The sequence below is a fragment of the Macaca fascicularis genome, chromosome 3 (genome assembly GCF_037993035.2).
Source record: "Macaca fascicularis isolate 582-1 chromosome 3, T2T-MFA8v1.1".
NCBI lineage: Eukaryota > Metazoa > Chordata > Mammalia > Primates > Cercopithecidae > Macaca > Macaca fascicularis.
This window is the reverse complement of record NC_088377.1, coordinates 181,509,855-181,758,594: the sequence shown is the minus strand read 5'-3', so window position 1 is coordinate 181,758,594 and position 248,740 is coordinate 181,509,855. Positions and strand designations below refer to the sequence as shown.

Here is a 248,740-nt window from a genome sequence, read left to right as displayed (position 1 = left end):
GGTTCTGGATATTAGCCCTTTGTCAGATGAGTGGATTGCAAAAATTTTCTCCCATTCTGTAGGTTGCCTGTTCACTCTGATAGTAGTTTCTTTTGCTGTGCAGAAGCTCTTTAGTTTAGTTTATCAATTTCGGCTTTTGTTGCCATTGCTTTTGGTGTTTTAGTCAGGAAGTCCTTGCCCATGCCTATGTCCTGAATGGTATTGCCTAGGTTTTCTTCTAGGGTTTTTATGGTTTTAGGTCTAACATTTAAGTCTCTAATCCATCTTGAATTAATTTTTGTATAAGGTATAAAGAAGCGATCCAGTTTCAGCTTTCTATATATGGCTAGCGAATTTTCCCCAGCACCATTTATTAAATAGGGAATCCTTTCCCCGTTTCTTGTGTTTGTCAGGTTTGTCAAAGATCAGATGGTTGTAGATGTGTGGTATTATTTCTGAGGGCTCTGTTCTGTTCCATTGGTCTATATCTCTGTTTTGGTACCAGTATCATGGTGTTTTGGTTACTGTAGCCCTTGTAGTATAGTTTGAAGTCAGGTAGCATGATGCCTCCAGCTTTGTTCTTTTGTCTTAGGAATGTCTTGGCAATGTGGGCTCTTTTTTGGTTCCATGTGAACTTTAAAGTAGTTTTTTTCCAATTCTGTGAAGAAAGTCATTGGTAGCTTGATGGGGATGGCATTGAATCTATAAATTACTTTGGGCAGTACGGCCATTTTCACAATATTGATTCTTCCTATCCAAAAGCATGGAATGTTCTTCCATTTGTTTGTGTCTTCTTTTATTTCATTGAGCAGTGGTTTGTAGTTCTCCTTGAAGAGGTCCTTCACATTCCTTGTAAGTTGGATTCCTAGGTATTTTATTCTCTTTGAAGCAATTGTGAATGGGAGTTCACTCATGATTTGGCTCTGTGCTTGTCTGTTATTGGTGTGTAAGAATGCTTGTGATTTTTGCACATTGATTTTTTATCCTGAGACTTTGCTGAAGTTGCTTATCAGCTTAAGGAGATTTTGGGCTGAGACCACGGGGTTTTCTAAATATACAATCATGTCATCTGCAAACACGGACAATTTGACTTCCGCTTTTCCTAGTTGAATACCCTTTGTTTCTTTCTCTTGCCTGATTGCCCTGGCCAGAACTTCCAACACTATGTTGAATAGGAGTGGTGAGAGAGGGCATCCCTGTCTTGTGCCAGTTCAAAGGGAACACTTCCAGTTTTTGCACATTTGGTGTGATATTGGCTGTGGGTCTGTCATAAATAGCTCTTATTATTTTGAGATACGTTCCATCAATACCGAATTTATTGAGAGTTTTTAGCATGAAGGGCTGTTGAATTTTGTGAAAGGCCTTTTCTGCATCTATTGAGATAATCATGTGGTTTTTGTCTTTGGTTCTGTTTATATGATGGATTACATTTATTGATTTGCATATGTCAAACCAGCCTTGCATCCCAGGGATGAAGCCCACTTGATCATGGTGGATAATTTTTTGATGTACCGCTGGATTTGGTTTGCCAGTATTTTATTGAGGATTTTTGCATCCATGTTCATCAGGGATATTGGTCTAAAATTCTCTTTTTTTGTTGTGTCTCTGTCAGGCTTTGGTGTCAGGATGATGTTGGCCTCATAATATGAGTTAGGGAGGATTCCCTCTTTTTTTTATTGATTGGAATAGTTTCACAAGGAATGGTAGCAGCTCTTCTTTGTACCTCTGGTAGAATTTGGCTGTGAATCCGTCTGGTCCTGGACTTTTTTTGGTTGGTCGGCTATTAATTATTGCCTCAATTTCAGAGCCTGCTATTGGTCCATTCAGGGATTCAACTTCTTCCGGTTTAGTCTTGGGAGAGTGTATGTGTCCAGGAATTTATCCATTTCTTCTAGGTTTTCTAGTTTATTTGCGTAGAGGTGTTTATAGTATTCTCTGATGGTGGTTTGTATTTCTGTGGGGTTGGTGGCAATATCCCCTTTATCATTTTTTATTGCGTCTATTTGATTCTTCTCTCTTTTTTTCTTTATTAGTCTTGCCAGTGGTCTATCAATTTTGTTGATCTTTTCAAAAAACCAGCTCCTGGATTCATTGATTTTTTGAAGGGTTTTTTTGTGTCCCTATCTCCTTCAGTTCTGCTCTGATCTTAGTTATTTCTTGCCTTCTGCTAGCTTTTGAATGTGTTTGCTCTTGCTTCTCTAGTTCTTTTAATTGTGATGTTAGGGTGTCAATTTTAGATCTTTCCTGCTTTCTCTTGTGGGCATTAAGTGCCATAAATTTCCCTCTACACACTGCTTTAAATGTGTCCCAGAGATTCTGGTATGTTATTATCTTTGTTCTCTTTAGTTTCAAAGAACATTTCTGCCTTCATTTTGTTATGTATCCCGTAGTCATTCAGGAGCAGGTTGTTCAGTTTCCATGTAGTTGAGCGGTTCTATGAGTTTCTTAGTTCTGAGTTCTAGTTTGATTGCACTTGCTGTCTGAAAGACAGTTTGTTATAATTTCTGTTCTTTTACATTTGCTGGGGAATGCTTTACTTCCAACTATATGGTCAATTTTAGAATAAGTGTGATGTGGTGCTGAGAAGAATGTATATTCTATTGATTTGGGGTAGAGAGTTCTATAGATGTCTATTAGGTCTGCTTGGTGCAGAATTTGTTCAAGTCCTGGATATCCTTGTTAACTTTCTGTCTTGTTGATCTAATGTTGAAGTGGGGGTGTTAAAGTCTCCCATTATTATTATTATTTTATTTTTTATTTTTTTTATTTTTTTTGAGACGGAGTCTAGCTCTGTCGCCCAGGCTGGAGTGCAGTGGCCAGATCTCAGCTCACTGCAAGCTCCGCCTCCTGGGTTTACGCCATTCTCCTGGCTCAGCCTCCCGAGTAGCTGGGACTACAGGCGCCTGCCACCTCGCCCGGCTAGTTTTTTGTATTTTTTAGTAGAGACAGGGTTTCACCGTGTTAACCAGGATGGTCTCGATCTGCTGACCTTGTGATCCGCCCGTCTCGGCCTCCCAAAGTGCTAGGATTACAGGCTTGAGCCACCGCGCCCGGCCAAAGTCTCCCATTATTATTGTGTGGGAGTCTAAGTCTCTTTGTAAGTCTCTAAGGACTTGCTTTATGAATCTGGGTGCTCCTGTATTGGGTGCATATATATTTAGGATACTTAGCTCTTCTTGTTGAATTTATCCCTTTACCATTATGTAATGGCCTTGTCTCTTTTGATCTTTGTTGGTTTAAAGTCTGTTTTATCAGAGAGTAGGATTGCAACCCCTGCCTTTTTTTTTTTTTTTTTCCATTTGCTTGGTAGATCTGCCTCCATCCCTTTATTTTGAGCCTATGTGTGTCTCTGCATGTGAGATGGGTCTCCTGAATACAGCACACTGATGGGTCTTGACTCTATCCAATTTGCCAGTCTATGTCTTTTAATTGGAGGATTTAGGACATTTACATTTAAGGTTAATATTGTTATGTGTGAATTTGATCCTGTCATTATGATGTCAGCTGGTTATTTTGCTCATTAGTTGATGCAGTTCCTTCCTAGCATCAATGGTCTTTACATTTTGGCATGTTTTTGCAGTGGCTGGTACTGGTTGTTCCTTTCCATGTTTAGTGCTTCCTGCAGGAACTCTTGTAGGGCAGGCCTGGTAGTGACAAAATCTCTCAGCATTTGCTTGTCTGTAAAGGATTTTATTTCTCCTTCACTTATGAAACTTAGTTTGGTTGGATATGAAATTCTGGGTTGAAAAATCTTTTCTTTAAGAATGTTGAATATTGGCTCCCACTCTCTTCTGGCTTATAGAGTTTCTGCCAAGAGATCCGCTATTAGTCTGATGGGCTTCCCTTTGCGGTTAATCTGACCTTTCTCTCTGGCTGCCCTTAACTTTTTTCCTTCATTTCAACTTTGGAGAATCTGACAATTATGGGTCTTGGAGTTGATCTTCTCGAGGAGTATCTTTGTGGCATTCTCTGTATTTCCTGAGTTTGAATGTTGGCCTGCCTTGCTAGGTTGGGGAAGTTCTCCTTGATAATATCCTGAAGAGTGTTTTCCAACTTTGTTCCATTCTCCCCATCACTATCAGGTACACCAATCAGATGTAGATTTGGTCTTTTCACATAGTCCCATAGTTTTGGAAGGCTTTGTTAGTTTCTTTTTACTCTTTTTTCTCTAAACTTCTCTTCTCACTTTATTTCTTTCATTTGATCTTCAATTGCTGATACCCTTTCTTCCAGTTGATCACATTGGTTACTGATACTTGTGCATTTGTCACGTAGTTCTCGTGCCATGGTTTTCAGCTCTATGAGGTCATTTAAGGACTTCTCTACATTAGTTATTCTAGTTAGCCATTCATCTAATCTTTTTTCAAGGCTTTTAGCTTCTTTGCGATGGGTTTGAACATCCTCCTTTAGCTTGGAGAAGTTTGATCGTCTGAAGCCTTCTTCTCTCAACTTGTCAGAGTCATTCTCCATCCAGCTTTCTTCTGTTGCTGGCGAGGAGCTGCATTCCTTTGGAGGGGGAGAGGTGCTCTGATTTTTAGAATTTTCAGCTTTTCTGCTGTTTTTTCCCCATCTTTGTGGTTTTACCTACCTTTGGTCTTTGATGATAGTGACGTACAGATGGTGTTTTGGTGTGGATGTCCTTTCTGTTTGTTAGTTTTCCTTCTGAGAGTCAGGTTCCTCAGCTGCAGGTCTGTTGGAGTTTGCTGGAGGTCCACTCCAGAGCCTGTTTGCCTTGGTATCAGCAGTGGAGGCTGCAGAAGAGTGAATATTGCAGAACAGCAAATGTTGCTGCCTGATCGTTCCTCTGGAAGCTTTGTCTCAGAGGGGTACCCGGCCGTGTGAGGTGTCAGTCTGCCCCTACTGAGGGGTGCCTCCCAGTTAGGCTACTTGGTGGTCAGGGACCCACTTAAGGAGGCAGTCTGTCCATTCTCAGATCTCAAACTCCATGCTGGGAAAACCACTACTCTCTTCAAAGCTGTCAGTCAGGGACATTTAAATCTGCAGAGGTTTCTGTTACCTTTCGTTTAGCTATGCCCTGTCCCCAGAGGTGGAATCTATAGAGGCAGGCAGGCCTCCTTGAGCTGCGGTAGGCTCCACCCTGTTCGAGTTTCTCAGCCGCTTTGTTTACCTTCTCAAGCCTCAGCAATGGTGGGCGTCCCTCCCCCAGCCTTGCTTCCACCTTGCAGTTAGATCTCAGGCTGCTGTGCTAGAAATGAGGGAGGCCCCGTGGGCACAGGACCCTCTGAGCCAGGCACAGGATATAATCTCCTGGTGTGCTGTTTGCTAAGACCCTTGGAAAAGTGCAGTATTAGGGTGGGAGTGACCCGATTTTTCAGGTGCTGTGTGTCATGGTTTCCCTTGGCTAGGAAAAGGAATTCCCTTACCTCTTGTGCTTCCCAGGTGAGGCGATGCCTCGCCCTGCTTCAGCTCTTGCTCAGTGGGCTGCACCCACTGTCCGACATGCCCCAGTGAGATGAACCCGGTACCTTAGTTGGAAATGCAGAAATCACCCGTCTTCTGTGTCGCTCACACTGGGAGCTGTAGCCTGGAGCTGTTCCTATTTGGCCATCTTGGAACTGCCTCACACTAGCTCTTACTTTCAATCTATTTGTCTTTGAATCCAAAATGTATCTTTTGAATGCAGCATATAGTTAGATCATGTTTTCTATTTTTGTTGTTTGTTTTGGTCCATTATGCCCATCTCTATTTTTTAATTGGAAGGCTTAATCCATTTACATTTAATGTAATTACTAATAAGGTAGGATTTGTCTGCCATTTTTCTATTTTTTCTATGTCTTTTGTCTTTTTTTGTTTTTCAACTCCTCTAGTACTGCCTTCTTTTGTATTATATAGATATTTGCCAGTGTGCCATTTAAATTATCTTATCATTTCTTTTTTTCTTTTCTTTTTTATTGAGATGGAGTCTAACTCTGTTGCCCAGGCAGGAGTGCAGTGACACGATCTTGGCTCACTGTAACCTCCACCTCCTGGGTTCAAGCAATTCTCCTGCCTCAGCCTCCTGAGTAGTTGGGATTACAGGTGCCTGCCACCACACCTGGCTAATTGTTTTGTATTTTTAGTAGAGATGGGGTTTCACCATGTTGGCCAGGCTGTTCTCGAACTCCTGACCTCAGGTGATCCATCTGCCTCGGCCTCCCAAAATGCAGGGATTACAGGCGTGAGCCACCGTGCCTGGCCTCATTTATTTTATTGGTTATTGGTTGCACTAGGAATTACCAACAACATCTTAATTTATAAAAATCCAGTTTTGATTAATACCAATTTCCACAGTATATAAAAACTGCTTCTCTGTGGCTTCACTTTCCTTCCCCATTTCCTTCTGCCATTATTGTCACAAATTACATCTTCAAAACATTGTCCATCAACTTATATTTGTAATTACTGCATTATGTATTTGTCTTAAATCAGATGAGGGCGGTTACAAACAAAAAATACATTTATACTGTCTTTTTCATTTACCTATGTAGTTACCTTTACTGGTGCTTTTCTTTCTTCATGAGAATTCCAGTTACTGTTTAGTGTCTTTTACTTTCAGCCCCAAAGACTCTCTTTAGTGTTTCTCCTTGCTAGCAACTAACAGCCTCAGCTTTTGTTTGTCTGGCACATTATTTGAAATGTCCAATTTTCAACTAAAAATTATGTAACTTGCAAAGAAACTAGAGAGTAAGACCCATACAAAGGAAATAAGAGCAATCAATAAAAACTGTTCCTAAGAAAACCCAGATGTTGAACTAATTTCTCCTTCATTTCTTTTCTTTTCTTTCTTTTTTTTTTTGAGATGAAGTCTCACTCTTGTCCTCCTGAGTAGCTGGGATTACAGGCACCTGCCACCAGGCCCAGCTAATTTTTGTATTTTTGGTAGACACGGGTTTCACCATGTTGGCCAGGCTGATCTCAAACTCCTGACCTCGTGATCCACCCACCTCAGCCTCCCAAAGTGCTGGGACTACAGGTGTGAGCCACCACGCCTGGCCTTCTCCTTCATTTCTGAAAGACAGTTTTGCTGGATATAAAATTCTTGGTTGATTCTTTTCACATTTTGAATACATCATCACACTACCTTCCACATGCATGTATGGTTTTTGATGAGAAGTTAACTGTTAATTTTACTGATGATTCCTTGCACATGATGAGTTGCTACTTTCTTGCTGCTTTCAAGATTCTCTTTGTCTTTCAAAAGTTTGATTATGATGTATCTAGGTGTAGATCTATTTCAGTTTTTCCTACTTGGAATTCATTAAGTAAGCTTCTTGGATGTGTAGATTAATGTTTTTCATCAAATTTGAGAAATTTTAGCCAAAAATTTTTCAAATATTCTTTCTTTCCTTTCTCTGTCTTCTCCTTCTAAAACTTCCATTATGTGTTGTTGGTATATCTGATGGTGTCCCACAGTTCTCTGAGGCTCTTTTCATTCTTCTTTTTCCTTTCTGTTCCACAGACCAGATAATCTCAATTGATCTATCTTCAAGTTTGCTGATTTTTTTTGTTTTGCATGCTCAAATCTGCTGCTGAACCCTTCTAGTGAATTTTTCATTTCAGTTATTGTACTTTTTGGCTCCAGAACATTTATTGGTTCCTTATTATAATTTCTCTGTCTTTATTAATATTCTGTTTGGCGAGGCATCATTCTCACCCTTTCTTTTACGTTTTTAGAGATGGTTTCCTTTAGCTCTTTGAACATATCAAAAATAGCTGATTTACACTCTTTGTCTACAAAGTTCAACTTTTTCTTAGGAACAGTTTTTATTGATTGCTCTTATTTCCTTTGCATGGGTCTTACTTTCTAGTTTCTTTGCAAGTTATGTAATTTTTAGTTGAAAATTGGACATTTCAAACAATGTGCCAACTCTCTAGTCAGATACTCCTCTTTCCTCAGGGTTTGATTGTGCTTATTTTAGTATTAGGTTGGTGCAAAAGTAATTGCGGTTTGCACCAACCTAATAGTTGCTGTTTAGTAACTTTTTTGAACTAATTTTGTAAAGTGTGTATCTTCATTGTTTGTGACTATTGAAGTCTCTACTTGGTCAACTAATGATTAGATGGAGATTTCCTTAAACACCTGGAACCAATATGTCTCCTAGTCTTTGCCAAGGGGCTCTGTATGCACTTTGGGGCATGTCTCCAATTTTCATTAGGCAGTTTTCAACTCTGCATAGCTTTTATTTCCTGCTAGCACAGAGCCTCAGTGTCAGCTAGTAGTGAGAGGTAAGGATCTTCCCAGGTGTTAACAGAGCATGTGCACAGACCTACGCACGCACATGGCCTTCTAAATTCCTAAAAATATACTGGAGCTTTTCAAAGCCCTTATGGACATCTCATCCTTCAACGTTTCCTTTTACATTTCTTGGTTAGTCTATTGTTTGCCTCTACTGTTGCCTATTGCCTCAGCCAGTCACGATGTTAAAATATTTGACAAATAACTCCCTCTTCAGGTGGAAAAACCTTTAGGACTGAGCTAGTTCCAATGAGGTTGAATAAAGACAAGCCTTTCTGGGTTTTTTTCCAGGGACCCACTAGATAGGTCAAATAATGACTCTTCTTTGGGAATGAGACTTTGAAGTAGCTCCATCCCTGTCTCCTCCCTCTGGTACAGGTACTAGGAATGTGGGCTGTAAGTTTTCAAGGCTGCCATGGAACTAGAGATGGTGGAGCGGTGGCGGGGGTGGGCGACAGGACTAGGGTAAATTAAAATACTATAAAGATTGCTGTTCTTACTGAGAGTTTGCTGTTTTTCTTGACTAAATGCTAGATGGGTTGCTACAAGCCTTTGACTAATATCCAGGGCTCTAAGAAAGTTGATTCTGACAATTTTTATCAGTTCTTTCATTGCTTCCTTTATGGAAAGGCAAACTTTCTGGGGTCCTTAATCCACCATTTTCACTGACATCACCCTTCCTTTTTAAAAAGTTATTTTATTGCAAAACAATATGGAAACTACAACTAAATTAACTTTTTTTTGAGATGGAGTCTTGCTGTGTTGCCCAGGCTGGAGTGCAATGGTGCACTCTTGGCTCACTGCGACCTCCACCTCCCTGGTTCAAACAACTCTCCTGCCTCAGCCTCCCGGGTAGCTGGGATTACAGGCACATGCCATCACATCTGGCTAATTTTTATATTTTTAGTAGAGATGGGGTTCACCATGTTGGCCAGGCTGGTCTTGAACTCCTGACCTCAAGTGATCCACCCACCTCGGCCTCCCAAAGTGCTGGTATTACAGGTGTGAGCCACCGCACTCGGCCTAACATTTTAAATTAAAAATTAACATTTTAGGCTGGGTGTGGTGGCTTACTGTAATCCCAGTGCTTTAGGAATCTGAGGTGGGAGGACTGCTTGGGGCCAGGAGTTCAAGACCAGCCTGGGCAACATATGAGACAGTGTCTCTAAACAAATGTAAAAATTATCTGGGCATGGTGGCACGTGCCTCTAGGCCCAGCTACTTGGGAGGCTAAGGTGGGAGGTTCGCTTGAGCCCAGAAGTTCCAGGTTGTAGTGAGCTATGATTATATCGTTATACTACAGCCTGGGTGACAGACCAAGACCCTGTCTCTAAAACAATAACAACAAAAACAAAATTAACATTTTATACAATGAAAACATTAAAATCACAATTAAAATCAAAGAGAAAACCCCTCATTCCATTTCTAATTAAATTCATTTTCATTCGTCCATGTTACTATCTAGTCTTTATCCATACACTTTTTTTAATTTACATTTTTGTAGTAATACTACAGGTAAGATTTTCTTTCTTTTTTTTTTTTTAAAGATGGAGTCTCGCTCTGTTGCCCAGGCTGGAGTGCAGTGGCATGATCTCGGCTCACTACAACCTCCACCTCCCGGATTCAAGCGATTCTTCTGCCTCAGCCTCCCGAATAGCTGGGATTACAGGCGCCCGCCACCACACCTGGCTAATTTTTACATTTTTAGTAGAGACAGGGTTTCACCACGTTGGCCAGGCTGGTCTCAAACTACTGACCTCAAGTGATCCGCCCGCCTTGACCTCCCAAAGTGCTGGGATTACAGGCGTGAGCCACTGCGCCTGTCCTATAGTTAAGGTTTTTATATTCATTTTTAGTGAATGTTATACCATAAGTACTCTTCCCCCATAATCCTTCTGCCTCTCATCTTCCCTTTTCCATTTTCCTAGTACCTCCTACTGCCTCCTCTCAACCACCCTTGCGTGTTTCTTCATCTTTCCCCGTGCTTATTAAAAAATGTCCTGTCACACACACACACAGGCTTCTCTTTGTTATTAGACATTTAAAAAATTAATTCTTGATCATTCAACTTGATTATTTAGACATTACTGTACAGACATCTTTTCTCGTTTAACACCACATCATGGCTGTCTGTCCCTCTAGATCCACACAGGGAGATTTAACACATGCTTAAAGTCTTCATAATAGTCTTTAAAGATTAGCCACACTGTTCCCACTTAACCCTACCTCCCAGGTAGGGTTCCCCCAGTAACACTTTCACACATAACTTATTTACTGTTCCTTTTACTTCTGGAAGATTCCGAGAGGAAAGATCGCTGGGTCAAAGGTCACGTGCGTTTTCAATTTTAATAGCTATTCCTGGATTACTTTCCCAAAGGGTTCTAACAACTCGCATTGCTCTCAACACGTGTGAGAGGGTCCTTTGCTCTGACAGGTCTTCTGAAATACTTGCTCAATCGTTACTTAGCAGGGGATTGTAACGGATTTTTTTCTTTTTCTCTTTTGAGACGGAGTCTAGCTCTGTCGCCCAGGCTGGAGTGCAGTGGCGCGATCTCGGCTCACGGATTTGTTTTTTTAAAGAACATACCCTTTTATATTTAAATGAAGGAACTCATTGATGCACCGAGGCGAAAGGAACATTTAATTAAGCCTGTCTTCCTCTGCGGAGTGATCGCTTTTGTCACTTGTTCGAGGGGTGGGGGCTCCCGTCAGTTGTCCCTGTTTCTGTGAGACGTCTACCGAAGCCCTGGCTTGGCTTTAACCTGGCTTGGCTTTAACCGCTGAGCGGCTTCAACCGGCGGCGTCCAGCTGGCTCCGCCAGCGCTGCCGCCGCCCTCGAGGCTCTCTAACTGAAGGCGCTCGGAGCATCGCGAAATTAGGGGCTCCTGGTCCCTCAAACATCCAAAGAAGCCATTTTCAGGGCCTAGGGACTGGCCCCCCGCGAGCCGCCACAGCCCCCGCCCGCGAGCCGGGCCGAACGCCCGAACTCACGAGCTCCCGAGCTCCCGTCGGGCGGCGGCCTCACAGCTGGGGGCCCTGAGGCGGAAGGCGCAGCCGCTCAGCTGCGGGCCGGGGGCGTGGCGAGGGCGCACAGGTTCTGTTTTTCGCCGGCCCGGGGCCGCTTTCGGTTTCGTTTCCCGCCGGCGCCTCCACTCTGCGAGAGCCGCCCGCCAGCCAGCGTCCGCCGCCGTCCGCGTCGAGCCATACGCGGTCCGACGGGCGCAGGCACAGCGGCCATGGCCCAGGCCGGCGTCGTCGGTGAGGTGACCCAGGTGCTGTGCGCGGCCGGGGGCGCCCTGGAGCTGCCCGAGCTGCGGCGCCGCTTGCGGATGGGCTTGAGTGCCGACGCGCTGGAGCGGCTGCTGCGGCAGCGTGGCCGCTTCGTGGTGGCGGTGCGGGCGGGCGGCGCCGCCGCGGCCCAGGAGCGCGTGGTGCTGGCCGCGTCGCCGCTGCGCCTGTGCCGCGCGCACCAGGGCTCGAAGCCGGGCTGCGTGGGGCTCTGCGCGCAGCTGCACCTCTGCAAGTTCATGGTCTATGGCGCCTGCAAGTTTCTGAGAGCCGGGTAAGGCGCCGCACCGGGAGCGACGGCGGGCAGAGGCCCCGCGCACCCACAAGCACTTCCAGCCCGCTTGGGAGTCCTACTTGAAGTTTGAGCATACAATTCGGTGGCTCTGCCCTGGCCTCGCCCCGTCATACACTAAAGGGAGCGTTTATTGAGCACCTGCTGAGTATCTGGCACAGTGCGAGGGACTCGGGGTCGAGTGGGGTCCTCTAGACGCCTGGGGAGAGAGATTGATTTACATAGAGCGCGGTAGTGCTGGGTGGGAACACCCGGGTGTGGCCGTGTGGGGTAGGGAGGTAGGGAGGCGGTGGCCTAGGGGAGCTCCACGACGCCGCGGGTCCCCCCTTGCCAGCTTTGAGAGCAGACAATGAAGGTTTTCTCTGCCCAGCAGCTGGAAGAGATCTTTAAACCCCGTTCAACCCTATTTATCTGTTTACAAACTGGAAAATGCAAGCTCCCTGCCATCGCCCACAGGTCCTGGGGCACTGGTCCCTGCCCACTCGGTACCCTTCTGTGCCTGGAACACCCCCCCCCCCCCCACCCAGCCTGGGTATTTCTGGGAGCCTGAGCATTTCTGGGAGCCTTTGCTCTGCCTGGAGTGCCCTTCCTGCTCTTGGTTGGCCCTGTTTGTTAATCCTTCAGGCCTGAATCTAAAGATCACATCCCATTTGAGGGCTTTTCCTCCCCTTACTCTTGGTCACAGGGAACTGTTTATTTTCCTCATGGCACCCACTTGCCAATAGAATGGAAACTCCCTGAGGGCAGAGGCCTTAGCTGTCTCCCCAGCACTTAGCGTCCATGTTCTGTGCATAGCACGTGGTCAGTGGGATGTGTGGAAGGGATTGCTGAGGTTTATGTCTAAGAATTTGGGCCTCACCCTGAAGGTGATGGGGCGGGTAAAATGGCAGGAGAGAGCAACCATCAGGTTTGCATTTTAGGAAGTCTTAGGTAGTGGTGTGGGTGCCAGTTTAAGGGAGGATGTTGTGGGGAACCACTGGGAAGCTAGTCATGTAGGATAATTCCTTCCTCCCCTGCTCCCTCCTTTCTTGCTTGCTCCCTGGTGTGTGTGTGTCTGTCTGTCTTAATAGAGTAGATATTTCTTGCTCATGTCAGGCCCAGCAGTGAGCATGGGGTGGGGGGCCTTAATCCATACAGTCATTCAGGGATCCAGGCTGACTGACCTCTGCTCTGTGCCCCTCAGCACATGGCTCTTGAGGCCAGCCTAGGTATCCAGTTCCAGGGGGCTGATGGAAAGGGGGTTGCATGGGAGGTTTTTGTGGGCCAGGTCTAGAAGTGGTGGATTTCCTTTCACCCACATCCCATTGACTGGAAGCTGTCTGGTGACCCTGTCTAGATGCAGGGTGGCTGGGAAAGGTAGTCTCTAGGAAGCAGCTGTCTGGAAGTATCCAGATTAGAACTTTCCAAGGGCTATGTGTGAGAAATTTGGGAGAGGTGAGTTGGTGATGGTGTGGTGAGAGGATATCAGGTGACAACTCTTCAGTCTCTGTTCCTACTGTGGCATGGGTGTTGTTCACTGAGAGCAAGAGAGGGTTTTAGTTTGGAAACATGCCCAGGAGGCAGCTATTCAGGTCAGAAGCTTCGTAGGAAGGTCAGGGCCCCAGTGTGCTGGGCTGGTTTGGGAGATACTGGGTGGTGTATGTTGTGGCTGCAGCCCCAGGAGTGGATTAGATCTGAGGTAGAGTCTGAAGCCCGAAAAGAGGCTGAGGGTGGAACTCTGGGGAAATCAGCCTTCAGGGATGAGGCAGTCCAGGGGAGGGCAGGGAACAGCCCACTAGGAAGAAGGCACACAGCAAATAGTGGCTGGATGGAGCCACTCTTGGGGGTAACTGCTGGATCTGTTTAATGTTCATATTTGGTAAAATAAAGATGGCAGCCCTGTTCTTAAGCTAGTTACCAAAATGTGGCTTCAGGTCTGACTTGTCTCAGAAATCTGGAGTGTGATATTTATTGGCTCAGATGACCTTGAGTTTTCTTCTTTCTTCAGTTTTTTCTTTTCCTTGTGGTTTACACAGGGGAGTTTCTTGAACCTTCCATTTCTGACTCACTTTAGGGAGAGTAGGTGTGGTTGGCTGCACTTCTGTGCTTCCCCTGTGACTCTGCTTGTCTTCCTGAACCGCAGGGTCAGTTCTTTTAGAAATAGGTCAGCAGTCCTGCTGCAGAGCTGGTACGGAGTCCTGGGTCCCTGGCTCTTGGTCCTCTGCTCAGGGGGCAGTGAGCCTGGTGATCTAGGGCACAGTCCCAAGATCCAGCCCATCTTGTTTCAGTCTGGGCACTGCTCCTTGCTAGCTGGTGGCTTTGGGCAAGTGACTTTACCTCCAGGTCTCAGTTCCCTCATCTGCAAAGTGGAGTTAATGATATTACTCCCCTCACAGGCTGGTTGAGGACTGAATGAGTTAACTCATAAAACATTTTGGCAATCCCCGATACTTGGCAGTTGCTCAATAAATTTTAGTAGTCGTTGTCATTGTCATCATCAGTCATCATTACACTTATTAGATATATTTGGCTCTGGCAGCACCAAATTGTTTGCCTCTTTTCTGGAATGTTCTTCCTTTCTCCTCTTGCTGTCTCCTCCTCAGCCTTTAAGTATTCCACTCAGACTTTATGCCATCCAGCGTACTCCCCTGATTTCTTCCCCAGTTCTCTCCCAGCCCAGACTGGCTCAGGTGCCCTTCCGCTCTGCGCTGACGGATCCTGACCACAGCTGACATTGCACTTGCCACTCCATATCAGAGTCCCCTCTATGTCTGTCACCTCCACTAGATGAGGGAAAGAGAGCAGGCAAGGATGACTTCTGGGTTTTTGGTCTGTGCAGTGGGAGAGGAAAGTTGCCCTTTACTGAGCTGGGGGATTCTGTAAAAGATGCAGGTTTGGGGTGGATCGGGGTTTGGCATTCTCCTGAGATGTGACATAGGAGGCATGGCAGTGCCAGAGTCAAACAAATGCTTTTGGCCTGACTCTTCTGGGTCCTGGTGACTCAGACAGTCATTTAAAGGTTTATCTTTGGGTTCTCAGGGCATGGTGCCAGTGTCTGGCTCACCCTGGTGCTTATCAGATGCTTGTGGATGGAAAGAATGGAGGAAGAGAGCAAAAAAAAAGAACTGGGTTCAGGGCTGTGTGTGTGTTTATATGCCTGCATGCATGCACGTATGTAACCTGTAATGATAAGATGCTGTGCTTGTTGAGTCAGCCTGTGGTTAACTGCTTACTGACTGACTGCTGTGCAGCAACTCCTCTTTGTCATTCTCATCAAATGCTTGCTCAGAGGTGCTGTCCTGGGCCTCAGACCTTACAAGGCCCCATCTCCTCCTTGGTAAATTGTTGTTGTCGTATAGACATGCTGGTTTTTCTTTTCTCTTTTTTCTTTTCTTTCTTTTTCTTTTTTTTTTTTTTTTGAGACAGAGTCTCGCTCTTGTTGCCCAGGCTGGAGTGCAATGCTGTGATCTTGGCTCACCACAGCCTCCACCTCCTGGGTTCAAGCGATTCTCCTGCCTTAGCCTCCTGAGTAGCTGGGATTACAGGCATGCACCACCTCGCCCAGCTAATTTTGTATTTTTAGTAGAGACAGGATTTCTCCATATTGGTTAGGCTGGTCGTCTTGAACTCCCGACCTTAAGTGATCCACCCACCTCAGCCTCCCAGAGCACTGGGATTACAGGCGTGAGCCATCGCGTCCAGCCTACATGCTGGTCTGGTGCTTGTAAACACTATCAGGAAGTGTTTCTGAAAAATTGTCATGAAGACTGATTTTAGCAGCTTTCAGTTTGCCAGCACTGCCATAACAAAGTCCTAGGAGGCTTAAACAACAGAAATCGATTTTCTCACAGTTCTTGAGGCTAGAAGTCTGAGATAAGGTGGCAGGGTTGATTTCTTCTGAGGCCCCTCTCCTTGGCTTGTAGATGGCCACCTTCTCACCATGTCCTCACATGGTCTTCCCTCTGTGTGTGTCTGTGCCCCAGTCTCTTCTTATAAGGACAGTAGTTATGTGGGATTGGGGCTCACCCTATTGACCTCTTTTTAACTTAATTACCTCTTTAAAGACCTGCTTTCCAAATAGAGCCATATCCTGATGTCCTGGGAGTTAGGACGCCAACATAGGAATTTTGAGGAGACTCAATTCAACATATAACACCAGCTCTCCTTCTTTGCAGGAAGAACTGTAGGAATAGTCACAGCTTGACAACCGAACATAACCTGAGTGTGCTGAGAACTCATGGCGTTGACCACCTGAGCTATAATGAGCTATGCCAACTGTTGTTTCAGAACGACCCCTGGCTTTTGCCAGAAGTGAGTGCCAGGGGAAGTCTGGGTTTCACAGCTCCCTGGGGATGTTCCTGTATCTTGGGAAATGTAATGATTTTGAGTGGAATGGGTGGGCCCTTGGGGGTCTCTAGTCTGGTTCCCACATGCAGAAATTTGGGATGTGAAGCAGAAGGAGCAGTTGATTGAAGTTCAAGGGTCAGCTTTGCCAACAACCCAGTTCCACAAACATATGTGCCAGATGCCATGGATAGCTGTGTGACTAGGGCTGATTCTTTAACTTCTCTGAGCCTCTCAGTGTGCTCCATTGAGAAATGAAAGGGTGGTATTTGGCCTTCTCTAAGATGCTTTAAGCCCTCAGAGCCTCTTTGACTTTGAATTGTAGAATAGAGAACTCAGAGAAAACTGGGGCCTGGGGAAGGGAGAATTGATGAGTCAGTGGGGGAAGAGTATAGGTAGATTGTAGCAGTCCTTAGGATGTAGCCATTTGATTTGCATCGTCTCATGTGAAAGGAGCAGCTATAGTCACTTTGAAGTTCTTGGATTTTCCCAGTGGAGGGGCTGCTTCTGTGCAGTCTCCTTTCCACTTGGTTCCCATTTTAGCCAAGGGCATTTGTTAGCAGCCATCATCTAGAGTGAGGGATGTTGTAGCTGTGTTCTGTGTGGAGGATGGAATCACAGCTTGGGAAGCCCCTGTCTCACCAGTGGACTGGCCACTGGGAAGGTGGTGTTGTGTGAGACCTTCCTGAACTGGTGGTTTTTTTCCTGTCTGTCAACAGATTTGCCAACATTACAACAAAGGAGATGGACCCCATGGCTCTTGTGCCTTTCAAAAACAGTGCATCAAGCTCCATATCTGCCAGTATTTTTTACAGGGGGAATGCAAGTTTGGCAAGAGCTGTAAGAGATCCCATGATTTCTCTAATTCTGAGAATCTGGAAAAATTGGAGAAGTTGGGTATGAGCTCAGACCTGGTGAGCAGGCTGCCTTCCATTTATAGAAATGCACATGATATCAAGAATAAGAGCTCTGCCCCCAGCAGAGTGCCTCCTCCTTTTGTCCCACAGGGGACTTCTGGTAAGGCTGGTGGGAAGGTAAGGCTGGTGGGGAGTGGTAAGGCTGGTGGGGAGCATGGGAGGTCCTGGACTGGGGGCTCCCGGATTCCAGCTAGCCACACAGAGCGTGTGACTTTGGGCAAGTCTGGTGCTGCTTTTAGTAAAACGGAGTTGATGATGCTTTCCTAACAAGGCCGGGGGTGCAGGGGTGAAATCATAGACATGATCAAGCAAGCCATCCTAGACAAATGTGAATTGGTATTGATGGTGAGTGAATTCTGAATGGGCCTAGTCTGCACTGAAATGGGAGACTTGGCTCCTCCCCCTGTGCAGTCACCCCTCTCTTCACGCCCACGAGAGCATGTCCTTCAGGAAGGAACCCAAAGTTAGAAATGCTGTGCTGACAGCTCTGGGGAGCATGCCTTGTGTTGTATTCTGATTTTACAAAATGAGTGAAAGAAGCATACCTTAATTATGGCATTGGCTGTATTCCTGCCATGAATAAGTAGCGTTTTTGAGTCATTGTAAATTTGTCTGCTTTGTTCTCTGCTCATCTCCAGCACCTAGACAGTGCCTGGCCCTACTCTGATGTTTGTTGAATGAATGAGTGTGCTAGGATGCTTATTTTTTAAAAAACAGTGTCAGGTTTAGTGACAGGCAAATTTCGAGCAGAAATTTTTATTTAGTAAGCATTTCTTGAGTACCTGTTGTTGGGCAGATGAATAATGTGATCTGTCAGGGAGATTATGATACACTGGCATCCGGTGGATTTCACAGTATCAGCTGTTGGCTGGCCATTCTGTTATCCACTCTTTGATTCAGCACCTTTGTGTGCTTGCCACATGCTGGGCACTGTCTTGGGCGATGGTTATTCCTTGGCGAAGCTGAGACATGCCTCCCCTCAGAGCAGAATCCAACCCGCTCAGTTAGCTGTAGTGGTGGCTACAGTTTTAACAGAACGCTTCCTAGAATGTCAGTTGCATGCCAGGACTACCTGCAAACAAATGCACCACTCTAATTGTACTTGACTTTTATATTTAAAAGTTATCCATTGTATTTGTTTTTTCTTTACATTGTCGTCAGTTATGTTTTCTTAATTTCTTTCAGTTGTAGGAAGCCTAGAAGTAGACAGGTTTTGTATTAAATAGATCTTTAAGAGTATCTTAAAGCCTTGAATACAGTTGGATTACAGCCTTGTCAGAAAGGGAGGAGAGATCCACTGCCCAGTGATACCAGCTTCAAGGGCAGTCACCATCATGGGGAGAGAGGGAGATGACCTCCGGGGTCCCATAGACCTGGATTTCGAGTGAAGTATCTCAGGGGCTTATAAAAAGAAAAGGGAAGATGAATAACAAAATGACAGGTGACACTAAATAGGGATTGCAAATTAATTTTATGTGTTCATTTGGGGGTAGCTGGGTGAGAGTAAATGTCACAGGTAAAGACTCATTGGCATGATGCTAGTAAAGATAAACTAGAAAGGATTTATGTGCCCTTTTTATATTAAGATCCTGATAATTAACCTAAAATTTATTAAAGGGGCTTCTTTTTGAAATGTGGACTTTGTATTTATTACTCTTTTTTTGGTATTAGTACCCAGTTCTGATAGTTCATTAATGAATATTTGCTATATAGCCTCAAATCTAGTTTATAAAAAGTAGCCCTGTTTGCCCTCAGGGGTCATCACCCTTAGGCATAGAAGGAATTTTAAGATGCCTCAACATGTAAGATGGTGGTTCTCCCCTTATTACAAAAGTGTCCCAAGTCCCACCCCTGGAGGTTCTGATTGAGTCTGGGGCGAAGTCAGTCTAGGGCAGAGTCAGGCACTTGTGTTTTTAAATGGGTCTTGTAGTGAATTGGGTGGACAGCGAGAGTTGAGAAAGGAGTCCCTTCATGGAGTCCTGGATCTGGCAAGCAGCTGTGTGGCCTCAGGCTGCCAGCCTGTCACTAAAAAGTAGAGGACCCACATGTGTCGGAGCACTTTCACCCCAAACATGATAGGGCTCTGTGAGCTTGCCTTGCCCACTTTTGTGCAGAGAGCTGAATGAATCCTCTTTAACTCTCCTTTGTACCCCTTGTCAGAAGCTGACATATCTTTGTGGTGTTTCTTTGCAGAAAGAAAAGACAGTTCAGGTTCTGTGTCCCCAAACACTCTTAGCCAGGAGGAGGGTGATCAGATCTGTCTGTACCATATCCGGAAAAGTTGTAGCTTTCAAGGTAAGTTGGAGGAGGCTCCTTCATCCCCCTTGTGGGAGGGGTAACTGCTTGTTATTCCCAGAGCTGTGCTCTGAAGATACCCCCTACCAAACCTCTACCCCATCCAGAGAGGATCAGGGCTTGGCACTTTGGCCAAACCAATTCTGAAGGTATTTTGTTGGGGAGTTGAAGATGGTAGCAATTCTTTGAGCTTTTAGAAATTAAATGTGGATCATTTTTGGGAACATAACTGGTTCATGCACCAAATGAGTGTCAAGTATTGAGACTTGGTCAGCTTAACATGAAGTCACAGACCTGCACAGGACAGGGAACTGCTCAGCCTGGTGGGAACAAAGATAAGGGTAATGACAGGCTGAGAGCTCCCTTCGAAACTGGAAAGGACTTCACTGCGAAGGAACACTTGTGTTAGCTCTTGGAGGATGAGTAGTTGTTTAAATTGGGGGTTTCTTCTGTATTGATCCAGTGAGCAATCCAGTGATCCCTCTTTTATCAGAAGCAGCAATTCTGGTGTGCATGTGTGTGTCTGTATTTTCACTAAACCTTTCTTTTCTTCTTAAATGCTGTCCTGGGCTTTGACTGAAGAAAGGTTTGTTCTCAAATTTGGTGACTCCCCTTGACAACTACCAAAACTTCTTGGTTCATTTTCAGTTTTTAAAAACTACCCAAGCAATTCATGAATAGTTTCACTCTGTAAAACAGTTCAGTAATACAGAGTGAAGCATGAAGTTCTCCATCATCTTTGCCCAAAGGTAAACACTTCCTGTGTGGTTGTGATATTTGTTTTACCTATTTTTAAGCAGATAGGAGCATGTGATAATGTTGTTATTCAACCTGCATCTTAACATTGTATCTTGGAGATTTTTTTCCATGCCAGTATGTGAAAGTCCACCTCATTTTAAAAACAAGTTTGTAGTATTTGATTATAATGATGTGCCATTGTGCATTCAAGTACATATATGTGAGTATTTCCATAGATAGATTCTGGGGAATGGAATGATAGGTCAAAGAATATGAGCTATATATATACATATATATGTGTATTCTGAAAGCAATATTATTGAGCTATAGTTTACACAAGATAAAGTGTACCCATTTTAAATGTATAGTTCTGAGTTTTGGTAAGTATATATGCTCACGTAACCATGTCTACCATCAAGTTCTAGAACCCCCTCCAAAAACATTGTTTTGTGCCCCTTTATAATTAATCCTCACCCCCTAGTTTGTCACCCCCAGGAAATCCCTGATCAACTTTTTGTCACTATAGATTAGATTTGCCTTTTCTAGAATTTCACATAAATGGAATCATACAGTGTATTATCTTGTGCCTCGCTTCTCTCATTAGTATGTTTTTGAGATTCAGTCATGCTGGCATATCGATCATTTGTTTCTTTTTGTTGCGCAGTAGTATTCCATTGCATGATTGAATGCAATTTGTTTATCCGTTCATATGTTGATGAACATTTGGGTTGTTGCCAGTTTTTGGCTTTTACAAATACAACTTCTATAAATATTTACGTGTAAGTTTTCACGTGGATATATGTTTCCATTTCTCTTGGGTAAAGACCTAGACATAGTTACTGGGTTATGTCATGTGATTGACTTTGTAAGAAACTGCCAAACTGTCTTCCAAAATAGATAATGATATTTTATGTTCCCACCAGCAACGTATGAGAGTTTCAGTTACTGTATATTCTTGCTAACACTTGGCATTGTCTTCTAAATTTTAGCCATTCTAATCAGTGAGTGATGATGTTTCATGGTTTTAATTTGCATTTCCCTGATGATTAATGATGTTTAACTTTTATTTACATGTACTTTTGGGGCATTTGTACATTTTCTGTGAAGTATCTACTCAAATTGCCTATTTTTTATATAACAGCTTTACACACACACACACACACACACACGGGGTCTTCAGAAAGTTCATGGAAAATGCATATTATGAAAAAATTAAGGATGGAGTTCAAAACTTTTGCACCAAAATAAATTCATACTAACTTGTAATAACATATCTGAACAGGATCTAGTTTGAGGCACTAAGAAGGATAAGACATCAGTTTGGAAAGAGCCCCTATCAAAGCAACATCAATTTTGCTGCAGTTGAAGTAAGAACAAATATCAAATTTATGGTGACTCTTGGGTGGCAGAATGACAAAATCATTGATGCTTTGCAAAAAAGTTTATGAAGACAATGTCCCAAAGAAATCAGTTTATAAATGAGTAAGTCAGTTTAAGAAGGGATGAGAGAATGTTAAAGATGGAGCTATCCCCATCAATTTGTGAGGGAAAAATTAATGTTGTTTGTTCCTTAATTGAAGACCAGTGATTAACAGCACAAATAGTAGCTGACACCAGACATCTTGATTAGTTCAGTTTATGCAATATGCCAGAAAAATTAAAAATTAAATTTGAGCAAACTTTCCACTCTATGGGTGCGAAAACCATTCTGCCTGGGTCAGCTACAGACAAGAGCAGAACTTTTTTGAATGGAAATTTTAAACAAGTGGGATCAAGATCCTGAAGCATTTCTTTGAAGAGTTGTAACAGGAGATTGGAACATGGCTTTACCAGTAGGATCCTGAAGACAAAGCAATGGCTCCTAAAAGGGGAAAGTGGCCCAGTCACAGCAGAAGTGGTCAGGAGCAGAAGTCACAGCAACAGTTTTCTGGGTGGCTCAAGACATTTTGCTTGTTGGCTTTCTAGAGGGCCAGAGAGCAATACCATCTGCTTATTATGAGAGTGTTTTGAGAAAGCCAAAGCTTTAGCAGAAAAATGCCCGGAAAGCTTCACCAGAGGGTCCTTCTCCACCACCACAAAGCTCCTGCTCATTCCTCATCAGTCAAGGGCAATTTTGCAAGAGTTTCAATGGGAAATCTGTAGGCATCCACCTTATAGTCCTGATTTGGCTCTTTCGGACTTCTTTTTGTTTTCTAATCTTAAAAAATCTTTAGGCCGGACATGGTGGCTCATGCTTGTAATCTCAGCACTTCAAGAGGCCGAGGCAGGTGGATCACTTGAGGTCAGGAGTTCGAGACCAGCCTGGCGAACATGGTGAAACCCCATCTCTACTAAAAATACAAAAATTAGCCGGGCGTGGTGGCACATACCTGTAATCCCAGCTACTTGGGAGGATGAGGCAGGAGAGTCACTTGAACCTGGGAGGTGGAGGTTGTGGTGAGCCAAGACCATGCCACTGCACTCTAGCCTGGGCAACAAGAGCGAAACTCTGTCTTAAAAAAAAAAAAAAAAAAAAATCTTTAAAGGGCACCCATTTTTGTCTTCAGTTAATAATGTAAAAAAAAAGACTGGATTGACATGGTTAAATTCCTGGGACCCTCAGTTCTTTATGGGTGGACGAAATGGCTGGTATCATCTTTTACAAAAGTGTCCTGAACTTGATGGAACTTATCTTGAGAAATAAAGTTTATATTTTTTATCTTTTAATTCCAGTTTCCATGAACTTTTTGAAGTCCAGTTATATATGTAATATTAACACAGAATTGGGCAGCTATCATCATAGGCAATATGAAAACGTTTTCAACACCCCCAGAGTAACCCCGTTTTCATTAGCAGTCAGCCACCATTTTTCCCTCCCTCCAGCTCCTGATGACTACAGATGAAGGTTCCATCTCTATAGATTTGCTTGAGTATTTCATATAAATGGAATCATACAGTATTGGTCTTTTGTGACTCTTATACCCATTTTTATTGGGTTGTTTGATCTCTTATTATTGAGTTGTGTTTTGTATGTGATTTATACTGAAGATATATCCTCCCAGTCTTTCATGTTTATTTCCTTTATAGTATATTTTGAAGAACAGGTATTTTAATAGTGATGTCCAGATAATATATTTTTTTCTTTTATGGTTTGTGTTTTTTGTGTCCTAAAAATATTTGCCTATTCTAAGCCTACAAAATGTTTTTCTTACGGTTTTTTCCTAGAAGTTTCAGAGGCTAGGCTTTTAGGTTGAAGTCTAGCTGTGAATGCTTGTTCTTTTAACTCTGATCATTCTCTCCTTAGGTATCGCTGCTTCTGTGTGAGTTGCTGCCTCTCTTCGAATTATTTTCCTTCATGTGTGGAGTGATTCTTGGTTGTCTGTCGCGTTGGTGCTTGAGAATCCCATATGCCTGTTGGTTGATTTCCATGGGGCTGATTTGCATTCCAGGCCCTCATTCTAGTGATGGTGGGGAAGAGGCAGAAGGCTCTGCTTGGTGAAATGGGAAGCTGGCATGCAGCCTAGGACTGGGATGGGGGCTTTGGTGGCCATCTCATTTGCTTTTCTCTCGCTGTAACCCTTATGTTCACACTTAGTTTAACTAGGAAGCACACAGCAAGCTTCCTTCATGCAAGCAAGTTAGGGCAAGGGAGTGCCTGTGCCGGGGCTCCCATTGTTCTCATTGGGATTGGCCTGGGTATCTTTCTTGCTCCTGGCTTCATCAGACTCTGAATCTGTGATGACCCCAGATATTTTCTGCTTCTGTGGTGTGGTCTGCATATTTTGTCTGCATTTTTCTCTCTCCTTTTTATATCTATTTGATTCTCATTGCTCCATAGTTTTAGCAATTCTTGAATAATTCTGGTCTTTTGATGGTATTTTTTATTGTTTTCCAGTGCTTTTGGATTTATTCTTCTCTCTGGCCTGTTATTTCAAGGACTATAGGGAGGAATTGCTGGGGTGGATATGGTATTTTGTCTGCCAAATTGATTTGATTTCTATGACTCACCTCCTAGAAAGCCCCTGGAATGCCAAAGTGAGGTAGGGAACTTTAGAAGTAGGGAAAAGAAGTTGAGAAAGGGTACAGGAAGACCAGGACAAGGGAAGGGACCTTATGTCTCTACCGCTGTGCTGGGACTAGGCTCTCACCAGCTGCTGTGGCTGCAGTGCCTTACGTGGTGCCTCCTGTCCTGGGCACCTTCCAGCTGTGAACAGTGTGGTCTGTAGCTCAACTTTGATTCAGAACGGAAGCCTCAGGCCTGCTCTTTGACTGTAGTGCCTTCCCCTGGCCCCCATGTCCTTCCTGAGGAAGCATCAGCCTGGAGGGCCCTATGGAGCGCACCTTCCCCAGGATGTGCCTGCTTGCAGGGAGAGCCTGTCTCAGGCTGTCCATAGTACACTTGTGTCTGGGTAGTTAAAGCATTTGAATACTGGGATGCCCTGGGGAGACCTTCTGCTCTCATTGCTGATCATTTCCTCTAGTGCCTTTCAGGGAGGGAACAGGAACTTGTTGGTCATGACCTTGGACCATATCTATTTTTATCTTCCGTGGCCCAGCCCCTTAATTATCTGTTGTATACACACCTGGTTGAGAGAGTCCAAGAGGTTCTCTGACCTAGTGAGATGTCCATGTTCAAACTGGACAAGTTAGTCCCTGGTGTGGCTGTGTCCAGCCTTGTTGAACTCAGAGGAGTTTCCTTGCTTGGGTGTCCCCACCCTGTTCCCTCAGTCCTCTCAGCCTGGCACTCTCTTCTGCCCTGTCTGCTCGGCCCAGTACCTGGTCTGTGACAAGCCCAGGCACCCTCCCACCCTCCTCCGTGGTACTTCCCCCACTGTGGTGCTTTTGCAGAGCCTGGGAAAGAAGTGGCATTGAGATGTGCCTGAAAGAATGCACATGATTTTAGAAAATTTTAATTTTTTTCAAGTATCAAATTAGCTAGTTTCATTATTATTTTGAAATACGAATTAAAAATGTACAAAGGACACTCAGTAAGAAATAAGTCCCCCTCACACCAGTTTTCTCCAGAACTCAAGTTCCCTCCAAGAAACAGCTGTAATTATCCATTCCTTGAATATCCTCCCATCGAGACTTTATACATGTACAAGGGTATGTGTCTGTTCAGTTTCCTTCTTACACATGCACGCTATCATGGCTTTCTACCTTTTTCACTTAATTAGATGTGTAATTTTTGGAATGTATTATATCTTCTTGTGGTTCAAAGTTCAAAACATGCCAAAATGACAGAAGTCTTTGCTCATAACTTTGTCTCCAGCTACCAAGTTCCCTCTGCAAGAAATAATTTGTGCATATGTGTGTGTTTAGTCAGAATATCCCTAATCTTATTTTTTTTCTATTTTTCACCCAAATAGAGGCATTCTGTACCTTGTTCTCTTTCTGCCTTAGAGCAGATATCTTGGAGGTAGCCAGCTGCATGTCACAGTGCAAAGAGCATCTCATTCTTTTTCTCTCCTTTCTCCCTGTCCTCTCCTGACACTCCTCTGTGTGGATGTAGCCGAACCTCACATAGGCTGTTGACAGGTAGGGAGAGGGTGTGGGTGGCATTCCAGGTGGTGGCAGGCACCAGCAAAGGCAGGGCAGGCAGCGTGTGCTTGGAGTGATGAGAGAAGTGAGTATCTGGCTGCCCAAGAGGAACATGGGGTTGGTGAGGGGAGTAGCTCACTGGAACCCATAGGTCTGGGCCATTGTGTGGATGTTGGTGGGAGTGTGTCAAGGAAGGAGTGAGCATGTTGTTAGCCAGAAGAAGCAAGGAGCCTGTAACCATGCCGCTGACCTCCCTTCAGTTGCACGTATTGGGTTGGGTTGGATTTCTGGTAGAGATGAATCTGGCTCCATCTTTGCTGTGAAATCTGCCCATCCACCTGCCACGTGGAGAGTGATATTGAGGAGTCAGACTGCCCCCTGCAGTGATGAGACCTTTGACCTTCTCATGATCAGCTTCTTACTCTCATTAAATAAAATTCATAGGCCGGGCGCGGTGGCTCAAGCCTGTAATCCCAGCACTTTGGGAGCCTGAGACGGGCGGATCACGAGGTCAGGAGATCGAGACCATCCTGGCTAACATGGTGAAACCCCGTCTCTACTAAAAAATACAAAAAAACTAGCCGGGCGAGGTGACAGGCGCCTGTAGTCCCAGCTACTCGGGAGGCTGAGGCAGGAGAATGGCATAAACCCGGGAGGCGGAGCTTGCAGTGAGCTGAGATCTGGCCACTGCACTCCAGCCCGGGCAACAGAGCGGGACTCCATCTCAAAAAAATAAATAAATAAAAATAAAATTCATAGATGATATAAACCATCAACATACATATTTCTAAAAAATTGCTAGGTGTGGTGGCTCACGCTTGTAATCCCAACACTTAGGGAGGCCAAAATGGGTGGATCACTTGAGGCCAGAAGTTCGAGACTAGCCTGGCCAACATGGTGAAACCTTGTCTCTACAAAAAATACAAAAATTAGCTGTGTGGTGGTACATACCTGTAATCCCAGTTACTCAGGAGGCTGAGATGGGAGGATCACCTGAGCCTGGGAGGTTGAGGCTGCAGTGAGCCGTGATTGTGCTACTGCACCTGAGCCTGGGTGACAGAGTGAGACCCTGTCTCCAAAAAAAGAATAAAAATATAGTAAGGTCCTGTTAAAAAGTGAGACATAAAGTAGGAAGATGTATGTCTTAGTTCATTTTCTGTTGCTTATAACAGAATACCTGAAACTGGATAATTTATAAAGAAAAGGAATTTATGTCTTACCTTTATGGAGGCTGAGAAATCCAGGGTCAAGGGCCTGTATCTGAGGAGTGCCTTCTTGCTGGTGGGGACTGCAGAGTCCTGAGGTGCTGCAGGGCATCACATGGCAAGGGGGCTGACCATGCTAGCTCAGGTCTCGCTTCCTCTTATAAAGCCAGCAGTTCCACTCTCATGATAACCCATACACCCATTAATCCATTCATCTATGACCCAGTCACCTCTTAAAGGCCTTACTGCTCAATACTATCACATTGGCGATTAAGTTGTAACGTGAGTTTTAGAAGGGACATTTAAATCATAGTAATGTATATAATAAAATACAAAAAGTGTTTCCATATCTAAATGCTCAGGCACGCCTGCACTGAAAAAACAGACTCCACCACACATTTTCAGAATGTTCCCAGGTCAGCGGGCAGCACCACACCTGTTGACAACCACAAGGCTAGGGCATGCTGTGTATCGCCAAGCTATCTTACTCCTTTATGTTTTTATTTCAGATAAGTGCCATAGAGTTCATTTCCATTTGCCGTATCGATGGCAATTCTTGGATAGAGGCAAATGGAAGGATTTGGACAAAATGGAACTTATCGAAGAGGCATATTGCAATCCCAAAATAGAAAGGTAGGAAATATGTCTCTTATCTCTGTTTTGTGCCTGGGCTTCTGTGTGCGGTGAAGGAAGTTTAGCTTAAACAGCAGTGTTTAGTTTTGATAACCCTTGCGCGCATGTGTGGCTGTCAAACACACTCTCTCCCTCTCTCTGAGCAGCCTAGTCTGGAGGTAGAAGCTGGGCTGGAATTGGACGTCAGCGTTCGTACTGGCAGTTTAGTGGCTTTGTTCTCCCACCTCCCTCTCCTTTCAGACAGGAGCAATGGGGAAAGGAGAAGATGCTACCAAGATCAAGTATTAAGTTCTCAATTATTTGGTGCTGGGATTGATCGTGTACATCTATACTCATTATTACAGAAAAGCGAGAGGTGATTATTTCTGTTTGTGAAATTTTAGCCTTTGGCCTATACAGCCATACCGCTGAACTGCTGTTTATGGTTTAATCTTTAACTTTTTTTTTCCCAAGCATGTCCTAGTATTTTCCCTCAGTCAATTCAGAGTAAACAGGGAATTCCTGGATAGGCTTCTTTGCAAATACTTAACATATTTTGCATTGAACTTGCTGAAATATGTTGCCAAGAAGAGAATTTGAGCCTACTTTTTGAGTGTATAAAATAAATTTCCACTTAGAGTGCAATTATGTGCAAATTGCTATTGGTAAAGTATGTGAAACCAATTACTCCTGTTAGGAGGATTAAACGGCTCACATACCACCGCAGTCTTTCTTTTTGAGGCAAAACTTACACACAGCGAAGAGCCCAGATTTTAAGCATACAGTTCATTGAGTTTTGACAAATGCATACGCTTGTGTAGCCAGCATTCTGATTGAGATACGGATTGTTTTCCTCACCCCATCTCCTTCTAGTCAGTGCCCACTCCCATCATTCACCACTGTTCTGACCTCTGTCACCATAGATCTCTGTCTTGCCTGTTCTTGAACCTCATATAAATAGAACCGCACGGTATGTACTGTTGTGTCTGGCCTCTTTCACTCAAATTCTCTACCCTCCAAATGAGCAGACTGCAAGGTCAGACACTTCCTGGCAGAGGAAGCACAAATGGCCAATTACATGTGGATCTGGATTTATTTCTGCCACTCATTATAATTGTCACTGTGACCTGCTTTTTGTATATTTCTTTTCTCTTTCTGATCTTCTCTTAGATTTGTTTTCCTCATTTGGTTTTCTACCTTTACTAGTTTGGACGTTATAGACTGAATTTTTATTTTTTCAGTGGCTGCCCTGGAAATCTAAACAGACTCTTTATCTTAACAGACTTTTAGCTGAGCTTAAGCCAAGCAGTGCCTTTTCTCATTCTGTCAAACAATGAAAGAACTTTGGAATGAAATTCTGACTAGTTTCATTCAAACTTATTTACTAATTATGTAAATTTGGCCAGATTACTTAATCTCATTTTACCTCAGTTTTACTACATGTTAAGTAGACAAAATAATAGTTTCTACATCATAAGGTTATTTTGAGAATTAAATGAGTTAATATACATAAAACACTCAGAACAGTGTCAGGCACATAAGTTGTGGGTCGAGCACAGCAGCTCACACCTGTTATCCCAGTGCTTTGGGAGGCTGAAGTGGGAGGATTGCTAGAGGCTAGGAATATACGACTAGCTTGGGCAACATAAAGAGACCCTGTCTCTTCAAAATTTTTTTTAAAAAATTGACTGAGCCTGGTGGCGCATGCCTGTAGTCCCAGCTACTCAGGAAGCTGCAGAGGGAGCACCATTTGAGCCCAGGAGTTTGAGGCTGCAGTGAGCTATGATTGTGTCATGACACTCCAGTCTGGGTGACAGAGCTAGATCTTGTCTCTATTTAAAAAAAAAAAATGCACTGTATGTGTTGCTGCTGTAATATTTTTAATCCCAGAGGTTAGAAATTCGTATTGTTTTAGGCAGTCAGTATTTGTTTAAGTTTACACAATTATCATTTTGTTTCTTACTCACTATTCCTTTGCTCACACTTTTCCTTGTTTATCATTTTCCTTCTTTAAGTTTTTCTGTTGGAGGTTGCTTTAGTGAGAGTCTAGAGGTAATTGTGTATTTTGTTAGTCTGAAAGAGTTTTTATTCCCTTCTCGTTCTTGAAAGATAGTTTTACTGGGTATTTTCCCTCAACTCTTCAAAGACAATTTCATTGTTGTCTGGATTCCATTTCTTCTACTTAGAAGTTAGCTATCAGCCTAAATTGTGGTGGTATTAGTTCACTTCTTAGGGCTGCTGTAACAAATTATCATGAACTTGATGGCTTCAAACAACAGAAATTTATTTTCTCACAGTACTGGAGGCTGGAAGTCCAAACTGAAGGTGTTAGCAGGGCCTTGCTCTGTCTGAAGGCTTTACAGGAGGATCCTTTCTTGCCTCCTCCAGGATTCTGATGCTTCGAAATCCTTGGCATGCCTTGGCTTGTAGACGCATCACTCCAATCTTGGCCTCCATTGTCACAGGCATTTTTCCCACGTGTCTGTGTTCAAATTTCCCTCGTCTTAAAAGGACATCAGTTTTGGATTAAGGCCTACCCGAATCCAATATGACCTCATCTTAACTTGATTATATCTACCAAGACCCTATTTCCAAATAAGATCACATTCACAGATACCAGGGGTTAGACCTTCACCATACCTTCTTGGGGACACAATTCAATCCAGTATAGTAGGTAGTCTATTTTTTCTTTCTGGCTGCTTTTAATATCTTGTCATTCTTTGTTGCTGTGCAGTTTCACTAAGATCTGTATGTGGATTTAAAAAAATTTATGCTACTCATATTTTGCTGTGCTTTCTGATTTCTTCAGCCATGATCTCCTTAAGTATTCCTTCTCTGGAATTCTCATTAGATATATGGTGAGGTCTTCTCACTTCATCTTTTATGTCTTCTAACTTCTCTTTTATTCTCTTTCTAAATTCTGCCACATTTCTTCCCCTCAGGCTGTCAGTTCATTAGTTCAGCCTCTTCTGAGATGCAGTGTGTCCCATCGAAGTATGATTTTAAAATTTCAATTAAAATTTCTAAGCCTGGGAGCAGTGGCTAATGCCTGTAATCCCAACACTTTGGGAGGCTGAGGAGGGTGGATGGCTTGAGGCCAGGAGTTTGAGACCAGCCTGGCCAACATGGTGAAACTCTGTCTGCATTAAAAAAATACAAAAATTAGCTGAGTGTGGTGGTGCATGCCTGTAATCCCAGCTACTCCTTGGGAAGGTGAGGCAGGAGAATCGCTTGAATCTGGGAGGTGGAGATCATGGTGAGCTGAGATCATGCCACTGCACTCCAGCCTGGGTGACAGGGTGAGACTCTGTCTCAAAAATAAATAAATAAAAAATAATAATAAAAAAGGAAAAGAAAAACGTTTTGGAGGGAGTGGAGGAGAAAGAAAAAAATAATGAATAGTAAAAGTTCTGGTTTTTTCCCTTAAATTTACCCAGTCAATTTTTATAGTCTCTTGATTCTTAACTCATACTTTTGATGCTCAATTCCTTTTTAAAAAACACATCATGTATATCTGCATCTGAGAATACTAATGTTTTTAGTTCAAGGTGGTCTGATTTTGTTTTTGCTAACTTTTGCTCATAGTGTCTTTGTTTCCATGTTTTGTGATTGATTTTGAGCTCATGTTTGATGGAAATTTATTTGGAAATTCTTTTTTTTTTTGAGATGGAGTCTCGCTCTGTTGCCCACGCTGGAGCGCAGTGGTGTGGTCTTAGCTCACTGCAGGCTCCGCCTCCTGGGTTCATGCCATTTTCCTGCCTCAGCCTCCCGAGTAGCTGGGACTAGAGGCACGTGCCACCACTTCCGGCTAATTTTTTATATTTTTAGTAGAGACAGAGTTTCATCGTGTTAGCCAGGATGATCTCGATCTCCTGACCTCGTGATCCACCCACCTCGGCCTCCCAAAGTGCTGGGATTACAGGCATGAGCCACCGTGCCCAGCCTGGAAATTCTTTTGAGGCCTGAGTTGAAGGTGAATTCCTCCACAGGGGATTTGCGTTTGCTTCTCTGAGAACTGCTACTCTGGATCTTCTTTGCAGCTAATTCTCACAAAATGTGAATCATCCTAAAACTTCTGTGAGGCTTGAGTGGTTTATGAGTTCTCAGAGGAGTTTTTTCCTCCTTTATCTATAACCAACATTAATACAGGTAGGTTTCCTTGCCAGATGTCTTTGCAAGGCAAGTCCCCTCTCCAGTCCCCCTTTAGTAAGGTGGGTCATCTTTTAGGTTCCTGGTTTTAATGCAGAAGTATCTCTTTTGAGATTCAGCCTTCTGCCTTACTCAGATCCTACATTTTTTTCCTGTTTCCCCTTTGCGGCCAAAGCCCAGGCTCTCTGTCATTACTCATCGACACTGCCCTGGGATAGCTGCTGGCTCTTGCCCTCCCCTCCGCTCTCCAGTTTCGTACCTTCCTTTGGTCTTTAGGCAGTACTACGTTTAGAAAGGGAGCGCATCTTGGTGTCTCAGGTGCAGGCTGTGCAGCCCACGTGAAAGCCCAGCTCACCCGCTGACTAGCTATTTGTCCTTGAATGGGTTTCTTCACCTTCCTGAGCTTCTGTTTTCCCATCTGTGAAGTGGAGATAATAGTCTCACTCAACCTCATAGGGTTGTGAAAATGTCATCGCCTAATACATGTAAAGTGCTTAATGCAGGGTCTGGCTCACACAGTAAACAGTATGTGTTAGCTATTGTTAATTTTGGCTTCTAAGCACTTCCCTTTCTTGCCAGCTCAGCAGTGCATTTTAAAAAATAATGTTTTCACCAACGTCTTCTGCATTTTGTACTGAGAGGAATTTTCATTGTAACTAGTCTCCCACATTATCTTGATTTTGATATTTTTATACCTCAAAACTGATCTGAAAAAGCAGTTTCCCCTACCTCTGGAAACTTTTTTAAAAATACGCATGTCACATTTACTATTCGCATCTCCCAGCTGTATGTTCTCAAGCTGAGGGACCTGTGTCTGCTTGGCTGGTGGGATTTTCAGTGTGCTGCTGTTTTCTTTTGTAGGATCCTGTGCTCTGAGTCAGCCAATACCTTTCACTCTGATTGTCTGAACTTTAACGCCATGACTTATGGTGCTACCCAGGCTCGCCGCCTCTCCACAGCCTCCGCTGTCACCAAACCTCCACACTTCATCCTCACCACTGACTGGATTTGGTACTGGAGTGATGAGTTTGGTTCTTGGCAGGAATATGGAAGACAGGTAAGTGTGATGGAAAGAGAGTGTTTTGTCCTGAGGATCCATAAGAGAGGAGCCAAGTAAAAGCCCCCATATTGTTGCCAGGGGCATTCTTAAGAGAGCTGAGGATCCCCAGGTCCCAGTGTGACTCACTTGCTTTGGGAGAGTTATGGCAAAACTAGATAAGTTGGAATTTATTTGTATGAGCTTTCCTCTTTGAAGAGCTTCCATCTGTTGGCTCATGAGAACTGAATGACAAATTTGTAGTGAGATCAAGTTTCTTCATTGGTTTTATTAAATGGGATAGAAAGATGCTTCTCTTGTTGAACAGGTAACTTAACCCCAGAGCTGGTGCCTATGTGTGCAAGTGTGTTTGTGTAGCTGTGGTATAGAAGTAAAGGCTTTTCAAACCGGTTGTCTGCCATTTCTGCAACTTTACAGAAGGTAGGCAAATATAAGAAAATTGATTTACACCATGTGTAGATTTGGAATCCAAGCCAAATAACAAAAACTAGCTGCTGTCAATTATTCGCAGGTGTCTGTAGATGAGTCAGATTAAAGGGAGTCCCCTGGTCACTTATAGAAGTACAAATTTAGGCCAGGCGTGGTGGCTCATGCCTATAATCCCAGCACTTTGGGAGGCCAAGATGGGCAGATCACTTGTGGTGATCTGGCCAACATGGCAAAACCCTGTCTCTACTAAAAATACAAAAATTGGCCAGGTGTAGTGACATACGCCTGTGGTCCCAGCTACTTGGGAAACTGAGATATGAATGAGAATTACTTGAACCTGGGAGGCAGAGGTTGCAGTGAGCAGAGATCGCACCACTGTACTCCAGCCCGGGCGAAAGCGAGATTCCGTCTCAAAAGAAGTACAAGTTTAGGGAAGGCACCATTGATAAAGAACACCCCCTCCAAAATGAAAATTGATAGGTATTTTGCACTCTTCTGAGTTTTAAGAGGCTATATTAAAGCTTTAATTTCTTATTCTTAACTGCACTCAGAATGCCCTTTTCCAGAATGGTCATCTTCTAATGTAAGCTCCATGAGGGCAGGGACTGTTGTCTTTCTTTTGCCCCATTGTATCCTGTGTGTGGAATGATGCATAGCCGGTCCTCAGGAAATAGACATTGGCTGATGGAAGGAGGAGGGTGTTGCTGACAGTGTCTCGTTGGTCAGCTGGAGATGGTCACTCTCAGCCATGGCCTTGCTGCCTTGCATTCCTTCCCTTCCCCTCTGCTCACCTCCTCCCCTCTTGCCGGCACCAGGCTCTCCTTGCTTGCTGCTCTGCCCTGCCTGCCTTTCCCACCTGTCTCCCTCCCATCATGGGCGGCCTGGGACTCTCTCTGACCTGCCTTGTGGGCCTCATCCAGATCAGCTCTCTGGGTTTGGTCAGGAGTGTGAGGGGAAGAGGCGGTGGCATGAAGAGGACGGGGAGAGGATGACTGTCCTGTCATGCTCCAGGAATCCCGGCTCCTTGAGATGGAGGGACAGATGGCAGGTGCAACACACTTAGCAGATGTGACCATCACTTTCATTTTGTTTGGTGATCTGTCCGGCTTCTTGGGGGAGACCCCTGGTTGCTGAATGAGATGACACATGGGCAACCCATGCAAAAGTAGGGTTCCCTGGTGGTGTCTCATCACAGCTTTGGGGGTTGGGGCCGTTCTCCTCCTGTCAGCCAACACGGAGCATGCCCCTTTCTCTCCTGTGCTCCTCCTCCTTTGTGGCAGTGCAGAAACTCATGGCGAGCAGTTTGAGAATCTCTGGGGACGAACCGTGTGGATGTTACTGATATGCCACGTGCTAGTGGGGGCGTAGAAACACGTGTAGGCTTGGTGGCTTCAGGCTGGACAGCCTAGGATGATCTGGTTTTTCTCATCCTCCCTTTCCTACACGTTTCTGATGTAACCCCACATTTAGGTTTCTTTTTTAGTTTTCTGCTAATTACCACTTCAAAACAGTTTTCTCTTGATTCCCAGAAAAGCTAAGTTTTTTCTGTCTGAGCTCAAGAAGTACTCCAACATTTCATGTCAAAATCAGACACCTGCTGGTCCTGCCACAGGACATGTGGGAATCTGTCATTCCTTCCACATCTCACTGGTGCCTCCAGGTGCTAAACCCAGACCTTTCGCAGCTTAACACATAATATGGCTGCCATCGTTGGTTTCTTCTTCCAAACCTCCCACTGAGGGCAAAATAACTTTACTTTTTGCTTTATGCTCATCCACCTGCATCTTCCCTCCCGCTGTGACCACTCATCTGCAGGGATTTTGACTGGAGGCCTGGGGTGGGGGCAGGACGCCTGCATCTGACTGCTACTTCTCCTCTCTGTTTCCCTGATTCAGAGCTTCATTTTCTCAGGCCCAAAGGGAGGGATTGTTTTCTTTTCCTTTCCCCTTGTTGTCAGAAAGGGATTTTTATATCACGTCCTCTTCCTCCCTGACTCTAGTTTAGTGGCTTAGTTTTGAAGGAGGACAGAGTTCAGAGAAACTTAGGCACCACTATGAGACTGTAAACTAGGAGGCTGCTTTGCAAACCATTATACCTTGTAACACCCGCCCCTTGTGGTTCTCGTGGGCCAACTCATTGTCATCCCTCGGGCTTGGGCCTTGACTCAGGTGTCTTTTTCTTCCAAGAAACCTTTGCTGGGTCTCACCCTTCCTTGGTCATTCTTAGTTACCCCTCTCAGCATCTAGAGCACCTGTGAGACCTGTGTGGGACCTTGTGCTTGAGGCTTTGAAACATCTGCGTACTCTTTGTTCCCCTCCTCCATTGCTGGACTCAGTTGCCCAGAGGCATGGGTGAATCTTGTCTCACTCATTATTCTGTTAATAACACCTGAAGCTTGTGACCTAGGAGGACTAGGATGGTAGCAGTAGGGGGAGCAGGAAAATTGACAGGGACAGAGGGAGTTAGTTGGTTATAGGTTCAATAACTTTAATTTTAGTTGTCAATGTAATGTCAAATTTAATAAGAACAGTGAGGATAATAGTAACATTTGTTGAGTATGTTTTGTTCTGGGCACTGTGCTAAGTGCTCTGCATGCCTTATTTAAATGGTTTCTCCAGCCCTGTGAGGATGATATGGTCCTGTTGTGTAAAGGGATGAATGTGGCCTAAGTACTATTATTCATGTTATAAGCTTGAGATAACGGAGGCTCAGGGAGGTTAAAATAACTGGCCAAAGTTATAGAGCCAGCAGGTTTGGGAGCCAGAATTCAAACTCAGTCCATCCCAAGCTATGAGATTTCCTGTAGGTAATTGTGGAAGAATAGGGATTGAAATGGATAATTAAAAAAATAGATGAAAGCTCCTAGGGACCGGAAAAACAAAACCTCTAGGAAGAGGACCGAGCTCTGATTAAAGGATGGTTGGAACATGAATAGACGGCTAAGAGCAGCCTGGCTTGTGCTCTCCAGTCAAGCAGCACTTGAGAAGTCACTGTTGCTGTTCTGCTGGCATTTGAGTGGCTGTCGCGTCCTCTGTCCTAGGTGACTTGAGTGCCCTCCTCTCCATTGTGCCCATCCCTGTCATCCTGCTCAGCAGGACCCATATTTACTGCCTTTTTTTTGCTAGGGCAGCTTCAGGAGAGAGTCATGTTGCCTCTGTTCTGTGCCTCTCTCTCCTGCCATACCATGCGCCCTGGCCTCCCTCTTCCCCACCACAGGACTGTCCGCCGTGAGCATCTCTGAAATGTGGCTTGGGTGCCACCAGCGTCTTTCCTCATCACGCAGTTTCTTGCCTTCATAAAGTGTCTGGCTTTCCATCGCAGGGCACAGCGCACCCTGTGACCACTGTGAGCAGTAGCGACGTGGAGAAGGCCTACCTGGCCTACTGCACACCGGGGTCTGACGGCCAGGCAGCCACCTTGAAGTTCCAGGCCGGAAAGCACAACTACGAGTTAGATTTCAAAGGTATCCTGTGCCCCTGCCCTCGCCCAGCAGAGCCTACCTGTGTTGGCTCTGTCCCTACACCTTAACCCTGGAGGAGCCATGTGCACATACTGGGGGCCCGGGTAGGTACAGGAAAGAAAAGCAAGGTATGCCTGTGTAGAAGGGGAGACAGACCTGGAGACAGATGACACTGGCCCTGTGCAGTGGAGGAAGAGCTGCATCGAGAGTGTGAGGAGAATGGACCCCAGGAGGGGCAGGAGCCCCAAGTGTGGAGGACAAGCAGGGTCAGCATGCATGCAGGGTGGTTGTCCTGCTGTGCCCAAGGACTAGCTTGAGTCCCTGACAGGTGTCCGAGGAGCTCCGTTGTGCAGTGTCTGCCTTTTCACTCCCTGCTGCAGCAGTGCTGCTGTCATCTTTTTTTTGAGACAGAGTCTCGCTCTGTCACCCAGGCTGGAGTGCAATGGCGTGATCTCGGCTTACTGCAACCTCTGCCTCCTGGGTTCAAGTGATTCTTGTGCTTCAGCCTCCCGAGTACTTACAGGCATGAGCCACCACACCTGGCTAATTTTTTGTATTTTTAGTAGAGACAGGGTTTCATCATGTTGGCCAGGCTAGTCTTGAATTCCTGTCCTGAAGTGATCTACACCCCTCAGCTTCCCAATGTGCTGGGATTTCAGGCGTGAGCCACCGCGCCTAGCCTGTTGCCATCTTTTCTGTAGGCAACTTTGGAGTTGATGGATTTAATGGATGATAGGACACACAGTAATTAAAAGTCCCTGGGAAGCAGATTTTCATGCACTCATGGTGTCCTGAGGCTGGGGCTGAAATGTTTCTTCCTGGTTGCCTTACAGACAGAAATAGGCCACCCTTTGGCCAGTTCCTCCAAGCAGCTGATTTGTGAGAATTTTTTTTCAGTTTTAATTTTGCTGTAGTTTCTCTTAAGCCATTTCCACATGAGTGTATTGGTCCCGCTTTATTCAGTTCTGTTTTGCCTGTATTTCACATTTTAAACTCCGAGTCCTTCTGAATGTTCAGCATTTTATAAGGGAGTAAGTGGGCCTTCCTTTAAACACGGGTTATGGTTTTCTTTATTTTTGTAGACCTTTATTCTATGTGGAGTATAGCAAAGTGTCTGGTGAATTATCCTGAAACCACTTTGGCTGTCTGTTTCTGGCCTTGGTTTTGCTTCTGTTTTTGTGGCACTTGTGGTTTTGCTTAGGGTAAATCACTGCCCCCTTAACATGCCCTTACAGAGAAGTTCTCCTCTAGAGTGCGAACTGCCTCTGCTCTGCTGGATAGTGCCAGCCACATGTGGTCTGGTTTGCTTTCCATAGCCTGACACACACCAGTGCATGAAAGGGGACAGTGAGAACATAGAAGTTAATCAAATCAGGACTGCCCTAGAGGTCGGGACTGTGTGGAAAGCACACATCTAACTGCTGCTGACAGCAGTCTGGAATATTTCTTTTAAATATCTGGAAAATATCAAAACAGATATATCAGAAATGTCAGATACCACCTTTATCATTCCCAACCTAGGCCACACCCTGGGGACATAACAGAACCTCATGATAGGGATGGGAAAGAGCACACACGTGCAGTTGATAGTTCCTGCAGACTGACTGAAGCCCTTTGAGTGGGGACAATTCATCTTCTTCCTCCTCTTCTTTCTCCTCCCCCTTCTCCCCCTTCTCCCTCTCCTCCCCCTCCTCTCCCTTCTTCCCCTCCCCCTCCTCCTTTCCCCTCTTCTCCTTCCCGCTCTTCTTCTAACAGTATCCACAAAAGAAGCTTGAGATGAATTGGCTTCTTCCCCTACAACTTCACTACTGAGTATAAAGCAAGTCTCAAAGCAGACTGCCACACACATTAGGAAGCAAGTGCACTTAAAACACACACAAAATAGCCCAAGTGAGTTGTTCTGAAGGTTTAGGGATGATTCAGTTCTGCCCTTTTAGGGACTCTTGTCATAAATGATTCACTCAAGGCAAATGGCAGTATTCCAGAGGCAGAATTCTAGCATCCTGTTAGGTGGTGTCAGACGGGGCAGAATCCCCCAAAGACAGGCTGTAGCCTAGGGTATCCTCTGGAAGGGCAAGTTAGGGAAAAGGCCTCACTTTACTGTGTCCGTAGAAGGGTAGGGAATGTGTCTGACACATTTAGCCCGTCCACATATCTTGGCTCACTTTTAATTTCACCAGTGAAAGCCATTTAAGATTCATCGCAGAGGGCCAGTAGGCCAGTAACACCCATTTAAATATGCCAGTGAGAATGGTCTTGATGGGCGGCTGAGTGGTGGGTACCAGAAGGGGTCATGGTTGCTGCATCTGGATCATGGGCTCTGAATGAGAATGTGGGTGGCCCTCCAGGAATGGTGACCATCTCGGCTGCAACCTAAGAGGCACACACTTGGATAACCATACAGTTTATGCTCAAGTGCAGTAAGGCTAATTTTGGACATCTATAATTTTTAATATTAAAATGTTTTGTTAGTGAAAATAAAATTAGCTGGGCATGGTGTCACACACCTGTAGTTCCAGCTACTTGGGAGGCTGAGGTGGGAGGATTACTTGAGCCGGTGAGTTCAAGGTCTACTTGGGCAACAAAGCACAAGACCCCATCTCTTAAAAAAATAAAATAAATAAATAAAAAAGAAAGGAAGTAAGACTTGAGAGGGTTTTCTTGGCAGGCAGAGACATGACAAACCCTTCTAGGTATTTATTTTTCCACTTGAGGGGCCAGTTCCCCCAACCCCAAATCCTCAGTATGAATATGGGATTCTTGAGGGTGGGGAAGCAAGAAATGTGTTTATTAAAGATATTATTGGTTTAGAAAGGTTGATGAATACTGTCATAGTTTAACTAAAACAAAGTCATAAAACTTACGTTAACTCTCCAGTCCCACTAACTCAAGATGTGGTAGTTTGGTCTCAGGCTTGGCTGAGGCCTTTTTTTAATATCCAAGCTGGGAAAAATTGCCAAGCAAAATAATGGTTTAAACAAGATTGGAAGGAACAATTTAAAAGCACTCATGTATAATTGATATGTCAATTACTAATCATTCCTCTATTCATTAAACCCAGTCTCCTAAGGATACCTATTTTCTTTATGAATATTTGAAATGTGTAAAATTGCCTTATTTTTAACAGACTGATTCTGGGCTTTACACATTTGGGTAAGCTTTCAAATCTGTCTAATTTGTGTTTATAAAACATTGCCATCCTGTGTGTATGTATATGTATATATATATTTTTTCACTGGTTATGTTTTTTTTCAGCATTCATTCAGAAAAACCTGGTCTATGGCACAACTAAAAAGGTTTGCCGCAGACCCAAATATGTGTCTCCCCAGGATGTGACGACCTTGCAAACCTGGTAGGTTGCAGTGGAGGGGGCTTGGTACTTAGGATGTAATCAGCTGGGGTGTGCTCTGCAGCGGCGACAGAAAACCTGCCTCAGACAGCACGCGGGCACTCATTGGCTTGTACAGCGAGGTGCTCTCGCACTCTTATCGTTTGTCTTCTACTAGTTGGACCAGAGTGAGAATTACCCTGTGGGTTGAAGCTTTGTGATGCATAATTAGAAGGCTGCCTGTTGTGATCCGCGATGATTCCCTGGAAAAGACGGACTCTGAAGGCGAGTCTAGACTTGAAGCCAACCCATCCGTTGGTCTTTTCCATGGAATCATTGAGTCATAGACTTGAATTTTTTTAATGTTGAAATAATGAAATAATGATGGAATTACACCAATAAAAACCTATGTATTTCAGTATTTGAATATCACAGAATACCAAAACTCTAAAGACAGATATTGCAGTCACTAATGGGCGAGCTTCATCAGGGTGAGTTTCTTTCAGTCCCAAGATGGCTGCCAGGAGCCACCAGGTTAGCCTGTGGCCTTTGAGCCCCTAGAAGGGAGGAGAGAAACCTGTTATACCAGATGAGGGGAAATTCTTGTGCTTTGCACTGATCAGACCCCATCTCAACCACTGGTGTTATTTTAGGCTTGGGGAGGTGGGATGGGAATGGAACTGAGAGGGAGGGGTCAGTGTTCTCCAAACCACACAGCCACATATTGGAGGAAGGTGGCTTGCATGGTGGAGAGGGACCACAGTGCCCATACAGTTTGGGCTTGCCACAGCCAGTGCTGGGATTTTAGGCAGTGTTGCTGGTAGCTGGCTGCACCTGCTGTTGGCCTGAGAGGTCTGGCTCGTGTCTATTTCATGGAGAACTGACAATGTCTCTTTTGGTTCTTTTGTAAAGCATGCAAAGGTAATTTTTAAAAGAGTTTGGTACAAGATAGAGGAGAAAGGTATTATCAGTCCACGAAACTGCCTTGTGAGTCAGACCTAACAAAGTAATTTCCTGGGAAAGTGCCTTACTTTTTCCTTTTTAAATTAAAATTTAGTTTTGTGTTGGGTGCAGTGACTCACACCTGTAATCCCAACACTTCGAGAGGCTGAGGCGGATAGATTGCTTGAGCCCATGAGTTTGAGACCAGCCTGTGCTCCTGTAGTCCCAGCTACTCAGGAGGCTGAGATGGGAGGGATGTCTGAGCCCGGGGAGGTCGAGGCTGTAGTGTGCCGAGATCCCACCACTGCACTCCAGCCTGGGTGACAGAGTGAGACCCTGTCTCAAAAATAACTATTATTATTGTTTTTGACTGTGTAAAAAACCTTTACGTGATTAAAAGTCAAACCTATATAAAATGGTATTCTCTGTAGTCTGTAACGTTCTCCCTGTTATCTCTGCCCTGTTCCCACTGTGGGTAACATTAGTTTCTGGTTTTTCTTTTTCATGTTTCTCTTTGCAAAAATAAGCATTTGCATACACACATATGGAAGTATTTTCTTCTCTTCTTGCATGAAAGGGAACATGCTATCTATACTGTTTTATACCCTTTTTTTTCACTTAAAAATAGATCCTAATAATCACTTTGTTTCAGTTCATTAACTTCCTCAATCTGTTTCTTCTTTCCTGTTCTCCTTAATATGTATGTACCATAGTTTACTTAATATGTCCCCTTTTCATGGATGTTTGTGTTGTTTTCAGTCTTTTGCTATTACAAAATATAATGCCGTGATGAACCATTTGATGTATGTGCTGTTTCAAATTTTGGAGGTATGGCCTGGTGCAGTGGTGCACACCTATAATCCCAGCACTTTGGGAGGCCAAGATGGAAGGATCGCTTGAGCCCAGGAGTCTGAGACCAACCTGGGCAACATAGTGAGACCCTGTCTCTATTTTTTTTTTTTTAATTAAAAAAACCTACAAATTTTGGAGGTATCCTGTTAGATCAGAGTCCTAGAAAGTAAGCCAAGTTCCTTTCCATGGGCTTGAATCATTATGCACACCCACTAGGATGCATGAGATGCCTCAGAGTGAGTTGTCAGGCTCTTGAGCTTCTGCAGTTCTCAGGGGTAAAAGATGGGTCAGTGGACTTGAGTTTGCTTTCTCTTAGGAGTGAGGTTGAATATTATTTCTAACATGTAAGTGCCATTTTTGCTTCTTTTTCTGTGGACTGTTGGTCTTTTACTCATTTTTCTATCAACTTTCTGATATTTTTCTTAAATATCAAGAGCCTTTTATCTATTAGGGAGATTTGCCTTCGTTTTGTTATGTAAATGGCAAATATTTTCTCTTAGTTTGTTGTTTGCCTTTTGACTTTGCCTATGAAGTATTTTACCATAAAGATATATTTCTTATCATTCTAGTTAAATGTATCAGTCTCTTACTGATTCTGGACTTAGAGTTTTGGTTGATTATGACCCTCCTATTTCTGGAAGTCATTTTTTATTCTTTTCCTATACAAAGCCCACCTTAGACAAGGTTTGGAAAAGTCTCTCTGCTTTCTGAGAGTACATCTCTCTTGTTGTCATTCTAATTTAGTTTTCAGGGGTCCACAAGAAGATGCCAAATGTCCAAACTAAAAGTGATTCAGACTAAGATCTGAGTGATTTGGGGTCTCCTGTAAGCGGAGTGTCACACACTGTTCACACAGATGAAGAGTTCAGTTCTTCTCTCTGACCCATGTGCCAGCAGCTGGTTGTCATTAACTGCAGCAGCAAGTCTGCTTGGGCCTGCATGGCCAACTGGGAAGCTGAGGGTAGATCACTTTCAGAAACAACTTTTCTATTTACACAATTAATGGAGTCATAAAACGTAATGCCCATATTCAGAAGTTATAATACAGGAATGTCATGTAAAATTTATTTATTTATTTATTTACTTACGAGACAGGATCTCACTCTGTCACCCAGGATGGAATGCAGTGGTGTGATCACGGCTCACTGTACCTTCCACCTCCTGGGCTCAAGCAGTCCTCCCACCTCAGCCTCCCAAGTAGCTGGGACCACAGGCATGCCCTACCATGCCCAGCTAATTTTTTTTATTTTTTGTAGAGACAGGGTCTCACCATGTTGCCCATCCTCCATGAAAATGTTTCATTCATGTCATTGGGTCTTATTTTTTCTTTTCTTACCTTTTTTTGTGTATATATGTATTTTAAAGGCTATGGTAGAAACTACATGTTCTTCACTTACATACAAGTAAATCATTGTCTTTATCCTCCTGTCTTTTCTTCCATTTGCCTTCCTCTCAACTGTTTTTAAACCTCAAGAGGCACTGTTATTTTGTACTCTGAAAGTTTCATTAAATGTAATCACATTTTTACCACTTTGTCCTTTCAGATTACCTTAGATCAGGGATGTACAATCTTTTGGCTTCCCCGGGCCACATTAGAAGAAAAAGAATTGGGCCACACATAAAATACACTAACACTAACGATAGTTGAGCTAAAAAAAAAAAATCACAAAAAAAATCACATGATGTTTTAAGAAAGTTTACAGATTTGTGTTGGGCCGCATTCAAGGCTGTCCTGGGTCACATGCAGCCTGCGGGCTGCAGATGGACAAGCCTGCCTTTGATGAAGATTTGTTGAAAACTCTGTTTTTGGTTTGTCTGAATATGTATGTATATATTTATTTATTTTGAGATGGAGTTATACTCTGTCGCCCAGGCCAGAGTGCACTGGCATGATCTTGGCTCACTGCAACCTCCGCCTCTTGAGTTCAAGTGATTCTCCTGTCTCAGCCTCCTGAGTAGCTTGGACTACTGGCGTGCGCCACCATGCCTGGCTAATTTTTATATTTTTAGTGGAGATGGGGTTTCATTATGTTGGTCAGGCTGGTCTTGAACTCCTGATCTCAAGTGATCTGCCCACCTTGGCCTCCCAAAGTGCTGGGATTACAGGTGTGGGCCACCGCGCCCAGCCAGTATGTATTTATTTTGCTCTCATTCTTGAAGGAAATTTTCACTGGGTATAGAATTTCGGGTTGTAGGGATTTTCTCTCGGATCATTGGTGATGACCACTCTGCTGTATTCTGGCTTCCATTGTTGCTTTTGAGAAATTGCCTGTTGGTCTAACAGGTGCTTCTTTGGCAGTAATCACTCTTTTTTCCTTTGGCTACCTTTAAGAACTTCTGTTTGTCTTGGAGTTATGCATCCTCACTAAAGTGTGTCTAGGTATGTGCTTTTTATTTATCATGGCTGAGATTCTTCGCGCTTCTTAAGCTGCGGATTGGTGCGTCTCGTCAGTTCTCTTTGAAAATCGCCTCCACTGTCTTCTCTCTCCTCTCCTAGAGCTTCACTGAGGTTCTGATTATATTCCAGTTCTCACTGTTCTCCATGTCTCAACTTCCTTCCTGCATTTTCCATTTCCTTGTTGCTGTGGGTCACATTCTGGACAATTGCATTTCACATATCTTTCAGCTTACTGATTCTCCCTCCAGCTGGTCTAATCTGCTGTTAAGCCTGTCCACTGCACTTTTATTATTAAGGATTGTACTTATAATTTCTGTAAGTTCTATTTGGTTCTTTTTTAGATCTTCCAGGTCTTTTTATAGTTTTCTGTTCTTTACATATGTTTTTAAAGTTTGTCTTTTTTTTTTCTTTAAACCTAGGAGGAATAATTGTTTTTAATCTGTCTGATAATTTCAGCATCATAAGTCTTTGTGGGTCTGTTTTTGGCTGATTCTTGCTGCTGGTAGGACCTTGCTTAGTTATTTTTGAACTGTGCCATTTTCCAAGGAAAGTTATTTGTGGGAGTGCTTTGAGGCTCAGGATGAAGGTATATGTTTCATGCCAGCAGAAACAGAAGGTAGATCTATTTAGAAAGAACAGTGTATTCTGAAATTTAATAGGAATGATTTGTAATTATAGTTTCACAGTCCTTGTGTCTGAACCCTTGAGCCATATGTCTTTTGAACCGCTTTTATTTATTTATTTATTTTTAGAAAGATAATGTGATGCTTGTATCACGTGACACTTTATATTTTAGCACATTAGTATTTCTGCAGTAAAGAATATGCATAGTCAGTTTAAGAAGGATAGATACAGACCACAATGGCCTCTTACTAACTTCAGTCAAATTTCTATTGCCACATGAGTTTTGATGTCACTTAGGTTTTTTAAAAAATGTTTTATTTCATTTTTTCTCCTGGTTTTCCTGAGCTGTATAAAAACAGTTTTTAAATGTCAATTATACCTCATTGAGGCCTTAAAAAAATGTCTTTAGAGCTCTTAGAATTTCAGAATTGTGGATAAAGGTTTATGGCCCTGTGTGTACTGTTTTAACCACATACTCCATCCCTTTTGTCCCTTTTGTGTGGTAGTTGGGACACAGGCGAGAAATAGATCTCTCAGGACTGTTTGGCTACATAGGCAAAGATAAAAGTGCTCTCATGTTGTGAGTATTATGTTAACATTCTTCCTTGCCTTCTACCTGCTCTTAAAATATGATACGCTGAGACTGAAGACTGGTGATATTGGCTAGCAGAGACCACCTATGGTAGATTTGCTTTGTGTAAGAATAAAATGTCTACGTGTTTTTGTTTACATTTTTGTAGCAATACCAAGTTTCCAGGCCCGAAGAGCATCCCAGACTATTGGGACTCCTCTGCCCTGCCAGACCCAGGCTTTCAGGTAGGGGACACGTGTGCCTGGGGTTGAACAGGAACGTGTTCTGTAGAGGTGGGTATGTGTGAACAGACTGTGCTATTCCTCAACACTGAAGAAGCTGTAAGGCTGGGGCTAATTGGGGCAGGAGGGCAGTGACAGATGTGGGCTTTTTGTTTTTGTTTTTTTTTTTTTGCAGAGGGTTTTGTTTTTTCACTGCCCAGGAGATGGTTGTGGCTCTGAGGGGAGGGGTTGCCTTATGGAGGGAGGAGGATGAGCTGTGAAATTTGCTAGAAAGGGCAGAAATAAGGAGCTTTTGGGCTGGGCTTAACCAATAAATACCAATTTTACTAAGCGAGAGAAGGAAGAGAAGCCTGGGGAGGACCTGAGTCTGATGGACATTTGGAGGGGGTTACTGTCAGGAGGGAAGACATTCACGACTAGCAGACAGGAGAATGGACAGTGAGTTCGGCAGCTTGTTGAGGGGCTCTGACCAGTGGGAGCTGTGCTGAGTGCAGGAGAGTACGCAGACTCACATCTGATGGTGCCTGTCTGCGTGAGGCACCTGGGCTGACGTCTGCCGGCTGGCTGGCCGCGGAGCACTGTGCAACTCAGCTTTACACCATGATGGTCTCTGTCCTGGGAGGACTTACTGAGCTTGTACAAGGCACATACAGATGCCAACAGTGCAGGCAAGAAGTGCTGAGAACCTGAAGGGGTTCAACACTTTTGTCTAGACAACAACTCTGTGGTCCTTGGACCATGTAATCCAACCTGTGTCTTTGGCCTGTGTGGGACAAAAAATAGAAGAGCAGGGACATCCAGGGGATACCCAGGATGGTGGCTTAAGCATTACATGTCTGTCCTTTAGATTGGTTTCACAGTGATAAGGAGCAAAGTGACTACAATTGCAAACATAGTAAATCCTCAACGTCATCAGTAGGTTCTTGGAAACTGACTCAAAGTGAAACAACATATTGTCTGATGAAACCAATTTCCCATATGCTAACTGACATAAGAGTTAAGTTCCTATGGCATGCAGTTTGTTGTTTTACTTAAAATTGCAGTTTCCAAGAACCTATCAACGAAGTTTCGTGAGGACTGATTGTCTCCTGTGCCTGGAGAGACCATGTCATCAGGGAGGTGGGAGTGTGGTTGCTGCTGTCTGGGCATTTGTGCTTCTGCAGTTCTAATGTTTACAAGAAGCCTTGGGAAGGGACTGATTTATATTCTGCACGTTGACGATAATGCATTAAAAACATTTACCTCTTGCAGAAGATCACCCTTAGTTCTTCCTCGGAAGAGTATCAGAAGGTCTGGAACCTCTTTAACCGCACGCTGCCTTTCTACTTTGTTCAGAAGATTGAGCGAGTACAGAACCTGGCCCTCTGGGAAGTCTACCAGTGGTGCGTTGGGGCTCGCTGTTGGTGGGCTGGTGGCTTTGTCCCTTCACACTGCTGGCTGATTGCCACATGTGGCCCGGGTTTCCAGGAAAAGCAGAGTGACAGGGCTGCCGTGTGCTGGGAGCTGTGTGTCTGCTGTCCGTCATCCGCTCCCCCAGGGCAGTGTGGTAGCACATCCCACTGTAGAGGTGAGGGCACCGAGGCTCCCCAGAGCGTACCACCTGATCCTGTTCATGAGCACTGGCAAAGCCAGCACTCTCACTTCTCCATTCTGCCTTCCCGGAGACCAGTGGGATGGGTCAGTACAGCCCACCACACCCTTAGCCCCAGGAACACAAGGCTGTGGCTGGAGAGCAGGGGTCTTAGGTTCATGCATGAGGACTGGTTTGTCCTTGGACGCCCACTCACTTGTCTATGTGGGGAGGAATCCTACAACAGGTCACCATGGCAGGCTGGGTCTTGCTGACCTGTCCCCACATGGGGTTGGGGCAGTGTCATCTGTACTCTGTGCACAATGATGAAGTCTGGGAACAGAGAGGAGAAGGATGGGCACCCACTGACCGGGGCCTCAAAACTCTCCTACAGCATCTCAGGGCTCAGCTCCATCCAGGAGCAAGGTGGGGATGGGGTTGGGGAAAATGGTACCCGTTTTCCAAGGGCTGCTCTGCTTTTGGAGTCCAGGGAGCCGCTGCAGTCTGGAGCTGTGGAGGGAGGGTTTTCACCCCGCTCCCACGATCCCCCTTCTTTCCCACACCCTGGCTTGTGGCTGGAGCCTCACAGGCCTAGTCTTGGTAGCCTGTGACCTGCATCTCCTGGTCTCAGGACACTTTTGGAATTTTGGAAAAATGTGTTGTTTTGTATCAGGCCGGCTGTATTTGGTGGCCGGCACACTCTTCCCGCTGCACACGTTCTTCTGTGATCCTAGGCAAAAAGGACAGATGCAGAAGCAGAATGGAGGGAAGGCCGTGGACGAGCGGCAGCTGTTCCATGGCACCAGCGCCATTTTCGTGGATGCCATTTGCCAGCAGAACTTTGACTGGCGGGTCTGTGGTGTTCATGGCACTTCCTATGGCAAGGGTAAGTCATGATTGGTCTCCACCAGCAGAACCCGTGTTGCTTCGCCCCTGCATAGGAACAGACTGCGAGAGGGCATGAGGGGACCAGCCTGAGCCAATAAGCAGGTTCAAACTCTGTGTGTGGTCGTACCTGGGCATGGCTACCAGCCACCTCCTTGCTCTTGCTTCTCTGGGCATGACCAGGAGCTTGACCCCAGACGTGGGCAGGGTGGCCTGCCTAGGCTGGTGTGTTGCTTCCTTGTGGAGCAGAGGCCCTGGAAGATGGTGACAGAGATGGAAGAGGAGAGGGGATACCTTCCCAGCCCTGATCAAGTCCCTGACTGTGCCTTTACTATTGATTTCCTTAGAATAGAAACCAGAAACCCTCAGAGATACTCACGTAAACATGTATTCTAGCTATCCTGTGAGTTATCTGAGTGTTTTCTTGTCTTCTTAGTTATTTTTAAACTTGCCAAAGAAAGTTTTAAAATGTTATTTCTTTGGAAATAATTCCAAATTCAAGAAAATTGGAATAATAATAGTAAAGAAAAACTCTTTGGGTACATTTTACCTGGATTCATTGGTTTTAACATGTTGCCACTTCTCTCTTTCTCTCTCCCTCTCTCTCTTTCTGAACCATTTTCAGGTAGGTGGCGTATATTGTCTCCTTTCACCCTTTAACACATCCCAAGAACAGGACATTATCTTCTGTAACCACATTATGCTTACCAAGTCGAGAACATTTTCTGCCCAGCAGTCCATGTTCCAGGTCCATCAGTCAGTTCCCATCTGAGGTAGCAATGGCGTGGGGTCAAGATGGACAGCAGCCAGTGGTAGACTTGTGAATTCAAATGTATAGGTGACAGCTTCCAACTCAGGTTTCCATTTGACAAGGCTCATAATTCTATTCATTGGGCTGCCGGAGTCTTCAGACTGCTTCCACATATGGGATCTCATTCGTTTTCCATGACAACCCTGTGAGGTTGGGCTGAACAGCCCCATTTTATGCCTGAGGAATCTGAGGTTTTAGGGATTAAGTAGTGACATGTCCAGAGGCCTTTAGGTTTTGTGGGGCAGATCTGGAACTTGAAAGGAGTTTGTGCTCTCAGTTTAGTAACTCCTCAGATGCTGCCACTCAGAAGGGTGTTGGTGTCACTGATGCGTGTGACTTCATGAGGGAGAGTGGAGACATGGCACAGAGGGAGGGAGGGAGGGAGATGCAGGGTGGAAGAGTAGAGGCCCCTGGTTTTGCACATCACCAGGACGCTGTCCGGAGTGGGCTGACCCTTCCTGGCTGCGGGCCCCTCCACCAGGCACCCAGCTGAACCCTTGTGTGTCATTTCAGGGAGCTACTTTGCCCGAGATGCTGCGTATTCCCACCACTACAGCAAATCCGACACACAGACCCACACAATGTTCCTGGCCCGGGTGCTGGTGGGCGAGTTCGTCAGGGGCAATGCCTCCTTTGTCCGCCCCCCAGCCAAGGAGGGCCGGAGCAACGCCTTCTATGATAGCTGCGTGAACAGCGTGTCTGACCCATCCATCTTTGTGATCTTTGAGAAACACCAGGTCTACCCGGAGTATCTCATCCAGTACACCACCTCCTCCAAGCCCTCGGTCACGCCCTCCATCCTGCTGGCCTTGGGCTCCCTGTTCAGCAGCCGACAGTGAGTGCACCAGAGTGTTCCAGGCCTTTCGCCTGCTCTGCCTTGAAATGGCAATTTGGGCCTTTCCTTTTCTTTTTAAACAGAAAACTTTTAATGAACTATTCATTTAATGTTGACCTCTCAATGAAGTTATATTATTAATCTATTGCTAATAATGATTTTTACTTTTAAGTCACTTTTGGGCTCACTAGTGGACTAACCAGAAGTGATTGTAGTTGAGTCCAGTTTTTGCTTTTTAATAATGTGTTGAAGTTTTAGTTTTTACTCTTTGTTGACTTTGCTGCTTATTGGCACCAGGGACAGAGTTTCTAGATACAATTTTATGGATTGGTTTTAATTTTTATGAGTTTGTCTCTGCAGTGATTCGGTTTTTCAGAGTCTCATGGCATCATAGTTTTACCAGAATGACACAGTAGCCACTGGTGGAGGACAGCCCAGGGGTGGCATAGTCACTTCCGCCTGTTGCTCTGACACCAACCCAGGCAGCTCTGCTGTGGCTTCTCCTGGGCTCTGGCATTAGTTGGTCTGTGTCACATTGTCAGAACAGGTGGCTGCTATGTGGTGCCATCGAGTCCCTGCTGGTTCCCCTTGTCCTGGTAGGGTCACCCATTGCCGAAGGAAGTACATCCACTTGGCAGGTGACCTGGAGGAGTAGCTTCCCCGAGGACCCCCAGACTTGGCCTGTGAGTGCCCAAACCCACATTTCCTAAGCACACTGGACACCCTCTGAATGCGGGTTTTAATAAACATCCCCGTGAGATCGAATACCTGTGCCACACATGTCACAAAAGAGTATGGAAATAAAAGAAAATTTATCCAAAGTGGATGAAGACTGAAGCTCATTTGTCTGCGTCTATTGATTGAGCACCTGCTGGGTGCCAGGCGTTTTTCTGAGAGTCAGGATTGCCTTTGTTCATTTGGGCTGCTGTAACAAAACACCATCGACTGAGCGGCTCATAAACAGCAGACGTTTATTTCCCAGGTTTGGAGTCTGGAAAGTCCAACCTCCTGTTTCCTCATAGATTCAGTCTTCTCACTGTAACCCCACACGGTGTAAGGGCCTCTTTTATAAGGCACTGAATCTCATTCATGAGGGCTCCGCCCTGGTGGTCTCATCACCTCTACTTTAAATACCATCACCTCAGGGGTGAGGATTTCAACATTGGAATTTTGGGGGTCATAACATTCAGACCGTATCGGGGCTGTGACAGAGCTGATGTCACGGCTTGGTGAGCTATGTGTGGGTTTATTATGAAGACAATGAAGCTGAAGGTTCAGGGCCCCTCACTTGCTGGAGCCCCTCCCCAGGCCCTAGGAGGGGCCCTAGCAATGTGCTCACGTGGTCATAGGTTTTGGTAAAATTTGCAAACATTACGTATTTTTTTTCTTTCCTCCAATTCGTAGGTAAGTTTCAGGCCCCATAAGACCCAGGTTCACCATTGAGCAATGTGCTGTGCATGTGGAGAGTGTGTTGTGTGTGTCCCCGACATGTGGCAGTTTACAGGAGCCTCCCTTCTGGGCATTGGCTGGTTCTGGTCCTGTTGGCAGAGGGGCTGGCAGCCCTCCCTGCTCGGTCCTCACTACCTGCTTTTTGCCCAGCCTCCACCTTCCCGAGGACATGTGTCTGCTGGCAGCTTGCTGCTTGGGCTTCAGTTGGCTTGTCTGTATTTCTCAGGTCCAAGGTGAGTATGAACCATTTTTCCATCTTTGGAGTGATCTGAAACCTTAACACAGGCAAGTACGGTCAAGCTGGAGGAGATCCAAGGTAAGTGACCAGAGAAACAGCAAGAACGCAGCTTCACCCAGCAGCTGGGTCAGCCACGTGGTTATCCGTGGTATGATTTTCAGAACCCCGCCAAATTTCCCTCGCAGCCTGACTGATCCTGCCATTTCACTCACTGCTTTTTCATTAAGTCATTGGTCCTGCTATGGTGTAGTTGGGCAGGGGGCAAAGAGGTGTCAGAGAAAACCATTAAATCACGTCTGTTGCTCACATGTAAGTGAACTGATCCTATGCTTCTGAATCATCTGGGAGCTGGGGAGATTCGGGGAGCAGAACTGGTTCATTGAGGGTGTAGATGGGGAGAGCGGCCAGAGGGATCTGGTGGGAGGTGCTCAAATGCTCTGGAAAAGTCCACTGAGCTGTGAAGACTGCGGCAGCCATGACTGGGTGACCTGGGAGAAAGCAGGTTAGGAAGAGCAACTCCTTGGACCAGCAATGCTAGGGAGGGTGGGAGCCATGTGGCCAGATTGCCTGATGACGGGGAGGGAGCTGTTCCTGCCGGTGCAGAAAGGGCGGACGTTGTGATGGGAAGGGGTCGAAATGATTGTGACTCTCAAGATGTTTGGTGCCAAGAGGTGGCAGGGTCTGGAACATGGGTGTATGTGTGTGGGATTGGCCAGAATCTTTGTGAGGACCCAGTTGGGAATCTAGCAAGAGGGTTTTTTGGAGGACCAGGCGGCACAGTTCCCTGCCCTGTGATAGCTGGTATTGGATGTGAACAGTGGGATTTAAGCAGAGGTGAGGTTGGTGGGTTCACACAGTAGAAGGACTGGAGTCCAGTGACCCCAGCACATGAGGAGGCCTCTACCACTGTGTCTGAAGGTGATGACCACCTGAACGGGGAAGGTGAGGGAAGCTGGATGGAGCTGACGGCCCGGGGAGTGGGGCCAGAGGTCCCAAGGGAGGGCTCAGGTTGTGGGGCTGTGTTCCAGGCAGGGAGCTGAGTGCGCCACTGGGCCTGTCTGCAGGCCGAGGTTCTATGGTGGTGGTGGCCATGGGGAGGTCAGGGATTGTGGGACAGGCAGGGAGTCCGATGGTTTTCTTCAGTGAGTCTGAGTCCCAGGCTGGGCATTGCAGAGGGGCCAGGTAATGGAGAAGGGCAGGTGGTGGCAACAAGGGTGTGGGGAGGGAGGGCCACAGGACAGCCCTGCACCTTGAGGCAGCAGTCGCTCACAGGCCTGGCCCAGTGCTGGGCAGCTGGGGTGTCCTCTTCCTGCCCAGAGGGCCAGAGAATGAGAGAAAGGGCCCCCCCATGGGGTACTTTGAGGGACGCAGTGGGTGCTCTGGGCTGAAGGGGATGGGGGACCATCAAACATTGGAGGCGGCAGTCCCAGCAGTGAATATGTGGAAACCCGTTCTGCCAACACTCACAAAATGGCCTGAAGTTTCTAAAGGTGGGTCATCAGCATCTGGGTGCCACATAAGGGGCTTCCAGATTTCTGCAAGATCGTTCTCTATACAACATCCAGCCCCTTAAAGCTGCTCAGGTGTCAACTAGAGGAGGAAGAGGTCTTTGATTGGGGCCAGCCTCCTTATTTTACAGAAGAGGCCCCTGAGGCACGGAGGTGATGCTGCTCTTCACCAGCAGCCACGAGTGCACAGCTGCTGGTGGCTGACCTTGAGACTGACCTTGCAAGTGCTTGGTTGAATGTGAACTGCTTAGCAGCACAATAATTACTTTTACAAAAAATCACCTCTGTGTTTTGATTCTTTGATCAAAATTAATATAGTGTTTTTTTGTTTCTTTTTGAGATGGAGTCTTGCTCTGTCACCCAGGCTGGCATGCAGTGGCGCAATCTCGGCTCACTGCAACCTCCACCTCCCTGGTTCAAGCAATTCCCCTGCCTCAGCCTACCAAGTAGCTGGGATTACAGGCACGCGCCACCACGCCTGGCTAATTTTTTTGTATTTTTAATAGATACAGGGTTTCACCATGTTGGCCAGACTGGTCTCGAATGCCTGACCTCAGGCAATCCACCCGCCTTGGCCTCCCAAAGTGCTGGGATTACAGGCGTGAGCCACTGCGCCCGGCCAATACAGTGTTCTTTAAAAGAAAAAGTATGTCATTTTTCAGACTCTCTCCTTTTTCTGTCGATTAAAACTTGACTAGAAAGTTGGTACTACCCTACCTAGAAAAATCAAAGCATTATAAAGCTTTGGAACCACTGTTGAGGTTGAACTACTGATAAATGTCATTCTCTACAACTCCACAATGCACGAGAAGCCGAAAGAGCCATGAGCTGGTGCCATCAGGACAGGCTTACCTGGGTGTCCTCGTGTGCCCTGCACCATGGATTCCTTTCAGCACAAGCCTGGGACTTCCTTTGAAACCCCACATTCTCAGTTGTTTTGTCAAAACTACATTTTCGCTTATTTATCAGCAGTCCTTCATTTAGGGAGTTAGAGCACTGGTTCAAACCCCATTGGCAATGTCAAAACTAAGTGCAACAAACGTTTATTAAGCATTTAGGAAATGTTGTGTAAAGAACCTCTTATCCTTGCATGCCAGGCACTCTTTCAATCCCTTCAGTGACATTTTCCCAAAATTCTGAATATCCACACTCAGGGTTTTCTTTGAATTTGGGGGTGCCCTCCCTCCACCCGGCGGCCTTCTGTGTCAGCGGGATACAATCTTGATATAGACACCGTTTTTTGGACCTAGGGCAGATTTGGATTCTAGCTGCAGCGGTACCTAAAGTAGAGAAAATTAAAATATTTGTCAAAGAGGTAGTAGCGTCTCACTGTACAAATGAAGACTTGGAGGTTCAAGAAGGCCAAGTCCCTTGTCCAAGGTCATAGAAGAGGAAAGCAGAGAGCAAAGGCCCAAACCTATCTTCCAGTGACTGCAGCCATCCCTGCCGATCCTCCCCATCTCACTCCCCAGCCCTGGCCAGTAACAGCAATGCCCTCTGGCTGAGGGGCTCTGGGGAGAGCAGCTTCGTGCTGTTCCTGCTCATATGTGCTGTGGTCTGGCCTCACTGACATCCAGAAAGCTTTCCTATGTCCAAAAGGCAGAGCCAGTGGTGGACTTGGGGCTTTGAAGAAAAGCCAAAGAATTACTCAAGGAGTTGGGTTTCCTCTGGAGCTATGAGTAAAATGATGACCCAGTGGCTAATGTGACAGCAATGAGTCACCAGGGTCTTACTGCTTGGGGCTGTACGTGTCTCCTGTAGGAACCACAGCCCTCAAAGGCATCTGAAAAAGCTGCAGGCCCTAGCACTTGTCAGCAGACAAGGAAGAATGGGGAGCCCTCGACTCATGGCTGGTTCTTAAGCTGGGGAGTGCCAGGCATAAGCAGTGTTTTGGGAGACTGGGCTGGCTGTTATATAGAGATCATGGGGAAGTGAGGCAAGCCCCACACATGTGGAAGCCCTGACGCAGTGGGGCTGCTCCTCCGTCTGCCCCTTGACCTCACTTGGTTTGGCTCTGCGCTGTCAATCTGCCCCTCCCTCTCTCCAGCCTAGAGTGTGTGAATGCGCTCAATTTCAGTACCTCAGACTCTTGTGTCCCCCCACCCAAGCTCATTATTCTTCCAGGACCAGCAGCTGGTCCCATGTTCTCTGTCAGAGACACTGCCTGTTTCAATCTAGAATTGTCGCTGTCACTGTGTCCTTATGCCTTCCTGTGCCTGTGTGTCCAGGTCTGCAGCTGAACGGAGGGTTCCGGATGGCAGGACCAGCATGAGGATAGGTGCAGGGGACAGCAGTGGTTGGAATGGACAGGGAATAGCTAACGCTGTGCAGAGATGCAGTCGGATGTCAGGAAGGAGGGAGAGCTTGGGAGTCAGCAGGATCTGGGTGAGGACCCCCGTTTCTTGCATCTCTGGCTGCTTATCCATTTGCTCATTCATGTTGAATGAATGAGTCAGTCCCTGTCATGCACCTGACATTAAGCTAGATGCTGCAGAGTCCAACAGTGAATATGACAGGCTGGGTCCCTGCCATCACGAAGCCGGCAGTCCAACTGTGTGGCCTTAGGCAAGTTATTTAACCTCTCTGAGCGTTAGTTCCTCATCTAAAGAATGGGAATAGTCACTCCTACTCTGCGAGATTGCTGTGTGAAAGGGGATGATATAAGCTCCCTGACGTGTTGAGGAATTGGTCTGCTGGATCTGGAGTGTGTGATGTGCGGGGGAAATAATGCTGGAAAAGTGGGTAGGGCCCCATTTCAGGGGAGCCCAGCTCTCTGGGTGAGGACAGGGTCTGTGCACCAGTCTGGGACCTCAGGAATGAAGGCGTATGTTGTTGGGAAGAGTCTGTGTCACCACTTGTGAGAGGGACCAGGCTGTGGCCATGGGGACATGTGAGTGTCTGCACAAGAGGGGAAGGCAAAGCTGGGGGTACCCTTCAAGGAGGTGAAACCCCTCAGCTTCCCCTCCAAGCAGACCGCACCTTGCTCTGTCAGGAGGAGCCAGAGGAAGTGTCTCCAGCCTCTGTAGGACAAGCCATGCACCCCCCACCCCACAAAGGCAGGCACATGTCACAACTGCAAATGCCATTGTCTCTGTGCCCTTTGTGGAAGTGAGAAGAGCTACAGCGAGGTGAGGTCCAGCCCTGATGTGCAGAGAACAATACTAATAATGATTAACATGTCCTCGGCTTATCTGAGTGCTATGTGAACTCACTGAATCCTCACAGGACGTTAAGAGGTAGAGGGTGTTGTTATCATCTCCACTTTATGGATCAAGAAACTGAGGCCAAGAGAGGTTAAGAAGCTCGCCCAGGCTCACGGAGGCAGAGCCTGATGCTGCCCCCAGGCTGGCCCGCTCTCATGCAGAGAACTGGGGTGGCCCCCCCACCCCCGCCCCTGCCCCTGCCTGCCTCTGAGCAGTGGGGCCTCACCTGGGTCTCAGGGCAGGCTTGGAACTGGAACTTGTGCAGCACATGGAGCAGTGTCAGCTTGACCTCCAGCAGCCCTAGCCGCACCCCAAGGCAGCTTCGTGGGCCGGCCCCGAAGGGCAGGTACGTGAAGGGCCGGTGCTGCTGCTGAGCCTCAGCGGTGAACCTGCAGGTCCGTGTGGTCAGGGCTGGCTCAGAACACCCTCTTCCTCCCCTCTGCAGCCCTGTACTCCAGCTGAGCCACCCCTGCATCTGAGACAAGGATGTCCCCAAGGCTCTGGGAGCTTATGGCTGCTCATTCCTGAGCCTCAGTCACTCTCTGCTCCTGGCCTCCTGTCTTCCTGCACAGCCCCAGAGGCAGAGCTGAATCCGCAGAATCACCTGGAATGTCCACAGCGCCCTCCCCGCCTCTCCTTAGGAATTCGATGTGTGGCTAATAAGCCCACAGACTCACCGCCACCCACAATCAGAGTCTAAACATGGCATCCCTGAACCCCAGGGCTTGGCGATCCTAGTCCTCACCTGGGCCCAGGGCACCACCTCCCCTCCCACAGGATGACCCAGCCACCACCAGCTTATTTCCTTGGCAGGGTACCAGGCACCTCAGCACCTCCCGGGCCCACCCTGGGGGGCGTGTCCTACTGACTTGCCCTGCAGGTCTCTTGAACCACACTGGCAGCACCTCTCCTGCCCATGCTGCACTGGACACTTGAACCATTGGGAGCTGCAGTACCTGGAGAGCTGGAGGCCCTTCCTCAGAACTGCTGAATCTCCTACCAAGTAGTGCATTTGCCTGCCGCGTGCAGCCCATGACAGTGAAGCTAGGTGGCACTCTTCTGGAACAGCGAGCTCACCTTTTACTACCCTGGACTTTATTGTGAGGCTGTAAGCCCTGTGGCTGCAGCGTGTTCAGGAGCTGATGTCTGTGGAATATTATTTGTGTAGATCCCATTGCTCACGCTTTCCCAGTGACTGGGTTGTAAACTTGGGCTGAATTCAGTTGGAGCCACGAAAGGTGAAAACACAACTGGTGCCGGGCCAGCCTTTCCCTTGCCAGACCACGCACACAGAGGGGGTATTGACTGGTTCTGATGAGGACCAGGGTGTGGCTGCCTGCTCAGATGTTTCCAATCACAGAGTCCAGAAATGAGAGGAGACAATGAACCAAAGCCAGGTGGTGGAAGGAGGGGACCCAGGTCAACCAGCAGATCCCATGAATTTAGATTCATGGAGACATTAGCTGAAGCTGTTGTTTTGGCATAGACGCCCGTTTTTAAAACAGGAAATGATGTTCTGTTACTTTCCAGTGCAGACCTGAAATACAATCCTGTATCCCATGTCCTGGCTTGAATGAATGGAAGACAATCATTTGAAATTGCCTTGTTTCTTGCATGCAGGGCTGCTGAAATGCTAAATGTCTGGATTCAGTTTGGACCTTGAAAAAATGGTATAATTACTTCCTTTGGAAATTATGCCTTGTAAACATCTATCTGAATTGCCGTAAGTTTTGACTATTTGGGGACACTTTTGCTAAGTCTGTGCCTCCTGGCTGCTGCCTCCACTGGTAAATTTATACCCCACACACATGCCTTCAGAGCTTTTTAAAAGGCGCAGCACTCACCTTTCAGGGTCGAAGGTCTCTGGGCTTGGCCAGTGCTCAGGGTCATGGTGCAGGGCACCCACGGCCATCTCTAGCACAGCACCTGCGGGGATGCGCTGCCCCAGCACCTCGCAGTCCTGAGCTGCCTCGCGTGTGAACCTGAGGGAAACACCAGGTCGGGGAGTGGGTGCAGAGTAGAGATGAGCAGAGCTTGGGGCGGCCTGGGCAAGCAGAGTCTGAGTGTGAAGGGGATCAGAGGCAGGCAGCACGGTGTGTGGAATGAGGCTGGGGGACACAGGATCCCCTGCTCAGCCCCCTTCCCAGGGTGACCAAGCCCCCACCCCATTAACACTCACTGCCCAGGAGCCTGCAGCCCCGAGGCTAGGCTCGCTTGGTCCTTGTTGAAAATGTACTCATCCATCTTTTCATGCATCCATTTGTCAAGCACTGAAGGGCCCCTCTTGTGCCCCATGTTGGGGTGCAAAGTGCTTTGGAAGGATTGCTTCCATAGTGGGGGCTTGGAGGGTCATTCCTGGGCCACAGCCTATCCTATCTTCCCATTCACAGCCAAGCCTCTTACCTCGCTCACCTTCTCACTTCCTCTCCTCCCATTTCACTGACTAACACTGCTGCCTGGCATCTGTCCCCTCCTTCCCATGGATGGTACCCATGCCAAGATCCCCAAAGAACATTTATGGGTACGTCTGATGAATACTCCTCAGTCTTCATCTGACTTGGTCTGTCTATGTAATTGACTGTCTTCCTCTTGTACATTTCCTTGTTTTGTTTTTCTAATTTTCATTTGGAAATAATTCTGAACTTACATAAAAGTTGAAGAATAGTACATAAGATACCCACTTATCCCTTACCCAGATTCACCTGCTGTTCATGCTGTGTCCATCTTCTTCTTCTTCTTTTTTTTTTTTTGAGAGACAGAGTCTCACTCTGTCACCCAGGCTGGAGTGCAGTGGCACGATCTCTGCTCACTGCAACCTCCGCCTTCCAGGTTCAAGCGATTCTCCTGCCTCAGCCTCCCGAGTAGCTGGGACTACAGGTGTGTGTCACCAGGCCTGGATAATTTTTGTATTTTTAGTAGAGATGGGGGGCAGTTTCACCATGTTGGTCAGGCTGGTCTTAAACTCCTGAGCTCAAGTGATCCACCCGCCTCGGCCTCCCAAAGTGCTGGGATTATAGGCATGAGCCACCGTGCCCTGCCTGTGTCCATCGTCCATCATCTTTACCATTATGTGTGTGTGTGTGTGTGTGTGTTTCTCTCAGACATTATTTGTGTGGGTTTCCTCCTCCATCGCTGGCGCTCCTTCTCCCTCTCATTGGCAGGCTCTTCTGCATCCACCAGCCTCTTAAATCCTGGTGCTTCCCAGGGATTTCATCTGCACTCCCAGATTCAACTTCTATTATCTCCTAAGCCTCCTACCCCAACCCCAGCCTGAACCCCAGGTTTCTATTTCTACCCACAGACCCAGCCTCTCTCCTGGGTGATCCACAGAATCCTCAAAGTCGACCTGAGCAGCAGCAGATCGTCAGAATCTTCTCCTCCTCCTGTTTCCCACACAGGCTTAAGCAAGCCAGAAACTGGAAGCCATCCTTGACTCGTCCCTCCCCATCTGCAGATTCATCACTGGTCTTTCTTATGTTGCCAAGTCTCCAGTTTTACTGCCATCTCCTTAGTTTAGATTCTTGTCTCTCCTTGACCTCTTTCCAATACAGTCTTCTCATGACAACCAGAGCTATGTCTCTGACATGCAGTTTTGTCTGCTGCTTCCCAAGGATGGGCTACCTAGGACAGGCATCTGGAGCTGGGGCAAGACCCAGGTGCTTGAGGCTGTGTGGCCCCAGAGCTGAGGCTAGAGTCACAGCTGGTGAAACCTGTAGCTCAAAGTCAAGGGCAATCAATGGATGAAGTGAGGCCATGAATTGGAGAAGGCAGCAGATCAGAAGCCAGGAAGCCAGGCAGTGACTTGTGATGCACAGTGAGAGGTAGTTTAGGACCTGGGTTTGGGATTAAGGCCATGAGCTGGTCAGGGGTGTTGGAGGCTGCGGGTGTTGATGCAGTCTCCAGGTTTACCTGGTCAAGCTGCATTCAAAGCTGAGCCTTGGGCTAGTGTTCAGGGCTCCTGATGCTGTGAGATCACACCCCAGTCTGACTGCTGGAGCCACTGTAGCTTCTGAAACATCTGAACCACCTTCCAGTCCCCCAGTCGGGTCTCCTCCTTGAGGCCGGCCAGTGAGAGCTGTTCCTGGTTCCTGGGAGAGTTCTAGCTTCCTTACTTCACCAGTTTCTTAAAACCAACACCCGTGACTCAAGAAAACACCAGTGAATCTGTCTTCCTTGCAACTTGAAAACCCGGCACAGCTCTCTTAAGCTTGTACCTTGTTGATTATGGCCCAGCAGGTGACCCTGGGAAATGAGTCTACTTGGAGCTACAAACTCAACTCTTGGCCTGAGCATTGAGACCACCTGTGTCAGTGACTTCCTCTCTGCTCCAGAAAATTCTTGCTAAGAAAAATAAACCTCTGAACCAATAAATAACTTCACTGTTGGCTTCAGGAAATTAATGCAAGCTAATTTGTCTGAGCAAATCACTTTCCTATCAGGACAATGGTTTGCTCACTTGAGCAAACAGTTCACTTACCAGACAACAGTCTTACCTGTCAGAACCCCCTTCAACTCACCTACTTGTATCCACTCATTCCTAAATCGTTATGTCATACATCTTGCCCAATTTCAAACATTCCTTGCCATGAAAGACCTACCTTAAACCTCTGTAGCCCAAACTCCAAACCTTTTAAGTATCCTTTCCTGATCTGCTGGCTTTGAGTTCCTGTTAAACAAACATGCTGTCACTCTTCAGACCTACATGCAACCTTCTAGAAACAAAATTTGAGGTGGAGAGCTGAAGAACCACTCTCTTCCTGAACTTGGGTAGACTTTTGGACTTTGAGTGTTGAGAGCACATGCTCTCAAGAGTTCTGGTCATGGCCAGGTTCGGTGGCTCATGCCTGTAATTCCAGCACTTTGGGAGATGGAGGTGGGTGGATCACCTGAGGTCAGGAGTTGGAGACCAACCTGGCCAACATGGTGAAACCCCATCTCTACTAAAAATACGAAAATTAGCCAGGCATGGTGTCATGCACCTGTAGTCCCAGCTACTCGGGAGGCTGAGGCAGGATAATCACTTGAACCCAGGAGGCAGAGGTTGCAGTGAGCTGAGATTGCACAACTGCACACCTGAGCAACAGAGCGAGACTCCATCTCAAAAAAAAAAAAAAAAAAAAAAAAGTTCTGGTTACAGTTGATTTGGGATTTTAAAGGATGAGATAGAGCCTTTTAGGATGAGGGCGGAATTACAGCCCCAGCTTCTCTTCATCACCTCCCTGCACCTCTCAGCCCACCCCCTCTCCAACTACTTCTGTGACTATAGGGTTCGATTCAGAAGTGTCTGACTTCAGCATTATCCCACTCCAACCGATCTGGCTCACCGCAAGAAAACCAAGCCCCGCTTCCCGCCTCCTAGCTCAGGCCATTTTCTAGACCAGGTAACACGGGGTTGGGAGGAGATGCAGGTCACAGCCTCTGTCAAGGCTCGGCCTCGAGATACCCTCCCTACATAGCAAAGTTCTGTTTCCCTAACGCATCCTGTACACGGGCTCCCACTCCTGCTCCTGTCCGTACCACTCCCACATGCCTGGAATCCGTGATTCTGAGCCTTAAGTCCTTAACACAGGACATGAGAACATCCAATGAGGACAGTCTCAAACCCGTCCATCAGCTGTCATGATAATTCTGGAATATTGGAACACCAGAATTGGTCCTGGTGAGGCTGGGTTTATTTAGTTAATTTATCTGCTCACCTATCTGTTTATTATTTCATTGTGGTTTTATATATATATTAAAAAAACATAAAATGGACCATTTGAACCATTTTCCAGTGTGCAGTTCTGTGGTTTTAGTACATTCATTATGCAACCAGCACCGCCATCCATCTCCAGAACTTTTTCCTCTTCTTCCTCTGAAATTCTGGATCCCTTAAACACTAACTCCCTCCCCTCCCCTCTCCCCCTGGCAGACAGCGTTCTACTTTCTGTCTTTGTGAATTTGGCCTCTCTGAGTGAGTCCTGGTGAGTCCCTGTTGTCTATGTCTCTACTGATAGCTGCTTCTCCCAGAGAGGAAAATATTTGATCAGATTGTTCATTTTACCCAAGGGCAATGGCACAATCTCATTTATGCTTTACTTTTAAAGGGTAGACTATATATGCTTATGTATGAACATAACATTTCTAGAAGAATACTTAAATTTCTTTATCTTCTCTAGGGGATGGGACTGGGATGGAGAATGACAGGCGGCCTTTTTTTTTTTTTTTATTCTTCTCCATTGTTTAGGGGCTTTTTTTTTTTTTTTTTTTTTTTTTAAAGACAGAGTCTTGCTCTGTTGCCCAGGGTGGAGTGCAGTGGCACTATCTTGGCTCACTGCAACCTCCGCCTCCCAGGTTCGAGCAATTCTCCTGCCTTAGCCTCCCGAATAGCTGGGGTTACTGCCACCATGCCCGGCTAATTTTTGTATTTTTAACAGAGACAAAGTTTCACCATGTTGGCCAGGCTGGTCTTGAACTCCTGACCTCAAGTGATCCTCCCTCCTTGCCTCCCAAAGTGCTGGGATTACAGGTGTGAGCCACCACGCCCGGCTGGGACTGTGTGTGTGTGTGTGTTTTTAAGTATAAGCATGCTAGTTTGGTAATATAAATAATTAAAAAATAAAAATAATCCTATGCTGGATTTTACTTCAAGCTGTAAGATTGGGCTTCCCTAAATATCCTAGAGGAAATGCAATGATTACAGTAATTACTGTTACGCCCTGTTCCTGCCCATAAGACATCAAGAGCAGCCTGTGGCTTCTCGCCGCTCCCTCTCTCTGTTATGAGCCTTTCATGTAACAGAGAGGAACGGAAAAAGGCCAGCGCTGGGAGAACCCATTGAGATCCTAAGCTGCTAATGCAATTATATGTGCTTGGAGCTGATAGCAAACACCAGTGCTGAAACCAGGGCAGGCAGCTGGGGGTTGTGAGTCTGTACCCTCAGTTCCAAAGGGGTCAGATGAGGCTGTGCTCTGGCACCCTGCTTTTTCATCTTTTCTGGAAACAGCCTGGACCTGAAGGCAGACACCCTGGAATCTGGAGAACAGAGCCTCCTTTCCCCGCAGACTGAGCCACGTAAGAGACCAGCAGAAGCTTCAGAACTGCACCGCACAGCAACTCAGTCACCTCAGTGGAACTCAGACAGGGCTGCTGTGTTTTCCCACAAGGGCCATTCTGATTTCTTTTATGAATAAGTCCAAGTTGTGTCAGCACTTGGGAAAGGTCAACACGCTTTTTGAGATGAAATAAAATAATAAAAATGCTCACTCTCCCTACATTCACCCCCAAATCCTTTGAGCAGAAGCAGATTGTCCTCTGGTCTGGGTGAGAATTGTGACACCTTGTCTGTCTCATAACTGGTGATTGACAAGAAAAGCCAGCAGAGCTGATAGGGTGAAAAATGCTAATGTAGCAGGTGTGGAGCAGCTGCGAGGCAGGTGTGGGGCAGGTGTGGGGCAGGTGTGGGGCGGGTGTGGCGCAGGTGTGGTGCGGATGTGAGGCGGGTGTGGTGCGGGTGTGGCGCGGGTGTGGTGCGGATGTGAGGCAAGTGTGGCGCGGGTGTGGCGCGGATGTGAGGCAGGTGTGGCGCGGATGTGAGGCAGGTGTGGCGCGGGTGTGGGGCGGGTGTGGTGCGGATGTGAGGCAGGTGTGGCGCGGGTGTGGCGCGGGTGTGAGGCGGGTGTGGGGTGGGTATGAGGCAGGTGTGGGGTGGATGTGAGGCAGGTGTGGGGCAGGTGTGGGTCGGGTGTGGGGCAGGTGTGGAGCAGGTATGGGGCCAGCATGGAGGTGTGGGGCAGGTGTGGAGTGGGTATGAGGCAGGTGTGGAGCAAGTGTGGGGCGGGTGTGGGGCAGGTATGAGGCAGGTGTGAAGTGGGTGTGGGGCGGGTGTGGGGCAGGTATGAGGCAGGTGTGAAGTGGGTGTGGGGCGGGTGTGGGGCAGGTATGAGGCAGGTGTGAAGTGGGTGTGGGGCGGGTGTGGAGCCGGTGTGGGGTGGGTGTGAGGCAGGTGTGGGACGGATGTGAGGTGGTGTGGAGCAGGTGTGGGGCAGGTGTGGAGCAGGTATAGGACTGGTATGGAGGTGTGGGGCAGGTGTGGAGTGGGTGTGGGGCAGGTGTTGGGCAGGTGTGGGGCAGGTGTGGAGGTGTGGGGCAGGTGTGGAGGTGTGGGGCAGGTGTGGAGGTGTGGGGCAGGTGTGGAGTGGGTGTTGGGCAGGTGTGGGGCAGGTGTGGAGGTGTGGGGCAGGTGTGGAGTGGGTGTGGGGCAGGTGTGGGGCAGGTGTGGAGGTGTGGGGCAGGTGTGGAGTGGGTGTGGGGCAGGTGTGGGGCAGGTGTGGAGGTGTGGGGCAGGTGTGGAGTGGGTGTTGGGCAGGTGTGGGGCAGGTGTGGAGGTGTGGGGCAGGTGTGGAGGTGTGGGGCAGGTGTGGGGCGGGCATGGAGGTGTGGGGCAAGTGTGGAGCTGTGGGGCGGGTGTGGGGTGGATGTGGGGCAGGTGTGGGGTGGGCGTGGAGGTGTGGGGCAGGTGTGGAGGTATGGGGCAGGCGTGGAGAAGTTGTGGGGCAGGTGGGTGGGTGTGGAGGTGTGGGGCAGGTGTGGGGTGGGCATGGAGGTGTGAGGCAGGTGTGGGGCAGGTGTGGGGTGGGTGTGGAGGTGTGGGGCAGATGTGGAGAAGGTGTGGGGCAGGTGTGGTGTAGGTGCAGGGCAGGTTTGGGGAAGGTGTGGGGCAGGCATGGTGCAGGCGCAGGGCAGGTTTGGGGCAGGTGTGGAGAAGGTGTGGGGCAGGTGTGCAGGTGCAGGGCAGGTTTGGGGCAGGTGTGAGGTGGGTGTGGAGGTGTGGGGCAGGTGTGGAGGTGTGGGGCAGGTGTGAGGTGGGTGTAGAGGTGTGGGGCAGGTGTGGAGAAGGTGTGGGGCAGGTGTGCAGGTGCAGGGCAGGTTTGGGGCAGGTGTGGGGAAGGTGTGACTCAGGAGAGCAAGGCTGGATGGAAGCTGGCCATTCTCTTGTCCTACCAGTGCCGGCGCTCCTCCCTGCACACCTCATGCTGCATGCAGCTGAGCGGGCACTGCAGTTCCACCTGTGCCACCCACTGCCTCTCACCCGCCTCTGCAGGGCCAATGAAACAGGCATATGTCTCCATTTAACCTGTAGGAAGGAGAGGCACAGAGCAGCATGGGGCTCACAATCACACAGTAAACCAAGGCCAGGGCTGAGATGGTCTTCTGACACGCCCTCTAGACCTGTTGGATGAATTCTAACTACTTCATCCAGGTTCTCTAGTTTCTGTCTGGTCCTCAGGTGAGATCACTGGCTTCCTGGTCCGCCTGTGCCGACTTCCTTTCCTGCTCTGCTGTTTATAACGGGTCAGTGGAGAATTGGCCACCACATTTTCGTGTTGAAGAGCCTAATCCCTTTGTTATTCAACATGACATCTATACAACGTCTTGTCTGATGGATTCATGGCTGAGTTTAGGTCCAGGAAGTACTGCATCCATTGATCAGTTTCTGTGCTGTCCTCTTGCTGGAGAACACACCCGTTTGGCTTGGCTGCTCTCCCTCTTGGCCAGGAGCCCTGGTCACCAAGCCAAAGCTGGACCCCAGCTATCAGCCGGGGCCCTGTAAGGCCTTCTTTCCTTTAAATGGCCTTTGTTCTGTTGGATCACTGAATGCTTTATCTTGAACTTTATTTTAACATGTACACCAGCTGCCCACAATCCCCTTGGAAGAAAGCTGGATATCAATTATGAAAAAAATAAGGCTGGGAATGGTGGCTCACGCCTGTAATCCCAGCACTTTGGGAGGCCAAGACCGGCAGATCAGCTGAGGTTAGGAGTTGGAGACCAGCCTGGCCAACATGGTAAAACCCTGTCTCTACTAAAAATACAAAAAATTAGCCAGGCACGGTGGTGGGCACTTGTAATCCCAGTTACTTGGGAGGCTGAGACACGAGGATTGCTTGAACTCAGGAGACGGAAGTTGCAGTGAGCCAAAATCACACCATTGCACTCCAGCCTGGGGGACAGGGCAACACTCCATCTCAAAAATAAATAAATAAATAAATAAATAAATAAATAAAAGAAAGAATTGGATGACAGTTTGCAAGAGGCTCTCAAGGAGATCAGGGAAGGGCTGCACATCAGGTCTTAATGCTGGCATGGGGAGAGGGTGCACAGAGCCCCTGAGTGACTGACCTGCTTCTGCACCAAAACCCAAAACCCTGCGTCCTTGAGGATGATGCAATTCCAATCACACCACTGGAATTTTCTGTATTTGCTTCTGGACTTGCATATTTGGACAATATATACAATTGCATTATTTGTAATGCTTTTGTGTTGAAATATCATTTTGAGATACCCTCAAATCATCCACACATTCTCTTTAAAAATGGTGAAAGGTATCCCCATATGGTTTATGTGATCTAGTAATTCATAAGAGTGTTGAGTGGAATTTATCACATACGGTTAATGCTTTGTGCTGCTTTTGTTTCTAGAGCTTGAAATCTGGCTGTTATTTCACTCTCTGTAAGGGTCTGGGGACATGAATTAAGACGCCCTTCTCTATGGAGTGCCTTGTTTGGGAGAGTTTGAATGAAGCACAATAGGTGGTTTTACCCTCAGGATACCCACAGCTTGGTGTGATCGGCTGGTTGGTGTGTACATTAGTGAAATGCCATGCAGTGGCAGACATGCGTCCAAGAATATAACATGAAGTACAGTTACAGCTCAAAGTGCTGGGGAGGGAGGGCAGGGAGGACCAGGTGAGGCAAGCCCAACACAGACGTCCTGAGGGGCGATGAGACGTTTTGGAGGGTGAGTCATGTTGGAGCTCCAGGATTGGACAGCTGGGGGTGTTGGATGGCAGGAAGGAGCTCCCAGGACTCAGACAGTCCCCTACTGGAATGCCAGCTCCAAGACTGGTCAGGGACTTTTATCTGTTTTATATACAGCTGATTTCCCAGTGCTTGGCACAGAGTAGATGCTCAATAAACAATTGCTGAATGAATGAATGAATAATGAATGAACAGGCAGGGGAAATGGCAAAAGCCAGGAAAGGCTAGGAGACCAAAGGGCTGGCTTGGGGTGGGGAGGAAGGCAGTGTTAAGAAAAGGCCAGTGAAGCTTTGAGAAGGTTGTTAAGCTATAGGAAAGTGGGCCAGATATCTGAGGTGTCCTGGGGGATACAAAGGAACCCAGGACTCAGGCGTTACCCTACAGAAACACATGCGGTAACTGATGGACGAGGGCCCTGACCTGCAGGGTGGGGCATGGAGTAGGGTTAGGGGGTAGGGACTGGGGCAGGGGAGGGGGCTGCCACACACCTGAAAGCCGGTGGGTACATCCTCAGCGTCTCTGCAATCACCATGTCCAGATAGGGCAGGCCTTTCTCGAGGCTGCAGAACTCAGGGACCATCTGATGGAGGGGTCGTGACAAAGGGAGAAGTTCGTGTTAGCCCGACTCTCATGGCATTTTGTCTTTTCCTTAAATTTCAATCTTGTTTCCAACTTTGGCAAACATTTAAACAGAAACCCCACAAAATGAAAAGTCGATATGACCCAAATTGCATCTGATTGGCATTCAGTGTGTTCTGTTGTGCTTACATTTCACAGTGCTAGCGTGGGGCTCAGGGGTCTTTGTAATACAGAGAAGTTTGGTTATAAAACTGCAGCGGCAGCCACAGCTGCCAGCATTTGTTGGGAGCTGACGATGTGGCCGACCAAGTGCAGCATAGATGTTCCCTCATTGGATCCTCCACTAAGCCAGTGTGGCAGCTACTTCCCCATCTCTCAGATGAGAAAACTGAGGCTTAAAGAGCCTGTCACATGGGTAGTCATGGCACATTATGAAGTTAAAAGACAAATAGTGAAATAGCAAATAAAAAATTTTGCAACATGTATAAGGGATTAGAATTAACAAAAAACCAAAGAGCTACTGTCAATCAGTAGGAAAAGACAACTAGCTAGAAAAATGGTCAACGGATATGAAAAGGCAAAACACAGAAGATATATGAATTACTGTGATGAGAAATGCAAGTTCGAATGAGATTCCCTTTGCACAGGTCAGATTAGGAACAGTTGGAAAATATTGATTATATTTCAGGGGGTGCAGATGTGGGGATCCTAACACCCCGTGGGTGACTCTCCTGGAGTGACACTCTTGTCACTCCCTGGCTGCCCCTCTTTGGCCTGAAGATGAACACATATGCCCATGAGCAGGGTGAGGGCGCACCGGGGTTAAGGAAGCTTATTTGCTGCTCTGCCAGTTTCCCCACAGAGGTGGAATGAGTTATCTGGTTGGTGGGTGATGGTCTCACTTTCTTCACCTACATAATGCTAATCCAGGAGGAGTCCCTGAGGTGAGGGATTGCTTTCTTCTGTTCCCTCTTTTTCCCAGAGCAGCAGGAGGCCGGCCTCCAGGGCAAGTCCATTCTGAAGCCGCCAACGTTCCAGGGACAGGTGCTGGGAGGCCTAGTTCCTCCATCTGCAGGGGGAGCCCTTCACAGCCCTGGAGCAGCCACTGGCTGCCCTGCCTGGGATCTCAGCCAGCTCTCAAAGTGAGTTCCAGGATGGGCAAAGGTCAGCAGCAGCAGCATCACCAGGAAACCTGTTAGAACTGTCTTGATGGGGGCAAACCTCTGCCCACCCCCAGCCCAGGTACTGAGTGTGTCATAGCACAGAGGTTTAGAGATCCTTGGAGGTTAGTCTGCTGTGGCTGGCTGGGGAAGGCTGTGGAAAGGGGAGACATCTGGACTAATTTCTCTAGACCCTGCCTCCCTGGCTGGGTCTCAGTGCATGTGACTGGTGACTGATAGGGCCCTTGGATGCCTGGAAGGGTCTGGACTCCCCCAGCTCATCTAGTATGTCCAGGCCTGAAAGAGCATCCCCCTTGGGTGAACCTGGAGGCATCCTCTCTTCCTGCTTTCAGTCTTCCTAAGTTTGGTTTGTGTTTGTCTCTTCTGGCCAACAAGTCACAAAACACCAATTGTGTAATTTCAGTGGTTCTGCATATGAGTTAAATGCTCTGAAATTTACATTTAAAACTGGCGTTGCTTGATATAAAGATGAATGGTAAAATGCTTGCTAATAATTTAAAATTTAGAGTTTTCTTAGAATGACAGTAAATAGAAAATAAAAAGCACCATGACAAGTCGAAAAAGAGACTACAGAAGAAATGAAGAAGCTCACTGACCCACGACGGACACTTCCCCCCGCTCTGGGAATAAAGGCTACCACACTTTTATTTCTCACTGGGCCTCACAGATCCTGTAGCCAGCCCTGCAGGCCAAGATTGACGGGCCCAAAGGGACCAGTCTGGAAATTTGGATCTGGGACAAAAAAAAAAAAGTTTTTCTCCAGCAGGTGGCAAATGAACACAGGGAAGTGGAGACCCATTGTTGGCCACATTTGGCCTCGTGGATTAATGAGCAGAAAACAGCAGTTGGCCTCAGGAAAGAAGAAATGAATCAGATATATACAGCAAAGCAGAAGCAAAGGACGGACAGACCATTTCTTGGTGCCCCATAGAGTTCCAGTTCCTATTTGCTATCTGCTCCTCCTGGCAGGTAGTCCTGTGGGTGGCATCTTGGTACCTTCCAACAAGTTCTCACTTGTGGCTAAAGTTAGCGACATTCTGAATTCCATTGTCTGCAACCAAATGAATCTTAACAAATGCAGGAATATACATGCATCAAACAAGAAACAGAGGTGCGGTACACAAAAATAGGGAACTATATCTCAAAAAGAAAAACTGGATCTGGGAGCAGCATCCCTAATGGGTAAATGATGTTGGTTCCTCAAAGAAAACTGTATGGCTTGTAAGCTGTCACGGTTTGTCAAAGAAAGAAAACTTTTTAAGATAGGCTAAGGGAATTTTGTATTAGAAAATCAAAGTCTTTATTTACTCTTTCCCCAGATGGGCTTTTTTTTTTTTTTTTTTTTTTTTTAACTGTGCTTCTAGGCTTTTAGATCAAGATATACATATACGCCAGGTGCGGTGGCTCACGCCTGTAATCCCAGCACTTTGGGAGGCCGGGTGGGTGGATCACCCGAGGTGAGGAGTTCAAGATCAGCCTGGCCAACATGGTGAAACCCCGTCTCTACTAAAAGTGCAAAAAATTAGCTGAGCATGGTGGTGAGTGCCTGTAATCCCAGCCACCCTGGAGACTGAGGCAGGAGAATTGCTTGAATCAGGAGGTGGAGGTTGCAGTGAGCTGAGATCACAGCCTAGGCAACAAGAGCAAAACTCCATCTCAAAACAACAAAAAAAAGATACATATGTAAAGATCGTCTTGGTTCAGCAGTTCTCCATGTGGCTGCATGTTAGAAACAGCCAGCTTTGGTTCAACATACACAAATCAATAAATGTAATCCATCATATAAACAGAACCAAAGACAAAAACCACATGATTATCTCAATAGATGCAGAAAAGGCCTTCGACAAAATTCAACAACCCTTCGTGATAAAAACTCTCAATAAATTCAGTATTGATGGAACGTATCTCAAAATAATAAGAGCTATTTATGACAAACCCACAGCCAATATCATACTGAATGAGCAAAAACTGGAAGCATTCCCTTTGAAAACTGGCACAAGACAGGGATGCCCTCTCTCACCACTCCTATTCAACATAGTGTTGGAAGTTCTGGCCAGGGCAATCAGGAGAAAGAAATAAAGGATATTCAATTAGGAAAAGAGGAAATCAAATTGTCCCTGTTTGCAGATGACATGATTGTATATTTGGAAAACCCCATCATCTCAGCCCAAATCTCCTTAAGCTGATAAGCAACTTCAGCAAAGTCTCAGGATACAAAATCAATGTGCAAAAATTACAAGCATTCCTATACACCAATAACAGACAAACAGAGAGCCAAATCATGAGTGAACTCCCATTCACAATTGCTTCAAAAAGAATAAAATACCTAGGAGCCCAACTTACAAGGGATGTGAAGGACCTCTTCAAGGAGAACTACAAACCACTGCTCAACGAAATAAAGGAGGACAGAAACAAATGGAAGAACATTCCATGCTCATGGATAGGAAGAATCAATATCGTGAAAATGGCCATACTGCCCAAGGTAATTTATAGATTCAATGCCATCCCCATCAAGCTACCAATGACTTTCTTCACAGAATTAGAAAAAACTACTTTAAAGTTCATACGGAACCGAAAAAGAGCCTGCATTGCCAAGACATTCCTAAGCCAAAAGAACAAAGCTGGAGGCATCATGCTACCTGACTTCAAACTATACTACAAGGCTACAGTAACCAAAAGAGCATGGTACTGGTACCAAAACAGAGAGGCTACAGTAACCAAAACAGCACAGTACTGGTACCAAAACAGAGATATAGACCAACAGAACAGAACAGAGCCCTCAAAAATAATACCACACATCTACAACCATCTGATCTTTGACAAACTTGACAAAAACAAGAAATGGGGAAGGGATTCCCTATTTCATAAATGGTGCTGGGAAAACTGGCTAGCCATATGTAGAAAACTGAAACTGGATCCCTTCCTTACATATACTAAAATTAATTCAAGATGGATTAAAGACTTAAATGTTAGACCTAAAACCATAAAAACCCTAGAAGAAGACCTAGGCAATACCATTCAGGACATAGGCATGGGCAAGGACTTTATGTCTAAAACACCAAAAGCAATGGCAGCAAAAGCTAAAATTGACAAATGGGATCTAATTCATCTTTTGCTTCTACACAGCAAAAGAAACTACCATCAGAGGGAACAGGCAGCCTACAGAATGGGAGAAAATTTTTGCAATCTACCCATCTGACAAAGGGCTAATATCCAGAATCTACAAAGAACTCAAACAAATTTACAAGAAAAAATCAAACAACCCCATCAAAAAGTGCACAAAGTATATGAACAGACACTTCTCAAAAGAAGACATTTATGCAGCCAACAGGCACATGAAAAAATGCTTATCATCACTGGCCATCAGAGAAATGCAAATCAAAACCACAATGAGATACCATCTCACACCAGTTAGAATGGCAATCATTAAAAAGTCAGGAAACAACAGGTGCTGGAGAGGATGTGGAGAAATAGGAACGCTTTTACACTGTTGGTGGAACTGCAAACTAGTTCAACCATTGTGGAAGACAGTGTGGCGATTCCTCAAGGATCTAGAACTAGAAATATCATTTGACCCAGCCATCCCATTACCGTGTATATACCTAAAGGATTATAAATCATGCTGCTATAAAGACACATGCACACATATGTTTATTGTGGCACTATTCACAATAGCAAAGACTTGGAACCAACCCAAATGTCCATCAATGATAAACTGGATTAAGGAAATGTGGCACATATACACCATGGAATACTATGCAGCCATAAAAAAGGATGTGTTCATGTCCTTTGTAGGGACGTGGATGCAGCTGGAAACCATCATTCTCAGCAAACTATCGCAAGAACAGAAAACCAAATGCCACATGTTCTCACTCATAGGTGGGAATTGAACAATGAGATCACTTGGACACAGGATGGGGAACATCAGACACCGGGGCCTGTCATGGGGTGGGGAAGGGGAAAGGGATAGTATTAGGAGATAAGCAATGTAAATGACGGGTTAATGGGTGCAGCACACCAACATGGAACATGTGTTCATATGTAACAAACCTGCACATTGTGCACATGTACCCTAGAACTTAAAGTGTAATACTAATAATAATAAAGAAACAGCCAGATTTTTTTTGTTTTTGAGATGGAGTTTTGCTCGTGTTGCTCAGGCTGGAGTGCAATGGCCAGGTCTCGGCTCACCGCAACCTCCACTTCCCGGGTTCAAGCAATTCTCCTGCCTCAGCCTCCCGAGTAGCTGGGATTACAGGTGCCCACAACCATGCCTGGCTAATTTTTGTAGTTTTAGTAGAGATGAGGTTTCACCATGTTGGTCAGGCTGGTCTCGAACTCCTGACCTCAGGCAATCTGCCTGCCTCAGCCTCCCGAAGTGCTGGGATTACAGGCGTGAGCCACAGTGCCTGGCCAGAAACAGCCAGATTTTTATATATTTTTAATATAGATGGATGCTTGGGCCCTACTCCCCAGTGTTGGTCTGAGGTGGGGCCTGGGCACCAGCTCTCCTTTTATAGCCCCTGGCTGTCCTGATGTGCACGCAGGGGCATAGGTCTTTCTGTCTGTCTGAGACCTGCCCTAGCGCTTCTCCACACCTGAGGAGCGAACGGATGAGGCGGAGGGACACACACACCTCCATGTCTTAGTCGAACCAGCGAGACAACAAAACTCAAGTCCCTATCCCTCTCACTGGCTGGTCCACCCACAGTTGCTGGCTTTGCCTGGAGCTTTCAGGAATAGCAGGGACAGAGCGAGCCTGAGCAAATTCTGCCAGCAGAGGGCAGCAAGCGCACGCTAAATGAGGACTCCCCGTCCCAGGAAAGGATCTTGGAAATCCTCACAGCCATCCGTCGTGACAGAGACTAGAAAAATGAGGCCCAGAGAGGAAGGCCTGTGAACCCAACGTCTCAACATAGAACTTACTCTAAGTGTCCTCGTTCATTCCGCAGTCCCTCAATGGGCACCTTGGATGGGTCAGGTGTGGGACCAGGTGCTGGGGTTCCAAGAAGGCTCTGCCCATTGAGGAAACAGATTCCTAAACAAATCATTACATGGATGTGTACAGTGTTATCGAATGGGCTTATGAGGAGTGGAAAACCAGTTCTTTTTATGAGATCCTTCATTTACATACTCAGGGAATACATATGGAATTGGCGAGCATGAGTCACCAGGCACTGTGCTAGGCCCAGGAGACATAACTTTAAAATGCATGGACATGTCCCAGCTTCTTGGAGCTTCCAGTCTATCAGGATGCAAACAAGTGGATAAGGGTGAGATGGGAGAACAGACGAAGGACACACATCGCCGACATTTGGGATCAGGGACTCTGCCAGGGGGAAGTGACAACGTCCAGGCTGAGATTTTTAGGATGAGTGAGAATAAACCAGTGAAAAATGGATGGGCTTGTTCAGAGGCTGCTGCAACCAACCTGAAACAAATATGAATCAATCAGGGAATTGTGAATCCAGCAGGATATTTGATCCTCTGAAGGAATGAACGTTCATTTTGGTCTTAGTTGATAATGGTATTGTGGTCATGTTTAGAAAAGAGTTCTTATCGGCCAGGCACAGTGACTCAACGCCTGTCATCTCAGCACTTTGGGAGGCCAAGGTAGGTATGTCACTTGAGGCCTGGAGTTCAAGACCAGCCTGGGCAACATGGTGAAATCCCATCTCTACTCAAAATAGAAAAATAGCCAGGTGTGGTGGCAGGTGCCTGTAATCCCAGCTACTTGGGAGGCTGAGGCAGGAGAATTGCTTGAACCTGGGAGGTGGAGATTGCGGTGAGTTGAGATAGCGCCACTGCACTCCAGCCTGGAGGACAGGTGCCTGGCATACCCGGTCCTGTGTCAGCACCTCCAGGCACCAGCATTACCGACAGCTGGTGAGGGCGCGGTGGGCCTGCTGGGCCTGGAGTGTCACAAAAATGTGGGGGACTGAGCAGAATATTCTCTTATTTCAAGCTAGGACGCACCTGAAGCTTCTGTGTTTCCAAAAGATAACACCAAAAGCCGTCCCCCAGGGTTCTCTCTGCTTCCTGTTTCAAAGGCCAAATTACTGAGAATAAGTTGAGGGGAAATCTCAAAATCAACCTGTGCTGTCCACACCCAACGAGGAAGTCTCCCGCCCCGCAGCCGCTCCCCCTGACCTTGGCCTGGCCTTGGGTCCCACAAGGGAGGCAAAGGGCAGGGTTCTGTTCCAGGTCTGTAACCCTTAGCCATAGCCTTGGGCCAGTCATCAGGGCAGTGTCAACAGGCCCCCTCGTCTGTAATGCTGTCCCAGCCATCTTGCAGAGTAGGGTGAACAAGAAGATGAAGGTCTTTGGCAACTGGAAGGTACCTCATAAGCAGGTGATATTTCTGTTTGAAGACATTCAGTGGTGGAAAAGCTTGTTCCAACATGAGGCGCTCTGCTGTCTGTACTGAACTACGCTGATAGGATGTGTTAAGGCAGAAAGAAATTCTAAAATCCTATCACATTCATTTCAGCTGGGACTTATTTTATAAAATTACCGCTCTTAGAAGATTGAAAACTAAATATTGGGAAACATGGAAATAAAGCAAATAAATAGAATATTTACCTAGTGGTTTACATTCTTCAACCAGAGTTTCTTCATTTTGGGGGAGACTTTTTCATATCTGTTTGATTTTCAATGGGCAGTAACTTGTAATTTTATTTCTAAGATTCTTGGTCTCTTAGTCTTTCCATCATATAGTTTAGGATCTGGAAACCAATATGTGTTTATTTATTTTCTTGCTCTGTGGCCCAGGCTACAGTGCAGTGGTGCCGTCATAGCTCACTGCACCCTTGAACTCCTGGGCTCAAGCGATCCTTCTGCCTCAGCCTCCAGAGTAGCTGGGACTACAGGTGCAAGCCACCATGCCTGTCTAATTGTTGTTTGTTTGTAGAGATGCGGGGATGTCTCACTATGTTACCCAGGCTGGTCTTGAGTTCCAGGACTCCAGTGATCCTCCAGTCTCAGCCTCCTAAAGTACTGGGATCACAGGCATGAGCCACTGTGCCTGGCGCAACATTTAAATACATTGAAATACAGTAGATTAACCTGATGGTTTAGGAAACTAACTCTATGGGAAATCTATTGATAAATCCTTTTATGTAGGAAATAACATTTAGTATTGCCCTCTCCTATTAATCTCTTTTCTATATTTATCATTTTGTGTATCATTTTCTCTGAAAGCTAGACACACACACAGTCACACACCTACACATACTCCACACACTGGGTGTGTGTGCAGATGTCATCTGCAGTATAAATGAGAAAAAGAAAATAAAAATGTCATTGCTTCACAAAGATCTTTCCTGGAGATTCACGGACCTAATAGAAAAATTACCATTTTTCTATTTTGTTAAAGGAAACAGGAGCGAAGGTGGCTTCAGTTTTGTTCTTCAGAGCGATAGGAACAGCAGCATCTGTAGTAGTTATACCTATCCAGCCGTCACTAGACTTGGTCTTATGCTAAGAAGTGGGCCAAGTGATGCTGGCCCTTGCCCTCTAGAAGTGGGAGGTGGAAATCCCTTAAGCACAGGGACAGCTTGGGGCAATACAGCCATATGAAGAATAAAAATTTCCATTCGTTCTGATTCTCCAGGCACTGTGGGATTATAATATGAAACCAAGCCGTGGAAAATGGGGTGATCTTCACTTTGCCCTTCTGACCATAAACCAGAGGCAAAGCCCCTCACCCTTGCAACTGGTTTCCAAGAGAAGCCCTGAGTTTTTTTTTTTTTTTTGGAGGCAGAGTCTTGCTCTATCCCCTAGGCTGGAGTGCAGTGGCACGATCTTGGCTCATTGCAACCTCCACCTCCCGAGTTCAAGCGAGTCTCATGCCTCAGCCTCCCAAGTAGTTGGGATTACAGGCGCCCACCACCATGCCCAGCTAATTTTTGTATTTTTAGTAGAGACGGGGTTTTACCATGTTGGCCAGGCTGGTCTTGAACTCCTGACCTCAAGTGATTCACCCACCTAGGCCTCCCAAAGTGCTGGGATTATAGGCATGAGCCATGGCACCCAGCCAGCCCTGAGTTCTTATGGCAAGGCTGGGAGGGTGCTAAGATTCTCTGAGCTCTGACATTTCACCTTCTAGATCCCATAGCTCTGTTGTCTGAGTTCAGTGGGTCCAGTGAGCAGTTTCAAGGCTTGCAGGGAGATACGATGGAGGTTTGGTTACGAGAGGGGCTGATAAATCTTTCCATCCACATTGCTGGCTTCTCTGGTCATGCCCAGAAAGTCCTCCGTGCTAGCTTCAATAATTTGGCAGATTTAGATGTTGAAATTCATCCATACTTGAGAAAAAGTAATTAGGAGAGTGTACATGGCATCTCTTTATACCTGCTTTAGAAGGAGACAGAACCCGTCCCATAAAAACACAGGGATGATTCCAGGTGTTTCTGTACTCTGAGGCCCAGGCCAGTAAGGGATTAGGTGCAGAGATGTAATGAAAAACATAAACCAGGCTGCGTGCACACAAAAACACACACCCACGGGGCGTCGGTCCTCTCCACGATGGCTCTGGGCCTAGCTTCACTGACAGTGCTGACCCGTTGCAGAAATTGCTGTCTGCAGAGATCTAGAATCATAATAGTGTTTTGCCTTGTGAAGCACTTTATTGCTCAGCAATGGATTTTTACATCCATTATACCATTTGGTCCTCACAACCACACTGTGAGGTAGGTAGGGCAGCTTTTATTGTCTATTTTATAGATGAAAAAAACCCAGAGATTTGGAGAGGTGAGGTGACTTGTCCCAGATCGCGCGGCCAGTTAATGGTAGAGTTGGAACTGAATCCAGGTCTTCGAATTCCAAGCCTTTTCCATTAGCTGGGCCTACCTGGGCTTACCTTCCCTCCCTCCAGCCTTCCCTCCCTGGCTTTCCTCTTGTACATTTTATGGAAGAATAACATGCATATGGAAAAATATGACACAAACACAAACGTAGAGCTCAGTGAATTTTCACACCATAAGCATCCCTGTGTGACCAGCACTTGGAAGCATGCCCGTGGCCCCTCCCAGTCACATGCCCCTCAAGAATAACCACTGTCTTGACTTCCAACACGGGAGATTACCTTTGCCTCTTGAACTTCCTATAAATGAAATCTTTCCAGGCAGGCTCTTTGGTCTGCCTTCTTTTGCTCAGTTGCGTGTCTGTGACAGTCACCTGTGTTGTGTGGTTGTGGTATGTTCATCCTCATGATTTAGTGCTCCACTGGGTGAGTTGCCCGGGTTTATCCATCCTTTTCCTTGTCAATGGACATTTGCGTTGTTCCCAGGTTGGGGGCCATTAGGAATAAAGCCTTACGAACATTCTTGTTTATGGCTTTTGGTGAACAGAGTACCGGTTTCTGGTGGGTGTACGTCTGCGAGTGGGACTGCCGGGTCCTGAGGGAGGTGTATGTTCAGCTTTAGTAGAGATTGCAAACAGTTTGACAGATAGGTTGTTCACACTGCCTAAAATTTTAACAGCGAATCAGTTGAAAAGCAGCCTGTTGACATCCTAGTTTCTTCTATTGACTCTAACTGCAGGCTTCTCCCCAATTTCTTCTCCCTCCCTTGCTAATATTCTGAAATCTAACCACTATCTCTATTTCAGGAAAGGACTGAGAGAAAGAAATAGGGCATTGTTTTGGGAGCTGAGTTATTTATTCATATAATGTGTGTGTGTGTGTGTGTGTGTGTAATGGGGGGAGGGGAAAATAGGAACAAATAAAACACATCTAATTACCTAATTTTTAAAAATTGCCCCAATTATCAGACACAAGCACTCAGCACTCGTAAGCAAAAATGCATTCCAACATCAACTAGATTCGAGTCTTTGAATTATCTCCTGTTTGGTAACATTTAGGATTCTGTTTTTTCCATTAGTTTGGAACATTCACAGCTGACTGTATATGATGTTGAAAGAAAGAAGCCCCTAAGTAAGTGATAGTTAAATCACCTAGCCCACTTTCTCTGCGCTGGGAAGTGAGTGGACCGCATTTAATTTGCAGAGAAAATGCTTTTGTTCGCTCACCCCACAGATCCTGGCTCCCTCTATTTACTCTGCTTAGCAGAGTGTGTGGGGTGAGGGCAGGGAAAGATAGGGGATAAGATACGGTTCCACGCCATAGAGAACTTACTCTGTATTTGGGAAACCATTTATTTGTTCATTCCCAGATTTATTTTTATGGTAATAGGGAGCCACTGAAGGTTTTTGATGAGTCAAGGTAACATCCTGAAAATGGCTTTGTGTGATCTGACAATGACATGTAGGTTGGTTGGGGTAGAAAGAGGTGGGAAATAGGTCAATAAGACAGGAGGTTCTTGCAACTGTCCAGGCAAAAGTGAGGCGCTCCAATCACAAGGCCAATAGTCAGAACGGGAAAAGGGGCTGAAAGAGAGAAGCCGTATCAGCAGTGACTCTCTATCTTGGCTGTTCCCTATTGGTGCTGGGGCCCATCCCAAAACATGTCCACTTAATTGGTCTGGATTGGGGTGCAGGAATTGGTATTGCTTTAAAAGTCCCCCAAGGGATTGTCACATGCAGCCTGGATTTCAGAATCACTGTCATAAGGAAGCTCTACCGGGGGAGGTGAGGGTCTTGGGATTTTATGGGTCAGGGATTGAAGAGAGATGAAAGGGATGCCCTGGTTTCAGTCCTGGGGGGCTGAGAGAAAGAAAGAGGACCACATAGGTGAGGCAGCATATCCCAGGGGAAGATCAGCTTTTGCAGGATTTTGTTGGAGGCCCCTCCACCACCCCACCCGGGTGAGACCGTCAGCAGCTTGGCCTAGAGGTGGGGAGATGGTGTCGGCACAGAGGGGAATGAGTCCTCTGGGATGGGGGTAAGAAAAACAAGCACAGAGCCAAGCATTAAACCTTAACTACTGCCAAGGGGAAGGTGGCAGGACACCTGGAAAGTCAGGGACCCTGGACAACATCTCAGATGTCCTGGACAGTGCCTGGGAGATTCAAGACTAAGAGAGACCACTGATGGCTGGCACGGTGGCTCATGCCTGTAATCCCAGCACTTTGGGAGGCTGAGATGGCAGGATTGCTTGAGGTCAGGCGATCAAGACCGGCCTGGACAACATAGTGAAACCCCATCTTTTAAAAAAAAAATTGCCAGACATGGTGGTATGCACCTGTAATCCCAGCTACTCGGGAGGCCGAGGTGGAAGGATCACTTGAGCCAGGAGTTTGAGGCAGCATGAACTATGATTGCCAATAATCATAATGATAATAATAGAGAAGAAGAAGACACGCCACTCTATTTGTCAACTGGGGCAGGGACGAGGCCAAAACCAAGCCAGTGGGATCGCAGGATGAGCAGTTAGAGAGGGGATGAGTGAGAGGGAGCGAGGGGAGACTGGCAGACTGCTTCTACCAAGCACACTGAAAGAATCTGGGAGAACGGAGCAAACTGAAGGGAGGCAGGAGAGCATCGTCAGCCGTCTGCAGGGCGAGCCCATGGCCAAGGAGAAGGCAGTGCTGTGCCATGCAGTTGTGGGGGTGGAGCCAGGCCCCATGGCATCAGTCCCAGAAAGAAAGATTCTGACTCCATGTGGGGCAGGATTTTCAAATGACTACAACTTCACAACGCAATAAGTAAGCCCAGGTTCACCGGAGCTTTTCACACGAGGTTATGGAGCATCTGAAAAGGTCGCTGTAGGATATCCATAGGTCCCTCATCAACAGGAGAGTGACACGAGGGACCCCGAGGTGCCCTCCACCTCTGGGCTGGTCTGATGCAGCATGACCATACCCCCACCACCCAGGGACAGCCTCATGACCTTAGCAGATCCTGGTCACTCTGCCAGGCCAAATAAACATCACGGGAAGGTGGAGAGCCATGAACTTGCCCTCCCCACGCCCCCTCCTGCATTTCCCATCCCTCGTCTTCGTGTGCATCTCGTTGATTCGCTGGAAGAGTCAGAGTGCAGGTCACTAGCTGTTTGGGGAAATGATAAACAAAGATAAGAGCTTTAAGCACTGGAATTTATTTTTTATCCACTGGCCTAAAAGCAACTGCATGTTAAATTTAGAAAGCTGGTGCCAGACCCCTCCCCGCCCCTCCTGCTTCCTGCTCCTCTTACCGCCCATGCTCAGAGCGTGGTCTCAGCTGACTGTGGAATACGAGATGTGTTTGTAAAGCCCAGGAGTCTTCAGAGGCTGCCTGCCTGGATGTTTATAAAAATGTATCATCTGAGGGCCTGGGAGAAAGGGGCCGCTTCCTCTGCTCCCTGGCTTGCTTACCATTCTAGCAGCAGCCATCTCTGCCGGAATATTTACTCAAACGTCCTCCCTGGTCAGGGCCCTGGGTGCATCAGTCCCCCACTGTCATTAGGTGGGATACTCCCAACGGAGGGAGCAGCATTTTCAGCAGACACCTTATTAATAAGGCCTCCCTCACGCCTGGGAATCTATAATTGAACAGCTCTCTTTTCTCTGTGGGTTAAATCCTTTTGCTACCAACTCTAAGAACCTGCCGAAATCCTTCTATTGACCTGGAATTCTGTTGTATTGAATATTGTCTGAAACAAATGAGCCATTGTCTGGGCTCAGAATTTTCTGGGTAGAAAGAGATCTCCACTGTGATGCAATTTATTGCAGCAGGATTTTTTTTTTTTTTTTCCTAGCTCATCCTGAATTCCCTAACGCCCGCTCAGTCCATTTTCACAGTCCAGGATATAAGTGGGGAGGGCTAGGCCCAAGCTAACAGAAAAAACCTCCTTTGCCCAAGGATGATGTCCAGAGGCCTAAATGGTGGCTGGTACCAGATTTTAATGGCTGCTGAGTAACTGAGGTCCATTTGTGTGGCCAGCTTAGAAGAAAAGAGATCGGACCAACACTCTCAGCTGGCACTGGGAGACCAGTGATAGGACAGTAAAAAGGGAAGAGCAGCTGGGAACGATGGCTCACTCCTGTAATCCCAGCACTTTGGGAGGCCAAGGCAGGCAGATCACTTGAGGTCAGGAGTTTGAGGCCAGCCTGGCCAACATGGTGAAAACCTGTCTCTACTAAAAATACAAAAAATTAGCCAAGTGTGGTGGTGGGTGCCTCTAATCCCAGCTACTCGGGAGGCCAAGACAGGATAATCACCTGAACCTGGGAGGCAGAGGTTGTAGTGAGCTGAGATCACGCCATTGCACTCCAGCCTGGGCAACAAGAGCAAAACTTCATCTCAGGAAAAAAAAAAAAAATTAGCTGGGTGTGGTTGTGCACACCTGTAATCCCAGCTACTTGGGAGGCTGAGGCAGGAGAATGACTTGAACCTGGGAGGCGAAGGCTGCAGTGAGCCACTGCACTCCAGCCTGGGGGGCAGAGTGAGACTGTGTCTCAAAAAGAAAAGAAAAGAGCAGTTCAACCCTCCCATTGGATGGATGAGGTGAGCCCAGCCCAGAGAGGTAAAGTGACTTGCCTAAGCTGCACAGCAAATGAGGGGGCAGAGGCAGCGTTAGACCTCAGGCTTGGGACACGCGTCCAGAGCTGTGCTCACTGCTACATTGCATTGGAGACAGAAAGGTTTAACCACAAAATCCAGGAGGAGAAACTAGGAATCCCGTAGCCAGATGGGGGTTTTAGTGTTCAATTGATAAGAAATTGTGGAGCATGCTTCTCGGATCACACTGTGAGAATCTCAAGGAAGACAAGGCCTTGCGGAGAAGTGGGTTCGTTCTAGGCCCAGGCAGCAGGGCCACAGGGCCAGCAGGAGATGAACTTGAGCACTGAGCTTTGGCATTTCTTAATACCCTGTATTCACTGATGGGTACCTTGATTTCTCCAGCCTCAGAGACTTTGCTTACAATCGGGCAGTATAGGCTTGCCCAATATGATTTGAATTTTTGATACATTGTGCAATGGACTGAATGCGTGAGTCCGGCCTCCCCCAGGTTTATGTGTTGAAACCCTGTTCCCCAACATGATCATACTTGGAGATGGGGCCTCTGGAAGGTTATTAGGGTTAGATGAGGTCACGAGGGTAAGTGGGGACCTCGTGATGATATGACTTCCCATTGATTTATTCATCGAGACCGAGTCTCACTCTCTCCCAGGCTGGATCAGCTCACTGCCACCGCCTCCCGGGTTCAAGCAATTCTCTTGCCTCAGCCTCCCAAGTAGCTGGGACTACAGGTGTGCACTACCATGTCCAGCTAATGTGTGTGTGTGTGTGTGTGTTTTGGTGTCGTTTGTTTGTTTTTAATTTTTTTATTTTTAGTAGAGATGGGGTTTCTCCATGTTGCTCAGGCTGGTCTCAAACTCCTGATCTCAGGTGATCCACCCACCTCAGCCTCCCAAAGTGCTGGGATTATAGGCGTGAGCCACCACACCCGGCCTAATTTCCTTTTTAAAAAGAGGAAGAGACATAAGATCCTGTCTTTCTGTTTCCTTTTGACTCTGAGAGGGAGATGCCTTCAGCGACTTCTCTACCTTACATGGCTTCTCGTGAAACTACCAGGTTTGTGCAGAGCTAATCCCTCCCCATGCCAAGAACCAAGCTGAGTGCTTCTGAGGGCAGCTCCCTTTGCAGGGAGGAAATGGAGGCCCCAGGGCTTGGGTAGCTTGCAGAGGCCACAGGCAGATGGTGGGAGAACTGGGATGGAAACCAGGCCTCTCTCCAGGGCCGCCTCCTCCACCTGATGCTATTTCAGCCCTTTGCCTTCTTCCGCAGCTGATGGCTTTTACTGAAAAGGGCTCCTTGCCAAGAGTGGCCTCTACAGTGGCAAAACAAAGTAAAAACGGCCCCCAGAGGCATGCCTTCTCGAGCTTCCCCGCTAGGGTGGGCCTTTGTACACAAGAGAGCGGCCCTCCCCTCTGCTGGGAGCTGGCGAGTGGATTCGGATACATGAGAATGGAGTTCCTGAGGAGGGAGGTTTTTAAAAAAATTAAATTTGGGGGTGGGAAGAGATTTACTAAATCGCAGATAGCACGTGCCTCAGAGCCTTGATAGCCAATTTCTTACCTTACGTGGACCTGGAGTCCGCATGATCGCTCAAAGCAGCGGAGATGCTGCTCCATGCCTCACCCCTGCCCTGCTGGCTGTGAGAGGGTGAAGGGGGGCTGCCAGCTGGCCTGCAGGTGCTCCCCACCAAGCCTCTCAAGAGAGAACTGGCAGATCATCCCCCCTTGTGCCATATTGCCAGAGCGGAAAAGGAGGGCTCGCCTCCCTTGGCTGGTCGCTGGGGGAGAGAAAGGCCTCCCTTCTCTCCATCCTTCTTCCCATGTGAGGGGTTCCCAGGAGGCTCCCCTGCAAGTGAGACCCACACTCCATCTCTCAGGGAATGGGAAGGGTCTCCCCTCGACCTCTGGTGCCTAGGCTGGGGGCCAAGTGCTCCCGGCTAAAGTCCCTCCTGCCCCACCTGCTACAGAGTTGCCTGCGCTGTCCAGGGCTTCAGTCCAGTCCTGACTCTGTGCCCAACTTCTGTTACCCTTTTATGGTTTTCGTATCTCTGCTATGGGGCTGCTTTTCTAATGTGGGACAAAACCCCAAAAGGGTGATTATGGCCCTATGAGGCCAAGTCACCACTCCCCATCTCCCATGTAAAACGATTCTCTGTTTATGTGTTTCTATGTCTTTATGCTTTTGTTTTATTGATTGATAGATTTTTTGAGAAATCAACACTGACTGTTTCTAATAAGAATTTCATCTGTTCGGCAAGGGTCCCCTTAGCAGCCTGCATGCCTCCCTTGATGTTCATACGTGGCCTCTCCCTTAACCTTGACAGTCATTCCATTGGGCCCATGTCATCTGCTGCGTGCTGTGTACAGAGCATTGTTCTGGGGTGGGGTGGAGACAGGCGATGCACAGTCCCTGGGGGTGAAGAAGCCGTGTGGGCACTGGTGGTGACAGGGATGTGTGGGCACCATGGCAACGTGGGGGGCAACATAAGGGGGCATCGTGGGGGTCACAGACCTGCATGGAGTAGGGATGGGAGGGATCAGAAAGACTTTCTGGAGAAGGTGAGGCTTATGCTGAAGTAATTTTCAAAAAGCATTTGTGTTCTTTCGCACAGAAACAATAAAAGCACTTAAACAAGGTTTTGGAACAAAATCGAAACGAGTTCCATCACAGCCGTGCCATTTATTGCCGTTTTATTGGAGCACACGCTCTCTGTGGTTTCTGCTTCTGCGTCGTTCCAGCCACGTTTCAGCCCATAGATCGTGGCAGTGGCACGTGTTAATTGCGGCAATTTGTTTTGGCCGTGGCTCTTAAGGAATCATTTGTTTCTTTCGTCTTTGTGTCTCTGCTCCCTGCAATGTGCTGCTGCCTCTGTGTCCCTCTGCCTGCACCACAGGGAGGCTTCTCCAAGGGGGTTAGCTGAAGGTGGGGACACACTGGACTGGAGTCCCTCCAGGTGTCACAGGTGACTCTGCCACACCAGGGAAGTCCTGAGGGGTGGGGCCGGCTGGCTGGAGGGGTTTTTGCAGGATTGTAGGCCCAGGCAGCCAGGGGTAGAGGTCAAGTTCACAGTCATGGACTAGGCAACCAGATGGGGGTGGTAGTGGGGGCAGGGAGAGCACAGTGCTGGGGGTGGGGAGGGTGGCAGCAAAGAAGCCACCAGAGCGGCCCTGAGAGGGGGCATAGCTGAACTGGACCCTGCAGGCTCCAGGACAAGAGGTCTCAGGACCAGTGGTAGTAGATGACTGCCCAGCAGAGATGAGGAGGCCGGGGTCCCTGGAGGACAGGAGGGTTCCCGTGCCCCCAGACAGGAAACAGGTGCTCGAGGCTGGCTGGCTCTGGGCATGGCCAAGCCAAAGCTGGATCCCCGAACTCCACACTCCTGAGGCTGCCCCTTCCACCGAGAGACACAGGTGGCTGCAGCAGTCATGCTGGAGTGAATCTGCTGCCCTTCAGTACCAGGCCCTGTGCAAGCTTAGGAAGGAGGAATGCTGTGCTGGGGTGAATGCACCCTCATGCCCCCTGGATGCCAGCCGCCACCGCCAGCTGTGCTCCCCCTTACAGATGGCCTCGGGATCTCCCTTCAGAGCCAAGGCCCTGAGTGAGGAGCAGGGAGGTGTGGGTATAAGATGGGGACTAGGGAGGGGAGGCCTGGCCTGGGGAGGAGCGGAGAACAGAAGCAATGGGTCATTTATGAGAAGAGGGCAGGCACCTGGTGGGTTTCACTTGTGTCATTTCATTGAGTTTTATTTTACAGACAGGAAAACTGAGGCTCAGAAGGGTGTGTGGGAGCTCTGCAGTCATGCTCATGATGTCATTAGACATGGGGAGTTTCAGCCTTGTTATTTTCCTTAGCCTTGGTCCTTCAGCCCTCTCTGAGCCTCTGTGGAGCTATCTGGCACTGGGCCCACAGAGGTGGCCATGACCTCTGCCTGTCTTTGCAGTCTGATTTGGGGGTAGCAGCTCCCCAATCTAGTTTGCTTACCCCTCTTCTCTGACTCCCACTGATGCTGACTTCTTCTCAAAGAGCAATCGCTCAAAGACTGTCCCCAGGCCAATGGGGGCAACGCCTGAGGGTCTTGGGCAGGCCCATAGGTCTCTTTGGAAAGTTTCTAGAAAATAGCACAGTGCCCTGCTGTTGTTGATTTCTGCTAAGGGTAGGGCAGGAGGAAATGGGCCTAAATTAGGACAGGAGGAAGAACCCCAGGAGGATCTTCTAAAGGTTTGCTAACCCTGCAAGGCGCCGCCTCCTTCCTTAGAGATCACTGAGAGCTCTCCCTCAGCCCACTTCGGGAGTTGCCCTGCCCAGGCACAGACCGCTGGGGGAACCTGCCTCTCCCCTCATGCACCAGACCAGCAGGGACCACCTACCAACGGCCCACCGCACAGCACCTGAGCGAGAGCATTCCTGCTCCCCTGCTCCCGCCACATAGAATGCCTGCTCGGCCCTCGACTGTGCCTTTTGCCCTCTGGCCTGGACTACAGATTTTTAAGTGGTGGGCTGGGGTCTGGAGTTGATTGGAGGTGTGATGGGACTACTGGGGCAGACTGCTTTATAAACCAGGACCAAGAAAGTGCTGTATGTGTCCCGGGCATCCATGCAAGCTGGGCTGAGGGTCAAAGGAAGCTTTGGAGGGGCCAGGCAGCTGAGGCAAGCGGAGGTACCCCATCTTGCAGCGTGGAAACGTAGGAAGGAGAAGCGGGCGGGGAGTAGCGAAGAGAGACAACCCTTGGGGGTCTGGGCAGGACCATGGCAGAAGTCAAGATGCAGAAGCAAGGAGCTGGCGGCTGGTCAAGGTAAACACGAAGGGAACTGGTAGGCCAAGGAGCTTCACTGTGGTGTTAGATGACGAACGAACCCAAATGCCCGTGAGGCCAGGAGTGCAAGTGTGATGGGTAAGGGCCACTGCATCTGGGCCTTGACAGGGTGGGTGGAGGCGCTTGGGCTAAGCTGGAGCCACGTGCTTGGCAGGTGACTGCCAGAGGGGATGGCCTCAGGGTGGCCTGAGCTTCTGTTGTCTTCAAGAAAAGCTGGTACCTAGATTTTTGTAGAATTCCCCTGAGTTTAAAATTTTGGCAATTAATTCAAATGTAGCGAGCAAGCTAAAACCTGTGCAACCGTGCTCAGCTTGTGGGCTGCGTCTTTCTGACCCTGTGCCCTGGAGTCCTGCTGGGACGGGCCTCTTTGGGCTGGACAGCCCCCTGCAGTATTATTCTGATGTCTGCCCACTTTGGCCCAGTCCACAGGACGCTGTGATTGTTTTTCTAACGAGCTAAGAAAAGAAGGACCTTTCCCAAAACCTACACTAATAACACTAGGTAGTGGTGGAGTTCCGTCATTTTGTGGCACTGGTGATCTGCACGGTGGTGTCACTGCCCCCCAGGGCCTGGGAGGTTCCCATGGCCTCCAAAGTCTTTTGGGCCCCCAGATTACTTAGTGTCCCAATGTAGTTTTTAAAAAAGTAAATTAAAAATAGGGCAGCCATCATACAGATTGAAGACAAAAAAACGTCTGGAACTAATTTCAGAAAGCTCTTCATATCCCTGCGAATTAGCTTCCTCTCTGATGAGTAGTCTTGGCGGGAGGGTTCCATTAGAATCAAACATGATTTATCATTAGGTGACTGTTTTAGGGTCAGGGGTCCTGACAACTGATTTATGGCAAGCAAAGCTGGAAGACACGGGGTGAGATGGGACATGTGTGGTGCTAAGGAGGGGGCCTTCGGTCCTGAGCGCTCCTGCAAGAATAATGGCCAGACAGGCTGGAAAGAGTAAAATGCAGTCAAACCAAAGGGCCAAGTCCAGTCCCCGCCCCGGGGGAACAGAGCTGTTGGCCGGGCTTAGCCAGAGCACACTCACTCTCGTCTGACCCATTCTGGCCTCTCAGTGTGTGGGGATGTAAAGCTCCTGTCTTGGTTGGGGGACTAGAAATAGACCCCAGCTTTAGTCTCCCCGGGGACCCCAGGGCTCTGGTGTGGAAAGGGCAGTTGAGAACAGCTTCCTCTTGCTTTTCTATTCCCAATGGTTCTCAACCTCGGCTGCACCCTGGAGTTATCGAGGAGCTTGTGAATATCCAAAATGCCCAGGCTGATGACACTGGAATCCGTGGGGAGCCCCAGGCATCAAGCACCCCAAGGTGGCTCTAGGCAGCAGCCTCGCACGAGAAACCCTGTGAGAGACGCAGGCAGAGTGCTGGCTCATGACTGCACCGCTAAGCTCTCAGGGCACTGCCCAGGCCGATTGCTTCTAGAACATCATACTGATTCTAGCTCTTACAGACAACCTGGGGGATTCTTCCAGGGCCTGACTCCACTTTCCACACCAAACTTCCACCTTGAGAGCCAAGATCGCACAGTGGTTAGAAGCACACTTGCACACAAATTCGCAATTGCAAAAATGTGGAACCAGCCCAAATGCCCATCAACTAGTGGATAAAGAAACTATGGTGTTTATATATATATGATGGAATACTACTCAGCCATAAAAAGGAATGAGTTAATGGCATTTGCAGCAACCTGGATGGAACTGGAGACAATTATACTAAGTGAAGTCACTCAGGAATGGAAAATCAAACATGGTATGTTCTCACTCATAAGTGGGAGCTAAGCTATGAGGATGCAAAGGCATAAGAATGACACAATGGACTTTGGGGACTTGGGGTGGGGGAAGGTGGGAATGGGGTAAGGGATAAAATACTACAAATTGGGTTCATTGTATACTGCTCGGGTGATGGGTGCACCAAAATCTCACAAATCACCCCTAAAGAACATACTCATGTAACCAAACACCACCTGTTCCCCAATCATCTATGGAAATACAATTTTTTTTTAAAGCATATGGAAATCAGACTGCCCAAGTTTGAATTTGTGTTTCACCACTTCTCAGCTGTGTGGCCCTAGTCAACTTAACTCTGGCAGCCTCAGCTTCTCCCCCAGGAAAATGGGGATAATCCTAGTCCTACTCCACAGAGCTGTAGTCAGCAAAAAGCATGGTCCGTGGACCGCACTTAGAATAACAGTGGCGCATAGAGGGAACTCAACGAACGTTCACTACCTCTGCTATTACAGACTTTGTAAGGCCTCCCCATGTCCATTCTGTGGCACTCCTCCGCCCGCCAGCCTGTTTAGGTGGGCTGCTGCTCCGGTGGGCCTGGCCAGCACTTGGATTTGGTTTCTCCCTGAAGATGCTCACAGAAGGCTCATGTAGCACCTCATGCCACACCTGGAGACCAGGCCCTGCCATGGAGCCATGTTGGGAACAGGCTCCTGGGTGCTACCAACCAGGACCTCAGTTCTAGGACCCCTGATGATCCACACACTATGGGGGAGGGCATGGAGCTGGACAAGAGGAAGTGGCACCTGAGTCTGTAAGAGCAGTCCAGCCATTCATTCCTCAGGGCACCTGTGATGCGCTGGTTCCGTGCTGGACATTGGGGGATGCTATAGTGAGCCCCACCCTACAGGGAGCTTCCAGTCTAGTGGAGGGGGACAGATGAATCCCATCAACAGACGTGAAATTACCAGTGCTGAGTTTTGAAGATGTGAGGAGGGTAAAATAGGAAATTGGTCACCAAACTCTAGATTACTTGAAGGAGTTAATTTTTTAGAACAAATAATAGGAAGTAGCTTTTTCATCCAGTGTATTTTATACTTATAGGGCTTATCAGTGTACAGGGTTACAATAATTGAGATAAATTTAGATAAACTCAGAGATGACAACCTGATAATGGGTTATTAATGATGCACTAATGACCACCCTGGCCTTTGGAAGCAGCTGATAACAGGGCAGCAGCTACTGCTCTGTACTCCACACCATCAGCCCACACTGGGTTTGCTGCCATTCGGGGCATGTCACCCTCTAGAGGGACACAGTCAGATTAGAGGGGTCGGGGGTGGATGGGCAGGGGACCTGAAACCCTGCCACACCAGGAAAAGCTGCAGAGGCCAGAGGGACACACCCTTCAACTTTGTAAAGGGCTGCTGTGCTTTGGGGTCCCAGAGTTTGAAACCATGGATGGAAGCCATAAGGATGGTCTGGTCTAGCCTCGTGGAAAGTCCTGCCTTAGGAAGAGGTGAGCCCCTCGCTCCTGGAGTGACTGGCAGGATGATCTCCAGCGGAACCCTGGGGAGGGCATTTGAGCCTTAGTTGCTGGGACTGACTAGCAATTTCTGAAATCCTCCCAGGTCCTCAGATCCTGGTAATTTGCTCGCTCCTTCCTTCCTTCCTTCCTTCCTTCCTTCCTTCCTTCCTTCCTTCCTTCCTTCCTTCCTTCCTTCCTTCCTTCCTTCCTTCCATCCTTCTTTCCTTCCTTCTTTCTTTCTCTTTCTTTCTTCTTCTTTCTTTTCTTTTCTCTTTTCTTTTCTTTCTTTTTTGATTTTTGATCCTTAGGAGAAAATAGTGTCCTGGGGAAATGGGATGTCAAAAAGGTAACTTTGGCTGGAGGGGCAGGAGGGTAGAAAAACTGCTCAGTTCAAAAGGAGAGAGCAACCCAGGAGTGGCAGGTGAGGGACCCTGGTTACTGAGGGGGCAGAAGGCAGGGGCTGCGGCTCCTGCATGGTGGAGGAGAGGCACTGTGGCAGGGCATGGAGGGATATATGGAAGGGACACATGGAAGGGACATGAACCTAACGTTTCTGAGATGGCTCTGTAAAAAAGGAATAATAGGAAGATTTGAAGATTTGAAACAAAGTAACAAAATAAAAAAATAAGTGGGTACCAGGCTATGTGCTAAGTATGTTATTCCATTTAACCAGCCCTCAATCCAACAGAGCAGAAGCTATTATTATCCCCGTTAAACAGTGAAGAAGCGAGGCTTGGGGGAACTGTGTCACATCCCAGGGCCCCATGGCTGGGTAAGGGGTCCAGCGGCTTTAAGCCAGGCAGGTGGGCCCCAAAGTCCATACCCTCAGCCATCTTCATCCTACTTCATCACAGGGTGGGGGAAGATACAAGTGATGAAGGCGCTGTGGGACCTGCAAGATGCTGTTTGTGCATCTCACTGGCCCTGAGGGCTGCTGAACCTAAGGGTTGGAGAAGACTTTCTCCACTGGCAGCTCAGGCTGCAGCTGAAGGACCAGGATAGACAAAAGGAATGTGGTTCCCCAGGAGGAAAGGGGAGCTCCAATCCACTTCTCTGTGTAAACTGATCAACTGCTAAACTAATAAAAATATTGGAAGGAAGCCCTGAGTTTGGATTCTGCAAACTAGGATGAACTGTGGTAGAGTCAAAAGAAAGGGCTCTGGAGAAAATGGCTTTCTTTGAAATTTGTTTATAACAACTAGAAAAAAAAATGTGTGTGGAGTGGGTGGCTCCTGGGGAGGATCCAGAGGATCCTGAATGATGACACACTGAATAATGACAAGATCCCAGAAAGTTCTGTACGTTGTTTGAAAATCGAGACTGAGCAAGTGAGAAAAATGTACAAAATACATGGAGATCTCTTGGGTTGATGTCTTTCTGCCCACCAGTTTATTCATCTGCAGGCATCTCAGCTTAGCAGCCCCTGCATCCTGATGACAGAGGGTCAGAGACACAGCAAGAAGACTGGAGTTCTGTGTTTGCTGTGTGACCCTGAGAAAAACACTTAACCTCTCTGAGCCTCTGTTTTCTCGACTCTAGAAGGGAATCTTTATAACAGATACCCTACCTACTTCCTAGATTAGGGAGAACAAATGACAACAAATAATAGTTTTTTGTGTGCTTTTATGTTTCTACGTTTTCCTTATGTCACGGATGGCATCAATCCCAGAGAGAGCACATGGAAGGTTCACGGCTGAGATTTCCTGAGGCACCAAAATAGGGAGCTGAGGTTGGGGGGTGGGGCAGGGCAGTAAGATGCCAAAGATCGGAGGGTGCGTACCAAGATGATTTAGTTTAAATGTTGATATTGGTCAAGTACATGCCATAAGCAATGATGTAATCAGTTTGGATCAGAAATGATATAAAACGTGGAAATTTGAGAAGACTATGAAGTGATAAGGAAATAGTATACAAGTAATATAATTATGTAAAATAATACAAGTAGATGTGGATCCCAGAATGTGTATTACAACGTGGAGACCAGGAAAATGGATGCTAGAAAGAGTGGTGGAAGGAAACCAGAAAACACAGGCTTGGGAGTTGTGGGACCTAAGTTTTATTTCGAGTTTGGCCACAAATGAGCAAAAATTGACCTGGAAAAGCTCTTAAGGGATCTGATACATTTCCTTATTTGTAAAGTAGATTTTGAAAAACCTCCTCATTCATTTTCCTGAACTGTGACCCTCTAACCCAGTGTTTTTCAACATGTGGGTTGTGATCCTTTAGGAGACCATGAATTCAATCCATGAATTCAATTTCGGGGATTAAGAGTGGCATTTAAAGAAATGAAATTGACTAGAACAGGATGTTGAGCAGATTGTACATAGAAGGGGACATGTTTCATAAAACTTTTTGCTCCATTTACAAGGGGTGTGTGTTCTGGGTTGAATTATAAATTATATTTCTTATGATGAGGTTATAGTCCAAAAAATCTGAAAAACAGGGCTGTAATACACCGGTGCTGTCAAGAAAGCCTAGGCGTACTGCCTGCCTCAGTTTCCCCCTTTGCACTGGCACCTCTCTGGTCTGATCTCTTTGACTCTGTTAGTGTTCCTAGGACAGCCAGCCTCCCCCACAGTCGAAAGATATCAAGGTCCCTGCAGTAAGTGCCTTTCCCCATAGAACAGCCTCCCTCTGCCCTGCCAGAGAAGAGCCAGTAGAGAGAGGTTAAGCTGCTTATGAAGTACAGAGTTGCCTGGTTTATCAAATAAAAATATTAATATAACCATTCAGTTAAATGTGAATTTCAGATATACAATGACGAATGTTTTAGTATAAGTATGTCCCAAATATTGCACGAGATACACTAAAAAATTATTTACAGTTTATCTGAAATTCAGATTTAACCAGACACCTGTATTTTATCTAACAACCCTAAATAACTCATAAGCAAATAACAAACAAGAGGGAAAGTTTCAGAAGATTAAGACTTTTTACTGCTTCAAACTACAAAATTTTGTGTTTTAATATGATCATAAATTAACAACTGTATTGTATTATGCAAATTTATGTTAAGTTATTCATTATCTGTCATCACGCTCCAATAAAAATTGTATATATGACATTTAGGGAAAAAAATGACATCTTTCTGATAAGAGTTTTCTCTGCATTTTGGTGGCACTGACACCTTTGGCTCGCCTGGATGCTGCAGCCACAGACCTTCAGGGCCAGGTCCTTTGTGAGCGACTCATTGAATTACTTATGGCCTGTCTGGAATCCTCAAGAACAATCCCAGTGAGGAGCCAGTGGTTGCTTTCCCTCCATTTTAATGCCTAAGAAACACAGCTTGGTAATGAAATAACAGGGAAGACTGTCTCGGCCTTTCAGCTAGAGGTGGGCAGCCTCCAACCAATCAACCCTGTGCAATAGGAAGGTGAGCTTGACCAGACGAGCAAGGGGAATGCATTGTATTTTGAATCTCTGTGCCGTCCACGTCTTGGTGATCACACACAAGGGAGAAAAAGCCATTCTGCTTCACTTTTCCACAGCACAGCTCATGTCCACCAGTCAGCTAGTTTAATATTCAGAACATTCTGGCCGGCCACGGTGGCTCATGCCTGTAATCCCAGCACTCTGAGAGGTCGAGGCAGGTGGGTCACCTGAGGTCAGGAGTTCAAGACCAGCCTGGCCAACATGGTGAAACCCAGTCTCTACTAAAAATACAAAAATTAGCCAGGCATGGAGCATGGTGGTGCATGCCTGTAATCCCAGCTACTCAGGAGGCTGAGGCAGGAGAATCACTTGAACCCAGGAGGCGGGGGTTGCAGTGAGCCGAGATCGTGCCACTGCACTCCAGCCTGGATGACAGAGCAAGACTGTGTCTCAAAAATAACAAAAACAAAAACAAAACAACAACAAGCCATCCGTAGATACATGCTTTCAGCCTATCTTCAAGCTGCTTTGCTTAGTTTTTGTTGTTGTTGTTGTTGTTGTTTTTACTGATGATTATCATTCTCTTGAAGGGACAAAAATATACTACCAGTATTTTTGGTTTCACTTTTATAAGTTTTTTTTTAACTGTGGAATACTGCTTGTGGAAGGAATGCCCGTGTCTGTTCTGGAAGGGAGGGGTAAAATGTTGCTGAGGGCACATGACAGCTTCCACTCTGGTGCAGACAGTGAAGCCTAGAGGCGGACCGGAAGCCAGGTGGCCTTAAGGAGTCTTTGAAGAATGCCAGGCCAGGATCAGGAGACAGGCTGGCTGCAGAAATGACGGGGGTTGGGGGGTAAGAGGGGTGGGGAAGGCAGGTGAGGCCTGGACAGGTAAGAGGGACTCTGTTTATCCCAAACAGAAAATAGAGACATTGATGAAGGACTCCAAGGAGAGGATGGGGAGGAAATGAGGGGAGGAAGTGGAGGAGAGATGATATGAAACTCCTCCTTAAAGCTGCTGACTCCCAACTTTCTGAAAATGACTAAGGAAGAGAAATTCCAAGGGAGAGAAACCTGTTTCTTTTTTGATCTCTGGTTCTCCCACCTGAGGAGAGGGGCCTCTGGTGACCAGACATGGACAACTGGGAGGTGCTGGTTTTTGGAAATGTGTAGCCAAGACGGGGCACCAGCAAGGATGGATTACACCCACGGGCCACCTCTCATTTCAGACGATTTGCATTGATTCGCAACTCATCAGAAAAACCCGCCTTGCATCTCCAAGGGCTTTGAAATGTGATACAGGAAATAAGATGTGGAGGTATGGGCGATGTTTCATCCCTTCTTCTAGTTGTAGGCCGTAACTTTAGAAAAGAAAAGCACATATGGAAATTGAACAGGATGCCATTTAGATGCCCGCAATGAGCAGGATTTGTTTTGCTAAATTATGGCTCATATCAGCAGAAATCTCATGGAGTCTGAGGTCCCGCACATGCCTTATTAAGTGGTCTTTAAGCTAAATTTTGAGGGCAGGGAGAAAAACGCTACTAGGTACAGCAATAAATCGATAAATGACAGGTTTGACATATGAATTATTCCTGAGGGAAGAAACCCAGGGGACAGAATGAATAGAGAAATTCCTGATATGTGGATTTTACATGGGGGAAAAAAAAAACCCAATGTTACATGCAAATAGTGATAGAGTTTTATTTTAAGGCACCCAAGGGCAGACAAGGAAAATGTAAACTTGTCAAATGTTACATTAAAAAAACCCCAAAAACACAACAATATACTTCTTAGCTGAGGGTTTTTTCTTTCTTTTGCTATTTATTTATTATTATTGAGATGGAATCTTGCTGTCTTGCCCAGACTGGAGTGCAGTAGTGTGATCTCGGCTCACTGCAACCTCCGCTTCCCGGGTTCAAGCAATTCTTCTGTCTCAGCCTCCTGAGTAGCTGGGATTACAGGCACCTGCCACCATGCCCACTCTGGTGCAGACAGTGAAGCCTAGAGGTGGACCGGAAGCCAGGTGGCCTTAAGGAGTCTTTGAAGAATGCCAGGCCAGGAGCAGGAGACAGGAGACAGGCTAAGTTTTGTATTTTTAGTAGAGGGGAGTTTCACCATATTGGTCAGGCTGGTCTCAAACTCCTGACCTCAGGTGATCCACCCGCCTCGGCCTCCCAAAGTGCTGGGATTACAGGCATGAGCCATCGAGCCCTGCAGTCTTTTGCTATTTATTTTTGTGTTGTTTGATCTATTTATTGGTTATTGAAGCAATTTTTTTTGTTTTTTTTTTATGGTAAAGATGGACACATCTTGACTTATTAGTGTTTCTTTGTTGCTTAAAGCTGAAGTTAAAAATGCCATTTATTCTGCTGTAATGTCGTTAGGGATTTAGTGACAGCAGACAGAGAGGGGACACCCCAGAGAGGAGAAATGACTTTGGGAACTTCTCATCACCCTGACAGAGACCTGGCTCCCGTGGTGGTAAGAAAATAGAATTCCTAATGGTATGTCAGTGTGTGCCATTCCACTTTAGATAAGCACCTGCTCCTAGAACAATCTACCTCGGACCCTGCAGTCATTCCCAAGATAACTCCCAGGAACTCTGGAGCCAGAGGATCAAATTCAAATCCAGCCTGTGTTTCTGCCTCTACCTTCAAGTCACTTACTCTCTGAGTTTCAATTTCACTTTAGTCTTTTTTTTTTTTTTTTTGAGACAAGGCGACAAGGCTATTGTTTTGTTGCCCATGCTAGAGTACAGTAGCACCATCATAGCTCTCTGCAGCCTCCAACTCTTGGCCTCAGGAGATCCTCCCACCTCAGCCTCCTGAGTAGCTGGGAGTACAAGCACACACCACCAGGCTCAGCTAATTTTTTGATTTTTTTTTTTGGTAGAGACAGGGGTCTCACTATGTTGCCCAAGCTGGTATTGAACTCCCTGCCTCAAGTGATCCTCCCACTTTGGCCTCCCAAAGTGCTGAGACTGCAGGTGTGACCCACTGCACCAGCCGCTTTAATCTTTAAAATGGGGGAAAATATCTAATTGGTGTTAGAATTTCCTGGAATAGCACCAAGAGCACCAAGAACAGAGCACGTGTTCAATGAATGGTAATTCTTATTATTATTCTTTCTTTCTTTTTTCCTTTATTTATTTATTTTTTGTTTGAGACAGAGTCTCACTCTGTCACCCAGGCTGGGGTGCAGTGGTGCGATCTCATCTAACTGCAACCTCTGTCTCCTGGATTCAAGCAGTTCTCCTGCCTCAGCCTCCTGAGTAGCTGGAATTACAGGCGTGCGCCACCAGGCGTGCACCACCACGCCCGGCTAATTTTTGTATTTTTAGTAGAGACGGGGTTTCACCATGTTGACCAGGCTGATCTCGAACTCCTGGGCTCAAATGATCCACCTGAACTCTGCGTCCCAAAGTGCTGGGATGATAGACATGAGCCACTGTGCCTGGCCTCTTGTTATTTCTATCATAATTATTATCAATATTATTTGACTTGACCCCACAGGATCGCTGCTTGAGAAAAACAGGTTGGAAATGAGCTGTTTCTGCAGCAGGCCTTAACACAGCCGACACAGACACCACGGAGGAACAGCTGACCACAAGCCGCAGACTGAGCACTGGGAGGTGGACAGTACCCCCAACATTGTTAAGTGACCCACAGTGAATCAAGCGCAGAAACCACCACTGAATGGGCCGTGTGTTATGGAACTTGAGATCCTTTCATCAGACGCTTCTAGGAGACTTTTAATTTATCCAATATTTTTGGTTAACAGGGCCTATTTCTTTATAGAGCTAGGTCAGATTTATTTAACACATAAAATTTATTATGAATAATTATGGCGCTCCATAAATGTTTACTGTTACGATGGTGGTGGTGGTGGTGATAACCATCATTAGCATCTTTCAGGTCTACAAATCTTTAATTTGCAGCCAGGCTGGGGAATCATCAAATGAGATTTTCAGAGAAAGGGAAAAGATGGAGGTCGTGGTAGGGGGAGAGACTCTGCACCCCACACCACCCCACCCCACCCCTGGCAGCCAGAAGCATTTTCTCTTAATTCTGAGATAAGGTGTGGGCCTGTGATGGAACATCCCTAGGCTTCAGTTGCCTTGTCTGTAACATGGAGATAGCCCCTCACCCTCTGATATGGTTTGGCTGTGTCCCCACCCAAATCTCATCTTGAATTTTAACTCCCACAATTCCCGTGTGTTGTGGGAGGAAACTGGTAAGCGGTAATTGAATCATGGGGGCAAGTCTTTCCTGTGCTGTTCTCGTGATAGTGAATAAGTCTTACGAGATCTGATGGTTTTAAAAAAGGAAGTTTCCCTGCACAAGCTGTCTCTTTGCCTGCCGCCATCCACGTAAGATGTGACTTGCTCCTCTTTCCTTCCACCAGGATTGTGAGGCCTCCCCAACCATGTGGAACTGTAAGTCCATTAAACCTCTTTCTTTTGTAAATTGCCCAGTCTCGGGTATGTCTTTATCAGCAGCATGAAACTGACTAACACACCCTCCTAGAGTCAATGTACAGACCAGATGACCTCTTGGGTTTGGGTCTGGTATGATTCTGAGATGATTTCAAACAGGCTTGTCTGCTGAATGTTATCAGAGCAGTCATCTCATGGGGCTTGCCAGGGATTTGGGGTTTATTTGTTTGTTTTGTATGTTTATTTTGTTTTTGGCTCTCTGGTTGGGCTGGATCTGACCACAGCATGATCACGGAAAACCCACGACTTCCTGATAATCTGATGAGGGACTTTTCTAAAAAGCAAACAGCAGCTCCAGTAAGGATGCGGAGTGTTTTAAAGTCAGTCCTGCCATTGATAACGCAACCCAATGTCACTATGCACATTTGCATCTGTGCCTCATGGGATTCTGGCAACCGTTCTTCCTCCTGGCTGCACCTTAGAATCTGCTGGGGCTTTTAAGAAGCCCGGGCCTCACTCCAGACCCACTAAACCAGAATCTCCAGGGGTGGAACCAAAGCAGCTACAGTTTGTAAAAGTTCTTGAGGACATGGAAATACCCCTGGCTGCTCTTGGGCCTTGATTGGCATGTGGCCTTTGGTCTGACTGGCGGCATGCATAGGAGAAGGCATATACAGGAGTTTAAGTTGTTTTAGAGTCTTTTGCTGTCTGAAGTCAGATTCTACCTATAGGAAAGTTGGCATCTATTTTATCATCCTGAGTTGATTCCCCGTTCAAACCAAGGACTGGCTTGCTTCTGTCAGAGAATCTGGGAATTTGGTGAGGGTGGCCGATCTGGTCTCCTTCCAGCTGGGAATGCAGGGAGCGCCTCCCCGATCTTAGGATCTCAGGATGTAGGGCTGTCCCCTTGCTCCCAACCATTTCCCAGGGACTTTTCTCAATGGAGATGAATATGGCACTGGGCAGGGGGCTGGCTGGCGACAGCATCAAGCCTGGCCCCTGACAGAGGCCCCAGAGTGGGAGGAGAGTGACTCCTCTGTGCAGAGGTAGCTCTGGCAATGAGCAGAGGGGAGGCCGGGGGCAATCAGGCTGCCCATCAATGTCAGGTGCGTGTTGAATGTTCCCTAACAAGGAACACGATGAAAACAAACTACAAGGAAATGCAATTCGTGGAAAATCCCGGACGGGTGGAACCCCAGGAGAAAGCCTGGAATGGCCGAAAAGCTTTCTACAAGGAAGGAGACAAGATCACTTACAAATGGAAGTGAGAAAGGCACCAAGCAGGGTGACTGCAGTGGTAGAAAGCAACCCTGGAGGTGACGTCTCTGTTTCAGGAATGTTTTTCCCTATGTGGGTTAAGCGTCAGGGAGGTAGGGACGTCAGGGGAGAAGCTGCCCATGCACTCTTCATCTTGTGCCACATGGGCCACGAAGAAAGACAATTCACAAACTCAGAGGATGGACCGTGAAAAAGACATGGCAAGAGGGAGAAAAAGCCCCAGCAAACCAAGGACCTTCCAGGGAAACTTATTATCCTCAGGGCTCAGAGCCTGGACGATAGGTCACAGATGATGCCTGCAAAGGTGACCAATGAGGGTGCAGGCACTGTGGCGAGGACAGGGCTGCCTGTCTTCCTGGATGACAGGCGTTTTCTCAGCGCTGTGAAGGTGCAGTGCAGACATAGCTTCAAGCCTCCCTCCCCAGCAGGCAGCCCTGAAATCCCCTTTATAGAAATGCCAGAGCCACCATTGACCCACGTGGTCAGGCAAGAACAGCAGAGCACTGAGGAATGGCATCAGAACCACGGTATCCAGGAATATTAGAGACAAGGTTGAAAAGAACACAGACTAAGCAGTTGGAAGACGTGAGTGCCAGTCCGACTTAGGCCCCATCCTAGGGTACTTCCTTATGTTCTCAAGTTATTTCGCATGGTTAGTCTTTCGTTTCAACTTGGCTAGGCTATAGTGTGCAGTTATTTAATCAAACATGAATCCCAGGGTTGCTGGGAAGGTCTTCTGTAGACATGGTTAACCCTTAAAATCAGCTGACTCTGAGGAGATTACCCTCAATAATATGGGCGTGCCTCATCCAATCGGTTGAAGGCCGTAAGAGCAAAAACTGCGGTTTTCTGGTGAAGAAAGAATTCTATGTCTAGACTGTTGCGTTGACGCCTGCCGGGGGGTCCAAACTGCCAGCCTGCCCTGCAGACTTCACACTTGCCAAACTCCATAAATTACATGAGCCAGTTCCTGAAAATGAATGTCATTCCCTCTCTGTCCTATTGGTTCGGTTCCTCTGGGGATCCCTGACTAATCCAGCCTCTCTTTCCCCACTGATGAAATGGGGATGGTGACAACTCCCATTTCACACAGGCTTTGTGAGGATCAAGTTAACATTTGTTTAGTTTAGGATCTGGTGTAGGAACGTTCATTTATCATCATCATAATCGACAATAGTGGAGAAGAGGTCTAGTCCAATTTTTTTCTTTTACAGATAAGGAAACTGAGTCGCAGAGAGGGGAATGAGAGTAGCTACAGGTACATAATGCTGGCACTGTTCAAACGTTGCACGTGTATTTTTTTTTTTTTTTTTGAGACAGTGTCTTGCTCTGTCACCCAGCTGGAGTGCAGTGGCACCATCTCAGCTCACTGCAAGCTCCGCCTCCCGGGTTCACGCCATTCTCCTGCCTCAGCCTCCCAAGTAGCTGGGACTACAGGCGTCCGCCACCATGCCTGGCTAATTTTTTGTATTTTTAGTAGAGACTGTGTTAGTTTCACTGTGTTAGCCAGGATGGTCTCAATCTCCTGACCTCATGATCTGCCCGCTTCGGCCTCCCAAAGTGCTGGGATTACAGGCGTGAGCCACTGTGCCCAGCCAAGTGTGTATTCTTAACTCATTTAATCTCGGTGATAGCCTTATGAGCTACATAATGTTACTATCCCCATTTTACAGACGGAAAAACTAAGGAAGGGATTATGTCAGTGATTCACGTCACATTGCCAGTGGGTGTCAGCTCAAGGCCCCCGTGGGCTCTCATGGCGGGGGTGATGCTAGCACCCGGGTCTCGGGGTTCCCTGCCAGGATCTTTCCACTTTCTCGCTTGGTGGGAGGCATGCTCTTTGGTCGGAGAGAAATCTAGGTTGGCCCGGTGTGAGGGAGCCATCCCTCAGCGCAAGCTTCTTTCTCTGATGCCAGCTGAGTGTCCCAGAGAGAGGCAGTGCCTGCCTCTGGTGAGAGGTGAGAACTGCCTTAAGAAGTGGGACCGCAAAAACAGCGACTGACTGTGCGCCAGGATATCTAGCTATGCCATTTTCGTGAAAAAGTTGATTCATTTTAAGGAATCACCCTCCCTCCAGGCCTCCCTCCTTCTCGGCCACTTAAACCGGTTACTCACCCAGTTGAAGTTCTTGCCTATAGCTAAGGAGGTGAGGAGTTTATCCCCTTCCTTCCAGTCTTAAATTACTAATTAAAATGGTTTGGAGACTAAGCGCCTTGCAAAAAGAGCCTGGGTGGCTTTCTAAAGCTTCTTGTTCATAACCAGAGGGAAGTTGATTCTCTTCTCATCTTTATAATAAGGATTCTTTCGCAGGGTATCTGTTTTACGCTCCCTACAGCTCTGGCCCCTGTTTGGTCCCAGCAGGGGGAGGCCAGTGGAGTTTAATTACATTCCTCCTATAGGGAACATTCAAGGAATGAGGCTTTGAAAAACAACTTGTGCGACCAAAAGAAAAAAAAATCAAATTAAGTGAGTGAGAAACAGGAATTGCCTTTTGTGTCCTAGAGACCCAATCTAAATATTTAAATTTTAAAGACAGATTTCTAAATGCTTAACTTTATAAACCTTCCGCATTGCAATTCACAGGGGGAGTCAAACATCCCTTCTGATCTGGAATATTCATATGCCTGGACTAACAGAGTCTGGTAGCTGATATTTTCACACATGCCATATTCAGTTATAAAACATAACCTAAAAAAAAAAAAAAAAAGAAAGCTCACCAAACAAAACATAATGCTGTCCACAGTCCTGGGGCAAAACAGACTTTCCAGAAAACCTAGGGTGAAAGGAGTGTCTGGGCCATAAGCACACATTTTGGAAAGTTCTCTTACTCTAGACTGATTTTTCAATTGTCTTTCCTCTCTCGGCTCTGAGATGCGCAGTGATTGGCTATTAGTGGAGTGTGGAAGTAGCCCGAGGCAGAAGCTATTAATTTGCTGATTTAGTAGGTGCTCAAATACCATGAGCTGACGGAGGAGGCGGACCACAGCAGCGGTAGGGCACATAGGTAGTAAGTTTCTTGTTGTCAGCAGCATTCAAGCCCAGCCTCTTGATCTTTCAGATATCTGTCCTGGATGGGAAGCTGCCCTAGACGTCCCCAGAGGGTCCCTTGGAGGCCAAGGGCTGAGGCTCCCTCCTTTTCTTGGCATGATATGTTCTGGGCAATTGCACTGCAATTGTAGGACTACAGGGACTCCAACTGTTGCCTTCAACCTACCTCCATCTCCCCCCACAGTGCCTTCTCTCCTTGACTCCACCGACCCCTTTCTCGCTGGGCACAGTAACCCACAAGCTTTATCTACTGTGACTCCCTGCTCGTCCCCCCTCAAATCTGTGCTTGGAGTTAGTCTCTAGAAAAGAAAGAGTGAACAAACTTTTCTCAACCCCTATTTCTCACGTGCCAGGCAGTGTGCTCGGCCCTAGGACCTACCAAGGTACCCAGCAGACGAGGCTTCCTGGTCGTGCGGCTTACATCCTAGCTGGGACTTGATGATATTCCCCTCCCAAGACGAGTGATGTGTTAATAACGGATGAGACCATCATGTGTCAAAACAAAGCCAGGGCCTCCCAATGGAAAATTTTAAGCCCAGTGATGAGAAGGTTTTTTGGGGGACAGGAAGTCTTTAAATTCCCACCAGATGATACCATTTTGAAGCTTCCACTCCACTGGTGTCAAAGTGACTTTGGTCAACAGAGTCTGGGGAAGTTAAAAAAAAAAGTATGTTTGTTCTTTTATTTCAAGAGCTAATTGTTGGGACTCAAACCCATTCTTTTGATATTTTAAGAGCCCATAATGTGCTCAACAGTTAAATAAACGAGCCATTCAGTTGCGAATCTAGCTCCATGCCAAGCGGATGCACAGAAGGTTGAGCTTCACCTGTGGAGTTGACGTTCCCAAGTTTATTTTTCATTCCTGCTTTTCTGGATGGATGTGAACCAACCCCACGAGCTTATTTGCTTAGCAAAGCTTGGCCCCTCTAGAGGCCCAGCAATTGAATATGAAAGACTCTGATTTGCTACATGAAAGACACAACATACGTGCCGATTGGTGCGGCCCATTCCCGGGAGAGACTCCTCTTTGCAGGTGCCCCTCCCTCTGCTCTGCAGGGACTCAGTGGGAGGGGCACTTGGGGCATTAATTGCTAAAAATTCAAAGTGCTGGAGTGCTGCACTTGATTAAGCTAGGCAGCCCAGATAAAACACTGGCAAGTCCGTCCTGCTCTCCACCCTACCTCCCCCGTGCCACCGTGCCACCGTGCCACCGTGCCACCCCCATTGCAGGCATGTGGGCCTTGGCTGCTGCATGCACTCACAGGCTTCTGGGATGACCAGGGGCTCCCAGGGGGGCAGTGGGTCAGGAGGTGGAGCAGAAGCAGGGAAGATTCTGGGCCTCTCTGGACCTGGGAATAGAGTCAGAACGAGAATAAAAGGAGAAAGAGGGGAAGGAGACTAAATAGTGCTGTGAACAATGAAGAGAGAAAAGAGGAAAGAAAACAGAGAAATGGGGCAATGGGGCGGGATGAGAGGGAGAGGGAGGAGAGAGCAGGCAGGGAGAGGCGCAGCAGGTCTCTGAGCTCCTGACTGCCACCGCTGAGGCTCCTGGGAGCAGCTTCCCAGGCAGAGCAGGTCAGTTTCCCTACGGGTTACTGTGGGCACGGGCTTTGAGTATCTCCAGGGAATGTGGAGGAGTCCGGAGTCCTGAGTAGTGGCAGAGGAAGGTCTTGGCACCCATTCGCGGCCCAGATGACTCCTGGGAGGCACAGCCTGCCTCCCCAGAGGTATCCCCAGGATGAGGATGGGCAGATGGCCCGGATCTCTAAGATAATTTTGTGTGCATAATAATGAAATGGATAGCTAAGATCCAAGGCCCTGCCACCTGATCCAGATTGACTGGTCACCCTGCTTTGGGAACTCCTGAGTTGTCCACTGATGGGGCACCGAAGTCACTAGTATCCTGTGTCTTGGGAGTTGGTGCGGTGGTAGCAGTGACCACAAATCTTAACTTCCAAGATAGAGTTCTAGGTACACACCCAGAGAGGTCCCTCTTCCCAGCCCATGCTACTTTTCCTCCCTTTGTCTGATATTAGTGGTCAGGATGCTACTTCCCAGGGCCAGATGCTTCCAGGAAGGACAGGAGGTGGGTACCTAGGATACGTTTCCAAGGCCCCCTGCTGAAGCTCCTATTCCTCTAGTGAAAATAGCACAGATTCTGTTCTAGGCCACCAAAGAAATGGCATCAGGGGACATTCTCTTCGGCTACAGTACTTTGGCATGGCCTCCCACATGGCACCGGAAGCTACTGTCTACAACCAAGGGGCGTAGGGGAGTGAAGAGGGCAGGTGGAGCTCCCTGCTTCAAAGGGCTGGCCTGATGGGTCCCGTTGGATATGACAGGTCTCCAGTCTACACATATGTCCTGACAGAAAGCTCAGGTTGCCACCTTCATCTGCTTTGAAAATGACTTTAAATCAACTCAAAAGCACCCCCTAGTCTCCCACCATGGAAACAATTATTGAAGGAAATAGATGATTTGAGGCTTTATTTAGGATTAATACACTTCTAAAATGTATTAGGATTGGCTCATTCCCGCATCACTTCATCTCCCACTCAATAAAGTGAGTGCCATCACGATTATGGAATAATCGTGAAACCATGAGATTTATTAGCAGAAGGTAAACCACTGCAGAGCATGAGCATGTTAAGTGTCATGAGGAATACATGCTTGCCACGTCCGGCACCCGTGACAGAGACACAGTACTTATGGTTCAGAATCTGGCTCCTTGTACATAGTGTGGGCCATGGACCGGCGGTATCAGCATCACCTGGGAGCCGGTTAGAAATGCAGACCCTTGGCCGGGCACTGTGGCTTATGCCTGTAATCCCAGCACTTTGGGAGGCCCAGGTGGGCAGATCACCTGAGGTCAGGAGTTCCAGACCAGCCTGGCCAACATGACGAAACCCCATCTCTACTAAAAATACAAAAATTAGCTGGGCAGGGTGGCGTGAGCCTGTAATCCCAGCTACTCAGGAGGCTGAGGCAGGAGAATCGCTTAATCCTGGGAGGTGGAGGCTGCAGTGAGCCAAGATCGTGCCACTGCACTCCAGCCTGGGAGACAGTGAGACTCCGTCTCAAAAATAAAAAATAATAATCACAAAAAAGAAATGCAGACCCTCAGGCTCGTCCCAGATCTGCTAAATCAAAATCTGCAGATGTAACGACTCCCGGGTGGTTCCCATGCACGTTAAACTTTGTGATGCTCTAACCAAGGGCCGCTGCCGCAGCCCGTTGCCATTTTTCTGACGCTGCAGTGTCCCTGTTCTTTGTTTTAGATTTCAGCATTAGGGCTGTAAGGCGTTCTCTGTTTTGCCTCTTCCCTTGTCCCTGTGGCTTCGTGCTCTGTTGTCCTGTTGTGCTGTTATGGGGTCTGTCAGAAGGCAGAGACTCCGCAGCACCTCTGACCTCTGTGTGGCTGGGGGACTGAATTGATGGGGAACTCCTGAACTTACTCCTCGACAACTGTGGGTAGCCCGACCCCAGCAGACCTGGGCACAGGGGAGGAAACCTTCCCCATGGGGAAAATCCCATTTCTAGTTTTTTACTTGATCTCAAAGTCAATCATGCCCTACTCCCTGGGTGAGATCCACATGGGGAGACTTTTTTTTTTTTTTACATAGTGAGGATGCATTTGTGTTAAGCTATTCACTTTTTTTCCTGTCCAACCTTTCCTCTGTGACAAAGGATGTGTACTCATGAAAAAGCTAGTTGGGGGTAAAATGGCTATTTTTTTATTTGTAAGCACATAATATGCTTTTCTTCTTGGAGATCCTCTGACTGCTTCAAGGAAACAATCCTCAACCTTGCTCACATAGCAGCGTGAGCTAATCAGCTGAAATAACCAGCACAGAATGTTCTTTTATCCTTAAGAGAAAAAGAAAGAGTAAGTTGTATTTTAATTAGATATTTATAATGGTTACAAAGCAGCTCTTCAAGAGAAGTTTTAAGAATTTGGCCTTCCTTCTAAGGCATAACTGTGCTCAAATTATCCTAAAGAGAGGCTGTATATCAATCCAATCCAGTTTGTGATAAATTTACAACTGGGTTCTGCACAGCAGATTTATAACAACAATTAAGCAGAAGGAAAATGGGTCATAAATTTTGGCTGGCACAGTCCGGCACCAAAGAGAAGAAAAGAGAATGGTTTAGCCAGATCAAAAGTCAATAATTTCAGCATAGAACACTAAAGCTATAAAAGACACAATTTATATGAAAAGAAGTTGCGTTTTTTCCTCTCTCATCCTTTCCAAAATTACATGAGAACACAATGAAGCATCCATATAACAAAGGTCTCTTTAAATAAATGGTGTGGTTTTTTCAGCTTTACGAGTGGTACAAATGGTACAAACCTTTTCCCACTCTTCCACTATTGAATTTACTGAACGCACCTCCTTTTCCATAGACCAAGGCAACATGGGAAAAAAGAGACTTCTCCAAGAGTTTGGGGGACTTGAGAAAGAAGATTTTAAACTGAATTTTGATGGTGGGACAAGAGAAGGGGAGGCCAGATAAAATCCCCAAACAAGATGATTTGAAAGAAAACACATGTGGCCCAGAAAGAATTAGTCTGGGGGCATGAATTAAAAAGTGGATTGAAGCCGGGTGTGGTGGCTCACGCCTGTAATTCCAGCACTTTGGGAGGCTGAGGCAGGCAGATCACTTAAGACCAGGAGTTCCAGACCGGACTGACCAACATGGCAAAATCCCATCTCTACTAAAAACACAAAAATTAGCTGGGTGTGGTGGCACACGCCTGTAATTCCAGCTACTCGGGAGGCTGAGGCAAGAGAATCACTTGAACCCGGGAAGTGGAGGTTGCAATGAGCCAGGATTGTGCCATTGTACTCCAGCCTGGGCAACAGAACGAGACTGTCTCAAAAACAAAACAAAATGAAACCAAACAAAAACAAACAAAAAAGTGGATTGTAACTGTTTTAGAAGCTGGAAGCAAAATCTATATCCTGAAAGGAGAAATGCAGTCAAGGCCCTATGGGATGAGAGGTGGGATGTTGCCAGACAGCATACGCAGAGGCAAATCCCCGATAGTGAAGAAGATCTTTGAGTATCCTTATATGCGCCAGGGGTTTAGAACTGCTAACAGTAGAGAATCTGAATTATTGACTTTCATGCCTGACATTTTCACTTCTCAAATGGTGAAGGATGCAATAAGGCAAAACTGCTGAGCTGGACCGACTGGCCCTGCAGAAATCACAGGAAACTTGGGATGAAGTGGCCACATGATTTGCAAGAAATAGGCAAGATCAGGCTGTTCCAGACACTGCCGGACTTATACCTTCTAATTTGGCAAACTGGATTTTAAAAGTTCAGAGGGAAGGTGAGCATGATCACGTAACAGGACATTGAGAAGTGAGAGCTTCTAATCTAGGGGCCACGGATTCTATGTACATGGGTGGGCAAACACACTGTTTCCTGGCTACCCAGAAGCCATTTACCCCACTTTTAGTAAGAGCGATTTGGGGATCCACCTCTCCTCCACTCTAGAGCTCAGTGGTTCGGGTAAGGCCTCACCTAGCCACCAACTCCAGGGATGGGGCACATGACCCAGGTCTAAGCCAATCAGGGGATCATATTCCCTTGGGGTCCAGGGATTGGTTGAGGGGTGGGTGCATGACCCTCTCGAGGTCACTGAGATGCCAGGAGGCTTTTGCTGAGACTTCCAGGAAAGAGACTCTTGCTTCTTCCTGTTGAACTTGAACCTGCTCTCTCCTACCCCCATCTTCAGCCTATAAAGACACTAGAATGATTCAAAGAAAACTTAGAGCAAGGAGTCATTGGCCTAGGGAAGAGGGTCCTCCCCACTCCCAAGCCAAGGAAGGGGGTCTTCAGCAGAGCCACTCATAGAGGTGGGGCATTCTCCTTGGCCATCTGCTCATGCAGCAGAATTGCTGATGTGCCCTCTTTACCTATTAGAGCAAAGGATAAGTACTTGGAGAGACATGGCAGGGCAGAGGGAGGAAGAGAAGGGCAGAAGGTGGCCACTGTGGGTGTGGCCCAGCTGTGTGTTTCCCATGGGCCGGGTGGACACTGGGAAAGGCATAGAAGCTGGAGCCATCTAGCTGGTAACCTGCCCAAGATTCCCCACCAAGCAGCCTTGGGGCAGGAGCTGGTGGTAGGAGCTGGAGCCTGTCTTCCTGGCAGGGAATTATGCAGTGAGGACGTCAGACCTGGGAGCCCTCTGAATACGTCTTCCATCTACCCCACTAGAGGTCCCCTGGGGAAGGCACTGAGGGCAGCCCCAGGTAGGCAGGATTTGGGGATCCGTTCACAGGCCCCACTCCTGTAGGAGAAAGGGAACCAGCAGGGGTGGGGGAGGAATAGAAGGAAGGGGAAGAAACCGACCACTCCTCCCCAGGGCAGTGTCCTCAGGCCACAGGTCAGCCTGAGCTACGAGAACAGAAGAGCACTGGTTGGATTTGACACTGAAGTTTTCATCTGGGTCAGACTGGCCTGGACTTTTTAATGCCCCCCAAAATGACCAGAAATCATTGAGATCTGTCCAAGGTATCATCATGGACAGGGAAAGGATATTCATCAGAGCACATTTAAAGGAAAAAAATGAAACAAAACAAAACAAAACAAAAAAAACACTGAATGGTTTTAAGTAGGTACCTCACTGAGTTCAGACTGTTCAGAACACTGGTTACACAGCTGTCTTGAGACCCCTAGGGGAGATCTGCCTGAGAAGGGAGTATGCCCAGAGAAATTGGAGCTGAGAGATGGGGAGAGAGAACAACCTGGACAGGGCTTGAGCCCCTGAATCAAGCCATACCTGAAGGCAGCTCTGCCCTCTGGACTTTTCAGTTATAGAGGTCAGTAAGCTCCCTGAGACAATCCGGGCTGAATTTTCTATCACTGTCCACAGAAGAGTCTGAACTGATGCCATACACATATCTGCTCTTTCTTGGAGGAAGGGATGTAGCTCTCATCAGATTCCCATGGTGCATTGCTATGAAAGAAATTGCTCGGGGAGAAGAAACTCTAGAGCTCAAATTAAGCAATCTCATTGACAAATACAAGGGAAGGCCATCTAATGAGGCATGGGGATGCTCTACAGGGATGTCACAGAAGAGCTAGACCAGAACACCCTCGTGCGTAGGGCTGGAGCCCCAGAGTCTGGCATTAACTGGCACTCAAGAAATATTTGTTGAATGGAAACCAGCAGGAAAATTATAACAAGTCATACTTTACATGCAAATTTTCAGGAATATTTTCAGGAAAATATCTAATGTGTGAACATCTAATCTGCATTTCCATGTCCTGACAGATGGCCCATATTAACAGAGCTCTGATTATAGTAAAAAAAAAAAAAAATTAAAAAAATGAAAGAAGGAAAGAAAGAAAAGAAAAAAAGAAAACCTACCAATATTCATTGAGTGGGTGCCATGTGCAAGGCTATGCAAAGCAACATTATTGTGACTACCAAATGTATGTTTTGAAAAAGACAGCTGTAGATATTCCCATTTTTCAGAGACTCCCCCCCAACAACCAGCTATTACATACAGGAAGAAAATCACATTGGGGCTTGCATGGCTTAGGAGGGCTTTGAACCCTGCTTTTTTTCTTGGAAGAGGGATCTGAGCCCTTGAGGATCTAAGGCTGTCTTCTCAAAGTGGAACCAGGGACCACCTGTATCAGAATCACTGGAAACATTTACTTAAAACGTGGGTTCCTCGGGAGACAGAGGTTGCTGTAAGCCAGGATTGCACCACTGCACTCCAGCCTGGACGAGAGAGCGAGACTCCATCTCAAAAAAATAAAAATAAAACGCGGGTTCCTGGGCCCCAGCCCAGACTTATGGAATTGGAACCCCTGAGGTCAGGACCCTGGAATGTCCATTCTAAGCAGTCTTCCCTTATGGTTTTATGCACACTAAACTCAAAAATTTGACCTGCTGTAATCTGTTTATTTGACCAAGGGCTCTCAGTGCCTTGCAACATTCTGTACAGCCCCATAATAACATGTGGGTCTCTCTCTTTTTTTTTTTTTTTGAGACGGAGTTTCTTTCTTATTGCCCAGGCTGGAGTGCAATGGCACAATCTTCACTCACTGCAACCTCTGCCTCCCTGGTTCAAGTGATTCTCCTGCCTCAGCCTCCTGAGTAGCTGGGATTACCGGCATGTGCCACCACGCCCAGCTAATTTTATATTTTTAGTAGAGATGGGGTTTTACTGTGTTGGTCAGGCTGGTCTCGAATTCCTGACCTCAGGTGATCCACCCACCTTGGCCTCCCAAAGTGCTGGGATTATAGCCTTGAGCCACTGCGCGTGGCCTAACATGTGGTCCTCTGGGAGGAAAAGCCCTGCTCCTAGGCTGGGGGCATTGAAGGAGGCCAGGGTGTTGTGAGACAACACCCTCCTTGAGGTCATGGCCAGTGAAGGCCGTGCCAGAGGTAAAAGGTGCACGCGTGAGGGCTTTTGAATGGAAACACTTGCTGTGTCCTCCTGGCAGATTGACATAACTGGATGTGACTATGGTTATAGCTGGTGGAATTGACTCCTGTGGTCCCGTGGCTCTCTAAATGACACCACACATTCTACACCTGATTATCTGCTGCCTTCTACTGCCCTGCAGGCCTGTGTATGGAAGGAAGATATTGTTTCATAGACATAACATTGCTTCTCAATTGGTGATTGAATTCCTGCAAGATGAGGATCTGACTTCTGTCTCTTAGAGCTTCTGCCCCCTCTCCTAGCCTCTGCCGTGTCTACTACACTGCTGGACACTCTTTAGATGCTTCAAAACCCTTAATTTGAAGTGCTTTCTGGTTTACTGAGACCAGAGTGCTGGGCTTCCCTCCAATGCCTTCCTGGGACAGCATGCTAAGCTTCCTTTGAGAAGTCACCTTCCTGAGTTCTCAGTCATTGACTTGAGCATGATTGACCTAGGGCTGGAGTCTGATTGGTGTAAGCCTATCAGGGACCCCATTCCCCTTGCTGCAGAGGAGTTGGTTCAAGAATGGGCAGCGGGCCGGGTGCGGTGGCTCACGCTGGTAATCCCAGCATTTTGGGAGGCCAAGGCAGGCGGATCACCTGAGGTCGGGAGTTCGAGACCAGCCTGACTAACATGGTGAAACCCCGTCTCTACTAAAAATACAAAATTAGCCAGTTGTGGTGGTACATGTCTGTAATGCCAGCTACTTGGAAGGCTGAGGCAGAATTGCTTGAACCCAGGAGGTGGGGGTTACAGTGAGCCCAGATTGTGCCATTGCCCTCCAGCCTCGGCAACCAGATTTGAGGTGAAACTTCACCTCAAAAAAAAAAAAAAAAAAAAAGGGCAGCAACCTAAGCATTCTCGTCAGGGTGACTCTGTCTGGGAATTTTAAGCCACACACCCTCTCTTCTCCATTGGTTACAAGCAAGGAAGTGTGTAGTCCCAGACACTCTTGACAGGCTTCTTGGGGCTTTGAGAGGACAGCATGACAGAGTATGGGGCCAATATAAGAGAGCACAGCCAAGAACTGGGGAGACAGAAACGGACCTGTGCACCAGTCTGAGACCTAGACAGAGATTCGCCTGGAGCCGTATCTATTCCTGAGCTGCTCAATTAAATGTACTCAGAAATACACATTTATGAGTCTTTTTGTTTGTTTTTACTTTTGTTTTTGTTTTGCTTAAATCAGTTGGGTTGGGGTTCTGTTATCTGCAACTAAATGCATCCTAATAGATTGCCTCCCTTCAAGCTCGGTTTACTTCTTTTGCGCTAATGCCCCCTAGTCACCGTTGGTCCCTCCCTCTCCCCTTTCCTCAATTTAAGAACAAATACACAAACCACTGCATATAAAACAGAATAAGATGGGTTGCAGGGTTATTTGGATTCATGGCTTGTTGAGATTCCATGCCCAAAGAATATTGATTAATGGATCAATGTCAATCTGGAGGGAAGTCCTGTCCTGTTCAACATTTTAATCAATGACTTGGATGAAATAGGAGACATGCTTAGTAAGTCTCAGATGACACGAGGCTGGAGGAATTGCTAATACAACAGATGGCAGAATCAAGATTCAAAATTATTTTGACTGACTTGAACAGTAATAAGGATAAATATAAACTCTTGCATCTAGGCTCAATAAATCAATTGTGTAAGCAGGGTTTGGAAAGGCCCAGCGTGGCAGTTGTCATAACTACTTAGAACTTGAAGTTGACCATAAGCTCATGTTGAGCCTAAAGTTAAGACAATTAATTAGTGACACAGTGAATGCAGTTTTCAAATATTAAAAAACTGCTGTGAAGAAGAGACACTGACTTTGCCTTTACTTCCCCAGTAGAAGAAAGAAGTAGAATTTCCTGGGAAGTGGTTTTCAGTTCACTGTATGAAACATTTTTTAATGGTTCCAGTAACAGAACAGACCACCTTCCAAAACTGTGAATGTAATAGCAATTATATCAGAATGTAATAGCAATCATATCAGAACGTAATAGAAAGCATTCCATTGTGGTGGTCTTCCTTTTAAAGCACAGGTTTAAAAAATGAATCTCTTTAACAACTCACGAGCCAAAGTTATACACACACAAGCATCCAGAGGAAAAAATGAGGTGATAAAGTAGTCTTGCCCAGCGCCCTCATTATATCTGCTACAAGAGATCAAGAGGGGCCTCATCTAGAAGAAATGCCCAGAATCTGGCCTGGGCGCTGACGGGCCCCATCTTCCCTTATTCTATTTGTGAGCCTCCTCCTCAGCTTCCAGTCTTCAGTCCAGCTTCAGCTTGGCCTGTCCTTTTGTCCACTGCTGCCTTCCAGCTTAGCTCTCTTTTCTGGCTCACACCTGCGTCCCTCTGTTTGGCAGCTCCAAGTCAGATATTGGGAAGCCATAACTCCTTCCCGAACCCTGCCCTTTGGGCCTGACTCCTTCCTGAGCTTCCACAGCTTCCTCCAGCCAGGCCTGGCTTCGTGGACTACCCCAGACAGCGAAGGTGCACACACAATTTGTCTTTTTGTTGTGACTGTCGTTCTCAACATTCCATTTCACTTGCTAACCCGGAGAGCGGGAGAAGCCGAACAATGACCCTATTTCATCTTATAAGCTTAGAATGTGATATGAGCAAGTTATTAAAAATAAGTTTCACTTCCACAAACACAACATCAATTGTCCTACGGATATCCCATGGGTAACTGGACCCAACTTGTACTCACGTGTTTCTCCTTAAAAAGGTCCACCTCTCTCAGAAGCTTCTCTTGGCAGTCAGGGTTGGTGGCCAGTAGGTAGGTGGCAAAAGAAAGTGTGTTGGTGACGATTTCATAGCCAGCGATGAGGAAGATGAAGGCCTGGCCCACAATCTCGTCCACAGTCAAAGGCCTGGCCATGGGCCCGGCCTGGTGTTGCCGGGAAGGGTTCGGCTTGCATCGGGTAGAGGAGAAGACATCTCCGACCATGTCAAAGTCTTGCACGCCCACGGGACTTGCAGAATGTCGGGCATCCAGGACCATTTGGAGGAAGTCCCTGCGCCTCTAAGGGGCAAAAGGAGGAAAATGTACATTTTGACCTTACAGTCATGCAAAGTGAGGCTTCCTGGAGAACAAACGAGGAAGATAGATGGGCGTAGCTTTTGAAGAGCTCAGTAGGAACAAGGTTCCTCATTGCTGGGTTATCTGGGACGGTGAGAACCTGGAAGCCACCTGAATGTCGCTTAGTATGGCACCGGTCAGGCAGGTTCTGGGGCACTGAAGAGCAGCCTGGGCTGCTGCCCTGAGCAAGGCAGAGGCCATTCTATCTGGGCTAATTTGAAAGTCATTGAACCACTTTGGTAAGTAAAACAAAGCAGGTCATGGAACAGTATGCACAGTGGCTCTCGTTTCTGCAAAAACAGCAAATGTACTAAATATATCATCACCTATATCTGTCTATGCATAGACATTTTCTAGCAATGCCCCCACCCAACAGTTCACAATGAGCTGGAGGAGGCAGGGAAACCAGGAGGGGGCTTATATTTTTTACTTTATGCATTTTGGTACTGTTGGTTGGTGGTTGGTTTTCCAACAATAAAACAATGAAAACATCACATAGATTTAAAACCAAGCATGTGCTGTACTGCTCGCTTATGTGCAGCTTAGAACTTAGATGGGCAGCCACCAGGTTTGCTCACACAGTAGAAAGTTAACAGAAGTGGGGGCAAGGGGAGGGGACTAGTTTGGCGATGCCTGTCTTCAAGGTCTCCAGGCTTTGCCTTCTTCATCCCCTAGCCTTCATATCAGATCTTCACATCGGTTCCCTCTTTTTCTCAGTAATCCCCTACCCCCATTTAAGTAGTTAGAGCTTTCTTTCCATTTTCCCTACCTCCTTTATCAGTCATTTGCATATTCTTCATATTTTCACTATTACTCATTGTAACAATAGGAGTGTTTCTATATTGCCTCTGTGTTAACAGAGCCTATTCCTAGAACATCCCTTCTTTGAAATTCTCTTTAACGTCATGAAAGACAGCCAACACATTTCCGTTTTCTGAAGTTTATGGGACTAAAATGGCAAAAGGAGAGCATCAGAATCACCAACAGAAAAATATTAGAATTTCATTCAAAGTACTGTGCTAGTTGCAGCATTTTCTCAATTCATTGGTCTCTGAATTTTGATTGCATTAATAATCTATGCCACACACATGAGTGTCTGATTCCATCTTTTTTTTTTTTTTTTTTTTTTGAGTCTTGCCCTGTCGCCCAGGCTGGAGTGCAATGATGTGATCTTGGCTCACTGCAAACTCTGCCTCCCAGGTTCAAGTGATCTTCCTGCCTCAGCCTCCTGAGTAGCTGGGATTACAGGCGTGCACCACCACGCCTGGCTAATTTTTGTATTTTTAGTAGAGGAGGGGTTTCACCATGTTGGTCAGGCTGGTCTCGAACTCCTGACCTCAGGTGATCTGCCCGCCTTGGCCTCCTGATGATTCCATCTTTTAAGATTGTTGTTGTTTCTTGTGTGTTTGCTTTTTCTCCTCCATAAGATTATAAGCAATTCCAGGGCAGGTCCCCACCCTCAACCCCTGACACCGTGCCTAGTTTTGTGCTGAGCACATGTTAGATGTGCAGTCCATGACTCAACAGATAAAAACGTAATGCAGTGCATGCATTTGGAGGATGGGTGTGTTGAGTTTGATGACAAGTGCATGCTCTTTAGAGCGGGGATCTTGGATGCTGACACTTTTGTAGCTCTACTGCGCCCCAGCCTTGTGACTTTGGAAGGTGCCTACTGGGATCCTAGCAGTGCTCAAGGTTAAGACTACAGGCGCCACAGACCTTGAGTCTAAGGAAGCAAGGCCTCAGCTTCCCATCAGCTTGCTGGGTTGTAGTAGCTAAGAAAATGGTGAAGGGTCAGGGGTAGTTGGTGGCTTCATTCCACCCTGGCCCTGCTCGTTCTGATTTTCAAACGACATCCTCAAGGGCTGGCTTTCTCCAGCTTCCTTTCTGCTGCTTGGTCAATGTCTGGGTGCTGGTGTGGTCCCACTACTGGCCCTGCTTCTATGGAGCAGAGCTGGGGCAGGGTCAGGTAAGATGGCACGCAGGGGAAGTGAGCATGCTTTGCTCCCTCAGCTCTGGGACACCAGCACAGGACCCCAGAGCACCCCCAGACCTCTCAGTCAGTCCCTCTGAAACTCCTCGGGGTATGATACCGTTGTGGTCCCTGAGGCTTGGCTGTGGCTTTGCTGAGGTGGTGTAGGAGTAATGATGGGAGGGAGGGCACAGCCACCTCTGCACTGGGTATTTTTCCACGGGCAAAACTGCAGCCAGCATCCTTTCCTCTTATCCCAGCCCAGACAGGCTGCTAAAGGGCTGTCAGAGTCTTGCAGAAATCTGTCTTAACCTCCAGCTACAGAGGCCAGAGGAAAGGCCACTCTCTAAGGCCCGTGCGCTGGAGAGGAACATTAGTATAGATGGGTTTCTTTTATTCACACTGCATCAGGGAGGCTATCTGAACACTGCCCACTGAGGACTGAAACGGTGCTGGTTTATGGTCCTATCCAAGGAAAATATGCACCCTGATAGATGTAGGTGTCTAATCCACCCATCGGCTAGAGCTTAGAAAAATATTTACCTTTTAACATCTGTGCCACATTTTCACTGCGCAAACACACATCTGCTTGATGGAATGTATACAGACTTTAGATGGTTTTAAAGCAAGTTTTCTTAGTAACCGTATAGCTCTGTCTTGACATGGCTGTCCTGGATTTGTGGTTGGGAGGCTTTTCTCAGATCAGCTCATTGTTTGAAACAAATGGCACTAGAGTTTATAAAAGGAAAAGCTCTAGGCAATCCCAGTAATTGGATCTTTAATAACCTCTCACCTCTTAGTAAGTCATTCGGTGCAACAGTTTTAAATTTTTTAGCCTGATTCCACAGCCAGGCTAGGGATGCGTGTGTGTGTGTGTGTGTGTCTGTGTGTGTGTGTGTCTGTGCGTGTGTCTGTGTGTGTGTGTGCGTGTGTCTGTGTGTGTGTGTGCGCGTGTGTCTGTGTGTGTGTCTGTGTGTGTGTGCGTGCGTGTGTCTGTGTGCGTGTGTGTGTGCATGTGTCTGTGTGTGTGCGTGTGTCTGTGTGTGTGTGTGTCTGTGTGTGTGTGTGTGTCTGTGTGTGTGTGTGTGTCTGTGTGTGTGTGTGCGCGCGCACGTGTGTGTGTGTGTGTGAGCACTCTCAAAAGGTGGCCCTTCGTAGCGATGTTGAAGGTTGAAAATGGTTATTTCTTTATCCCTCCTCCCCCGGCTCCATCCTCATTCTGCGGAGACACATGAACCTGGATCAGAATGTTCTGTCCTTTTAGGCCTCAGAGCCGGGCCAGGGATGCCAGTTAAGCTGCTTCTTCCCACACCTCCAAGGACATGCGAGTTGAGTTCACAGTGGTGTGGGCTGAGGGGGCTGCAAGCTTGCCTATACCTTCCCATGCCTTCTGGATCTAGACACGTTTGCTGCACAGTTCTCAGGGTGTGAAGCTGCACAGGACACGGTTGCTGCCCAAGGCTGCCCAGTGTATCAAGCCACTAATTGACCCGTGATTTCATTCCAGGCCAATGCCTTCACAATTGGACCTCACCAATTCCTCTGAGCCATCCAGTCTTTGAGACAACCCTTTTCAAGTTGCATCTTGCACGAGTCAGCTAAGGAAAAGCCATTTCAGCCCTGTTTTTTCTTTTTAGTAACTTTCTTTAATGCGACAAGGGCTTTAAAGCCCAGATTTACACATGCATACGCATATCCAGTATTGAAATGCCTTTCTTCCCACTGAAAACTCCTCTTTCTATTTTAACCAAGTTCAATCAACAAATATTTACTTGATTCCTACTATGTGCCATGCATAGTGTAAATCTGCAAGGAGGAAAGAAAATGCTAGGTCTCACACGAATCGTGTGGGGTTGACTGACAGTTGCCGAACTCTCTAATAAGCATGCTGTTCATGCTGGAACATGAAAACCCATCTTGCTGGGTTTTCAATATAAAGAATGTGCTCATGAAAATTGCATGTGGGCACATTTACCCAGAAAATTCTTCTGGGCTGCTCTAACCTGTGCTTAGGGTGATGCTTGCATTAGAGAGAGAGTTTTGGGGGCGGCTTTAATTCTACCTGTCTGTGTCAAAGGACGTACACATTGCTCTAGGCTCCTCTCTGCCGTCCCACCCTCCCTTTCTTGTCTGACCTTCTTCAACCTTCCTCTGTTCTCTCCACTGTCCCTGGAAGTTGTAAGTGGTGGATTGCTGAAGGATAGCACGGTGTGATGTGCGGGGCTGAGAGGGAAGGGAAAGAACCGAGACAGTGATGCCAAAGTCAGCTCCATTCCATTTCGAGGCTGTGTCCTATTAAAATACGTTACCTCTTCGGCAGCTTGCTGGTCCCGCAAGGCAATCACATTCCTAATGAGTTTGTTAAAAAAGCCGTTCAGTTCATCTCGGTTCTTATTGGGCAAAATCCGGGCCAGTGGGACCATTATGGATGGAAATGATACTTGAAAGAGAAAAACAAAAGTGGCATTGAAAAGGGGGTGATAATAAACCAGGGCCATTAGACGCCTGTTCCTGGGAAGAGAAAGCAGGCCTGGAATCTGGAGCCGTTTTTGAGTCCTGCCCTCCCCGCCGCACTGCTGCTTCTGAGAGCAGGGCGATGTCTCACTCCCTCTCGGTACTCCTCACCATTCCTGGCACATAGTAAGCACTCAATAAACATCTGTGCAATTAATCGAGTCTGCACTTCCATCTGGCCCTCAAGAGGTCAAGTTCACCCTTACAAATTAATGTTTCAGGTCCCGGGGATGGAGCTTAAGGTCTTCGTACTTCATCAAGAGAGAAAGGATTACAGGCTGTTTCAAGCCTTAGCAAGTGGTGGAAGCTGATGTACTTTTTACAAACTTTCTGGTCATTTGCATTTTTTTTCTTGTGGATAATTGTCCCCAGAACGACCTCCTGAATTGTTCCCAAGAGCTGCCACTGCAGCTGCTGACAAGGATACTGGCTGTCGCTGCGGTGGGTCCCTCCCTTGCCGGCCCCTGGGTGCAGCATGGGCCCCCTTGCTGCCATGTGCTGGGGACTGGGCTGCCAGGGTCAGGGACGCTTCATCTGCCCTGGAGAGGGGCACTGGCTGGGTTCAGCTTCTCAGTTTCCATGGTGGATTCACCCTGCACCGGGCTCTATGGGGGCTGGGCTGGGGAGAACATCTCCAGACACACATGCTCTCAGAATGCACGGGCCCGTTTTCAAGAGCCAGAGTCCGAACCAATGCGACACAGCAGCAGGAGGGCCCTGCAGAGGCAGAGAGGTGTAATAGAAAGGTTGGCACAACTGATCCACCTGCCCCACGGGCCTGGGCCATGGTTGAGGCACAAGGTGCAGATGCAGCCTGGGCTGCCTCCAGGAGCGGTGGAAAGGGTGAAGGAAGAGACTGCTGGACACTCAGAGTGACTCTGCCCACGATTTCAGGGTGGAGCCAGTGGGGTGACAGGGGCTCCAGTGGACATTGGCTCAGAAATGGGAATGAAACTGGTCAAGGAATGAATGGAATTTACCAGCCCAGCAGAATGGTTAGAAATCATGGCAATAATCAATACCAATCATAACACGTCAATGCTCCTATAAAGGCAAGAAGACGCTAGAATTGGCCAGAGGGCAAAAATCTCACTTCTACAATAAAAATAAAATAAGGCCCAGTGCGATGGCTCACGCTTGTAATCCCAGCACTTTGGGAGGCCGAGGTGGACAGATCACCCGAGGTCGGGAGTTTGAGACCAGCCTGACCAACATGGAGAAACCCTGTCTCTACTAAAAATATAAAATTAGCTGGTCGTGATGCTGCATGCCTGTAATCCTAGCTACTCAGGAGGCTGAGGCAGGAGAATCGCTTGAACCCAGGAGGAGAAGGTTGCAGTGAGCCAAGATCGTGCCACTGCACTCCAGCCTGGGTAACAAGAGTGAAACTCCATCTAAAAAAAAAAAAGTAGTAAAAAATAAAATAAAATAAATAGACCAGTCCCCATGCATTGGGTAACCTACTTCTCATCCACCACACAGGATTTCTGTGTATTGGGCTTCAAGTGGAGAAGTCTTGTGAAGAGGATTTTGTTGGAGGAAAGAAAGATGCCCTAGGAAATGAAAGGCTTTGGGTTCCAGTCTCAGCTCGGCCTTTCTAGGCCTGTTTCTCACCTGAGAAATAGGGACAAGAAGATTTTTCTCATAGGGTGATTACTAGGACTAAGTGAGGCAACGCACACCCAGTGCCTAACACGGTGCGTCCCCACTGTTCTCACCATGGCGGTGGACCACTTACCACCAATGCCAGGGCTACAGCACTGGGAATAAGTGGCTCTAGGCGGGTGGCAAGAGGAACCCGGTGGCTCCATAAGACAAAGCCTCTGCAGGGGAACACCCCGAGTGCCCTTTCCCAGTGGCGGGGACAGAGCCCCAAAAGCCGCCCCAGCTGTCATAGGGTCTGCCCGACTTGCTGGAGTCATCGCAGCGTCCCGGGCTGCAGCTGCACTTACAGAGTAAAACCAGGATGGGTCTGGGGATGCAGAATTCGAAGAAACGCTTGCAGTGTTTCACAAAGGGATCCTCAGGGGCCTGCCGGGAGTCCACCGGGGTGCCGAAGGCGACGCTGGCAACCACATCTGTGGTGTAATTGCAGTAGCACCTACGGGAGATGGGAACACAGGGATTTGAAAGGACTCTGGCAGGGGCTACCCACAATGCCCCACTCCAGAGGAGGAGGGCCTGAATTGCCTACGATGGCTCACCCAGCCCTGCAGATGTGCCCGGAAGGAAGAGGAGCTTCTGCAGATCTGTGGTGAGGTGGAGAGAGAGGGGCTCCTGGATGGGGCACTCTGAGCAGTGACGGCAGAGCGCGGGGAGACAGGAAGACCTGGTAGCCAGCTCATCTAAACAAAGACCTGGGAGGGGAGGAGGGCACCGCCTCTTCCACCTTCGAGCTTCAGGCAGCCGCGGTCAACCAGAACACAGCCAAGTACTAAGAAGGACACTTTACATTTTCCTCCCTAGGAAGGAGAGCAGACAGGTGACCGAACGCCTACATGCTGTACTCAAAGCTCCGCACAGCCCAGCTCAGGCCAGAATCTAATGATTAATTGATAGACATCAAATTGTCATTGATGAATTAACAACCTAATTATCTAGCTTTATTAACTTTGTCTCCCTCTTCCTCTTAATGATTTTACAGTTTTCTTAATAGCAACAAACAAAAAGCAAGGGCTCTTAGCACTCAAATAAATACAAGGCCAACTTTAAGGCAGGCTTCATGAACATCTGTATATTATTACATAAAACATACATTGCACTTTAGAAACAAACAGAAGGAAAAGTGTCTGGCAGGAGCGCCAGAAAATTTAACCTCTTAGGCTTTGGGAAAGCTGCCCCCTCAAAAGGCCATTTTAAACTCGAATGATTCCTTTTTGCTCTCTTATAGGAGTAGTCAGATTAAGTTCTTTCCCAAAAAGCTAAAAACTGGGTTATTAATATCTTTTTACAATTAAAAGGCCAATTTTTGTTCTCAGTGTAGGCACACACTTAACTCTTCTTGTACATAAGTTCTATAACCACTAACTTATCATTAAGGAATACATGACATTTCCAAATGACTTTTAAAATTTGCACTGCTTTTATTGAAAACATTTCTACAATTGATTATACGTTTCCCTGCTAGAGTGAAAACAAGAATGAGACTGCTGAACGTGATTTCATCTGATCCTGATGGGTGAAGATTTAAGGATCTTAAGGGTTATTTACTTTGCTTTTATAGCTGATGAGGCCACCTTATCTTTAACCAACTCATGCATCCTATAATAATCAGAGAGAATGTGGACGAAAAGACCGTGTAAACTGGTGCAATACTAGTGTTGGTGATGATTATGTTATTATTTGATTAGCAATGATAATAATGAGTCAATTTCTGGATGATTCACCATCCCACTTTATTCTTTATCTGCTGTAAGCCATGATTTGGCATAAAATGACTAAAGCAAAGGTGGCCAAATCTTTTGGCTTGCCTGGGCCACATTGGAAGAAGGAGAATTGTCTTGGGCCACACATAAAATACCGTAACACTAACGATAGCTGATGAGAAAAAAAAACTGCAAAAAAATCTCACAATGTTTAAGAAAGTTTATAAATTTGTGTTGGGCCACATTCAGTGCCATCCTGGGCTGCTTGTGGTCCGCGGGCTGTGGGTTAGACAAACTTAGACTAAAGGTGTTTATTTAAAATAAAAACCTTTTAGTTACAAAATGATGAAAAGCCAGATAATCAGTTATTTAAATTTGGTGTCCACCACTAAGTCATGGCTTCGGGGCTGAGGTGCATCACAGTTTTTCTTGAAGTGAAAATGCTTGAACTTCCCCCGCCCCCGTCCCTGTCCTTTGGCGCAGGCCTGTCCTGCCTGTTCCTGGGTCTGTGGAGGTCAGAGGGTGGATCCATCCACAGGTTCAACAGGACGCACATCCCCTGGCTCTGCTCACATTTCTTTCCCATGTTAAGTGGGTTTCTTTTCTGTTTATTAATCAGTCCATCCATGCTTTTATGAGCTTCTAGCGTTTCCACTGTTTGCTAGTCCCAAGGTAATTGTCCAGCAATTATGGACAGTTACAAGAAGCAGCGATTCAAAAACTCGATTTCTCATCTGTAATGCAGCAGCCTTACCTCTGGATGTCAAATGCGTCCCCAGATTCTGCATAGCGTTTTAAATGAGCCAGGAGAAGGTCGCAGGCTTGGCTGATGAGGGGAGTCATCTGATAATGGATAACAAAGGTGTAATTAGGGCACCATGCCGGGAGTACACCTAAATTGGCTGCAGATGAAGAGGTTATATGTGGTGCTTTCTGGGAAAATGAACACCGTTTGGAAGATATTTTTCACACAGCTAATATTCAAGAGGAAGATCCTAAAATTTGCAAATATTCATGAAATACAATAGCTCTAAATGTCTATTTTAGCTTAAGCATTTTTTATCTTTGGAAGCAAAAAAGAAGAACAGATTTACAGTGAATACGGTGAAATAATTTTGAAAACGATTATTAAGTGCTTAGACAAAACTGAGAATCAGTGCTCAGTTTCATGACATTGGGTTCGCATTAGCGAGCAAAGAAAGCCTAATCCATATGCCCTATCCCTGGAATTACCCGAGTTTACGCTTGTGTGTTCCAATTGTATTTTAGATCTTTCACTAGAATACTGAATCTTAGTATCCAAAGGAACCTAAGGTCATCCATTTCAACTTCTTATTTAACACAGAAATTATTTATAGAGCATTCCTGATGGACGGTTATTCGTTTGTGCTTAAGCCACTAAGCTTTCGAATACTGGGAAAACCTTGGCTTCAAGATGCTTCCTATGCCCACACAGGGCAATTGTTAGGTTTCTTTTTTTTTAATAGGAAAATGCTTTTATGTTAGAAAATTCCTAACCTACACAGAAAGGTGGAATGGCATAATGAAGATTCACATAGATACCCCTCAGCTTCAACAAACGGGTGGGCGGAATTCTTTGTGGAGCCTGCCGGCCACCCATGTGACCTTTTATTCTCTCTTGCATGATTAAAAGGCCAAGCTGAAAATACCAAGCGGCATTATTTTGTTCGGTGCCCATTGTAGAATAGCATCACAGCTAAAGCAACGCGCTCTAATACATCGTTCTGAGCATTTCTCACGGAAGACATAAAATGTAATCTATGTTTAGGTTTGATAATTTTGACACTAGAATATTAAGTTCTCGAGGTCAGGGAGATTTTAGTCTGTTTCTTCATTTTTATAATCCTAGCACCTAGAACAGCGCCTGGCACATAGTAATTATTTATTAAGTGAATGAACGAATCATTGAATCATACTGATTATGTAATACCCACTCCTTCGTCTTAAAGTCTTGAGGCACTGGGAAAAGTTATAAAGTTAATCTGCTTGTCAGAAGGTATGTTGTTGTACTGAGGCAAAATCTGACTTCGTCTAACAATCTTTTGCTGGTTTCATTTCTGTTCTCTTCTTTGTGACAGTGCTCTCAACGCTCAGACAGCAGGTACCTGTCTTATCTGCTCCCCATCTTCTCCTAGACAACTGTTCCCATCCTTTCTTTCTTTTCTCTCTTTCTCCTTCCTTCCTTCCTTCCTTCCTTCCTTCCTTCCTTCCTTCCTTCCTTCCTTCCTTCTTTCTATTTTTTTTTTCTTCAGACAGACTCTTGCTCCACTGCCCAGGCTGGAGAGCAGTGGCGTAATCCTGGCTCACTGCAACCTCTGCCTCCTGGGTTCAAACAATTCTCCTGCTTCAGCCTCCCAAGTAACTGGGATTACAGGTGTGTGCCACCACGCCTGGCTAATTGTATTTCTTTTCTTTTTTTTTTTTTTTAGTAGAGATGGGATTTCACCATGTTGGTCAGGCTGATCTCGACCTCCTGACCTTGTGATCCGCCCACTGAAGCCTCCCAAAGTGCTGGGATTACAGGCGTGAGCCACTGTGCCTGGCTGCCCCCATACTTTCAATGGGGGGCTGAACCATATGGCTTGCACACACCTCTCCTGCCTTATTGCTCTCATCTTTATCAGGGTCACTCCTAAAGGTGGCCTCATAAGTGGAACACAGTATTTCAAGTGTGGACTGGTGTATGGTAAATGAATCACTTCCTGAGATCTGTACCCTACACGTCAATTGCAAAGCCAGGTTTATGTTGACTTTTTTAGAAGACAAACAATGCAGGCAAATATTGAGTTTCAGGTTAATGAAAACCACAAGGTCTTTTTCCATGGATGATAACCATGTACAATTGCTACTTCGATTTTTTAGGGCCCATTCATTAGAAAGGCATTAGTTGTCCTGCCTTGTGTTCTGAGCAGAACGATCTCTTAACTTCTCTGGAATATTCAGGTGCTTGGAGACACCTGGTAGAGTGGGACAGCTGGGTGGCTATTGACGGGATGTTGGGAGGACATGCAATTTTATAGGACCCCTCTCCTCTGCAGTTTCCTCCGAGTCAGTCCCACAGGCTCTGGGTGTAAGGAAAGAATTGTGTCACCAGGGGCCCAACTCTTCTGTTGAAGGAGTGGGTCCTGTAGATGGCGGGTGAGGGGGTCCTGTAGGTCAGAGCTGCAATGGCTGCATGAAGGCTGCCACGTGGAGGCGGTAACCAAGGCAGGGGCAATGGCCTGGACAGCGCTACGGACGGCTGAACAACAGCTCAAGGAGCAGAACGTTCAGAGCATAACACACCCAAGTGGAGAGAAAGCAGAGCATATGAGACGCATGAGTCCCCTGTTGCCAAGGCTCATGGAGGGAGGGCCATCTTGGGAAAATGGATTTGCTGTTCATAAAGCCACAGAGCTTGGAGCGCGGGGTATTTGAACACTATTGGGGAGCAAAAGATGTGTTCACTCATTAAAATCCCATTACCTGGCCAGGCGTGGTGGCTCATGTCTGTAATCTCAGTGCTTTCGGAGGCCAAGGCAGGCGGATCACTTGAATTCAGGAGTTTGAAACCAGCCTGGCCAACAGAGTGAAACTCCTCTCTACTACAAATATAAAAATTAGCTGGGTGTGGTGGCAGGTGCCTGTAATCCCAGCTACTCAGAGAATCGCTTGAACCCGGGAGGTGGAGGTTGCAGTGAGCCAAGATTGCATCACTACATTCCAGCCTGGGTGACAGAGAAAGACTCCATCTCAAAAAAAAAAAAAAAAAAAAAAAAAAAAAAGAAAAGAAAAATCCCAGCACCTGCAACACTGGCTATTCTTTCTTCATTCTGTCTGAAATTTAGTAAGTGTGCCTTCTAAGCCTTCCTTCAGTTGGTCAGTCTGTAGACGGGCCCCGGTGCAGACCCTTGTGGCCCTCCACTGGACAGCTATTATAGGTAGCCACAGAATCATTCATCATCACTGTTTTTGGCTCTTGGGCTACCTTTGCATGCACCTAAGTAAATACTCAGCCAGGCACCACTTTACTGATGAGTCAGCTGGGGAAGACTTTGTCAAATGATTTGCAGAAACAGAAATGTGATTTACCTCATCTACCTACCTGGAAGTCCACTCAAAAGAGAAAAATAAGTATGACTATCCTGATTTATTCTTAGTATCTCTGTGTTGATGCTTCATGACTACTGCATGCTTTTCTAAATTCGCACAAACCATCGATTTAATAATCCATCAGTGCAAAAGGGTATGTAAATGGGTCACTTAAAATGGCCTCTGGGCTCCAACTTCCAAGAAGTCTCAGTCTATCCTTAACGTTGGAGAAGTCAGTACAGTCTAAGCCACCTTTTTATGACTAGCTTTACTGGTTATCTTCCTTCAATTATCTTAATAAGTTTAGTGGTACAAGTGAACCCTAGTTTAATAAAATCCCATAAACCTAAATACCTTTTAGATTTATTTCAGAGGAATAGTAACATGGTAAAAAAAAATCTATCTATCTATCTATCTATCTATACATATATAGATATGTACTGTTTGAAAGGAAGTCTTTTTAGATATCAAGCTTGAAGCTTTCTTAACATAACAAAAGAGAGGGAACATAAAATGTGATTTACACACAACTCTTCAGAGGCAAGCCCTGTGTATAAAGAGGGGGCCACCCATTCTGAATCCAAACATATTCCTGGACAGTGCGAAAGGGAGCCCAGGCCAGCTGCCCACCATCGGGTCTTCTACGTGCCTTTGATTAGAATCCTTTGTTGCTGCCTGACGTGACTGTAATTTTCTGCTATGCTCTGCCTGCTGTCTGTCGAACTGAATGGATAATGACATTTTTATTTGGGTTAATGTGATATGAGATGGGGCATGTAATATGAAAAATGTTTTAAAAAGCAATGCAGAGAAAATATTATAAGACAGCAGAGCATAATCTGTATGTTGGCCAATAGCCATTATTTCAGGTTTTCTTCTTTGCATTTTACACAGCAGTTACGGAATATTTACTTTTACATGAGTTGCATACAAACAAAAGCTCTCTTTGATGGGCTTGCATAATCTTTATACAATCCACAAACCCTGCAGTTCTTCTCCTAGATTTTTGAACAAGCAGGCAAACGTGGCATGTGCACACACACATGCACAGATGAATACACAATGCTATTATCACTCAGATCTTACTAAAAGACTCATTTGGTTGTTACATTTCATCTTCTTCATGGGATAATGAGTGATTTTTATTTTTTGTTTTATTCCAAATTTTTCACAATGCACATGCATTACCCTTATAATCAGATAAAATATTAATGTTATCAGGTTTTTAAAAAGGGATTTATGAATGTTTCAGTCGCCTCAAAATTCATCCATTGAAGACCCAACTCCCAGTGTAGCTGTATTTGGAGTTAGGGCTTCTAAGGAAGTAATTAAGGTTAAATAAAGTCACAAGGATGGGGCCCTGATCCAATAGGATTGGTGTCCTTATAATAAGAGACACCAGAGCACTCATGCTTGTTCTCTCTCCCTCTCTCTCTGTCTCTCTCATGCACAAAGAACAGGTCTTGTGAGCACACAGCAAGCTGGCGGCTACCTACAAACCAGAAAGAGAGGCCTCACTGGAAACCAACAATGCTGGCACCCAGCCTCCAAAATTGTGAGAAAATACATGTCTGGACTGGGCACAGTGGGATACACCTGTAATCCCAGCACTTTGAGAGGCCAAGGCAGGTAGATCACTTGATGTCAGGAGTTCAAGACTAGCCTGGCCAACATGGTGAAACCTCATCTCTACTAAAAATACAAAAATTAGCCAGATATGGTGGCACGTGCCAGTAATCCCAGCTACTCGGGAGACTGAGGCAGGAGAATCACTTGAACTTGGGAGGTGGAGGTTGCAGTGAGCCAAGATCGCGCCACTGCACTCCAGCCTGGCGACAGAGTGAGATTCTATCTCAAAAAAAAAAAAAAAAAAAAAAAAAAGTCTGTTGTTTAAGCCACCCACTCAATGGTATTTGGTTATGACAGCCCAAGCTGACAAAGATAGGGGTCACAGTGCAGCTATCAAGCGAGGGGAGAAAGTTTCCCATTTCGTTCCTCTCACCTCTCACATTGGTTGTGCCTGTAGATGTGATGCCCAGTGTGAGGCCAAGCAGCTCTCTGGTAACCAGTGGTAACCATTCAGGGGAAATCACCATCCCCATCCTGAGAAGCAAATTCCCCAAGGAAGGAAGGAAGGTTCTGCATAACCTGGAGATTATTATATAATTAAAGTATTCAGTTTTTTAAAATTTTATTTTAAGTTCTAGGATACATGTGTAGGACATGCAGGTTTGTTACATAGGTAAATGTGTGCCATGGTGGTTTGCTGCACCTATCAACCCATTACCTGGGTATTAAGCCCCACATGCATTAGCTATTTATCCTGATGCTCTTCCTCCCCCCATCCCCCAATAGGCCTCAGTGTGTGTTGTCTCTTCCCTATGTCCATGTGTTCTCATTGTTCAGCTCCCACTTGTAAGTGAGAACATGTGGTGTTCGGTTTTCTGTTCTGTGTTAGTTTGCTGAGGATAATGGCCTCCACCTCCATCCATGTCCCTGCAAAGGACATAATCTAGTCCCTTTATATGGCTGCATAGTATTCCATGCCATATATGTACCACATTTTCTTTATCCAGTCTGTCATTGATGGGCACCAGTTTTGTTTTTTTTTTTTTAATGGATTTTCTATCAACTGTGTCTGTGAAATTTTGAGTCAAGGTGCAGACAGAGGGCAATAGAGTGAATTCTAAAAGGAGGGAGGGCCTGATGAGTGGGTAAAGAGAGTAATGACCAAGAAGGGCTGAGAGTTTCTGCTCAAAGGTCTTCTTCTCCTCTCATTTTGGGTGACCCCCAGAATGTCATCACTGAGTTTCCTTCCTTGAGTGTAAGATTTCGACCTTGTTGGAGAATACTTGCCCCAAGCATAGCAAATACTCAAAGGCACTGCAAATCAGTAGGTTTCCTCCCTCTGACACTTTCTAGCTGTGTGATCTTGGGTACGTTGCCTAACCTCACCGAGTCTAGTTCCTCATCTGCAAAAATGAAAATAATACCTCCCTTGCGGAGTTGTGACAAAGATTAGAAACAAAATATGTAAAACACTTGGCAAAGAAGGCAGGGAGTGGTGCAAACATGGTAGTTGTCCTCTGGAGGGATCCATCCTCCAAGACTGGTTTGGACTACTAGAATCATTCTCTCCTCTTTTCTTGTTCCTCAGGGACAACTCCCCATTGGAGCCATCTGTTCTCACCTCATCATGTTAACATTGCTTCCTTTCTTGCATCTGTTCCTTCATCTTTATCTCCTCAGTCACCTCCTAGTTCAGGTGTTGCTACTTGTCACCTGGAATATGGTTGTCATCTTGCTTCTTGAGAAAAAAGACTATAGCTTAAGCATCTTTGTAGTCTTAGGACTTCAATGGAGCCTGACACCCAGGTGTACTAAAGAAAGTTTTTTGAAAGAGCCTCCTGGCCTCTTTTCTTTTCTTTTGAGACAGAGTCTCACTCTGTCAACCAAGCTGGAGTGCAGTGGCATGATAACATCTCACTGCATCCTTGCCCTCCTGGGTTCAAGCTGTCCTCCTATCTCAGGCCCTCAAGTATTAATAGCTGGGACTACAGACACACACAACCACAGCGGGCTAATTTTTAAAATATTTTGTAGAAACAGGGTCTCCCTGTGTTGCTCAAGTCAGTCTTGAACTCCTGGAATCAAGCGATCCTCCCACTCTGGCCTCTTGAAGTTCTGGGATCACAGGCATGAGCCATCATGCCTGGTCAGATCTTCCAAAAATACTTATTTCAGTGATGCTTTGCTGAAACCTTTGTAGATCCCCACCGACTGAAGGACACAGTACAAGATTCTTATCTTATCTTCTAAAGACCATTAAGAATTGAATCCTGCTAATAACCATGTGACAAGGCTTAGAAGCAGATCTTCCCCCACTCAAGCCTTCAGATGAGACCACAGATCAGCCCAGCAGTTTGACTACTACTCCAAGACACATTGATCCCTCTAGACTCAGCTCTCAGTCCCTCTGGACTCAGCCTCTGCACTCAGCTAAGCCATGCCGGGATTCCTGACCCACAGAAACAATGAGCTAACAAAGGTTTGTTTTACACTAAGTTTTGGGGTAATTTTGTTACACAGCAATAGATAACTAATACACTCTCAATATTATTCTTTTGTGGTAACTATTGTATGTTGTCATGGATTAATGAGGTTTTTGGCATTTGTTATATCAGGAATGAGCATAGTGCACCCCATTCTGTTGATTTTCTAGAAATAACTGTATGATGACTGATTGATCAAATGTTCCTAGAGAGCCTTGACATAGAAGGTATCCAAGAAACATAAACAGATTGAGGCACTGTCTCTTAGCATGAATACCGTGTGGTTTGCTGAAAACTGGCTCTGAAGGAGAAAGCTGAGACTCATGCTGGTCCTAGGTGTTACTCTGGGCCTGGCATTTGAATCTCTCTGAACGTGGGTCCTCACCCCTAAATGAAAGACTGATCGTAATGAGCTATAATGTCCCCTTCCACTGGATTCCCAGGAGGTCACAAAGCATCAGGTGGAGACAGTTGCTTGAGGCCATGGAGACAGCAGCCAAATTCCTAGCTCAGCGCAGGAAAGTGTCAGATCATTGGTCCATGTACTTTCAGCAACACATCCCATTCCTAAGAAAGCCTTTTGTCATCTCTTTGACACATCAACTTCAGAACACATAGGGACCTAAAGGGCAGAATCTGGTTATTTTTGTGCTCAAATTGTGCCCGGATCTCCTGACTGCTGGCTTGTTGCTGTCCCACCAAAATCAGGCTCCACATTTCCTTTGCTCCTTAGTTTATTCACTTCTAGGTCAGTCTACGCAGATCTTATGTCATAAACTTGAGAAAGAGAAAACCCACCATCTTTAAGCCTTTGGAGTTCCTGAAAGTTTGGACAATGCTGAGTGCTAGGGAAAACATATTTCCTACACAGAGAGAGGGAAGGGGAGGGTCTCTTTTGCATAACTCTGTTCATCTAAACAGAGATGATCCCCAAACATTGATGGTGTGTAGCGTGGGTGACTTGTTGATCCACACACGAAGAAGGACTCAGAGAGCCACAGGGGGCACTGCTGCCTTGATGGCATAACATGGCCCCTGGGAGCCTGCCCCTACTTGGGGCCACTGCAAAGAGGAGACTCCTCCAGTCAATTCGCAGTTCCCCTCATCTGCACCAGAAAGATTTGCCCCATGGGTCTGGGAAATGGCTGGCTTGGGGGCTAAACAGCTGAAATGGAACCCTTTTTCCTAACACAGAGTTCTGAGCAGGCCACTCCCTCGCTTTCAAGTATTTAATAGCTCCTCGAGCTCTAGTGAAGTGTGCACCAAACACTCCCTCGGCACAGAACAGTGAACTCTACGTGCCTCAACCTACTTTTTCAGCTTTCTCTCTCACTAATCCCTTACATGTACTCTGTGTTCCAGCCAATTTGTACTCCCCTATTCCCTGAACACACCCTGTACTTTTCTGTCCAGATGCCTTGATTCCTGCAGCTCATTCCACCTGCAATGCACCTTCTCCCTCTGTCAAAACAGCAAAATCTTCAGGGCTCAATTCCAGTGCTACTCGCTGCTCCCTCCCTACCAAAGCGGTTTCTGATGCTCAAAGCAGGACCCCAGCTCTGTCACCACCTTCCATGATTGGTAATAATGCAGTGATTTATGTACCTTGTTTCTCTTCTACATTATAAACTCCTTAACAGGAACTAATAAATATTTGTTGATCTTTATAAATTGAACATTTCATCTGATTTGGCCCTTGGTGGACCTGCGGGCAATATTTTGGGGCTGATGTCGGGGGAGGGTTTTCTGAATAAGTAAAGGTCAGCTGCTGGGGGTGGGGGAAGGTCTTTAAACATATTTCTGGTTTTTTTAAAAAATGAAAAAATTAATGTCTTAAAGTGCTCTAAACTGGTGACCAACAAATGAAAAATTAATTCCCACTAATGAAACTTATCACTTCCTTCTTCCACCACACCATCGCTAAAAGCCACTCAGATATTAAAAACATCCACGGCTCATTTTTATGCAAAATTTCCTGCTGCTAAGTATCAGCTCTAGCCATCTAGGTGAATAATCAAGTGTCATTTCTAATAAGTCAGTGGCTCCTGTCAAGACTTGTGACCAATTAGAAGTCACCCCAATGAGGAGGTGGCTGCTGGCGTTGCCAAGCAACAGCCAAGCTGTGAGGTACATTTAGATGCTCTTTTAGATTTAACCAGCGGCAAGTCAGAGTGACATTATAATTCTGGCAAAGGAAAGCCAAATTATAACCCAGGATGGGGTGCCCATGATGAGGAGTGTGTTTTCTTTTAAATGCAAATGGAAGAGGAACATTTAAACCAGAATTTAAACAGTCCATCATGATACTGATTTTAATTAGCAGATTAGGTGTCAGTGGAATACGACTGTGTCTCAGGATAATGGTCTCTCGCTGCTAGATAAATATCCAGATATTCTGGAAAATGGGCAACTGGTCAGGCAAGGCCAATGTATTTTTGGACTCTGAAGTATTGACGACTGCAGCCACACTTGGTTATGACGACGTTCATTTTTATTGTTCAGGAGGATTAAGAAATAAAAGCAAATATTAAAAATAGACTGCTGGAAATGGATGCCGCCTAGAGAAGGCTGCTTGCTCTAGTGTTACTGGGAAGCGTGTTCTGCTTTAGAAGCCCCTGTATGTGACCGTCTGGAGAGTTTACAGTGAAAATTTAAAGGCCAAACTAAACTGTGACGATGACTGTAATTCTGAAAAGACTTTTGCACTGAAATGCATTTACTCCTAAGCTGGCTATATCAACTTAAATTTTTAAAAATTGTACTCATTCTCCAGTAACATGTCGTCTCCAAGTCAGGAAAGGCCTACAGGGAGTAATAACCACATCTGCCTCTGCCTTTAAGATTCATACATTATTGACTGTGCCTTCTTGACAGGGAACATCTGGATGAAAAGTGAAAAATTAGGCAGAGAGCCGGATCAGTGCTGTGCAAGATACCAGCCTCCCAGTTTATCTGACTTTTCTTTAACTGAGTCCCTATGCATAGCAACATGATTGGCTCATTTACTCTTGAGTGACACATCCTTAGGCACTCGTCTATGAAGATTCATTGTCTCCCATATCTGCTCAGTGGGGTACCATCAGCTCTTAGTTATCTGGGTGAATGAAGAAAGCCCATCATTTATAATGGGCTTTGAGAATGGAGAACATACAAGCTGCCATATTGGATTGGATCCATGGTTCATGCAGTTTGAAGCTTAGTCTCTGCTAGAGGCACTCACAAATTTGGTTCTTCATAGAAGCTACCTGCAAAGGATAATTGCTTAAGAGACTCATTTCTCTCAGTAGCCAACCATGAAGTTATCAACCCACGTTCTCTCCTTTTGAAAACCTATTTGAGCCCAGAACAAACAAAGTTAAGCAGGTTTCTTTACTGCAGGCCTTTCTCAAGCCTTTCATATGCTCAGGTACATGGTGAATCTTGAAGAATATAGTTTGTAATATTTCACCAAATCATTTGACTGTGGGGCCTTTTTGGTCCTCCATATTTCAAATCCTTTTCCCTGATAGGAATTCATAGCTTGAAATTCATCATCATATAAGTACAGTTTAGATGCCTTTCTGCTAAATGTATTCTTTTATTCTTGCTTACACTGAAGGTACACTGCCTCTTTTGTGCTGACTTACACAATCTCACAAGAGTCTCAGAAAGTTATTCCTATTGATTTAATATCTTTCAAATCAGAACAGCTTGGAGGAATATACAAATACATAGATTCCACTGTGTTCGCTCTCTTTCAGATGAGTTATAAAATTTCAAAATAAAGCTAGTGCTAACCTGGGTCCTCAGGGGATCACATTATTTATACATTTTCCCTCAGAGAAGTACTAATTTAGCCCCAGTTTTATTTCCTGAAATTAAGCCTATTTATTCCCTGATCCATAATAAGTTTTACACAATCCCAGGGTTACTACTCACTAATAGCCTTTGGTAAGCAATCTAGCAAAAGACTGTGAAAATCTAAATCTACAGTTGTGCTTTTTAAAACATTAATTCTTTGGGGGATGGAGTGAAAACTCTGGCTGGTTAATCAGACAAAATCCTCCCTAACGACACCACCACCACCACCACCACCACCACCAAGTCAGTTGTTTTTCCAGGAATGCTCAGCCATCCTTTTCTATGAATTCCAATAACTTGTTTGTCACTGGCTATGATTCCAGTAGTCTCTTTTTCCTGACTTGGGGATGCATGAATCACATTTTCCCTGGTCCTCTGTTGCTCTGCATTATCCCTGGGATGACATAAGCCAAAAAAACCCAAAAAACCCCCCCAAAAAATTTTAATTTAAATACAAATATGGCTTCATGATATGATGCTCATTTTAAAGCAACTTTCAAGCATTGTTGACTGAGGCAACCGAACAGCCACATAAATAAAGACAACACCATCCAGAACTTTTGAGTATTGACCATACTTAAAGACACAGGTAGAGAGGGACTTAGGCTGCAAGGTTCTAAAGGAGAAAGCCTCAGAATTCCAAGGGGAAACAAACCTTTATTTCAAGAATAAACTGTGATGTTTGATAACAAAAGTCCAAAGGCTACTTACAAATTCAGAAAGGACTAGAGATGCTGGTATTTCAAAGCTATTTCCAGGAAAACTGACTCAGGTACCCATAGTCGAGTATCTGTGGCTCAGACGCTCTGAGCTATTTCCTATCTCTGTGACTCATTTTCCTCTTTGTGTCTGTGACTTTGTGTATGTGTATGCATATATGTATATATATTTGTGACTCTCTAAAGGAAAAGCCAGTTTGCTGTATCCTCTTATTTAATTTTTTCTTGATAAAATTATTTCCCTTTCACTTTTTTTAGCTTAGTTTCATCATGTATCCTTAGGTAGAACAGGTAGAAAGCTTCTCAGTTTTTTGATTCTTCATCCATCCATTCATTAATTGTTCCTGAATGTCTGTTGTGTACCTAGTGTGTGCAGTTAACAATAAGGAAAATAAGAAAAAATAAAAAAGCCTTTGTCCTCCTGAAGCATCCGTCTAGCAGAAGGGGACATACAACAAACAGGTAAACAAAATGGGGAATGTTAGCTAGTGATAGTTCCGCAGAGAAAAATAAAGCAGTGGGGAGGTGGGGGTTCAGGGGCCAGGTCCTTCGAGCCTGGAGATGCAGTTGGTCTGAGATGGTCAGAGAGGGGACCAACAGGAACACTCACAGCGCCAGGGCTTTCCACGCTGGCTTTCAGCAGAATCTTTTCAGGCAACTCGTGACATGCATATTCTCAGTTACCCTTAGAAATTCTGATTCTATAGATCTTGGGGTGGCTGAAATGATGTATTTTTAACAACGGTCCTAGGTGATTCTCATGCAGCCCTTGGTCCCACAAAGTTTGAGAACCAGTGACTTAGACAGCAAAGGCAGCTGGGAGATTAAAGTTTGAGGAAGCATCCAGAAACCAGGAGGTTTTGGGGAAGAAGACAGGACACTTCTCATTTTGTCCCCTCCACCCATCTTCCACTGCCTAGAAGCAGCCCCCCTGTCATTTCCTGCATCCTGTCCACACCACGGCTTAGAGCCTCAGCTCCCCTGCTCTTCATATGCAAAGGCAAGCTGCTTTTGGAATTAGGAAAACTCTTTCCTCTCCTAATAAAGCTTGCTAACATACAGTTCAAAATTGAGCAACTACTTCCTTGTTCTGGACAGCACCTACTGTCTACCTCGGAGGCACCTTCAGGAGCAGTGGGTGCCACTGATTCCTTGGGTGAGAGAAAATTACAGGGAACACGATCTATGGAGCATGAAACAGACATACATTGGTTTCACGTTTCAGAAATATTATCTTTGCTGTGCACTTTTTCGTCCTCGTGTTTCTTTCCATGTGAGCAGCATTTAACACCTCTGGCTGCTCCTTCCTCTTTGAAATGCTTTCCCCTTCCACATTCTGCTGGTTTCCATTTCAGGCTGTTCTTCCTGAGTCTTCTTTATAGGTTTCTCCTCCGCTCCTCCCTTAAATATGGTTCTCCCCAGAACCATATCTAACACATATGCTACACGTCTCTGTGTTTTGAAGACCATCTTTTTTCCCCCTCCCACCTGAGCTCCATCTGCACAGCCAACTTCTTCTTGAAGGGTCTCCTTCGGGGCCTCCCAGTAAACTTCAACTCGCCAGGTCTAAAATCCCCAGAGGTGGGGAAAAAGTTAACTACTCCTGCCTCTGGGATGGAATCCTTTCAAATGGAAACCCAAGAACCTAAATTGAACTATATGGAGTAAAAAAAAAAAGCCTTTCAAGGGAATTTCAAGGTTATTGATAGTGTGTGGTAAATAATGGGCTCGATGAAATCTCTCTCTTACCTCTTGGTTTTCTTTTTTTTTTTTTTGAGATAGAGTTTGGAGTCTGACTCTGTTACCAAGGCTGGAGCGCAGTAGTGTGATCTTGGCTCACTGCAACCTCTGCCTCCTGGGTTCAAGCGATTCTCTTGCCTCAGGCTCCTGAGTAGCTGGGGTTATAGGTGCGTGCCAGCACACTGGCTACTTTTTGCATTCTTAGTAGAGACAGGGTTTCACCATGTTGGTCAAGCTGGTCTCGAACTCCTGACCTCAGGTGATCCACCTGCTTCAGCCTCCCAAAGTGCTGGGATTACAGGCATGAGCCACCTCGCCTGACTTCTCTTGGCATCTTAATGCTGTGGACAGATGGAGTAACTCTATTTTCTGCAATTAATTCAGGCACTATGCATTTGATTTCTGGACTATAGGGAGAAGACTGGACCTCAAGAGCACTGGATTTGCTTGGGAGATGACAATGTATCACTTTCTGGAGTATCCCCTGTAAGGGGTTAAAGGAATCTAGACCGTGATAAAATTCCTTATCAAAGAATCATAGCCCAGGACTGCTAAACTTTATTTTCCTTTCCTTGCTTACTTTTCTTTCTTTCTCTTTTATTCTCTTCTCAGATACTCTTTACCAATTTCTTTTTCACACACAAGGTTCTTTCTACTTCTATAGTGTGGTGAAGCCGTTGCTTTTGAATAAAGACATATACGCTAGTGATGCCAGCCCTAGGCTCACCTACCTCTCCTCTCTTCCCCTGGCCTTCTCTTGGCTAACTCAACCTTTTAGTGGTTGGATGTGAAAAAGGGGCACACCCCATGCAGCTTGTCTACATGGTTTAGAGCAGTGGTTTTAGTTTTAAGATGCAGGCCGTTCCTTCCCATTCTCCCGTGAATCCTCAATAGAGAACACAGATCGGAGTGAGCAGGGCTAATGGCTGCAGTGGAAGCAGGAGCCACTTTCCTCGCATGTCCTCGTGGGGAACTTCTGCTGGTCGTGGTTCCCAATACTGGCTTTACATGACAATCACCTGGGGAGCCTGAAAAAAATATCCTCAAACGCAGGCTGCATCCCAAAGCAAACCAACTGAATCAGAATTTCTAGGTGTGGGGCCCAGGCAGCAACAGTTTTCAGAGTCCCCCAAGTAATCCTGGTGGACCCCACTGACCAACGGCTGCATCTGTGTCACTGCATCTCCTGCTGTCTATGCTGTATCAGACCCAGTCTGGGAGGAAGGAACTGAGCATATGTGGGCCACGGGCCAGCCCCGATGGCATCTGCCACCCCCCTGCAATTGTCCCATTCTGGGTGAAGTATTAGCATAGCAAGCCCATGTGATCAGATGGGGACTCTATCTTTCAAACAGCTTTACCAGTAAGATAAGAGAAAATTTTATTTCCTTTGCCTACAACCTGTTTCCATACCTCAGTTGGTTCCAAACGTAGGCAGAAAATAGAGAAGTGTTGCTTCTGACCCTCCCCCACCCCCCAGCTTTCCACCAAGGCCCCGTTTGCTATACTTCCCCTTCCTGCACCCTCCAGACAGCCCCTGGCACAGTCCTAGGTGGCCTCCGAGCACCACTGGAAAATCACATGGAGGTAGCAAGCGGTCAGGCAGAGACGCGAAGAGCACTCTGGAGCTGGATTCTGAGTTTGGCTCTGCTGCTTACTAGCTATGAGACTGGGAGCACGCTACTTAATCTCTCTGTGCCTAGTTTCCTCCTCTGTAAACCAGGTTAGTAATAATAAGTATGACAGTATTTATCTCGCAGGAGTGTGGTGAAGAGGCAGTGTGTTAGTCTAAATGGGCAACCCTTGGAACCTGACTCTGAGCTGTGAGTGTGTGCTGGCGCTGCGTACAGAGGCAGGCTCTGCCCCCAAACATCAACAGCTACCCATGGAAATGCAAATCAAAACCTCATTGAAAATGGGAGGGATCACTAGTTTCTGAGTGTGTTTAATTGGATATTACGAGGTGTGGAACTCCCTCCTCTTCTGGGGGACTTCAGAAGATTTATAGGAATTCAATCAGGACCATATGGGTGAGCATCTTGAGCTTAAGCTAAAAGGAGCTTTCATTTTTATTGAACTGAAGACAGGCTACTCTGGAACATCCAGACAGGGTGGATGGCAGAAGCCCAGGGCACTCCAGCCAAGCTTTGGAAACTCCCTTGCTCTAGAGATGCCTGTGTACCTGAGACTGGAGCTAAAGAAGCCCCTTAGCCCCTTCATATCATAAGGGGTCAAGTTCTCTCTCCCTTGTGGTTGCAGAATTCAGAACAGCGAACACCAAAGCCAGACCAGCTTTGAGCTGCCAGGCTCAGATACAAAACACAGCAGTCAGGATCTGGTGTGTGAGACATCGGTCTGGATCCATACAAACACCAGGTTTTGGGTGCACAGCTGATAGGAAAGAGTGGGTCATTGAGTAGGGAAAAGAGAGTGTCCAGGGCCTTAGAGAGCTGGTAGCATCTTGTGGAGCCTGCCCTTCCCTTGAACTTGGCCTGGAGGTTAACTTGGGTGTTCCTGCCTGCCATGATCGCCCACTCCTCCCCAGTCATTCACTGCCATCACCTCCCTATTTAAGATTCGATTGGCAACTCACTTTTGTTTCATGCTGTTCTCTAGTTTCTTGCTATGTAAAGTGTGGTTCACTGTCCGGAAACAATGAAATTACCTGGCAGGGTGTTATAAACGCAGACTCTTAAGCCACCCTGGCCCTCTTGAGTCAGAGCCTGCATTGTAGCCAGATCCCCAGGTGATCCATTATGCATGACAGTCCAGCAGACACTTACAGTTTCCTCCTGGGGTCCCCAAAGCGCCTCAAGCTTTATCTCTGGACACAGGCGAATGCCCTGTGTACTTGTTGACTCACAATTCATTTATGGCAACTGGGGATGTGGGAGGCTGGAGAAATGAAAGATACTCAACACAGGGTGTGGTGCTTTCTGCATAATAGAGAGGTCTGAAGGTCCCAGTGGGCAAGGCATTTCGATGTGTCACCTGGGCAAGTCATGCAACATGAACTGGCTCTCATCACGATTTGGACAGAAGAAACCTGCTCAGTAAGAGAAGAGAGTTTGCATTTCTCATGTCTTACCTCGTTCAGCTTTTCAGGACTGAAAGCAGACATCAGGGCACCTCTGACCTCTTCCCATCTTTTGTCACGTAAAAACAGAACGCTGTCGGCTACCGACTTGAACTCCAAACCCGACGCCTGTTGGGAAGTAGCAAGCAGAGGGTCAGGACTCAGAGAGTCAAAGCCACCTTGGTGGCAATACAGGTCCATGACAAACACCCTGGTTAAAGTCCATCGATGGCCAACAAGTTAGGAGGCTGCTCTTGCAAGGATACAGAGGAAGAATATAAAGGCTCACAGGCAATGATAGAAAGAATCATGGCCAGGGCCCAGAGGGAGCAGATGGGCAAGCTCTGGTGGCTCAGTTGTACCTGCTACGATGTGGTCATCATCATACGCACAACTCAATGGCTTCTGTGTGTTCTGCAGTCCCCCTACTGAGCGAGGATTCCCTGAAGACAAACAAGGCACGCTTCCCGGAGATGGCCTAGTCTTTCTTGGTAATTAGTATCATGTGTGAACTTCGTGGCACAGGGTTTTGTGTGACTGGATTGGTTAGGTTGGACCCGGAGTTGACAGACTCACTCATCTGGACCCTTGTTGTATGGGTTGAGGGAGAGGGAAGGGGGAAAAGGAAAGACCTTCAGAAGCATGTGCCAGGACAGCTGCTTCCAAGAGCGTGCCTGCCATCATGTTTCTGTGTTCTATCAGTCATTCATTTTTTTCTCAGTCAGCCACCAGTGGTTGGTAGCCTAATATTGTGTTATGGGATGAATTCGGCCCCCCACCCCAAACTTCATATATTTAAATCCTGACCCCAAGAACTACAGAATGTAACTGTGCAGTCAGCCTTCTATATCTGGGCATTCTGCATCTGTGGATTTAACCAATCCTGAATCAAAAATATTCAGAAAAAATTTCACCAAGTTCCGAAAAGCAAAACTTGAATTTGCCCTGTACAGAGAACTACATTGAATCCATGTATATGAAGTGATGTGTAGGCATTGTATTAGGTATTATAAGTAATCCAAAGTTGATTTAAAGCATACAGAAGGATGTACGTAGGTTATATGCAAATACTATGCCATTTTATATCAGAAACTTAAGCATCCACAAATTTTGGTGTCCTGAGCAAGGGTGGGTACTGGAACCAATCCCATGAGATACTGAGGGATGGCTGTATTTGGAGATAAGGTCTTTGAAGAGGTAATTAAGGCCGGGAGTGGAGACTCACGCCTGTAATCCCAGGACTTTGGGAGGCCGAGGCGGGTGGATCACCTGAGGTCAGGAGTTTGAGACCAGCCTGGCCAACATGGTGAAACCCCCTGTCTACTAAAAATACAAAAATTAGCCAGGCATGGTGGTAGGCACCTGTAATCCCAGCTACTTGGGAGGCTGAGGCAGGGAGAATTGCTCAAACCCAGGAGGCGGAGGTTGCAGTGAGCTGAGACTGCACTACTGCACTCCAGCCTAGGCAACAGAGCAAGACTCTGTCTCAAAAAAAGAGATAATTAAGGTAAAATAAGTTCATTAGGGTGGGTCCTAATCCAACATGACTGGGGTGCTTATTAGAAGAGGAGATTGGGACAGAGACACACACAGAGGGAAGACCATGTGAGGATATAGGGAGAAGACAGCCATGCACAGGTCAAAGAGAGAGGTCTCTGGAGAAACCAACACTACTGACACCTTGACTTCAGGCTTCTGGTCTTCAGCACTGTGGGAAAATCAATTTCTATTGTTTAAACCCCCAGTCTATGGTTGGTTGGTATAGTAGCCTAGTAAACTAATTCAGGGTTCAAGAAGTTGTCTATACCGTCTTGAATGAAAAAGACTTTGCGGCCGGGCATGGTGGCTCACGCCTATAATCTCAGCACTTTGGGAGGCCTAGGCGGGTGGATCACCTGAGGTTGCAGTGAGCCGAGATCGCACCACTGCACTCCAGCCTGGGGGACAAGAATGAAACTTCATCTCAAAAATAAAAAATAAAAAAAGAAAGAAAAGAAAAAGACTGCGTTGGCCCTCATGAGTTAGCAGTCTAGAGGGGAAGCAGAGAGTAAACTCTTAAGCTAACCATTAGACGGAAAGTGAATTTTCCTGGAGGGAAAGTGTATTTCTTGGAGAAAGTATATTTTCCTGGAGGGAAAATGGGGCAAGGTGGGACATCGGTAGGGAACATGGTTGGGAGGCTTCTCTGAGGTGAGCACTTTGGTCTCCTCATTCCTTCTTCCCAGGCCATTCTGTTTCTTTCTATAACCAACCGTCCCACTAAGTGGTCAAAAATGGAGCCCCCACCATTGGTCAGAGTGTCGCCAGCCTGCAGGTTCCAGGCTGTGGGGAGACAGGGGGTTGGGGGCCCAAGCAGTCTCAGAACCACGTGTGCTGCATGGTGACGCTATTTCTTTTCACTGTTTTAATTATAGCTGAAACATGAAGCCAGTCATCAGAATTCAAAAGCCTTGTAAAAACTCCTATTTAGAGGAAAATTATAATTTTCTGATAAAATATGAACACTCAAAATAAGCCATAAAACATAACTGCAAAGTATCTAGAGGGGAGTTAATTATATATTAGAACCAAGATGCTGGGATATTTTTTCTGCAGAGGAATACCTCTCTATATTTAGAAGGAAATTCTTTAGGAGCGCCATGGCCACTCAAGAGAATTATGGTTTTATGGAATTTGGGGAACATAATCCATTTGTTTGGGTTCCAGAGTTGAAGGAGGAAATCATACATTATGTGTATTTATGTAGTGGCAAGATGCAGTCCTGTGGCACACTACATGGAATAAAGCATTTAACTCCAAGGAAAGTGGGGTGATGGTTTACGTGGTTCTGATGAGACGGAATAAATTAGAGCTAAGAGTGAAGACTGACTGGATCTTGTACCTATCCTTAAGACTTAAGGGTGAATTTACACTATTTTTTTCTTGCACCTGAAAGACAAATGTAGTCCTCCTTGCAATATGTCAGCATGGCCTTCAAGTATCTTTCTCACCAGCCTGCCATGACACTGTGCTCCTCTGGGCCTGGAAATTCCATTAGAATCCTCCATTTTTTAATGAAATCATTTGGGGCTATTGGTTATTGCAATGTTTTGATTTCTGAAAAGATTTTATTTATTTTTTTGAAACAGGGTCTTGCTCTGTCACCCAGGCAGTAGTGCACTGGTGTGATCATGGCCACTGGAACTCCAAACTTCTGGGCTCAAGCAATCCTACCCTCTCAGTCTCCTGAGTGGCTGGGACTAGAGGCACATGCCACCATGTCAGACTGATTTTTAAGTTTTTTTGTAGAGATGGTGTCTCACTATGTTGACCAGGCTGATGTTGAACTCCTAGCCTCAAGGGATCCTCCCACCTTGGTCTCCCAAAGTGATGGGATTACAGGCATGAGCCACTGTGCCTGGCCTCTTTTCGTTTCTAGATGTCCCACGTTAAGAGGAAGTTGATCATTTCAAAAGAGCAGTCAGATGGTGTGGGCACATTGAATCATGTCATATATGAAATAGTTGTCAGATTTTGGAATTTTAAACTGGAAAAGAGAAGATTTGGAAGATCAGATAGTGGTACTTAGGCATGTGCCCAATAAATATTTATTGAATACATACTGCATGGGAGAGGGAATTTAGGGTTTTTTTTTTTTTTTTTTTTGGTGATCTTGAGAAGTGGAATTGTGTTTAATAGGGGAAACTATGGGGAAAATTTCAGCTTATCTGAAGGAGAACTATTCCAATAGTCAACAGACAAAATTATTCAAAGATAAGATAACCTGCCTTGAGCGATGAGCTTCACACTCCTGGTGACTATTCCACTTCTTGGAAATCCTGTACCCAAGGCTTGAGCATGCAGAGGGGTTTGGTCTACAAGCCTTGCAAGAAGTTTTTCAACTCTGATACTTCAGGTATGGAAAGTCACTGCAGACACTCTTTTTCTATTAGTTTGCCTACACATTGATTTAAAAAACTGTGGTAAAATACACGTAACGTAAAATTCACCATCTTAACCTTCTTTTTTTTTTTTTTTTGAGATGGAGTCTTGCTCTGTTGCCCAGGCTGGAGTGCAGTGGCACAATCTCGGCTCACTGCAAGCTCCGCCTCCTGGGTTCACGCCATTCTCCTGCCTCAGCCTCCCGAATAGCTGGGACTACAGGCGCCCCATCTTAACCATTTTTAAGAGTACAGTTTGGTGGTATTAAGTACACTCACATGGTTGTGCTACTATCACCAGCATTCCTCCACAGAACTTTTTTCATCTTGCAAAAGTGAAACTCTGTGTCTATTCAACAATAGTTTCCATGCCCCCTCCATACCTCCCGCCTGTCCACATATGTTCATTGTCTAGATTTACTGAAAGATGCCTTGAAAGAGACAAAGGATTTCCCCCAAAGGAATGAGTGATATGGTTTGGCTGTGTCCCCACCCACATCTCATCTTGAATTGTACCTCCCACAATTCCCACGTGTGGTGGGAGGGACCTGGTGGGAGGAAATTGGATCATGGGATCAGGGCTTTCCTATGTTGTTCTTGTGGCAGTGAATAAGTCTCACAAGATCTGATGGTTTTATAAAGGAGAGTTTCCCTGAACAGATCCTCTTCTCTTGTCTGCTGCCATGTGAGGCGTGCCTTTCCCCTTCTGCCATGTTTGGGAGGCCTCCCTAGTCACGTGGAACTGTGAGTCCATTAAACTCCTTTCTTTTGTAAATTGCCCAGTCTCAGGTAGGTCTTTATCAGCAGTGTGAAAAATGGACTAATTCAATGAGTAACAAGACTGGTAAGTGTGATGGAAGCCAGACTGTGCATTTCATGCAGGAAGGGGACTCTGCAGAAAGGAGGTCCAGGGACATAGCTTTCTAGGCTCCTGTCTGTCAGCCTAGCTGTGTCCCAAGCCTCCAACCACTCTCTGGTCAGGGGCTTCCAGACGGCAGGCCATGACCAGTCATGAAATCAATGCCATGAGTGGCAACCAGCATTTAAAAAAAGGAGACAAAGAGACAAGAGATAGACAAGATTAGAAAATACAGAGGAGCATTTAACGTCAGGGAAAGTATTTTGTGGTTATTGAACTTGTTCAAGATGTGTGTGTGTGTGTGTGTGTGTATGTGTATGTGTGTGTGCATGTGTGTGTGTGTATGCGTGTGTGTATGTGTATGTGTGTGTATGTGCGTGTGTGTGTGTGTGTATTCTGTGTCAAAATGTGAATGTGTTTCTTACTGTAGATCATAGTCAAAAAAGTTTGAAAAACTGAAACTAACCCAAACCTCAAACCCGGGAGTTGTTCTCTCTCAAGGACAATCTTGTCAGTCACAACTATTAAACCTCTCTTTGATTGGCCAACTCTCTCCATCTCCACAGCCGCCACCCTGGCTGAGGTCACCATTATCTCAGCCCCTAACTGATTTCCCTGCCCTCAGCCTTGTCACACCCATCTGTACTCCACCCTGTAGTCAGTGAGATCTTTCTAAAGACAAATCTAGCCCTATCCTCCTGCAAACTCCCTAACTTGGTTTATGAGGCCTGGTATGTGCTGGCCAGTTCCCCATCCCTTTCTGAACACAAAGCCCAAAGGAGTTCCTTAACTTCCCAATCCCTCGTAGAGTCTGAAGTCACAGGGCTTTCTGGAAGCTCGGGTTGCATTTGCTACTCTGGGATGGGCAGGATAATGCAGTGGTAAGAACATTGCCTCTACAGTCAGATGCCTGGGTTCAAATCTTGGCTCCGTGTGACTCTGAGAGCTGACCTCTCTGGTTTGACCTCTCTACAGTGTTTCAGTCTGTAAAATGGGGATAATAACATTACCAACCTCTTAGGATAGTTGTCAGGCTTCACTGACTTCACAAATATTTATTCAGTGCCTGGTATGTGCTAGGCCCTAATTTAGGTGCTAAGGATACATCTGTGAACAAAATGAAGCTCCGTGTCCTCACAGAGCTTGCATTCTAGTGGGAGAAGGTGGACAATAAGCATGAGAAATACACTGGACGGTACAGTAGGATGGGGTGAGGCGTGTTATTAAATTGGTCAGTTGGCACTGGGCTCCTACATAGGTGAGATTTGTGCAAAGCCTCGAAGGAGCTGGGGGTTTGGTGGGCATGGGAAACATTAGAGCAAAGGCATCATGTGTGTGAGGACCCTCAGGGACGTGGCACGGCTGGAGGGGAGGGATGGAGGCAGGCCAGAGAGGGCATGGGGACCTGTGTGTGGAGGGCCTCCAGAACCTTGGTAGGATTTTTACTGCACATGACACAGGTGGTCATAGCAGAGTTTCGAACAGAGACATATCTGAGCTGACTTCTGTTTTAAAGAATCTCGCTGTTAGGTGTTGAGAATCAACTGTGAAGAGCCAGGATGGAGGCAGGTAGAGCCATCAGGAGGAAGCACAGTGGCCAGGAGAGAGCGGGGGTGGAGGCTCAGGCCAGGGAGCTGGACACAGATATGGGGAGAAATGATCAGCTTGGCATGCTTTGAAGGTAGAGCCAACAGGATTTCCTGATGGACTGGATGTGAGGTGGGAGAGAGAAAGACAGGAGTCAAGGATGACTCCAAGGGTTTTGGACTGAGCCATCGGAATGATGAATGCAGTTAATACATTTACAGCTATTAGATATGAGTTCTAAATTTCTTTTCGAAGAATCGATATGTCAGTATGTTCAATTCTTTGCCTTCTACTTTTAAACTTAACTTCCTCACAAAGCAACCTGTTTTGATTACCTGCTCCACCCTGATTCACTTCAATCACCTGCTCCACTCTGACTCATTCTGATTTCCTACTCTACCCTGACTCATTCCGATTACCTGCTCTGTCATAGCCATTTTTCCAGCCAAACCACTCACCCCATCACTCTCTTTAAATTAGCCAATCGGAATTAGTTTAGCCTGTGCGGTCTAATCCCAGCCAATAAGGGAAGGACACAATAGCAGGGGCCACGTGAGTCAGGGATAAGAACCCCTTCCCCTCCCTTGTCCAAGTGTGCGCTCATCATTGCTCCATCTGTGAGGGCATACCCTTCTATAGAAGTAACTTGCCTTGCTGGGAATTAAAAAGAAAAATTTATATTCTTGTGCTATTTCTTTTGCGGCACCAAAACTTTATTTATAACACAGCTTTTAGGACAGTCCTTGGCACGTGGTGTTGAGATGATGTCGCGTTATTCCCTTAGATCCTTGACTATGTCATCTCTCTAGGGTCTGGTCCTTCTCGTGAGCTGTTTTTCTCTTTCTCTGAAACTCTAGATCCCTCTCCAACCTCCTTTCTCCTTTGCCTGCTAACTCCTATTCACTTTCATGAACACAGTTTAGAGAACATCTCCTGAGGGAAGCCTTATTGACTGGACTTCATCCCAAGGACTTCGTGCAGATAACAGCTTACTCCCATTTTAAAAAGATTTTTTAAAAAAGTGATCCTTAGGGGCAAGTTCACTGATAAGTAATGTTTACTCATTCTTTTTTTCCCCCCATAGGGACAGATCTATAGATGTGGGAAGCAAAACGTTTGTGATTTCCAAGCACAATCTTATGGGGAAAGAGGAGAAGCAACAGGTTGGTGGTTTCATGGCTGACAGAACACAAAAGACAAATAAAACTCTATTAATCTGGAATCAAATAGAGACCCACAGATTTCTACACTTATCCCAGTCCAATTGAACATTTTATTTGTTATTTTCACAATGAACTACTGATCTGCAGAAATCACAGCTGAGAATAATTAATGTGCAGAGTCATGATTTAACATTAATCTGGATCATCCCATGAGCCAGCATAAACTGAGCCCCAAACCAGATAAAGACTTACAAGAAAGAAAAATTATAAGCCAATGTCACTCATGAACACAGACAGAAAAGTTGTAAACAAAATATTAGCTAATATAACTCAGTGATAAATTACAAGAATAATTCATTAAGACCAAGTGGGACTTACTCCAAGAATGCAACTTTGATAATCAATGTAACTTGTTGCATTAACAGAATAAAAGAGAAAACCACATACAATCTCAAGAGATGCAGAAAAATATTGATAAAAAGTGACACCTATTCATAATAACAACTTTCAGTGAACTATGAATATAAGGAGACTTCCTTCACCTAAAAATGACATTTACAAAAACACCTGCAGTTAACATTATATTTAACAGTGAAATGGTTAACATTTTCTGAGGCTGGAAACAAGATAAGTATGTCCATTATTACACTTGTATTTGACATCGTAGAGAGGTCAATAAGGCAAGAAAAATAAATAAAATTTGTAAAAATTGGAATGGAAGAAGTAAAACTGTATTTATTTGTAGATAACATGATTGTATAACACAGAATATTTGAGAAATATCTATAAATAAACTTCTAGATTCAATATTGAGCTTAAAAATATTATTGGATACAAATTTAATATACAAAAATTTATTTCTACACACGGGCAACAAACTACCGAAAAACGACGTTTTAAAAATGTAACTTACAATAACAGTAAAACTATTAAATATCTACAAATACATTTGACTAAGGATGTACAAAAGACCTGTAGTCTGGAACTATAAAATATTGCTAAGATAAATTTAAAATACCTAAATATATAGAGGTTCCACATTCATAGTTTGGAAAATTCAATATTGTTACGATGTCAATTCTTCAAAACTTAACAAGATTATTATGGTACTGTAGTTGTGTTGTGTAAACGACTAATATCTTAAGTAGAAAGATGAAAAGATGAACCAATTGAAAATAATAACTACAACAACTTTTCAAGATGTAGACAGTACAATAAGATATAAACAAGAAAAAGTTAAAAAGTGGGAAGATGATGTTAAAGTGTAGAGTTTTTGTCAGTTTTATTTTTGTTTGTTTATGCAATCCATGTTAAGTTGTCATCAGTTTAAAATAATGGGTTACAAGATTATTTGCAAACTATGATAACCTCAAATCTAAAAACACACAATAGATACACAAAACTGTGTCTGTTCTCATGCCTATAATCCCAGAACTTTGGCTGGGGCAGGCAGAGCACTTGAGGCCAGGAGTTTGAGACCAGCCTGGCCAACATGGTGAAATCCTGTCTCTATGAAAAAAATAAAAATAAAAATAAAAATAAAAAATAGCCGGGTGTGGTGGTTCACACCTGTAATCCAAGCTACTTGGGTGGTTGAGGCATGAGAATTGCTTGAACCTGAGAGGCGGAGGTTGCAGTGAGCTGAGATCACGCCACTGCACTCCAGCCTGGGTGACAGAGTGAGACTGTCTCAAAAAGAAAAAACCAAAACAAACAAACAGAAAAAAACTAGAAATCAATAAGAAGAGGAATTTTGGAAACTATACAAACACATGGAAATTAAACAATGTTCCTGAATGACCATTGGGTCAATGAAGAGATTAAGAGAGAAATTGAAAAATTTCTGGAAACAAATTATAATGGAAACACAATGTACCAAAACCAATGGGATATGACAAAAGCAGTACTAGGAGGAAGATTTATAGTTATAAGTGCCTACAGCAAAAAAGTAGAAAAATTCAAATAAACAACCTAATGATACATCTTAAAGAACTAGAAAAGCAAGAGCTAAAGCCAAAGTTGGTAGAAAAAAAAAAAAGAAAGAAAGAAAGAATAAAGATCAGAGCAGAAACAAATGAAATTGAAATGAAGAAAACAATACAAAAGATTGACAAAACAAAAAGTTGGTTTTTTGAAAAGATAAACAAAATTGACAAACCTTTAGCCAGACTAAGAAAAAAAGAAAGAAGGCTCAAGTAAATAAAATCAGAGATGAAAAAAGAGACATTATAACATTATACTCAAAGGATCATTAGCAGCTACTATGGGCAACTGTATGCAAATAAATTGGAAAAATTCAATGTCCCTTCATAATAAAAACCCTTAAAAAAGAGCATAGAAGGATCATCAATCAACGTAACAAAAGCCATTTACAACAGACCCACAGTATCATACTGAATGGGGAAAAACTAAAAACCTTTCCTCCAAGATCTGGAACATGACAAGGATGCCCACTTTCACCACTGTTATTCAACATAGTACTGGAAGTCCTAGCTAGAGTAATCAGGCAAGAGAATGAAATAAAGGTATCCAAATTGGAAAGGAAGAAGTCAAATTATCTCTGTTTACAGATGATATGATCTTATATTTAGAAAAACCTAAAGATTCCACCAAAAAGCTATTAGATCTCATAAATGAATTCAGTAAAGTTGCAAGGTACAAAATCAACATACAAAAATCAGCAGCATTTCTATATGCCAACAGTGAACAATCTGAAAAAGAAACCAAGAAAGCAATCTAATTTACAATAGCTACAAATAAAATGAAATACTTAGGAATTAACTTTACTGAAGAAGTAAAAGATCTCTACAATGAAAACTGTAAAACACTGACACAAGAAATTGAAGATACAAAAAAAAGGAAAGATATTCCATATTCATGAATTGGAAGAATCAATATTGTTAAAATGTACATATTACCTAAAACAATCTATAGATTCAATGCAATCTCTATCAAAAGAGTGACATTCCTCACAGAAATAGAAAAAACAATGCCAAAATATGTATGGAACCACGAAAGACCCAGAATAGCCAAAGCCACCCTGAGCAAAATGAACAGAACTGGAGGAATCACATTACTTGACTTCTAATTATATGACAGAGCTATAGTAACTAAAATAGCATGGCTCTAGCATAAAACCAGACACATAGACCAATGGAATAGAATAGAAAACCCACAAACAAATCCATACATCTACAGTGAACTCATTTTGACAAAGGTGCCAAGAAGAACCATTGAGAAAAGGATAGTCTCTTCAATAAATGGTGCTGGGAAAAGTGGATATCCATATGAAGAATAATGAAACTAGACCCCTATCTCTCACCATATACAAAAATTGAATCAAAATGGATTAAAGACTTAAATATGAGTCCTCAAACTATGAAACTACTAAAAGAAAACACTTGAGAAAATATCTAGGACATTGAACTGGGCAAAGATATCTTGAGTAATACCCCACAAGCACAGGCAACCAACACAAAAAAGGGAAAATGAGATTGCATCAAGTTAAAAAGCTTCTGCACAGCAAAGGAAACAATCAGCAAAGTGAAGAGACAAGCCACAGACTGGGAGGAGGTATTTGCAAACTACCCATCTGGCAAGGGAATAATAACCAGAACATAGACGGAGCTCAAACAACTCTACAGGAAAAAAATCTAATAATCCTATTAAAAACGTGCAAAAGATCTGAATAGACAGTTAAAAGAAAAAAGACATACAAATGGCAAACAGGCAAATGAAAAGGTACTCAACATCACTGGTCATCAGAGAAATGCAAATCAAAACTACAAAGAAATATCATCTCACCCCAGTTAAAATGGCTTATAGCCAAAAGGCACGCAATAACACATGCTGCCAAGGACATGGAGAACAGGGAACCCACATACACTGTTGGTGCAAATGTAAATTAGGACAATCACTACGGAGAACAGTTTGGAGGCTCCTCAAAAATCTAAGAAAACTAAAAATAGAGCTACCATATGATCCAGCAATCCCACTGCTAGGTATATACCCCAAAGAAAGGAAATCAGTGTATCAAAGTGATATCTGCACACCCATGTTTATTGCAGCACTGTTCACAAGAGCCAAATTTGGAAGCACCTAAGTATCCATTAACAGACAACTGCATAAAGAAAACGTGGTACATATATACAATGGGAGTACAATTCAGCCATAAAAAAGAATAAAAGCCTGTCATTTGCAACAACGTGGATAGAATTGGAGGTCATTTTGTTAAATGAAATAAGCCAGGCACGGAAGGACAAAATTGGCATGTTCTCACTTATTTGTAGGAGCTAAAAATTAAAACAATTGAACTCATAGAGACAGTAGAATGATAGTTACCAGAGGCTGGGAAGAGTAGTGAAAGAATGTCAGGGGAGGTGGGGATGGTTAATGGATGGAAAAAAAAATAGAAAAAATGAATAAGAGCTAGTATTTGGTGACTATAGTCAATAACAATTTATTTGTATGTTTTAAAATAACCAAAAGATCAGCATCGCCCTTCCATGCGGTGAGGACAGAGGAAGAAGATGGGCATCCATGAATCAGGAAGCAGGACCTCAGCAAACGTGGACTCTGCTGGCACCTTGACCATTGGCTTTCCAGCCTCCAGAACTGTGAGAAATAAGTATCAGTTGCTTATGAGCTACCTGGTCTAAGCTATGTTGTTATAGTAGTCTGAACAGACTAAAATGCCAGGCATTCACTCATTGCAGCAGGTTGGGCTTAACATTCCGTTGTCAGAGCTATTTTTCAAGTCTGTAGGGACAATGATTAACTTGTAGAATTTTGTCTCATGGGAATGCAAACTAGTTTCTGTCCAGCGGAACAGATAATCCCACAGGTTATAGTTTATGGCCCTGTTGGACATTAATCAGTTCCACACCTGTACCAGCAATGTATAAAATTGCCAATCTAGAACTAGTTTCTCTAATGCTTATAATATCTTATTAATTACCACATTTTACATGTGCCCTTATAATTAATGAGTTAACTAAATCTTTGACATATTTTCAGTTTGTGTCTGCATTAAGAGTCATGATTTTACCTTTCTGAAAATTATACCTTTTTTTTTTTTTTGAGACGGAGTCTGGCTCTGTGGCCCAGGCTGGAGTGCAGTGGCGCGATCTCGGCTCACTGCAAGCTCCGCCTCCCGGGTTCACGCCATTCTCCTGCCTCAGCCTCCCGAGTAGCTGGGACTACAGGCGCCCACAACCGCGCCCGGCTAATTTTTTGTATTTTTAGTAGAGACGGGGTTTCACCGTGGTCTCGATCTCCTGACCTTGTGATCCGCCCGCCTCGGCCTCCCAAAGTGCTGGGATTACAGGCGTGAGCCACCGCGCCCGGCTGAAAATTATACCTTAACAATGACTAAGATGAAATCGATATAAACATTTTAAAAATTCTAATTATTGGAACCAGCCTTTCAAACACACAATTACAGAAATTGACTTTCTTTTTCTAACCAAACCAACTAAGTAGAAGAAACAGGTTGGGTTTTATCTTCTTTCCTGTTCTGGTTGGAGATGCTAATTATGTTACAGGAAACGGGTCCCAATCCAGACCCCAAGAGAGGGTTCTTGGATCGTGCACAAGAAAGAATTCGAGGAGAATCCATAAAGTGAAAGCAAGTTTGTCAGGGAAGTCAAGAAACAAAAGAATGGCTACTGCCTGGGCAAAGCAGCAGCATGAGCTGCTTGATTGAGTATACTTATAGTTATTTCTTGATTATATGCTAAGTAAGGGTTGGGTTATTCATGAGTTTTTCAGCAAAAAGGTGGACAATTCCGAGAACTGTTGGTTTTGGCAACTTTTTTTTTTTTTTTTTTTTTTTTTTTTGAGACGGAGTCTCGCTGTGTCTCCCAGGCTGGAGTGCAGTGGCCGGATCTCAGCTCACTGCAAGCTCCGCCTCCCGGGTTCACGCCATTCTCCCACCTCAGCCTCCCAAGTAGCTGGGACTACAGGCGCCCGCCACCTCGCCCGGCTAGTTTTTTGTATTTTTAGTAGAGACGGGGTTTCACCATGTTGGCCAGGATAGTCTCGATCTCCTGACCTCGTGATCCACCCACCTCGGCCTCCCAAAGTGCTGGGATTACAGGCTTGAGCCACCGCTCCCGGCCGGTTTTGGCAACTTCTTTACCAAAACCTGTTATATCAGCAAAGTCTTTGTGACCCATATCTTGTGCCGACCTCCTATCTCATCCTGTGACTAAGAATGCCTAAACCTCCTGGGAATGCAGCCTAGTAGGTCTCAGCCTTATTTCACTCAGCCCCTATTCAAAATGGGGCTGGCTCTGGTTCAAATGCCTCTGACAATTAGACTCAATCAGTCAACAAAAATAACAACAAAAAGGTTTCCTGGGAGAGCTCTCTACACCCATGAGATGGGCCCAATCTTCACCAACTTTACAAAAATGAGAAAAAGGAAAGACCCAGTGTTAAAATTCGTCTTGGAAGCAGTGATTTCTCTAAGCTTCTGGAGGAAGACCAGACCATCTTCCAGGTGATCTCGAGTGGATCAAGGACTGGAACATAGTCCCTTTGCAGCCATGGTGGAAAGGACCTCAGACCGTCATCCTGACCACCCCCACAGCTATAAAGGTAGAAGGAATCCCAGCCTGGATCCACCACAGCGTGTGAAACCTGCAGCCGATGAAACCTGGGAGGCAAAACTGAGCCCGGACAACCCCTGCAAGTGACTCTGAGGAGGACGACAAGCCCTGCTCCAGTCACACCTGGAAGCTGACTGGTCTATGCACGGCCGAAGCATGAGAAGAATCATCATGGGACTCATTTTTCTCATAATTTGGACTTGTAAATACTTCCACTGATTTTCCCCACATGGAAGACTGTTCTCAGTGTACACATCAGGTTACCAATGTAGGGCAACAAGTTAAAACAATATTTCTGTTCTATAGTTACTATGAATGCCTAAGAACTTTAAAAGGAACATGTTTATGTAAGGACACTCAGTACAAGGTATGTAGCCCAGGAAACAACTGACCAGCTGTGTGTTATGACCTCTCTGAGCCTCCCATGTCCACAGTTTTTGAAATAAGATTAAGGACTGAAGACTGGTGGGGACTCATAAATGATACAAGTAAAGTATTAGCCAGAACAGAAGAAAAAGGGGGGCCCAAATGCATAATCTTGAAATCTGAAAAAAAAAAAAAAAAAAAAAAGATCAGCATCATAAGACAGGGCAAGAAAATAAAAGATTATAATTGGATTGTTTGTAACACAAAGAAAGGAAAAATGCTTGAGATGATGGACACCCCATTTACCCTGATGTGATTATTACACATTGCATGCTTGTATCAAAATATTTCGTATACCCCATAAATGTATACACCTACTACATACTCATAAAAATTAAAAGTTAAAAAAATGTAAAAAATTGACAAGCTGATTCCTGTAAACATATATATGGAACCAAAAGAACTAGAATAACCACGAGAATTTACACTGCTATCTCTCTCTCTCTCTCTGTCTCTCTCTCTTTGTCTCTCTGTCTCTGTCTCTCTCTCGGACAGAGTCTCACTCTGTTGCTCAAGCTGAAGTGCAGTGGCAGAATCATGGCTCGCTGCAACCTACACCTCCTGGGCTTAAGCAATTTTCTCACCTCAGCCTTCTGAGTAGCTGGGACTACAGGTGTGCACCACCATGCCTGGCTAATTAGAACCATTTTTTTTTTTTTTTAGTAGAGACAGGTATGTTACCCAGGCTGATCTCAAACTCCTGGCCTCAAACAATTCCCCCACCTTGGCCTCCCAAAAATTATAGGCATTAGCCATAGTGCCTGGCCACACTGCCATCTTTCAAGATCGATGACAGAGCCGTACTATTTAAGAGAGTGTGATATCGTGATATTGGTGCAAGGATAAACAAAAAGACCAACGAACTGGACTAGAGTCCAGAAGTAGACTCACACATACGATGTCTTGATTTATGACACAGGTGCTGTTCAATTCAGGGGGGAATGGGTGGTCTTTTCAACAATGGTACTGGGGCAATTGGATATCAATAGAGAGAAAAAAAAATGAGCCTTGATCCATACCTTACTCTATACACAAAAGTTAACTGGAGATAGATCATAGTCCCAATAGTGAAAGGTAGAACCATGATGCTTCCAAGAGAATATCTTTGTGACCTTGTATATAAGGCAAGAGTTCTTAAAGAGCATACCAAAAGCAATACCACAGAAGAAGATTTTGATAAATTGGACTTTATTATCAAAGGTTATTATTAAGAAATATAACACACAAACCATGGACTGGGAGAAGATATTCACAACACGTTTATCTGACAAAAGACTCAGGGCAGAACACACAAAGAGCAACAAGTCAATCAGAAAAAGTCAAACACCTTAAAATAACAGTGGGGGAGGGGCAAAGACTCAACAGGCACATTGTAAAGGAGACTATTCAAATGGCCAGAGAGCAAATGAAAAAGTTCTCAGCCGGGTGTGGTGGCTCACGCCTGTCATCCCAGCACTTTGGGAGGCCAAGGCGGGCAGATCACCTGAGGTCGGGAGATCGAGACCAACCTGACCAACATGGAGAAACTCCATCTCTACTAAAAATACAAAAATTAGCCAGGCATGGTGGTGCATGTCTGTAATCCCAGCTACTCGGAGGCTGAGGCAGGAGAATTGCTTGAACCCAGGAGGTGGTGGTTGTGGTGAGCCGAGATTGCACCATTGCACTCCAGCCTGGGCAGCAAAAGTGAAACTCCATCTTAAAAAAAAAAAAAAAGAAAAAGAAAAAGTTCTCAATGTCGTGGTCATCAGATAAATACAAATTAAAACTGCAGTGAGATACCACTACTATCCAGCCCCTGGAATAGTTACGATGAAAAATAATGGCAAGATGAAAGTGCTGGCTAAGATTGGAACAACTAGAGCTCCACTTTATGGGAGTATAAATTGGCTCAACCACTTTGGAAAACTGTTTGGCAGTACGTACAAAAATCCACCACACACCTACTCTCATGGGTTAGCAATGCCACTCCTAAGTTTTCAAGTTTTCATAAATGCCTGTTGATATATTAACCTAATTCATAATAGCAAAAAACTGGAAACCTAAATGTTTACTGTCAGAGGAATAGATTGTGGTGTTTCTATACATTGGAATGCTACATAGCAATGAAAAATGCAAACTATGTTCACGGTCTTGCTCTGTCCCCAGGCTGCAGTGCAATGGCACGATCATAGCTCACTATAGCCTCAAATTCCTGGGATCAAGGCATTCTCTTCCCTCAGTCTCCTGATTACCTGGGACTACAGGCACACACCACAGCGCTTGGCTAATTTTTAAATTTTTTTTTTTATAGCGACAGGGGTCTCACTTTGTTGCCCAGGCCGGTCTTGAATTCCTGGGCTCAAGCAATCTTCCTGCCTCAGCCTCCCAAGGTACGAGATTACAAGACTGAGCCACCACACCTGGCTATATTAATCTTAATACATGGCGTGGATGACTCTTACAGACACTATGTTGAGCAAAAGATGCCAGAACAAAAGGACGCATACTGCAAGTTTACATTTATGTGAAGTTCAACAGCAGGAAAAGAGAACTCTATACAAATCGATGTCAGACGAGTGGTTTTCTCTGGATGGTAGAGATGGGTTGACTGAGAAGAGACATGAGAGAACTCTCTGGAGTGCTGGAAATGTTTGTATCTTGATCTGGGTGGTGGTCACATAGGGAAATACATAGACAATAATACACTGAGCTTTACACTCAAGATTTGTGTGTGGAAGTTACTTCAATGTAAAAAATACTAAGGGATAATAATCATTTAATTTGGACAGACTTGAATGCTGGATGAACACCAACAAGATGAAAATCAACAGATTTAATTATAAGGCTTCATATTTAGGTTTAAAATTTAGTTGTTTAGTGCATGTGATGGAAGCAACCTGACCTGCAAAAAGTCACGTTCAAAAGATCTGGGAACCTTCATTGAGCACTCGCTTGTCGGGCTGTATTGGGCTATCACTGTCAGGAACAGAGGAGGTCTGTCCTACTGCGCTCATGGGAGCAGTGTCCGGCCTCAGGAAGGAGTGTCCTACTGTGATGCGTAATGAAGTTAGACCTCATCAGCTAAACGATGATTTTCAGACAGTGGCCACATTTTAAGAGAGGTGTTAAGAGCTGGCAGGAATCCTTTGACCCTGTTTTAATTTGGGTTTTTAATCTCAAGCAGGTGACTGGGGTTGCTGCCCTTTGATGACCACATGTTGTGGGTGGATTGCTGTTTCTCTCTCACAGGCTCATGTTAGGCTGCTTGACTCGGGATGATCACACTGCCTTCCTCGACATCTCTTGCAAGTGTCCTCTGAGACCAGGTTAAAAACTTCCTTTTTTAACATGGATCCCATTAGGATGTCAAAGGAGACACATGTGGTCATGTGTCCTCCTTCAAAGGGTGGCCCCTTTCAGGGCCTATGGGCCCTTTGTTTCCCACCTCCTAAAAGAGGCAGGAAGGAGAAGGTGAGCAGAGAGAGTGAGACGTCATTAGAGGGGTGATAACAGGTAAGAGAGGAAGGTGTGGTTGAACTTTGCCCCTGCTGCCTCTCTTCAAAGGGTGGATTAGTGCTGGCAGCCAGAGGGGGACAGAAAACCCAGCAGAGGGGCCCCTCGTTGTCTTCACTTGCTCTGCACCAACTAGCCATGCCTTGGGCATTTAGGAAGATGTGGATGAACTCCGCACAGAATGTGTCAAGACCACAGTCTCTGGCCCTCCCTGGCAATCCCACAGCAGGAGATGAATGGCTGCTATTTTCAACGATCTTGAGCTGGGTTTGCTGCACTTTATGTTTAGGGCTGTGCATGCTCGGCTCTGAGTGGTGTCTGCGATTATGCTGTGAATATGGAGTGACTACTGTGTGCCAGGTGCTGTACTGGCACTGGAACAATCAAGACAAAGAATGGAGGGTGGGAATGGGGTGGCCTATCACCAATACTTGTCCATCTTACAGCAAACACAGTCCTTTTCACATTGTTTCATCAACTCTTAGGTCATTCTCCAGCAATTAGGAAACCCTGCCCTGAGGAGCAGGTTATTGACACCTCGGCATTCCATGGATGCTTGAAGACAGCAGCAGAGAAAACTGAAGTTTTCTCGTGGGCCAGCCCAGTGATTCTCAACTGGCCTGGTAAAGCCACACAAGAACCACTGGCTCCTTCCAGAGTGTTGCAAATACATGGAATGCATTTCTGCTGTTACCGAGTTCATGTATTATCAGGAGAAAGGGATGAAAGGCATGACAATATGAAGCTATAGCCAAAAATGTTTTCTTGTGTTCTGGAACATGCAAGAACATGGACTCAAAATCTAAATGATCTCTGGGATGCCTTGAGAGATGATCAACAGTTCTGAAACAGTCACGCGGGCTGAGGGGCCAGCTGAATAGGATGAGGTGCTTCCAAGGACTCCAAGATATAGTGTTATACCTCAGTGCTTATAATGCGAGTAGAGAGAGTCAACTTGTTTACGCCAACTAGGCTGCAAAAATATTCATATCGAAAAGAGGACCACGGTCACAAAGACTAGGTACCACTGTTACAAACATTGTTTCTAATTCTCACACAACCAGGCACGGATGAGGACAGCCGCTGTGCAACTTGTCCCCTTCTCACCTGGAGACATGAAAGACCTGGTACTGCCCCCTCATTATATTATAATCAACTGAGACTCAAGAATTCTGTCACTTGGATAAACCCAAATTCTATACTTGAGGCTATTTTCAATTTATGTCTATCGCTATCTGGCTGTACAAAGATTTGAACCAAATAGGGTTTATATTTTGGTGGTTTGAAACAGTAAAGGTGTTCCTTTCACTAAAAATAGAATGTAAAAAAACTAAAATATAAAAAAAAATACCGAAAATGAAAACAGTAGTGGTCTTACTATTCTACATGTCGGTTTTCATTCATTCCCTCTGCCGGTAGAAGGTGGTCATAGAGATGACATCCTCTTCCCTCTCTCTGCAGGAGAGTGTGACTGGCCTGAGAGAACGGCCTCCAGGTGAGGTTGTGAGATGTGTCTACCACTCGAGGGGTCAACTCAGGGGCATGCGGTGGCTAAAAACAAATTTGGGCTCTACCTGCCTAGTCAGCTTCAGTTACTGGAAAGGGGCCTCTTCTAATTATGGCAGTCCTGCCTGACAGAGTTCCAGCATTTTATCCACTGGGGAGGGGGAGGAAGCCAGGCGCTTGGGACTGTGCTTCTATCAGCCCGACAGCCGGCAGCGAGGGCCCCTCCTGAGCGGGGAAGGGAATCTGGGGGCTTGTTAACTCTTATCTTTGGAGGAAACTCTCCAACAGATCTCAGCAGAGTTTCTGGCCAGAAGCAGCGTTCAACAAGGACAAGGGTGTTCCTGATATCGCACTTGACATGCTTGGCTGCAAGAAGAAATTTTCCTGAGGGGGCCTAAGAGGGAGCTTGTTCCCTGTACCTGAAACTCCAAGTGGCTCTGTGGGACGCTGGTGGGACTCCGTGGCTCCCTGTGGCTGCCAACGGTCACATGAACTGGGCATCAAACAGACCTTAGGGATTAGCTAGTCTAACGTATTTTACACAGGAGGAAACTGAGAATCAGGAGGTTAAAGGATTGTCTGAAGGCCACTCAACTAACAAGAGGTAGTAAATCCGGAATCTGATTTCATTTCTTTAAACTAAAATCAAAGACATTTCACTATACTACTGGGCTATTGCTTAGAAGAGGGGAAATGGGAAGAAGAAAGGGAATGTCATAAGAAGGAGACTGGGGCAGAGAAAGACAGGGAGAATCAGGACTCAGTGACTTGACTTCCATGGAATGTTCTGGAATATATTCATTGAGAGACAAGAATTGATTTTATGGTTTATTTCTCTATTCTCATGCCTAAATTGTAGATATTAATATCCTGGTTTACACACTTATTTCTACTTCTGCCATCACAAAAGTTAGGGCAAGATGGCATAAATATCAGAGCAAGCTTTTACTAATTTCTTTTTGTTAAAAAGAATATATAAAGATAGCTTCCTGCTGAACCAAGAGTCTAGTAAGACACAAAATATAAAATCATTTTCAACAAGGTCTTGAAATTTTAGAAAAAACTCTGCAAGGCAGAGAGAAGTACATTTGAGCATTGAGAATCAATACCACTTAATGCTATTCCTGCGTTCCCAAGGCATCACAAGACACTCAGTACTTTTAAAGATGTTAGAATTAAAACTTAGCTACCATGTTGGAAATGAAGCTCAGTGTGTTGTACTGATTAAATGTAATGCCCTGGATCTGGCTTTTCCAGGACTTACCCATGTCCAGACATTAGAAAAGCAGGTGAAATGGGAGACCTGCGGGGAACAGGCATCCCATGGCGGCTGTCACCTGGGAATTCCAATGGGCAGCCCATCCTGCCACAAGAAGCTTCCAGTTCAGACTGGAGGGTTTCCTATGCACAGCAAAGACTTTTCGCCATACTGCTGGGCTATGGCTTAGAAGAGGGGGACGTTAAAAGAAGAAAGTGGGTGTTATAAGGAGATTGGGAGAGAGAAGGAGAGGGAGGTCACATAAAACAAAAAGGCCTCAAAATAGAGAGGAGGGCAGGCAAATGAGGTTGCACACCTGTGTTTCTGGTTTCACTGCCCTCTGCAGTCTGTTTGTGCTTGCAGGAAGAACTTCTGCCTTGCTCAGAGCTGTAGACCTGTAATGTGAATGGACCTTTCTCAAGAAGTGCACAGCTAAAAAAAGTTGGCAAGGTTTGACTGAAGCCATAAGAGCTTCCCTAGGTCATGCATGGCAACCACTCTCACAACTTAAATCGTGCTGCACATGTTTGAACATCTGAGTGTCTTCATTTACTCAATGTTTGATTTAAAAGAAAGAGAACCAGGAACTCCAGGTGAACGGTTTTCAAAAACTGTCAGTGGAGAAGTACTGGTTACAAGTGTAGGAACGAGTTCAAGGGGAGCAGTTTTATGGCAAGTCTGCCGAGGCCCCCTCTCTCCGCAATGGGTGCCAGCAGGCGGGTCCCTGTGGCCCCCACACAAGGGGGTCTGACCCACCTGTATCCCTGAACTGAGCTTTCCTTGCCAATTAGCTCTACAATGAGCCAACATGCTCTTTTCTTCCTTGAATAGGAGGCTTCTGCAGATACAGAGGACAGGAAGGTTTCCAGTGACTAATTTGCCTATAACTTTAGTTATCTTCACCAGTGCTAAGGAGTTTGTGGTTTCACAGTGACTCATCCTGCAATGTTCACAGCTGTGTGGAGAGCGAGTGAAGCAGCCCCTGAGAGGCTGAACCTGGGGCAGCCAGGGTGCTGGGTGTTGATGATTCTGGATAAAACCGCCCACCACGTCCATCGCATGGCTTCGGATGTGCCTCTTGTGTGTCAATGGTCTGGCTCAACCTGTGCTTGGAGAGGTGACCTCTGTGCTACTCATGAGGACCTGAGGGATGGCACTCCATGCTGCCACTCCAGACCAGAACCCACATCTCCAAGGCAGTAGGCTTAGTGTTTTGACACATCCCTGACATGCCCATCTGACCAGACCAAGCTAACATGGGCCAAAGACTGGCCTACCTCTTATCACCCTTCCCACAGCTCCCGAACTCTAGGCCTTGATAGGAGGCCAAGAACAAGAAGTTCTGCCTCTGATTGTGACCATTTCTGCTGAGTCATCTGGACTCAGCTCCACTTTCCACAGATATTTGAAAAAGAGCTGCGCTATCTTCATTAGGTACTGTACCTGACAGCAAAGAAGAGCTCACTGAAAATGTCTAAATAAAAACATCCAAGTCCTGACGTACCAGGATGACTGAGCTTCTATAAATGCCAAGAAGACTGATTTGGGTTTGATAAGCTGTGGCTGCACCATCACAGAGCAGTTTCAGGAAGCACTGAGGACATTGATAGAGACCTACAAGGCCCACATGGAAAATCAGCAAGATGAAGCAACATTGCACAGACTCCAGTGCCCCAAAAATGGTGAATGAGAAAGCATGACGTTAAGAATTGCTGCTCTGGATCCAACCCATAGTCTGCTCCAGCCAGTGTTCTGGAGTTTGGAAAAGAATATTTCACAGGATGATATTTGAATTCACACATTTGTTCAGTGTTGATGTATGTCAGGGAGCTCCCTGTTGCATCACCCCCACCTCCAGCGAATACGCTCTATGGATCCCTCATGGGATGCTTACAGCTCATGTCAAATTTCAGAGCTAAATCCAGTTTCCCAAATCAGAGCCCTTCTCCACCAGGCTGTCCAGGGACAAAACTCACGTAACTCAAGCCTGAATCTGTGAGCAGAGATGGGCTCTCCCTGTTGGAGAATGAGAGCATGCATTATTTAAGTTCCTTTTCACTTAATTTATCAAACTAATATGCCGAGGTATTTTCTGTATCACAGGGGACCGTTTGGTAGCAGCTTGCATGGAGTAAGCATTTAATGTTTACCGAGTGAATGTATAATAAAGCTGAATCGCTGAATGCTTAAGTAAACATGGCCTATTAGAGGGAAGGCAACGTGGTGTCAGTAAGGAGAAATCACGTCTCACTAATCTCCTTGAGTTCTTTGAGCAGATAAATAAGCATATGGATAAGAGGGAACCACAGAACCCAATTTAATTTGACTTTCAAAAACCTGTGAGAAAATCCCACTTTAAAGACTGTTTTTAAAAAAATTGAGTCACTAAGGGTTGTTTTACCATCGATATGGAATTGGCTTAAAGACCATAAGCAAAGCTACACATAAGTGGATGCATTCCCAGATGGAAAACTATAAACACTGGGGTTTCCTGGAGAGCTCATCTGCGATGGGTCTTTTTACGTGTTTGTGAATGACCAAGACGAAGAAGACTGCATTGCAACTCCAGGTTCAAGTAATGCCGCATTCTTCTGGGAGGAATGTCAAGTTGATGGAAATTCCATTCAGTTGGGACAAGAATATATTGGATGCTGAAGAGTCAATATGTGTTTATGTCATGGGGTATAAAAAAGAAGTACAAGATACAGTTCTTGGCCTTAAAGAGCTAATAATGAAGCTAGACTGAAAGCCATATCCTCCTTTACTATAAATAGTAGAAGGCACAAAGGGATCAACTGTGACAATGAGTGATGCACGTGGTGAGTGCTGCCAGAGTTCAGGGAAGGGGAAAAGTGCGTGTGGATGGAGGCAGGAAAGGCTTCCTGGAGGAGGCAGAATCTGAGGAGTGTCGTGAAGAACAGCAAGAGTTTGGATGGGTGTGGAAGAGGTGGAGGGTTTTCTTGTGAGAAGCACTAATGTGTCACCTGCCAAGTACTGTGTAGAGGGAGAGGTTATATGCATGATCCCATCTGGCTTTCCGACAGCACAGTAAGGTGGACCATATCCCCCAACTCCAGGCCTTGAGAGGAGGCCAAGAATAAGAAGTTCTGCCACTGGTTGTGACCATTTCTGCTGAGTCATGTTGATTCAGCTCCACTTTCCACAGATATTTTTAAAAAGAGCTGCCCTGGCTCTTTTTTAAGTTAAGAAATGTGGCCAGGTACAGTGGCTCAGGACTATAATCCCAACACTTTGGTAGGCCAAGGTGAGAGGATCACCTGAGGCCAGGAGCTTGAGACTAGCCTTGGCGACATAGTAAGACCCCATCTCTGCCAAATATTTTTTTTAAAAAATTAGCCAGGCATGGTGGTACACATATGCAGTCCCAGCTACCTAGGAGGCTGAGATGGGAGGATCACTTGGGCCCAGGAGTTTGAGGCTGCAGTGAGCTCTGATCACACCACTGCACTCCAGCCTGGGTGACAGAGCAAGACCCTGTCCCCCCGAAAAAAAAGGAATGTGCTCAAGTTCACGTCATAATCAATATGAGCCCCACTGTTACACTGCCTTCAATTCTGGGGCAGTGTCAGCATGAGCAAGGCAAAGGTTCAGGCCCCTCCAGAGCAGGTGAGGGTGAGCAGGGAGAGGCTGGAGTGACGATTTGTATTGGGGAGCAGTGAGAGACAGTGTTAAGCCATGTTATCAGGGTTGATCATTTAGCCTCTCTGAACCTTAGTTTCTTTGTCTATAAAATAGAGATGATACTTGTACCCATCTCATAAGTTCTTGTGATGACAAGGACACACTCTGGATGGCTCACCTAGTTCAGAACACAGGGAAGGGGACTCTCTAATTTCTTTAAGACTTAGCCCCAAGCACCTCACACAATGGATCTAAGTCACAAGGGCCCTTAATTGTCTGGGGAACTTGGACTTAGTCCTGAAGGCTTAATCCTGTGCTGAGTGGAAGAGGAAGAAAACTGGAACTATACTCTGGAGTTTGGGGCCCTGGACCTAGTCTGGGTGGAGGGGTGGGTGAGGGGATGGTGAAAGAAATTAGGAACGGCAGACAAATGGCTTGGAGGAGAAATTGACCAAAGTTGAGGTCAATGTTATTGAGTCCCCCCTGCTTGAACATGTGCATTAAGTATGTCTGCCCCTAGCATGTGAAATCATTGACCTCTTCTAGGTCAGCTCTCAGGGTCACATGTCCTGGTGTCATGGGAGGAAATATGGAGACACCGGTTGACAAGTGCCATCTCATGGCTTAGGGGCTCGGACAGTCTCAAGCGCTATGGCAGGCTCCTGTGAGTGCCTTTGCTGCTTGCTAGAATGTAGCTTGGTGGTCCATGCACTTTGACTTACTGTCTTCTCCAACTTCTTTACTCAGCACTCCTTGCTGAGGCTGATGGAGCAACAAGCTATAGCTACAGCTGCATTGAATCATCAGAATCGGTTTCTTGACAGACGGCTTTCAGGGGACTTTGAGCAAGGAGATAGCAACGCAGTGTTTGGGAAAGAGAATCTAGAGGCAGCAGAGAAGCAGTTAAACTTCTGCAATTCCTTCAGCCATCCTGAAGGATGGAGGTAGCAGGCCAGCCACCCCCCTGCAGGCCACATCCCTCTAGAGGTCACATGATGTCTGGAGTTGGGCATGATGCTCTGGGGCTGGAAGAAGATGAGCATATTTTGGGTGAGTGGCCAATTACTCCATTCAACCTTGACATCCAGAAATGTCACTAAGGCAGCTGTGACAGCTGTGGCAGTAAAAAGAGCTCTAGACTTAAGTTGAGAGATGGCACGTGAATCCCTGCTCTTCCTCGTGGTAAGCCATGTTACCAGGGTTGATCATTTAGCCTCTCTGAACCTTAGTTTCTTTGTCTATAAAATAGAGATTATAACTGTACCCATCTCATAAGTTCTTGTGATGACAAGGACACACTCTGGATGGCTCACCTAGTTCGGAACACAGGAAAGGGGACTCTCTCTAATTTCTTTAAGACTCAGCCCCAAATGCCTCCCACCCAATAAGCTTTCCTCTGTCCGCATCCTGGTGGCCTGGGCTCCCCACCTCAGGAGCACTCACCACACTGCATTGTGCTGGTCCCCTTCCTTGTCTGCCTCCCTCACTAAAGCGAGAGTTCCTCGAGGGACACTGTCTCTTTACAGTCGGCACCTACACAGTGCCTGGCATATGGCAGGTATGCAAAACTTTGCCCAATAATCAACAAAAGAATGAATACATTACTTACTTCCCTAAAAAAATGAAAAGTGAGGTCTAATGGGACCCCCAAAAATGGCTGGCATGGTGATTCTCTGAATTCTCACAAACATGTTTATTAATTCACTTTAGACTTTTTCCAAGAATCAACATAAAGTTTACAGGTCTTCTCTGCTAGAATGCCTATCTCCTTATTTTTGGAAAATGGATAGCACTGATACCCATCATTTTTTCATTCTTTATTTCATTTATTTATTTATTTAAGTTTTTTGAGACAGGGTCTCTGTCACCCAGGCTGGAGTGCAGTGGTGCGATCTCAGTTCACCAGAGCCTCCCACTCCCAGCCTCTCAGATTCAAGCATTCAAGCAATTCTCACGTCTCAGCCTCCCAAGTAGCTGGGACTACAGATGTGTGCCACCACACCCGGCTAATTTTTGTAATTTTCTAGAGACAGGGTTTCATCAAGTGGGCCAGGCTGGTCTCAAACTCCTGAATCCAAGCAATCCACTCACCTTGGCTTCCCAAAGTGTGGGGACTACAGGTATGAGCCACCGTGCCTGGCCTGATCGCTGCCATTTTCCGTCACTTCTTCTATCCTTTGGGATTTCTCATCAAAGATAAATAGTAGGACATTTACTTTCCAAAAACAAAGGGATATGTACATGCATGTAGGCTGGAAACTTGAACTAATATAAAGGAGCCCTCTTAAAGCTTCCTCTCTTACTTGGGGACAAATTTCTTTCCTAATTTGCTTGTCTTCCCTTTCCAGCCTTAGTACTCTTATTCTTTCTGGGAAAGATGTAAGTGCAAGAACCTCAAAATTTTGCTTTCCAACTGATATTTATTAGCCTAGCTCATTCTCCGTCAGTCACTTGGCCTGTGCCCTCTGGATTCCCCCAGCTTTGAACCCAGCTTTAGAAAACCCTCTTGGTTTTAGCATTTTTAACAGCCTCAGCTTCCCTTGAGCTTTAGCTTTCTTGAAGCATTTCTTAAATGTAAATGCTACTCTTTTGTACCAGTCCCATAGATCTCTTTTGAAAAACCGAATTCACTGAGGAACTTAGTTTTGAGTGGAACTGACATAAACCTGATCAGAGGCCTGATTGCATCCCTGTTGGATCTGACATGCAATGCCTCCATCTGAGAACGATTCTCCATCCATCTATACGCAGAAAGAAAACTACGTACCATTCTGTTGGTAAAGTTACTGAAGTTCTCAACCAACACCTGCTTGATCATGTCTGGCTCAGAAATAACAATAAACATCCGACGACCAAGATAGTACCTGGGAGGAATAAAAAATGCATTAAAATGTGTTGCATTTACCCATTTCTCCTTTCCAAAAAAGAATTCACAGTGGCTTAGAATGAGGGATAAAAGATAACCAGGAAGTAAAGGTATGGAAGTCAGGAAGTAAAGTATGTTCTGATCATAAGCAACCATACAGCTGTGATGATCTAACATCAAATTTCTTTCCATCAGCACTCATGGAATGCTACCTTCCACTGGTCCCTGGAGACTCTGGGTTGAATAAGACACACTCCCTGCCCCAAGGAGCTTATTACAGCCTAATAGGAAAGACAGAGCTATACATGTAAATGCAATAATAAGGGGTTCATAAGATCCAGTAGTAAGACAAAGAAGGAACATGGAAGAGGTCGGTGTTATCCATATTTCCCCAAAATGGAAAGATAGGAATTCTAGCAAGAGAAGACCAATAACCTTTATACTGATTCTCAGGAGAAGTCTAAAGTGAACTAATAAACAGACGCTTGTGAGGAAAGATTAAACCTGTTTGGGAAGAACTGAATATCTGGTCACCACACTTACATATAAAGGAGCTCAACAGGTACTTTTTAATATTTTATTTTTATTTTTGTGATGGAGTCTTGCTCTTTTGTCCAGGCTGTACTGCAGTGGTGCTATCTCAGCTCACCGCAACCTCTACCTCCCAGGTTCAAGCGATTCTCCAGCCTCAGCCTCCTGAGTAGCTGGGATTACAGGTGCCCATCACCATGCCCAGCTAAGTTTTGTATTTTTAGTAGACACAGGGTTTCACCTTGTTGGCTGGGCTGGTCTTGAACTCCTGACCTCAAGTCATCCACCCACCTCGGCCTCCCAAAGTGCTGGGATTACAGGCATGAATCGCCGTGCCCAGCCCTCAACAGATGCTTAATGACATTGACGAAAATATGGACGAAAGGCTCAGCCAGTTAACTGGTGGCATGAACTCTAACTGGAGATAGTGCGTAAATACACGTCATATTATACTTACGAAAGTACCGGGGGCACAAAAGCAAATCAAGACCCAGTCACAGTTTCCAAGGGTCTGACCATCTGACAGGAGAGATAATTAGGCAATTAACATATAGCGTGATGTTCTGGCAGGCATGAGTGACCTCAGAGGCACACCCAACTTAATGCTTGGAGAAGAGAGAGTGAAGGCTTCCCAGAGTTGGTGCTTCCCAAGCTGAGTTCTGGAAGATGAGCAAGAGTTAGTCCAGGAAGAAGGGGTGACAAAGGAGGTGAGGGTGTGCTGGCTGGAGGAATCAGCTAGAGCAGTTGAGCCAGGGACAGGCCTGCTTGGGGGAACCATGAGTGCCCGACTACCAACTGTGCAAAGCAAGCCAGAGTGATGACAAGCGGCCCACTGTGTAATGACATGTTTTCAGTGTATGAAATTATACTTTCAGGGATGTAATTTGATCACTGGTGTATCCAGCTCAGAGCAGTAAGGAACAGATTTTAAAGGGGAAAGTCACACTGAAAAGCAGCCAATTTTCCTCTGGCACTTATTTACCAAGAACTTTTCATAAACCCAAATTACATTAATTGTTTTAAATTCTTCTCCTTCTCATTGACTATGGAAAACAATAAAAATATTTGTCTGGCACATATTAGGCACTTGGAAAATATTTACCTGAGTCATCATATTTTCCAAAATTGTCAGGAAAATCTTTGGGAAACAGGAATTCAACAGATGTGGTACAAAGAAAGACAAGAATACTACCTAGCTTTTGTGTTTGTTTGTTTGTTTTTACTGATTTTAACCAAGAAAACCAAAAACAACTCAATAAGGCCATAAACCAATGCTTTTATAAAATTTGTGGTGAGGGTCATGGAGTCTTTTGAGAATCTAATGAAAACTGTGGACACTTACAGCATTCTGTATACAATTTAAGAAGTCCTTGGATCTCTCAACCCCACTCCAGAGCAATGTTTCTCAAATATACAATGTGCTTAAAAGTCACCTTGGCTTGAAGAAATAACAGCTGAAAATTTCTGAATTTTGCAAAAGACATAAACCTACATATTCAAGAAGCTGAGTGAATCTCAACTGAGATGAACCCAAGGAAATCCATGCCAAGATACAACATAGTTAAACTTCTGAAAACTAAAAAAGAAAGAAAAACATTGTGAAAGCAACTGGAGAGAAATAATGTATTATCTGCAGGGAACACCAGTTCAAAGGACAGCAGGTTTTTTGTTTTTTTTTTAAATCAGGAACCATGGAAGCCAGAAGGAAGTGGTACATTTTTCAAGTACTGAAAGGAAATAACTATCAATCACAAGTCATCTATTTGGTGAAAGTATCCTTCAGGAGAAAAGTGGAAATAATGACATTCTCTGATGAAGGAAAACTAAGAGATTTTGTCACTAACATATTTACCCTTAAAGAATGGCTGAAGGATGTTCTCCAAACAGAAAGGAAAGGGAGATGATAACAGAAGAGAGTTTGGAACTTCAGAAAGGAAAGAAGGACAATGAAATGGATAAAAATAATAGACTATCCTTCTCAGGAGTCTCTTAAGTCATACTTGATGGTTGAAGCAAAAATTACACTACCATATGATGTGGTACTCAATGTACTTAGGGGATATACTTAAGACAATTATATTTAAAAAGTAAGGAGGCTAAAGGGACCAAAATGGAAGTAAGATTTCTACATATCACTCAAAATGATAAGGCATTCATACTCATAGATTGTGATAAATTATATATGTGTATTTACACAAGAACTAAGAAAAACTATTTAAAAATTATAATAAGCTAAAATGGAATTTTGAAAAATGTTCAAGTTATCCACAAAAAGGTAAGAAAAATGAAACAAGGAGCAGAAGGAATAAAAGAGAACAAATACACTACTATAATGGTGAATATAATGTAATACCTAGGTAACAATATATCAAAATGTGTGGCTGCAGCTAAAGCAATGTGGAGAGAGAAATTGATAGCACTAAATGCTACTTTAGAAAAGAGGAAAGATCTTAAATGAATAATCTGTGTTCCTATCTCAAGAAACTAGAAAAAGAAGAACAAAGAACCTTATCAAGCACAGGGAAGGAAATAATTAAAAAACAAGTGCAGAACTCTATGAACCTGAAAACAAAAACCATAGAAAAATTAATGAACAAAAAACTGGTTCTTTGAAAAATATCGATAAAATGGATAAACCTCGAGCAAGACTAACAAAGATAAAAGAGAGAAGACAAAAAACACCAACATCAGGAATGAAATGGGATATCACTACAAATAATGCAGCTATTAAAAGGATAAGGGACTACTACAAACAACTTTAGACTAATATATTTAAAAACTAGAAGGAAATTGACCAATTCTATGAAAATCATAAACTACTAAAGCTCAACCAAGATGAAGTGGGCAATCTGAATAAATACAACCACAAACAGTTAATAATTTTAATTAAATTTCAGAATTTAATTATTTGTATTTTTTATTTGAATTCATAATTTAAAATTTCCTGAAAAACACATCTCCAGGCCAGGATGGTTTCACTGGAGAATTCTACCAAATATTACAAGAAGAATTAACACTAATTTTACAATATCTTCCAGAAGATAAAAGAGGAGGGAACACTTCACAACTCAATTTATGAGGACAGGTTTACTCTGATACTGGAACCAGCCAAAGATAGTACAAGAAAACTATAGACCAGTATCCTTCATGAGCTTAAACACAAAAATCTTCAACAAATCAAATCTAGCACTGTATAAAAAGACTTATATACCAAAACCAAGTAGTATTTATTCTAGGCGTCCAAGGCTGATTCAGTATTTTCAAATCAATCAATGTAATTCACCATATTAATTGCCTGAAAAATAAAAAATTATGTGATTATATCAGTTGACATGAGAAAGCATTGACAAAATCCAGCACTTGTTCATGATAAAAACTCTCAGGAATAGAGAGGAGTTCCTCAACTTGATAAAGGGCAACTACAAAAACCTTACAGCTAACATCATACTTCATGTGAAAGACCGAATGCTTTTCCTTAAGATGGGGAACAAGGCAAGAAGTCCTCTTTCACTACTCTTATTTGACATAGTATTGGAAGTTCTAGCCAGTGCAATAAGGCAAGAAAAATAAATGAAAAGCATATAGACTGAAAAGGAATAAATATAATTGTCCCTATTTTGAGATGACATGATATCTACAGAGAAAATACTAAGAAATTTAAAAACAATCTTAGAACTAATAAGTGAGTTCAGCAAGGTTGCAGGATTCCAGATCAACATACAAAAACAAAAACAAAAACAAAATCAATAGCATTTCTATATGCTAACAATGAACATGTGTCAACCAAATGAAAACACAATGCCATTTACAATGTTGATGACAGAAATAAAAGAAGACCTAAGTAAGTGGAGAAACATATCATGTTCATGGATTGGAAGACTCCACAATGTAAAGATATCAATTCTCCCAAAACTGGCATATCAGTTTAATGTAATTCCAATCAAAGTCTCAGCAAGAATGTTTGTAGGCGTAGACAAACTTGTTCCAAAACTTATATGGAAAGGCAAACAACTTCAAATAACTAAATCAATTTTGAAAAAAGAATAAAGTGGGAGGAACCAGTCTACTAGATCCCAGGACTTGGCTATAGTCGTCAAGACTGTGTGGTATTGGCAGAAAGACAAACACATAGATCAATGGGACAAAATATAGAACCCAGAAGTAGACCCACATATATATGCTCAACTGATAATTTTGATAAAGATACAAAAGCAATTCAGTGCAGGAAGGGTAGGTTTTTCAACAAAAGATGCTAGAGTAGGCTGGGCACTCTAGCATAGTGGATCATGCCTGTAATCCCAGCACTTTGGGAGGCTGAGGCAGGTGGATAACTTGAGGTCAGGAGTTTCAGACCATCCTGACCAACATGGTAAACCCCATCTCTACTAAAAATACAAGTAACTATCCGGGCATGGTGGCACATGCCTATAGTCCCAGCTATTCGGGAGGCTGAGGCAGGAGAATTGCTTGAACCCAGGAGGTGGAGGTTGCAGTGAGCCAAGATCAAGCCACTGCATTACAGACTGGGAGACAGAGTGAGACTCTGTCTGAAAAAAAAAAAAAAAAAAAAAAGACGCTAGATCAATTGACATCCATAGGCAAAATATGAACCTCACACCTTATGCAAAAAATGAACTCAAAATGGCCTACAGACTTAAATGCAGAATATGAAACTATAAAACTTTTAGAACAGTAAAAAAAAATCTTTGAAATTTAGAGCTTGGCAAAAAGTTCTTAGATTTGACACTAAAACATAATCCATAAAGGATAAAAATCCAAAAGTTGAACTTGATCAAAATTAAAAATTTTTGCCCTTTCAAAGACACTGTTAAGAAGAAGAAAAGACATGCTGCAGGCTAAGAGATAATATTTGCAAACACATACCTGACAAAGGACTTGCCTCTGGATTCACAACAGAATTCTACAGACATTCAAAGAAGAATTGGTACCAATACTTTTGACACTATTCCACAAGATATAAAAAGAAGGAACCCTCCCTAACTCATTCTATGAAGCCAGCATCACCCTAAAACCAAAACCAGGAAGGGATGCAACCAGAAAAGGAAACTACAGACCGATCTCCCTGATGAACATAGATGCTAAAATCCTTAACAAAATACTAGCTAACCAAATCCAACAACATATCAAAAAGATAACCCATGAAGATCAAGTGGGTTTCATAACAAGGATGCAGGGCTGGTTAAAGTTATGCAAGTCAATAAATGTGATACACCACATAAACAGAATTAAAAACAAAAATCATGTGATAATCTCAATAGATGCAGAAAAAGCATTCACAAAATCCAGCATCCCCTTATGATTAAAACTCTCAGCAAAATCGGCACACAAGGGACATACCTTAGTGTAATAAAGGCCATCTATAACAAACGCACAGCCAACATAGTACTGAATGGGAAACAGTTGAAAGCATTCCCTCTGGGAACTGGAACAAGACAAGGATGCCCACTCTCACCACTCCTCTTCAACATAGTACTGGAAGTCCTAGCCAGAACAATCAGACAAGAGAAAGAAAGAAAGGGCATCCCTATCATTAAAGAGGAAGTCAAACTGTCACTGCTGACAACACAGTCGTTTACCTTGAAAACCCTAAGGACTCCTCCAGAAAACTCCTGGAACTGATAAAATAATTCAGCAAAGTTTCCAGATACAAGATTAGTGTACACAAATCAGTAGCTCTTCTGTACACCAACAACAACCAAGCGGAGAATCAAATCAAGAGCTCAACCCCTTTTACAGTAGCTGCAAAAAAATAAAAATAGGAATATACCTAACCAAAGAGTTGAAAGAACTCGACAAGGAAAACTACAAAACGCTGCTGAAAGAAATCATACATGAAACAAACAAATGAAAACACATCCCATGCTCATGGATAGGTCAGATCAATATTGTGAAAATGATCATACTGCCAAAGCAATCTACAAATTCAATGCAATCCCCATCAAAATACCACCATCATCCTTCACAGAATTAGAAAAAAGAATTCTAAAATTCATATGGAACCAAAAAAGAGCCTGCATAGCCAAAGCAAGACTAAGCAAAAAGAACAAATCTGGAGGTATCACACTACCTGATTTCAAACTATACTATAAGGCCATAGTAACCAAAACAGTGTGATACTGCTATAAAAATAGGCATATAGACCAATGGAAGAGAACAGAGAACCCAGAAATAAACTCAAATACTTGCAACCAACTGATTTTCGACAAAGCAGACAAAAACATAAAGTGGGGAAAGGACACCCTTTTCAATAAATGGTGCTGGGATAATTGGCCAGCCACACGTAGGAGAATAAAACTGGATCCACATCTCTCATATAAAAATCAACTCAAGATGGATTAAAGACTTAAACCTAAGACGTGAAACTTTAAAAATTCTAGAAGATAAAATTAGAAAAACCTTTCTAGACGTTGGGTTAGGCAAGGACTTCATGACTAAGAACCTGAAAGCAAATGCAACAAAACAAAGATAAATAGCTGGAACCTAATTAAACTAAAGAGCTTTTGCACGGTAAAAGGAACAGTCAACAGAGTAAACAGACAACCCACAGAGTAGGAGAAAATCTTCACAATCTATACATCTGACAAAGGACTAATATCCAGAATCTACAATGAACTCAAACAAATCAGTAAGAAAAAAACAAACAATCCCATCAAAAAGTGGGCTAAGGACCTGAATAGACAATTCTCAAAAGAAGATACACAAATGGCCAATAAACAAATGAAAAAATGCTCAACATCACTGATGATCAGGGAAATGCAAATCAAAACCGCAATGTGATACCACCTTACTCCTGCAAGAATGGCCATAATCAAATAATAATAATGATAAAAACAGCAGATGTTGGCGTGGATGGGGTGATCAGGGAGCACTTCTACCCTGGTGGTGGGAATGTAAACTAGTACAGCCACTACTGAAAACAGTTTGGAGATTCCTTAAAGAACTAAAAGTAGAACTACCATTTGATCCAGCAATCCCACTACTGGGTATCTATCCAGAGGAAAAGAAGTCATTATTCAAAAAAGATACTTTCATGGCATGTTCATAGCAGCACAACTCACAATTGCAAAATCGTGGAACCAACCCAAATGTCCATCAATCAACGAGTGGATAAAGAAACTGTGGTATATATGCATGGTGGAATACTATGCAGCCATAAAAAGGAATAACGTAACAGCATTTGCAGTGACTTGGATGAGACTGGACAGTATTATTCTGAGTGAAGTAATTCAGGAATGGGAAACCAAACATCATATGTTCTCACTGATATGTGGGAACTAAGCTATAAGGACCAAAGGCATAAGAATGATACAATGGACTTTGGGGACTTGAGGGTGGGGATAGTGGGAGGGGGTGAGGGATAAAAGACACAAATATGGTACAGTGTATACTGCTCAGGTGATGGGTACACCATAATCTCAGAAATCACCACTAAAGAACTTACTCACGTAACCAAATACCACCTGTACCCCCAATAACTTATGGAAAAATAAAATAAAATAAAATAGAAAATGGGCAAAAGACATGAACAGACATTTCACTAAAGAGGATATACAGATGCCAAGTAAACACATGAAAAGATGTTTAACATTACTAGCCATTGATGAAGTTCAAATTAAAACCACAATGAAATATCATTTCACATCTATCAGAAAGGCTAAAATTAAAAAAAAAAATGATAACATCAAAGGCTGGTGAACATGTGGAGAAAGTGGATCATTTATAAGTTGTTGATGTGAAGGTAAAACCATAAAGCCACTTTGGCGATTGCTTATAAAACTAACCATGTACTTATGATGTGACCCAGCAATTGTACTCTTGAACATCTGTCCCAGAGACATGAAAACTTACATGCACAGAAAACATGTACATGAATGTTTACAGCAGCTTTGTTTGTAATAGGCAAAAACTGAAAACAATTCAAATGTTCTTCAGTGGGTATATGGGTAAACAAACTGTAGTACATCTATACAAGGGAGTACTATGCAGCAATTAAAAAAGAACAAGCTATTGTTACATGCAAAAATTTGGATGAATCTCAAGGAATTTTGTGACTGAAAAAACAAATCTAATGAGATTACATGCTGTATGATTCTGTTTACATAACATTCCTGAAATAAAATTATAGAGATGGAGAACACATTAGTGGTTGCCAGTGGTTAGGGATGGGGGTGGTGATGGATGCGTGTGGCTATATGGGGTAGCTCTAGAAAGCCTATGGTCATAGGATAGTCTTTATCTTGGCTGTGGGGGGAGTTACACACATCTACACAGGTGATAAAATTGCATAGAACTACACACACACACACACACACGAGTGCATATAAATCTGGGAAAATTATGATAAGCACTGTGGGTTGTACCAAGGTCATTCTCCTGGTTTTGATAACGTACTATAGTTATACAAGAGGTTACCATTGGGGGAAGCTGGGTAATGGGAACATAGGACTTCCCTGTACATATTTTTTTCAACTTCCTGTCCATCTATAATTATTTCAAAATTAAAAAATTTTTTTAAAAAATCACTGGGGAACTTAATCAACTCTAAATTCACAGCCCCGCTCCCCACCAAGACTAATCTAGCAGGCCTGGGTAGGGCCCAGGAATCTGTATTTTAACCAGCTCTCAGATTCTGATGCAAGAGGATTCCTTCTACACTCTGAGAAATGCTGTCCTAGGGCCATGGTTTCCAGCCTTGAGGGCTTGTCAAAACCAGCTGTAGAGCATTCAGAAATAATAATGCCTGGCCCTATCCACACCTACCAGACCAGAGTCTCTGGGGTGGGACCCAGGCACCTCCTATTTTAATAAGCTCCCAGGGGGTCCTGATGCGCTTGACTGTAACCAGATTGTGGACCCAATTTGATTGGGTAAAAATCTGCTCTATATTTAACCAAAGTTCACACCCATTCTCATTTCCCTAAATTCTTAGATCTAAAAGGAAAGCAATTACATTGTAGGGCACACACATCTTTTGGTAATATATTTGTATTGATTTAGTTATTATCAAAATAATCTTACACATAATCTAGATTTTTTAAAGAAACAAAATAATACTTCTACTTTCAAATGAAAGTTGTCCTTCCAAGTAGTCACCTTGGGAGTCTTCTTGCTTTTTTTTTTTTTGTAGTAATATTGCTAATGCTAAAAACAATTTTGCAACAATTCCTTTAGAATGGTTTCAGAGCTGGTTTATGAATCTCATGAGAAAACTGGTCCCATTTTAGATGTAAATTGTGTAATCTTGTGAATTTATATTTATAAAAATGCTCATCTATAGTTTGAGGAGCTCCTGAAAAGACCTTGAATAGAGAAAAAATGTAAAGGAAGTGTGTCTTAGGCACACATAGCTTTCCTTTTGGGTGCCTGGGATGGTTCCCCTGTTTTTGTCTGCCCACTACGTCCTGGGGAACCACCCCCTGCATTCCATGCAGTTCTGAAGGAGCTCTCAGTGATAGAGCCCTGCCCCTCTGGTCATGGGGGTGGGCTCACTACCCAGGCATGGCCAATTCTAGTATCTCATCTCCTTGGCAACAATGACTGGTCCAAGAGTGGACGCATGACCCACTCCAGGCCAGTATGGATCCTTCATTGGGATTTCTACATGGATGCTGGGGTGAAAAGCTCTGACTTTCTCCTGGAGCTGCTAAACTGAGAATATATTAATCTAGGGCTGATGGTGGCCATTTTTCTACCACATGGAGAGAGCCTGTCTGCAGAAGGAGCTGATAGAGACCAGCAGAGATTTCAGATAGACAGCCTGCCACAAAGCACAAGATAGAGTCCAAACTTTCTTCCTGCAGCTCTTCATTCCATCCTCCTAGCCTACATTAGTTAGTTTGTGCTAAAGTTAGTGTTGGGTTTCCCATAATTTGAAATCAGGAAGTCCTAACTAGTATGGTGCCCCTTTTTCTTCTTAACCTTGTGAATTCCCAGTGCCATTCTGCCTCTCAAAGCTTGCTTCCCTAGAAGGGCCCGATCTTGGTATTGCACAATGATATGAATGTGAGGCAGTGTCTTCCTGCTCCCTGAGATGGCATGGGTCCTAGAGATCAACACGCAACAGAGTTTAGCAGGTGGGATCCGGGGTCATCCAGCCATACCACTCACACAGAAATCCGTTCCAGGTGCAAACTTCTGAAACTCTCTGGGCCATGGCTGAAATATGGGAGTGAAAACTAAGTTATCTCTGTAGTTTACTGTAACTGTAAATCCTATAATTCCTACAAACTTGAAAGGAAATTAAAATATGGGGTATTTGAATTTTAGGTCTACCTCCTATAGGGTGCAAAGAAACTTCTCATACTAGTGAAATATTTGCAGAGGTTGTAGTTTCTTCTCAAACCTTTGAGATTAACAACAACAATCATGAGCATTTATTCTGAGTGTTTACTATTGACCAGGCTTCATTCTAAGTGCATTACATTTATTTCCTCATGTAATTCTCATAGAAAATGGATGATGCCATTATTTTATCCACTTTTCAGGAGAAAGAAACAGACTTAGAGAGGCAAAGTCACTTGCCCAAGACAGGGACTTGATTCCAGCCCAGGTCCTTGGTGGTGAGCATGCTGTCACCTATTCCAGTGGCTGCTTTACCTCGGGTGGCCTATCTTTGAACTCGCTCCAGTGCTGGGTAGGTGTGCAAGGGAAAGCGGGCAGGCTCCCAGCTGTGCAGAATGTGGCTTTTAAAGGTGCAGATTTAGAGCATATTCTTGCTTAATGGACCAGAAAACCCCCAGCCCAATTAAGGAGGTAAGGCCTTGGTTCGCTCTAATCCAAACTTACATGTAGACTCCTTTCCGGGCAAGAAATTCTTAACCAGTTATTCATCTATACTTAGCTATGCAATTAAGAATTCACTTATTCAACTCCAAAGCACCTGGTTGAAGAGAAAATGTAGGCAAATCAGTGAAGTATTGTGTAGACAAAAATAACCACTTGTTTGACTTGTTTAATTAGTGGTTTTCTCTCTTTTTTTAAACTGACCAGTCAGTTAAACCAAAATAGTTCCCAGCCGCCTTCTGGGAACTTAAGTAGAATAGGCTGTTGGGATTAGCCTGGGGGCTGCCTGGCCTCGTTCCAGAAGGCCTGCTCCTGTCAGGGGTGACTGAGCTATAGACTGTTCTTGGTGGTGGTGGGCAGGGGGTCACCTACAGGCACCGACATGAAAAAATGTCCAGATGACACAGCCGAATGGAAAAGCACATAGTAAAAGAGTATGGGGAGCTCTGTTGATAAATAATAGTCCGTCTTTCTATTACCTAGTCCCTTCAGAAAGCATTTACTGAGCACATACTCTGTGTCGGGCCCGCGGCTCACGGGGCATAGATCTGGAGCGGGAAATTATGGGGCCTTGTCCTTTTCATCTTATCTATTTCTTGAATGTTCAGTGTTTTATAATGAGTGCATGTGACTTCTACAATGAAAAAAAAAACAAGAGAGGGAGAATTTGCCACTGGATCGGTCCCTCGAGACTGTCAGAGGCAGAGTGGCGGTTGGCAGTGCCGCAGTTGCAGGTGTTAGAGAGTCTTAGGAACTTGGGCTCAAGGCCTGGTCCTGTAATTTAACAGCTGCATCACCTTGAGCAAATCGACCTTCTTGAGCCTGTTTCTATGATTAAAGAGACTGATGTGAGGTCAGATGAGAATAGTTTGCCCAAACAGAAAAGTTTAATGAAAATGCTGGTCATGGTCACCTTCCCGTGAGAGGTGGAGGGCCCCTGCAGGCCCCAGCAGGTGGGCGACACCCTGCTGCTGCCACTTTGTCAGGGACGAAGAAGCTGAGTGAGGAAGTGCCCCATGGGAGCATCAGGAGGCCCCTGACGGGAGCCCAACACCCCCCCCCCCATCAGCAGCAGGAACAGAAAGGCAGGCACAGGCCGGAGGCGGTAACTCACGCCTATAATCCTAGCACTTCGGGAGGCCGAGGCGGGAGAATCACCTGAGGTCAGGAGTTTGAGACCAGCCTGGTCAACATGGCAAAACCCCGTCTCTACTAAAAGTACAAAAATTAGCCAGGCGTGGTGGCGGGTGCCTGTAATCCCAGCTACTCAGGAGGCTGAGGCAGGAGAATTGCTTGAACCTGGGAGGCAGAGGTTGCAGTGAGTCGGGATTGCGCCACTGCATTCCAGTCTGGGTGACAAGAGCAAGACTCTGTCTCAAAACAAAACAAAACAAAACAAAACAAAAGCCATGCACGTTGGGAGACTCCTGATTTTCAGGTAGAACTGATGAGGGCTTTCAGCTCCTCTGACAACTGCTAAACGCCAAGCATCTGAGAACTTCTTGTCTCCTTGACAGTTTTATTTCCCAGCAGGCTGAGGATGCAAACAGGGTAGCTGCCGTCCTACCCTCAAGTCTGAGCTTTGCTGTGGAATGTCCATGTGGAAGTGGCAGGAGGCTCAGTGAGGAAAGGGGTAGACGCTACTGCAGATCACAGTTGTGAGTGTCTGAGATGCTCAACTTCCAGAAAGTTCAGAGAAAGCTAAGGAGAAGTCCAGGGCTGGGCATTTGATTCACAAGTGCTCCTCTGTGGCTGGATGGCCCGCAGGGTGCCATGGGGAAAGCAGGGTCCCTGGAGCCCTGGGGCTCTGTCCCTGCTTGACTCATGGGGCGTCTTTCCCTTTGGGTCAACTCAAGCCTCTGTCATTAAGCAAGAGGCTTGAGTCAGCTGAATGGCAGAGCAGACTCAGCTACCAGGGAGCGTTTTCTCGAGGAGCCAGTGATACAGTCATAGGCCGTGGAGTCCGGAGTTGCTTTCCCAGGGCTCCTGCCTGTCACTCTGAGCAGGGTCCAGCATCATCTGCCCATGTTACCCTCAGGGTACTCATGCCTGGGGTCCACCCTGAATTCACAGAACCCTACAGAGATCGATGGACTAAAACAACCCTTTGTCAGCCCCTCCGCTTTCAGGGGTTTGTAGGGCCAGTTCAGCAACCTTCTTTTGCCCTTTTCAAGCTGGTACGATCCCTGGTCCCTTGCTTCCTGGCCAGACTTTGGACCTCCCACACAGAGGTCCAAAGTCTCCACCATTCTGGCCTGCTGCTTGTCCACATGCAGGCCCCCACTCCACTTATCCACCTAGGACTTGGTAAAATGCAAATCTGAGTATGCTGCTTCTTTATTGAAAACCCTTCAATGGTTTGCCAAGATCAAGTCCTTGGGGAGTCTTCAGCATGTGGCACACAACGTCCTTCACACCCTGCTCCCTGCCTTGTTCTTTGGCCTTGTGCCTCCCTGAGCCCCCCGCTCGCCCTGCCATCAAGAGCCAAGAGCCAATCCTGATCACACTGACTGAAACCCTCCATGACCTCTCACTCCCATGCCTTTGCACATGCTGTTCCCCCTGCCTTGCCTGGAACAGCTCCCCTTTTCTTGCCTGGTTGACTCCTAGTGGTTCTCTAGTAATTGTAATTTTTTTCCTGACTGTCTTTCTGCTGTTTGTAAGTGGTGGAAACGCATCTTGTCTTCTTATCTTTGATGTCTAGTGTTCATTATGTTGTTAAGCATGCAGTGGGAATTCCATGATGTCAACGCAGTGTGCTGTATTCCAGCTCCAACTTCTAACGCCAGCTGGCTTCGGGCCCTGTCTCTCTCGCCTGGACCACTGAGGAGCTCCCAGTGAAGCTCTCTGTCTCCAAACCAACCCTCCCGCCAAGGTCAATGACCTTCGTAAAACAGAAGCTGACTGTGTTGTTCTATTCCCTATAAACCTCTAGTGGTTCTCCATCATTTGAAGCAAGTTTAAGCTTCTTCACTTGTAACCAACCAGGGGCTCTTCAGGAGCTCCTGACTTCTCTCCTTGCCCCATTCCTCTTATACCTGCATTTCCAAACGTTCTTAGTTCACGGTGCCCTTAGTGACTCAGTAATTTCTTCATAGCGCTGCCCAAGCCAAACAAAGAACCCCACAGTCTCATTTCTAAGTAGATAAGTTCAAACAACTTTATTAGCATACATGTGCTAGCAAGTTAGTGGACATTTGAAGAAATAATACACATAAATTGAAAGCAGTTCCTGCAGTGCCTGACAGATGTTGCCGTATTTGTCACGAATATTCAAAATACCATAGCCCAGGAAGCCCCTGTGAGTTCACTGTGGCACCCTGGGGTGTCTCAGCACACAGTTTGGGAACCACAGTCTTTCACTCTTGTTGTGAAAAAGTTATTTATGGTTCTCCAGATGTGCAGTATTAGCCCTGCTCTGTCTCTTTGCACGTATTTACCCTCTAAAGTGCCAGTTGCCCTCCTGTTAGTTTGGAAAACTTCAGACAGTCGGGTCACCCGTCCCCTCTTTGTGGAGGCTTCGTGAACCCTTTGCTCCTTACAGTTTCTGTGGCACCTGGTCCTTTCCTCCACAGACCTGCATCACCCTCTGTTTATTGATAAGCTCCTGATCGCTCCTCAAGTTCTCTAAGGACAAAGCCTGTCTTATCTGTCCGTGCATCCCCGAGAAGCTAGCAGAGCGCCTCATTCTTAAGAGCAAGTGGAAGGACGGTTTTAAGCTGCCTTTCCAGGACTGGGAAATCATTTTATCCTCTTGGCTTCCCTATTACTCCTCCTGGCAGAAGGAGATTTCAACTCTGAAGCCAGACTTGAAACCTCAGAATCCTTTTTTCTCTTTATCCACATTTATCTTACTTCCAAAATTTACCCAGCCCCTGGTCATTTTCTAAAACTTGGGGCCTGCTCTATTTCACTCCCACCACCCTGGAGAGGTGGCCCCTGCAGAGGTGCCCTGTTGGCTCCATCAGCCATGGGCCTGCCTTTGTGACTGGCCCCAGCCAGTCTTAGGTCTAGCGGGGCAAAGAGTCCTCCGTGGGGAAGCTGAGCATACAGAACCTTCAGATCACCTCCCACTTCAACCTGGTGATTCCGCCAAAAACTTCATTTGAGCTAGAGTTCCCACATCAAGACGTGTTGTCCAGATCCCCCTTCTGGGAAGGACTTGCTGTCCAGCAGCCGAGACTGTGGTCAGCAGAGTGCCTCCAGCTGTTAGCTCCTTCAGGGCCAGCCTCAGCTGCAGAGATCCATGTCACTGGGGTCACCCCCTTCCTGGGAAAGCCCATGTCCCGAGGCTGGGCTGAGTAGGAACACAGAAAGTTGGCATTTTGTCCTATTAGGGGATGACTGACAGCTTTCTCCTCCTTCCCTTCGCAGGCATGGATCCCTAGTGAACATCTCGCACCTCAAACCCCATCTCTAGAAACTGACCTGCAAGACATGGCTTTAAACAGCTCACAGACCATTAGCAAGGATAATAAAAGGATAACAAACATGTCTTCAGCCCGGCAACGAAGGCTTTCCAGTGTGTGATGATGACTGGCCAATCCATCTGTGTCCCCCTCTCCAGCCACAACTTCCATTCCCCCAACCATTCCCACCTCAAGGGCTTTTCTCTGACTGTTTTTGCTGAGTGGAACATTCTTCCCCTCACCTCCCCCTTATTCATTCTTCAAGACCTACTTCCTCCTAGAAACCTTCTCTGCCTTCGCTGGTCCATGATTCTACCCAGAATCCTGTTTCCTGTTCTTTCTGGGTTTCCTGTTCTTCTCTTGTAGAAGTCAGCCGCTTTACTACCTGGCATTCTTGAGCAACTTGGCCCACGTCTGGGATTTTCTCCTAAATTAGATGTCAGCTTTCTTTGGGAAAAGAGACAAGAATGACACATTTTCTGGAGGGGATGGGTAGTCTCTCCAACCGCCATGAGCTCCATGCTGTACACGTAGCAAAGACGGAAATATTTGTTGTGTGGACAACATCTGGAGCAGGGCCAGCAGTGAGCACTTCAAGACATGGGGAAGCTGTCCCTTCTGTCTTTGTGCCATTGGGAAACATAGACATAGACCCTAAAGAGTGTAGGAAAGATCAAAAGGAAGAAGAGGGACATATCTCCCAGAAAGAACGGAGAACTGATGGTAGAAAGAGCATTGCATTTTGAATTACAGCATGGTGAATTTGGACCAATTCCTTGAATACCTGGGTCACTGTCTCTATACCTGGTAGATTTCCCAAGTATCAGGGGAAAAAAAGCAAGTCTCACTGCCCTTCTTTAGGGATCTTCTTGCCTACTGCTGGGAATGTGCTTGGTTGGTCCCTGGGTTGGTTTCTAAGTGGTGAGAGCAGGGGGTTGATGAGGGCTTAGGTCACACGAGCCAGCCTGAGGGAGGCCAGAGAACCAGCTCCACCAGGAGAGTCCACAAGCAGGAAGAATTCCCACTGTGACTCTCCATGCCCTGCCCTTCTCTCACACCATCTTCTGCACACTTTCCTAACCACCCCAACCCAGCCACACCCATGCAAAATGCTTATTCTGCAGAGGACTGGGTCTGCAGCAATGGTGTGGTGCATGGATGGTGGCATGGTAGCCCCAGGAGGCCTCCTGCTGCTAAGGAAAGCCCCCAGGCTTGGCAGCCCAGAGAGGTAGGGTCAAGCTGTGCTCTACTTCTCAAGAGTGGTGCTGGGGCAGTGATTCTCCATCCTTTCTGGAAACAGGCAGGAAGATAGCCACTCCCCGGGCCCTCAGCTTCTTCATCTATAAGATAAAGTGGTCCTTCTCACCCTAGTGAGTTATGACTCTGTCAAGCTACAATAAAGCTTTCTCCAAAACAGAGCTATGGCTAAAGGAGAGAATTGGGCAGCAAGGGGGAAAAATATCTGAAAGAAACCTATAATGATAAACCTCCCTACTCTATTGAACATACCCGCCCATCTAATTTATTCAGTTAATAAAACTTATTCCCCAGAGGGGGCAGGCAGAGGTAAGCTACAAACCAATCTGCCCGTGTGAGCGTGGGTATATATGTGTATCTCATAACAATAAAAAAAGAGTAATTAAGAGATGTATTGAAGTGTGCAGAAATCCTGAAGGACACTGAAGATTACAATTCAAGTTACTGTCCTTGGTGCAAATATAATTCAATGGGGAACAGATAAATAAAAATAAAGAAAAAACAAATTCAGAACAGATGTTAGGCGAGCAATTTTTTTCACAGTAAGAATCATAAACATGAAGAACAGCCTATAAGGCAAAGTCGTTGATGCAAACAGCATCAAGCTACTAAATAAATAGTTCGATGGCCCTGCAGGGACAAAGGAACATTAAAATAGTCATTTGGCTGTCCCTGAATATTTTTGCCCACACGTTATGCCCAGGCATGTATATTTGGGGGTATTGAAGGGAGCTGTGCGTGTGTGTGTCTATTCCATAGAATATGTGCAGGACATATATTTGTGAGAGTACACGGCAAAATCACCTCTCCCCAAATGATGTGTGGGCTTAGAACAGGAATACAGGGGCTGGGAAAAAGCTAATGTCACTCCTGCAAAGACAGTGAGGCCAGGGGAGGAACCCCAGGGCCATGGGAAGAATGTGCTGTCCAGGGCTAGGTATAAAAAGCCCAGATGTGCAACTCTGAAAAAAGGGAAAATTTAGTGGTAGAAGAATTTCAGACACAGTAGGAGAGAAACCAGAGGCAGGGAAAAAATAATAAAGCACTGATCACAAGACTTTAGAGATGGAGGGAAGCTTCAAGATGATCATTCTAGCCCAACCCCCTCATTTCATAGCTAGGAAAATGAGGCCCAAAGAGGGGAGAGGACTGGATGAATTGTGCTGTCTCCCCTTACCCAGGCGGAGGATTCCCTGGAGACATGATGGGGAAAGGACCCACGTGCAGGACTCAAGAAGTTCACCCTGAGCTGGCGAGGTATGGGGCTCCTGAATTCGGCAGTCTCCCCAAGATGCAGGCTGGCTGCAAGAACACCTCTGAAGCTGGACGGGCTGCCCTGGGAGAGCTCTGAGAGCTCCTTTGAGTCTTATGTCAGACCTGTGAGATAGGCAGGTGCTCAAGTTTGTTTTTTGTTGTTGTTGTTTTTTGAGACTGAGTCTCATTCTGTCACCCAGGCTGGAGTGCAGTGGCATAATCTCAGCTCACTGCAACCTCCGCCTCCCAGGTTCAAGCGATTCTCCTGCCTCAGCCTCCTGAGTAGCTGGGATTACAGGTGCGCGCCACCACACCCGGCTAATTTTTGTATTTTTTAGTAGAGATGGGGTTTCGCCATGTTGGTCAGGCTGGTCTCAAACTCCTGACCTCGTGATCCACCCAGCCTCCCAAAGTGCTGGGATTACAGCCGTGAGTCACTGAGCCCGACCTCAAGTATTTTTTAAAGGGAAGAAAATGATAAATGACTCGTTCATTCTAGTCCCATCAGTAGGGATAGCTGAGCTAAGACCAGAACCCAGATCTGGCTCCTAATCCAGTGCTCTTTCTGGTGCGGTCAGCTGACCCTAAGAATGAGGTTATGGGAGGTATCAGCTATTCAGGAGTAGGATATGAGGCAGTAGCCCAAAAAGAATCCAATTAATGACTTGGGTGAGTGGAGCCCAGCTAGTGTATCAGGAGAACATGTCCCTTATCTTCTCTGTTTATCTTTTGGATCCCAAGGTGGCCTTACACAGTGTAATTGAATTTTGTATTTTGATGGGTTAACTACTGAATTGATAGAGCATAAAAGTCACCGATGGGGAAAGAGTATAAACTCCCCTTATCCAACCCTCTATTTTAATATGAAACTCTTCCCCTAATTCCTTTTCTTTGTCTCCAATAAAATAACACCATTACCAAAATTAGCCACATAACAAGACCTTCCTGTTTGAAGTTTCCTTGGAGATAAATCTGACATGGAAGACATGTACGTAGAGATGATTCTTCTGTTCACGCAACAGATTACTGAGCATCTATTATGTGTCAGGCACCATTCTAGGCACTGGGAATAGCAGCACGAACAAGAGAGCAAGTCCCCATCCTCATGGAGTTTGCATTATATCAGGAAAGCAGGTCAGTCAACAAATAATTATGTTACGTATTGTTAGGGCAAATGTCCTAAGGCAGGACTGTTTGGAATGTTGAAGAAATAGCAAGAAGAGGCAGTGGAATGGAAACAGCTTTGGATTAATAAAAAGAGCCTGTGCAACCCTGCTTACACCTCTTACTAACCACATGCCCCTCTCATTCTAGTCACTCACGTTTCTGTATGATTGAGGATAATGCACCTAGCCTGGTCAAACTCTCAGGGATGTTATTGGGATGGCCATAGGAGATACTATATTGGAGGGACATGATCCACACTGAGTGCTGAAAAACGCTTTCAGATTATTAGCAATTAATATGTAAGTGGCCTTAGGGAACAAAGACATATATATATATATATATATATATATATAAAACAAACATAGGGCAAGATGGATAGCCCATAGAGTTTTCCCACAGGTCCATAAAGGTCCCATAAAAGGACACCCACTGCAGGGTTGCTTGCTGAGGGCCACTGGGTATCTCCTCCTGGGACAGTGGACAGTGAAGCAGGTACAGGCATCTGGGGAGTGTCAGGCAGCCGTGAGAAGCAGCAGACTCAATGGGAACTCTGTGCTGGACCTTGAAAGCACAGTGCTAAATGAAAAAACTAAGGAATAGAATGAAATCTACGACAGTACTATTGGCATAAGCTAAAGATAATACTCACAAAATGATAATGCACAGTTTGCAAGAACATGTGAAAAAAAAACCACATTAAACACAATCGGAATGGTTGACTATTGGGGATGGGAAAGGGAATGAGAGAACATTGGGGATAAAAGGAAATAAATAAACAAGCAACACAGGCAGCAGTGCGTTCCCAGCCTCTCCATAGCACTGCAGGATAAAAACATCCCCCAAAACATCAACTCAAAATGGAGGTAATTAGTAATTACTGGTTGTAATGCTGATAATTCACAATGGTGAAGTAAACTATTTCTATTAATGGTTGTCTTTTATGGGGAATTCTTTAGGAGTAAAATGCTGGCATTTATTAGATCAGTGTTTTCTCTCAAAGCCTGTTCTTCATATCCTAGTCCCAAGAGATACTCTGGGCAGAACAGGGGGAAATATTCTGTGGTCAAATAAACACTGCATCCTAAATTTCTCACTTGGAGATTGTCAAAGGACATTCTTGCATGAAAGGTTCGGAGTCATTCTACACTGAAGAGACCTCTGTTCCTTTTGCTGTTCCCCATGTAACAATTATTACTGCCAGTGGAACGATGGTCTCAAGGACACACTGCAGGAAACACCCCACTCGATTGTTGGAGGATGGGAGGTGGAGATTCCAGATTCCAGGCATACCCTGGAGCTCCCATTCCTCTCTCCTTCCTAACGCAGCTTCCTGATCCTCTGAGTGCTTCATTCCTAAGTCACGTTGGACCCAATGTCTCCTTAGCAGACGCCATCTGTGAACCAGAAAGTGAACCTTCACCAGACAATGAATCTGTCGGTTCCTTGATGTTGGACTTCCCAGTCTCCAGGACTATGAGAAATAAATTTCTGTTGTTCATAAGCCACCCAGTCTATGGCACTTTGTTATAACAGCTTGAACACATGAGGATGAAGACAAGCTCCAACAGATTAAGAAAAAGATAAAACCATCTTTGTCTTTGTCCCGTTCAACCTCCTAATTATGGTGGAATCACCACTTTGTCTCCAGGATTTGAAGTTTATTAGCAATTAATAAATAATTAATCAGTGATTAATGTTGACTCATCTCTTATCCGTTACAATCAATGACTTGCTGCGTTTTTCCTACAGGACGTTTTCTTTTCTTTTCTTCTTTCTTTCTTTCTTTCTTTCTTTCTTTCTTTCTTTCTTTCTTTCTTTCTTTCTTTTTTTAAGACAGGATTACAGTGACATGATCTCAGCTCACTGCAGCCTCTGCCTCCCCGGCTCAAGCGATCTCCTATCTCAGCCTCCAAAGTACCTGGGACGACAGGTGCACACGCCACCATACCCAGCCAATTTTTGTATTTTTTGTGGAGATGTGGTTTCACTATATTGCCCAGGCTGTCTCAAACTCCTGGGCTCAAGCAGTCTTCCCACCTCGGCCTCCCAATGTGCTAGAATTCCAGGCATGAGTCACCACATCTGGCCGCTACAGGACATTTTCTCTATAAAATTCTCCTTCTTTTCCTTCCATTTCTGATAATCTAAATGACTCTTATCTCTCTCACCTGTGCTATTAGAATGTTTTTTGCTTTTTTAAAAAATTAATTCCATCTTCCCCCTGCACCCCTTCTCCACTCTGTACCTGCACAACTTTCGTCAAATGACCCACCTCCTTAGCACCAGTCCTGAGGTCTATCTCATCTGCCACTGCCAAGGTTGTCCTCTCTACTTGTGCCCCAAACATCACATTTTCCTAGCACACGTTTGGCTTCTACTCTTCTTCTTTCTATCTCAGCCAAAACCTCTGAACTTTCTCCCATGCTTATGTGCCTGAATACACTCTTCTCCACAGACCACCTGCCATCTGTCCTTTTTTGGATAGGTATAGTGTGAGCTGACCTTTCCCAATGAGCGCACACTCAATGCAGAGACTGTGGGGTACAAGAGGGGAATTCAACATGTCATGAATAGTCATGAAGCTGGAATGTATGCCCTGTGAAACAGTGAAAGACTGTGGGAAAAAACTCAGAGAAAGAAAATTGAGAAGCCACCAATTGCAAAAGCAGGATTTTGACAAATTACTCAAGGTAGGAAGCCCAGAGATTGAAGGGTCAGTTCCAGGAAGAGAAGGAACAGTGTAGACCCAGGGAACAAGGAAGCAGAAGTCAGTAAGAATTTCGGATACAGAAGACAAAATTTATGTGAGACACAAAGCCCACGGTGAGCTGTTGGGAAAGAGGAAACTTGGAGGGGGCTGAAGGCAGAACCGAAAGGCAGACACATAAATCGTAAAGGGTTTGGCAGCGAGGAGTGAGATAAGAGGAGAAGGAGCTCTGGGTGGGGACTACTAGGAATTTATTAAAGCAAACTGAATTTATCATGCAGTGCAAGCATTTGTTGATAATGGGGTGGTTTGGTTAAAAATGCACTCACTGGCCTAGCCAAAAGGAAGTTACAGGCAAAGTCACTGAGGTCATCCATTCCAATTAGAAATGTGTGGTTCACTTTGACCACTTGGGATCCAGGGCACAAGGGGAAGTGTAAATTTCACCTGAGTTCACTCTCAAGGGTTGAAAACAAGAAGTAATGGCCACATAATCATGGTGAAAAGGTGACAAAAAAGCATTGCTATAAAATGTACTCCAAAGGTGAAATGGTATGTGGTCACTCTGGAAAACAGTATGAGGGCTTCAAAAAGCTAAAAATAGATTTACTCTGTGATCTGGCAATTTCACCTCTGCATATATACCCAAAAGAACTAAAAACAGGGTCTCAAAGAGGTATTTGCACATCCATATTCAAGTAACATTATTCACAGTAGCTCCGCCATCTACAAACAAATGAATAAACAAAAGGCAGAATATGCTTACAATGGAATATTACTCAGCCTTAAAAAGGCAGTAGTTCTCCCATGTGCCACAATATGATCAACCTTGAGGATATTATGTTAAGTGAAATTAACCAGTTACAAAAGGAAAAATACCACATGATTCCACTTTACTGAGGTACTTAGAGTAGTCAAATTCGTAGAGACAGAAGGTAAAACGGTGGTTGTCAGGGCCTGGGGGAGGAGGGAATGGAGAGTTAATGCTTAATGAGGACAAAGTTTCAGCTTTGCAAGATGAAAAAAATTCTGGATGTGAACGATGATGATAGCTGCACAACAATGTGAAGGTACTTAATGTAACTGACCTATACAATGAAAAATAGGATAGCATATTTTATATTATGTGTATTTTAACACAATAAAAATAATGTCCTCCAACCAAAAGTCCTTCATGTTATTCTCAATACCTAGATCTAACCGAGAAGTGGGAGACCATCAGTTCTGAAACCGTGGGTCACAGTGTTCCTCCTGCCGGCCAGGTTGTAGAGGCATGAAAATCCATGCCACCTACTCATATGAAACCTTTCTCCTGTGGGTGTTAGCTGTGGGTTCTCAGACCCTGAAGCCCTGGTACTCATGAACAGGTATGGATTTTGAGCAGGGCAGAACTCAGGATGCTAAGTATCCATTCCAGATTGGACATAAAGCATCCTTGTGGGCTCCTACGCAGAGGAGGACAAAGAGCTGAGGCTTCTTGCTCATGGGATGCTCCAAAGAACTGAAACTCTAGCAGAGAAGCCTAAGCCTTTGGTGGAAGCAGCTAACAATCTTTAGGCTGGAGTCTTTGGGAAGAACCTGGTGGCCATGTCAATCATCAGTCACAAGCTGTGGTCTGGCAGTGAGATGAAGAAGAGAACTTGAAGAGTTACAAGCAATCTTCAAAGGCAAATGGAAGAGCCATTCAACAGTTGCCTCTTTGTGGTGGATATGCACCAGGCATTACATTAGCCATGGAAAAGATGGAGGCAGCACAAGCCAGGGAGTACCTGGGATTTCCTTCCTGAAGCAGCCCTGTTGTGAAGTGCAGTAGTTTTGATTTAATCCTGGATGCCCACATCTCCAGTAGGCCAAGTAGTATCAAGAGGTGCTGGTGGGTGTTTTAACACAGAAGACCACAATCGCTGCATCGAACTAACATGCTATGACAAGCCATTCACCAGCCACAGATTCCGGGCAAAGGTTAATAGATTCCTTTTTAAGCTGAGGCCAAAAAAAAAAAAAAAAAAAAAATCATCTGCAAAGAGTGCCTCCTTAGCGGTTAATGTGGGGAGCCCGGAGAACATGTCAGAGAGTCAGACCTTTATAAATAGGCCAATAAACTGACAGCCTTACTCAGGGTGGAAAAACTTCATAGAGCGGGTTGCAAAATTCTTTCAGCTTGAGGGTGAGATGGAAGAGAAGTTGTTAGGAGCACGGTCTTGAGATGCGAAGAATAATCAAAGAACTTATTTTCGTAGTTAAGTTTATATTATCTGCCCTAGGCAAGCAGGCATCATAAAACTTGGTGGGGCCTTGCTAAGGAATTACTTTGTGTGCTATAGAAATGTTACACATAAGACTGATCAGGAGTAATTGGAATGCATAGTAAACAACCCAAACTTTAAAAGATTTAAAGATCCTAAGGAAGAAAGAAGAATATGTTCCAGTTTAAAGGCTAACGTCAAGCATTCAAAATTTAGTAGAATTTCAAACATGTATGTGGTAGTGTATGACTTTTTTTGCTTGAAAGTTCACACTAGTATCTGGAGTTAATTTGGTTTTAGACATTTAGATTCCTTTACCTTTTGCCCTATGTGAGTAGCAAGATTTAGAACTGGTTTTTAATCAAGCAAGGATTTCTAAGAACTTGTTTGGAAGAAGTTTCTCTGCTCACAAAATAGTGATGGAAGAGGAACTTTAAGCTCTAGGTGAATTGAGAACTCACTGCTTTTTCTAATTTAGTAATATTTTCTTTTAAATTATGAAATCAAATATGGCTTGTCATTCTTCTTTTTAGATAGAATAGGAATACTATTTGCATTCTCAATCAGAGTGAAGAGCCCTAAGAATTGGGTAAATGTGTGCACTTTTTGAGACTGTCTGTGCAAAGTTCTTGACAAAAGATATATGCATAAAGCCATGTGCTTTCTGGACCTACTTCCAGATGGGAGAATGTCTTGACAAATGTCACAGTGATTCATGACTATTTTACATCCTCTATTACGCATTTTGGGTTGAACAACTTGGATGTGTTGCAGGTACACTTCAATTAAATATGGAATTTATTATTTGAAGATATTAGCTCAAAATAGAGCTTTTATGCAACTTTAATTGAGACATTCTATTGATTGGGAACACATCTGCACAGAGCTGTCACTTAGAGAATAAAGAAGGTACTGATGCCATATTCGATAGTTACTGATGAGGAATGAGTTAGTTCCCTTCCACCTTGAACGTGATACACAGTTCTCCACGGTAGATTTTGGATGTGAATATCAAGGAATGCAAAATTAAAAATCTGTGGCTGATGCTCCAGCCGCTGCAGTCCTCTCTCCTTTTCAGCCAGGTGCTCTGTCCCTCACCTGCAGACCCAGCCCTGGCCCCAGAAGCAGGAACAACCTCCAGCCACACATCATGAGACTGGATGCCTCCCCGGCATGGATCTGTTCCAACTACAATGGACCTTTCCTCCCTGACTGATACGGGAGATTAGGTCTGGCTTCTGAGTCCTGGGCCTCCCATGATGCTGTGAGTCTTAGAACTGAATGTCAATCCCTGATTCGTCCACAAACCCCTCCCCGCTGAGACCCTGCTGTACTACCTAAACTCCTTTCTCAGGGCTGGGGGCTTCTCAGTTTCCTGAACCACCCACCAGTGGGGCCCTGGGGTCCACTGACAGCTGCCTCATCGCTGCTCCTGGATGCCTGACTACTGTCCAGCTGACACCTTCCCGGTGCACAGCTCTCTCCTGGACTGTCCACTGTGGCCAGTGTTTGCTAGAAGAGGGAGCACCGTCTTAGTCTTTAAACGCGGCCCTTCACCCACAGCAGGAAGTAGCAGGAAGCTGCTCTCTCGGTACCCACAGCCTGGTCAGTTTTCCATAGCTAGCTTACGCCGGCAAATGGGATTATTTCCAGTTTCCAGACCGTTCCTTCCTGCTGCTCCAACTCCCTGGGAATAAGTAATCAGCTGGCCACACCTACCTGGGAGAAGATATCCACATCAATTACTTAGATATTTACACCCAATGCAAAAATCTAACAGAGAGATGTCTCAAATGGTCAATTAATATATTTGTGTTAGCTTCTTAGCATGATTCCGAGTTAAGGCTTGGAAATAATTTCAATAATAGTTGAACTTGTGATTTTAAAGAATAAGAAGGTGCCATAGGGTGGGAGGTGCCCAGCCTGGGCCCACAGTCAGGTGCGGGAGCCTGGTCTCTGCAGGAGGAGTGCTTCCGCTAGAATTCGGCTTCAGTGGCGAACAGCGGGCTTGTAGTGATTTTGTCAGAGGTTTCTCAGAATCTTAAACAACAAAGAGGCAAACACAAGGGCCTCTAACAATTTTCTGATGCACACTGATAGGGACTGTGTCATTGGCTTGTTGTCATCCAGTTTATGACTGGAAAGGACTTCAGATATCATCTGGCCCTTTGCTTCTCAGATTGCTGATTCTGACTCACTAGTGGTCATGAAATCAATTTAATGGGCTGTGACCAGCTTGTAAATGTTTTATTTTTTATGGGTAGAATACAATACAATAGAATAGAACAAAGTGGTTCTTATACTGTGAATAAGGTATTCTTCTGTAAAACTTTTATTTCAAGTGTATGTGTGTGTATTAGATAACAATGTGGTTAATATATTATTTACTGAGGCTTGTGATTAAACAGTGTCAAAGTCACCGACTTAGTCCAAATCCCACCTTTTACATCTAAGAGAACTAAAGCTGGAGAGGGGAAGTGAAAGGTAACAAGCAGTAGAGAGAAAGAAAGTTGAAGCTGGGATTTTAACCGCAGATTTCTATTGTAAGCTATCATGCCCTGTTGGATGTTTCTACCCAAAGAAGAGGGAATTAATACAGGTTCTTGATCTTTGTGAGAGTGGGTCACAAAGACTTGGACAGCAGTAGTCATTAAAATATGCGACAACCATCACCCACATGCTGTTATAGAAAGAGGATGGAGGGCCTGGCTAACACAGTGAAATCCCGTCTCCTCTAAAAATACAAAAAATTCTCCCGGCGTGCTGGTGGGCGCCTGTAGTCCCAGCTACTCTGGAGACTGAGGCAGAGCTTGCAGTGAGCCGAGATCACGCCACTGCACTCCAGCCTGGGAAACAGAGTGAGACCCCGTAAAAAAAAAAAAAAAAAAAAAAAAAAGAGGATGGGGGAAATGAACTGGTATAAAATAAATGGGCTGAAACAAGAAGTCAGAAGTCCAGAAAATTAGATAAACTTCAGAAGGGTCTTTGGATCAAGACTAGGAAAGAAGGTGGTCTTAAATCATAAGAAAGCACGGAAGCTTTGTAGCAATACACTATTTGGTATAACGAGATCATGTTGGTAGCAGGTAAGGGTGAAGAATCTATGAATGGTTCATTCAAGAAAAGTAGGACTCAAATCAAATTCCTCCATCTCTTTGGTCTAAGCCACTTATCTTTGGACAATTGTTCCTTTGATAATTCCACCTATTGGGCAGAGTGCTTGGCTTGGTGATAGCCGTCCTGTGGACAACTTTCCTCCTATTCTCCAAGGCCTCCTAAAACATCAGCACACTAAGTCGGGGCATTCACTTTTAGAGAATAATGGCCCCCTAAAATGCAATAATGCAGTGTAGTGAATTCCAGTCATTTAAAAAATGTGCTCTTACAGGCTTAGTGTTCATGATTAAGCTATTTTGACCAGTGAGAATATTGATATTTCACTCACTGAATGATGCTCAATAATTATGACCTACAGACCATCATGATGGTCTCACATGAATTTTGCTTTCAGATTCACATTATTGGGAACTGCAATGCACAACTTTGCTTTCCATGCTTTCATGAAAGCCAGCTTTCACCAAGCTAGGGGACCCAAATATTGCCCACAGTTTGGCCTCATGGCCAGAGATGTTAGGATAATTCAGAACTTCTGTGTTTAATTCCACTGTTTCAAGGCTATTGTGTTTTCTCAACGATCATAGCATATTTTCATTTTCATCAATTCCTCTCAGAATTGAGCCACATTTTTGGGTCAAACATTTAGTAAATGAGCCTCATACTGAGGCTTGCACTTTATATCAGCTGCAAAAACCTAAAGTTTGACTCCTTAGCATCAGTGTCTGGGATGCTCTTATGCAACGATGGCTTAATTTCCACCATTCTTCAACATCTACGATTCTACTGAGCTCAGTCCAGTTTAAAAGCAAGGGCTATCTCTAGGTGTCAGCTGCCCAATTTGAGTCTAAATACTTGTGTTTTCTTGGACAAATCAGCAATAGTTTCCACCCTACCCTGTCCTCAGCCACATTTTCAGGCCCAGTGAATTCAGATGTCTCAGATTGTCTAAGTCAAAGATCAAGCACGTCCAACAGGTGAGTCTTTCAGAGCCCTTCAACTCCTGTGGTTCTTGATCCATAGTGGTAGGCCAGGAAATCTCCCACAGTGGATGACATAGCCATCTGCCAGTATTAAAGTAAACCATCTCTATGCTGTTCTTCAACCCCATCTAAATAGTACATAAACATGATAGTTAAGAGCAATTACATGAAAAGTGTTCACACCTTAGTCACTTCCGGAACACAAACTCTCCTAATGGATGGCACCATGGAAACTGAGCTTTAAAAAGTGTTGAAACGACCTTGTTATTTTGATTGCTGATGCCACATGCTTTTCCTTATGTATCCCAAAGTTCTCAACTTCCTCACTGCCTGGTGACAAGGTGCTATTAGTTCATGCATGCTAGCTAATTAAATTTAAAAAATGGTGCTAAAAACCTCCAACTTGGAGGCATATGAGACACCTCCCCCTCCTGTGGTGTGAACTTTGAAGCTAAGTGTCAGGCCCTTTATACCAAAGGCTTATTTATTTGCTAAATTGATTTTTTTTTTTTCAGTATGGGACCTAAGGTTCTTTGGGAGATAGATTGCTTCAGGCTTTGATATTACAAAGATGTTCTTAGAACACCCTACCGCAGCTAGGTACAAGAAGCTACAAGCGTGACATCCAGATAAGGATATTCAGTGCAGCCCTGGCTTGTGATTAAGCAGTACAACAGAACAGAGAAGTCAGAAATACACCTAGGAATTAATAAATGATAAAAGTGACATTTCAAATCAATTGGAAAAGGATGAATTTTTAGATGGAACTCTACCCTCTGGGGGGAAAAAAAGGGTGTGTCCCTAACTCCATCTTCCAAACAAATTCCTCATATGTCAAACATTCTATGTTTTAAAAATACAATTTAAAAAACTAGAAAAATGGAAGTTTATGAAAAAATATCCTTGGTGGAGAAAACCTTTCTGAGTAAGATACAAAATGTAGACACTGCTAAAATCAATTAAAGTCAACAACACAGAAACAAATGTTTTCTGATTGGAAGAAATACATAATAAGCAAAGTCAAAGGCAATGATAAAGAGGAGAAAATATTTAAGGCATATAAAAGGCTACTTTCTTTAATATGCAAAGAGCTTCTACAAATAAAGCGGGAAAAGATCAATAACCCAACAGAGAAGTGCCAAACGATCCCTCACAAAACAAAATACACTGCATTTTAAACATGGGAAAAGATACTCAAACTTGCTCATAATTAGAGAAATGCACCTTGAAATTGCAGCAATATACCATCAAATGGTACAGATTTAAAATTGTGACCACACATTTTAGTGACAAGTATGGAAGGAAAATATGCATATTTATGGGAGTCTAAACTGATATAATCCCTAGAGAGAACAATTTGGTCATATTTATCAAAATTAAAAACATAGACCATCTTTGACCTAATAATTCCATTTCTAGGAATTTATCTTGCATGCTAACCCCAGACATCTATGATGTGTATATGAAAATCTTCACTGCAATGATATTTGTAAAAGTAAGAGATGTTTATCAATTGAGAACTTGTTTTAAAAATTAGGATACATTCATACAAGAAAATCCTTAAAAATACTACATAATTTAACAGGAATGAATGAAGCAAAATGAGACAATTTCCTAAATACCATTAATGAACAAAGCAAGGTAAGGAACAGCATGTATTATATATGATCCATTTGACTATAAAGAAATGTTTAACAGAGGTTGCCTCTCTGAAGGAGCAGCTGGGCCCTAGGGTGGGAGCAAGTGTACTTTTTTCTTACATTCATTTGTACTTTATGAATTCTGTACAAAGTTCATGCTTACCTACTACCTACAATGTGATGCTCCGATGGGAGTATATGAGGTTATGCAACAAGGCCAGCATCATGAAGGGATCCAGGGATGCAAGTGCCACTTACCAAAATGGAGCGGCATAGGTGATGGATGCCAGGAAGTGTGAAAGTCAAGTTCAACAAGAGGGAGCCAAGATAAAAACTAAAGTGATGTGGGGGGAAGAAGAAACGGGGATGAGGCTAAGTAAAAGTAGAACAATAGAGCAAACATTTAAAAGACAATCAAATAGGCTAGATATGTTGACTCATGCCTGTAATTCCAACATTTTGGGAGGCCGAGGCAGGTGGATCACTTGAGGTCAGGAGTTTGAGACCAGCCTGGCCAACATGGTGAAGCCCTGTCTCTACCAAAAATACAAAAATTTGCTGGGCATGGTGGCACATGCCTGTAATCCCAGCAACCTCATGGGCTGAGGCACCAGAGAATCACTTGAACCTGGCAGGTGGAGGTTGCCGTGAGCTGAGATCGTGCCACTGCACTCCAGCCTGCATGACAGAGCAAGATTCTGCCTCAAAAAATCAAAATAAAACAAAACAATGCACATACACACACACACACACACACACACACACAAAACAATGAAATAAAGGGAAAAGGAGCTTTGAATGGGGGCCTTTAGGAGTTGCTAAGGATCTAAACTTAGGGTGCTGTGTAAGTATTTATTCTTACTTAACTATAAGTAATTAATAAGGCTTATCATCTACTGGGTTACAAAGTCCAGCTACAAATTGGAGGGAATATAATCTCTATCCAAACAGGATATATTGAATATATATCAATATATGTTTATATTCAATATTGATATATATTGCATATAAACCATATTCAATCACCAATGTATGATGATAACGTTGATTCTGTTCTTACAGAGTTTGGGAGGGAATATAAATCCAACTTGGGGCTCATTCTCAGCCTGAAGGAGATAACAAGTAATCATTAATCAATGAAGGTTATCCAAAGCAATAAAGCCTTGCCTTCTTTGTGGTATGTGGCCAGGCTGCTGTGCAATTCAGGAGAGTTTTTTACCAGGTACCCCACGACTAATAGTTGTATAGGTATCCACACCAGTCCTCCTGCTTTACATTCAAGTTCAAAGAAGGCAGAGACACCGTGTGTAGTTTTATTTACACAGAACCTGGCAAACCAGGCTACATAAGTAGACACTTGGTGAAGATATTTTGTTCTTGATGATGGTGGTGGTGATGGTGGTGGTGGTGGCAGTGTTGGTGGTAACGATAAGCATCGATGTTATCTGCCCATCCTGATGGAAACCTTCTCCAGCCCTATTGTCCCCATGGCAGGGAGTGGGGGAGGGGATAGAGTAAGGAGTCAGTTTCCAGTTTTGAGCCTCAAACTCTGAGTTGCTAGGGTGACAACCAGATAATAAGTATACATTGTCATCATATTTGGCTTTCCAGTCTAGAGCAGTGAGATTTGCCCTGCCCATTTTTCTCCCAACATTCAGTGCCAAGCTGTCATCTAAAGGCCCTACGCATCTCTACATGACATCAACAGTGTAATGTGGCATTTCACTTGTCAAATGATGAATCAATCTATTATTTCAGTTTTTAAGAGGATCAAGCTGGGATTGATTATATTTCCTGGTAATAAAAGTAGCCTAAAAACTAATGTAATTTAAATTAAATTGTTCTCTGCAAGAAGAGTCTTTGTTGTTCATTGAGCATAGTCCATTCCCAATCAGTGAAACTACGTTGCTAAAATTTAAGCAGTAAGAAAATAACATTTAGAGTTAGAAAAGACATTCAACTTAGACTGGTTCAACCCTTTCATTTTTACACCGCCACCATATTGCCTCTAAATCTGGGAGTAGACACATTTAAAAAGAAGTCAGCATTTTATGGCTCATCTTTTTTTTCCAAAGGAGGAAAGTTGATAGCTTTATAGGAAGAAATTATGCCATCACCTTTCTTTTTTCCTTTTCACTAGAAGTGGGAACAAAGGATGGAGATGATACTGCAATTTTGATCTCTATAACCTCATTTGAAATCATTCCCTATGATTTAGGTTTTCTTGAAATGAAAAGGATAAATTGTGTTAACTTAGTTAAAGTTGGAGGAAAAAGTTGATTGGATATCCTGTTGTCAAGGAAACCAGTTCGCTCCACCTCTCCTCTCTCTCTCTCTCCCCTTCTCTCTCTCTCTTTCTCTCTGTCTCTTTCTGTCTCCTTTTCTCTCTCTTTCTCTCTCCCTGTCATTTTCTCTCTTTCTCTCCTTCTCTCTCTTTTTCTCTCCTTCTCTCTCTCTCTCTCTCTCTCTCTCACACACACACACACACACACACACACACAACTGGTTCATACAGTGCCCTTTAAACTCTTCATCTGGCATTTAAAAATTATTTTTAAATACCCAAAGGCTCCACTTTGGATATCTGTACAAGAAGCACTCAAGAAAAGTGGTTCCTAGAATTCAAACTCAGTCAGGACTTTTTCTGATTCTGGTGAAGGCACCGTCATTCTGAGTCAGTGCTGTGTCTCAGAAGCACATGAGACAGTCTCTAAGTCATTGCCAAGTCAGCTGCAGAATGAGACTGTTGGAAAGAAAGAGCTGGAATGAGAAGCTTTAAAAAGCAATAGGCTGGGCGCGGGGGCTCACGCTGTAATCCCAGCACTTTGGGAGGCCAAGATGGGCGGGTCACTTGAGGTCAGGAGTTTGAGACTAACCCGGCTAACATGGCGAAACCCCGTCTCTACTAAAAATACAAAAATTAGCCAGGCATGGTGGCAGGAGGCCACTGTCCGGGAGGCTGAGGCAGGAGCATCGTTTGAGCTCAGGAGGCAGAGGTTGCAGTGAGCTGAGATCGCGCCACTGCACTCCAGCCTGGGCGACAGAGCAAGACTCCATCTCAAAAACAAACAAATAACAACAACAACAAAACAACAACAACAACAAAACAAAAAAGCAATAGAACCACACAACGGTAAGAGAAAGGTAGACAGTTCACTCTCTTCAGCCTTTATCGAGCACCTATCCCACTTAAAGCAAGAAGTTATGCACTAAAAAGTAAAAATTAAAAAGTAAGTGAAGGCCAAGTTGAAAGAGATCTTAGGGAGTGCAGTAGGGCTGCTTGTTATTTAAAGACATGCCTTGCCTCCCCACTCATCCTTCCGAGGAGTACACCTCCCTGCTCCATGAGTGTCAGACTGGGCCAGGTGCCTTGCTTTGGCTTCAAAGTGGCCACAGTGCTCTCCTACCCACATCTTGGGTTTAGCCATGTGACTTGGTTTGACCAATAGGGTATAAGCTGAAATGATGCAGCAGAAATGTATCATGTTCTTGCACCATCAGCCTTCCTCTCTTGAGTCTTTGCCTTTACCGTGAGAACCTGCCAGCCGAGCTTACACTTCCAAGGAGGATGAGAGACATGCAGAGCCTTGGTGACCCACATGAAACCTCCCCAGCAGATACACCCAGAAGTCCAGCAGAGCCAACCAGCCAAGTGCAGCTTAGGCCAGCCAACTCCAGCTGACGCTTAGACACATGATAAATCATAAATTGTTGCTTATGTCACTGAGTTTTGGGGTAGTCTATTATGCAGCAATGACTAATACAGAGAGCATCTTAACATCTTAATTTGTTACTTTTTCAGGGCCACATAGCAAACCAAAAAGTAGGTAGAAGAACTTGACCGAAACTATGGCCCTCCTAGGTGGGGCCATTTCCCTAAAGAGGACAAGCCAATCCCTTTCAAACATGGTATCAGGAGAACAGACATCACGAATCCTATGGAGACAGGACCCCCAAATCACTGGAGCCCATTGGAATGTACGTCAGCAACACAGGAGAACTTTAATGCACCTACAAAAGTGATCGCTGACCCAGAGGTCTAGGAAAAGCTGCAAAAAAAATCGCTCAGTGGCTGAGGAGAAGCTGTGTGAAAACCGACTGAAATGATTAGGACTTCAGTGTGGGAAGACACATGTTGAGAATCAATGCAATTCAAGCCTGTTAAATCTTGAATAGAGTAAGTGGTCTAAATGTGCGTTTGCTCACCAGAATCTGGAATTTTAGAAACGAAGGAGCATAAAGAGGAGAAATTCAGGGAAAATAAAGAGAAGGGCTATATTACTTTACACAGCCAAGAACTAGGGTGACCATATGCCCCAGCATATCCGGGATAGTCTTAGTTGACACGGTCATCCTGGGGTAGTTATTAATAGCACTTCCTTTCACTTTCAAAAGGGAACTGGACTGGGTGATAAATTACACGGTCATGTTGCTGGCAGCACACTTTCCCCATGGGCTGAAGGACCCGAGTCTGAGTAAGGTTCAGATACGCTCATGGGATATGAACTGCTGCGCACCATCAAGGCAAGTTGGACAGTTTGTGCTCTGAGGCAAGGGGGCCACCACATCCCGTGGCAACAACCCTCAGCACAGCAGGGGGAGATGATGATGTGCCCGGCCCAGCAAGGCTGCAAAGCCTGGAAAGTGGTATTCTTTCGGGCCAGCACAGTTCCCCCATGGGCAACCCCAGGGTCTTCTCTAGAAGCCTTGTCTGTACTGCAGGACACCCTCTTTGTGGGCCCTTTGGAAAATAGAAACATATACAAATTCCTAATCTTGGCATTTCTTCCGTATCAGTTCAACATGTGAAAATCAAAATATCGTACATAATAGAAATGTTGAGTGTCCTTCTTACCCACACAGAGGTCCATACAGCTTTCTGAGCTCCATTTGGCTTTCCCAGAAACCCTGAAGAAAACACAGCGCTATAGTAAGAATAAGATTAAGCAAAATTCCAATTATTCAAACTTATTCAGAAAAAAATCTGGAACAGCAAGAACACAATTACAGAAACAATAAAAAAGAATGGAAGTTACATTGCTTTCAAGTACTTTGAAATATTGTAATAAACAAACGGCTTAAAAAATGGCCATATAAAAGTCTTGGACAGGAGAGATCACCAGTTCTTAAACTACTTATGAATACTTGCTGCTAAAATATTCAAAAAGTTTGCTTTCTCAACTATAACATTGCCCTCTGAAATTTGATTTAGCATTATCATATGGCCCTTTTTACTGCCACTATATGTAACTTCTACTGAGTCTATCAAAATTGTCACAAATTCTGAATTATCATGATTCATTCAAGTTAAACTTTAATTAAATTCAACATGTTTGAGATATATAAGACAAAATGCTAGACACTTTTTTTTTTTTTTTTTTTTGAGACAGAGTTTTGCTCTGCCACCCAGGCTGGAGTGCAGTGGTGTGATCTCAGCTCACTGCAACCTCCACCTCCCGGGTTCAAGCGATTCTCCTGCCTCAGCCTCCTGAGTAGCTGGGATTACAGGCATGTGTCACCACACATGGCTAATTTTTGTACTTTTAGTAGAGACAGGATTTCACCATGTTGGCCAGGCTGGTCTGGAACTCCTGACCTCAGGTCATCTGCCTGCCTTGGCCTCCCAAAGTGCTGGGATTACAGGTGTGAGCCACCGTGCCTGGCTAGACACATTTTATAATGGGAAAGAAGTGTAGCTGGGTTGAAGGAGGGGTGGAAAATGCTAGATCCATTGTGTGGTGGGAATGGACTAGACCTGAAAATACTCATGAGTTGGGGTGGGGGTGGGGGGTGGCAAATGGTAGATTTGTGTTGTGAGAAAGGAGTATGTGGCAGATACATAAGGGGTGGAATGAAGGTGGAAAGTTAGGGGTTAGAAGTGTGGATGTCCTGCATGGAAACACATGCCTTTCCCACTAAATCTACTGAATTCTGCAGTGTAAGCTTGCCATACATCAAGGAAAGCATATATGAATATAAAAATAGTCACCGAAATTACTATGTTCTAGAAAGAACTTGGCAGGGCTTGTAGCTGTGAGGATGGCGGGCTGCAAAGGAGCATATGTGGAGGCTCTCCAGAGGCAGGAGCATAGCGTTCTCCTCACATCGACAGCTACGCTGTTTTCCTCAGGATGTTAATACCAAATTAATTACTCCGCGGAATACAACTGATCGTTTCCCCCCAGAAATGTGTGAAATGCATTTTCTTTAGCTTTCCGATCTGGTTTGTTGTTCTATCTTGACACTTTAAAATTTCTTCACACTTGTTTCAAGGGGCTAACAGGAAGCCTCATTGAGATTGTTGTTTGTGAGCTTAAAAGTTGTGAACTGCCCACCCCAGAGAGAGAGATGAGAGGAGAAGGTGTTTAAAAACACTAGAAAGACAGAAACAACAATGACAAATCATGGAAAAGGTGATGGACACAGAAAGGAATGGAAAAGAAATGATTAGGAAGGTGGGAGCAGAAAACGACAGAAAGAGCAGCTTTCTTTTCTATCTAGTGCCAAGGACCAGCCTTTCCGGAGGTAGGGATGGGGAAATTCTAGAGACGTTGAAGAGATATTATCAGGATTGTCCCAAATGGAGTCTTCCTGCCTTTGTTTGGCTTGGTGGTTCTTCCCATGCAGGGTCTTCTGGCTCCTGGTGTTCGGTCTGGAGTCAGTGTCCCCGTGACTTATCTGAATAAGCCATCTGGCTTCTGAGAAAACCGAATGTGAGAAAAAATAACCGTAGACCATAAAGTCCTGACCTATATCTACAAATGTCTGCTGGCCATTTCCACTGGCATGTCACTCTGGCAAAAACTTATCTTCTCCCTGAACCACTCCCCTGCGCAACGTTTTATTTCCGACAACCCACGGCCATTCTCCCCGTTCCCCTGGCTCAAAGCTTAGACTTATGTTTCACTCACTTTGCCTTGAATTCTCTACACTAATTTGTCACAAGAGTTCCTCATTTTGCTCCCAATTATCCATCTCTTTTCACTCTTATCACCTCCTAGTCCGAGCCATCGTGGCTTCACCCCTGGGATTCAGCAACATTTGGGTTCTACAGCACTAACCTATATTCTTCTTCCCTGCAGAGTGTAGTCCATTTCAAAGTCCCTCTCCTTCTCAAAAATGTTAACACACAAATAGTTCTTCACTTGCCTTCCTATCCTGTAAGCATCTAGTCCCCCTTTCTCTCACCCAACTACACTGCCCAGTGCACCCTAACATTTGGCCTCTAGTTAGTTCAGGCTGCTGGTCAACCTGAGCCGTCATTCTTATGTTGGTGCACTCACATATATGGTGCCGCCCACCTGGTGTGTGTATCCTCGTCTCTATGTCCGCAGCCCCTGAAGGACCTCCTTCTTCAGGAAGTTCCCTAGGATGATTGTAGCCCTGACAGATCACCCTCTCCTCTGACAGAAGACCACAGCTACCGTCTATACTACCCTATCTAGTGCTAGGGTGTATCTCATCTGGTGTTGCACGCCATCATTTGACGGTGCGCTTGAGGCCACAAGTAATTTCTTCTTCTACACTCTAGGGTCTGTGTATTTAGACACTCAATACATGGTATTTGGGGGAAATGGGTAAGTGAATGGATGACAGGACTCAATACATATTGATAGTGGTAAGAAATAGATTCTTGCCATCACATAAAAATTCATATTAGTAGAGGAGGGATCATGGCATCACAGAATACCTTTACCACTCGAGGTGTGGGGACCTGGACAAGACCAACGTTTCATGCAGAAAGCCTGTCCTGGGCTCAGCATATTTTATTTTATTTTATTTTATTTTTTGAGATGGATTTTAGCTCTTGTTGCCTAGGCTAAAGTACAATGGGGCAATCTCGGCTCATTGCAACCTCCACCTCCCGGGTTCAAGTGATTCTCCTGCCTCAGCCTCCCAAGTAGCTGGGATTACAGGCATGTGCCACCAGGCCCAGCTAATTTTTTGTATTTAGTAGAGACGGGGTTTCACCATGTTGGTCAGACTGGTCTCGAACTCCTGACCTCAGGTGATCCACACACCTCGGTCTCCCAAAGTGCTGGGATTACAGGCATGAGCCACCATGCCCGGCCCTTAGCATATTTTATGATGGATGCCAATGGAAGACAGCTCTTACCTGGCGGAAAAACATCAAATTTCCAATAAAAGGAGAAGGCTTGGGATGTCTGAGGCCTAACTTCTCCAGTCTTGAGAATGCTGACGTGGAGTACCTGGAGGGAAAAGCGGATTTCAAAAGCTGAGAGATGAAGTTGCATTCATGCTTTAGGCTCTGTTAGGAACTGGAAGTACTGAGATCTCTGGAAGTAAAGGCAAAAGAATAGGTTTCCAGTCACCACATTTAAGAAACGAAAAATTAGAGGCCCAGAGTTGAGTGAGTAGAATAGGAGTCCAGTCAACCTCCTGTTGAGTGACCAGCTGGAAATCAAGGAATCCTGAAACCTCTGAGCCGGAGATGCCTTAGAGACGATGTAGTCCAACTGCCCATCTCTGATCTAGAATTCCTCTTAATAAATTGTTTTAAAAATGTCCCTCTCTCCAGTTTCTTTCCTTTGCCTCTAAATCTATCATGAGCAATTGCTCAGAAGGCAAGGTAAAAAAAAAAAAACAAAAAAAACTAAGAATGGCAAAAGCTCCCTGTGAAAATGTGGGTACTTTCATGGTCAAGACTAACCCCTCCCTGCCACCCACATAATTTGTCCCTCACCACATTCCCTGGCCTTATAGAGAATATGAAAAATAGGAACGGAGGGAAGGCGCCATGAGGAGAAGACCTATCACGAAATGCTTACAACCTCTTTAAGTCTTTGTTTTCTTGGCCTGCAACCATATGGGAAGCATATTTTCTTAACCAAAAATCAGGAAGCGTGGTCCGACAGATTTCTGTGCCACTTTCCAGGAGAAAGCGGCAGTCTGAGAAGAGCGTGTGGTTGTCAAAACATGGGAATTACTACGGTATTTCAACAGTTTATAGGAACAGAGGGATAACACAGTTAAAGTCAGAACTGGCTTAGAAAAACCTGCACATATGGCTCTGATCCCTAACCAGCAGCCAATTAGGTCAAAAGTTCAGTTAGTTCAGCAAAATTAATGAGTCAAACTGGTTGTTTAGCATCACGCAGAGATCAGTCAAATCACAATTTAAGGGCAAGGAAAAACATGGAGACTATCAGCACAATCTAGCTTTCTGTGTGTATTGAAACTCAACTATTACTGCTATAAGAATCACTCTTTTTTGAAGGACAGAGTATTTGCTATAGTCTTTGATCTTTCCCACCTGCAGTCAATAAGGAGTACTTAAAATAAAAATACTCAAATATTCAGGGAAAGGAAACACAGCTTAAGCGCTGGTTTGCATTATTCTGAACAGTGTGCTATTTATTTCTTTAGAGACAGGGTGTCTTTCTGTCACCCAGGCTGGAGTGCAGTGGAGGCTCACTGCAGCCTAAAACTCCTGGGCTCAAGTGATTCTCCTGCCTCAACCTCCCAAGTAGCTGGGACTACAGGTACGTGCCACCACTCTCAACTAGTATTTCAGATTCTTTGTAGAGACAGGGTCTCTCTATATTGCCCAGGTTGGTCTTAACTCCTGGCCTCAAGCGATCCCCCTGCCTTGGCCTCCCAAAGTGCTGGGATTAAAGGCATAAGCCACTACACCTGGCCAATGAGTTGATTTTTAAAGTGGTCACAAAGGAGAATCAGGGCAGAACAGGAAGGCAGGATGTCCTCTATCCCAAGCTGTCCTAAGATTTCTACCGGATGGCTCCATTAATAGGTTTGAATGACTTCCCAGTACATCACATTTAGGTCCATGTTCAAGTGTGATTACAAACCACACTCAAGAGCCACGCGTGAACGCCATGGATTAGTCATACCAACACTCCTCTTCATTAGTGTGAGTACCGAAGGTTGACAGCACAGTTGGTAAAAGTTATTCTTTCAAGTGGACTATAATGTTTTAAATAATTCCCCTTACAACTGAGAGGAAGGACCAAAGGCAACTTACCAGCCCACTTACCACTTTCTTTAACATCCTCAAATCACTGTCTATGTTCATTTCTTCATCAACTTTTTTTGAATTATTTTCTAAATGTAATCTCTAATGGGTAGAAAAAAAGATGTAGACCTTGGACCACATAATTACATCTTAATTTTGTAATTAGATGTCTTGATTGTCTAAAGGACAAGAAGTCTGTGCCTAATTACACATGCTAATTATTATGCAAGTCCATGCCCTAATTATGTAACTCCACTTATGAAAATACTGCTAGTGTGTCTATGCACAAAATTCAGACATTTTCAAACATATGGCGTCAGCAGAGAGTGTCCTGGACACCACCACAAACTTCCCTTTGTAGCCTCGACTCTAATCTGGAACTTGAGCATCTTCAACTGGAAACTGGCCAAATATTGCCATCAGTAACTCAAGTCCCTGCACCCAAATCTGCAGGGAGAGATCATTGCCACCAAATTTATGGGCGAAATAGCAAAATGGGTTCCATTTGTCTTGCTACCACTTCCTTCTCTGTACTCTGGTTTCATACCCTCTGGTCTCAGGGTCCCCCGGCTGCCCTCAGACTGTCTCAACACGTTCTTAACCCAAAATCCATGAACCCCAGGTGTAGTGGGTTGAATTGTATCACCATCAAAAAGCTAAGTTGAAGTTCTAACCTTCAGAAGTCCTAATCTCAGAATGTGACCTTACTTGGAAATAGGGTCACTGCAAATGTAATTGGTTAAGATGAAGTCATATAGGCTGGGCATGGCAGCTGACGCCTGTAATCCCAGCACTTTGGGAGGCTGAGGCAGGCAGATCACTTGAGGCCAGGAGCTCAAGACCAGCCTAGCCAACATGGTGAAACCCCATCTCACTAAAAATGCAAAAAATTAACCAGGTGTAGTGTTCTATGCTTGTAATCCTAGCAACTCGGGAGGCTAAGGTAAGAGAATCTCTTGAACCTGGGAGGAGGAGGTTGCAGTGAGCCAAGATTGCACCACTGCACTCCAGCCTAGGTGACAGAGTGAGACTCTGTCTCAAAAAAATAAATAAATAAAATAAAGTCATACTGAAGTACAGAGGCCCCTCAATCCAGTATGACTGGTGTCCTTATGAGAAGATGGCCATGTGAAGACAGAGATTCACAGGAAAGTGCTGAGTGACTATGAAAGCAGGGAGAGGTGTCAGGCCACTGCAAGCCAAGGAATGTCAAAGATGATCAGCAAACCACTAGAAACTAGGAAGAGGCAAGGAAGGATTCTCCCCTATAGATTTCTCCCCTATATATATATAGCCCTGCAGACACCTCAATTTCAGGCTTCTGGCCCAGAACTGTGAAACAATACATTTCTGGTGGTCTAGGTGTGGTGTCCCATGCCCATAAAACTAGCACTTTGGAAGGCGATGGTAGGACAATTGTTTGAGCCCAGGATTTTGAGACCAGCCTGGGCAACACAGCAAGACCCTCATCTCTACAAAGCATTAAAAAAATTAGCTGAGTGAGCCTCGTTGTGGTGGCTCATGCCTGTAATTCCAGCTCTTCGGGAAGCCGAGGCAGGTCGATCACTTGAGGTCAGGAGTTTGAGGTCAGCCTGGCCAACATGGTGAAACCTCATCTCTACTAAAAACAAACAAACAAAAAATTACAAAAATTAACCGGGCATGGTGGTGCGTGCTTGTAATCCCAGCTACTCAAGAGGTTGAGGCATAAGAATTGCTTGAACCCAGGAAGTGGAAGTTGTAGTGAACCAAGACTGTGTCACTGCACTCCAGCCAGGACGATGAAGCAAGATCCCGTCTCAAAAAAAAAAAAAAAATTAGCCAGATGTGGTGGCACACACCTATAGTCCCAGCTACTTGGAAGGCTGGGATAGGAGGATCACTTGAGCCCAGGAGTTTGAGGCTGCAGTGAGCCATTTTTGTGCCGGTACACTTCAGCCTGGGTGACAGAGCAAAACTCCATCTCAAAAAAATGAATGAATAAATAAATAAATTCTGGAGTTTTCAGCCACTCAGTTTGTAGTACTTTGATATGGCAGCCCTAGGTAAGTGGTACACTAGGGACACCTATGAGTGAGTCTTACAGGGTCAGTGAAAAGTTGTTTTTAAATATCTTCCTGTTACTTAAAAAATTGTCATTGTAAAAAAGAAATCCTTTTACACCAAATTGTGCCATTAAGTCCTGTGCCAATTTAAAAAGTGCAGGTGGCCAGGGGTGCTACTGTGTAAAGCAGGTAATATGCAATGATCAGGCAGTCACCATGTTCTGATGTTTACAATGGGTTTCCTTTGATGTGAATCAATGCAAATGTATCCCACAGTTATGGTTAAGGACACCTGTCATTGTTTACATCAAGGATACTTAAGTTGGAAAATGGCAATGTAAAGTATATATAGCTTCAGACAGCATCTTTTGGTTTTATTTTCACAACGATAGAGGTCATTAAATGCTACAGGACACAAATACTGCAGTGCCAGCAGCACAACTTACTGTCCATTCTCAAAATAAATCGGGCCACTGGATCATTTCCAAAATCAGGTTCAATTTGTAAAGGCTGGAAAATTTCCTGTATTTTATCTTCCTCTGCCTTCTCTTTATTTATTTATTTATTATTTATTTTTGAGGCAGAGTCTCACTCCAGTCCACCCAGGCTGGAGTGCAGTGGCACAATCTCAGTTCACTGCAACCTCCTCTTCCTGGGCTCAAGCGATTCCCCTGCCTCAGCCTCCTGAGTAGCCAGGATTACAGGCGCACACCACCACGCCAGGCTAATTTTTGTATTTTTAGTAGAGACAGGGTTTCACCATGTTGGACAGGCTGGTCTTGAACTCCTGACCTCAGGTGATCTGCCTGTCTTGGTCTTCCAAAGTGTGGGGATTCCAGGCGTGAACCACTGCACCCAGCCTAAAACCTTCTCTTGATGGATTTAACATGGGTGCTTAGCCCATTGTTTAGCCAAAGAAGCCACTCCTGATAAATTAGGGCTATTTTGATGAATCACATATTAAGGAGATGGTCAAACTGATTGAGGTTTGGAACAAAAGAAAACAGAAATTGTCTTCCTCCAGGAATTGCCTTCTCCTGAATTGTGCGGGAGGAGGGTATAGCCAGGACCTCCGTTCGGTCATTACATCCTCACTGTCACTACCAAAGAATTCCTACTTGGTGCACTGCTTTCAAAAACTTCAGCTGATGTATTTGAAACGGTGAAGTTTCCCTTGGCAAACAGCGCTTCTCCGGGGGTAAAAATTGTGATGCTCCAAGAACAGGTGAAGCCCAGCGGTGCCAGGTTACCCACTGTCCTGCACTTTGGAGAAGAGAAGCCCTTTGTCATGGTTACTCTATGGTTTCAACGTGCATGGCCTTCGTGGGCTTTGCCAGCAATTCCATTGCACATCATGGCCACATCAGAAGCTTTATTAGAAATAGATCCTTAAATTGATGCCTTTTCAAAAGGTTTTGTTAAGAAATGGAAGCAGAGTGTGAGGTTTGCTGGCTTTCCGAGACACATTTTGAAGTGCTTCACAGAAATTTGAACACAAAAGCTAGAACTGTCAGGGAGAAAGCCTACTCTCTTTCTATTGTCACTCTCTCGGTTTTTTTACTCTGTGTATTTTTTATGTTTGCTATTACATTCTCTCTCTATATTTTTCCTATATTTCTATTTTTTTTCTTTTTTTTTTTTTTAGCAGTCTCACTCTGTTGCCCAGGCTGGAGTGCAGTGGTGTGATTTCAGTTCACTGCAGCCTCTACCTCTCAGGCTCAAGTGATCCTCCTACCACAGCCTCCCAAGTAGCTAGGACTACGGGTGTGCGCAACCACATGTGGCTAATTTTTTTTTTTTTTTTTTTTTTTTTTTGTAGAAACAGGGTCTCACTGTGTTGCCCAGGCTGGTCTCAAACTCCTGGGCTCAAGTGATCTGCCTGCCTCAGCCTCCCAAAGTGCCTTGATTATTGGCAAGAGCCACTGTGCCTGGCTTATTTTTCTTTGTTTATCCAGATTTCTACCTTTTTCATTTAACATAAGGAAAAACATCTCCATGTTATTAATCCTTTATAAATATCATTTTTATGGCTGCTTAATAATGCTCTTATAGACAGATTACAATTTACTAAGCCATTCTTATTGTCAAATAGGGTGTTTTCTATATTTTAGAAATATAACTTTGAGTTATGCTGCTACAGTTAGCATTTCTGTGCGTCGAGGTTTTCCCACACTTTGTGCATGAAGATTTTCTTGACCTGAGATCCATGAGTCACTGGTTTTAAACACTGGTATGTAATATATAATTGCTTTCCATAAAGTTTGTCCCAGCTAGTCCTACTGTCGGTGTATCCTTTGCACCAAGTGCTCTCATAAAACTTTTTTCTAATTTGGTAGCTACATCAATGTATTTTGATGGCTGCATCTATTTCCTTACTAGAGAGAGAAAACACATTTTCCTATCATTTCTCATTCTCAAAAATATTTCACAACTTTGACATTATTAACTAACTTCCTTCCCTCCTTCCCTCCTTTCCTTCCTTCCCTCTCTCCCTTCCTTCCTTCCCTCCTTTCCTTCCCTCCCTCCCTCCTTCCTTCCTTCCTTCCTTCCCTCCTTCCTTCCTTCCTTCCTTTCTTCTTTCCTCTCCTCCTCCTCCTCCTCCTCCTCCTCCTCCTCCTCCTCCTCCTCCTCCTCCTCCTCCTCCCTCCTTCTCATTCCCACAGTATGGTTTATCTAGGTGGCAGGCAGAATTGTGCTGCACTAACTGATTAAAAAATTAGTTGGAAAATGAGCAATCATTGATAGGTGACTGCAAGCTGACTTCATGCACATATCTGGGTGTGAAGAGGAAGACAAGCAGATAAATCTGAATAGTTTTCACTGACTTAGCTAATAGCTAACCACAGCCTTGTTAGTTGACTGTAAATTCCATTCCCTTTATCCTTGTCCCATTTCTCACCCACACCCACAACCAGAGAAACTGTAAGGATTGAAACTACTTAAATCATGCCTCAAGGCAGATGTTCCTGGAGGGGGTGGGCAGGGGGGAATGGTGCAATACAGACTTTACACATGAGATCTTCTCAGTTTCCCTTTTAGCACCTCATGTCCACCCTGGCATCCTCATCCTCGTGTTCAGCCCCCTCTCCATTCCCTGAAGACTTCAATCTCAGTTTGCCCTCAGGGCTGGAAATCATCTGATACACACTCACTCACATGTCAGTAGTAGCTAGGCTAGCTCCTAAAATACAACCTGCAAACAAGACTGTTCATTTACAAATTTATAATTGTGAGTATTTTTTTCCAAGCAATAAGAATCGGACATCTCCTTCTTAGAGTACCTCCTTTCCAGGTACTTGAGAAGCCAAATCAATCATCAGAGGGTGTGTTGAGCCAGATCCTACAATGAGAGGTGGCTCAACAGAATTGCGATCTCAGTGGGACCCTGGTAAAATAATCCTGTCCCACAGCCAATTACATCCTCCAAGGGGTTGGCAAAGGGACAGTGTGCCTGCTGCACTGCTCCCTTTTACCCACTGATTTATAATGTCACTTCTATCGTGCTCTTTAGTAGTATGGGGCTTGGATCTATTCTGATCAATTTATCTAGCTTATGCTAATGCTTCACTATTTTAATTATTATAACTCTAAAATACACAGTTTTTTTCTCTTTTTTACAGATTACTTCTTTTTATTATCTTTTTTTGTCTTTTTTTCTCTTACTCAAATTCCTTTTACCATAAAATACATTTTTATAACTTATGTTTTCATATTAGTTTTAGAATTAGTCCGATTTGATGAAAAAATGTTATTTGGATTGTTTTGGAACTGCATTACATTTATACATTAATTTAGAACATACCAACATTATTACAACATCAATTTGTCTCACCTATGAATGTGTTGTATCTCTCTGTTGATTTTATTCTCTCTGTCCTTCAGTAATACTTATGATTTTGTGCACAGAAGAGTATCTTTTTGCTATTTACATACATTTATTGGTGTTGCTCATTTATAGGAGCACTTTTTTTTTAATGCCAGTGTTGTAATCAATGATCCTTCTGAAATTTCTGATTAGTTTTATTGGTTTACATGTGGAATTTCTTTGATTTCCTTTGCTGATAATGATGTTTTATGCAAATAACACCAGTCCATTCTCTTTAATCCTTTTGTCTGACTTCTCATTTTCTTTTCTTATTACATTGGCTAAAATCTCTAGTACAAAAAGGAAGCAGGAAGAGGAAGCATCCTTTTCTTGTTCTTGACTCTGTAGAAATGCAGCTAATGTTTCAAAATTAAGTGTGAGGTTTTGCTTTAGAGTTTTCATAGATATCCTTTATTGGGTTGAAGATATTTCCTCCTACTCCTAGTCTGCCTGGAAAAGTTGTTCTTGATTAGTCATGCTATGGGTTTATCTATTTTTATTTATCTTTTCAAAGCACCAACCTTTTCTTTGTTGATCATTTCTGATTTTTGTTGTTTTCTAGTTCATTGATTTATGCTCATATTTTGATTGTGGACTTCCTTCTATTTTGGGGGGTGGCTGACACTTTGTTCCTTGTTGTTGTTTTCTTTTAGCTTCTTAAGTTAATAGTTTAGTTCACTTGCTTTCAATGAATGCATTTAAAGCTATAAATCTTCCTCTAAGTAGTTCTTTAGCTGCATTCCATACATTTTTTAATGTAGTGGTTTTATTGTGTGATAGTTGCATTCCAATAGGAAACTTCTGAATATTAATGTGCTGTAAGATGCACACATGCAAACCTCAGAAGAACAGATATGTTCGAGTTACAAGACCTTCCTATTGTTTTTTCAGTTCTGTGCAGCCCCATATACAAGATTTATGAATGACAGCCATTATAATTTGTTGCCTAAGGCCTAGAAAAAGAGACCGCTTATAACCTTTGCCCCTCTGGAAAAAAAATAGAAGACTACTCAGTAAATACATAAATATCTGGCTGGTGTTTAGTTCTTTCACCAGTAATGTAGGTACCACAAAGACATAGTCATTGCAGTCATTAGCCTAACAATAACTTTGTCACTGCACAAGAAAAATACATTATACATGTATTGACATACAAGAGTTATACAATCATTACTATTATTATAATTTACAGTAGTTTTTAGTTTTCTGTGTCTCAGGCACTACGCTTAGTACTTTTTATATACTGTCTTGTACAAGCCCTCCAATAATCATATAAGGATAGAAATAAATACTATTCTTATATTATTGTTTAGGAAATAAAAGCTTAGGAGGTAAATAATGTACCCAAGGTGCTGCTAAGCAATTGAGTCAGAGTTAAAACGAAGTCAGCCACATTTCAGACAAGTGCCGTTATTCACTAACCCTACTTACTGTCCCTTCCTGTCCTCTAGGCTAAGACTTTGTGGATAAACCACCACATGAGAACATGCAGACAATATACCGAGAAAAAGGCAGGTTGCTTAGAAACCAAAAGTGTATTAATAACAGATACTAATGAACCGATGATCGTGATGAGAAAGAGAGAGAGAGGGAGAGAGTCTTTACCTATCTAAAGCCAATCTTGATAGTTTTGGTCCTTGTCCTTACTCATTATTCTCAATTATTGTTCCTTTCTGTTGCATTGATTTCTCCATTTCGACTGGATCATTCCTATCAGCATCCATATTCTAGTCTCTTCCATCTTAAAGGACAAAAGGCAAACTCCTTGGATTCGGCCATTACTTTATTTTTCTTCATTGCTTCCCAGTAAGACTCCTTGAAAGCATTGTCTAGACAGCTTTCTCCCCTTCTGTGCCCTTAGTTTCTCCTCCACCCACTCCAACTAAGCTTCTGTACCCACAACTTCCCTGGTGCTGCCCTTATCAAGATCATTGATGATTTTGATCTTATCAATCCCATGATTTCTTTACTGATCCCTCAGTAGGATTTTGATAGAGATGAACATTCCTCCTTCCTGAAGCACTCTCTTCCCTGTTTCCATGACACCACTCCTCCTACCTCAAAGACTGCTCCTCCCCATCTTTGCTGGTTCCTTTCGTTATGTTGACTCCCATCACTTCAATACCATCTATAAGTCAATAATTCCACATCTTTAGCTCCATTTTCTCCACTGAGCTCCAGTCCTCTTTATCCAACTTCCAACTTGATGGATGCTTTGACTATCTGTTAGGCATTTTACACTTAATCTAAATCTGATCTTAATTTTCCCTCTAAATCTGTTGTCTCCCAATCATATCTACATCACCATTGCAATCACAATCCACCAACTCCTCAAGTCAGAAACACTTGAGACACAGCAGATTGCATAATGGGTTAAGACATGCCTGTCCCTCCCAGTTAGAGGATTATACATCATTAACTCATTTACTTTGGGCAACATGATGCCTGGAAACAGAGATTAGAGTGAAGCAACCGTGAACCAAGGAGGCAAGAAACCAATATTCCCTTGGATCCCCCAGAAGGAACCAACCTGCCTGACACCTTGCCTTCAGGCCAGCAAGACTGATACATGGACAATTTGCTCAATAAAATAATAATTGCAATGGATCAAAACACATCAAACATATTTTGAATCCATGAGTTCACAATAACACAAAAATAAAATGTGTCACCGTTGTCAGATGTTACACACTTAATTCATGATAACATGTTTGGTACTTCAGCCACGTGAATGCCTGTGCAAAACTTACATCGATTTTGAGACTTGTTAATTGAATCCTTTGCCATTAGAATTATTTTAAATGGGCCAGGCACAGTGGCTCACTCCTGTAATCCTAGCACTTTGGGAGGCCAAGGATCACTTGAGGTCAGGAGTTCAGACCAGCCTGGGCAACAAAATGAGATGCTAAAAAAAAAAAATTCTAAAAAAAAAAAAATTAATTAGCCAGGTGTGGGGATGCATGCCTGTAGTACTAGCTACTTGGGAGAATGAGGCAGGAGGACCGCTTGAGTCCAGGAGTTCACAGTTACAATAAGCTATGATCACACCACTGCACTCCAGCCTGGGCAACAGAGGGAGACCCTGTTGATATGTATAGTAAGTGTCTTACATAACAGATCAATATGCAGAATCCTGTCAGAAGTGAAGAGTTTTTGTTTGTTTGTTTGTTTTTGACACAGAGTTTCGCTCTTGTTGCCCAGGCTGGAGTACAATGGCACGATCTCAGCTCACTGCAACCTTCGCCTCTCAGGTTTAAGCAATTCTCCTGCCTCAGCCTCCCGAGTAGCTGGGATTACAGGCATGCGCCACCACGCCCAGGTATTTTTTGTATTTTTAGTAGAGATGGGGTTTCACCATATTGACCACGCTGGTCTCGAACTTCTGACCTCAAGTGATGGGCCCGCCTCACCCTCCCAAAGTGCTGGGATTACAGGCGTGAGCCACCACGCCCGGCTGTGAAGGAATATTTTTAGGTGAAGTTATATTTCCCAACTGTATTAGTTTTTTATTTCTGTTGTAACAAGTAGCCACAAGCTGAGGGATTTAAAACAACACAAATTTATTTTTTGACAGGTCTGGAGGCCAGAAGTCCAAAATCAACCTCGCTGGTCTACAGGCAAGGTGTCCGCAGGGCTGGCTCCTTCTGGAGACGGTAGGGGGTGTCCACTCCTTGTCTCCCTGGCTCATGGTCATAACCGTCCAGCTCTGCTTCCAGTCCTCACACTGCCTTCTCTCGCTCTGACGACTCCTGTGTCCTTTTTATAAGGACCTCGTGATTACACCTGGGGCCCACCCAAACAATTCAGAATACTTACCCCATTTCATGACCTTAAACTTAATCACATCTTCAAAATCACTTTTGCCGTCTAAGGTTGCATTCACAAGTTCCAGAGGCTAGGATGTGGACATTTTAGGGGGCCAATATTCAGCTACTACACCAACTTATCTTGTATATAGATCCTGATTTTGTTTTGAAATGTGCCTGAAAAGAAGAAGTGTCTGGGGTGGGGACTGTGAGTTACCCTGAGCTTCCCGTTTCTACAGAACTGAATAGTGCACGGTACAGTTGCAGGGGGTGGAGCGGGGAAGGCCAGCCTAGAGCTCACCAGCACCAGCCTCTGCCTTGGGCAGCACTTAACCAGGCTTTGGTAGCCCCACCCCTGAAACAGCCAAGAATATATGTTTTTTACTTTTGTTGTTGTTGTTTTTGAGACAGAGTCTTGCTCTCTTGTCCAGGCTGGAGTGCAGTGGCACAATCTCAGTTCACTGCAACCTCCATCTCCCAGGTTCAAGCCATACTCATGCCTCAGCTTCCTGAGTAGCTAGGACTACAGGCATGCACCATTGTGCCCAGCTAATTTTTGTATTTTTAGTAGAGGCAGGGTTTTACCACGTTGGCCAGGCTGGTCTTGAACTCCTAACCTCAAGTGATCCACCCCCCTCGGCCTCCCAAAGTGCTGGGATTACAGGTGTGAGCCACCGCACCTGGCTAAAGTATGTTTTATAAAGAAAATATTGCAATTCCTTTAAAAAGGTATCTAGTTGATGGTTATTGTATTTCAGAGAGTTAACTAACTTCTCCATTTTTATCCTAACCTTCAGGGCAAGAAAGCCAATTGAGGCAATAAGTCTCAATGAGTATTAAGGCCTTAATCTTCTAAATTCAGTTATTAGTATAACACCTTTATAATTTTGGCCATATCTGCAAGTTGCCTGTACTATTACTTACTTCCCAATTTCTTTTAGATAAAGTGAAATGAATTCATTTTAAAAGGAAATTTTATGTCGTGATCATACATGAAAATCAGTATCGCTTACATAAATTAAAAACTAATGCTAAAAAATGAATGCTTTGGGCTGGGCACAGTGGCTCATACCTATAATCCCAGCACTTTGGGAGACGGAGGCAAGCAGATCACCTGAGGTTGGGAGTTCAAGACCAGCCTGACCAACATGGAGAAATCCCATCTCTACTAAAAATACCAAATTAGCTGGGCATGGTGGCGCATGCCTGTAATCCCAGCTACTCGGGAGGCTGAGGCTGGTGAGTCGCTCGAACCCGGTAGGCAGAGGTTGCGGTGAGCCGAGATCATGCCATTGTACTCCAGCCTGGGCAACGAGAGCAAAACTCCTTCTCAAAATAAAATAATAATAATAATAATAATAATAATAAATAAAATAAATAAATGCTTTATAATGAAAGATTTTTAAAGTCCATGTACCTTCTAAAGTGATCTCACTCACCACTCACAGTCTATGGGACATTGCCACGAAGACATGACTCTCAAGGATGGTCCAAGCAAGACACAATCAAAATGTGGTCTGCTAGGCTGCTTGGGCTCAGCTGATAGTTTAAGACCATGGCCAGAGAACAGATACCGAGCATGGTGCTAGGGGAGTGCGGAGTTCCGGGTACCAGGATGCTGCAGGGACCATGCCTGTATGCCCTGGCCCTGTGGTACTAATAGCCTAGTGGACCAGACAGACATTCAACGGCTACTGACAAACAGTTAATTAAGCATTTACATTATGATCCTTGTGGCTACGAGGCATCCCCTGTCACTTGTCAGTGCCAGTTTAAATACATGCTTTCTATTTTGATCACTCTTCTGTCTGACTATTGGATATTTGTTGAGCCTTAAAAAACAGTAAATGGTCTCCGCTTATTATGTCCCCCAAAGTTAATCTGGAAAAAAACTAAAACAAAGCAGGGCCCTCCAAGAAGGTTCCATCCCCAGAACAATCATTAAACTGAGAACAGAGGTGTCAAAGCTGGCACAATAAATGACAGCCATGATGTGGTGCCATAGCAGGTGAAGGCACTGGAAAGGTTGCTGCCTTGGAACAGATGGCTCACCTGGAGGCCATGGGGAAGAGTGAGCATGGGGTTGATGTGTGAGAGGAAGCACTGCAAAGAAACTGCCTTAAAATGGAATATGTTCTACTTTCTCAAGTGTGCTTTAAAATGCCCATCCCATTTGAATGAAGAAAATTCAGCCCAAGGCCAGGTGTGGTGGCTCCCAAATCCCAGTGTTTTGGGAGGCCAAGGCAGAAGGATTGCTTGAGGCCAAGAGTTGAAGGCCAGCCTGGGCAATATAACAAGACCCCACCTCTGCAAATAAAAACTTTTTTTAATTGCCAGGTGTGGTGGTTCGTGCCTGTAGACCCACCTATTTGGGAGGCTGAGGCAGGAGGATCACTTGGGCCCAGGAGGTAGAGGCTGCAGTAAGCTATGATCACACTGCACTCCAGCTTGGGTGACAGAAAGAGACCCTGCCTCTTTAAAGAAAAAAAAAAAAACTAAGAAAAGAAAATCCAGGCAGCCAATCCCAGGATTCTGATCCTGGGAAAGTGTCTTGCCCTTCTGTCCCAGTGAGAATTAATGAGAAGAATGATGAAGGCACAGCAAATGGTAGTGCCACCATCCGAACACACACACAACCTGTGTTTCTATTGTAAAAATAGAACAAAGCAATTGATGTACATCATAAAACTCTTGAAGTGACTGATATTTATGAAGCACTTCAGGGGTGGCTTTTGTTTAAGTATTGGTTATTTGACTGAATTTAACCAAAGGTGCTCCACCTTTCGCCAGAAAAACCAATGACATATATCCACGCAGCATAAAACCTTCCCCCAAAAACTCTTTTCTAGGATGGAGAGAAAAAAAAAAGGGGGGGTAATGGCTTAGTTAAATGTATAAAGATAAATCTATTTAAATAGAAGATTATATGACTATGCATTTTAAAATGTAAAAAGCTGCTTCTTGTATCTGGTCTTTGAATTCCTTATGTGTCAGGGGACAGTAAGCCCAGATGTAGCGTCCCACGGAAGCCCAAGGACAGCTTCCAGGGGCTGGAGAATTTGCCTCTTGAGTAGGATATTTGCTTCTAGAACTTGTAAACGAAAAACAAAATCCTAAACCCCCAACTGACTGAACGGACCATCTCTTGGCCAAGGGGTCCCCAGAGGAAACTTGAAAACTGAGTTCTTGGCCATGATGGGATGGGGAGTCAGACACACTCCTTCTACCCCTCCCTCACTAGCCATGATTATGCTTTCTTCCCTAAGGGCTAAACAGAAAGCGGCCTTTTCAAACCCTCCATTGGCGTTTATGCCATATCGCCCTGAACGCGTCTGATCTCAAAAGCCTCCACCTCTGACATCAACCTGCCGCCTGATGCTGCTGCTTTCTTTTGCCTAATAAGAGACCACGGACTATGGGAGTGATTCTGGCCATTGCATGCAGGATGCATAGTGAGGGTTTTCCTGTCCTCTGCTTCACCTTTTGAAGTCAGAAGGTCGAAAACTCCACCCTCAGATTATGGTAAGGCCGCCTTTTTTTCTACATGGGACCCTGCAAGGCGCATGAAGCTCAATTGCGCATGCACATGTTTCTCCTTTCATAAATATTCATGCCTCCTCCTATAGCTTATTGAATATGTATATTTGGCCTCCCTGCTCTGCATAAATTCCCATTCCCTTTCCCCTCCATCAAAGTATCTTCCTAGCCTGTCAGAATGGCCACCCTAAAGGCTGCAACCCTTTATGAGAAATAACGCTCTCCTTTCCAATTTTATGAACCTCATCCCTCTTCTGTTGACAGACTCATCCCCCAGTTCTGAGTTCTGTGTCCTGGCCCATGATAATGCCAAGTCAATGGAATCACAGGCGGGTTCTTGGTTCTAGAGACACAGGTCACCTAGGCTTCATTTTGCCTGGTGGAAAAATAACTCGATCACCCCAGATCAGCAGGAGCATTGCCACAAAACATTTTAAAGGACTCTCGCTCCTCCTAGAACAAGTAAGGGCTGAAGCCACAACCCTGTAGTCCATTTCTGTCTCTCTGTCCGCCAGTTAGTAGACTGGGCCTCCCCGATAATTGTGATCTCAAGGTAATGGCTTATTTAAGTAATTGATGACGTTGTCCTCATTGGGGGATCTTAGCACATCAAAAGATGTTGAGAAAGCCAAAATTCACCTAGAGTCTGAATTAATCACTTTGTCAAGCACAACAAAGGCTCTCTGCTTTGCTAATAATCCCAGATGAGGTAGCAACCCTCAGTTAAATAAGGAAACTGTGGTGCCTTTAATTAATGTTTCAAAGCGCTCAGACTTGCTTTTTTTACTCGCTTTATTTTCATGAAAATGGAGGGTAGTGAAGGCAGAACAGATGTTTTCTAAATTTCTCAAGTTCAGGAAGAATGAGACCTGGCTTCATTGGAGTTCACAGAAAAGGATCTGGGGGCTCTGGTTGACCACAAGTTCAGTGTGTCGTTGCCTGTGTCAGAGGAAGTTAGTCCCACTGTATGGTTCCAAATGCTACCCTGTGGTCTTAGTACTTCCCCTTGCTCCAGATATGGCTTCTGGGATGACAAAACCTCCCACTTCCTCCTAGAACTGCTGAATCAACCTTTCTAGGCTGCAGCTTAGAAGCCTTCTAGCCTGCTCTCTGGCTGACGTTCTGATCCCAAATTGTCTTTCATGAGGCCCACTTCACCTGGCAGCTCAAGCCTCCTCAGCCTCCTGACACCCCTCACTCTGCTTGACCTTCACCTCATCCCTCTCATTACTTCCCAAAGCCCCAGGGCAGCCCACGCCTGACATCCAGTCACACTTCAGGCTTCAACTCAAGACTATCAGGCCAAGTCAGAGCCCCGGGTCCTGTGTGTTTAGAATGAGAGTTTGAACACATTGCTGTGTTGGTCTGATCCCAGCTACACAGCCATCTTTAAAAGGACTTTGATACCTGTCTTAGTTTGTTTTCTGTTGCTTATAACACAATACCTGAACCTAGATAATTTGTAAAGAAAAAGAATTTATTTCTTACAGTTATGGAAGCTGAGAAGTCAAAGGTTGAGGGGTTGCATCTGGTGAGAGCCTTCTTGCTGGTGGGGACTCTGCACAGAGTCCATTTATGATAGCTCTGCCCTCATGATCCAGTTACCTCTTACAAGCCTCACCTCTCAACACTGCCACATCGGGGATTAAATTTCAATGTGATTTTTGGAGGAGACAAACATACAAATAATAGTAACACCCCTAAGGCCACTTGAAAGCCAATGAGCAGGATGGGGAGGTGTGAAAGCCACTTATTCCAGTTCAGAGATACTTACAGAGTAGATATCACACAAAAATGAATAAGATACATCCTGGCCTCCAGAGAGTTTATCTTACCGAAAACAGGAGAACTAGGGATTTACCTTAGACTTGGGGAAGCTGAAATCACTGCCTTTCACATACTTCATATCTTGTCTAATAAACCCTCTTGGCTTCTAAATTGATCACCATCTTTGAAACTTCATACTATCTTTGACTCTTTCCTTTGATCCTCATCTGCAATCAATCACCAAATCCTGTCAGTTCCGCCTTCAAAACATCTCTTGAGTGAGTTCTTCATTCTTACTCCTAACTGGCACTGCCCTATATCAGGTCATCATCTCTCCCTTGGGCATAGAGTTTTCAGTAGGGTCCTGAACTGGCCTCCCAGCCTCTAGTTTCTTCTATCATCCTCCAATCAGCCCTCCACACCAATGCCAGAAGAACCTTGCTGATATGCAAATCTGACCATGTTGCAACCCTGCTAAGAATTCTTCCTTGGCTCTCTGTCACTTTCAGTTCAAGCGTTAACCTCCTTTATTTGGCACCTAGGGTTTCTGGTGATCTGGCCCCAGCCTGACTGCTAGCCCCACTGTAAGTCATTTCTGTCCCTAATTTAGACTTGGGCAATCTTGCATGACTCACATATTCCTAGTTATGCTGTCGTTTCACCCTTCTGGGCTTTTTCCCAGGCTTTTCTCTAGGGCCAAGACTAAGGTGGGGCAAGAACAAATCTAGGGTACAAAATTTAAAGAAGCCCTCACTCTCAGGGCTGTACAAGTGCCACCCCTGCTCTTGTACAACCCTGAGAGTGAGGGCCTCCTTAAATTTTGGGCCTAGGTGCTTGCTTCCTTCTCTCACCCTTGTCCCAGCCCACTCTCCTCTCTGCTGATGCATCCACTCGCTTTCTCCACTTGCAAAGGCCAGATTGCTCTTCAGTTTTCTGCTCAAGGGCTGCCTCCTCCAGGAGCCCACCCAGGCTATCCTGGGCACATGGAGATGTTTTCCTTGGCCACTCAAAGAGTTCCACTGATTCCCTACTGGGGATGATTGCCAACGAAGAGCAGGAGAACACAGTGTATTGTTTGTAGGAATCTAATCCTGTCTACGTTCATTATTTACTGTACCTGATTCTGTTTCCATCATCTGGGCTTAGTCATCTGCAGTTAATCCTTTGTTTTTATGAAGTCCTTAAAGAACCCCTGGGACTTGTGGTGAAAGAGGGACATCCGCCTTGGGTGAACCCCAACAGATAGTTAAATTAGAGCCCAGAGGGGTCAGCTGGGGCTGCCCCTGCCTCTGGATCCTGCGTAATAGAAGGAAACAGTTACAGGATGCTTCCTGTGAGCCAGGAGCCCTGCTGAGTGCTTCCCACACATGAGCTCATTTACTCCTCCCCACATTCTGTGTGGAACATGCTGTTATTATCATCTCCATTTTGCAGATGGGAACACTGAGGCTCAGAGAGATTAAGTCACTGGCCCAAGGTCACACTGCTAGTGAGTAGCACAGCTGAGATTCGAACCCAGGCTGTCTGGCTCTGGAGTCTGTGCTCTCCATTACCAGGCCCTACTGTCTCTTGTTTTGCATTTGCAGAGCAGCCAATGGCCCAGAATCCAACCTATTTGTAAGATGGGGGATGCAAAAAGCCCCTCTTAGTTCAAGTCTTTGGGTTAAGGGCTCTGAGGCCCCTGTGAAAAGGCAGATGCCATTTTACCGGACTCTATCCCCAGGGTTCAAATCAGTTGATCAGATTAGCCACTAAGTTAACGGGGCTTCAAGACTCAAAATAGGGACAGATAAATATGAAGTGAAGACCTGGCCTGTGCAGGGCAGACGGGTTGCTTCTTTGGCCAACTGAGTGTGAGAGTGTGTGTGTGTGTGTGTGTGTGTGTGTGTATTGGAGTAGCCAAGGTTGGTACACAGGGGCACTGAGCACTAGTGGTGGGTGCTCAGAATAATTCTAGGTTCTTTTTTACCCAGTCGAGTAGGCATTTAAAAAATGTTTGCCAATTGGATATGTCTTCATGAACCCAGCCAATATTTCCACCTTTCTATTGCACTATGACCTGTCCAAAAGGCCTGGGAAATACGAATTCTGCCTTTGAGCTTGGCAGATAGCTTAAAGAGCTTGGGCAACTCAAAGTAACAAAAGAATATTGTAAGTGTTTCGAAAAATATTTATAATCCCCTCGCATCATGTTTGTTCCTGTAATCCCCCAGATCTTTGTCTTGACCTAATTCTTAGCAAGTTTAGCCACTGACTTTTGATCATGTCTTAGCTACAATGATCAATTGTGGGTTTTGCTGGAAATTGTACAGAACAAAGTCAAAAGGCCAGAGTTCCAGTCCAAGAGCCCTGAGTCTCAGTGCCCGTTGTTCATCAGCGTGTTTGGTTCTGGCTCTCACCTCTCTGGGTTCTGGACCAGAGCCACAGGTGGAGACCCACGGAACCTGCCTGATCTCTGAACAGCCCACTCTTCTGGGTTTGGCCTCTTGCCTGCCCCCTGCAGCTTCTAATCCCTTCCATTATTAGAGTCCTTGGTCCTGGCCCTTCCTGGTCCTAGTCACTCCTATCTCAGCACCTATATTAGTTATCTACTGCTGTGTCACAAATTGCACCAGACCTAAGTGACTGAAGACAACAAACGTTCATTATCTCACAGATTCTGAGGGTCAGGAGTCTGTGAGTAGACCAGCTAAGTGCTTTGGGCTCAGGGTCAAGCTGGAGAATGGCGTCCATGCTCGCTTATGGAGCTGTAGCTGGCTTTGCCATATGAGCCTCTCTAGGGCTGCTCAACACAGCAGCTGACTTCCCCAAAGTAAGCAATCCAAGGGGAAGAGCGAGCCCAAGATGGAAACCCCAGTCTCCAATCATCTAATTTTGGAAGTGAGAACACCATCACCTCTGCTGTATTCCATTGCTCGTGCTAACTGACCCTGGTACAACTGGGGAGGGAGCTATGCAAGGGGTGAATTCCAGGGCAGGGATCCGGAGGGCCCTCTTGGAGGCTGTCTACCACATCACCTGTGCCCTAGTGTGAACAAATGTGGTGAAATTACATCCCTTTCCAAAGTTTCATCTGGAGTGTATCAAGCAAGCTGGTTACTAAGCCTCATAAAATCTGTAAGTTATTTCCTCCTTTGATTAGATATTGAAACAACGTAGTTGTTCCATTCTTTATTCCGTAAAAATATACTTAGTGCCTACTCTGTGCCAGGCACTAGCCCAGATGTCATCGTACATCACTGAGAGTGTAGATAGGATCCGCTATGCATTTACTGGAAAAGAAAAATCAGGGAAACTTCACACTGGGGTGGATAAAAATGGATTTAAAGATTTCAGAAAACTGTATATTTAATAATCGCTACCATTTATTATTAAGCACTTGCTCTGGGTCAGGCATTGCACTGACCCACAAAATAAAATTATAAATACACTTTATAAACATCATGCCCTGTAATCTCTACCAACACCCTTGTTGTGTCCATTAGACAGATGGGGAAACCTAGACTTAGAGCCCGGCCACAGGAACTGGCCCATTGGTCAGTGGGCCACAGTGGCCCAGCCACAGTCCAGGCCTCCTGATCTGTCTGAATGAAGGGCCTGAGCCTCCATCCAGGCCTCTGGCTTCTCTGTCAAGTAAAGATTACTGCAGCTAAGAGATGGTCAAAGGCCGGTGGCTAAACTTGCTAAGAGTTAAGTCAAGACAAAGATCTGGGGGTTACAGTAACAAACACAATGCAATGGGATGCTTTGGCTCAGTAAGGCCAATGCGGGCAAGGAGGCTGGACTAGCTTCGCAGGGCTTCTCTAACAAATTGCCACAAACCGGGTGGCTTAAAACAACAGAAATTATCCTCTCATCATTCTGGAGTTGAGAATTCTGAAATCAAGGCATCAGCAGGGACATGCTCCCTCTGAAGACACGAAGGGAGGCTCCTTCCTTGTGTCTGTCCAGCTCCTGGTAGTTGCCGGCAATCCATGGTCTTTGGCTTGTAGATGCATCGCTCTAATCTCTGCCTTGCTCATCACACAGTATTCTCGCCTGTGTGACTGTATCTACATATCGTCCTCCCTCTGTCCATCTCAGCATCCAAATTTCAGTCTTCTTATAAAGACACCAGTCACTGGATTAGGGACCACCCTCATCCAGTAGGACCTCATCTTAACTTGATTATCTGTGCAAAGACCCTATTTCCAAATCAGGTCACATTCAGCGGTTCTAATGGACATGAATTTGGGGGTGGGGGATGCTGGTCAGCCCAGTGCAAAGACCATCAGAACAGGCAGAAGTCCCTGGAAAAGGCCCAAATAATACCCCACGTGTGGGTGTGGGTGGGGAAGGGTCTTCCACATCACCCTAGGGTCACAAAGGATGTGAGATGGAGAGAAAATGACCTTGATGAAAGAAGACATTAATTCAAAAACATCTTTTTTTTTTTAATGTTGCGCTATGTTTTTCTATTTTGTTTTTGCTGCTTATTGTTATTACACTAACTAGCCTATATTTTGGTTGTTTTAGTAGGCACATCTTTTTTATGGGAAGAAAGGAAATGAGATTTTGTGGCTGATTCTGGATTGCAAGAAACCTCCCTGTTCAGATTCCAGAGCAACTTACTGGAGGTGAGTGGACAAATGTCTAAGACAAGAAGGAGCATGGAGGCAAGACAAGAGTCTCCTTTTATCTTTGAGAACCCAAGTTAAATTCACCATGTGTAATAGCCCTTGTGATACAGGGATACACCCTTTCTTCTGACAGCCACTAGCCAGCACCAAAGGGTGGTTTCCGGAAGGGCAAGAGATAAACATATTTTTTCCTTAATAACCCAGAGGGCCTCCAGCACCCATGAGAATATTTAAAACTATTCTGGAGCTATTTATGTTTTCAGCCATATTCCTTTCTTGGCGTAACAACATCCATAAATTTACTGCCCAGTGTAGAACAATGAATTTGTCCTAAGCAATACAGCTCACAATCTATAAGAATGTCCCCTGGTTGCTGTATTTCAGGACATGGTGAATAAGCTGCGCTTTCTGCATTCAGGTTTCCCCTGGTCTTCTGGACTTCAGACATGCCTTCCCTAAGTCCTGCTTTTCCAGGCTGGAGTTGAAATCTTAGGGCCCCGCCCCGTCCCATCCCCCAGATCAATTCTTTGCCCTTCCTAGAGTGTGCTCATGCTCCGTCATCAGTCGGACCCTTCCCTCTATTGCTTATTTGGCTAGAAATTCCTAGGTATGTCCCCACGTTCAGCCCAGGATCAACCTGGCCCCTATACTGAGCTCTGGACCCTGCTTCAACACTCCTGAAGCTACGCTATCACTTCATAAGCAAGATCACCATGACTCACCGTGTCAGTGTCTCAGTGGGCAAATCCTCCATCTCTGTCTGTTGGTTCTGTTTTTTGGTTTGGTTTCCTTTTTTCTTTTCTTTTTTTTTTTTTTTGGAACAGGGTCTTTGCTGTTGGAAGTGCAGTGGTGTGATCTCGGCTCACTATAATGTCCACATCCTGGGCTCAAGTGATCCTCTAACTCCAGCCTCTTGAGTAGTTGGGATCACAGATGCATGTCACCACACCCGGCTAATTGTTGTATTTTCTGTAGAGATGGAGGCTTCCTATGTTACCCAGACTGGTCTCGAGAATTCCTGCGCTCAAGTGATCCTCCTACCTTAGCCTCCCAAAGTGAGCCTCCCAAAAGAATTATAGATGTGAGCCCTCACACCTGGCCTGTTGCTTTTTTCCCCAGAGAGTCACTGTTTTCACTTACAATAATAGTTAATATGTCCATTCACTTTAAGCTTTTGTTCATTTATTTATTTTTTGTTACGGTTTTGTCTTGTCACTTGTGGCCTCTAGATTCTGCTTTGCCAAAGATCAGAATCCAGCTGTGTAATCTTGGAGCATGAGGTAGAGTGAATCACTGCTCCTGATGCTTCATGCCCCATCTGTATCAAAATTCTAGATCGATGCCCTTTGCTCCATGATTGTGCAGTGCCTCCCGCTACAGTAGACAGTCTTCTTCCCCACCCCATTAATGTTAAACTTGGGCATGTGGATTGCTTAGCCAATAGAATGTGGATAGAAATTACCTTAGCAGTTTCCAGGCTGAGGCCTCAAGGGATATTACTGTTTCATTTTACATTTCTTGCATCCCTGTGACCCATCAAGAGTAGCACTTCCTTAATATTCTCTTCAATCTGGGTGTCATTACAAACATGTGGAGCAGATCTAAACCCCACTGTCAGACTGGAACAAAGCTACCCCAGGGAACATACAAACCATGAGAAAAATAAACATTGTCATTTGCCAATGAGTTTGGGGTGTTTTGTTACACAGCATTATTGCAGCAATAGCTGACTAATACATATCAAATCATGTAATTTCTCTGGACCTTCATATTCACATCTGTAAATTGGGGCCATTGCATTATAATCAATGATGCACAACTTTTTTCCTACCCCTACATAACTGATAGCTTTGACATATACCCAAAATTAACAGAATCAAATGCTGCAAAGTGGCCAGGCATGGTGACTCATGCCTGTAATCCCAGTGCTTTGGGAGGCCAAGGTGGGAGGATCATTTGAGCTCAGGAGTTTAAGACCAGCCTGGGCAACATAGCAAAATCCTGTCTTTACAAAATAATAATAATAATAAGTAGATAAAAAATAAAATTAGCCAGGGATGGTTGCATGCACTCGTAGTCCCAGCTAAATGGGAGGCTGAGGTAGGAGGATCACTTGAGGCCAAAAGCTTGAGACCAGCCTGGGAAATATAGTAAGACCTCATCTCTATAAAAAATTTAAAAATTAACTGGGCATGCTGGCACATGTCTGTAGTTCTAGCTACTTGAGAGGCTGAGGTGAAAGGATCACTTGAGGTCAGAAGTTTGAGGCTGCAGTGAGCTATCATTGCACCATTGCACTTCAGCATGGGTGACAGGGCAAGATCCTATTTTAAAACAAACAAACAAACAGAAAATATTGCAAAATGCCAAAGGAAGAGAAGGATCAGAAACTGTTCATTCAGTTTAGGTACTAGAGACTTACTGGTGGCCTTGAAGAAAGCCACTTCAGTACAGAATGGAACAGAGACCTTATTGCAGGGATCGGGGGTAAATAGGAGGTGAGAAAGTAAGCAAATACAAAGTCCTCTTTCAAGCCACTAGGCTGGGAAGAGAAGGATAAGTGGAGTGGTGCCTGGGGTGGACCATACAGTCAAAGAAGAGGTGGTTAGTGAGTTGGTTGGTTGGTTGGTTGGTTGGTTTGTTAGTTGGCTGGCTCAGTTGTTTGTTTTATGATAAGAGAGAATTGAACCTGCAAAGAAACATTTGCAGTGACACCATCATGAGGTGTCACTGAAAATGATGAGGGTAAGGGCTTGGATGAGAGTGAGCAGGAAACAAAAGGTCTGGTCAACGGGAGAGAGCAGAATATAGCTTAGTGGCGTGTATTTACTGATGTGCTATGCCTCGTTGATACTTCAAGTTCTCAAGTCCAAGGGCAAGCAATGTCAACCAATGAAGCAAATGAAAATTAGAATGGTACTCTTACTGTAAAATCAGAAAATAAATGTAAATTTTGTCATGGGAAAATTTGAAAAATTTCTGGAAAGCAAATTGAGTTTAAAGCTTGATTTATTGTGCACTTTTCAAGAAATAGATTTTCTTTAATTTTTAAACACCTACAACTGAGAGGTAAACAGATGCTATCAATAGACTAATAGCAATATATGTTGGTGTAAGGTTTATTGCTCACAAGCGCTCATACTTCCTTTCCAGGAGACAGGGAGAGAATGACTATCTCCACTTGACCGTATGGAAAAGTGATCAAGCTCAGAGAGGTGGCTGACATCTCTGACCTTGAAGAAAAGCCCACAGTCATCTTCATTTGCCCTCCTTCCCCATCATTTCTTTTTCTTTTCTTTTTTTTTTTTTTTTAAACAGAGTCTTGCTCTGTCGTCCAGGCTGGAGTGCAGTGGTGTGATCTTGGCTCACTGCAAGCTCTGCCTCCTGGGTTCAAGCCATTCTCCTGCCTCAGCCTCCTGAGTAGCTGGGACTACAGGCACCCGCCACCACACCTGGCTAATATTTTGTATTTTTAGTAGAGATGGGGTTTCACCGTGTTAGCCGGGATGGTCTCGATCTCCTGACCTCGTGATCCGCCCTCCTCGGCCTCCCAAAATGCTGGGATTACAGGCTTGAGCCACCGCGCCTGGCCTTTCCCCATGATTTCTAAACCTGTGGCACTGTGGCTCTGTCCCCACCACACCATCGGTGACCATCCCCAACATCCCCGAAGATGCCTCAGCTACTAAGTCTAATACGCATTTTTAAAACCTAATTTTACTTGTTCAAGGTCAAAAGCTACTTAGTGGTATAAGTCCAACATTATTCAAAATGAGGCCACTTGTTTGAAGTACGCCTCTCCTCACTTTTCACTGCAATGCATTCCTGGGGATCAGGTGAGAATTCAGAATGATGTTTACAAAATAACTAGATAAACAAAATAAAAACCAAGATCTAGCTGCCCAGCATCTATGCAGTTTTTGTTGAATATAAGCGTGCGGTTATCAGATAACACTAAGAGCTAATGTTTATCGAGCCTGAACTGTGCCATGTACTGCTCTAAGTCCACCTTGTGTTCTTACTCATGTAATCCTCCCAACATGCTAAGAGGTAGGTACTGTTAGTATCCCTATTTTACACATGGGGAAGCTGAGACACGGAGACCTGACATCCATTGCTTAAGGTCACAAGGCTAGCTAGAGTTTGAATCCAGGAGATCTGATTCCAAAGCCTAACCCCCGGGCCATTATAGAAAGTGTGGAAAGGTGGAAAGACTGAAGTGTTTTTAGTGTGTTTTCAAGGGATCGTTGATCAACTGGAAGACTAAAGTGTTTTTAGTGTATTTTTAAGGGATCGTTGATCAACTGGCAAGCTGCTGAAGTGTTCGGGAGTAGTTTATTTTCCTGAATGGGTTGAGCTGTCACCTTTGCACAATGATTTTGGTTAGCAATCCTTTCCTTCATAAATAGCACAGAGATGAACTTCAACCCACAGCCCAGCCTAGCCTGACTTCTAAAGAAAAAAATCTTTTATTAAGATCCAGAGTTCCCAGCCCAGGCAACGTGGCGAAACCCCGTCTCTACCAAAAAAAAAAAAAAAAAATACAAAAATTAGCCTGCTGTGGTTGTGCTGGCCTGTAGTCCCAGCTACTCATGCAGCTGAGGTGGGAGAATCCCCTGAGCCTGGGGAGGTTGAGACTGCAGTGAGCCGTGATTGTGCCACTGCGCTCCAGCCTGGGCAACAGAGTAAGACCCTGTCTCAAAAATAAAAAACAAACAAACAAGCAAAAAAAACCCCTAGAGTTCAATTCAACTATATTTTGTTATATGACAAGTTGGGGTGATAGCTGGTTGCAGTGGCACACGACCAGAAATGAATAGAAAATCTCTAGGATGATACCCATAGCGGCGAAGAACAATAAATATGCCACACAAAATCCTGTAGGTCATCTCTTCTAATGCAGTTTGGTTCAACAAGTAACTGAGTGCCTATTACTCAACAGAAATGTATTGATTCCCCTGGGCACAATGCTGGGTGCTCAGCTAAAGCTGAGGAAGGACCAATCCTGCCCTTGCGGAGCCAGGTAAGTGATGAGAGACGGGGATGGTACCAGGTACATTGGGGCAAGAACCCAGGAGATGCAGAAGAGGCTCCTGGAGAAGATGTCACCTGAATGAAGGGGGAAGGACATGCAGGTAGAAGGAAATAAATTGGCAGTGAACTGCATGGTGTGCGGGAGGAGCTATGAGCACCTGGGAACCAGGTGCCAGGTGAGAAGTGATGGGAGCCGAACCTGCAGAGGGGTACGGGACCAGGTCAGAGGGGGCTTCAGGACCCAGGCCAGGAACACTCACTTCCTTAGACAGGAGGACCAGGGAAGGGTTTTATGCAGAGAAGCAGCAAGCTGGTGGCTGCAGTTGCAGGACAAATTTGGGGAGCACAAGATAGAAGGCAGGGAGACCTGTGGGAAGGCTATTTCCAGCTAAGGAGTGATTTTGAAGTCCTCAACTGCAGCGGAAGCAAAGCAGATAGACAGAGAAACACTTAGGAGTCAAGACTGGCCAGACTGTGGAGGGTTAACCGTTAGGGTAAGAGCCAAGAAAGGTGTGAGGCTGATTCCCAGCATAGCCTGGGGGGCTGAGTGGAAAATGTGCCAGTGCCAAGAGGCAGGTGTCCCAGCCCTCTCTCACCAATGAGGAAATGAGCAAGGAGGGAGTGGCTGGCCCAAGGTCACCCAGTGGAAAAGGTGTGTCTGTCCCTACACTGTAAAGGCCTGGCTGGTTTCCACAATGCCACACTTCTCCTGAGAACCTCCCAATTGCCTCCTTGTATGCGCCCTTAGATCATGAGATGATGCTACCGATCTTGGTCACTCTCTGGGTACAGATGTGGTTAAAATCCTTCAGGTACAACTGACTGCACTCCCTCTTCACTGCTTTACAGCCTGGGGTTCCCAGGTGCCTACTGATTTGTGAAGGTAGGAAGAGGGTACATGAGATATTTTCAATATTTCGAAGAGCCTAATGTAAACCGTGCATTTATTGACAATGCGATGGTGCAGGTTAACGAAAATGTCGAGTTTCTTTGCTTTGGAGTGGAATTATAACTTGGTACACTAATGCTGGTTATCTCATTGATCAGCTATTCTCAACTGGCAGAGCTTTCCGATTAGCTTGACTTTGAATAATTAAAATGAGAAAATTAATCAATCATTACTTAAATATACATTGTTGCTGGGACAACAGAACATGGGATCTATGGGGGAAATCATATTAACAGCGGATGTTGGGGAAGAGTTGAGATACCATTGCTTCAAACTGTGGGCATTTGTGCTCAATAGAACAGTGAAAGAGAGAGTGTCTCTTCTTTGATGCCTCTCTGCTGGAGGTTGGATGCCTCCTGTCCATCCAATCTGGTGTCAGGATACCTCACTCAGACCTTGAGTGCTCTGTGTACCCCCATGTACCACATATTCCAAATGACTGGGTTCTGCATTCCATCATCCCCTCCTTTTGCAGTCTTGCTCTTCAATTTCAAATGGGCCAGTTCCTCTATCTATCTGAATTCATGGGAATGTTATCCACAGCACACCAATGAGGTAGAACCAGCTCACAGCCTAGAAAACCTTCAGCATTCGATGATTGCATGAATCAAGATTTATTTCCCCTTTCAATAAGCCATGTGCAAGGCATTCTGCCAGGTGCTGAGAACACAGTACCACTAGTGTGCAATTAGGGGAAGACTGATCCTACCCTCTTCCATACACAGGCATGCATACACACACACATTGTCACAGTAATCATTTGGAAATAGTGCTGCTATCTCGGTTACCAGAGGCGTAATCATGATCATTAGCATTTATTGAGCAGCAATTATGTGGAGGGCACTCACTGGCTTAAGATGTGGGCCCTGCCTTTAGGGGCTTACAGTCAAGCCAAGAAGATAGGCCACATACATAAACTATAAAATAAAGTGGGCTGGGCGTCGTGTGGCTCATGTCTGTAATCCCAGCACTTTGGGAGGCCGAGGTGGGTGGATTATCTGAGGTCAAGAGTTCGAGACCAGACTGGCCAACATGCTGAAACCCCATCTCTACTAAAAATACAAACATTAGCTAGGTGTGGTGACACGCACCTCTAGCCCCAGCTACTCAGGAGGCTGAGGCAGGAGAATCACTTGAACACAGGAGGCAGAGGTTGCAGTGAGCTGAGTCTACACCACTGCACTCCAGCCTGCGTGAGAGAGTAAGACTCCATCTCTAAATAAATAAATAAATAAATAAATAAATAAATAAATAAATAAAGTAGTAAGTGCCGAGATAGCCAGAGAGATAGGAAGCGAGTCCACAGGAGGCAGGACTGGTTGAGGGCTGGCCTGGTGGAGGAGACCATTACGGAAGAGTGACATTTAGACAAAATTTTGAAGGTGAGGCAGGAGTTCAGTTAAACCAAGAAGGGAGAGCATTCAGGCAACAGGGACTGCGCTGTGCAGCTTGGAGGGAACAGGCACGTCTGTGCAGGAAGGAGGGAAGCACATTTGAGGACTTTAGGGCACCTTTCGGATCAGAAAGTGGAGGCAGCTGCTGGTTTGGGGATATGGCACTGGCTTTCGCGGGGGAGAGTGTGCAGTGCTCAGGGAAACAAGGCATTGGTGGAAGTCACTATTTGTAGAGCTTGGCTTTGCTTTCAGACCATCTCTGACACAGTTTTTTTCTAGACACCTTCGAGGGGAAAAAAGGGGCTGGCCTCTTTCTGAGATAGTGTTCGGGAACTGGCTGACTGCTGAGGCGAAACCTAAGAAGCACACCTTTGGAGGACATAGGGGAAGTTTAGGAAGGCCCCACGGCATGGCCCAGGGCCAAACTCCGCACTGAGGGCTGAGGCTGAAGGCAACAGAGAGAGCCAAGGGCTCCAGGGAACTCCCCTATCAGCCGACACTCCCCACCCTATCCACCAGGAAGTTGTACAACAGCACCTATCTCTGGTAAACCAGGAAAGAGGTGGCTCTTAGTAATTGAAGCACCAGTGAATACCAGTGTGAGCATCTGCCCCATCCCTTTCTCCCCAGTCTCATTCCCGTGTCCAGATGCATGCTATTCCTGCAAGTAAAAAACAAGTCCGTATAAGGCTACAGGGTTCTCATAGACAGCGTACTTCCCTTCGATGGCAAGCGATAGTTGTTAGGTTTGTTGTTATGATGGCATTGGGGGTAGGGGAAGAGTTCATTCAACCATTGCATTTCTGGGAGAGTCACTTCCTCCCAGGCAAGGCAGCACTGAGCACCCATTCACACAGCTCAGTAATAGACACACATCAATCTGGTGTTTTGCTTTGTTTATACAACAAATAAGATTCTTCTTTCATCTCTGCCCCCAAAACAGATGCTACCAGAAGCCTGAATTCCTTACTAGATGAGAGAAGGTATGACCATAAGTATTATGACCGTTGCTATTGTTTTCTTTAAAAACCAAAACCAGCTGGGAGCGGTGGCTCACGCCTGTAATCCCAGCACTTTGGGAGGCCGAGGCAGGCGGATCACCTGAGATCAGGAGTTCGAGACTAGCCTGGCCAACATGGTGAAACCCCATCTCTACTAAAAATACAAAAATTAGCTGGGCGTGGTGGCTCATGCCTGTAATTCCAGCTACTTGGGAAACTGAGGCAGGAGAATCGCATGAACCCAGAAGGCGGAGGTTGCAGTGAGCCAAGATCAGGCCACTGCACTCCAGCGTGGGCGACAATAGTAAGACTCTGTCTCAAAAAGAAAAGAAAAGAAAAAAAAAAAAAAAACCAAAACCGAAAACCAACTCCTATGCCAATGAGCGTGGCCCCTCAACAAAATTCCCAGGCTTCCAGAACTGGTTCATAACCCTCTTCTGCAAGCTCTGCATTGTTTTATAATCATATTTTTTTATATTGCAAATAATATTACTCTGTTTAATCATCTATTTGCCAAAATGTGGACTGTTTTTTAAAAATCAATCCATCTCCACAAAGATGTGTTGCCTTCAGGGATTTCAAAGGACTGCATCTAGGCACCAAGAGTCATTCCCACAAAAAGTGCTAGGAATGTGTTTTCTGATAGTGGCGTATCTGCAGTAAGGATTGAGCCTATCAGGAAAATGCCTTTGAAGGTCATAAAATTCATTTGGCTGTATAAGTACTGGAGTGTATGCTGAAATAATCAGTCACGTTATTTTATAGTCATACCTCGTACTCTTGTTCTGGAAAATCAATAAAGTGAGGAGAAGGATAGGGATATTGTGTATAACCATTTAAGAGCAAGAAAACAAAAAAATAATATTCTGTAGAAACGGTCCTCAAGGAAGCCACAGACCTAGTTTTCATAGCAGGCTCAATTTTATCTCCAAGCTCATCACTGAATTATTAAATCGAAGTACCCATCATATCCTAGACAAAAATACAAAAAAATAACAAAGCGGAAATAGCATGCATCCCTCTCTAGATGCTTGGAGGCACTGAAAATTATCCACGGCCTTTAAAATGTATTTCTAAACCGTGTCTATTATTCACACTCCTAATGTTTTGTTCCAGCAAATGTTACAAACTCTCATGTTGCTTTTGCCTGGGATACTTCCCTACCTGAAATTTTCCCTTTCCTCTCCTCTGCCAAGTCAATTCTTCCCCGCATTTCAGGACCCCGCCCAAGACCTTCCGCTTCTCAAAGGAGAGTCTGACTGGCTGGCGATCCAGAAAGACCAAGAGGCCGGGCCAGGAGAGGAGAGAAAAAGAGTCAGGCATGAAGCTACCATGAGGCCCCTAAAAGCCGCTTCTGTATTTCTGAGCTCCTCGCCACCCTCACACCTAAGAACTACTGCTGGGGATGATGAGTTGCCCAGGCAGAAGAAGTAGCAGCCGCCACTGGGTCGCTTGTATGGCACCTGACTTGCTTTTCCTGAGTGGCAGCACAGACTGGCCAGTGCAAGAGCGCCAACGGGCATAGAAGTCATGGAGTCCAGATCGGGAAGGCCCTCGGTGGCCTTCTGTACCAGCTGCTCATGCCTGGCAGCAAGGGCTTTTGTGGCATTCCTACAGATGGTGAGGGACACTCACGACCCCCGAGGCGCTCTCTTGCCACCTTGCCAGACAGCTGTGGGTAGTGTTCACTTCCTTTGGTGTAAACCTGGACCACTCCTACGCATGCGCCCTGCTTCTGTTTGCTAGACTCCATATTTTCTCTGCCCTGAAGGACACAAGACCATCAACCCTGGAACCTCAGAGCTTGCAAAGGGGCAATCTGAATGTTTTACCCCTCTGTCTTGTGGCCCCTCCATTTCTACTGGTTGTGCGGCTACCAATTCATCCGACCGCCCTTTTCAAGGGACCATCTCCGCGGGTCCCTTGCCCATCCCACCACGGCCATACGAAGCAGCACTTTAGCAAAGACGCTGGGAAAACACTGGGTTAAATAAAGCTGAACAGGTGTCTTTATTAAATAACCTTTCAGGGCCTTTGCTATGCTATGAATCTCCAAGAAGGGCTTGATTTAGACTTAATTTTCCAAACACTTTTAGGAACCGAAGTTGGGAAATGGTGAGCAAATTGATCTTCAGTCCCCACATGCTAGAGGCGGGATGCCTTTTCCAGGGCTCACCTCTCATTGTGCCAGGGAATACCTACATGGCTTCTTCCTCTTCAGATTTCTCATCTTGGCTCCCATATTCCATCCCAATGGTGCCTTTTAAATATAGTCTGGAGTAGATGTGGGTCTAGAATTAAAGTCCAGTTCTCACATGCAGACCAAGCTCTCTGGGAAAGGAACTTCCAGGGATAGTGGTAAACTTAAGTCTTAGTAATCTGTGATAGTCTTAAATCTTAATAATCACCAATCACATTTCAATTTAAACTGGTCTTAGAATGGACTTGATCAGAACACTAACTTATTCTGAATCTAAATTCCTTTTTTTTTTTTTTTTTTGAGACAGAGTTTCACTCTCATTGCCCAGGCTGGAGTGCAGTGGTGTGATTTCGGCTTATTGCAACCTCTGCCTCCTGGGTTCAGGTGATTCTCCTGCCTCAGCCTCCCAAGTAGCTGGGACTACAGACAGGATCTTGCCCTGTGACCCAGGCTGGAGTGCGCATGTAGTGGTGCAATCACAGCTCATTGCAGCCTCAACCTCCTGGGCTCAAGAGATCCTCTGACCTCAGCCTCCCAAGTAGCTGAGATTACAGACATGCAACACCACACCTGGCTAATTTTTATTTATTTATTTATTTTGGTAGAAACAGGGTCTCTCTTTGTTGCCCAGGCTGGTCTCAAACTCCTGGGCTCAAGCGATCCTCCTGCTTTGCCCTCCCAAAGCCCTGGGATTACGGGCATAAGCCACCACACCCAGCCTGAATTCCTATTTTTGATGTCAAATTGATTATGTACCTCTAGGTCTTGGTACCTGAGCCTTAAGCGCAGCTTGGTACTACAAGACCTTCCAGGCCGTGTTCACATACTTGGTTAGATAGCTACCCACCTTCCTCGCCACTTCATCAGCCCTGTTACTCCAAATCCTTTCAGACATTCTACTCCACTGGAAGAAATAGTTAGACCACGGTCCTGAAACCTCACACCTAAAGCGTGAAACTGCTTTCCCCTTCGCCACTAGAAAGGAGCAGTTTCCCATTCTTTTTAGTAAAATTTCTCTTTTTTGCTAAATATTCACACTCATTAAAGAAATACAAAAGATGCAGAAAGACTAAAAGAAGGGAAAAGAAATCACCCAGAACCCCATCCCAGAAAGAAATCCACTAGTGCTATCTGGGCTATTTCTTTACACTGGTTCTTAAAGAATAAAGCAATCTTTATCCTCCTCACAGGAACCCAGCTGCCAGTCCTTAGGTGTTGCTTGAAAGATTAAATACGCTAGGACTTACGGTTGCCTTGAGCAACATTCAACTCGTACAACTCATTTCTTGTACATCAAATCTCTTCCGGAAGTAAGAATTTTAAACCATTTTATATGGGAAAAAATTAGTTTTTAAAATGTGTTATCTTGTGTGTTAATCGTCTTAACATATGCTCCATGTACTTCCAGCTAATACAGTCTCTATCCCCAGCTCCATCTCCAGCCTGGTGGTGCAGCCCTGATCCCCTGATGCCCCAGTTCACACAGTTCAGCCACACACTGGTCAGTTTAAATCAAATGATCATCATGGAAAAATGGTGTCCAAGGCAGTTTTGGGAAAACAACCGAAGTGTCCTATGCCTAGTTTAAAACAGTGTCTTTTTAAAGGAAAGAATTCTTTTTGTCTTTTTTCCAAATTCACGCATACACCTAATAATTAAGAAGTGTGCATTAAGCACATGGCATGGTGTCTGCTCTACAGGATAAGAAGGGACACAAAAACAGTCCATCTGCAACGACTGGGACAGTGCATGGCAAATTGACACAAACTGAAAACAGCAAGCTTTCAGGAAAGGAAGTGGGTCACATGGGCAAGAGACTTTAGATTTGTATGGAACCGTGAAGGCCAAGAGAAGAACCACAGGAAGAAAGCACCAGGCAGAGCTTAGAGGTTGGAATTAGCCTTCAGTCAGCATTTACTAGGCACCAACTATGTGCCAGGCATTGTGAGAGACAGAGATGGGATAAAAGCAGGGCTGAGAGGGGCTCGTAAGTTCCTTTGGAAACAGAAAACACTTCCCTGAGAAACCTCCTCTGAGCCTGGAGTTGAAGGAAAGAGGAGGCCTCATAGAGCAACAAAGGACCATTCACAGCACAGCAAACAGCGGCGCTCCAACCCCAGCCCAGGTTGTCTGGGAGAGAGCGGCAGGGGACCCACTGAAGGAGCAGGAGCCCCACGGTGAGTCTGGGGTGGGGCTGATGGATGTGGACTTCTTAACTTTACTACCTTCAACCACATGCTAGCAGAGCATCCTTGCCATTGGCAGAAGATTCCAGAACTGTAATGAGATAGGCGACCTGGCCCCTGCCCTTGGAGAACTCACAGGCTGGTTGAGAGCACAAGAAGCAACCTTGGTGTGCCTTTTGCTTTTCAGTTTATTTTATTTTATTTTTATTTTTTTGAGACAGACTCTCACTCTGTCTCCCAGGCTGGAGTGCAGTGGCCTGATCTCGGCTCACTACAACCTCCGCCTCCCGGGTTCAAGCGATTCTTCTGCCTCAGCCTCCCAAGTAGCTGGGACTACAGGCGCCCGCCACCATGTCCAGCTAATTTTTGTATTTTTAGTAGAGACGGGGTTTCACCATATCGGCCAGGCTGGTCTCGAACTCCTGACCTTGTGATCCACCCACCTCGGCCTCCAAAAGTGTTGGGATTACAGGCGTGAGCCACCGTGCCCAGCCTGTTTTTCTTTTTTATTTTTCCATAAGTTTTTGGGGTACAGGTGGTATTTGGTTACATGAGTGAGTTCTTTAGTGGAGATTTCTGAGATTTTGGTGCAACCATCACCTGAACAGTATACACTGAACCATATTTGTAGTCTTTTATCCCTTGTCTACCTCCCATACTTCCCCCCAAGTCCCCAAAGTCCATTGTATCATTCTTATACATTTACATCCTCATAGCTTAGATCCCACATATCAGTGAGAACATATGGTGTTTGGTTTTCCATTCCTGAGTTATTTCACTTAGAATAATAGTCTCTAATCTCATCCAGGTCACTGCAAATGCTGTTAAGTCATTCCTTTTTATGACTGCATAGTATTTCATAGCATACATATACCATAGTTTCTTTATCCACTCATTGATTAATGGACATTTGGGTTGGTTCCATGATTTTGCAATTGTGGATTGTGCTGCTATGAACATGCGTGTTCAAGTATCTTTTTCAAATAATGACTTATTTTCCTTTGGGTAGATACCCAGTAGCAGGATTGCTGGATCAAATGGTAGGTAGTTCTACTTTTAGTTCTTTAAGGAATCTCTACACTGTTTTCCATAGTGGCTATACTAGTTTACATTCCCACCAGCAGGGTGGAAGTGTTCCCTGATCACTACCTCCATGCCAACATTTACTGTTTTTTTATTTTTTGATTATGGCCATTCTTGCAGAAGTAAGGTGGTATCACATTATGGTTTTGATTTGCATTTCCCTGATGTTGTTGAGCATTTTTTCTTATGTTTAGTGGCCATTTGTATATCTTCTTTCGAGAATTGTCTATTCATGTCCTTAGCCCACTTTTTGATGGGATTGTCTGTTTTTTTCTTACTGATTTGTTTGAGTTCATTGTGAGTCTGGATGTGAGTCCTTGGTCAGATGTACAGATTGTGAAGATTTCTTCCCACTCTGTGGGTTGTTTGCTTACTCTGCCGACTGTTCCTCTTGCCGTGCAGAAGCTGTTTAGTTTGATTAGGTCCCAGCTCTTTATCTTTGTTTTTATGGCATTTGCTTTCAGGTTCTTGGTCATGAAATCCTTGCCTAAGCCAATGTCTAGAAGGGTTTTTACAGTGTTATACCTAGAATTTTTATAGTTTCAGGTCTTAGGTTTAAGTCTTTTTTTTTTTTTTTTTTTTTTGGAGACGGAGTCTTGCTCTGCCACCCAGGCTGGAGTGCAGTGGCCGGATCTCAGCTCACTGCAAGCTCCGCCTCCCGGGTTTACGCCATTCTCCTGCCTCAGCCTCCCCAGTAGCTGGGACTACAGGCGCCCGCCACCTCGCCCGGCTAGTTTTTTGTATTTTTTAGTAGAGACGGGGTTTCACCATGTTAGCCAGGATGGTCTCGATCTCCCGACCTCGTGATCCGCCCGTCTCGGCCTCCCAAAGTGCTGGGATTACAGGCTTGAGCCACCGCGCCCGGCCAGGTTTAAGTCTTTAACTCATCTTGAGTTGATTTTTGTAGAAAGTGAGAGATGAGAATCCAGTTTCGTTCTCCTATATGTTGCTAGCCAATTATCTCAGTACCATTTGTTGAAAAAAGGTGTCTTTCCTCACTTTACATTTTCATTTGCTTTGTTGAAGATCAGTTGACTATAAGTATTTGGGTTTATTTGCGGGTTCTCTATTTGGTTCCATTGGTTTGTGTGCCTATTTTTATACGAGTACCATGCTGTTTGGGTGATGATGGGCTTATAGTATAGTTTGAAATCAGGTAATGTGATGCCTCTAGATTTGTTCTTTTTGCTTAGTCTTGCTTTGGCTATGCAGGCTCTTTTTTGGTTCTGTATGAATTTTAGGATTGTTTTTTCTAATTCTGTGAAGAATGATAGTGGTATTTTGCTGGGGATTGCATTGAATTTGTAGATTGCTTTTGGCAGTATGATCATTTTTTCAATATTGATTTGACCTATCCATGAGCATGGATGTGTTTCCATTTGTTTGTGTCATCTATGATTTCTTTCAGCAGCATTTTGTAGTTTTCCCTGTAGAGGTCTTTCAACTCCTTGCTTAAGTATATTCCTAAGTATTTTATTTATTTATTTATTTATTATTTTTGCAGCTATTATAAAAGGGGTTGCATTCTTGATTTGATTCTCTGCTTGGTCACTGTTGGTGTATAGGAGAGCTACTGATGTGTGTACATTAATCTTGTATCCAGAAACTGCTGAATTCTTTTATCAGTTCTAGGAGCTTTCTGGAGGAGTCCTAAGGGGTTTCAAGGTAAATGATTGTATTGCCAGCAAACAGTGACAGTTTGACTTCCTCTTTAGCAATTTGGATGCCCTTTATTTCTTTCTCTTGTCTGATTGCTCTGGCTAGGACTTCCAGTACTATGTTGAAGAGGAGAGTGGTGAGAGTGGACATCCTTGTCTTGTTCCATTTCTCAGAGGGAATGCTTTCAATTTTTCCCCATTCAGTATCATATTGGCTGTGAGTTTGTGATAGATGGCTTTTATTACATTAAGGTATGTCCCTTGTATACTGACTTTGCTGAGAATTTTTTTTTTTTTTTTTTTTTTTTTTTTTTTTTGAGATGGAGTCTCACTGTCTCCCAGACTGGAGTGCAGTGGCATGATCTCAGCTCACTGCAAGCTCTGCCTCCCAGGTTCATGCCATTCTCCTGCCTCAGCCTCCCTAGTAGCTGGGACTACAGGTGCCCACCACCATGCCCGGCTGATTTTTTTGTATTATTAGTAGAGATGGGGTTTCACCATGTTAGTCAGGATGGTCTCGATCTCCTGACCTCATGATCCACCCACCTCAGCCTCCCAAAGTGCTGGGATTACAGGCATGAGCCACCATACCTGGCCGAGAATTTTAATCATAAAGGGATGCTGGATTTTGTCAGATGTTTTTTCTGCATCTATTATCACATGATTTTTGTTTTTAATTCTGTTTATGTGGTGTATCACATTTATTGACTTGTGTATGTTAAACCATCCCTTCATCCCTGTTATGAAACCAACTTGATCATGGTGGATTATCTTTTTGATATGTTGTTGAATTCAGTTAGCTAGTATTTCATTAAGAATTTTAGTATCTATGTTCATCAAGGATATTGGTCTGTAGTTTTCTTTTTTGGTTGTGTCCTTTCCTGGTTTTGGTACTGGGGTGATGCTGGCTTCATAGAATGAGTTAGGGAGGGTTCCTTCTTTCTCTCTCTTGTGGAATAGTGTCAAAAGTATTGAACCAATTCTTCTTTGAATGTCTGGTAGAATTCTGCCGTGAATCCTTATGGTCCTGGACTTTTTTGTTATTGTTGTTGGTAATTTTTAAATTACCATTTCAATCTCACTGTTTGTTATTGGTCTCTTAGGGTATCTAATGCTTCCTGATTTAAGCTAGAGGATTGTATTTTTCTAGGAATTTATCCATCTCAACTAGGTTTTTTAGTTTATGTGCATAAAGGTGTTCATAGTAGCCCTGAAAGATCTTTTGTATTTTAGTGGTGTCAGTTGTAATATCTCCTGTTGCGTTTCTCAGTGAAGTTATTTGGGTTTTCTCTCTTCTTTTCTTGGTTAATCTTGCTAATAGTCTATCAATTTTATTTATCTTTTCAAAGAACCAGTTTTTTGTTTCATTTATCTTTTATATTTGTGTGTGTGTGTGTGTGTGTGTGTGTGTGTGTGTGTGTGTGTGTGTTTCTATTTCATTTAGTTCTGCTCTGATCTTGGTTATTTCCTTTCTTCTACTGGGTTTGGGTTCAGTTTGGTCCTGTTTCTCTAGTTCCTTGAGGTGTGACCTTAGATTGTACGTTTGTGCTCTTTCAGACTTTTTGATGTAGGCATTTAGGGCTATGAACTTTCCTCTTAGCACCACCTTAGCTGTATCCCAGAGGTTTTGATAGGTTGTGTCATTATTGTCATTCAGTTAGAAAATTTTTTTAAATTTCCATCTTGATTTTGTTTTTTACCCAATGCTTATTCAGGAGCAGGTTATTGAATAATTTCCATGTGTTTGCATGGTTTTGAAGGATCCTTTTGGAGTTGATTTCCAGTTTTATTCTGTTATGATCTGAGAGAGTGCTTGATACAATTTCAATTTTCTTAAATTTATTGAGGCTCGTTTTATGGCATCTCATATGGTCGATCTTGGAGAAAGTTCCATGTGATGTTGAATAGAATGTCTATTCTGCAGTTGTTGGATGAAATGTTCTGTATGTATTGGTTAAGTCCATCTGTTCCAAGGTATAGTTTAAATCCATTGTTTCTTTGTTGACTTTCTGTTTTGATAACCTGTCTAGTGCTGTCGGTGGAATATTGAAGTTCCCCACTATTACTGTGTTGCTATCTATCACATTTCTTAGGCCTATTAGTAATTGTTTTATAAATTTGGAAGCTCCAGTGTTAGGAGGATATATGTCTAGGATTATGATATTTTACTGTTGGACAAGGCCTTTTACCATTTTATAATGTCCCTCTTTGTCTCTCTCTTTTTTTTTATTTTTTTGAGAAAGAGTCTTTCTGTGTCACCCAGGCTAGAGCAGTGGTATAATTTCAGCTCACTGCAACCTCCATCTCCCGTATTCAAGTGATTCTCCTGCCTCAGCCTCCTAAGTAGCTGGGACTACAGGCACCTACCACCATGCCCTGCTAATTTTTTTTTTTTTTTTAGTAGAGATGGGGTTTCACTATGTTGGCCACACTGGTCATGAACTCCTGACCTTGTGATCCAAAGTGCTGGGATTATAGGCATGAGCCACCACACCCAGCACCTCTTTGTCTCCTTTAACTACTGTTGCTTTATGGTTTGTTTTGTCTAATATAAGAATAGCTACCCTTCCTCTGCTCCCTTTTGGTATCCATTTGCATGAAATGCCTTTTTCCACCCCTTTAAGTTTATGTGAGTCCTTATGTGTTAGGTGAGTCTCCTGAAAGCAGCAGATAGTTGGTTGGTGAGTTCTTATCCATTCTGCAGTTCTGTATCTTTTAAGTGGAGCATTTAGGCCATTTATGTTCAATGTTAGTATTGAAATGTGAGGTACCATTGCATTCATTGGGCTCTTTGTTGTGTGTGTACTTTGGATTTTTGTTGTTGTTTTTTGCTTTTGCTTTTTAGCTTGTATTTTTGTTGTATAGGTCTTGTGTGATTTATGCTTTAAAGAGGTTATGATGTGTTTCCAGGATTTGTTTGAAGATTTAGAGCTCTTTATAACAGTTCTTGTAGTGGTGGTTTAGTAATGGCAATTCTTTCAGCATTTGTTTGTCTGAAAATGACTGTATCTTTCCTTCATATATGATGCTTAGTTTCACTGGATATAAAATTCTTGGCTGATGATTGATTTGTTTGAGATGCTGGAGGACAGGGCCCCAATCCCTTCTAACTTATAGGGATTCTTTTGTGGTTCATCTGACTGGTTTTCCTTTACAGGTTACCTGGTTCTTCTGTCTCACAGCTCTTAAGATTCTTTCCTTTGTCTCAACTTTGGATAACCTGATGACAATGTGCCTAGGCAAAGACCTTTTTGGGATGAATTTCCCACGTGTTCTTTGTGCTTCTCGTATTTGGATGTCTAGGTCTCTAGCTAGACTGGGGAACTTTTCCCTGATTATTCCCCCAAATATGTTTTCCAAGCTTTTAGAATTCTCTTCTTCCTCAGGAACACCAATTATTCTTAGGTTTGGTCATTTAACATAATCCCAGACTTCTTGGAGGCTTTGTTCATATTTTCTTATTCTTTTTTCTTTGTCTTTGTTGGATTGGGTTAATTCGAAGACCTTGTCTTTGAGCTCTGAATTTCTTTCTTGTACTTGTTCAATTCTATTGCTGAGACTTTCCAGAGCATTTCACATTTCTAAAAGTGTGTCCAGAGTTTCCTGAATTTTTGATTTTTTTTTCTTTAAGCTATCTATTTTTTAGAATATTTCTCCTATTCAATATTGAGGGAGTGTGTTGGGAGAGGAGGGTCTCCCTTTCCCACCTCTGCAGTTGGGGCACTCAATATCTGGGGTGTCTCCTGGGTCGTGCAGGAGCAATCCACTTCCTTCAGAGGGTCTGTGGGTCCCCTCAGGATTGATGGTTTATTCTTGCAGTCGATCTGGAGCTAAAATTCACCATGGAAGCATCCAGATGCTGCTCTGTCTGGAGCTGCAATCTAGTCCTGTCTTCTGTCCACCATGATCCACTCCATCCTTCTGTTTTGTTTTGTTTTGTTTTGTTTTAAGAGAGAGTCTTTCTTTGTCACCCGGGCTGGAGGGCAGTGGCATGATCTCAGATTACTGCAGCCTCTGCCTCCCAGGTTCAAGTGATTCTCCTGCCTCAGTCTCCAGAGTAGCTGGGATTACAGACACCTGCTGCCACGCCCAGCTAATTTTTGTATTTTTACTAGAGATGGAGTTTCACCATGCTGGCCAGGCTGGTCTCGAACTTCTGACCTCAAGTCATCTGTCTGCCTTGGCCTCCCAAAGTGCTGGGATTACAGGCATGAACCACCACACCCAGCCCATTTGATTTCACCTTCTCAGGGTATAGGTTCTCCGCTGCCATCTCACCTGGCTGGATGGCACATGTAGCACTTAAAGCAAAGACTAATGTGCTGCAGTGTTTAACCCACTCCCCCTGCCAGTTTCTCCTGCAAGTGTCTCTATACCTGCATCTTTCCTTGCCTGTGAATCCTTTCACTGGAGGACAAGCACCGCTGTCTCTTCCACACATATCCTTTCAAGAGAATATAACAGGAAGGAGGCCTTGCCTCATTCAAGCTGGTGGCTGTTGCTTAGTGGCTGACTAGGGTCTCACCTGAAACAGAAGGGTTGAAAGCCCAAGGGTGGTTACCCTTGCACTGAATCAAGGGATGGACCCAAAAGCACCAGAGCCAGGGCCACGACCTCTTTCCTGCTGCCTCCGCTCCTCCTGCAGTGTCCTCTCTAGACATCGAGCTAACCCCCAGAACCTCTGTGTCTCCTCTGCCTTGGGCACCTTCTCCAGATTTCCTGCTCCCTGACCTTGTACCAGGGTCTCCCCAAGATTGGGCACACATTAACAGGTTAATACATATTTTTGCGATAACAAATAGAAGTCAGCTCTCACTTCCTATTTACCACTTCTGCTTGGTACATTTATCTTAATCTCTGCATCTTTGAACCAGGTTATTAATATGGCCCAAGAATAGACAGCAAACACACAGCTGCCCTGCTGAATGGTGTAGTGTTCCTATATGCCAGGCACTGAGCTGGGGGCTCAGACACAACAAAGACTGAAACAAAAGTGTAAAAAAGTGTCCACTTTGAGAACCATAGTCAGAGCATAGCTATTGATAAGATCGATATGAATAAGCATGTTAGTAAGAAATTAAAAATAAACCTAAACCACTAAAGACTTATTTTCTTTTAGGTTACATAGACGATAGATAGTGAATTATAGTAGCTGACATCGACTAAGCACTTTCTACATGTCAGACACTGTGCTTCGGGCTTCCCTGAGCATAAAAACACATTAAGATGGATTATTGGGGGCTGGGGGCAGGGAAGGGGCTACCATTTGCTCTTGGTTTTACATGTGGCCAGTTTCAATCCAAGATAAGCTACAATGAGATAAAAAAGTTCAAAAAAAAATAATTAAACCAGTTAAAAAGAAAAACAGCACTGGGACTGAGGCTGGGTTTCAGAGCCAATTTCCAAGAAGTAATTTCATCATCATAGAACATCAAACGTGAATTCCACTCTCAGCTATGCAAATTCCAAAAGAATAATACCTCACATTTGCATAATGCTTGATGCTTTTCAAAGTGCTTTCCCAGTTATTAATCTAGAGAAGGCTTTATTACTACCAAAAACATAAATTAAAATTCTGTTCAGACTCCAGTTCTCCATTATTTTTTCCACTTTGCCCTCAAAAGCCAGAGCCGTCTAAATCCAGGTGCTTTTGATTGAATGGGTAACTCTAATAAGTTTAACTGGCAGGGTGAATATGCATAAATGTAGCATATTATGAGGCCTTCGATCTACAGACACCAGAGTCAGGCTTAGGAAAATCTGCTGTTGAATTAACAAAACCACAGGGGAGCAACTCGGAGTTCAAGTTTGAGATCCTTTCGGGGTCTCGAATTTTGTGGGAACTGCACACAATATGTTCATCAGAATCCATCTCCCTCTATCAAATATGAGAAATTAGATCTACCACTTTGTCCTTAAACCTACAGAAATCCCCCTCAATGACTTCCCGCAAAGAGGCCCACATTTGCCAAACAGCTCCTAAGTCTTATTTTGTTTTGAATGTAATATGAACCAAGAGGCTGAATTCACTGTAAATCCAACAAGGACAGAAGATTTTAGAAAAATGAGGTGAGGAGATATGACGGGGTTCGAGGAAATACTTCTACCCAAACCTAATGCCTTTCCAATTTGTTTCTTTTTCCATCTCTTTCAAACTTAATTATGTGTAGCGTTCTCAGTCACTGAATCACCAGCCTTTCCTGACACTTCAATCTCATGCATTTTAGCAAAAGATTAACCTGGCTGTTTGCTTTTAATTCTGAAGCTGTGCTAATACTCACTCCCGCTAGATTAGAAAAGAAGAAAAACACACGCCCGCATACCCCGCCATGGCACCAGCAAGGCTCCAGGGTGAGACTGCTGACGCTGTCACAGTCCCTAGGGCTGGCTGCACTTACCACTTCAGAAGGGCCAGGAGAGCCACTGACAGGGCCACCGTCACCATGGGGCCATTCACTTCCAGTTTTAGAAACCCCAAGGCTTCCATCATTCCTCTGAGACCCCAGAGTGGTGGTCTTCCAGATGAGACAGGAGGCTGATCCCGCTGCCCTTATGGGAACCGTGCTCCGCAGGTAGAAAAGAGAACAGGCAATCAAGAAAACATCACATGGAGTGGGCCTCCACAATGTGCTCTTTCTCAGAGTGTCTCCCTATAAAGAGGAAGGAAGAGGAGGGCACAACAAAGGGTTTCAGTGTAAAGGAATGAATCAGCAATTTTAATCCTTGATGACCGCACTGTCAATAAACATTTATGTTAACTTCCTCAGAGAGGAAAGGCAGACTTCTCCATGTTTGCTGAGAAACAAAATGGTTGTAACCATGGACTTGTACTCTGAGAGGAAGTCTTCAAAGAGAGAAGTCTATCTATATCTATGTCTATAATCTCTGTATCTATATCTACATCCATCTATAATTTTTTAAATTCACAATTAAGTGAAGATACATGTCAAGAGACTCTGAATATCCCAGAACAATACGGGATCAGACGCCATCCTGATAAAAATGCTGGCTGCATTGAGGACAACCATCCCACCAAGTCCATTAGTTGCTGGGTCTATCTCTCTGAGTGTCTGGCTGTTGGAGCCAAGCAGAGATCCCGACTCGGGTCAGTGTTCTCACGGTGAGTTGGAGGGTTT

The 248,740-nt window shown here is 44.9% G+C and overlaps 2 protein-coding genes across 6 annotated transcripts; one reads left to right on the top strand and one right to left on the bottom strand.

Moving 5' to 3' along the window:
• Positions 1 to 11,335: 11,335 nt before the first annotated feature.
• PARP12 (poly(ADP-ribose) polymerase family member 12) lies at positions 11,336 to 50,379 on the top strand. 2 transcript variants are annotated; one of them, XM_005550927.5, is made up of 12 exons: positions 11,336 to 11,777; positions 15,950 to 16,085; positions 16,838 to 17,135; positions 19,229 to 19,330; positions 27,303 to 27,426; positions 32,416 to 32,611; positions 36,362 to 36,503; positions 39,756 to 39,852; positions 45,385 to 45,460; positions 46,709 to 46,839; positions 47,762 to 47,913; positions 49,237 to 50,379. In XM_005550927.5, exons 1-12 carry the CDS (start codon positions 11,452 to 11,454, stop codon positions 49,560 to 49,562), a joined length of 2,106 nt encoding a protein of 701 aa, XP_005550984.1. In that variant the 5' UTR covers positions 11,336 to 11,451; the 3' UTR covers positions 49,563 to 50,379. The 2 variants fall into 2 exon arrangements, with proteins under 2 accessions (XP_005550984.1, XP_073892234.1); XM_074036133.1 differs by lacking the exon at positions 27,303 to 27,426.
• Positions 50,380 to 50,512: 133 nt separating this feature from the next.
• On the bottom strand, positions 50,513 to 248,258 carry TBXAS1 (thromboxane A synthase 1). 4 transcript variants are annotated; one of them, XM_005550924.5, is made up of 13 exons: positions 248,003 to 248,258; positions 204,583 to 204,676; positions 201,322 to 201,374; positions 166,257 to 166,353; positions 139,035 to 139,151; positions 122,258 to 122,346; positions 120,091 to 120,239; positions 117,934 to 118,064; positions 113,281 to 113,595; positions 67,244 to 67,335; positions 57,801 to 57,938; positions 56,183 to 56,345; positions 50,513 to 51,282 (listed from the first exon to the last, which is right to left on the bottom strand). In XM_005550924.5, the coding sequence occupies exons 1-13, from the start codon at positions 248,092 to 248,094 to the stop codon at positions 51,208 to 51,210; spliced, it is 1,605 nt and encodes a 534-aa protein (XP_005550981.2). In that variant the 5' UTR covers positions 248,095 to 248,258; the 3' UTR covers positions 50,513 to 51,207. The 4 variants fall into 4 exon arrangements, with proteins under 4 accessions (XP_005550981.2, XP_045244187.2, XP_073892235.1 ...); XM_045388252.2 differs by lacking the exon at positions 50,513 to 51,282 and adding an exon at positions 53,781 to 54,033; XM_074036134.1 differs by lacking the exons at positions 50,513 to 51,282; positions 166,257 to 166,353 and adding an exon at positions 53,781 to 54,033.
• Positions 248,259 to 248,740: the final 482 nt, after the last annotated feature.

What these genes read in the sequence shown, in the direction of transcription:
- TBXAS1 (XM_005550924.5), bottom strand. Translation starts at nt 248,094, where the DNA reads ATGATGGAAGCCTTGGGGTTTCTAAAACTGGAAGTGAATGGCCCCATG. An exon ending in GTAACTTTACCAACAGAATG is followed by an intron (nt 139,152 to 166,256) that starts GTACGTAGTTTT and finishes ACTTCCCAACAG; the next exon opens with GCGTCGGGTTTGGAGTTCAA. An exon ending in GTCCTGAAAAGCTGAACGAG is followed by an intron (nt 122,347 to 139,034) that starts GTAAGACATGAG and finishes ATCCATTATCAG; the next exon opens with ATGACTCCCCTCATCAGCCA.
- PARP12 (XM_005550927.5), top strand. Translation starts at nt 11,452, where the DNA reads ATGGCCCAGGCCGGCGTCGTCGGTGAGGTGACCCAGGTGCTGTGCGCG. An exon ending in GGCAGGAATATGGAAGACAG is followed by an intron (nt 32,612 to 36,361) that starts GTAAGTGTGATG and finishes TTTCCATCGCAG; the next exon opens with GGCACAGCGCACCCTGTGAC. An exon ending in CTACGAGTTAGATTTCAAAG is followed by an intron (nt 36,504 to 39,755) that starts GTATCCTGTGCC and finishes GTTTTTTTTCAG; the next exon opens with CATTCATTCAGAAAAACCTG.